This window comes from Rhipicephalus microplus, chromosome 3 (assembly GCF_043290135.1).
Source record: "Rhipicephalus microplus isolate Deutch F79 chromosome 3, USDA_Rmic, whole genome shotgun sequence".
NCBI classification, from domain to species: domain Eukaryota; kingdom Metazoa; phylum Arthropoda; class Arachnida; order Ixodida; family Ixodidae; genus Rhipicephalus; species Rhipicephalus microplus.
This window is the reverse complement of record NC_134702.1, coordinates 43,760,299-44,000,785: the sequence shown is the minus strand read 5'-3', so window position 1 is coordinate 44,000,785 and position 240,487 is coordinate 43,760,299. Positions and strand designations below refer to the sequence as shown.

Sequence of the window (240,487 nt, the reverse complement as noted above, 5' to 3'; positions counted from 1 at the left end):
ACTCGCTTGTCGAGACAGTGGCGCCCTCTCTTGCAAAACTCTGTTATGAGCCAGATGTTTTTATGGCCTTTGAGATGGTAAGCGCGCATTTTTTGTTTATTTCGAAGGCCATAATGTTTCAGATCTCTTTGTTATTTTAGGGAAATTGTTCTAATTAGTTATTGAGTATATTTCTGCAGTTTATTTTTATCTAAACCTTGTTAGTCCCGCTTGCGCTGGTTTTGAGCACCCTGTTTTAGGCCTTCATTGACCGCTGCGCACTTGAAAGATGAAAAAAACACACAAAAAAGAGTTTTCAATTAACATGCAGAGCACGCGTCTTAACTTCTGACACCGAACTAGGCCAAATGCAATATTTTAGGCAGTAACGATCAGCCTTTATCTCATAATACGCATGGTATGGACCGGTGGCGAGTAGTGGGACTCGCCCAATTTTTGTGGGGAATACCTGTTTATGACGGATCGTGACAACATTACACGCCGACAAGCCGAGACCGTAAAACGCTTCACCCCGAAAAAAATTCTTTACAAGGCAGGATTTGAACCCCCGTATTCTTGATCAGTAGTCAAGCGTCTAATTAAGTCATTCAGCTGTCCACATAGCATATAGTGTAGCAAAGGGGGTTGGAAATTGAGAACTGAGCGTGAGGAGTAGAGAAATGTGACGGCAAGGAAGAGGGAAAGGCTGAAGGGTGAAAGTTAAGTGTAGCACAGAAAGAACGAGAAAAATAAAATGAAGAGAAAGGAAGCAGTAAGAAAGTAAGGAAGGGATGAACGAGAAATATACAGAAAAAGCAAGAAAAAGAGGGAGAAAATAAATAAACTGGAACAAAGTAAAGGAAGAAAGGAAGATCATTTTCAGACCTTAGCAAAACAGCAAAGGCGAGGACTACAGGTGCCCGTCTGCTATTGGTGCTGGGAATTAGCGCTGCTTGCACTGGGAAAGCGATGCTAATTAGCATCACTTTCCCAGTGCAAGCAGCGCTAATTCCCTTTCAGGGTGCAGTTTCATAATGCGGTCAGCACTAAGATGATCATCATTCTTCAAGTTTTTTTTTTACCTAATTTTTTTTACCAACGTACCTCTCGTATGTGTACATAACGCACGTTATTGCGACATCTTGCACTAAACGGCGCTGCTGCACCGTTGGCAACGTCGAGCATTCAAATTCTTAAAATATTTACACATTGCTCTGCACGTCTGTACCATGCACAAATCAGATTCCAGCTGCAAACTTGAATCTTAGCCAGAATCAAATACTACAATTGCTGGATAGTCAAAGAATTTACTTAGGAAGATATTTCCAAAATGCAAGCTCCCGTACCTAGATTCGTTGCTTTCTCCGAAACATACCATATGTCATTGTGTTCATCTACATTGATAAACTAATCGAGAGCAAAACTCGTCAAAAGGGGACATTTGAGATGTCTCACCCTAGCTGACAGCCACCAATGTTGCTACAGACACTCTTATCAACACAAGAGGATAGCTAGGCTTCGCAATTTCGAATGATATGTGCACCTAGAAGTTGTGATGAATCACAGTTCTCACGGGTTGCAGGACATGACTCGTGAGTCCGATTTACGGACCAAGGTTCAATCTTTTCCTCGGCATGCTCATAGGGGCCAATGTTGAGCAAGAAATCCCATCTTGATAAGACTCATTAAATGAGATATAGAAGTCTCTTTGTTATACTGGCTTAACATATCTTTAGAAGACTTTGCCAGTTGACGTCTTCAGACGAGCAACTTTCCAAGGGAAGAAGCCGATTTGCCTAGAAAATTAAATTACATACTGGAGATACGAAACAGAAATGTGAGCTTGTATAGTTACTGACTCAAAAAAAAAAAAAAAACCACAGGTGAAAACGGTGTAGTCACTACCTCATGGATAATCCCACGTGAACTTAATGCACCTTATGCAGGAAAATTCTTGGCTTGGACGCTCTAGTCAACAAATACAGATCAATTCAGAAACATCTATCTTTAATGATTGGAACTTCTTAACAAGCAGCGCAAAAAAAAAAAAAAACTAAAGTCAGAAAGTTTCATTATTTATTTTTCTTTGATAAATGCAAATTTTACAGCAGACATGTCACATTTATGGTAGTAATTTCTTTTCTTTTTCTTACATCCAGCATTTTATGTTTTCATGATATTAACATGAAAAATGCCCTGTTGCAAAGTGGAAGCAGTAGAAATTTTTTCCCCCCACTTGATCGTTTATAAGTACAAGAATATAAAAAAAATTGGGCTACCTACACATTGCACAGAACTGCAAATTTCTACACCGTCCTTCCTCTAATGACTGTAAGAAAAAGACTAACTTTGACTTTGTTATTATGTTGTGACTAGTGGTGACCCAACAGCTTAGTTGAAGGCCATTTTCAATTACAACCTTAGTGTATGTTGCACACATGCACTTCTCAGAAAGGCAATCCTTATTATACTTAGAAGATCGTATATGCGGGGATGCATTAGGGAAATGAAAAATCGAAGGTAATTAACCACGGGCTTCTCCAGAGTTGCAGTGCAGAACACGCAATTAGACCTGACGTGTTAGCTGGTGGACCAATTCACCGGACCGCAACAAACATGATTGATTTGATTTGTGGGGTTTAACATCCCAAAACCACCATATGATTATGAGAGACGCCGTAGTGGAGGGCTCCGGAAATTTCGACCACCTGGAGTTTTTAACGTGCGCCCAAATCTGAGCACCCGGGCCTACAACATTTCCGCCTCCATCGGAAATGCAGCCGTCGCAGCCGGGAATTGAACCCACGACCTGCGGGTCAGCAGCCGAGTACCTTAGCCACTAGACCACCGCGGCGGGGCGCAACAAACATGCCTACATCTGATATTCATTAAATGGATCATTTCTAAGAGATCACAGGGAAGCAGTGATGAAACATCACAGTAACTGCATTAAGATTGCTGCTTGGCCCTGTTTGTGTGTACGTGACAATAATATAGATACATGACAAGCCATTGTAACCAGCGGCATGTACAACACTTTTTTTTTAATGACATTGGGCAGTTGAATTACCCATATGTGCACAGAACCATGAATAACAAAGAGCTTCTGTTATCGATGCTCCAATTTTCACCCACCTTTCATGGTCTCGGGAAGTTAAAAAGTTTTGCTGAAATGAAACGTGATTTGCTGCCAGCGATTGCTGCACCACAATTCATATGTGAAAGCAGTTAGGCAAAAACATTCATTCTACTACGCGTTTGATTTAGATGAAATATTGGATTACTGTGATCCTTGCAAGAAGCAAAGAATGAGCGGATGATATGAGCAGATTGAAGTGGAAGCGCAAAAGATGACTAAAGATCAATGAGCAGCCAAATCCGACAGCTACTATTTCATAAATCTGTAGTTTCTATCGGGGACAGGCAAAAGTAACACAACAGCATTCAAGTTTTAGAACTGAAGGAGGGCTGACACAACATATAGAAGGGGAAATAACTTGTGATATAGATTTGCATAAACACACGCAAATCATCTCTGAAGTATAAACAGCTTATGCTGGCATAGAACATTTAAAATAAATTTTAGAGGACATGCTATGCAACTGAGTGTGAAACAGTGCGTCTTGCAATATCAGCTAAGTTTTTATGTAAACAACCAAGAACCCCTGTGGCACAAGTTTTTTCCTGCCTTCCATGCTCTTTGCATGTGTTACCTGCTATAGTTGTCAATGCGGTGCTTACATAGACGTGAAGCCATGCATGACAATAGTATAGCTGTTTTGTGTGCTCACATGGACATCTTTGTTTACAAAAAAACCAAGGTCCACATCTCTCTGCACACTCGGAAAGCAATACTACATCTGAATCTTACAAAAGCCCTGCCGTGGTGGTCTAGTGGCTAAAGTATTCAACTGCTGACCCACAGGTGGCGGAATCAAATCCTGGCTGTGGCGGCTGCATCTTTGATGGAGGCAGAAATGCTGTAGACCCGTGTGCTCAGATTTGGGTGCACGTTTAAGAACCCCGGGTGGTCAAAATTTCCGGAGCACTCCACTACGGCGTCTCTCATAATCATGTGGTGGTTTTGGGATGCTAAACCCCACACATCAATCAATCTATAATGGATGCTACAAAACCATCTCTAAATATTAAAGTTTCACGTAGTTCAGCAAATGAGGTTTTCAAAAGCCATGACATGCAGGTCATTAACTACGTATTATGACTGATAATGTGAGATGTAAAGTTTTTTTATCGGTACTCTTGTAACATGCAAACTGTTTTAAAATAGTTTTTATTTTTAACTGAACATTGGAAACATTAAAACATAGTGAGTACCATAGACAATAACTACTTGCACACCCTAAGCGCCTGTGATGAGTGAAATATGTTTACTTTTTTTTCTTGCAGCGAACTTGATCTCCACTGAATGCAAGCCTGAGTGCATTGTGACTGAAGTATTGCTACTGCAATACTTAATACGTCAAATACACAGATTTAATTGTCAAAACCATGTGCACATTGGTGCCGATTCTGTGTAGTGCACCTAAGAATATGAAGGGCTATAGTGCGCCTTCATGTGATGTGGCCACCAACAAATGCCATATACGAATAAATTATGCCCATGGGTTATCACATACACCGCAAAAAATATGAAAAAAGACTTAGAACTAATAGGGTCAAGAACCCCAAAATATAGTTTCAAAAATGTTGTAAAGGTTTGACACTGTAGCCCTACTGTGTTTTTCTTTATCAGTATCTTCACAATATTTTAATAGTAATTCCACGAGATTATGATTGTTAGTATAACAGTCTGTAAAAATAAAAACATGTGCAAATAGACCACATGAAGTATGCCGTAGAAGCCAATCTAGCAAACGACAATTGTTTTAATTCTCTATGCCATTGATTCCGATCTGCACAGCCTTTGGCTGTGCTGAAGTAGATAAATTGAGCTATTAGCAAATTGTTTGCAACAACACAACTCATCAAACATTAAAGCACATTCTCGCTACGAGAATCCTCAGAGAGCTTATAATGAAGTGCCTCGATCCTTTAGTGGAAAGCGTAGTTGCCATGAGGTGTAGTCACAAAATGCTCTCGAGTGAAATCGTCACTCGAAATGAGAGCCACTCTATTTCGCTTGTCTGTGGTGGTTTTTCTCGCTTGCTGCCTGTAACCACTGAAAAGAGGCAACGATGCATGGGAAAGACGAGCGCCTGAAACCGCCTTGTCAGGAAGTGATTGGAGTGAGCAGGTTAATGCTCGTCACATGTGCGTGACACAGGGTAGTGGCGCCGCGCAGTTCCCATTTTGCCTGTCGGTGGCCGATGCCTTGCTGCTGAAGGTGTCAACGGTGATGGTGCTGCCAACACTGCTATCTTCCAGTGGAGATGCGAGCTGTAAGGCACTGGGTTGAAGCATGCATTCCCGCGTTGTTCGGCGGGTGCCCCAACTCGTGATGGATGACTGGTCCTTGAGTTCTTCCTGTTGCTCCTTGTACGGAGTTGAGGTGCTGAAGAATCGCAGCTGGAGCCGCTTGAAAACGAAACCCTGCACGAAGTAGTCCTGCGAAATGTGAGAAAGTACAATCATTCACTTTAAAAATATGATGATTTGAGGATGAATAAACGAAAGGAAGGATTTGCAACATGGTTTCAAGCACAAGGTGATTTTAGAAAAGAGAACAACTGGGCTATATCCACGGTAATTAATTGCAGTCCAGGAATTATAAAGGCCTAAATGTAAAAACCTCTTGCTGTGGCTTCTTAATTGGATACATTCAATACAGACACAGTCGACTGACAGCACTGGCTCAAATAAAGCAAGAACAATTAAATCTGTGTGTTTTACGTACCTAAACCACAATGTGGCTGGGCAGAGCTTTAGATAATTCTCAGTGCAAGATTTTTAGAAAGCAGCTTAAAGCAAAGTTAATATTTAACCACTGAACATGAAATTAATAGAATGGGCAATGTGTCTGTATGTGCATGCATGAATACATGATCACTATGCACTTTGTTTCAGATTATGTACCATTGCATAAGGTTAAGGTAAGTGTCCAACTAGCTCTACGGTAGAATCAAGAATGGCAATCACGCACGGTGTGCTTGTTTCAATTCAGTACACTTCGTTAGTCGCATCATGCATGTACGGGTAAGAGACATATGAATACAACTACGAGTTCCTTGCAAGTGTTGCTCGTCGTAATAAAATCTGAGCGCTCTGCATTTACAGCTGCACCACGTCGCAAAAAAAAATGACTGCTTACCTCTAAGATGTAAGCGATGATGAAGTGGCCAAGAGCAATGGCGACACAGAGCAATCGGAACTTCATATCTACGTTTGTCATGTCAAACTGTCAGAGGAAAATGACAGAAAGATGTGCTTATCAATGTTGGTAATGGTATACAAAGCAACATTTAAACTGCACACTACCATCTAAGCACAGCACCACACTACCATTGTGCCTCAAACTGCAGCTCAGATGTGAACAGCATAATATAGTATTCTCAGACACATAAGAGCGAAAATCTGCATTAGGAAACTACACTGCCACAGTGCCGGCATTACAGGAGAAAGAGTACCTTGGCATTGGCAAGACTTTGTGATAAAAGAAATGAGCAAGAACTGCTCCAATTTTCACTACCTATTGACCTATGTGAACAGATTTAATTTAGGAACATCTTATCTTGATTTGTTTGCCTCTCACTGCAGACTGCATTTAATAATTCAGGAAACTTTAATATCAATGTGCTATCAACATCAAAAGCATTGGAAGGTGAAAATATCAGCAAGCGATAAGCACTTGTAGAACAAATCTTGTTCAGAAACCCAGAAGACTTGACGGATTGACTGATATCTTGATTGATTGGGCAAACTTGTATGGCAACCAAGGAGACTTGCCTGACTGACTGGTTAGGTTAAAGACCACAAATCAAGATGAAGGTTACGGTAGTAGCCATAATGGGGCATTTCAGATTGCACATGAACACGTAGGGTTACTTAATTGGCACACAAAGCATCGTAAGCAAGCATTTTTTCAACGCACCAATTTCTTTTAATGTAGCTGCTATGTATAGCAAGCAGAGGTGAACAATAAAAGAACAGGTTGCAAAACAACAATAACAAGTCTTCAGAATAAATGTACTATAAAAGAGTTGACTTGAAACATGGGTTACCTATGCAAGGACACTTACTTCAAAGCCGGAGATGAGAATTTCAGAGGGATAGAGCACCAGGTACAAACTAAAAGCTGTCATCACCAGCAATGCCGAAACGAAAAAGTCTGTCAAAGACAACATGATAGCATCTTAACATGTGCTTTATTCCAGCATACCTTTTTTAATGAGCACCAAATGCACTTTTTGAGCATGGTAAAAAAATGCTGCCATCAGTAGTAGAGTCTACTGAGAACATGTGAGCCAAATATTAAAGCACAGCACACCACCTGAAATTCACAATTAGTTTTCAAAGTCAGCCTAGGTCGAATTGCTCGCTCTTGTCTCGACAAACAATGCCATATAACGTGAAATTAACATGTCATAAACACAATGTCCACGGACACTGCTGATTTGAGCAGCGTGAGTTGCCACATCTACTGTGGGATGTAGTGACGTGTCTGTGCTGCACTCTAAGCTAGAATTACACACAGTATAACTACATCAGCGTGCACGTGATTACACTGAATATAAGTCACATATTCAAAGATATAAGAACAAAAAATTGCCCGCAGCTTCCCTCGGGGAAACACTGAGGAGGATGCGGAGCATATAATTGGTTAACGGGGTGTTAAAGTGCGACTTACTTGGGTCGATGGCTAAATTGGTTAACGTGGTTGTGAAATGGGGTGTTAAATTGCGACTTACTTGGGTCGATGGCTAAATTGGTTAACGTGGTTGTAGGGGGGGTGTTAAATGAGTGAACACGTACACACGTATGCGAAAGGGCGGCGCTGGTCGAAGGGACGTCGATCATTGTGTTTGTAGATTCGTTGGAATTCGTTTCACCGCGACCTTGGACGTCGTCGCGCCGTACAAACCAACCGACGAGCGGCAACTGAGCGAGCGAGCGCCGACCTTGAGTATATATACAGCGCGACGGCGCATGCACTGTCAGCTGTTGAATGTTCTCGAAGCGCGACGGCGCATGCGCGTTCACTGGAGAATCAGGAGAATTGTAGATGTCGAACGCGTTGTGTAGAGGAGGAAGGGTGCACAGATGGTGGAGGAGTGAAGCGCGCGCGGTGTGTAGAGAAGGAAGGGATGCACAGATGGTGGAAGAAGGAGGAGGAAGCTTGCGGACGGCGCCGCACTACAAGCCTCGAGTATTAGATGCTCCGCATCTAAAAGGACACGGTGCACGCTCAGATGGATGTAGCTTCTTCTCCCTTGTCATCCCCTTCTGTGAAGCCTTTAGTGTACTCGCTGGTACGAAATGAGAGAGAAAGCACTTAAACTGTGCCCTGTAACTCCACAACTTTCCATCAACTCTATTAGTACGTGACAGATTCAAAAAATTCATGAGGCCATAAACTTCTTGTATGAAGTGATTTGACGATTACTTGAAAAAATTGTAGCAAGGCCGCTTTAAGAAATTCTTTTCGCAACACCGTATTGCATAAGTTTCACATGTTTCATTAGGAAAGCTTAGCTTTAATGGCGTATGCTCAATATTTTCTGGTCGTAGCATGCGAAAGTACTATACGTTATCGTTTCTGCCCGAGTAAGAGCTGCCTTTGTTAGCTGTGAATGGAACCGAGCATTGTGTAAAATGCTGTCTTGATTTTAGTTCTAGTACAACAGTAATCACACTTTTTTGTGTACAATTGCCAGACGTATCAACAAACTTCGAAAAACATGTGAGATTAGCTCTGATAACGGTGCTTGCATATAAGAAAGCACTGCCTTGCTTTTTTTTGTGCAGTGGAAGAGCCCAGACTCACAGTTGGATAGTATTGTCTTGCGATACGGATGCCCTCGAGAGAATACTACGGCCAGGGTGATGTACTGGAAGACGGACACTGCAAAAACTGTGTAATTGTCGTGGCACGCCAGCTCTTTCTTATCATCCTGCCCGGCAACCTGCACGTGCGGATGGTACCTGCACGAAAGAAAAGACAGAGCTCAATGCGGGGAACTCAAAGGCCCGATATTGTTTCACAAAGATTACTCTTACACCTGTACTAAGCAACAGCTGTCATTCTTTGAGCGGTTAGCGTGTAGATGGTGCTACAATGCTGTCCAACAGCAGCTGCAGAAATTTCATCGAAATGTGTGGTAAAAAATGGCATGCACTACCCGAGTATTTTTGTCTTTTGAGCGAGAGTCGAGCACTAATGTGCTCATGCGTGCGCGAAGCAGCAATTCATATAGTAGCAGCAGCAGGTTTGCTGGTAACACTGCTTCTCCCCAAACATACCTTAAAAGAGGTACGAGCGCACTGCAGCAAACTCTTCTTGTATGGACATTTCGTGCTTCTGTCTTTCATTGAAACTTGGTATCTTCAGCCTAGAATAAAGCTCGTGACCTTGGGCATGAGTTGAAAGAACACTAAAACTGCAGTTTTATCTAAAGAAACTCGAGCAATGTCCCTTTGCCGAGATTCTACTGCAAGGTGTGCACAAAGATTAACTAAATACCATGACCAGTCGACAACAGCCTTGAAGCTAGTGCGCTTACCACTGCTGTCTCCATAGAGCGACAATGCCGGAAACTTGTGCAGCAATGACTAGTATAATCTGACTAAAGATCGACGTCAGTGGTGTGACTCCCATCAGGCTCGAAGGGGGTGGCCGCTTGTCCAGCGTGGGACATGGTTCCGTACGGCCAACTGCAAAAGACAAGCACTTTTTAGTGTTCTAGGCCTCCACTTTGGTCAAGCCATGGCAAATGTACAAGCAACAGAAAGGTACCTTCGTAGTGTCGAATATTATGACAACTTCTCGGAGAGTTCCAAATCTCAGGCCACTAAAAAATCATCGCCCTATGACTTGGTGAACATGGAGCACAAAAGGACTCATAAAGGAAAAGCATATTTCTTTTGCTATATGAAACAGTCACTTGGTAAAGCCTTCAAACCTACCTGCGGTGCTGATAGGCTATCAGCTGACGAGAGATAAACCACTGATCACGATCGCGACAACGAAGATGAAGCGTAGCCACGAATGATTCGGTGTGAGTAATCATGACAAACTTGGAAGGCACCATAACTAGACAGAGCCACAACACAGAAAGCATTCATATGTCTGCCAATGTATCTTTGCTGGTAGCTGCAAACTCACTTATGCATTTTCATCTTATATTCCGGTGGTTTCAGCACAAAATGAGTAAAAGAAGCTATGCAGCTTCCACCTGTAATACTAATAAAATGATCAAAAGTTCCCCAAAATTAATTTAACAATCTAAAGTAACTGATCACTTCACTTTGATGTCGCTTTGAATTACGTACATGCTCTGCAGCTTGGATTACACTGTGCAGCAACTACGGTACAGTCTGGTACCCTCATTTTTGTGATACTCACACAGGGTAACGAAGAGGGTGATGAGAAAGAGGTCAATGTAGAGGAACTCGAGGTCGGTGAGGTTGGAGTAGAGGGAGAAGAGTATGAGCACTGAGGTGAACTGCGTCATGCTGTAGCATGCCATGTACTTGAGGATGCCAAAGGACGTCACCAGTGCTGCACGGCCTTCCCTGGGGTCAGATAAAAAGCCAATAAAAAAACTTGCGTCTGGGAATGTTGGCACAAAGTAGGTATTCCATTTCAGCATCTAGTGCAGAATACAACACAACAAGGCATAAAATGTAGCAGCGACTTCTGTATTGGTCGTATTTCATGATGTTGTGTTGTGTCCTGCACTACATGCTTATATGACACCGAAAGACCACACAGATTTAGAGAGGGCGCACTCTTAGTTTCATTTGTAACGTAGAGTACAGAGTCAAAATTTCCTAAAAATAAAAGTTCTGCAAACAATTAGAAAATAGTTTCACTAAAAGTGTCTATGCAATGGGCTTAGTGGCCGGTGCTATGTATGCCACTGGACTGCATAATCTACGTTGGTAGCACTAAAAAACCATAAATAATAATACACGTACATGTACGGAGTGCTACACTTCAAAACAGATACTTGCTTATGTTCGACAGAGAAACTTACATCTAGTGTTAATGCAAAGCAAGCACTGGTACACTGGTGTTTGCAGTAGTATGTAGCTTTGACAGAGAACTGGCGTCTACAGTACAGTTCAGTCTTTAGAGTACAGCTTACAGAACAGCGGTGTTTACAGTAAACTTGTGTTCGCGACAATCTGGTATTTACGGTAACCTGGTGTCTATGACACAATCGTGTTTATGGTACACTGGCCTTCAAGTTACACAATTGTTTGGGGTACAATGGCGTTTACGGTACCCTGGTGTCTATGGCACACACTAGTAAAAAAATACAATTTACGAATGAATCAGTATATAAGAATTGAGAGCTCAGCATTGCCTATCACTTATGATAGTTTCACTATCATAAGTTCATTATTGGTGGAGAAAATCAAGGTTGAAGTTTCATTATAAAATTTCACGCCGAAATCTCTATACATGATGTCACTGATTTTATTTGCGTATTTTTACGACATGGGCTTGATGGAATTTTCTGAAATTTTGTATATTAGGTTTATGGCACCTTCAGATTACAGTGTACTTCATTTTTACTGATTGGAAACTATGTAGGACCCAGTAGACGCCATCAAAATCTATGACATCACGGTGTTTCGTGCCGGAATCTCGAAGGTGGTATCTCCACCCGCATTTTCTTTTCGCATGTTCTGCAACACTCACTTGATGAGAGTGGGCACGCAGGAGATGTTGGGCGCCTTGGATGTGAAAGGAGATGCCACAGACGCCTCCGTATCCGAGAGAGAGATGCCAGCATGTGCTGCCTTCAGGGCCTTCACAAAGTGTAATGATCGAGAAAGAAAGAAAAAGTTTTCCTGAATGAGTCAGTCAATATAGTTGAATGACTTCATGTCTACCACAAGAAGATATGTTATATAATAGTACTACAGCCACTAAATTTTTTAAATTTTATGCAAACATCCAAAAGTACATCAGAAACTTGTAGCAGAGGAGACTTGTCAGAGTAGATTGAATTCAAACTCAAGAATTAGGTATTGCAGTCCTTTCACTGATGCCACCCCACCGCGGTGGTCTAGTGGCTAAGGTACTCGGCTGCTGACCCGCAGGTCACGGGATTGAATCCCGGCAGCGGCGGCTGCATTTCTGATTCAGGTAAAAATGCTGTAGGCCCGTGTGCACGTTAAAGAACCCCACATTTGGGTGCACGTTAAAGAACCCCAGGTGGTCGAAATTTCCAGAGCCCTTCTCTACGGCATGTCTCATAATCATATGGTGATTTGGGGATGTTAAAACCCAGATATCAATCAATCAATCACTTATGCCCAGATAAACAAAAAACCATATATCTCCACAGTGGAGAGCGATGCAGACATTTTTTTTTCCAGCACGGGCTTTTAAACGTTTCAGACATACAAAGCCATCTTGATCGACAGCCACATAATTCAAATTAGCACTTCAGCAAGATATCCCGGCTTTTCTTGAGATAGTCGAGAAAGCAAGTTCTACAATAGCTGTTAATTATATACATGAAACCATAGCATGATGAGAAATGCCAGAGTTGTTCAATCATAACAGTTTCAAAACTCTGCTTCAAACTTCGAGTACGCTCCAAGTATCAAGCGACAAAGTTCTACTATGCACCGACATTGCTAAGAAGCATTCATTATATGAGGACTTTCACAGGTGCTTATGCTTGAAGAACTCTGGAAGAGTGATGATAGTTAAAAAGTAAAGCCCATTTGAGAAATGTAGAAAATTAAATTGCTTACCCCACAATCATTGGCACCATCTCCACACATACCAACGTAGTAGCTGAAATACACAAATGTGAGTACATGCTCATAGAACCTGCTGCTGCCATAACATGCTTTAATCTGACAAGCATTGATTATATGCAATAGTGCTGTGGCACGATCTGTTATGTAAGCTTTGACCTCCATCACGTCCCAATGCAATGTTGTACGAAGACACAACAGTACAAACTGTCACTGCATACTCAATTCCCATACGTACACGCCCACACACATAGCTCATGTCTACTTACGTCACTGTTACATAACACAAGTACAGGGACCACAGCTTCTCACACGAAATAGTCAAGTTAGCAACTGAATGCCATTGTCCAGTAAGAATACGGCCTTTACGTGTCAGATCAAATGAAGCAGTGCACTCATTTACAATACTAAAAAATTTTGAACAATCCAGAAACTACTGGGACATACTACTGTATTTGACTTCGAGGTTCACATGCTCCTGTAACAGTAGGCCAATTCAAACTCCAAAATGTATTTCATGCTGCACTTTCATACATTCGAGCTGTAGTATTTGTGCACTGTACATGATCATAAAGACGGCATACATTACAAGTTGGCAGAAAGCATTCGGAGCCACGAAAACAAGTGCTTTTTAATTTATGTGCCAAGCCACCTACCCCATCTCTTGAAGTAGTTCCACCAGCTGCTGCTTTTGATTGGGAGCCATGCGTGCAAACACGGCACCAGATACAGCCACCTGCAGATTTTCAAAAGCCCACCTCATTTCATAAACACATGCACTGTGTAACTACAAAGAAAATTTGTGAGCATATTAATTCCATTCGACGTGTAACCATCTTGAAAGCTGATGAACTCAGTATAGCTAATCATAGTTTCCAGAATGAAAAATGTCCAGCATGAAACATACAAAGTACCCTGCGGATTTGTGTGCACCTCAAGTTCAATGAGCAGACCTTGAACATTCTGGGATTGGGAAAACAGTATTGAGAAACGACATTAATACGAAACTTAGAAACACAAGGATATGCTAAATATAGCTTGCCAAGGGATGGCAACTTACACCAATGTGAAGTGGTTATGTTATATATAGTGCCTAGAATAAGTATATTCTAGGCACTGTAGTTGTGTGGATGAAGCCTATAAATAGAACGATGAGAACACCCGCTATGAGGTTGAGGGAAAGAGATAGAGACACCATACATGATGAGGACAAATATCCATCTTTTTAGTTTGATAGAAATTTATATAGAAGAATAACTCTGCATTTGTTATGTTTCCTTCGAAGTCTAATCTTCTTATTAAAGCTGCGCGAATATGTAGCAAAATTTTGCATGCGAAGGGAATTTGAATATTGAAGTGCGATTGTGAATCGAACAAAATATTTTTTAAATATTTCTCAAATATTTCTCCAGAGGATTCCTAAGCATAATCTCTTGAAATAGCAACACGGAAGTGTTTATATTGACTAGATTGATAAAGCGGAGTGGTGTTTCATAGTGGTCTTATTAAGAATGAAGCAATGCAGAGGCTGTATTGTATTTATGTACATGATTTGGTGAAACCAAAGTATTGCTGACAACACTTTAGTACCACAGGCAAAGATGCTATTTCTCCAGCCTCTCCTCCTCTTTCAACTTTGTTGAAGGCCAACTGATAAGCAGTCAAGCGTGCGCTCCTTTTGAGTCTGGAGTTGCAAGTCTGCCTCGTATACGTCAATATACAATGGTGCCATTCATTGGCAGATTCGGAGTACTTCTGGTAGCACTTCTGCTCCATTCGGAGCAAGTCTGTTCCATTGGCAGATTGGCAGTGCTCCCTGTATGTTCCACTGCAGCTCCATCGCAAGATCCACTCTACGTAGCAACTTTTTCTACAGCAAGAAAAGCGGCAGATTTGACTGGAAGTCGCAAGCATCTTGTTCTCTGGAACAATGCCAACTGTGGGTGCTGCTATGAACGCACGTCGCATCGGTCGTGCCTCAGGTCGGACTATACAGCACTCGCGTTCTGCTAGCGTAGCATCACTGTGCCCCCTCGTGCAAGAAAGAAAACGCGCTCATCGCGTTACATTCTGACCCTGCAATTTGCTCTAGCAGGAACCTGTGTGTTTCATTGGTGGATTCTCTTTGGTTGCCCTCTGTCAGAGTGGAGTGCACCGGCACAGTTTGTTGGCCACTCAATGGATCCACAAGCATATCTAAAATTTTGAATGCTAAAAATCTTTGGGGTCTGATTTCTCGGAATTCCTGCTCAAATTTTATGTTGTCTGAAACAGCATTAATTTAGCCCCCACATCTTCCATATCTATCATCTTCTTGTCAGAACCAGCTCTTTCTAAAGTCAATACATTAGAGACCGCAGGACAGCCTGAAAGGCAGCTTTGCCACAATATGAAAATGTGATGAGATGAAGCATATTAAAATTTTGAAGTGGCTATTATCAATTGGATGTTGACGGTGTTTGTCTGCAGGAAGTTTCATGGTAAAATTTCAGTGCGAATATAATCAAACAGGAAACCAGCTGTGTAGTTCAGGTGTTTCCACACGATATGCCTTAACATGTGAAGAGTGCAATTCTCTCATTTAAAACCCGGTATCACATAACTATTATGAGATTGAAGTAAGCAATTAGTATGGGCCTAGCATTTTAAGATTTTTCACTTTACTATTTTTCTTGTTCACTAAAATGCCTATGTGCACTTTCTTGTTAGCTCGTTGCATTCTACAGTTGATGTGATGCAAATGAGCAATAAATGATCCATAACCATGAATGAAGAATATGCAGCTTACTATAAAACAGATTACATATATGAAGTCAGTATAAAAACCTATGTAAATAGAAAAACTTTCATTGCCCTAGGCTATAGACTAAAGAAACTTCTTTTTTTTTTTTTTCAGGTAGCATCTCCACTTAAGGGAACGCTGTCTTCATGGGCAATGCAAGTATACGAAGTCATGAAAGCAACAAAGACAAGAAGCCCTCACACCTTTTGCAGGACATCTGGATAGTGCTCACGCAGCACAGCGAATGTCTTTCCGGTCACAGCAACAAGCGGATGGCCCATAGAGATGAAGGTCCCGCCCTGAGGAGCCCAACATGCACCAAAGACCACTTATGTAGGAAAACCGCACTGAGGTATGCAGCAGCATAGCTGCATTAAAAATATTTTTTCATCATTTTATCAAATTACATATACTGTATTTTTACCTTAAGTTGTTACTGGTCTGTCTGCCTTGTAAATTTACGTTGCTGGGGCTGCCTCTGCCCTGAATGTGGCTGGATAAATATTAGAAGGTTAATTATCTAGTGATATATAAATAAAGAATAGAGGACTGATGAACGGCTGCCAAAACAAGTTAATTAGAAGACCAGGTTTCGCTGATGCAGTCTTGCCCCCAGTGTTGAACAGGTTATCGTTTTGTTCGCTTTAAGTTATTGTATGGCAAACTTGTACATGCAACTCAAGTCTTGGAAACATGACTGAGCTATGTGGTTCAATGAGGGTAAAACCTTGCGGTTAAAGGCCTGGCACCAACACCAATTTTCAAAGATGACTTTACTTTGCCATACAAATATCCAGCATATAGAGGAGTTCATTATGGAAGATAGAAGTGGGGTGCTGTACGAGACACGGACTGAAGGAGAGAACAACAACGCAAGTGCACACTCGCAACTGAAATATTATTGAAGGTGCAACACATATATAGCTTACAAAAATGATCGCACGATACAAGTTCTCTTGCCTAAGAAACAAAAAACTAAAAAACTATCGCCATTTCACAAGAATTCATCAAAATATCATCGAGGCGCATGCGCCTGAACAAAGAAGATAAACAAAAAAAACATACATAAGCAGATGAAATAAACAAGAAAGATTAGTACAGCGATTTTACCAAATATAAGTACTCTTTTTCTGAAATGGCAATGGAGGGGTGGCTAACACATTTTTCACCGCATCTCTTAATGCGAAATGATTCTATAAATTCACGGGTGGTCTTATCCCTGTGCCTTGATAGGACAGTTGCTCCAAGTGGGCACCATCCTTCAAGGTCACCACCCTGTAATGCTCCTGCAAACGAATATTTAAACAGCCTGTTTGGGCCACGTATACATGGCCGCATGAGAGTGGAATCAGGTACACAACTCCTATGGCACATTGAATGAAAGGCGAGCTGTGTTTGACCTGGCATTTGTTTTCTACGCACTTTGCTTTCACTGCTATCTTTCTTTTTTTATTTTTCCACATGCTATATTAACTTTATTCAGCGCCTAGAATACAACTTTTACATCAAAGCGATTAGCCACATTTTCCAACTCATGGGACATTTTATTAATGTATGGGATGACTACGGCTTTAATGTGCTCGATATTTCATTATCTATTTCTTGTGCCTTCAATGAAATTTTATTTGCGAGTGTGAGCTTGTGTTGTTCTTTCGTTCAGTTTGTGTCACATACTGTGCCCCACTTCTATCTTTCATAATGAACCGCTACCAACTAGCCCAAATGGCTGTTTTGCTACAATACAGAGGAGTCCTCTCCACTTGCGTTGGGGTGTATGTCGCTGGCCTTGTGATGCGACTTGTTAGATGATGGTGGTGCTTTGGAGGACTGCCAGCTGAGGACAGGCACCATGTCCGATGTGTCCCTGCTCGACGAGAGGATCTGCACCTCCTGACCCCGTTCAATCATGTTGCAGTCACGTGCCACACTCAGTGCCGTCAGCATGTTGTCACCTGGTGGCAGAGAAGGACGTCGAGGATATGGCGCATCAATGTGTTACGGTTATGACAAAAGATAGTGCACTGCGGTCATGCACTCAAGATGCATCAAAATCAACTTGCACAAAAGAATACTTACCATGATAAATGTGTGATAGAGAGGAACAATTTACAAGCTCGCTTAATTGAGTCATCATTTACCAAGGCTGGCACTTCTCACAACACACAGACAAACCGCAACTGTGTTTGCATGATGAGTTATGGGAAATGGGGGATTTATATGCCAGAAAAAAAAAAACTCAGTGCTTTCTCGCTTCATTAGATTCTGACCTGATTGAAAATTTGGTTATGTGGAATAAGGACGGCACTCTGATTTTCATGCAGAAAAGATGGGTCTACCATGATCGGTCCAACTAACTAGTGAATGACCATTAGCAAAGACACACATAGTAGCCAACAGGGCATGCGATGAAGTTACCAGGTGCAGTATTGGGCTTGAACTTGTGGAATCGACACTTGTCCGTCATCACTGTGCAGGTCTTTTCTCCTATATCTGCCGTCCACGTATCTAATCCTGGCTCTTCCCTCTTCCGTGGTTCTACATGCTGAGTGAGTGGAGGTGATGTTAACCTTCCTCATCCGGAGATGGATCTTTATGATGGCGCCATGTGTGAGCCTCACAAGACGTTTTCCGCTGGGTGGAAGGGGCCGCCGCTCTGAACAGTGGCGTATGCATGTGTTTTCTTTCCCATTCGTCAGCTCCTTTGTTTTGGGTTCACTCGGATGGAGATTGCCGACGGTGCCTTGTGCCAGCGGCAGGCGCTTTTCATACATATTGTCTTTCGAATGCCTTGCTGAAGAGTAGTCCAGTGTGTTCACGCATGGTTGTACTACACCTAGTCACACTTAGCAAAAGCAAATGTGAACTGGGTTTGCACTCCCTTGAGCGATCGTGCCCAGTGACTGCTGATCCTGAGAGTACACAGCATGGCTTCGAGGGACATTTTCTCTTAGCAGTGTGTCACCAAGAGCCATCTAGTGGTACCCTTTATTGTGTATTTCTGTCCATGGCGTGGTTAAGCACCCTTGCTTTTCCCGCCACCTTTGGGAGTGGACTTGTTGCGACGGTTTGTGATGTTGTCACTGGCAATGAAGGGTTGTGGATCTTCTGTGAGCAGTGCTGTGCTGCACTCAGTACCTTTGCTACCTGAGCACACACGTGCAGTGGTGTGCAAGTTAATGAGGGGCGATGGCAAACGCGGCCCAGTTGGCTCGATAAGTTCGAACCCAAGCTAGTGGCCATACATCGGTGAAATACGTGCACACTACAAACATAATGATGACCGACCGCACCAGCAACAAAACTGCACTGTGTTCTCTACCTAGGGGGTGGTGGCACCAGCTACCTCCCCATACTATGAATGGGCGTTCTCACGAACTACAGTAGAATTTCATGAAATCGGACTTAAAGTGCCAGGAGTGTTGTCTCCCGAGGAATGTGAGCAGGGTTGCAGCATTCAAACAGAGGTACAACTAGATTAAAGAAACTTGTTTTATTTAAGCAGCGATTACATTTTTAAGCAATTTTCGTTTACTGACTGCATTGAGCAAACATGATATAAACTAAAAAATACGTCTTGTATGAGATTCAGGTTAGCAAAACTGCTCTGGAAAAGCTTACAGGATGCAGTTCAATTCCCAAGAATAAATCATAGAACAGGGCTCATTATAATTTAAACCTTGTAAAGACAAAAGAATAAAAAATTAACCTTCTTCCAATGAAGCTGATGGTGAATTTTAACAAAGCACCAAGTTCGGGAAACGACATCCACCTGTGACCATGATGGTGCGGATGTTGGCAGCTCGAAGCGTGCGGATGATGGAGGTGGTCTCTGGCTTGAGCCGGTTCTCCATGACCAGGAGTCCGACAAAGGTGAGGTTGTTCTCGACCTCTTCTCGCGGAAGTTGATGAACCTTGGTGAAGCTTGACGTCAATGAACGGTGTGCCAGTGCCAGCACTCGGTGGCCTTGCTGGGTGTATAAAGTCAGTGTCTCCACAAAATCTGGCGGCACTGTGAATGAGGGAGAGAAAGTGCAGCTTGATTTCAATGCTATGACAATACAGTTGAACGCCTTTATAAGAGGCATTTCTTTATTTATAAGAGGCATTTCTTTATTTCTTTATAAGAAGCAATTCTTTATTTTTTTTTTACCTGCATTTTACTGTAGGCACATAGGTGTCGCTTATAGCCATTTGTTAATGTGTCTCGTTTAACACATATGTATATGCTAGTTCCATGACTGTTATGTTACTGCTGTTTCGTGACATCCTCTTACATTAATACATGTGTAACTAACCCTCTACGATTATGGTGAACTTGGGCGCCGTAGGTGCTGGTGATAATGCTGCACAGCATTTTTTTTCCATTACCGAACTTCTGCGTGCCGACAAGTTCCTTTTGCCTACATTATTGGCTATGAGCTGCAATTATGTACCAGAAGTGATTGAAACTGGCAGCAAATGGATGTCCAGCCATGAACACATGAACCATATGTATAATTTTTTTTATGTTTTATACACGCTGCTTTAATATGTGATCAATTGTCATTCATGTCTATGTATTAATTGTACTGTGTCACCATTTTTTTATTGCACTGAATTTGAGATATTTATTGATGTCAGGGAGCCATCTGACCTACTCTAAATCTCCATCACAATTTTTATTGTGCATGTTAACAATCACAGCTATACATGCTAATCCCATAGCAGTCTGGGTACATGCATACATATGTGAATATAGTTAATGCATATAGTTATTACCTAAAGTGTGAAACACTTTCTTCCATTTGCCTTTTGTTTATACATGCATAGTTTCATGCCCAGTCTTCTACGACTAGTAACGTGAAGCATTGATGCAACTGACTGCAAGTTTCTTGGGCAGTAGTCCCTTTCTACTTCTGTCCAGTCTCTTTCCACTATACGTCCTCGGCAATATGTGAAATGACAAACCTGTTTCGGGCTTGGAGAGAGAGGCGATGGTCTCAGGGGCACCCTTGCAGAATATGTCGAAGTCGGTCGACCCCAGCACACGGGTGACCACACTCATGCGCTGAACACCCGAGGAGAAGGGGAACTCATGCACTATGCCGACTTCAAAAGATGAAGGCACCTGGAAAAGAGGCACCGAATGACTCCTAGCAAACCAAACTTATAAGCATCAAAAGCACTTAAGCATTTTTCATCCTAACGTCGGAATCCAGAATCAGTTGCACAGAGAATGCTAGGCATATGTATTTGTTATTGCCACTGATGTAATCAACACTTGTGCAGAACAGACAATTCGTTTCTACAAAGATATACTAATGCTTGGTGTTACACACGATTCTGACAACAAAACCGAAATTTACTCTGGCCAAGACTACAAATGGCCTCCTTTGCTAGCATAGGCTACATGAAAACTGTAGGACATGGACATTAGACTGCCTAGTCGCATGTGCTTTATATAGTTGTTTTCTAGAAAAAAGTCCAATTAATTCAAACTGAATAGAAACTAACAATGAGCCAAGCCACAAACAATAAGCATTCCCTAAAATAGCAAGAATGTATCAATATAATTAGGCTAGACCAGCACATTGTGTCCCAAATTTTCAACTGTGAACTACGAGGTCAAGAGGTGCTTCAATATATAGAAGAACCCTGCCCAAGCTCCTGAGTATAATGTTTTTGATGTTACGCCCCGGTTAAGAATCTACAGACATCTATGTATATGTACAGTGCTCTTGTTAAACGGGACCTTAATGGACCATAAAAATATGTTCCGTTTTACATGAGTCCCGTATATTGAAAGACGAAGAGGGGTGCAGAAGTCAAGTACAAAATCAATCATACTACTAGTTGTTTTGTTCAAGAAATTTTCATTTACTTAAAGTTTACTGCATGTACAACGTATACAGACACCTCTGTATTATTCACACGTCATACCTGCAACATGCCTGCTCGGAACGTTGCAAACTACCACTGAACTGGATGCACTGATGAGGCAGATAAACTGAGTTTCCTGGTTGCTGTGTTTTTCTGTTTTTTTTGTCTCACGAAGATCCCACAAAAAAAAAACATTTCAGTAGTTTTACCGTACAAGTACACTGTACACTATCATGTAGTGCAGCCCCCAGAATAGAGAAATGCCTAAAGTGAAGCATTAAGTAAATGCAGTTTGAACCTCTGAAAAGTCTCCAGTGGCTTTCACAGAAGGCACAGATGGTGTCTTTAAACTGCTGGCTGGTCCTGGTCGCACAATGGTTGGTGCGATGATGTCATACTTTGAGTTGTCGTTGATATCCGGCTCCTCTAAAACCTGCGTTTAAAGACATTAGTGGACACACTTATTCCACAGTTTCAGCCAATATAAATTATGCAATGCAGTATCAGCACTAGTTGACTTTTTTCTCAATATGCTTTTATGGGCGAAGCTCCTTAGGGGCTCGCTTTGCCAACGTCCGCATGCATCATGCAGAGATTCGTGGATGTGAAACACAGATTTGAGACCCCCCCAAATTTTAAAGAGACTAATATCAATCATAATTGTGACAGAACAATATAAAACAGCTAGGAGCACGAACCCTTTATGCGACTAAGCAAATTTAATGTGCACATTATGGACTTCGGAACTAGCTCTGTCATCAAAACTCACTGTCTGTTGTCATGATGGTTAGAAAACCATTGCTATAGTCGAAACGTGTATGTGAATTAAAAAAAAGATTTACAACAGATGAACAACAACTATAATTGTGATGAAACATTATAAAACACCTACAAGCATGAAGCCTTTATACTAGTCGGCGACTTCAACGCAGACATTATAGACCTGAGAATCGAGCTTTGTCATTGCCTTTTTATGGCCCTTTATGTCTCTCAATTTATATAATATGGGGCAACACTCAGGAAACATATGTGAAACACACACAAAAAAAGGTTTAAAAACGCATTAATGTCGATAATAATTGTGACAGATCTATATTTAACAAAGCAGGAATCCTATATACTAGTTGACGAGTTCAACGTAGACATTATGGACCTTAGGACGTAGCTTTGCCCACTCATACTTATTCACTTTGAGGAGATGCGTTGGTTTCCTTCATAAGTTCTTGCATATTCGTGAAACAAGTTCATATTCGTTCTTGCAGTTCTTGCATATTCGTGAAACAAGTTCACGAATATGCACTTGCCTCCGTTGTTTTCTAGGAGGTCTTAAAGCTAACACTGCTACCAAACTACTAGAATGTTCAACCTATAGCCACGTACAGGAGAGGGCTGCTTATATTAAGAAGAAAGACAAGTTCATCTTTCATGTGATATAACTAAATGAATTTAATTTGTGGTTATACATAGGAAACAAAAACCTTAAAGGACCTTTGACAGCGGAAGATTTGTTTGCATATTTTTTGCAGTAATTTGTAGCTTCAATCTCGTAATTCTGAAATTTAATCATAAATGCTCTAATGTATCATTTAATTAATGCTAGCTTCAATTATTCAGGACAATCTCGCGTCAGTTCAAACTGCTGACCTAAATGCCATGAGAAGCTAGTATCTCACAGCAGAGGAGCGCCTGAGACTACGTGCAGTCAAGCTTCAGTGAAGCTGAATGCGTCATCAAATCGGGGGAGCTATGAATGGTGAAGAATGAAATGATGTGGGTGCTATGAGACGTGTCTCCTTCAGAAAAAAAGAAGAGCATAACTGGCTGAAATAGCAACCAAGACCACCTTGACAGCAGCCAGACAACAGAGCGAGAGGAGTGACGAACAACAATCCTCGTCGGGTGCCTGTCGGAGTATTGCGTGCCCCCCGCAAATGCTCTCTGGCGTCGACCATCCTCGCCTTACTTGTCGAATATCACGCAAAACCTCTGTGTACGTCAAACCAGAGAAGATTTCGATTGGTGCTGATAAGTCAGACGACCGCTCACCCTCACTTTGAAACAAAATTAAAATATCTTACGTACAGGCAATGCTCGTCACTAATAATCGGTCAGAAGTATCTCTACATGCATGACTCCCAAGCAACACAAGCATCTCGAGTTTCTAAAGTTGGTGTCAGGGGTCTTTTTACAGCCACTTCAGAAAAACGCTCAAGATTAAAGACACTGATCCAGCAGAATTCTTGTTATTATTCTCATCTCTTCAATGAATAAATAAATGAACAAACTGCTTAATTAAATTCTAAACATCTACATATCCAAAGCCTCAATATGATTACAAGGCACATTCACGTGGGAGCTTCGGAATAATGTTTGACCACCTGAGTGTTACTGAATAGGCACCTACATCTGAGCACCCAGTTGCATTCGCATCTCACCCCTATCAAAATAAAATCAGTGTGGCTGACATTCATACAGGCATTGTCATATTTAGCAGCACTGTAACAAAGCCACTAAGCCACAAGGGGGAGTAATGACTTAATAAATCAATACAGGCAAAATTACACTGCCATCAGTTCGACCATATAGTACAGACGAACTCTAGAATGGGATCACATTACATAAAGCAAAAGGACATGGCAAAGTAGTACATACAAATGTGAATATGTAGTACTACTCTACATTACACACCCAGCTCGTGGCCTCAAACATCTTGAGATCAAGTGGGTCACCCGAGAGCCGATGGTCAATGACTGTAATGGAGTGGCAGGTGGCCATGCCTCGGAGCAACAGAGAGTTCAATGGAAGTTTGCTTGGGTCGGGAACCTGTTCCTGGAATCTGAAAGCAATAGGAAACAGCATGAGATTAGATTCGTCACTGCAGATTGACCAGCAGACAACTTCATAGTAATAGCAGTGCTGGTTAATTATAGCTTTCTATAAAGTAACTACAAATTTCACTGAAACATAGTTACATATCAAAAACTCATCTTCTAAGGCAAAAAGGAGTTAATAATTTTATCACAAGAATGCACAAAAAGTTTTGAAGACCTGGCACTGCTTATTTCAAGCTAGTTTATCCATGCTAGCGATATCTTACTACGCTCGGAAGAGAAACTGCAAGATTTCTCCTGCACGAATAGAGGAGTGTACCAAATGCACCAAACGTTGATGCTTTTCTTTGAAAATTATACTACATGCATCAGTGAAATGCATTTCTTAAAACACCGCCACGTGGTACAAACCAACGCAGGTAGAGTGTCTTCAAGAAAGGACATCTATGAAATTTAAAGATTCTGTATACAGTGTAGTGAAGGAACAACGCCCAAAGTTCTATCTTTTTGCTCAGTTCCGCACAGCCAAGTTTCTCGCAACTCGCACCTTGCTGAGCACAGCTATATAATAAAAAGCTGTTCCCTTCAGAGTACCAATAGCTAGATGCAGCCTCAGGGCATCTTTATGCTTCACAACAATCCTCATCCCGCTTACTTGCACCCCCTTTCTTGAAAGCTTGGCAATCACCACTTTTTATCAAGAATGCCATGTCACATTTGTAACATGCATATTGCTCATTATCTGAAACTATCAAGAATGTGACTATAATGCAAAAAAAAGAAATTGGCAGCGTATCTGCGTGCTTTGCTGCAAATGTCATTGAAGAACGATAGTCTCCAGCAAACTCTCTTTTTGAGTCGTGATTATTGTTGTCATGATATTATTGTGTCATGATTATTAGCCCTACAGCAAACAAATTCAGTTCAGTAAGGCTGCGTTGCCTTGACAAGTGGCTCAGCAACAATTAAGTCTGCAGAATCGTCATGCACATCACACACCTGCCACCACTGGCCGGGACGATGCCCCACAAGTCCAGCCCTTCTTCGGTTAGCGTGCCAGTCTTGTCGAAGCAGAAGCAGTTGATACAGCCCGAGATGTTGATAGAGCGCGGTGAGATGCAGTAGATGAGTGCCCGTCGCAGGCGCGACTGGGCGAACACGATGCCAATGGTCATCGCGGCTGGCAGCGCAGGTGGGATGACAATGGTGATCACGTCCAAACTGCGTACTATGATGTTTGAGGTCGGCACACCTCGAAGAGACTGCGAGAACAAAATTTTGCAGGAAACAGGTCGTTGTAGTACGAGTAATGGCTAAAGTGGAAATGAAATTCAGTGCAGTGAAAAATGGAAAGAGTATTTCTACCCATATTATAAATTTCTGAGCGAGTTTTAGCAGGTTACAGTGCTTCCATTTTTACATCCTAATGTGTAAATTAAAAGATCTAAGAGCACTAAAGATTGGTCAATGGCTAGAAAAGCTCCTCAGTTAAATGAAAACTGGAAAAAACCTTGGCCAAGTTAGATATATACAATTGGAAAAGAAAAAGAAATAAAAGCAGCTTTCATTTACACTTTCAATCAGCAGCTGCTTCTACCAAAACATTTACTAAGAGCCCTCCAACCAAGCGTAATATTTAACAAAGTTTGCCAAGAGGAAATTTATCTCATGAGACTCGTAAATACAACAGCATGCTTTCAGGTAGCAGCCGCAACAATGACAAACAATGGTACCACTGGACAGCCACAGTGAAACGAGAAATGTGAGTACCATCTAGCTTGCCCAAAGCAAGTCTCTATGCAGATATGCTTACTTTGAGCACAATGGTATAGACGACTCCCATACCGGCCAGGGATGCGAGGAGCAGCAAGAAGATCTTGATGTGCCGGTTGAACTTGAAATCAACTGGCTTGGGAAACATGATGGAACGCACCAGCTCTCCCTTGGCTGTCAGAAAGCCTGGAAAAGTGAAACATAAGAAAATGAGTGAAGAACAGAGCATGAGGTCCAACAACTCAAGTATGGGTTTGCACAAATATTCGGATACTTCGAATGTTCGAACGAATAATGCAGTATTCGAATTCGCTTCGAATCGAAGTCACATTGTTGAAAATTTTGATTGATTCGAAACGAATTAATAGTAAAGTCTCGTCCGTTCTTTCTCATTTGTCTTGTTTAGTTGCACTTTCAAGATGGTTTCCGCGTCAAAACACAAACTCACCCAACAGTCAAAGATGCATACTATTAGTCCGCATGTGACACGCTGTAGAAGTGGTTTCACTGCAGTAAACTAATGCTAAGGCGTGAAAACATGTACTTAAAAAAAATCCGCATTGCCGAGAAGCCTCATTTCAAGGTTAAATGAGGATGTTACCCTCACATCGATTTTTTAATTTTAAAGAACATCGACTTATATGCTACAAGTCTAGCAAATTTTAAAAAGTAACATATTTTACAGGCTATCAGTTGCGTTCTACTGAAAGTATGACCCTTCTACTTTTCAAAGTTGTTTCGACTTTCCTTGATGCAAAAAAATGGCACTTGCACAAGCCTTGTTGCAATATTTTTTGATATGTTGTGCAAGTTCGTTAGGTCATGACAAATAAGCCCATTTTTCTTTATATATATACATAATCTTAAACTGATTTGAAATCATTCGACCAACATCACTATTTGCTTCAAGTTCGCTTTGAACCTACATAATTCGCTATTCACACAAGCCTACTAAAGCAACATTGGCAAGTACATACCAGTGAAAAAATGTTACAATAGATGTACAACAGATAACCATGGCATCCTTACTTCTTTTCTTATCATGGTAGGCAATCAATTGTACTCCAATTAAAAGTTTTCTCAGTTCATTTGACCACGACCATTTTTTAAAGCACCTGTATTTCTGGCCTTCTACAGAGATATTTTGAGAATTTAAAAGAAACTGGTGATGAAATGTTACAGCATTCACTTTATTGTAATGAGCATGATGAAAAAATGGTAATTCATATAAAAAATTCAAATATTTGAAATTTATATAAAAGTTTATAAGAAACTGTTGATGAAATATCACACCATTCACTCTATTGTAATTGACATTATAAAAAAATAATAATTCATATAAAAATTATTGCACAAGTCAATAATATCTGAAACCAAAATTATACAGGCAGCATTTGCCATGGTCTATCACTAAAGTTTATCTAGCCAGCATCACTGACATTTTCATTAGATTTTATTGACAATGCTTATGCGAATTATCACAGCCATTGACATTGGTTCTAATGAAAATGGCCTCGACGGAATCTGGTATTAGGGTCTATTAGAAGATGGTGACCGAGAATTTTGATGGCACGAGTTTTTGAATAGGATGACTTTTGGTCCAGTGACGAAAGCACACTGATTATACATAAACAGCATGTTCTTGGCGTTTTAATGAACTGCATTGCAGGATAAACTAGCAAGCTGGTTAGTCTAAGCATGTGCTATGGCCCCCTTTGTGGCTGTAGCAGATTTCAGTTCAGGTTCAGTTTTAAAGCAAAAGTGTTAGGTGTCTCAACAAACAGAAAATTTGACTGTAAATGATCATCTTGCGGTGTTGGGGACGGGTGATGCGAAAAAGCATCATCATACGTTGACTGAACTCACCCGTTCGAACGACGACAGCCTCGACGTTTTCTGTGCCATAGAAGCGCGTCTGAATGACTCTAGTGCCGCAAAAGAGCGTATGACGGCCTTGCTCTTTCGGGTCATACATGATTTGCAGTCCTGGCTGTGAAGCTTCAGGATTTGGCAATGGTGTCTTCATCACTGGTACACTTTCGCCTGCGTGAGGAGCAGAGTGCAGTTTACACAACTTTGACCGACATAAGCCTGGTTTATCCACACAAAAGAAAAAAAGAACATTTTAATTGCCGCTAGAAATGCTTGCTAGGAACAGCCAATATTGCCCTTGTGTCATTTCACTACCCCAGGTTTGATTCGTAGACTAAATTGGGAAGGAAAAAGACTGAGATTGCATACAGCGCAAAACAACGTCAGTCATTGTACGGTTTCACACTGAATAAACCCTGATCTAGCAGGTGAAGGGCTCTTTCATGTCATGTGTGCATGTGCGTCAAAACATTCAATATTGAAGAAATGGAAATTTAATATTATGCCTATGAATGGATATATATGAACATGAGTATTTTTGAAGCATTTGTCCTTTTTCAAACACTGAGCACACGGGGCATTTTCCTAAATGTCGACATGCTGTCTGGTTATGGCCACATGGCCACACATGACGTCAAAGTCAAGGTTCCCCTCTATTAAGTGACCTGTTTGGATGCATGATATCAGAGTTGGTTGATCACAAAATCACATGTTAGAAGAGGTCAACAGCCAGGCCAGCGCAGCAACAAATGTGCAAGAGCTATACATAAAGTATGGCTGCTCATGACGTCAACTTGGGGCAGTGTGATGCATCAACATGTTATTTAAAGAGCACAATTATTTTTCATCGAGCCTGCTGCAGTGTATCTATACTGTCTAAAACTCTGCTTTCTCTGTGATACGAATTTTCATCTTAGCTGACCTTTCACCACTCTCACTAAAGCAGCTGGAATTATGGCAATGCTCCAGGAAGCAAATAAAATTCAAATACACAGTATATTTCTGTTAAATGAAGCCTGAATGGACCAGCAAAATACGTTTTGTTTAAAAGGAGTTTGGTTTACAGTGAGATAAAAAGGGGTGCTGAATTCAAACATAAAACCAATCATATTAGAGGCAGTTGTTCCATTTAATCAGCGATTTCGCTTAGGAGCATTTTGTTTACCAAGAGTTTACTAGATACGGCTACCTTGAAAGTGTTTATATATTTTATAAAAAAATACAGGAGCGTTTTCGCTCTAAGTGCCAGCTATGGAACTGTAGAAAGCACACACAAAAAAGAAAGAAGCTTGGCAAAAAAGAATTTCACAAAGGTTGGAACGTACCTGTGAGCATGCTCTCATTGACAATGCAGTTTCCAGTTCTGAGAACAGCATCGCACTGCATCACGCACCCGTTGCGAGGAACGATAAGGACATCTCCTGGTACCAACTGCTCTGACGGGATGTTTTCATAGACTGAGATGACCAAAAGCAAATAATGAAACAGCAATATGAGAAAGGAAAGGGGTTTCATCCCACTATGAGATGACAAACATATTGCCTGCGACAGCTGAGGAAAAAAAATAAAATCTCTTTCAGACTTGTACTTAATGTAAGAAGACACAAATGGCATATATTATTAATCAGAAAAAATGACATAGCAAGCTGTCTGATGATTTGAATATGTACAGCAATGTGAAGTGAACATTTCTGAATATATGCTTCAAACAGGGTCAGCACTAAAAAATAATTTTTTTGAAATGCTGAAAAAGGCCACTGTTAAGGCAAGCTGAGATTGCCAAATGCAAGACAAAAACTCTAAATTCAGTTCTTAATTTAGTACTAGTTCTTCAGTCCAGCTCTAATTCAGCAGTTAATGCCATGCCAATTTTGTTCTTGTGTAGATCATGGTGCAGTTCTAAATCTCGTGCTAAATTCACTGCAAATGTCGTTGTTGTGTAGGCTTCGGTGTCATATTAAACACCATGCCTAACACAGCTCCATTACCAAGAAGCCTCAGGAAGTGTGTAGCATATGGGCAACCCAGTGATTCGCTTAGCAATCGAGACTTTCCAAGGTGGTGGCTCCCTCTCTTGCGCAGTGCTGGTCACAGCCAGGTGTTTCAGAAACATTTTTTGCAATTTTAGGTAAGTTGTTGTGATTACTTAAGCTAGGCCCCTACAGTGCTATGCAGTTAATTAAAAGAAAATTAAAAAGTGTCGTGATGCACGTTAGAAGTTAACATTGTCGAGGGTTTTATGTGCCGAAACCCCAATATGTTTATGAGGCATGCCGTAGTGTAGGGCTCTAGAGCTTTCTACCATCTGGTGTTCTTTAAAGTGCACTGACATCACACAGTGCATGGTCCTCGGGAATTTTGCCTACACTGAAACGCGACTGCCACTGCCAGAATCGAACCCACGACCTCCAGGTCAGCAGCCAATCATTGTAGCCACTACACCACCACTGTGGGGTGCACATTTGAAATTCTCCACCCCAACTTCGTTTCGAGAAAATCTCGAACTTCGACAGTGTCTCCTCTCATCTATAGTGATGGCAGTTTTTTATGAAGGGTACATTACATTATATATAAAGCAAAGGCTGAGTAAGTTGAAGAAATGCACGAGGCCTCCTTCTGCACTAAAAAGTTTCAAGTATGCAAGAAAACACATGGAAATATGTCAGCTTATTTTCTTTGTGCTGTATTTCACTTTTAGTCCTCAATCACAGTGTCTTCAAACTTTTTGATAAATCACTGCCACGCTAAAATAGAGAAGGACTATAGGCTCGACGGCAATTAAGGAATCTCATAATTTGCACAAACATTATTGATAATCAGAGACCTGCCCATTATGCCTGTCGGTATGCAATAGACAAGCATCGTAAAGTTCCTTTAGTTGAGGCTACAAAATAAATAAAATGTTGAATGATGTAGTGATTATGATCGTGACTCACCTCCTTCGCATCGCTTGACTGTGACCACATCCATAGCATGTACAGTGTCGCTCAAAGCCTTCTGACTCTGTAAGAGTGCAGACAGAGGGCACATAAGAGATCACAAACAAAGGAAGTTGCCACTGACCAACTCCAATCAGATGGAATCCATACATGTCAGGCGTAGCAACAGGATAGAAAGGTGAGCAAGTTTGTAATTCATAATTGTTCAGCGAACTGAGAGCCTGGGAGGAACACACACACGAAGCGAAGAGGAGGCACACAGCACAGCCTCTTTTCTTCATGTGTGTTTTCCTCCCGTGCTCCCAGTTCGCTGGAAAATAATGTCAGGCATGATTACGAAGAGTGTGTGACGGGAAAATTATCAATTCCTGAAGTGTCCTAGTTTGAACCTTAAAATTAGGCAATTTAAAGAAAGTAAGAGAAACAAGAAATGTGCTGCGAAAACTCCTGACTGCTAAATCTCATTCATAGCTTTCAGAGCATAACAACGTGAGAACAGTTGTGTACGTATTGCATGTTATAAACAAGCCCATGCCACAAAATTCAAAACATATTTAATCAGGCATACAACACTTTATGTAAATATCAAACGGTGCATCTTCTTAATGGCAAATTAAAAGAAATAAATGTACCACAGGCCAATAAAAAGTTATCGACCAAGTAAGGAAAGGTTTCAACGAGCCAGAACTACTGCACTTACCAGCCTTATCTGGTACACACTTGTGACTAGAGACAATGCAGACATGACGATGATGCATGAGGCATAGTAGTAGTAGCCGTCAACAAACCAGATGATTACGCTGAATACTTGAAACACATAGAAAGGCTCGAGAACCTGAATGAGAAAGGGAAAGACACATAAGCAATTAAACAATGAAGAAATGCCAAGCTAAGAACAACTGGTCCAAAAGCAGTTTAATGTAAAGACAGATACTTCTTGAACAGCACTCTAACTTCTTTATTCCTTACGCTAGAACTAAACTGTCAACTGTCTATCGCAAGTCTCTCTCTTTCAAGCAGCACTAAAAAAATCTTGCACAGTGATACTATATCATATAAATTGTCAAATAAGCATCAATTAAGAGCCAATAACATTGGTTTTGAAGTTACAGGTGAGCATCTGTAACTTGTCAGAGTTGATATGAAACCAGATCATGCAGATATTGTGCCTAGTATCCTGACAGAAAGGAACTGAGTGAGGCAGGTTTTGAAGTCTAGCCGCTATCTGCACTTCACAGCAATGCTTAGGCCCAGCCACATCAGGCACTGCGGCACTATTGTCCACCTTAATTTGCGTGTCTATTATTCAAGGGATGCGAGAATACTGACTGGAAGCTAGGCTACGTGGAGAAAGAGCAGGAGGCTGAGCATGCATCACAAATGGCTTTTATACAAGGCCAACTATATAAGCGCCACTGGAAGCTTTTCAACTGCTCAAAGGTTATACCAGTGTGCTATAACCAAAGAAAAGTGAGGGGTATACAAGACTAACCTCATGAAAGAGGATACGAAAGACTGACTGTATTTGGACACTAATTACATTATCCCCAAAAAGAACTCGTCTGAAAAAGTCAAGGAGCACAGTTTCAATCAGGGGCAGAAGCACATGAGAGCAAGGCAAATAAAAACACACATTGACTTCAACAGGCAAATGTCTCCATAAAAAAAAAAGACCATAAGGAGGGAGCAATCAAGACAGGTGAGAGAGAAATGAAAGGTGTCAAAAGAGAGAATTAAATTTTAAGTGCAAAGAAAGATTCAGGCCATGCACGATAAGCTACGTATTGCGGGGAAGCATGAGCGTATATTATGCATCTTTTAAAAAAAAACATTTCAAATATCTTAATAGATACTACTAACAATAACATTATAAATAAATATCATAAACACAAATTCTTCAAAGCATTTGTAAATTTAACATGCTAGCAGACACTTTACATCAGGTGTACAAACGTACGTGCAAGCCCACGCATTATGAGTATAACCAGTGCCCTTCTGCAGGCTGTGAGTGGAAATAGACAAGATTGCCGCGACTTTTTGACTGGCTTGAAGAGATTGTTTCAGCAATGTAAAAAAATTCGGAGCGACATAAACACTTCGTAATGTATATGTTCCCCAGATTATATTAAAAAAAGATGCATATTATGCAATTAAAATAACATGTCATGCTGCTTCAGCACAGTAAGGCATATACCACATGCAATTTCTCTTCATGCCATTGTCAGTTATGGGTGCAGATTGCATTTAAATACTTTATAATAGCAACCAACAACAATACAAACAACTGAAGCAGAAGATATAACAGGGCCATGAAAAAGGAGTTACAAAGCAGATACACTATATAATGACAACTGTGATATAATGCAATGCTTCCCAAGTCTTGCAATGTGAATTAATGTCTTTAATTTACTGGTCATGAATACAGCACCACAAATTATATACCAAAACAAGTTTACAAGTCAGGTTACATGCCTATGTGCGACTATGAGTTGAAAATAGAAAGTATAGTAACTGTCACTCGAAGAAAGCACATCTGTCAGCATGTAACTTTTTAGTAATGGTGGGCATAGTCAAATGGGGGGGGGGGGTAAAACTTTTTGCTCCTCCCACCCCTTCCCCAATTTTTTTTTCTAATTTTGCTTGTGTGTGCGTGTGTGTATATATACATATATATATCCTGAAGAAGCTTTTCCAATGGGCCAAACGTACTTGGGAAGAGAAGAGACACAAACTAGCGGTTGTCTCAATTTTGTTTGCAACGATTTCGACCAGTGGACCGGTTTTCGTCAGGGTCTCCAAACAAGTGCCTTCACTGTGCTTGTTCTTTTCAATTTAATGTTGTCATTGCAAGATTTAGAGTTTGAGAGACAAGCCTTTTGGTACCAAATCACAGGTTGAGTATGGCATCAGCGTCGAGTAGCGGAGGTTGTATTTTACATGTTTCTCAGCTGCCTTCCTAATCTGTATAAATGAGCATGAGCTCACTTTGGGAGCATGGATCATACCTGAACAGGCAGTTAGCGTTCGACTGTGCCGGTCGTCGAGTGGCTTTTGTAGGCCATTGTCGGTGAAGTTTGGCCAGTGGCAGCCTTCAGAGCAGGTGGCACAGAATTTTGTGGGGACGGAGAGTTTGTGGAGATCGCGTTTCCAGCAGGAACTGGAGAGCTGGCACCAACGAGGGCAGCGTTCCTGGCTGGCTGCAAGTTCTGCGGGTGCCAGCAGCTCATCCTGGTGGTGACTAGTCCTCTGTAATGAAGCGCCAGCATCGCTATGCCCTCAAAGCTTGAGTGAAGGTCGTTGGCGGCGAGGACCCTCCAAGATGGCATCTCATGGAAGGCGTGGTCGACATAGAAAACACCCCGACCCAAATCTTTCCGATGGCACAAGTGGCGCACATGGCTTACGAAGTGGGATGCTTCCTTGTTGAACCAGTGCACGAACCTTTTGATCGCACCTCAGCGGTGGCAGTTTGGGGCTCTGGTTAGCGACAGGCTGATGCAGAGCTCAAGGTTCAGTCGCTCCTGGTGAATCCATTCAATGAGTCCTTTAAGTCCATCAGAGCCTGTGTGCACCCATTGTCTGCAATGTCCACAGTTCCCACATGAATCACCAGCCTCGGCAACATTGGTGGCAAATGGTGGAATAAGCCAGGGACGTCGCTGAAGCGTGTTCCATGGTACGAAATGAATGCAGGGGTTCTAGGTTCCAGGGGGTTGAATGTTTGGTGTGCATACTTGATCGAGGAATCTCTGATGACAGCACAACTTATAGGAACGCATGGGCTGCGCACCGACAACCGCACAGAAGTGGCATGAATGGCAGCCATTTCTGTACAACTGAATAAGTTTTTCAATAAGCCAAATATATTTGGGAAGAAAAGAGACACAAATTAGCGGTTGTCTTAATTTTATTTCCAACGGTTTCGACCAGTGGGCTGGGTATTGGTAAGGGTTTGCGAACAAGCGAGTGGCATTTGTTCGCAAATCCTGATGAAGACCGGTCCACTGGTCGAAAGGGTTGGAAATAAAATTAGAACAACCGGTAAGTTGTGTCTCTTCTTTGTCTCTCTCTCTCTATATATATACACACCCATATACACAAGCATGTACTGACATACATGAAGTATGACTGAAAAAAAATTTTTGGCCATGCTACTGTTGGTGCCCATCTTAATTTTGATCATTAACAAGTTCTTCAATATGTGTCACAATTACAAGATGCTTTCAGATAGATATTCATTTGCAAAAAAATCCTGAACGATCATTTTACTAAGCTTTGATGGTAACACACAGTAATGCACAGCTCAGTAACTACATCATAATTGAAATGCCAAGTATGTTTACTTCTGTACAGAATGGGTGATGAAATTATGTTTTCCACCTGTGGGTTGTACAATTTGCAGGCAGATGCAAATTCCCTATTATTATAGAAAATTTGCGCTCGCCATTTTGTATGTTCTTCTGCCCTACAATGTCTTTAGTAATGCAAACCAACTCGTCCTAGAAGAAGTGTAGCTGCGTTAATATTACCTACTGTTAGTCACTATTTTTTTTTCTTTCAGCTAATATGTTTTCTTTTGGGGGTGGAGGGTGGGGGTGGCAGGCACTGTAGCCTGGTTCCTCTGTCTTGCCAGGGACTGCTTCACTAATGGCAATATCAGAGACAAACGAGCGTCACACTCAGAACAGAAACAAAATAATTGTACACTACCTAAGCACTTGCTCTGGGAGCGAAAGGCCCTTCTGCTGGTGAAAGTAAGAACACGCCACATTTTTATCGAAACCCCTCAACCTTGTGAATGCCTTGAGCTCCGCATCCCAGATGTAGCGGATCTTCTTGTTCTCAAAGTAGACTAACTCCTCAATCGACTGTAGCGAACCCTGAAATGGCAGATGAGTACGATGAGTACTGCAACGCTCTATTGGCATTTTCAGCACCCCACATGCAAATATGTCCCTTGGCACTGAGAAAACACAGAGCTGGGGGTTCTGAACTGCCCAGGTCATGCTGGCACAGTTTTCAGTTGAGCTATGTGCCTCAGCAAAAGACTTTCAGTCATTTGCAAAAGCAGTGTTGTCAACATGCCCTACTGTAGTGGTGCAGTAGCTAAGGTACTCGGCTGCTGACCCGCAGATCGCGGGATCGAATCCCGGCTGCGGCGGCTGCATTTCCGATGGAGGCGGCAAAGTTGTAGGCCTGTATGCTCAGATTTGGGTGCACGTTAAAGAACCCAAGGGGTCAAAATTTCCGGAGCCCTCCACGACAGCGTCTCTCATAATCATATGGTGGTTTTGGGACGTTAAACCCCACATATAAATTCATCAATCAGTGTTGTCAACACAAAAATAAATTTGGGGGGAACATGATAAATCAAGTGATCTCTCAAATGGACACTGCCACACATACACCTGCAAACTTGCTTTTTTTGTGCAAGGTACTGATAAAATGCTTGTGGGGCATATATAACTAGTAGTTATGCTCAGTCATCAATTAAAAGTCAAGCAGGAGGTTGTGTATTCGATTCCTGGCTGCTCCAGCTAAATCCTCGCTTTCAAGCATGCTCATGTATACAATTGCGTCACCTGCTTCGCGACACCAGAATGCAGAAAAAGAGTGTTCCACACTCGCCGTCATAGTGGCGCTGACTATCAATTCCTGGTTTAAATGAACACATCCCGTGGAATGGATAATAGCTGCTGTAGCTCAGTCGGTATAGCATCACGCTGTTGCCCACTCTTTTCTGTTCCAACCTTGAACCTCGCAATTCGTTCAATCCGCACATAGTGGTGTCATCCGACTGAACACATTTGAAGTTAATACTAATGACCCTTTTCACCCCATACCACACTAAGTATGTGTTTTATGTGCGACCATATTGTAACTGTGCAACATTAATGAACGGTGGTTTGGGTTCAAATCCTAGTTTTGAGATACGTGCAGCTCAAATCAGTCACAAGGCACAATGCTATTTAAAGTTGCATCGCCAATGTGCACAAGGAACAAGTCATGGGAAAAAAATACAAGCACTTTGTCTATGCAACAATGCAGGTTGATAAAGTACTTATATTACTGAAACCTTTTTCTGACACATCTTTTAATATCTGCATAAACTTTGCACAAGAAAGTAACGACAAAAGGCAAAGAACAGATGCAGCGGCATATGCAACTAGTGCTGCTTCACATCCTTTAAATCAGCAAAGGGCATATGTGAGCTCTTCGTGCCTTTTTGGTATCATATTGTTTTCAAAGGCAAGCTTTCCATGTACCATGCAGTCATGTGCTCTAAAACTTCACAGACGGCAGCTTTCATCGCAAAATACATTTAACCTGACTAAAAGCTTGAAAACTCAAAGAAACAGAACTTTTGTTTGATTTCACGCAAATGGTACTTAATGCTGCAATCACAAGCCATAAATTCAAGCCAGAGCTCACGGTTTTTTTACCACAGTTCTCAACAAAAGTGCCCTGTTGCGAGTTTGGTATCTGACAAGACAGGCTCAACTCTATAGTTTCTTTAGTTCAGTTAAAAACTACGATGAAAACACTTCAAAGCAGAAAGTTACAAAATTTATAAGCTCAAATATTCAGAATATACAGATCATTGGCAGCTTATCCTTTTTTAAGGTTGTAGTACACTTATGAAACTCCAAGTAAAAATATAAAGTTGCAAATTACCATAATATCAGCACCGTACAACTGATACTACAAAATGTAGACTGACGTAGTGATGAAGTCTGCCTTATATAACAGCACTGTGTGCTGAAGAGCATATTTCATTATTATAATGCCAGCTGATGCACACAGTAAACAGTACACTCAGTGTTTACATATGTCTAACCAATAAAAAAGGAGCAGTAAGTACTCACTCCTGGTTTCAAGATCACAAGTCTATCAAGTTTACTTGACTCTTGAAAAGAGGAATCTGCTTGGCCTATTACAGATAGCATAAGTGACACACTGGAAAAAAAAAAAGGGGGGGGGGGGTCACTGTACTGCTAGAAATGTTATGTGCGAATCATGAACATGATGCTGTCTGTTCCTTCCAAAACCACTTTGCATCAGACTACAGATGACCGAACAAGTCTGACAATGACATTTTCTTGTTTCCAAACTGACCTCTGTTTTTTGTTGTGATAAGTAGAAGTTTCTAGCGCAAGAAGAAAGTGTGACATATCAAGTCATGTTCACAGAGTATTATTTTTAATGCAATGAGAAGAAAAGTGTACAGACCCTTTGAAATTTCGTGATGTCATCCATATGCAGCACTAACATCTCGCACCGGGTCCAATCGCAAAACTTTTAATTACATAAATAATCACTCAAATGATATCTGTCAGGCAAACTTGTTCAAATAAAGAAGCATGGTCTCTAAAACTTCACCCCTTGGGGATGACTGGGAAGGGGAGTTTTTGTGGCGCCTACAGATATTTTCAGAAGCATGGGAACGCTTTCTCGCTAAATGTAGTAGGCAGTCGATTATATTAATACTTGTTCTTATTGCATGAATATTAACAAACCTGGGACACTCAAAAGAGATGAATTCATGTATTTAAAACAATTACACATGAAAAATACCTACTTGACTTCAGAAGACTGGATAGTTTGAACTTTTTCTACGAAAAGCTGTTTGTACTGATCCTGAAAAATGAAAGAAGAGAAATTAGTGCAATGTGGAATTCCATTCAAGAGCCTACTGATCAGCAAAAAACAAGAGCAATCCACAAAAGTTAGAATGTAGATTAAAATGCCAGAGTTCATTCAAATGAATGACACAGCCCACACGGAACACGCAAATAGAGAAGAAGATGGGATGCTTGTCCTCTGTTATATTTTTTACGTGCTCCACTTATAAAAGTATATACGAAAATGTGTGTCTTGACACTCAAGCTCTACTGAGAAGACAGTGAGATGCTGATAGTAATAAGTTGTACAGGTACCCAGGTTGTCTCGTGCCTAGCGTAACATCTGTGAACCAGCAGCCCCAAGAAGATTCCGCTCATTTGCCTTGTCAATCAACTATTCCAAAAACAAGAAAAACATGTTCCCAAGAAGCTTCCGCTCATTTGCCTTGTCAATCAACTATTCCAAAAACAAGAAAAACATGGTATTGAGTTATTTTAGTGTAGAGGAACTTGACTTTCATGTGCTCAAAAAAGAAAAGGTGCATAATGTTTTTGATAAAATAAATCTTCTTGTATGGAGTTCGGGTAGAGTACCAGAGAAGAGAGGCCACTGTCTGCGGGCTTCTGTTTATATCTAATTCCTCAACTTTTCTGCTTACTAGACTTAGCCAACTGTGTCAGTAGACAAAACTGAAAGCTCTCCATGTTTCTAACAAGCAAATGTTAATTTATCATGTATTGTTCCTTTTGCAGATCATAGAAAAGTATTAATACAATTTTTGGAGTTATAGGTCTCAGAACCACTATATTACCTCGATATAACGAACCCATATATAACAAAATATAAGTTATAATGAAGTAAATAAAAAATAGTATGCGGTAAGTATATTGTTAGGAATAAACCATTATAACGAATTTTCGGATATATCAAACTAATTTTTGTGTAAGATGCAACTTAATTATAATGAGATTGAAGTATATCTATTCACGTGGTCTGGAGACATTTTGTGAACTGGGATTGGTTATGGAAAAATAGCACTGAAGCATAAAGAACAAAAAGAATGTCAAGTAATCTTCTTGTTCGGCTAGATGATGAGAAATGTTTTACTATCTCATTCAGTGCATTTCAAGAGGCTTAACTCTGTGGTGCAACACCTGTCATACAAGCTTAGAGAGAAACGTTATTGGCTACACCAGAGACTTCATGAAAATATGGTTGCCCTAGCCCATTATTTATTACTGTCACACAACCTGTGACTCACTTCAAGTTGTTGCTTGGATTGGTGTTTATGATTCTTCTGCACTGGAGATACCACGTAAAGAGTCCTCGTTAAGTGTAGGGTTCTGAAAATTGACTATTTCATGTTCTGTCATGTGCAGCTAAACCTACCCACAGTCCCACACAGGCCTCAGGCTTTCGCCACCATGTTTGGGATTCCATCTTGTGACTTTCTGGTGAGCAGTCGAGCACCGTAACCTATAGACCACAGTGGCAGGTTCAACAACATTGCTTCAATCACCAATAAGACGAGCGAAAACACACCACAAGCAACACTCTGATGGCCTGTTGGAGAGGGCAGCGCCGATGTGTGCAGTAAAGCCACCAGGCGGGGTGCCAGTGGAAGAGGAGTCGCAGCAGGCCTGCCGTCAACAGCATGCCACACCAGGTGGCCAAGGTGCAAAAGCCATTTGGCTGGTACCCAAACACCTCCTGCAAAAGATGCGAGAACAAGACGTTATTTACAGCACGAATTGATTTGCAGGCTTTGAGGGATGGCACTCTATATGATGAAATAACATGGCCATCATCATGATCCATATTCATTGTTCGCTTAAAAGGTAGGCCACCACCTTCAAAAATATATTTTTTTGTTATGAAATATTCTTTTGGAATAAGCATATTCAAGTTCTCTATCTATTCATGAATATTCAGCAAAAGGAATTATGTTTAGACAATTCAAAAGTTATGACCTTCTTTTCAAATCCCCCTTCGACAAATACAAAACAGAAACTTAGTCGAGAGTTCGACGGAATGCCATCTGGTCAGGTAAAGGCATTGTTGAAAAAACAGGTCACTGACCAATTTATTGTGAACAAGGGATCCGTACGGGTCCCGAAACGTCATTGTTTTGTTTGACATTGGTCAGTGACCTGTTTTTTCAACAAAACAGAAACTGAAGGTTTCCAATTCAACAGCATCTGCATGTTGCCATAAATGCCTCTTTGCATACATAATATATAATAATAAGTTATTTAAGTACGTTCTAAAGATTTTGAAAACCCTTGTGGGACATGTTTGAATCCTACCGGCCAGTTTCAGTTGTGACTGCTAGTGCTACGTGCATATTTCGTCAGTCCCCTCTCTTGTAATCTACTGTGAATTTGTTACCATTTTTAGCGGCTAACACTTTCGCGACTGCTCTAAGTGTTCCAACCACCCTACCCCATCTTCTATTTCAAATAGCATTCGGTAGATTTTGATATTTATAAATACAGTTGATCCCCTTTATAGGAGACATGCACGGCGCTACTATTCTTGTCGCTTATAAGAAGGGTAACACGTGTGCACTTTCTTATTCACCCCCATTTTTATGTAGGCACACTGATGTCTTTTGTACGCTTTGTCTCTTATGTCAATGTCTCTTATAAAGGGGTTTAGCAGTATTACTTTTTGCATCTTTAGCCATTTCATATAAAAGTTTCACACTATCTAATCCTTAAAACCCATAAGTATAATAGTAATTTTTGTACAACAACTGTAAATTCTTTTTTCGAGGTTGAGACCTACCTAATTAAAAGCCCCTGCATGCATAAGGGGGTTTTGGGGTACATGTTCGAATTCCAAGGATCGGCTACTATAAGTGCAAATATACATGCGTGAGCAGTTATACATTGAACAAAAACAGTTTAACAAAAAAAATATAAAATAGCATGTACGTGGTCAATGAGGAGTCAGTGACAAAATTACAAATCTTTGCACAGCATACACAGGTTAGAACAAAGGGCAACTCAAGATCACTTGGTGCAGACAAAGGCAAAAATGAAGCATTTTTGAAACAATGCAAACAAAGCAAAAGTGAGAAGAGGTGAACACAAATGATTAAATTTGTTTTGAAAGCCGGTTGGTTGGTCTGTCTGTGTGCATGTGAGTGTGTGTGTACTATCACGGTGGAAGAGCAGAATGCACGTTGCACGGTGATCACGGGCATGCGATGCTGATCCATGTCTGAACGTCCATGCCTGAACGTAGCAACACACTCCGTTCCTCTCTCGAACGAGAACATTTCCTAGCATACTGCCACTACCATATATGCAGGAAGAACGCGCGGTCGCTCAAAAATCGGCAGCCCTTCTGGCTGCAATTCAGTTGTCAGTGCCGACGACGCGCATGTGCAGCAAACACGGCGGCACTGGGAAAAAAGAGAGAGAAAACAGGAAAGAACATCGAGACGGCAGTGAGAGCCGCGTTTGATGCAAGGCAAACACTCAAAAAAAAAATCCACAGCATATCCACGGAGTGATTGATGATAAGTGGGGCGAAGCGTCCGTCCGCAGCTATCACCCTAAAGCACGCATCGAATGGACGGACGATTCGCCACATTCATCATCATTCACTCTGCGGATATGCTGTGAATTTCACTAGAGTAACTGTATATGGACCATATACAGTTACTCTAAATTTCGCAATGTAACAGCGCCATCTATCCCGTTCAATCGTCAACTATGCGAAAATCACTAATGCCATCTAGTGATATTATTTGTACGAGAGGTCGACCCACACCCTAAGGAGTTTCGCTCCTAAAAACCACACATGACATGACAAACAACTTTATTTGGTCCTGAGAGGCAAGGCAGCGGGCCAACTATGTAGGTCCCCACCCAGCCGTTGGCTAGTCCCATGTCGGAACAGAGAGGCCATGCCTCTCCGCTCGTTCACGGGCCCTCTGGACAGCCTGAAGCTGGACGTCTTGTCTGGGGTCTGTGATTGCCGTCGTCCAGTCTTCTTCTGTTTTAAAATCCTGTAACGCAGGGCACTGCCAGAGCATGTGACTCAAAGAGCAAAATTCACCACAATCTGGGCAAAGTGGATCAATATCCGGATGAAGCATGCTCAGAAAGCCCCTAGAGGGGTAAGACCCCGTCTGGAGCATGCGGAGCGTGCTTGCTTGTGATCTGTGGAGCTTATGATGGGGAAAGGGAAAAGTCTGTCGCTCTCCTCTGTAATGAGATGTTATCTCGTGAAAAGTAACGAGAGGATCACTGTGGACGAGCTCTCCCGAACTCAATTGAGAGCCGCCACTATGTATATGATATGGTCCAATTGAGAGCCGCCACTATGTATATGATATGGCTCATGAGGAAAGCGTGGTGGGCTCTAAGGAGGATATCCTCGCCTATGCCGCCCTTCTTGTTGGACACCCGCATAATTAATCTCAGAATGTTCTCTGTTTTTGTGGTGAGATGGGCTATAGTCTTTGCGTTGCATCCGTTAGAGTCTAATAAAAGCCCCAGAATTTTCATAGAATTGACTCTAGGAATTGTGCGACCATCCTTGGTGCAAACGCTAATGGGCACCTGATCGAGAGGGGTGAGTTCCCTAACACCTCGTCTAGCCTGTCTGTACAGCAGGAACTCCGACTTTTCCGGCGAAAGCGCCAGTCCCGTACCTTCCAGGAAAGACTCTGTAACGTCCAGAGCCTCCTGTAGAGCTTGTTCAACCGCCGCCTCCGATCCTCCGGGACACCAGATTGTAATGTCGTCAGCATATAAAGCGTGTCCGACATTAGGAACTTTAGAAAGGCTTGCCGACAGCTTGCGCATGGCTATGTTGAATAGAAGGGGGGAGATAACTGCCCCTTGGGGAGTACCCCTTCGTCCGAGTTTGAAAGGCTCCGAGACTGATTGTCCCAATTTTATTGCCGCCGTCCGACTCTCGAGGAAAGATTCAACGAAGGAGAAGAATTTAACTCCCAGGTTCAAAGCCGATATCTCCTTAAGAATATAGTCGTGTTTGACAGTATCGAATGCTTTAGTGAGGTCCAGTGCGAGGACCCCTTTTACATCTTTGCTTGGAAAGTCAATTATGTGTGTTTTGAGGAGGAGCATGACATCTTGCGTGGAAAGTGAGGGCCTGAAACCTATCATATTATATGGAAATAGGTCATTCCTCTCGATGTAGCGCGATATCCTGTTGTGTACTGCATGTTCTGCTACTTTGCTAAGGCAAGAAGTAAGGGAGATCGGGCGGAGGTGATCTAAGCTGGGTGATTTACCTGGCTTGGGGATTAAGACCACTGTGGCCCTCTTCCAAGTTTCTGGTACGACGCCCTCCTCCCATACCCTGTTTATCTCCTTCACTAAGGCCTGAATGGCTTTATCATCCAAATTTCTTAAGAGCCGATTCGTAACTCCATCGGGACCTGGGGCAGACCTTCCGTTTAGGCTATGGAGCACTTTTCTGATCTCAGCTTCCGAGAAGGGAGCGTCCAACTCTGGGGAAGGCACACCCTCATACCGGTGGGGGACAGAAGTTGAGCTCTGGCTAAGCGGAAGGTACTTGTTGGCAAGTATCTGAAATTGGGAAGCTTCTGAGATGCCTGTCATTTTCTCCTTATTAATAAGTCGGTCTATGGCTAGTTTCTGATTGCCTTTGGATTGTCCATCATCTAGGAGGTGTTTGAAGAGGGTCCATTTGCCTCCTTTGCGCATTTTCCCGTCCGCAGTCGAGCAGGCGTCCCTCCATTGTTGTTTATGGAGTTCGGAGCAGTGCTCCTCAATATGCCGATTGAGCTCCGCAATCTTTTTCCGTAGCCTGCGATTTAGCCTTTGTTTTTTCCATCTCTCGATGAGAGAGCGTTTGGCGTCCAGGAGGTGCGCTAACCTTGCATCCATCCCCGGAGCATCAAATTCTGTTACTATTTCTTTGGTGGCCTTCTCGACATCCTTCTGGATTTGTACAAGAAGTTCACTGAAGGTGTCATGTACTGACTCATCTTCACCTCTGATTTGCCTAAAAAGGTCCCAGTCTGTATATTTATAGGTTCTTGGGGGTGGTGCTCTTATTTCCATCCGGAGTTCTATGATGCTGTGGTCGCTTCCCAAGTTCTCCTGTAAGTTGGACCACTCGACCACCGCATTTCTAGTGAAGCTGAGATCAGGCATCGTGTCTCTGGCGACCGAGTTTCCCAGCCTCGTGGGAAAACGCGGGTCGGAGATAAGCGTTAGGTTTAAGTCTATACTGGCTGCAACTAGATTGGCCCCTTTCTTTGTCCTCGTAACATAGCCCCAAGACGGATGGGGAGCGTTGAAATCCCCAGCTATTATTAAAGGGTGCGATCTGGCGGCAGTTGCGACCCTATGAAGGAGTGAGCGGATATGTTTATAAGCCGAAGGAGGGCTATACAGGTTAAAAACGAATATGTTGCTTCGGATTTTGCCGTTGGGAATGATTTCAATTAATTGTGCCTCGAGACCGGATCTCTTATCCGAGTCGCAAATTTTGACTTCGTGCTGCTCAAAGGAGGTATCTTTCCTGACCAACGTGGCGATACCTCTGCCATTTGCGCCTTTTTGGCTAATCGAACGGTAGCCCGAGAGAACTACCTTCTCGCTAAGGGTTTCCTGCAAGAGCAGGACGTGCGGCATTGACGCCTGTGCTTTGATGAGCTGCAGTAGAGCAGCTTTACGCCTTAAGAAACTTGCGCAATTCCACTGCCAGATAATTATGTTTCCGGTTTGGCCCACCATTTTGAATATTATTGAAGGAACATAGCCTGCGGCGAACTCGTAGCGTCCGAATCCTGCTGCACTATCTTGGCTTTTGCAATCGTACCAGTGTTGGTCGTCTTGAGTTTGCTAGAGTCAATCATTTTCATTTTAGATTCGAGGATTCCTACTCGACGTGTTAGGTGGGATACGCTCCCGTCCATACGTTCGATTGTGCTAGATTGAATGGCTAAGGCCTCTCTCACCTGCTTGAGCGATTCCTCAATCGCCATTAAAGACGCGAGTACATTTTTCTCAGGGACCTGAGCGGGGGACTCGTCACTTTGCATTGCCTCGCTTTCCGCGATCGCGGGGGGCGAAACGGCCTTGCGCTTATTCGACCCTCCTGCTTGAACCGGTATGGGTGTGGCTACTTCACGGGGTTCACGCGAGTTGCGGAAGAGCTCGAACTCGGCCCCCAGCGTTCGTAGTGCTTCTTTAAGTTCTGCATTTTCTTTTTTAAGCATTAAAATCTCTGATTGTTCTCTTTTTTGCTCTGGTAAAATGCCCTGCGTTACCTCTTGGCCGCTTGGGATGTTCATCCTGGCCTTGTCCGCCCAAGACATTTGCTTCTGAACGCGGCCCTTGGAACCCGATCGTCCTCTCGAACGGGAGCGACTGCTGCCCTTGTCACGCCCTCTGGAGCCAGAGCGCGATTTGCTGCCGGAGCGTCCTCTGGAGCGGGAGCGTCCTCTAGATGCCGATCTGCTGCGATGAGCGCTGGAGAATGATTCTTCTTCCGCCAGTCCTTCTTCGCCTCCAGCTGTGTCGGAGCCACGCCGCGCGCGCCTACGGCGGCGCCGCCGTCTTTGGCGCACGATGTAGGGCACCTGGAAGCGCTTTCTGCACTTGCGGTCCGCCGTTGGGTGCGCTCCGCCACAGATGGCACACGTGGGATCACACTGATGATCCGGTGATGGTGACTGCATGCCGCATCCGCGGCATTTCTTCTGTTCATCGCCCTTGGGGCAAACATCGGACCTGTGGCCCAAATCACCACATGCATAGCACACGTCCACTTGCCTGCGATACAAGGAACAAGGGTATCGAACACCATCACACACGACGTGCTGGGGGACCTTTTGTCCGTCAAACAACACGATCACTGTTGGTGTCTTCTTGATTCTTCGAACCCCCAGAGCGTCAGGGTTCCTCCGGTTGACGATCATCTCCGTCAGTTCTGCGTCACTGAGATCCACATTGATTCCACGGATCACTCCTTTACATGTGTCGTCAGACGCAGCCACGTAAGCCGCCAAGCCTATGACAGTCGAGCCCATACTTATCTCTTGGACCCTGGCGTAGGCGCGCGCGTTCGCCTCGAACGGCGTGGCAACGACGAAAATGTTCTGGAAGGGGTTCGTGCACAGCGTGTCGTCGAACACCTGCTCTGCTGTTAGGGAAGCCGCCTTTGCGAGCGAGCGCTTGAAGATAAGAAGGTCTGTCTTCTTGACATCTATCCCTCCACGTGGCCGTATAATGGTCTTAAAGTGATCCCTGGGAAGGTTTGGGATCCTGGAAGCTTTCACAACACGCCTCAACACGTTCTGTGAGGCGGCAGTGCGGGAGCCGCCTTTACCGCTTCCTGTCGCTGACATGGGCGCATTACCAGCGTTACAATCCGCCCGCTCGGCAAGTTTCTTCTTCTTGCTGGCTACTTCAATCCATCCCGCGCACTCCGCTTCTTCCGGATTGATGTCCATGCCTTCTACAACCGACACATTGGGGTTAGAAGCCATTCTTCAACTCGACGACGCGTTAGGCGTCGTCGCGACGCTGTTGCAGCGCCCGAGAAACGCGTCGACGCGCGAGGCGTCTGCGTGGCGTGGGTAAAAGTCCTGGGGATGTCCAAAAATTTCACCCACCGGTAAGATGTTGGTATCTGCTGGTTCACTACAACAAACGGCGTCGAATGATGCACAGTTCTTGCTAGTTGAGGCAAAAAATCCGTGCCAGAACGCTTGAACAAACGGGAGCCGACGTGTTCGCACATCCGCACTGGACGAGCGCCCCCTGGCTATCCTCTCCTAAAAACCATACGTACGCGTTACTTAGCAGCGTGGCGGTTCGGGCTAGTTGGTATGACATGACGATTGTTATAGCGCGACAACAGAACGATGACAAAGGGACAGAAGAAGACGAGCGTTGCAGCGCATGGCTTGCTGACGCGGCGCCGCGCCCTCTTTGAAGAGAGAGAGCGCGCGGCTTTATGTAGCCTTGAGAAATGCCGTGTGCCCTCTCTCTCTCCAGAGGGAGAGGAAGTGGCGTAGGCCCAACCCAGTGGCCCAACCACACGTACGTGTTGCAGCGCGTCATCGCGTGAGGCACTGCGCCGTGCTCCCGACCGGGTTGCAGAAATTAGGTGCCTTTTCTCATCTTCTAACCAATACCACCACCACTGCGTGTTTTTTAAGGGGCGAAGCTCATTCTAGCGGCACCCGTTCGTCCCTCGCAGCCGTTGTAGTGTGTAACAAGTATAACATTTTGACCTCCAAGGTAATGCCGGTGAGAGATTTCTTCAGTGCGTTGTTGAATAATAAAAAATAGTGCTCAATGTACATGCCAATAGCTGCTAATGGGGAATGAGAGACAGGGGCATTCGGCTTTTAGTTAACGCACACGCTGCGATCCCCATTGGCATGTACATTGAGCACTATCTGACAATAACAGGTTGCTACGTTATACTCACTGGGTGTAACCTCCTTAGTTTTAAAGGTTTAGCGAGCGTTGAGCCGCAGTGCAATGAATACAGTGAACTAGTATATACCATGAATGAACTCGAGGTGTTTAAAGGTGGGAAGTAGGTACGAAGTGCAAGCCGTACGAAAGTAAAAGCCGAATTCTCCTGTCTCTCATTTCCCATTAGCAGCCATTGGCATGTACATTGAGCACTATCTGACAATAAAAGGTTGCTACGTTATACTCGCTGGGCGTAACCTCCTTGGTTTTGGAAAGGTTTAGCGAGTGTAGGGCCGCAGTGCCATGAATACAGTGAACTAGTATATACCATGAACTCGAGGTGGTTAAAGGTGGGAAGTAGACCCGAAGCGCAAGCCGTAAAAAAGTGTGCGTGTGCCACCTCTCGTTTAGTCCTTGGAATGTCCGTTGGATGGCGGTGCTTCTATATGGGGAATATATGATGAAAAGATGCGAGTTGGTGGTATTTGGAGTGTCGAATAGATGGACGAACGGACACACAGACAGATGCATGGATGGACGCATGAACGGACGCAGGGGCGGGACGAACGCAGGGACGGACGCACGAACAGACGCACGCACGGACGGGCGGATGGATGCATAGACGGTCACACAGACGGACGCATGGACGGACGGAAGCAAGAGCGAATGGACGGATGAATGCTTCGCCCCACTCTCCTTCATTCACTCCGTGGATATGCTGACAATTTTTTTCTCTATTTTTACGTGGCACCGCGTTTTTTTTTTCTATGAAGGAAGAGGGTGCACGGCTACGCGCCTTCTTTCTCTCTTTCCATATAGTATAAAGCGGGTCAATGCGGCAAGAAGTGGGGGTGCGTACCTGAGTATCCCGGGGGTGTTGGCACTGCATGCGTACAACAGCGCGGCAGATGTTGAACAGGTCAACGAGCAAGACATGTGTCAACGTATGTGTCAACGTGTCCCGACCGCGCCACGATCGGGGCATGCACGTTGACATGCTCGCAAAACGTGGATAAATGAAGTTTACATCCACCTGAAACGTTTACAATTCTCGTGTAAGAAGGAAGGACGCAGGCCAAGGTGATGCACACGCGCCCCGACGAATATATAACTACGAGGAGAAAGAGATTCTTGAAATGAAAGAGGGTGAAGATTGGGGCTAAGTGATGCAGTAACTGTCTCTCAGGCGAGGGACAACACCTTCCACTGGTCTTTCTTCTCCAGTACACACAGTGAAGGGGTACAGCCATCTTTGCCTCAACCGCAAGTCCACACGGACACCAAGAAACCTCTCCAAAGAACCGGATTTGCGAGACAGCAGACAGCAACAATCGAGAGGACCCCGGCACACAGCAGGACGAAAAACCGTCCATATCCACGCATCAGGAATGCGAGGCCTGCACCCTCATGCCGCCTTCGTCGCAAACGTCCTCCTCTTTGGAACACTCTACGCCCGCTCCTCTTCCCCCGCCGATTCATCCGCGGACAGCCGCTGTTACGCCTCAACTCAACGACGTCATCAAGCGGCGGCACCAGTCTGTCACGCAACGCGTAGCGAGCTCCCTCAGCCCAAGAGCCCGTTGAAGCGATCAGCGCCTTCCAGTCTGGCGAGTCTTACGCAATGCGTGGCAACGAAACTCGTCCTTGGGTACAACCACGCGCAGCGGCTCCGGATTTGATGAGCAAAACGCGGTCCAGCGGCGGACCCCATTGGAGGCTTCTGACATCACGGCCAGCGGCGCTTCTGGTTGGACGTTGGCGGCTCAAAGGATCCACCCGGCGCCTATAAAGAAAGCCCTGCGGCACGTCGCCAGCCGTAGACCTATGCGTCAGTGAAGCCTCTCGATGCTTCGAGCCCTTTCGCTGTCGGCGCAGCCAGTGGCCTTGGCAGCGGCGAGTTTCATGACACCTATCGTAACCTCGTCGGCGGTGCGCTTCGTAACAGGGTACAAGAGAAGACATCTCGGCTCTTCGAGTCCCTAAGCTGTCGGCCCCAGTGCCGAATTTGTAACGCCTCTATTTCTATGCTGTACATAAACCTTGCCTTAACTCACGGTCGTCTCGTCCACTCGTCTATCAGCTCTGCGCAGAAGCAGTCGCGAGCTGAGTAACACGCTACCAAACGGCTGGTGACTGTGTCGGCGGAGTTCGGAGCAGTGGCGCCTTCGGGACCGTGTTGGCGTCTCGCCTTCGTAACACCGCCCAGAGAAAAGCCTCCCGGCCGGTTCGCCTCTTACCTCCTCCCCCGCGGCAAATGACGTCGGGAAGCCCTCCCAAGGAATAACTACAGACGTGCGCGCAGGCAACGGGTGTCACACTTAGCTGCAGACAGTTGCGAGGTTCACCTTTCTTTTCTTTTTCAATTTCAAGAACCACTTCCTCCCTTCCCCAAATAGGAGACGATGCCCTACCAGCCCTACTCCCCCCCCTCCCCAAGTCAATCTCATATCTCGACTGTCGAACCTGTGGTCACTGTTTATTTTTTTTAAACATACTGCAGGCCACATTCGGGCCCAAGCAGGAGTGGTGACAAAAAAAGTACAAGTAGATGAGTGGCATGAATTGACACATGTTCTATAAAAAAATAAGTGAAAAATACAAAAAAGTTTTAAACATCCAGCGTTGCTTTCCGTATTCGCCTAAGTTCGAAAGCGTTACGAATATTATTGCAGCTTTTCTTTACTTTTTGTTCCACGATAATGACAGCTTAAAATTTGGCGTGTTAACTGCACCCATGTTTTCAGCTCGTGGGCCTCAAGCTATAAACGCATAAGTGCACGTACGAAAAAAACAGGCTGCCCCCCCCCCCCTATCCTAATCGGGGCGCCAATTACTCGGCCGGGCCTATGCCATTTGATAATGCGTTGGGTTGCATGTTCTCGAAACATATCCCCTGAGCGGGTTACGGATACGTGACCGAGACTTTGCACGTTAAAGAACCCCAGGTGGTCTAAATTTCCGGAGCCCTCCACTACGGCGTCTCTCATAATCATATAGTGGTTTTGGGACGTTAAACCCCACATATCAATCAAATCAATCAATGTGACCGAGACTTTTTGTTCAGAAACAATCAGTTTACTTGTTTTCACCTTTACGTCCGGAACGGCGGGGCCTATGGCATGCCGTTGCGGAAAACACGCCGTCACTTCACTGTCATTTCTGCATCCTTGGTTATGGTGCCGACCTTGGTGGAGCTTTTTACTTACTTTTGTTACTACATAGGTTGCACGTGACGTCAATTCCGGCTTTCAGAGCGAGCGACCGCCATATTTAAGAACAATGTAACTCGCCGCTGCGTCGGAGCTTGTCAGCGTCGTTAGATTTATTCTGTGTGACTTGGCGAAAGGAAACACGCCCGCGCTATATATATTGTTACGGGGAATTCACGTTCAGCACTTCGTCGTAGTCATCCTCAGGCATCTACTTAGCCCGTGACAATATAGCCACCATATCCGCGCTTTGACCGCAGTACTTTCAAGAGTTAGTGCGGCCGACTCGGGTACGTTATTGCTGGCATGGGCCCTTACGATCTGCGCATATCGGCAACTACGCTGCACCAAACGTCGATCTGCTGCCTACCGTGAAACATGGCGACATTGTGAATTATTTGGTGCTTTCAGCAAGTCACGATGCTGGGGGTGGCACACCCGGCCCGGTGGTGCCCCCCCCCCCTCTCTCTCTCTCTCTCTCTAAAAAGCGTTTGCCTACGCCACTGGGTGAGAACCGATTCTCGCAGCAGCAACGAATGCAAATCTACACTCACCATTTGGTCTTCTTCCCCTGTGTTGACATAATCGACACCATCTCTCACGGGTGGCGGTCCTTGCTTTCGGCATTTTGCTGCAATGAAGGAAAAAAAAGAGTAACAATTAGGTTAAATCTAGAGTTAACCGCGAACGCGAGAAAACCCCTGTAAAAGAAAACGACAGAGATAACCATGGAGCAGATAATACAGTAGACGATGAGAATTATAAAAACCGCGAAATTTCTGCCATCTCCACGGCGTACTGACATAGCACAGTACAGGTCATTTCCCTCTCTAGCGCTAGCATATTTTGCCTCCATCGAAATATGACGACTGCGGCCGGGATGCCTACTTTAGGGTTAGCAGACGAGCACAGGAACTGTCAGCAGTAGCCACTGTAGCACTAGAAATGAGAGACCATTTTCCAAACGCGCTCAAGCGCCGCCATCTTGGACTGATAACGTTGCTGTTTAGTATTGGTATCAAATAAGCAAACAGTGCTAGGGTGAACTCGCACGCACGAAATCGCTTTGCCGGTACAATCAACGTTTCATGACCACGCTAATTTCATATTGTGACACAGCAAATCTACAAAACTATCAGTCCAAGATGGCGGCGCCCATAAGTCGAAAACTACAGCTCCGCGACGGCGCAGCCTGATCGCAGGTTTTCCACCGACGAGCGATTCCGAAGCAAACGTGACTTGACCGGCTGCAAGAGTAGGCCTCCAAGCTCAAGTCGGGCGCTGTCACGGTTATACCTTTGCATAGCGATGAGGTTCTTAGTCGAAAGCGGGAATAGGGAGGCGGGGCCTCAACGAGCTCGAAGTGATACATTTCGAATGTGTGTGCCGGTTGACCCGTGCAGCTCTGACCTACTGGACCTGCTCTACGCCATCTACAGACGCCGACAACATCTCTCGCAAGTGTACCCCGTCCTCGGACTCCAGTGACCGTGCTTCCATCTTTCCTGTCTCTCCTATCCCCTCAGTTTGTTGTTGCTTCTTCTTCCTCTTTTCTACACCTTTACTTCTATCCTTTTTATCCCTCCTCACCCCCATCCCTTGCGAGCTCTGTGGCGGTGTCGCTCCTGAAGCAGACAACAACGGGGCTCACTTCTCTCTTCCTTTCTCTATCTTAAGAACCACTCGCTCCGTGCGGGGTTGCGCGTGCAGTGATGCTCAAGATGACTGACGGACTCATAGAGCAGACACGGACATCGGATTGCAAACAAACAATGTTTAATGTTGTAGGTCCGTGTGCTCATGATTTGGGTGCACGTTAAAGAACCCCAGGTGGTCGAAATTTCCGGAGCCCTCCACTACGGCGTCTCTCATAATCATATGGTGGTTTTGGGACGTTAAACCTCACATATCAATCAATCAGCAAACAATGTTTGATCAAAACACACCGGCAAGGTATTGTCACGGGGTCGTGACGTGAACGAAGGGAGGGGACTGCAGGACTAATATTAAACTGTTTATTTGGAGCCGCACTTGTTGCCACGTAAAAGAAAAGTCAGATTACTGCAAGACACTTGCACTGATAGCGGTGGGCAGAGCCTCGGCCGATTGACCATTCTAGCGTTGCTCCGCCGTGGTGGTCTAGTGGCTAAGGTACTGGGCTGCTGACCCGCAGGTCGCGGGATCGAATCCCGGCTGCGGCGGCTGAATTTCCAGTGAAGGCGGAAATGTTGTAGGCCCGTGTGCTCAGATTTGGGTGCACGTTAAAGAACCCCGGGTGGTCGAAATTTCAGGAGCCCTCCACTACGGCATCTCTCATAATCATATATGGTGGTTTTGGAACGTTAAACTCCACATGGCAACGTTCTAGCGTTATCCCTAACGGCGACGTAGGTTCCAGAATAATTTGAACGGTTCACAAAGTGGGCGTAATCTTAACAAAACGATGTACTACTGCAGCCTCGAAGCTTCTCTAACACAATAGGCGCGGTTTGCGCTGAACATAGTGTAACGGGGCGATAGCAAAACTTGAAGAAAGGAACGGGGCAGTGCACACGTTGAGCAAAGAGGAAAATATACGCGCGACGGAGAGAACAACTTCGAAACAAGCTACATGTACTAAATGGACAACTACTGGGCCATGTAGAGATGATGCGGGATGTTGACGCACAGACATGACGGAGACTAAAAGAAACAAGATCGGAAAATTGCGGAAAAGAAGCTATCCCTTTTTGGAGCATCTCGTGCGTTGCAGCGCGCACTAGGACAAGAGCTGGTTTTACGGCTGCTTAAATAGAAAAACGATAAAGAGTATATAAAGAGTTCTGTACGGACCATGCCAGCTCGTGGGGCTCATGGGTGTTGACGGGGTGCCGCTGGACGACGAGGGTACCCGGTGTGTTGCAACCGACTCGTTTCGTTGCGCAGCGAGCAGGGCGCGCACGCGAGACTCGCGACACTGATGGCTGCGCTCTTCGCTAGTTCAGCGTCAACTGCCGCAGCATCCCCCTCCACTCACACTTGTATACTTGTATTTTGCTGCAGGTGCGCCTCGGCTGTGCCATTCCCGCAGTTTGCTGCCTGAAGTCCCCCCCACACACATATGCACCTGTATTTTGCTGCAGGTGCGCTCGGCTGTGCCATTCCCGCAGTTTGCTGCCTGAAGTCCCCCCCCCCCTCCCCACTTACACACGCATATGCACTTGTATTTTGCTGCAGGTGCGCTCGGCTGTGCCATTCCGGCAGTTTGCTGCCTGAAGTCCCCCCCCCCCCCCCCCCCACACACACACACATATGCACTTGTATTTTGCTGCAGGTGCGAAAAAGCCTCGGCGGTGCCATTCCCGCAGTCTAGCTGCTACCTGAAGTTGTTCAGGTAGCAGCTAGACAGGCGCCGTTCCTGCGACGAATACGCTCGCGGTTTGAAACGCCGTAGCAGAGGAGTGAGTGAGTGTGGATAAGTGAGTGAGCTGAGTGTGAGTAATTAATTAATTCTTGGGATTTAACGTCCCAAAATCACCACACTATAATGATGAGAGACGCCGTAGTAAAGGGCTCTGAAATAAATGTCGACCACCTGCAGTTCTTTAACGTGCATCTAAAGCTCACGGGCCTGAAGCGTTTTCGCTTCCATCGAAAATGCGGTCGCCGCCTCCGCGGTTTGATCCCGCGACCTGCGGGTCAGCACCAGTCAGACACCATACATAACCACTAGACCATCGCGGAGCTGATGTGTGAGTGCGCGATCGAGTGATTCAATTGCGAGAGATCGAGTAAGTGAGCCGAGTAAACGTGTTATTGCGTGAGTGAGATGAGTGAGTGAACTGAGCGTCAGTGAGTCGCGTTTCGGCAATTGAAACGTACAAATCTGAAGAAAAAAAAGCACATGACAGCGCTACCACGGTCCTCGCTTAGAGCGCGAAGCGGTCCGCTGCATGATTTGGTTGGCTAGCAGCTTATACCACGTTACTCGGAATGACTAGGAGTTTTAGTGCTGGGTACGCATTCTCTTGGGGCGATGCGGGCTTGGGAGCGCGCGGCGTTGCGTGCCCAACCCATACCCAACCGGAATGCCTTTTAGTTGGCGCCACGGTGGCACGCACGCAAACGCAAGCCGCACGAATTTCACACGCGCTCGCAGAGCCATAGCGTCTTGTCGCGTAAGTATTATTTAAGTCTTTTTATGATTTAAAATGTTAAATTAAACATACATAGCGATCAGTACACTTTCTTATTAGTGTACAGTAACCTGGTAAAAAAATGAAAAATGCAAGGTTACTGTAACGACAGTGTCGACATCTTGTGACACTTCGTGCAACCACAGCCATGAACTTGTTAGCTTACGCGTAATGTTTTTGAGATGAAAACAAATAAAAACGTTACTCATTTGTAATATTGTCGTTGCGCAGTTTTTGCATCAGATGTGCTATGCACAATGTTTCTGCAATAACAATGTTGTGGTTGTCTGTTTCAATATAGCCGCGCTAGATGGCGCCACCTATTCAGCTTGTCGGGGCTGGCATATATTTAGTTTCTATGTTCCAGGTAATTCTAGCTTTAGAAATCGGGCTGAAACCATGTAATCGCTATAAGTGCTCGCACTTTGGCTTATTTTAACTCGACGGCTAGAGTATACGCAGTGCGGATACCGTGAGTTCTTGCGAAGGTGGACCGCGCCGACGCATGGCCCCCTCGCCCCAGCGATCTTGCGACGCATCTGTTTGGGGTTTCGCGCATGCGCAATACCGCCGCCCCAACGTCCTGCGTACGCAAGTCGCTTGGGTACCCAGCACTAAAACTCCCTAGTGTGGCACGCGATGTTTGCGGCACCGATGAAAATATCGAACACCTGCTGTGCCAACGCAACGCGGCGACTGTATGATGGGCGTCTTTCTATGCAGGTGATATTACAGCAGCGTTCACATCCCTCGACAGGCCACAAGGCAGTGAAAGCCCTGCTGTGTTTCTTGAGAAAGACGGGTTTGTGTGAACGCCTCTGACATGCGGTGGAGTTCACACTCTGCAGTAAAACTACTGTCAGTATCTCCTTTTTTTCTTCCCCTCTTTCTTGTCCCCTTCCCTAATCCCCCAGTGTAGAGTGGCCAACCGGATGTCTTTCTGGTTAACCTCCCAGCCTTCTCCCCTTTGTTGCTTCCTTCCAACATCAGCGAATTCGAGCGAGGTGCGATGCAAGAACCAGTCGAACATGACGCACGAAAAGCGAATTTTAAATAAACAATGCAAAATATTGTTCTCTCGTCCGAGCGCGCGAAACAATAGCCGTCGCTAAATCGCACGCCTAAGCAACAGACGCGAAGGCAGAGCGACGAAGCTCGAAATTCATTTCAGAGGGCAACAAACGACGGAGTGGAGTTTTCCGTGAGTGCGTACACGATCAATCAAGCGTACGTGTGTGGCATCGCTCCGCGCATGCATGGTAGTCAAGAGTTCAGTATGAAAACAACGACTTCGGGCGAAGACTCGGTAGTAGCAAGTGGGGTTGTCTCTCTCAATCATGAACAAGAAACGCTGGCAGAGAGAGAAAGAGAAAAAAATGCGTAGAAGGAGGTACAGAGGCCGCACTGTCGTTTGTTTTTCCGTCTTTCGACTCGCTTTTTAGAGATGAACAGGCCTGCCCAAAGGAATACCATCCTTTCTCGAAATGGTGCGTAAATAATGGTGTGATTCACAATAGATTTTTCTGGTTCTGAAGCTACGTATATAAAATGTCCTTCTCCTACATGCATGGTGTATGTTTTACACAGTATCATAACAGCTGAAGGTAAGGGGGCAAAAATACCTACTCGAGGGGAGCGGCTTGTTGGTCATTCAATGCCTCATGCCGCATGGTCACGCAGCTGTGGTCAGTACAAACCTAAGTAGGGGCTAGAAATGCTAAAAACCACTGCAGAATAAACTAACAATGTATAAAATATTACGTACTTCAGAAATGATCAAAAATTAATTACATCAACTAACCTAGTGTCATGGAAAGTGATATTGAAACACGCGATGGATACAAGCTTCGCGCAAGAAAGGGCACCGCATCGGAAAGTGCGTGGTTTTCAAGGGAGTCGCTAGGTTGCCCGCGCTACGCACTTCCTCGGGTTTAGCGGTAGTGTAGTTGCATTAAAGGGGCCCTGCAACACTTTTTTGAGCATGGTCAGGAAACGCTGCCGATCGGTAGTAGAGGCTCCCGACAACACGCGAGAAAAATATTATAGCACAGCACGAGGCCTGGAATTCACAACAAATTATCAAAGTCAGCTAAAAATTGCTTTCTCTTCTTTCGACGAATGGCGAAATATACCCAAAATTCACTCGCGAATTGCTCATCTATCAGCCATTGGCTGATTTGAACGTGGCGCGTTCGCTCGTTACAGAGATGGCCGCGGGAGGCCGCGACTTGTACACGCGTGCGCGCGCGATCTCACCAAAAAGGCGGCGCACACAAAGAAACAAAAAGAAAAAAAAAGTGCTGAAGGCCACGAGGCGCGTGTGACGTTTTTCTGTGGCCCTTCCATCCCTCCCTGCTTAGATTCCAGCACTTTCGTCGAGACGAGAAGAGAGAATTCAATTGCAGCTAGCAAAAAACCTTTCTTTGTAACTCCACTCGCACTGAACGGATTCTTAAAATTTTTGCGGCATTGAATTCGTGAGGCAATAAGCTTTTCCAGTGAATTCATTCCGTGGTTACTTGAAAAAGCGTTTCAGGGCCCCTTTAAGCGCAGAATTTAGAACTACACAAAGACTTACAAAACTACATTTTTTTAGCTTAAACATTAAGCCAGTGATAATCTTCGTTCCTGCTTTGAACCAACATTCATAACAAAAAACATGCCCGGGTAGGTTTTTTGAGCACCACGCCATGTTTCTATTTTACGCCGCTTACAAAAAACCGACGTTTGGAAACAGAACCACGTGAAAAGCAGATGTGTACGCAAAGGTGAAGAGGGTCGAGGATTTCGTGGAGACAATAAATTAAACTTCTTATAGCCTTCCTTGAGCACGTAACCCGAAACTTCAGGCTTAACATGTAAGGCAAGCAACATCGTCATGCATTCATGAGCCGCTGGCTGTGAAACAATTGTTTTCGTTTCTCGTGGGACAGATATGCATAGACAGAATACTATCGATCACGGTTTTTATGAACACGAACACACATTCTATGCGCGACAATATATGGTCACAGTGCGCGCGGTACTATCTGTGAAATACCGCGTTTTACAGTGCACCGTGTATACACCTTTTCACAGGAGGGAAAAGAACACCGCCCTAATGGGCTGCGCGCGTGAGTACAAAGGCTAAAGGCGCAGCTTTGTCAGTGCATTTTTTTGAGAGGTAACGCCAATTCGCGCAGCCCAAAGAGGACTATGGCGGCGCCTAGGGAGGCGTTTTTGAAACGGTCTATACACCAGGTCATCGCAAACATGTACGCTAGACGCGAGATAACTGCTGTTTCGCCGCATTTCATGCTACATCATAGGCTACTGGCCGCGAGGGCCTCCACTAGAGAGGCTAGCGCTGCGATCGTTTTGACGTCACAGATAGGATGCGTCGCTCGCCTAGCTGCGTACAGTTGTGGAGTACGGCACCTTTACTTTCGCGACATCACTTGCATCGTCCGCCATGGCTGCACCGGTTCTTAGTCGCCATTTTACGATGTCAATTAGTCACGAGAGTGTCACCGAGGGCACCTATTCATATTTCTAAAAGTTTATTCGAGCGCGAACACACGACACACACCTATTCGATCGTAGTTTGCTTGCCCGTATTATGAGGTCTTACCGCTTCTTTAAGCACAGAGCTTCAAAACAAAGGAAGCACGCATGGTGCCCACAGCAAAAGCGCAGAAATGCGGTGTTCTAGCAGACAAAGTCAACTTGGCATCCTATGAGTGACGTTATCACGTAGGTGGCACCAAGGTATGTCCTAGAGCCAAGCGTAGCACGCTCGCGGCAACAAGCGTGCAATGCTTGGCCTGTCGAAGCTACTTGGCCGCTATGCGCACGCTAACAGAGCTGTCATTATCACATACCTCACCGCTTTTCCTTAACGGTGTCAGTGCGCAGATCCGACGCGCTAAAGCTGCGTGAGAGCAGATACTTGCTTACGACCCCCCCCCTCCTTTTTTTTTTTTGATCAAGCAGGGAAGTTTCACGTCCGAGCAATTTTCCAGCCCTCCTCCCTTCTAATCCGCCCCTCTGGCTGCTCTGCGGAGAATGGGTAAGGAGGAAAGAATTCAGCCGAAATATATCTCGTAATTAAATATCAAACATAGTATAGAAGTTACTTACGAGGCATTCGGCTGTTCGCTCAACCGCGGGTTCTGGCTCAGATGGCTAAAGTTCAGGAAGAGTGCGCTCTTGATCCGGGAGCCAGAGAAAGCGTGTCTATGAGAGCTAGCCGAACGAACAAACGCTTGAACGACAGGACAATCGGAGGCCGGAAGGGGAAACACGAGCGCGTCATCGCCAGAGCAACGAGAAGGCGGAACAGAGAACAGTGCGCGCCGGGGCGAACCATTGCGCCTAAGGTCACGTCAACACATGAAAGCAAAGAGAGAGAGAGAAAGGGAGGAGTATTGCTACTTACTGACATTGAGAAGCGCTTGTCACAACATTGGCACAGAAAGACTTGAGGGTCACCACGGCCTACCGGAGACAGGGCCTGCCTGCCTCCAGTCTTGAACAACTGCTCTTCCCGTCCCGTCCTCACCTGCCAGCAGCCTGGTCGATTTCCTGGATGAGACGGGAATTGCTGCCTACGCCCCTGCTGCCACCTCTTGGCCGCTCCGGCCATGACGAACACGCTTCGACTTTCTACACATATACACACCTCATCACCCCTATCCTCTTTCATTCCCCTTCCCCTACAAGGCACTGTGCCGTGTCGCCCAAGAGGCAGACAGCAATTAGGTGCCTCCTTTCTAGAATCACTCAATCAGTCAACATTTACTACCGATGCAGGAACTAAATGTAACTGCTCTGCCAAGTTGCTGCCAATTAAGTTTCTTGCCTTAATTACTGCCGTGATGATAAACTTCCCTTTTCTTGCTATCTCGATTGCCATGCATGCATAAGTTTACATCTGAAACGTCACCTGCTCCTCACTCTACATGGTTTTCCTCTTTGCCCTCCTCCATTTCACAATATATACGCAATTGTAGCGTGCGCCTATTCTGAAACTTTTCAATCGAGCTGCAGTGGACACCTATGCAAGCTTTAAATTTACCATTCGGAGTCATGAACACTGACGTATGGTCGAGCCAACGTTTTGAAGCGATGGTACAGCTTATCATCAGCTCTATGTGGTTATCTGCGGTACCAATTTAAAAAAAAAAATCTTGGGTTAGTGCTCATCGTGATGGCACAATGCCTGTCTATATATTGGCTTTGTGAACTGAAAATAAACGGTTCATACTGTGAACTCTATCCTGTATCCCTTCTTTCCTTCTGCTTGCACAGCAATTATGTTTGATGTTTCTGCTAATACGAAGTAACCACTAATTCATGGGTAATTCCCAGATGAACTAAATGCAGCCTTATCCGAGAAAACTTTTGACATGGTGCTATAAAAAAAAAAAAACCCAGGCACAGTGATCTTCAGTGGTTGGCACATCCGAATAAGCAGCACAAAGAGAAAACGAGTCATAATGCTCGATTTTTTATTTTTCGAATAAAAACAAATTTCACAGTAGATATGTCAAATTTCTTGTAATTTCTTTTCTTTTTTTTTCTTACATCCAGCATTTCCATTCTTTTTCCCAATACCAACAAGAAAAATGCCCTCATTGTTGCTGCAAGCATCACTGTTGGAAAGTGGAGGCAGTACAAACATTTTTTTTTTTCCTCACTTGATCACTTATAAGTACAAGAATATACAAGAAAAATCAGACTACAAAGCACACATGCTTGAGGGAACTGCAAGTTCCTACAGCGTCCCTCTGTCATGGGTGTAAGAAAAAGATTTAACTTTGACTTCGTTATTATGTTGTGACTGGTAACGTTCTATTGGCCATCACAGTTGCTAAGTTGAAGGCCCTTTTGCAACGACAACCTCAGCGTATGTTGCATGTACACACTTCTCGAAAAGGCAATGCTCATTATACTTGGAAGACCGTATACACGTGGATGCAGTAGGCTAATGGGAAATTCTAAGTGCAATTAACCATAGTTATCTCTCCAACTGAAGTGCAGAACACTCGATCTGAAGATGATGCGTTAGATGCTGTACCAATTCGCCGATTAGCAAGACATGCTTACAGCTGATATCCATTAATGTGTCATCTCGAAGAGATCACAAGGGACCAGCAACGAACAATCACAGCAACTGCGCTATGACCCCTACTTGAACCTGTTGGTGTGCCAATAGTACCTGTAATGTCACATTCAAAAGACGCAGATAGAATAAAGGAACGAAGTTATGCTACAAAAGGGAAATTGACAATCAGTCGTTTCTCACATGAAGCCACGCGGAAATCCATAAGGATTTCTTGTAAAGCTGCCAATTGCTAGCGTCCTGGTTAGCTCAATTGGTAGAGTGATTGAGGTGTTGGTCCCAGGTTTGATCCTTGGACCAGAACGAATTTTCTGGCAACTAAGAATCTTTCTTTCAGTTTTTCTTTTTGAGAGATCCGTATGGGTTCCCTTGCGACTTGGTACTACAAACGGTGTTTGTCAATTTCGCTTTCTTAACCCGCCCGCCACTTTGCGGCATTTCACAGAACTGATTTGCAACAAGAATCGATGCCACATGTGTGCAACTGTTTTTTAGAATTACAGCAGAACCTCATTATGAAGAAGCAGTACGAGAACCATCAATTAGCCCATTATATGCTATACTGATTGTAACTGTGTAGATAAAAATCGTTTTTAAAAATTTGCAACCTCGCTCCCCTGAATATTCTATACAAAAACACATTATTCTTGGCTTCAAGCCTCTATAAAGTGCTTCCAAAGATTTTCTGTTTGCTCTATACTTTTAATGTGGTGCAACCGGTAAAATTTGCTCTTTCCATCACTAAATGGCTAGAAAAATTTCTGCTACATTTTAACTGCATTTAAAACCCGATTTTTATTTTCACAATTAGCTTTTAAAAAAATATGTGAATTGTCCGTCAGAATTTATTTTGCTTTTTATGTTACCTTTAGAGTTTTAGGGCCCGTTCAAACCAAGTATTTTTTTCATTATAGCAGATATCGGAGTAGCTCATGCATATTCAGTCTCTTAAAGAACAAATGTCACTGAAATGAAGCACGGCCGACCAAAGGTGATATTTGGTTTGCTATAACCAATAATTTACTGTATCAGTGTTTTTTTGATAATCAGATCATATTTATTCATATCTCTTACATGTGACGTTATATGTACTAACAGCAGTTATGAGTGCTTCCAAAACAAGTTTTCGCGAGGTTCGATGCAGGATATAACTTCTGCCAGCTGCGCAGTGCTTTACTACAGCAAGATTAAGCCGTGACAGGGCATGTAATCTACGCGTGCATCGTCTTCTCTCTTCAGACACAATGCGGTGGACACCAATGAGCACCACCGATTAAGACTACCTGTACTTAATAAGCTCAGCTTCACTTTAACTAGAAAAAAACTGTTGAAAACGCGAAGCAGGCAACTTCGTACATGGCAGATGCTAAGCTGGCACAAACAGGCAAATTATCCGCACTTAGGTGTCAGAACTGGTACAGCGTAGAAAATGTTACGAGTTGGGAAAGGAATTTTCGAACTGGCAGTAAGCAGCTGCAGTTGCTGTCGCAGCAATCTGCACAATCAATAGATAACGTGAATGTGCTCCAACTGTGGGAAACAGCTGTTAATTGACATGGAGTACCATAATGGAACATTTCCATTAAGAAAAGAAAAAAAAAGGAAAGAGCCACGTCTGCATTAAGTTACAATGAACTTGGGGAGCTCAATTTTTTTTCAACTTGCAAACCAGCGTGTAAAACCCGTAAATTACAAAACTGCACTCCTTATGAAGCACGCAAAAGCAATAGTCTTGCTTCGCCCAGCCTGCTATTTGTGTAGCACGCTTGAGATTCTGCACAAGTCATGTATAAGCATACAGGAAGCAGACACATACGCACACTTGCCCAATGTGTTTGGACGGAAATTATTTTCCACACTGAATGCAGGTTGTTCATAAAGCATGAAAGGAAGAAATGTCGAGATAAAGTTGAAAAGATTACTGGCAGCAAGAGAGTCAAAGATGGTCCACAGTTGAACACTTCTGTGCAGTCTACGTCACTCAGCAATGTGACAGCCGTAGAAGAGAAGAAAGTGGCTGAATTTGGAAAAGTGGTCACTTCTGCGCAGTGGGAACTACTACTGCTGACACCTGTACACAACGCTAAGCCATTTGTTACACACCAGTAATAAACAAGATAAACTAGTCATCAATAAGTCGTGATGACGTGTATGCGAAGTACCCTTTATGACGTCGTGGATTCTTACACACAGTTTGTGGGCCATAGGCCGAGTACAGACTTACAGGGCAGGACTGAATGACGTCTCAAAACGTCCTGCAAAGTATGCCGCCACTGCTGAAGGACAGTTGCAGTGGAATTTCAAAGGAGTAGAAAGCATGGATACAAAGCAGCCACCATGAGAACTGTCACATTAGAGGTGCGAGTGGAGCTCGAAACGAATGTTGTCGTCGCCACCGGCCACAAACGATATGAAACCAGGAAGCAATCATTCCGAGGGTGTTACACTTGCCTTTTTTTCACGACTCAGCAGCAAGGTGCGGAGTAGCACAGGGCTGGCAGTGCTTGCTGCAGCGTGCAAAGATTGCAAGCTCTGTACAGCAACAAAAACATTGCTGGCCAAGAGCACCGATGAGCCCTATACAGAGTAACGCAAAAGTGTCGTGATCGCTCTAGAAAACCGACTCAATAAAGGCGACCAGTAATGACCTCCAAGTGTACATGGCACCTACAGAAAGCTTTCGTAATTTCATAGGGCAACGTTCCGAAACGTGCATAATGTCCTGTAAACACAAGGTTACCACGCGAGTCCGCTTAGATTTTATTGACAGGCTGCCGATAAAAGTGCAGAAGAGAAGAAAAGACCAAATGGATTCCTGAGACAACTCACAGTCGCAGGTGCCCCCACTCTTAATATGTTAGGCATTACTTTGATGATGTTCAAAACAATTACTAGTTCTACTGCACTGTCAAGATTGCTTCAGTTATTATTCATTAGTAACTGAATCAATCAAAGGTGGTTTTGTTACAGATGGCTTAAAATGAGTGAACGGTTCCCAGGCTGCTCTGCGCACACCATAGACTCCTCCGCACATGCTATAAGCATTCAACAGGAACTGGAAAGAATCAGTCTACAAGTAGAGACGAGTAATAGTTACCCACTGCATACACAGACATAGCAAATGTATCACCGGGGTAATACGCAGTGGAAGCAGAACGATAATAAATAATTCAACGAAGCACGAAGAGGAAAGCCCACAGTCATATTTTATTTGGCTTGACGGCCAATAAGTATAACTTTCAGTATGCATCGCAAGATAAAATAATAATAAAAAACATTTAGCCAATGCCAAGTAAGCACAGTACTTCGTGAAGCCCAGCAAACTCGACAAAACAAGACTATCACTAAGAACAGTAAATAACACTTCTTCACCTGTCCCAGAAGCCGTGCCATAGTCAGTTTAAAGTCCCAACTCGCTTGACCAAAACAAAAGAAAATATGGAAGGAAATATGGAATAGTTGCCAGCGGAAATAAACGACTGGTTGGGGCTAGGTTTTTTTTTTCATTTAGCCAACTCGCCAGCGGCAATTGCACGAGTCTGATTGCGACCAAATATACCATTGGCAAGGCCAGCCAAGCACAATGCATGCCATATTACTATTTCACTAATCCAAGAATTTGCTTATCATTACCTCAGAGACTAGAAGCACCTTGAGAACCAACACACACACACTTGCGCTCTCCAGGGCAGCACAAATACCTGCACTATTCACGCCGAACATTCCCAACAGCTCTTGTGGTAGACAGTCAGTAAGACCCAGGTAGTGATCTCACTGCAAATACTATAGCAAGATGCTAAATCCTCATGACCTTCATTCACTTAATTAGGCTTCTCAATGAAGCCTTTGTTAAAACTTCATCAAGATGAATTCATAGCCACAACTTTACCTGAAGAAGTGGCTTCGCGGTGAGGATTTCATAATGAGGAATTCACAGTGAAGACTCGATAGAGGAGACCCAACAGCAAAGACAGCATCACAACGACTTCCGAGGGAGAACTTTACGATGCGGACTTTCGAGGAAGGATGCCACAATAAGAACTTCGCTGAAGTGAATAAACTGAAGACTTTGGTGCTCTGATGTCACTGCAAGAGAGGTCCGACTCTGATGACCTCACCAGTGGTATTTTTTTCTTCTTATCAGCCACCACAATCCAGTAAAGGTTCAATTTGTGAGTCAACAAGCAAGTGAACAGAAACAAAAGTTATAAACTTTGCATGCATATGAGGATAACTTTACAAACATTTTTGTGTCCAGCTAAAGAAAGAAAATGCCAGGCGAAATGCAAACGCATCCTTCTTTTTCCGGACTTTAAGGCAATGTTTAAAAGGTAGCAACTGCTTGAAGCAAAAGCAGAGTACAGATTGAAACAAGAGAATGATACAAATCCAAACAAAGACACAGAAGAGACCGCTCGGTCTCTTCTCTTTCAATGTGAGCTTTTCATTTCCTGGTAGCAATTGGCAACATGGTTATGACAGCACACACAGTGCTAACAAGAACAAAGAAGAGATAGCTAGACTTCATAACTTTTCGTTGCTGTGCACAGCAGATCGCTTTACAGTGATTTTAGGTTTAAAAACACGAACACTCATTTCTTATTAAAAAAAAAAAACATTTTGTGGACAGTGACTGAAACCCTCATAAAGTTGTGTGTGGCTATGCGGCTTCTACGCACAGCTAGTATACTAACAGCACACCACCAACAGTAGACTCATGTTACTTCAAACCCACGAATACATGTACCTCAGTTAAAAACTGTCAGAATTCTGGATTATCAGAGTTAACTAAAAAGTTTGAAGGTAAAGATAATTAGGCAAGCTAACATGTGCACACTTGATTGAGGTCAAATATGAATACGTGACAAAGCATCGTAACCAGATGCATGTACAACCTGAATTCTATTTTTTATAATTGGCGGGCAGTTAAACCATCTATACATACACAGAACCATGAAAATAAAGCAGCTGGCTGCTTCAAGTATTTCTCCCATCTATCGTGGCCTGAGGTAACCATAAAGATTCAGTAAAATGAAACGTAATTAGTTGCCTGCAATTGCTACACCAGGGTTCAAATGTGAAAGCAGCTAAGTGAAAACATTAGATATCCAGTTTTAATCTACAATGTGTTTGAATAAGGTGAAATGCAGTGGACTCAATAAACAGAAACTGAAGAGGCCGTGAAAATATGTTCCATTTAACAGTAGTTATGTTTACTCAGAGATGAATGAGGCTGCAAAATTAAAGTAGGAAAACCAATTGTGTTAGAGGCAGCTGTTCCGTTTAGGCAGCCCTTCCGTTAAAAGGATTTACATTTAAAGTAGGAAAACCAATTGTGTTAGAGGCAGCTGTTCCGTTTAGGCAGCCCTTCCGTTAAAAGGATTTACATTTAGTTAGAGTCTACTGTATTCGATTAATGTGAATCTGGCAAGCAATAAAGAATGAGCTGATGAGATGAGCATGCACAAGTGGAAGAGCGAAAGATGACTAAAATCGATACGGTGGCAAGTCTGGCTTGTACTACTCCGTAAACCTGTCCTTTCAACCAGGAACAGTCAGAACTGCCGCAAGATTTTGAAGGAGAGGAAACTTGTGATCAGGTTTTCATGGATGCACACAAATCATCTCCAAAATCTAAACGTCTTACTTTAGCCTCGAACATTTAAAATACATTTTAAAGGGCACGCTACGCAACTGAACGTGAAACAGAGCACTTTGTGACGTCAGCTTAGTTTTGATGTAAACAACCGACAGCCACCCATGGCACAAGTTTCTTTGTTTGCTGCCACGCTCTTTGCACGCAATACCTGCCACAGTTGTCAGTGCAGCGTTGACATAGACGTGAAGCCCTGCACAACGAGTGTGTCGCAGTTTTGTGTGGCCACATCACCAGCTGTGTTTACAAATAAATCGCCCTGGGTACCACGTCTCTCAGCGCACTCTGAAGGCGGTATTACGTCTCGGAGCTACAAAACCATCTCCAAATACTTGACCATTGTACAATAAACCACATGAGGTTTTCAACCATGATAAGTGGGTCGTCAACTATGCACTATGGCTGAAAAATGCGAGATGTCAAATTTTCGTATCGGTACTTTTTTAACAAGCAAACTGTTTCAAAATTGTTTCCTTTTTAACAAAACACTGCAAACCTAAGGACACAGACAATACAACAGACAATAAATATGTGCATTCTCCAAGTGCCTGTGATGAGTGAGTCGTGTTTACTTTTTTTCTTGTAGCAAGCTTGAAGTAGTAAGACTGAAGCACTTCAGACATGCAAATTTAATAGCCAAAACAAGGTGCATGTGGGCATCGATTCTGCCTAACATAACTGAAAACACAAAGGGCTATTATGTGCTTTCACGCAATATAGCCGCCAACAAGTGGCATACAGAAATCAATCATGCCCACGGTTTATCACATACATCACAAATGAAACGCGGCGAAAGACTCTATAAACAGTGTCACAAGCCTCAAAACAAACAAGTTTTTAAAGAAGTTCAACAGGCTTGACACTGTAGCCTCGCGGTGTTTGCCTTTAATAGCTTCACAATACTTTAATATCAATTGCACGAGATTACGATCAGAGGCATCACAGTCTGTAAACGTTGAAATGCGTGCAAATTGACCGTATAAAATTCGCCGTAGAAGCCACTCTGGCAAGTGGCAAATAGTTCATTTCCCTACCCCATCCATTAAAATATGCGCAGCTACATGCAGATAGCTAAGCAGAAAAATTGAGCCATTAGCGAATTGTTGGAAACCGCAATCTTCATCACACGTTAAAGCACAACTTTACTACGACGATCTACAGAGAGCTGATAATGGAGTGCATTGATCGTTAAGTGACAAGTGTAGTTGCCACGAATATCAATCGCAAAACGCTCCCTTATTAAATCATTGCTCGCACCGAATGCCACTGTATTTCACTTCTATGCGGTTCTCCTTTTCACTTGCAGTTTGCAACCATCGAAAAGAGGCGACGATAGATGGCGAAAACGAACGACCGAAACCGCCCCACCACAAAGCGATTCGCACAAGAAGTGTTGGGAAACGTTCGTCACATGTGTGTGACACAAGGTAGTGGCGCTGCGCAGTTTCCGTTTTGCCTGTCGGTGGCCGATCCCTCGCTCCCGCAGGCGTCGACAACAATGGCGCTGTCGACACTGGTGTCTTCCTGCGGAGACGCGAGCTGTAAGGCACTGGGTTGGAGAATGCAGTCCCGTGTCGTTCGGCGGGTGCCGCCACTCATGATGGACGACTCTCGTGACAGTGGCGTCCACGGCGACTGGTCCTTGAGCTCTTCTTGCAGCTCCTTGTACGGAGTCGAGGTGCTGAAGAATCGTAGCTGGAGCTGCTTGAAAACGAAACCCTGCACGAAGTAGTCCTGCGAAATGTGAGAAAGAACAATCATTCACTCTAGGAATAAGATGATTGGGTATAGGATGAAGAAATTGAAAGAATGAATTACCACTTGTTATGAGAAAAGAGAACAACTGGGCTATATTGACAGTACTAAAGTACAATAAAAGAATCACAAAGTCCTAAATGAAAAAACCTCTTACTGATGCTTCTTTACTCAATACACTGAAAACAGAAAAAGTTGATTGATAGAGCTTGCTCAAATAAATAAAAAAAAGTTAAATACGTACTCATGTTTTATGCGTCAAAACCACAGTATGGCTGGACAGAGCTTTAGATAATTCTCTCCACAAGCTTTTCAGGTCAGCTGATTAAGCTGAACATGAACCATTGAACATGAACTTAACCACTGAACATGACATATACAAAAGATGCAGTGTTTGTATACATGCATGCATAATTGAGTGTGCATTTGATTTCACATTTATTTTGCATAGTGCCATTTTGTAAAGTTAAGGCAGTAGTCAAACCAGCTCTACAGAAAAATCAAAGATGGCAATCACGCATGGTGCGCTTGTTTCAATTCGGTACACTTCAATAATGGCATCATGCATGTACAGGCAAGAGACATTTGAATACAACAAGTTTCTTACATGAGTGTTGCTCGCCATAATAAAATTTGAGTGCTCGGCATTTTTAGCTGCACATCGTAAAAAACTTGACCGCTTACCTCCAAGATGTAAGCAATGATGAAGTGACCAAGAGCAATGGCGACGCAGAGCATTCGGAACTTCATATCTATGTCTGTCATGTCGAACTGTCAGAGTAAAACGAAAGAAAGATGTACTTAACAATGCTGGTAACGGTATGCAAAGCAGCATTTCAACTGTACTCAGTATGATCTAAGCACAGCTCCACGTTAGCATTGCACTTTCAATTCAAGCTCAGATGTGAAATTAACACCCATATACATGCTCTTAGACATTTAAGAGCAAAATCTGCATTATGAAACTACACTGCTACAATACCAGAGCATCAGGAGGCTTTAAAGAGACTTTAAATAGTATGAGATAAATGTGCAAGAACTGCTGAGCGTTGCGTCCTATCTATCAGTCAGAACAGCTCCATTTTTGGAACATCTCTTCTTGAAATGTTTTCCTTTGAATGTAGACTTCTCGCATTTACTAATTCTGTAAACTGCTATGCTAATATGCTAACAAAGCAAAAAGCTATAGAAGGCAAGAATAATAGAAAATGAAATGTACTCATAGAACAAAGTTTGCTCAGCAATCCAGAAAACTAGACTGACAGACAGATTTTTCGACTGATTGGGCAACCTTGTTCAGCAACCAAGAAGACTTGACCGATTGACTGGTTAGGTTAAACCCCACATATCTAGACAAAAGTTCAGGGAGATGCCATAGTGGAGCATTTCAGATTGCACATGAACATGTAAGATTCTTTAATTAGCCCACTAAGTACCGTATGCAAGTATTTGCACACCACGCCAATGTTGGAATGTAGCTTCCACGTAGAGCAAGCAGAGGTGAACAATAAGAGAACAGGTAACAAAGTAACATCGAACCCTATAAATAAAGGTCGACTTAAAACTTGTGCAAAAACACTTACTTCAAAGCCAGAGATGAGAATTTCGGTGGGATAGAGCACCAGGTACAAACTAAAAGCTGTCATCACCACCAACGCCGAAATGAACAAGTCTGTGAAAGACAACATGAAAGAATTTCAGCACATGCTCCGTGCCAACAAACCTTTTTCAAGAGGGGAGACGTGACACTCAATGGCCAAAAATCAACTAAAAAATCAAGTTGTCGCTGAAAATCTTTGCACGCACCTGAAGTCATTGCACCCCTATTCGCAACTTTTCATAGCTGAACACTGTCAACTTCGATCTTTATGCTACATCAAAAAACCAAAAGCGGTGCACCTGGCCCTTTAAATCGAGGGTGAACAGGAACTGATTTTTTATGTCCTTCGTGTGATGGAGTAGCAATATTTTTGTTCTACCTGGGTTATAATATTTATTTTTTGTTTCAGAGAAACGGATGTGATGTGCGGTAAGGTAAATTTTGTCATTATACTTTCATAAAGAAATGTTCTAAATTAGAGCTTTTGTTTAAAGTATCAATAAGTGAATTTGAAATCCGGTACAATATACCGCAACTTTGCTAGGAAATGGCCTAGAACAATGGTTTATACCTTTGCAACACACTATGAACATCTGTAATAAATTATGTGGGTTTTACATTGCAGTAAAGACTGCTGTTAATTAGCTAACTGGGCCTTAATCAAAGAAGTAGGCATTCGCAATATCTCGGAAAGTACTTATCACAAAAAAAAGAATCGAATATCTTAAATCCGCTAACAAATATTCATCAGCTCAGCAATTTCCATCAAAATCGATAAATATTGTAAAAAAAAAGTTTTTCAAGTGCCCCATCTTCGAAACGGAGGGACCCTGAAACGTTTATTTGAAAATTTATGAGTGTTTAGACTAGAGCATTCGCAAACCATTTGCACCACAAATTTAGTGACACGCCGTGCATCATACCCTCCTTCTCACCTCTGCCTTACCTCCTCAACTCATAAGGCACGCTAGCATCACTGGCGATCGCAGAACTCTCATAAGTGCGCGCAACGATTTGAGCCTTTACCAATCTAGACCTCCTAGATTGAATGCCAACAGGTTGCGCGCAGTCTCAGAGGCCATCACAGAGAGAGTCCGGCAGCACGCACGCCGTCTGGCAACAGAGACGATGATCGCGGAGTGGTTTATGAACCACTCCAACAGGGTGCCGCCACTCTACCACCCTATTAGAGTTACTGTATATGGTAAACCTTTAGGTAGCAGAGTTAAGCCAAGGTACGCCATCTTGGGGTCAAATTTTTTGCGGCAAAATCACTCGTCAACCGCGTAAGAGCAGCGCGCTTGCGCTTCAGAGTAGCGTTATTCTCTTGCTTATGAAGGTACGAGCAAAACGCGACTGCTCAAGTCACGTCTATAAGCCTTGATTTTATGCTTACATTCCTAGTATGTATGTTGTAGGCCAGTGTGCTCAGCTTTGGGTGCACGTTAAAGAACCCCAGGTGGTCGAAATTTCCGGAGCCCTTCACTACGGCATCTCTCATAATCATATGGTGGTTTTGGGACTTTTAAACTCCACATATCAATCAATCAATCAATCAATTCCTAGTATGTAATAACTAATAATAAAATGAAACAAAGTGCGTCAGCTCATTGAACCAGTTTAATATATATTTAGAGTTGGTCACACAGTAGCTTTGTCTTCTTTACAGCTGTTTTTCCCATTTACAGATATCAAATCTATTTCGCACTTTAGAGCGCTATCGAGCCAACTAGGAATGAAATTTTTTTTTGTTGCATTGAGCTCATTCGTTAACTGTGTGAAAAAGCCAGCTGTAGTTTATTATTTCAGCTTTCAACTAAATTGAGTTGGGGAGGGTAGCGATCAAGAGTGACCGTGCGACACCCGTGTTACGCACGGTTCTCGTTTCACGCATGTATTGCAATCGTGGCTCGCGACAGCTGACGTGAATCGTTGTTGAGTGACGTGAAACAGCCTTGTCGCGCCCAACATTCTTTTCACTTAAAGTTTGAAAGCAGCATTAAATTCATGCACTATAGCTGCTACTTCTTGCTGATTCCAATGTTTCTAGTTTGACTTCTGCCTTCATATTTAGCATTTTACCCATCAGAACTTTTTGGACGTATGCAGCCGACACACGCTCACCAACTTGATGTATAGCGTGTTCACAGCATCTGTGGGTAATATAAATAGAGCGAGTCTTTTAAGTGCCGTGAATAGATAAATAGAAGCCAAGCATTTATTCCTTCCTCATTGAACACTAATCCTTCTATAGCAACACCCGCTGCACTCGCATCTCATCACATGGGCTGTACGTAGTACAATTCAACACAGAATGCACTTGCTACCACATTTCTCGTGACAAACAGGCAACATAGCTACGATACCAAAGAAGCACGGCGAAAATAACAACAGCTGATGCCAACCACGCTTGATCTGCCAGGAATTTGCGAAGCATCGGCGTTGTCTGCACAGTGTTGGCTTCCCCGCAATGCGAATGAACCGCCTATAATCACGTGATGACGCTCAACCAATAGCATTGCTGATATCGCCAAAGGCCGAGTGAACGGCACCCAGAAACCAGTGGTGTAGCTCTGGTACCTAAAGGTAGCATATACAGTAACAGTATGCTGCCTATCTTACTTCCAGCATTCGACAGCCCATGACAACCAATCAGGTCAGCAGCCACGGTGACGTCAAGTGGCCAAAGCATGTCGCTCTGAGATGGATGAAGAGCGTTTAGTTGAGTCGCAGCGATATGCACCGATCTGCAGCAATTCGCAGCTTTGAAGTGTTGTAATGAATTACACAGTTTACGCAGATAGCTCAAATTGGTCTCTAAATGGCCCTTAGGACTTCGTCTACTGGCCCAATGTGTTTGTACAAAATTGCCAGAAACTGTTCCAGGGTCCCTTTAATGAGCACACATCAAGATTTTGGATTAAGCAACAAAAGCCAGTTGCATGGACACTTTCTATTACTGCATACTTGTTAATTGATGCTAGGGCATGCTGCGATTCCAAATTTGGTACCAAGATGGCCAAACTTCTTGATAGTAGACCTCGCTTTACTATGCCAAACTGTTTTAATTACTCTGCACAAACTAACTCGCTCCTCCTTGTGCCAAAAATGCAATTTGTTTCACACACTTTATCAGGAAGGCCTTGCTTTATAGCCAATTACTGAAGACTTTCTGCCTGTAGTCCCAGCTGCATGCAAAAGTAAACATCATTTCTGCCTGTGCAGTTTTGTTGTACATAGAGGAAGGAACTGAGCGATGCATAAAATACCGTATTTACTCGAATGTAACGTGATTTTTTTTTTTTCAAAATTTGTCTGAAGTGACTTGGGGGTCCGCGTTATAATCGAAGCACCTCAAATCGTGCCTTGGCAGTGTCACCCACTGGTTTCTTAAATTGGCTACGACAAACCTACAGATCTTTCAACCTTGTGCTGGCAACATATGCACGCTGTCAAAATCGAATCGAATCCAATCCAATCCCATTGTTTCCGACGTGCACATGGCGACGTTTTTTGGAGGCGGTTCATTTTCTTTGTGCTTCCGTGACTTTGGCTTGAGCAAATGGCAGCGTGACGAGTTCAGTACGAAGCCCGCCTTAAGAGAAGTGCAATACTGATGACTGAGGAAATTCGGAACTCAGTTGTGGCTCGACGGCTAGATGAGGAGGAATCCACTATCCGTTGGTGGAAGTTCCAGCGTGAAGCACTCTTCAAGAGTGAGCCCGGCGGAAAAGGCTTCCGTGGACCCTGTTGTGACCGTCACACAGAACTCGAAAAAAAAAGTGGCGGCGTTTGCGATTGAGCAGCGAAATCGCCTATTAGAGGTCAACGTTGCGCTGATTCAGCGAAAAGCCAGAGATGCAGCTCGAGAGATGGGAATCCGGCGGGAGAAGTTTAAGGCTTCACGTGGATGGCCACAAAAGTTCATGCGAAGAAATGGATTTTCCCTCTGGCGAACAACGTCGATAAGGCAGAAGCTACCAGCAGATTGCGAAACGAAGCTAGGGGACTTTCAGCACTATGTGCTTGACCTGCCCCGCTCATCGCAAATTCTCTTGGGGCACATTGGAAATGCGGACCAGACTCCCATTTTCTTGGACAAGCCTATGTCAAGGACTGTCAGCGAAACAGGTGCCCCCAAAGTTTGCATAAGGACAATAGGCAACGAGAAAACGCGGCTAATCGTGATGCTAGCCTGCTTGGTGGATGGACGCAAGTTGCCGCCATACATCGTTTTCCGGCGCAAAACCATCCTGAAGGAGCTGTTCCCCAGGGATGTGATTGTTCGCTGCAGAGAAAAAGGTTGGATGGACACTCCGCTTATGCTTGACTGGGTCAAGACTGTGTGGTGACGAAGGCCAGGTGCGCTCTTCCACTTCGCCTTCATCCTAGTTCTCGACTCATTTCAAAGTCTCCTGATGCCCGAAGTGAAGAAGCTGATGCGGGAAACTCGGACGCAGCTCGGCGTTATTCCCGTAGGTATGACGTCCATGCTGCAGCCATTAGACGTTTGCCTGAACAAACCGTTTAAGGATAGAATGCGGCAGTTGTACGAAGAATGAATGCGAGAAGATTAGGCTTTGAAACCTACAGGTAGGATAAAGCAACCTAGAGCCGCGAAGATTGCAGAGTGGGTGTCCGCAGCTTGGTACGGCCTGCCGCACGACATGATAGTTCGCGGATTTAAGAAGTGCTACATATCGAACTATGTGAATGGCACGGAGGATGACCACATCGGGGAGGGAAAAAGTGACAAAGAGGGCTCAACCACCGGCAATGAAATCGACGAATGAACAAAACTCACTTCATATTTAGAAACTGGGGTGTCTTTACCACTACTATGTGCAGAAAGTAAAGGTGCTCCCCCCCACCCTCCCTTACTCACGTTACATTCACGTTTTTTTTTTTTTTTTCGGCACTGAAAAGTCACCCCTCGCATTACAATCGCGGTCATGTTACATTCGAATAAATACGTACTGTCTCAGTTTTAGCTCTGGTGCCACAATAATCTCATTTTACTATGTACCATTGCCAGAAGAGCGAATACACTTCCAAAAGCTAGGGGTGAGCGAGTATTCGAAATTTCGAATATTTTTCTAACAGTGCTAGCTATTCGATTTGATTCGCACTGAAATTTTGCTATTCGAACTTCCCGAAGACAAATACAGTCAACGTTCAATTGGTACTGGCCCTCATATTTTCAATGTGCTTCACGCCATAACACTCTCGAGAATATTACGGCAAAGCTGCCTTTCAGGCTCTACTATGGTCGCAAATCATTGACTCAAGAAAGTGTTGGTCCCAACATGAATTTGATAAATGCGGCAGACGTGTGGGCTCAAGTAATGATGTCTTGGACCTAAAATTCGGGTAGGAAGTTAAAAAAAATGGACGCCAGATTTTTAGCATCCAACGTCTATGAGGCAGATTTGGAACTCTGGACACGAAGGGAACACAGTCGACTCGCAATAATTCAAACTCTGATAATTCATACTTTCGGTTAATTTAAACAAATATTCAATTTTTTGATTGGGCCTCTACTTATTAAAAGTATTTAAAAGTGTTTTATTCAAACTATACCACCCATCTAATTCCTACTTTTTAAAATGCACACTGAAAAATATGTGCTGCTTTCACACTACAATTTGAAAAATTGCGTGCTTATATAATCCTAACAACCTAAAAATGGAGAATAAGCACCTCAGTCCTTCAAAGAAAAAGGCTTTGCTAGTAAACAAATGTTTAAAACAAAGCACACGCATGGTAAACCATGATGCTTCTCACCTAGTATGGAGAGCTCAATGCTGAAGGCACACACATCGAAGAAGCAGTTTGCAATTCATGATTTCTTTAGAAGGTCTGATCAGCAGTAAATGGTCGATAAACTTGTGGACCTTACACCTTTGGTTTCTGTTCATTGCATGCCGTTATGATTTAAAAATGCTTAAAACATTTTGAAATCCGATAAAATCAATGCCTAATCATAATGTGCAGCGTCACCTCACCCACAGTCATCCATCTGACCACCTCTGATAATTCAAACTTCTTGATAATTCAAACGAAATTTATAGGTCCCTTCGAGTTTGAATTAACGAGAGCTGACTGTGCACACTTGTCGGCCCCGTCAGTTGAGGTCCCACAGAGGTTGGAGAGGGGGAGAAGCTGGCGAAATAGCTTTCTCGCCTTTCACATGTAAAGTGTTGTGGCAACACTTTGGCTGCACTGCCTCATTCTTGATAAGGCAACTACGGAACATCAACTTGCCAGTGCTTCATTAACCTAGCCAGAACCAAAATTACTTTGTGTTGCTACATCATAACAGTATACTTAAGAATCCCCTCCAACTTTTTATTCTGAAATTTCGCTTTGAGGTATTTATAAATATTATTCAAATATTCATGAAATAATAAAAAAATATGCAATTCCCACTCACTCTTCAGTATTTGAATTCACTACGCACCCAAAATTTCGCTATTCGCACAGCTCTACTAAAAGCTTCCAAGATTAACTTTAGTATACTGGTGCTTTGCACATGACAAAGCACTGCCTTGCTTCTTTCTCTAGAGTAGGAGAGCCCAGACTCACAGTTTGATAGGATTGTCTTGCGATACGGATGCCCTCGAGAGAATACCACGGCCAGGGTAATGTACTGAAAGACGGACACTGCAAAAACTGTATAATTGTCGTGGCATGACAGCTCTTCTTGGTCATCCTCCCCGGCAACCTGTATGTGCGGATGGTACCTGCACGCAAGAAACAGAAAAGATAGCTCCAAGCGGAAACTCTGGGGCCTGATGTTGGTTCACAAAAATCACTCTCACACCTGTACTAAGCAACAGCTGTCGTTCTTTGAGCAATTTGCGTGTAGATGATAGCACTATGCTGCACAATAGCAGCTGCAGAGATCGTATTGAAATGCATGGTTACAAAATGGCATGCACTACACAAATGTTTTGGGCTTTTCAGTGCGAGTATGACACTAGTGTGTTCATGCGTCTGTGAAGTAGCAATTAATATCACTCAAACTTCTTTATAACAAAGTTGCTTATTAAAAAAAATAAGTTTGTAATATCCAAAACTTTGTTATAAAGGTTATTTTTAACACTACCCATTGCAAGCCTATTTTTCATTTACTTTGTTAGAATTATTTCATTATATCCATGCCCGTTGTATTGAGGTTTGAGTGTAGTAACGGCATGTTTGTGGGCAACATTACATTTACCGAATTATCAGATACACTTCAAAGAGGTATGAGAGGCGAACTCACGGATAGTCATTTTGTGCTCTGGTCTTTCATTGAAAGTTGGTGTCTTCGGCCTATACTCAAACTCGTGACCTTGGTCTTAAGCGTAAACAACACCAAAGCTGCAGTTTTATCAAAAGCAGGGATCTCAAACTCACCCGAGCCAGCGATTCGCAGTCGATTTAGTCCCGCAAGGACAAGGACAGAGGAGGATATAGGAGCGGTAGTGGGGGGAGGAAGGGTAGGGTAGTTGTATGGATTGTCAGCAAGCGTGACCATTTGAAAGAAAACCCTTCCCATATCTGAAATACGGGTTATTTTTTAAAGACATTTGGTGCCAGGATTTTAACAGTGTGTTGGTAGCAACTGCCAAATAAACTAAAATCTGGACAACGATTTTGAAAGGTAGTTTTTGTGTCTGCATTATGTTTCGACATGCAGCGGCTACATGGGGTGCCTCACGGAAACAATGCCTTAAACCAGTCATGCGGGTCTAGCTTAAGGACATACTTATTAGGTAAATGAAAAAAATAGAACGAAGACTGCTATGTAGAGACCACAGGCCACAAGCTAGCGAGGCTAGCAAGCCGCTTGTTTGAGAGCCCTGATCTAAAGAAACACGAGTAATGTCTCTCTACAGAGATTTCACTGCACGCGTGCACAAATAATAATTGAATACCATACAACAGCCTTGAAGTAAGGGCACCTACCAGTGCTGTCTCCAAAGAGTGACGATGCCGAAAACTTGCACAGCAATGACTAGTATAATCTGACTAAGGATGGACGTCAGTGGTGTGACTCCCATCAGGCTCGACGGGGGTGGCCGCTTATCCAGTGCGGCACTTGGTTCGGTACGGCCAACTGTAAAAAACAAGTGTTCTTGTGTGACGTAGGTCTCTGCTTCAGTTAAGCCATGGCAAATGCGCAAACAACCACAAGGCACCTTGAAAATATAGAATAATATAACAACTTCTTAGACAGTTACAAGCCTTGGGCCACTAAAAAATCGTGGGCTTCAGATTTGGTGAACATAACACATGAGTGGTCGTGAAAGACAAGTGCTACACTAGTTTTGAAATGTGGAATGGGCACTTAGTAAAGCCTTCACGTCCATCCGCCCTGATGAAGAGGTAAACTGCCCGTCACGAGTGCGACAACAAAGACGAATCGCAGTCGTGACAAATTCCATGTAAGCAATTAAACTTAGAAGGCAAGATAACCGGACAAAGCCGCAACACTAAGAAATCCTTCACACGTCTGCCAAACATTATTGTTGGAAGTAGCAAACTTACTTTTCCTTGTCTTCACACATTCAGATGCTCAAGTTACAGCATGAAATTTGTAAATGAACGTTTCATTTCTAATGCTGATGAAATGATTGCAAAATTAATAACAAAGTTCTCACGCAATAATTTTACCGTCTAAACTTATTTATTGCTTTATAATGGTATCATTTTAAAGTATGCACTCCACAGCTTGTATTGCACCATATGGAAATCATGGTACGGTCCGGTACCTTTGTCTTTGTGCTACTCACACAGGCCGGCGAAGAGCGTGATGAGGAAGAGGTCAATGTAGAGGAACTCGAGGTCGGTGAGGTTGGAGTAGAGAGAGTAGAGGATGAGCACCGAGGTGAACTGCGTCATGCTGTAGCATGCCATGTACTTGAGGATGCCAAATGACGTCACCAATGCTGCCCGGCCTTCCCTGGGGTTAGATCAAAAGATAACGTGAAATAACACATGTCTGGACATTCCATTTTGGCATCTAGGACAGGACAAGACACAAGGAAAGCATAAAGTACAAGAGCTCCTGTCTGTTGCATTTCGTGCTGTCATGTTGTGTCCCACACCCGACACTGAAATGACCCTTTACTGCCAGATGTCGTGAATTCGCGACATACTGAAAAACTTCGAGCAATAGGTCACGAAATGCATGCCACCTTTATTGCCAGCTGCCAAGTACTCACGGGGAATGTAGCTTTCAGCATGAAAAATCTAGCACAGCCTCGTCCAGGGTAGTTTAAGCTACAACCAAAGCCTACATCTTGTGCAAATTACAGCTCCTGGTTACTGACCTGGACACGAAAAGCAGAACAGTAGGTTTGAAAACTAATATGCATAAAACTTGAGTAATGTGCAACAGTCTAAGCAGAAAACAGCACTTTGCAGTAGGTGGCGAGACACTGGAAGTTGTTAAGGATTATGTCTAATCAGGACAGGTAGTAACCGTTGAGCCGAACCACGAGAGCATAACAACTAGAAGGATGGGGTGAAGCGCACTCGGCAAGTGTTCTCGAATCATGACTAATAGTGTACCACTATATAGCAGCTGCATCTTACCGGTATTTATCTTTATATAAAGCAGATCTACATGGAGGTTTACAAAAAGGTCTCAACTTAATTTGGGGACAATGCTGCAAGCAATGGAAAGTATAATGATAGGTGACAGGAATGCACAGTAAACACTAGTAAACTTCTTTTTACAGTAGTACATAGGCTGCGCAATGTACGGGTGTTTGCAGTATAGCTCACACATTTCAATACAGTAAACAGTAAACTGGTGTTTATGGTACACTTGTGTTTTTTTTTAAGGTAACCTGGAGTTTACAGCACGTGGTGTTCACGATAACCTGGTGTGCATAGTAACCTGGTATTCAAATACATTAACCTAGTGTTTACGTTAACCTGGTGTTTACGGTATGCTGGCGCTTATGGTAAGCTGTTGTTTTCGGTAAGCTGGCGTTTAGTGCAAGCTGGCATTTATGGTACCCTCGTGGCAACAGTACACACTAGTACAAAATACAATTTGTAGTTGAATTGGTGCAAAAAAATTGCGAGCTGCGCGCTCTCCACTAACACAGCAAGTAAAAGGACTGGGAAGGCTCGAAAACAGAAAAAAAAGTGTTATCAAGTATGCATGTTTAGTGAATGAGGGTAATAGGCAGCTTATTGGCTGGGTAATGTAACCTGCTAATCCCAAACCCTCATGCATGTCATCCCTGCCATTTGGTGGATGGAAGACTTGGATACTAGGTAGGCATTAATGCAAGCAGCTAACTGAAAGACTGTATAGTTGTCCTTCACAAATTAAAATGCTGCCCAAACCGAATCTTTGTAGAGGTGTGCCTCTCTTTGATACTACCACATTGTCTCACATTCTGTAAGAGACACTTACTTGATAAGTGTGGGCACACAGGAGATGTTGGCCACTTTGGATGTGAAAGGAGATGCCACAGACGCCTCCGTGTCCGAGAGAGAGATGCCAGCATGTGCTGCCTTCAGGGCCTTCACAAAATTCATTGATCAAGAAATAAATGAAAGTTTTCGTGAATACGCCAGCCAATTAAGTTGAATTGCTTTATGTCTACCACGAACAGATATACAATGTAGTACAAGTACCGCCACCAAATTTTTTAATTTTATGCAAACATAAAAAAAAGGAAAAAGATGCCAGTGACTTGCACCATACTTGATAGAATGAATCAAATTGAAGCTCAAGGATTAGGCATCACAATCTTCTCACTGCTGCTGGGATCGACAAGAAAGAGTAGCTTCAAAGTGGAGAGCAATACAAAACTTTTTCCCAGCATGTGCTTACGTGTTTCAGCCATACAAAGTGGTCTTGATCGACAACCATAGAATTCTAAATTAGCACAACAGATGCTGTTCTTGAAACTGCCGAGAATGCAAGTTCTACAAAAGCTGTTAATCCTGTGCATAAACCCTAAAATGATGAGAAAGGCCGCAGATGCTCAATCAACACAGTTTTGAAACTCTGCTTCGAGCTTTGGGTATGCTCCAAGCATTCATTATATGAGGACTTCCATGTGTGCTTAAGAACTCTGGACGAATATTACACAATCAGCAAGTGAAGCCCACACCAAAAACATAGCAAATTGAACTGCTTACCCCACAATCATTAGCACCATCTCCACACATCCCAACGTAGTACCTGAAATACACAAATGTGCATAGATGCTCATAAAACCTGCTCCTGCTGACAACAGCCTTTAATCCAGTGAAAATCACTTATATGCAATGGTACGGTGGTGCCATCTGTTATGTATTTTTCTTGCGACCTGTGTGACGTCTCAATGACACTGGGTGCAAAGGCACAACACTACAAACTATCACTGCATACTTCATTCTTACACAAGCCCCATACCTAACTCATCCAGTTTTACACATAACTCAGTCGTTATGTGTATAACGTGTGTACAAAGACCATGGCTACTCCCATAAAACAATCGATTTAGCAATTGATTGCCATTATTTTTTAAAAATACAGCCTTTAAGTGTCAGTTTGAATTAAAGAGGATACAGATGTGCAATTCTCGAAAATTTGAATGTGAGCAATTCTGAAACTACTCTGACGAAGTTCCGGTTTGTGTACACCTGTAACAATAGGCCGATTCAAACTCCAAAATGTAGTCTACGCTGTACTTCCATGCAACTGTGTATTAAAGATGTATGTCACTGTTCAAGCTGCAGTGCTAGTGCCCTGTACACAGAAATGAAGGTAGCTTGCGCTAAATGCTAGCAGCAAGCTTCTAGAGGCATGCAAACAAGTGTCTATGGGTGAATTTTAATTCATGTGCTAAGCCACCTACCCCATCTCCTGAAGTAGTTCCACCAGCTGCTGCTTTTGATCAGGAGCCATGCGTGCAAACACGGCGCCACACACAGCCACCTGCAGATTTTCAAAAGCTCATTTCAATTCAGAAAAAATGCGTAAATACAAAGAGAAATTAATGGACATATTAGTGACATTTGCCGTGTGACCATTTAGAAATCGCAGCATAAGTTCCGCAGATTAAGGTCTCGTGCAGGAAACACGCCTTGCATGATATGTACTAAGTACCTAGCGTATTTTCGTTCGCCTTGAGTTTATCGAGCCCACCTCCAGCACTGCAAAGTACTCGCCCATTTGGGAAAACAGTATCGAGAAACTACTTTATACGAAACTTAGAAACACCAGAATAAGCTAAATATGGCTTGTAAGGAGATGGCAGTCTACACCAATGCGAAATGATTATGTGGGTGCACGTTGTAAGCTGGAGGGAGAGACATAGAGGCACTGTACATGACAAGGACAAAAATCCATGATTCAGTTAAAAATTTTTATAGACAAACCAGTTTGCATTAGTATTCTCTCCCTTGCAGGAGGCAAATTTTTTTAATATTTATCATGATATTTAGTGTACCAATATTCTCCTGGTACGTGGACGGGCTGCGACTACTGTTGTGCATGTATTTACGGTGCCTTTGAACAACAACAACAATAATAATAATAATTAACATCCTAAAACCCCAATATGAATATGAGAGATGTCGCTGTGGCGGGTTCCATAAATTTCGACCACCTGCATCCTTTAACGTGCACCTCAAGCACACGGACCTTGAGCGTTTAGCAAGCGTCAAAATGCAGTCGCCACGTGAGGGACTCGATCACGCAATCTTTGGTTCAGCTGTCAAGCACCATAAGCATTAGACCATCACAGAAGGTGCCCCCCTTGGTGTAATAAAAAAAAAATATGTTCAAGGAGGAAGTGTGACTAACTGGTTTCATGGACAATGGCAAGTACACCAAGTCACGAACGCAACGTACAATAAAGGCAAGAACCCTCACCTTCTGCAGGACATCTGGATAGTGTTCACGCAGCACAGCGAAAGTCTTTCCCGTCACAGCAACAAGCGGATGGCCCATAGAGATGGAGGTCACGCCCTGAGGTGCCCAACATGCAACAAAGAAGAACATTTATGTCACAAAGCTGCGCATTAAAATGACAGCAGCATAGCTGTATTGAAGATATTTTTTACACAATTTTATCAGAAAACATATTTTCAGTGTTAGTCAATACTGGTCTATTCACCTTGTAGTAAATTTACGTTGTTGCTGCTGCCTTGGTTCTGAGCATGGCAGGAAACAATTGCAGTATTATATTCTCGTGGTATAAATAAATAAAAAAAGAAATAGAGGACTGATGGATGGCTGCTGCAATAGCTTTATTGGAAGAGCAGGTTTTTCTGGGGCAGGTTCGCCTCCAGAGTGCAATAAGTTGTCTTTTCATTCACTTTCAATTACTGCTTGCTAAACTTGTACGTGATACTTGAGTCTTGGAAACGTATCTGCACTGTGTGGTTTAACGAGGGTGCAGCGCCGCAGTTGAAGGGGCACTGACACCAATTTTTGAAGCTGACTTTACTACATCATACAGATCTCCTGTATATACAGACTGCTCTGACCAAGTGTGAGGCACAGTAAATTATAAGTTAGTTTGCCTTAACACTAAAGTATATTGTCCCCTTGCACACCTGCTGACATCAACACTAGTGAGACATCAGACTACAGTATCAATTCTGGTGACCTCACACATCTTCTGTGGTGACATCATGTACTAGAAGATACAGAAAAATTGGACACCTTGCAAATTCCAGAGTGTGTTCGGCGAACACCTGTGCCCATTGAGACAGGGTCGGTCAGAACGGAATGCGATGCATACGTCTCTCTTCTGGCATGATTGGACACCCTGGGCGCAGTGATGCTATGGAAGCAAAACGCGAGCGCTGCAAAGTTCGATGCGACTGGAGTCCTTTGGCGTGCCTCACCGCCCACCTGACACTGTGCCAGGGCACGGACGGAAGGACGGACATGAGCACGAAACAGTAAAGGTTTTCACCTTGAAATGGCCTTTTGTTTGCCACCAAAGAAGTCACGAATCATAGGGGCCATAACGCCACGTCATATTGTGTGAGCATGCGGCAAGAAGCTCCTTCTGTGTCATGACGTCAAGGCACAGCAGTAACTGAGACTAGCTTTCAAAAAAAAAATTGCGATTAATTTTTCAGGATGTACTTATATTTACCAGTACACATTCAATACTCTTGAGGACCTGCGTTTTCATTTGGTGCCAAAAAAAAAAAAAAACAACTTAGAATTTTTGTGTCAATACCCCTTTTAGAACTTGGCAGGTATACAGCAAACTACGAATTTAATTACCGTATATACTCGTGTAAGGGCCGCACTTTTTTTTCGAAAATTTTGCTAGGTGCGGCCCTTACACGAATCAGGCCGATTTAGTACAGGCAGTACAGGCCAAAGGTCTGTACTGTTTATGCAACAGTAGCAGAGTGCAAGAGTCACAAATGACATGCCAGAAATGTTTTTATTCGGATTCCATTTCGCTGTCCTCGTTCTCGGAGGAGCTCGCCTCGGCGTCCGCGTCTTCCCAGAGACGGTCATCTTCGGTGCCGTTCATGGAGTTCGAAATTCCCGTTACCTTGAAGCTTTTAGCAACTACTTCTACTGACATGGCACGCCACGCATTCAAAATCCATTCACACACCTGTTGGAGCGACGCCCGCTTCAGCCGTCCTGTAGGGGTCTTCTCGTGGACGCCTCCAGCCATCCATTCAGAGTAACATCGGCGAAATTCCACTTTGAATGGTCTGTTGACGCATACGTCGAGCGGCTGCAGCACACTCGTCAGGCCACCGGGAATGACGGCCAAGTCCGTACGAGTTGCGGCAACTCGGTTCTTGACGCGGTCGGTCAAGTGGCCCCTAAAGCTGTCCAAAACAAGGAGGGCTTTCCGTTGTAACAGCCCTCCAGGTCTGTTTGCCCAGACGGTCTTAATCCAGTCAACGACCAGTTCCTCGGACATCCAGCCCTTCTCTTGCGCACGTACGACGATTCCCTGAGGGAACTTCTCTTTTGGGAGAGTCTTCCTTTTAAATACGACGTACGGCGGAAGCCTCCTGCCGTCTGCCGTGATGCACAACATCACAGTGCACCTTTGGCGTTCTGCACCAGTCGTGCGCACAGACACACTTTTCGCACCTTTTAAATCCACTGTGGTGCTTTCCGGTGCATCGAACCACACAGGTGTCTGGTCCGCATTCCCAATTTGGGACAGGTCGTATTCATGCTCCCTCCTGAGAGCATTCACGAAGCGATGAAACTTAATGACGTGGTCTTCGTACTCGCGCGGCAGTTTTTGGCAAATCGTCGTTCGGCGCCGAATAGAAAGCTGGTTACGGTTCATAAACCGCGTAGCCCAGCCCCGACTTGCCTTGAATTGTGCCGGGGGTATTTCCATGTGGCGAGCGATGCTGAGGGCTTTGACGCGTATCATGTCAGTCGATACGGCGTAGCCGTCCCTTCGTGTGTCGACGACGTAGTTGACGAGCTCGCTTTCGAGTTGCGGGTACTTGCACTTTTTCCCGCGAAACGCCTTTCGGCTCCTGTTAGTAGCGGCGAGGGCATCTTTCTGATTCATCCAGTAACGCACGCGCTTCTCATCGACGTCGTACTTTCGTCCAGCTTCCCGCTTCCCGTGCTCCTCGGCATAGTCAATCACTTGCAGCTTAAATGCTGCAGTGAATGATCTCAGATGCCGGCCCATCGTCCGTCACGTGCGCTGGCTTCTGCAGGGTTCACTACAACCAACAAAGTGACACCGACGACACCGATCTGAAGTCGCGCTGCCAACGTATCGACACGATGCTAGGAACGATGCCAACAAAGAGGCCGCACAAGGCAAATATGGCGGCGCGCTGTCAACAGCGTGGTCGGCGCGTCGGCGGAAGTAGAATAAAAGCGGAAAAGCGTGCAGCGCCATCTGGCTGTAAATGAACTAACTACACTTTTCTGGCGGGACATTTTGAACTTTTTTTTTTTTTTTTCGAAATATCCGCTTTCAAAGTTGGGGTGCGGCCCTTACACGAGGGCGGCCCTTACACGAGTATATACGGTAAGACCCGAAATCACATTTTTTTTCTAAGTTAGTTTTTCTGATGACGTCACCCACAGTGTTCAGTCAGAGGAAAAAGTCACAGCTTTACCGCAAAGGCGAAGCAATGATCGCGACAGCAACAAATTGGAAGGCCACACGCAGAATGACAAGCAGATCAAAACGTGCCCCGCATTTCTCACGCACAAATGACGCACAAAACATACTCACAGGTACAGATGCACGCGAATAAGCATCTCAGTTGTTACTTCACTGTGTCTGAAAAGTGTGCCCTTTTTGCAAACAGAGGCTGTGCAACAATTGCAGTGACCTTTGTGTGCCCCGTAACTACAACAGAATCGTTCCAGTGCAAGCCCAACGCCAGCTAAGACGTATGATCCTTCCTACCGAGAGATAAAGGCGCGCGAGAGATTGTCCACTCCCCTCCTCTCCGCGGGCCAAAGCACGCGTCAGAGATGAGAGCCGCCGCATGCTCATTGTGCCATCTTGCTGTTAATGCTGAAAACACAATAGTTCCCCCCCCCCCCCCCCCACGAACTGCCCGCCAACAGCGGTAAGTGGTAGATAGAAACAGCTTGCTGTTTGAATGTTGAAGGAGGTGCCCCTCGGTGGCTCAGTGGTGAACGCCTCGCATTCATGGTGTGGAGGTCCCACGTTCGAATGCACCCGCCAGAGTCTTTTTCTGGATTTTTCTTCTTTCTTGTGTTTTCACATATATAGATACGTTTACATATACAGTGAGTGATGGCGACGCCGATGCCGGCGCCAAACTCCAGCGAGAGTGTCCTTATAATTGCTATCACAATAAAAAAACATTTCAACTTTTGCTGATGTGAAATCGGGGCACGAGACAATGTGAGCGTATATACAGAGGAGTTGCCTTGTCACTTACGTTCGGGAGGATGTCACTGGCCTTGCGATGAGACTTGTTGGATGGTGGTGGTGCCTCGGAGGACTGCCAGCTGAGGACAGGCACCATGTCAGATGTGTCTGTGCTCGACGAGAGGATCTGCACCTCCTGGCCCCGTTCAATCATGTGGCAGTCACGTGCCACACTCACGGCCGTCAGCATGTTGTCACCTGGTGGCAGTGAAGGATGTCAAGGACATGGCGCATCGTTGTGTTACTGTTATGATGAAGATTAGCACACTGTGGCCAGGCACTTAAGACCCACAAATATGAGGTTGCACGAGAGGATACCTATGATGACAAATATGGGAGAGAGAGGAATAATCTACGTGCTCACAGTGCTCGTTCTAACTGAACCCTCCCTAAAGACAAAGGAATGAAAACAGATTGACCTTCCTTGAATGAAGCAGATTTAACAACGCTGAATTCAGCAGACGATACCTACCTGTGACCATGATGGTGCGGATGTTGGCAGCTCGAAGCGTGCGAATGACGGAGGTGGTCTCTGGCTTAAGCCTGTTCTCCATCACCAACAGCCCGACAAAGGTGAGATTGTTCTCGACTTCTTCCCGCGGTAGTCGGTGAACCTTGGCAAAACTCGATGTCAGCGGCCGGTGTGCCAGTGCCAGCACTCGATGGCCTAGCTGGGTGTAAAATGTTAGCGTCTCCACGAAGTCCGGTGGCACTGTGAATGCGAAGAAGAAATGGCCAATGACTTTCAAAGCTATGACAATATATAATGAACATAACATTGTCTTTAAAAACGGTGAGAAAGCAGATGAAAATATATGCTCCCTGAAACCTTCTCTGAGCTTGGGTAATCGCCCCACTGCATACATTCGGCATTTCACAAATGCTTGCACGTCAGCTACCGTGTTACACAATATATAAATTTTTTTCATTACTTCAATAACAGCATCATTACCAAGTTTGAGCATATTCCCAAGTTTCTTTTGCCTAGGTCACTGGCTGTGAACTACGAGCCATTAGTTGGCTGAAACCAAGTGAGAGAACTGATTAAAAGTGGCAGCCTTACTGAAGTGAGTGCCACGAGCATATCAGGTACGTATTACTTTTTATATGTTTTCTACATGCTGCTTGATTAAGTGATCTTTTAACGTTCGTGTCTGTGCATTAAAAATATTGCACAACTACATTTCTGCTGATATGAATGTGTGATGTTCATTGATCTATGTGAATCATCTGGCCTACTTCAAATCTCCATCACAATTCATATCATGCATGTTAACACACACAGTTAGCAGTCTGGGTTGGCAGTATGACGCATATAGTTTATGCATGATAACTAAAGTGTGAAACACTTTCTTCCATTTGCCTTTTGTTTACACACATAGTCTTCAGGCCCAGTCTTCTGCGACCAGTAATGTGAAGCACTGATGCAACTGACTGCAAGTTTATTGGGCAGTAGTCTCATTCCACTTCTGTCAGACTAAACGTCCCAGGCAACACGTGAAATGCCAACCTGTCTCAGACTTGGAGAGAGAGGCGATGGTCTCGGGGGCGCCCTTGCAGAATATGTCGAAGTGGGTCGACCCCAGCACACGAGTGACCACACTCATGCGTTGAAGACCCGAGGAGAAGGGGAACTCGCGCACTATGCCGACCTCAATGGAAGAAGGCACCTGCAAAAGAAGAACCGAATGACTCGTAGCAAACCGAGCTTAAGCATCAGAAAAGTACATTCGCCATATTTACACGATTTTAGGTCGACCCAGAATCGAAAACTACTTCCGTGTGTAAAGTATTTCTGAAAATGATTCCCATGTACTCTTGCGAAGCTAGCTTTCCTGCACAACGTTCAAACACAGCCATGAAGCCATCTTAATTCAATTATGTATTTTTTAGACATTGTAAATATATGTATCTTTAATTAGATATGCTCGTGCTCTTTTATTTAATTATTTTTTTGCCATGCAACTTCAAGGGGGGGGAGGTCGACCTATGTTCAATTCGACTTACGGTTGTGTAAATATGGTAGTATTTTCATCCTGACATCCAGAACCTTTACTACAAAGAATGCTAGATATAAGTATTTGTTATTGTTACTGAGCTCATCAATGCTTGTGCAGAACAGAGAGAGAGAATAAACTTTATTGAAGAATTAAAATTACGTGACTAATCCCGGGTGGAGCCCTCTTGTAGAGCCCCACTGGCCACAGCGGCTCGTCGGGCCTGGTCTAGGGTCACCAGTTGGCTCCCCAGTGCCAGCTCGGAAAGCCGTGCCTCCCAAGACCACGTTGTGAGTGTTTGTAGTGAGCGCACCAACCTAGATACTGCATTGGCTGGCCGCTCGGTACATTGGTAGGTTATGTGTGTAAGTGTGGCTGTGTGGTTACTACACCATGGGCATACCCCTGTTGTGTATATCTGTGGAAAAATTGCGTGTAGTTTTGATATGTGGGGGTATGTGTTCGTTTGGAGACGGCGCCAATCCCGGGCTTGTTGGCTGCTTAAGTTCGGATGTGGAGGGGCGTACGTGCGTCTTGTAAGGCGTTGGTTTTCCAATATCTGCCTGCTTGTTACACTTTGCTCTTCATGATGCCCTGTGAGGTGTCCTGAGGAGAGTCCTGCGTCTAGGCCAGTAAGTCCGCGAGCTACGCAGTTTGCCTCCTCGTTCCCCCCCAGGCCGTCATGCCCTGGGCACCAAGTGACTCCATGTGCCTCCATCAACATGGACCCCAAAATATCAGTGACGCACCTTGGAAGTGTGCCTCTAAGGTATAAGCGACATGCAGCTTGCGAGTCTGTCAAACTATACGCTGAGCGCCCCCTTCTTTCGGCTTCTCTGATTGCCAAGGCTATGGCTGCTGCCTCTGCGGTGGCACTTGATCTGGTGCGTAGGGACGCGCAGGCCACGACTTTGCTTTGGTTAGTCACTGCCAATGCATATGCTTGTTTTCTGGAGCCTTGTGGTGGCGCGGGATAAAGACAGACGTCGGTAAAGTAAGCGTCTGGATCGCTACTTCTCTGCAGGAGTTTTCGTGCTCGCGCTTGACGGCGCTTTTTGTTGTAGAGCGGGTGCATGTTTTTTGGAACTGGTTCCACGATTATTTGATCACGTATTTGCTTGAGTACAATGACTGTCTCATCGCCACAATATTGAGGGGTGAGAGGGTATCCCAGCCTCTGTAGCAGTGTTCTTCCCTGGAGCGTAGTGGTGAGTCGTTCTCGCTGTGCGATTAGCCTAGCGGCGGCCAATTCTTCATACGTATTATGCATGCCGAGTCCCATGAGTTTTTCTGTGCTTGTGCTGTTCGGAAGTCGCAATGCTGCTTTTGTACGCAATTCTGATGAGTCTGTCAATCTGCTCTATTTCGGGCTTGCGTGTTGATTGAAAGGGAAGAGCGAACGTGACTCGGCTGAGAACGAAGGCCTGTACAAGGCGTACCATGTCGACCTCTGTCATCCCATCATTACTTCGCGCAATTCTAGCTATAAGGGATGCAATACTCTTTACGGTGTGTTTGAGTTTGCCTATTGCAGTCTTTACGCTGTTGTTTTCTTGCACGTGCATGCCTAATATTCGAGCTACTGAGGTCCTGTTGATGATCTGTCCGGCAATTTCTAGCTGCAGCGCTGGTGCACGGTTGGACCGAGTGCGTGGGGGTCTTATTTGCAAATATTCCGATTTGCTAGGTGCGCACGACATGCCTGCAGCAGTGAGGTAGCCTTGAATCATGTCTATAGCGGTTTGCAGTACATCTTGTCGTTCTCCATAGGAGCCCTTTGTTGCCCATAGCGTAATATCGTCCGCGTAAAAGGCACAGCCCAGGTTTGGTACAGTCTCCAGCAGGAGGACTAGTTTCCGGAGGCCGATATTGAATAAAAATGGAGACAAGATGGAGCCCTGAGGTGTACCTTTCAGTGGGAGGTCGTATGGTGATGATTTGGTACCAGCTATGCCAACCTGCGCCTTGCGATTTCCAAGAAAATCAGAGGCATAGTTGAATATGCGTTGTCCGCATCCTATGGCTGCAAGACCGTCTAGTATGGTAGAGTGCGCAATATTATCAAATGCTTTTTCGATGTCGAGTGCAGCGAGTAGATTGTTGAGACTACCTGGCGCTGGGTTAAGCACTTCCTCTTTGAGCAGTAAGAAGATATCCTGGGTAGACACTCCTCGCCTAAATCCGTACATAGATGTTGGTAGAAGCCCCCGCTCTTCTGTGTATTGCTCAAGACGAGTGAGTATAACTTTTTCGAAGAGCTTGCCAATGCATGACGTTAAAGAAATTGGTAGTAGCTGATCAAGGCTTCGCCGTTTGCCTGGTTTAGGTATGAGTACAACCTGTGCCAGTGTCCATTCTGCAGGTATCTTTCCACTCGGTGTCCAGACTTCCTGATTAAAGTGGTCTGTGATGGCTTGTAATGCTTCATCGCTGAGGTTCCGTACCATGGCATTTGTAATGCCATCCAATCCGGGCGCTGTATTTCTTTTGAAGCTTTGAGCCGCTGCATAAACCTCAGCAAAGGTTATGGGGGCGTCGAGCTCAGTGTTGGGTTCTCCATTGTATTCTTGACTGGGTGTTGGGCTAACGTTTCGCTTGCGTTCTCCTGTGTAGGGTTGTTTCAGCTCTTCTATTAACTGATCCGGATCACCTTGAAATTCCCCAGCTAGCCGTTGAAGGGTAGCGTTTGTTTCGGTTCTTGTTGCAGAGGGATCCAAAAGACTCCGTAGGATGTTCCACGTCTTTTTCGTGCTTAATGTGCCTTTTAAGGAATGGCAGAAGGTGCGCCAGTTGTTGTTGTAAAGTTCCTTTGAGTATGCGTTTACTTCCTCTGTGATTTTCGCTATACGGAGTCTGAGTTTCTTATTTAGCTTTTGTCGGCGCCACTGTTTCGTGAGGCGGCGACGAACTTCCCAAAGATGTGTCAAGTGGGTGTCAATGGCAGGTGCGTCGGTAGTTGTTTGATATATCTTGGTGTTCTTGTCATAGAGACCCTTAATGTACGGTGTCCATTGGGCTGTAGTTGTTGGCTTGGGCCCGTCTACTTCCTGTTGCTCTCTATATTTAGTCCAGTTAGTCAGTCTGGCTTTTCCGAGCGGGCGTCGCAGTCGAGCTGTTTCATATGTTATTTGCACAATATTGTGATCGCTGCCCAGATTGTCGTCCAGCACACTCCAGCGCATGGTCGCGGCATTGTTGGTTACGGTAAGGTCGGGAGTGGTGTCCCTGTTGACACTGTTTCCTATACGAGTCGGTATGCCCGGTGTCGTGAGGAGTGTGTAGTCGTAGCGCTGTATCGCTTCTAAAAGTCGCGTACCTTTGAGTCTGTCTGCGCTATAACCCCATGTGGTGTGCCAAGCGTTGAAGTCCCCAGTGATGATCAAGCGGTCGCGTGGTTGAAGCTTGTTGTTCAAATAGTGGAAGATATTGCTGAATTCTGCTTTTCTGTCTTGTGGGGGACTGTATATGTTACATATAACCTGCCTCGGGCGTCCTTTCTTCGCTGGCCAGAGCGTTACGATAAGGTGTTGCGTCTCTTCGTTCGGTGCCGTTATGCATGTAGCTGCCAATTCTTTCCGGACGAGTGTCGCAATCTTAGGTGTATTTGGATCCATGTACAGTTTGTAGCCAGAAACTGTTTTAGGCCTGGTTCCCACCTCTTGCAAGCAGATTACGTCAGGAGGAACCAGCGCCGCCTTTATGTATAGAGTGAGTGTAGCGTGCTTGTTGTGCAGGGAACGACAGTTCCAGGACCATATAGTGAGATTCTCGTTTGCTATGCGTCGGTTAATTGCCATGATGCGAGGAGGTGGGTGTGCTTTCAGCGTTCGAGGTAAGCATGCTTTTGGCGTCAGACTCCTGGGACCGCGGTTGGCTCTGCTTACGTCGACGCTTCGTTTCTTTGTCGAGGCTTTCATGAACGTATCGCTTCAGGTCATGAAATTCGACAAAGAACTGTTTCATTTGGGCTTCTGTTTGCTGCAGTATGTGCTGTTGCATTAGCTGCAGTTGTTGTTGTAAAGTGAGGTTTGTCGCTGTTTGTTCTGTTCCTATATTGGCTGCAGGATCTCGTGGTGGTGTCGATTGCGGTTGGATGTGCCCATTGTCCCGTAGCTTTTCGCTTGGGTGGCTAGTTAGATTTTGAGAGGCCTGGACTGTAGTTTTCGGGGTGGCTCCCATTAATTGGGCCAGCTGTTTTTCGAGCCACATTATTTTGTTCTCGTATTTGTCAAGGCGTTGCTTAAGCTGTTTGTTTTCAGCGATTACTGCTTGATAGTGTACGTTTTGTGTGATGGGGGGAGTACATGCAGACTTGGGAGCCACGGCTTCCGCCCAGCTTACCGGAAGTGATGATGCCTGTTGGGTGCATCCTTGATCCCCGCCGTTGCCTTTGGCTCCCCCTCCTGGAGGACCGCGGTGGAGGTTCTGCTGAGTCGGTGCTGGCGCGCTCTTCTTGGATGGCTAGTGCGGCTTTCTGCCCGGGGACCGTGAATGCGACCGGGAACTGTGCTTGTCATCGGCTGATTTGTAGGCGTTTTCTTCCTCTTCGGAGGAGAACGAGCGGATATTCTTGGTCCTCGGTGGGTCGTTGCTAGTGCCCTGTTGAAGCTTATCACTGTGGCCTGCTTGTACTTGCGGCTGTTTAGGCTTCGGCGGCTTAAGTCTTTTTTTGCAAGTTGGATCTCCTGTGGGGTGAGCCTCCCTGCACGAGGCGCAACTAATAGAACACGGATGTCCATCCGTTGGATTAGTCAGTCCGCACAGCCGGCAAATGGGGCGATCCGGATGCGGGCAAACGTCCGCGCGGTGTCCTTTTTCTCGGCAGACCTTGCAGACTTGAATCGTAGGTCGGAAGGGGTAGCAGCGGAGTTCACCCCCGTAATAGTAGACGGTACGAGGTAGCGTTGGACCGAAAAATGTAATGGCTGCGCTTTTCGTTGTGCCTATCATTCTGGCAGTGATGATCTCCACACCGCGCGTTCTGACACGTAGGTGCGCCATGAGAGTTTCGGTTGAGGTGTTCATCGGTACGCCGTGAATCACCCCTCTCAGAGTATCGTCTCCATTTGCGGCGTATGCACGGACAGCGTGAGCCCTGCCATTAAGCACAAGGGCGCGTATCAGACGCACTTTGTCCGCCACTTCCTCATATTTGGTCGACAGAATCGCTATGTTTGACCCTGGGTTGATTCTAAGGATGAAATGGTCATCTCTGATGCCAGCTTGGCATGCCTCGATGATTGCTTGCGCAAGCGTAGGAGTCAGAATGTTTCTCAGCGGAAGGCCCTGGTTTGGACGAATGACGATCTTGTAATCGTCCTTCGGCAACGGCGGTAGCTTTGGCAATTTCTTGAATGTTGGCGTGCCTGTCTTAACTTGGTCCTGGAGCCCTGCGCTGCCGCGCCTCCGCTCCAGTGCTCTTGCTTGCGTTTTTTGGTGGATTTCGCTGCCTGCCAGCTAGCGTCCTCTTCTGCATGCGATTGAGCGCCGATAGCGTCTCGGCTCACCGTATCGTGGTCGCCCTGGAGTTGATCCATTTGGTCGTCTGCTGTACCATCCTGGTCTAGGAGGTGGTATTGTTGGTCGGTCGCCGCGTTGAGAGCAGAACAGAGAGTTCTGCAGAACAGAGAGTTCCTTTCTACAAAGTAGCACTAATGCCCAAAGTAAACCACGATTCCGGCATCAAAACCAAGTTACTCTGGTAATGGCTACGTGGGTTCTTTTGCCAAGCATAGGCTACATGAAAACTGTATGACATAAACAACCGTCTTTTTAGTAGCACGTGCTGTACAGTAGTTGCTTTCTAGAAAAAAGTCCACCAACTCAAACTGAATGAAAATGATCAGTGAAGCAGACCACAAACAATAAGCGTTCTTTAAAGTAGCAACAATGTATACCAAGTACTTAAGTTTTACCAGCTCACTGCATTTTAGTATCTTCGGCTGCAAACTACGAGGTCAAGAAGTGCTTCTTCATACTGAAGAACCCTGCTTATATGCTCTACCATCATACATCATTCTCCTGAGTGTAGTGTTTTTGGTGTTTTTGTCCCAGCAAAGAATCTATAGATAAGTACAGAAATCTTAATAAATGAACCCTGAAGGGACGAGCAAAAATATGCCTCGTTTAACATGAGTTCCACGAGAGATGAAAAGGGGCACGGAGGTGAAGTATGAAACCGATCACACTAGAAACAGTTGCTCTTTCAGCAGCAGTTCCATTCGAGAGATTTCCCTTTACTGAGAGTTTACTGGATATACTACGAAGAGAGAGCTCTGTATTATTCACACGTCGTTCCTACAACATTTCTGCCCAATACCTTGCAGGCAGTCACTGTGCTGGATGCGCTGTGGAGTCAGATAAACGAGTTTGGTGATGTTAACTGCCACAGGGCCATCCAAGTACTCGAGTATGGTTCAGGAAAAGGTGTGACAGAAATGCCACATGTTGTGTCTTGCGACCCCTGGTGGCACACAAAAATGCCAGTGTGGTAAAGGTTCCTGTAAATGTCACTGGGTGGAGACAGGCCTCTTCGATGCCTGTTTGCTGCAGCCAATCTGTCGTGGCCATTGCCAGTCATGTGACCTGTGTCCCATGAACAAATCACTGTTTGTCCCCCTCCATAAAACACAGCCTGCAATAAACGTGAGAGCTCAGTCTCCTGTCAGTCTCCCCAAAGTCTGGTCTACGTGTTGTCACTCTACCCACTCTCCCATTGCTCGGCCTCTCTGCCGGCCTGCCGCAGAGTTGCACCGTGCTCCTGCTCAGAAGCAACACTGGACTTCCATCAAGGACTCCTTTACGCCATACACTGATGAACGAGTACGTTGTTCTAAGGTGAAACTGTGTGCATGCATCTGTTTTATTATTTAGCAGCCCCAGTTTCACTGCTTCTTCGAGTTACATGTCTCCCGGTTACTTACTCTTTTTTTTTTTCTCACCATGATCTTGTGAGAAATGCATTAGAGGGCTATAATGTAAAGGTACTAACTGTCATGTGAAACAGTCACTAGAATAAAGGAAATGTCTTAAGCAAAGTGTTGAGAAAATGCAGTTCAAACCTCAGACAAGTCTCCGGCAGCATTCAAAGAAGGCACAGATGGTGTTTTTAAACTGCTGGCAGGTCCTGGTCGCACAACTGTCGGTGCAATGATGTCGTACTTTGAGTTGTCGTCGACGTCTGGCTCCTCCAAAACCTGTGTTTCGATGCAACATAGTGCAAAAACTCATTGCCCATTCCAGCCAATAAAAAATAAGCAGTGCTAGCACCAGTTAAGTGTCTCATAGTAATGACATAAGATGACTTTCTCCACAAGTTTTAGCTAAGTAAAATTTGATGACTACGCACCAGCCAAGACCACTAAAAAAGACCAATCTACAGCCCCATGCAAGACATGACTGCCAATATTAAACAGGACAACTTCATCTGCATTTGATATGACTAAACGAACTTGATTCCTGGAACTTAATCCTGGTTATTTACAACACACAAAACACTAACAGCTTCTTCAAAAGTATATTAAAGATCAAAGAGCACAGAGCCAGCAAAACTCTTGTTATTATTTTCATTTCTTCAATGAATAAATGAATAGGCTTCCTAATTCTGAATATATTTACATATCCAAAACCAAAATAAGGTCTTGAGACACATTTCAATGAGGGATCTGGACTAATGTGTTATTTAGTATGCACCTAAATTTGAACTGTGTGCTTTTGCATTTCATCCACATCAAAATGAAATTGATGTGGCTAGTGATTGAACATGTGCCCTCCTATTTAGCAGTGCAGTAACAAAGCCGATCAACCACAACAAAGAATAATGAATTGATGAATCAATACAGGCAGAATTATGTTGTCACTAGTTTGACCATACAGTACAGACTATCTTTAGAAGGGGATCAAATGAAATTAAGCAAATGAACATAGCGAAGTAGTGTAGATGTGAATATAGTACTAATCTATGTGACGCACCCAACTGGTGGCCTCGAACATCTTGAGATCAAGCGGATCACCCGACAGCTGACGGTCAATGACTGTAATGGAGTGGCAGGTGGCCATGCCTTGGAGCAGCAGAGAGTCCAATGGAAGCTTGTTTGGGTTGGAAACCTGTTCCTGAAATCTGAGAGCAACAGGAAACAACCCAAGATTACATCAGGCACTGCAAAATGGTCAGGCAGACAACATCGAAGCACTCAGTACAGCTGAGTTTCTTGAAACTCGCACCTTGGCAAGCGAAGCTAGCAAAAAGCTGTTCCCTTCATTGTAAAAACAAATGCAGCCTTTGGGGCGTCCTTAAGTCTCACAACAATTCCCATCTTGCTCACTTGTTTGAAAGTTTGGCACTTGCCACTTTTTATGAAAAATGCACATCGTTGGCAACCTGGACGTACTGAGCACGTGACAATGATGCAAGAAAAGTAGGCTTGTGCGAATAGTGAATTTTAGGTTCGAAGCAAATTGAAAGCGAACACCTATATGACGTATCTAGAAAAATAGGCATATTTATTATGACTTTTAGTAGAATGCAAGTGATAACCTGTAAAATACGCAACATTATTCAATACAACTAGAATGTATAAACTGACAAAACAAGCTTGAAAAAATGATTAATTGATTTGAGTATAGTATGTTCATTTAAAGGGACCCTGCAACAGCTTTTCAGGTAGCTATGGAATGGATTCACTAAAGAAGTTTATTGCTTTATGAATTAACCGTTGCAAAAATTTTTCGGATCTGTTCAGTATGAGTGGAGTCGCTTCTCCCTTCTTGTCTTGATGAAAGCACTTGAAGCAAAGCCGGGAAAGATGGCATTGGGAAAGAAAATATGTCACGTGCGTGTCGTGACCTAAAGCACTCTTCCTCTCTCTTTTTTTTTTCTTTGAATGTGCAGCTTTTCAGTGCAATTTCGCATGTGCGCGTGGACATGTCGCGGCCATCCGCAGCGGCCCCAGCGACGACTGAGCTATTTTTGACAATGTTGCGTCATTTGCGAAAGAAGAGAGCAATTTTTATCTGACTTTGGGAATTTATTGTGAATACAGGTCACGTGCTGCACTATAACATTTACCCCGCGTGTTGTCGGTAGCCTCGACCAGCAAACGGCAGCGTTTGCTGATTATGCTCCAAAAGTGTTGCAGGGCCCCTTTAAATTTGAAGTAGGGCTTTGCGGCAGGGCAAGTTTCTTCTGGACCAGTGCTTTCACAGCTTAGCACCACAATACCGCAGTGAAACCACCTTTACAAGCAATTGCATGCGGTTTAGTGTACACCTATTCGTTTATGTCGAATACTTCGAAATATTCGATAATTTAAATTCGAATCGAAACCAATTCGAATACTCTACTATTTGTCTGAATATTCGAATATTCACGCAAGCCTAAAAAATAAGGTATGAAAGATCAATGATGATTATTGTTGCATCTCAAACAGGTGTTTCAAAAGATGCCAATGTTTTCAAACTGTTTTGGGCATTGGCGTCTTGTGTTGTCAGAGCAGTGTCCAAGCTGGCCAGCATGGCACTGTTATTTGATTTAACAGATCAAATAGAGACTTTGTAACTAGGAACAGAGTTGCAGCCTTGCAGCTAACAAACTCTATTCAATGCAGCTGAGCTGCAGCGATGTGTGGCTCAGAAACAATCAAGTCCTTGGAATCATCGTGCACGTCACTCACCTGCCACCACTGGCCGGGACGACGCCCCACAAGTCCAGCCCTTCTTCAGTTAGCGTGCCAGTCTTGTCGAAGCAGAAGCAGTTGATGCAGCCCGAGATGTTGATGGAGCGCGGTGAGATGCAGTAGATGAGTGCTCGTCGCAGGCGCGACTGGGCGAACACGATGCCGATGGTCATCGCGGCTGGCAGGGCAGGCGGGATTACGATGGTGACCACATCCAAACTGCGTACTATGATGTTCGAGACGGGCACACCTCGAAGAGACTGCGAGAACAACATTTTGGAGGGAACAGGCCAATGTGGTTGGAGTGATGACTAGAGTGAACATGAAATCGGGTGCATTGAAACATAGCCAAAATATTTCTCTCTGTGTTATGTATTTTTGCAGCCAGTTTAGCAGTTCGCACGGTGCTTCGATTTATAACTTAAAAGTTCAAAACACTAAATATTGATCAACGACTACAAAAACTCTTCAGTTAAATAAAACTGAAAAACTCCTAGGCTTTTTTAAGCATACACAACTGAAATAAATAAAAGCTATTGTCAGTTACGCTTATCATAATCAGCTGCATCCACTATAAGCCTCCAATCAAACATCATAATTTAAAATATTTGCCAACTGTTGCACTGTCAACAAAAAATGTACCTCGTGGGGGTGGTAAATACAGCACGCTATGTTTCTATACAGCAGCAACGATGAAAAACAATGAAACTCCTGGACAGCCACAATGAAACTAGAAATATGAATACCATTCAGCTTGCCCAAAGTGAATCTCTATGCAACTTATGCTTACCTTGAGCACAATGGTATACATGACTCCTATGCTAGCCAGGGACGCGAGGAACAAGAGGAAGTTCTTGATGTGCCGGTTAAACTTGAAATCAACTGGCTTGGGGAACATGATGGAACGCACCAGCTCTCCCTTGGCTGTCAGAAAGCCTGGAAAATTGGAATGGAAGGACATGAGCAAAGGACAGAGTATGTGGTCCAACAACTTGAGCCCCATCAGCAAGTGAGTGGCAGTGAAAAGAGATGCACAACAAATAAAATCACGGCATCCTTACTTCTTTCTTAGTAGAGTCGACACATTAATTGGGCTCTGATTAATATAATTTTTTTGCAGTCTGGGCTGTTGCAAATTGGCTGTTAGATGGGCTGTTGTCATCTTTTAATGGGCTGTTGCTAATGCCCATTAGAAGATGGCAACCAAACACTCTGACAGCACAAGTTTTTGAACAGCACGGCTTTCAGTCAGATCATTCTTGGCATTCCAATGAATAGCACTGCAAGACAAACTAGCGAGGGGGTTAGTCTACACATAAGCTATGGCACACTTTGTGACTGTTGCAAAGTCAAGTTGAGCTTCAGCTTATTGGTTACATACATTAATGATTAGTTACCAGGTACTTAAGCACAGAGTTGTTTAATAAGTGCAGATTACCAGAAAGCTGTGAACATAGCTAAAGATATGTGCTCTTTCACAGACCGTAGCAAAATGCTGTCCAAGAGTGATGACAAAAAGCACAAAGCGAACAAGCTTACATTTCACAACTCCAGGCATGCTACCTTTTTCACGCTGAAAAATCGAGTGTACGCTCAGTTGCTACTTGTGTTTGACAGCTCTAATGCCACTTCTACATTAGTTTTCCACTTGAACCTATAACAATGCGATGCACTTTATTTCAGGAAAGCAATTAAATTCAGATAATGCGCCAATTCTGTCTGCAGAGCATTTTGGCTTTTTTTTTCTTCCATCGAATCTATCAGGACCGAAGTTGTTGACTATATTCGAAACCACAAAAATACCATCTCAAGATGCATTAAGGATGAACACAAAGCTTGTCTCCTCTAAAAAAATACTCTGTATAATACGAACATAAAATGAAAATGACACCACAAAACGCAACCATAAACAAGGAGAAACATTTGTGGTAAAAGCAGTCCTCAGTCGCGGGAATCGTGCCACACATGGCACAACTTCCTGCACAATCGACAAGTGGCAGCATGGCACAAACATTGTTGCATTTGTGTTGTGGCTTTTTCTCAGCACGAGAGCACTAAATTCACAAGTGGGGACGGATGTTTGAGCCGATGCGCAAAACGTGTGGATACCACGTTTTCCCCAACCATGAAATGCAAAACAGCACCTCCTTCAACATTTTGCCATGCTTGCTATTTTGTAGCTCACCATTGCTACCCTACTTATCTTGTCTTCTGAACACATTATCTAGGTAATTTGAATTTGACCGATCTTGTGTCTTGTCAATTACAGGCGATAGACACGAACAACGCAAACATCTGCTATCAACTGAAGAATTGTGCTATGGCGAAAAGAAGGTGAGCACATGATTTATCTGTGCACGCAGTCTCCACATGTGGCTCGATACGACAGATAAACTGACGAGCTAACTGTTTAAGCATATTTCTTCATTATTAATTGGGATAGCTGAAGTCTGGCTCATGCACACACTATAATATTAACATACCAAAAATGAACTATGAGGATTGTTTCCTTGCTATTATGTCTACGTATAACATGCCTTGTGCTTTCTATGATGAATTCTTAGGAAGCAACAGTCTGCAGTTCTATGCGAGACATTAAAAATTTACGGCGTTGCCCTAACCAGCACCATGAGCAGCGAGTGGTAAGAAACGCCTGAACTCACCCGTGCGAACGACAACAGCCTCAACATTTTCTGTGCCGTAGAAGCGCGTCTGAATGACTTTAGTGCCGCAGAAGAGCGTGTGACGGCTGTGCTCTTTCGGGTGATACATGACGTCCAGAGCTGGCTGTGAAGCTCCAGGATTCGGCAGCGGTGTCTTCACGACTGGTACACTCTCGCCTGCAAAAGAAGCACAATGAAGTTTATGCAACTTTAACCTACTTTAGCCTGGTTAATCCATGCAAAAGAAAAAAAAAACATTTTTTTGCAGCTAAAAATACTTGTATGAGAGTTAAGAACATCCAATGCTACTGTTGCGCCGTTCCACTACCCCAGGTAAAATTTGAAGAATGAATTAAGAAAGGTAAGCTGGGATTCCAGTATAAAGAACAATACAACAGTTCAATGTTTGCATGTTTGCACATAAAGCAAACCCAGATTTGCTAAGTGAACCACTCTCTTGTGTCATGGCAGCCAGCGACACATTCAGCATTGAAGAGATGGCGATTTCAAGTTATGCCTATGAATCCGTACAGCACCACATGAGCATTCTTGAAGCGCTTGCCTTTCGAAGAACTGAGCATTCGAAGCACATTCGAAGAACCGAGAACTAAATGCATTTCCCTAAATGACGACATGGGTTATTGCCACGTGGCCCCATGTGATGTTCCAATTAAAATTTGTCTCTATTGAGCAACCTGTTTAGATGCACCATCTCTGGTTTGGCAAGTCGCAAAATCACAACAAGAAGCTATAAGAGGTCAACAGCAGTTCATGACATAAACTTAGGAAAGTGGGAACAGTGGACTTTGCCTATATAATTGAATGAAGATACACAGTGAAAGTAAAATAAGCTTTGAAAATCTAATTCTATGTCACACAATTTTATAATCCTGAAGCAACAGGCTCATAAATAAAGTAAACTTTTAGTAAATGAAAATCTGTTACACATGCTTCTGACAAGATTGGTTTCGTTCTGGTATTCTACAACCCGGGCGATCTCTTGCTAAACAGAACTCCTGTTAAATGGAATGCATTTCCCTGGTCCCTTCAGGTTCCGTTTAAAGGGTGTCTACTTTATTGACATGTACATGCGTTATACGCTGTTCAGAACAACTGATGATCCTGAAAATGGTAAGCAAGAGCTTTGAGTATTTTTGGCAATAGAGTAGTGACATCACTAAAAGATGTTACTACCAGACGCACAGTCGAGTGCAGAAGTCTAGAGGCCATGAAAGTACCGGAGAAAGGTGTTATATGCAAGAGTTCCATGCAAAGGAAAAAATATATTTTAGAGTTTATTTCACCACACCGAGCTTTCACTGCACGAGCCATATAACAAAGTTTCAACTATGAAGTAGGGATAAAAATAAAAGCTATAGGCCAACTTTAGGTTCAATAACTTGGTTATGAATGAGTTATTAATTTTATGTGGGCACATTGACGAACTGAAACAATCTTGGCAAAACCACTTGATGCCAATCATCATCATCATCATCATCATCAGCCCGACTACGCCCACTGCAAGGCAAAGGCCTCTCCCATGATCCGCCAATCAACCCAGTCCTGTGCTTTCCGTTGCCACGTTATACCCACAAACTTTTTAATCTCATCAGTCCACCTAACTCTGTCTCCCTTTCATGCGTTTGCCTTCTCCGGCAATCTTGTCAGTTACCCTTAACGACCACCAATTATCCTGCCTACGTGCTACGTGTCTGGCCCATGTCCATTTTTTTTTCTTGATTTCAACTATAATATCCTTAACCCCCGCTTGTTTCCTAATCCACTCTGCTCTCTTCTTGTCTCTTAAGATAACACCTATCATTTTCCTTTCCATCGCTCGCTGCGTCGTCCTCAATACAAGCTGAACCCTCTTTGTAAGCCTCCAGATTTCTGATCCGTAGGTAAGTACTGGCAAGATGCAACTGTTATATACCTTCCTCTTGAGGAATAGTAGATATCTACCAGCCATGATTTGAGAGTGCTTGCCAAATGTGCACCACCCCATTCTTATTCTTCTAGTTACTTCAATCTCGTGGTTCGTGTCCGCGATTATTACCTGTCCTAAGTAGACATATTTCTTAACAGCTTCCAGCACCTCTTCACGTATCACAAAGTGCTGTTTTCTGCCGAGATTGTTGTACATTACTTTAGTTTTGTGCATATTAATTTTCAGACCTACTTTTCTGATTTTCGTGTCCAGTTCAGTAATCATGAACTGTAATTGTCCCCTAAGTTACCCATCAAGACAATGTCATCAGTGAATCGCAGGTTACTAAGGCACTCTCCATTAACTTTTATCCCTAGCTCTTCCCCATCTAGGGTCCTGAATACCTCTGTAAACACGCGGTGAATAGCATTAGAGAGATAGTGTCTCCCTGCCTTACACCCTTCATTATTGGGATTCTTTTGCTTTCTTTGTGGAGAACTATGGTGGCTGTGAATCCTCTGTAGATTTCCTCCCGTATGTTTATGTAGGGTTCTTTGATGCCCTGATTCCGCAGTGCCTGCATTACTGCTGATGTCTCGACTAAGTCAAACGCCTTCTCGCAATCTACAAATGCTATGTATAGGGGTTGGTTGTATTAAGAGCATTTCTCTATTACCTGATTGATAGTATGGATATGGTCTATTGTGGAGTAGCCAGTACGAAATACTGCTTGGTCCTTTGGCTGATTGAACTCTAATATCGCCTTAATTCTATTCGCTATTATTTTTGTATATAGCTTGTAGACAACAAGGAGTAAGCTGATCAGCCTGTAATCTTCTAAGTCCTTGACATCTCCTTTCTTATGAATTAAGATGATGTTGGCGTTCTTTCAAGATTCTAGTACCCTTCCTGTCAAGAGACACTTTGTATATAAGGTGGCTAATTTTTCTAACACAATTTCTCCGCCATCTTTCAGGAGGTCCGTTGTTACTTTATTCTCACCAGCGGCTTTGCCTGTTTGCATTCTCCCTAGAGCTTTCCTTACTTACTCTGTCATTAATGGTGGGTTGTCGAATTCTCTTGGACTATTATAGTTTCTCCCAATACCATCCTGGTTCTTTTGACTTCTGTACAGCTCTCTGTAGAACTCCTCTGCCATCACGACTATCCTATCCCTATTGGTTATGACATTGCCCTCCTTGTTTCTCAATGCACAGATCCGATTTTTGCCTATGCACAAGTCTGCCTTCGCAATGGTCTAACTGCCAATGGTTTAACTCTTATCAATGGGAGATGCGATTCGAGAAAAAAGAAAAAATTGCATTGATATGTAGCCTAGGGCGATGACAGTCTTTCAAGGCTGGTTTCAAACATGTAATTAGTTTCATGGTAAGTTGCAAAGTTTTTGTTTTATGCCATTACAATGAGTAAAGTATGTATATAGTTTGTTCTGGACAAAGTTTTCTGCCACTAAGCTTTTATGGTTCTGAGCTATTAATGGCTAAGAATGCTCTGCATTAACTGTAAAATGCAAATAACTATCAAGAAAGTGCATATAAGACATTTTAATAGACAACAAAAATTTTATATAAACATTCTTAGAATCTTCAGCTCATACCAAATGCTTACTTTATGTTTATAATAATTATACAAGTGATATCAAGTTATAAAAGAGATAATTGCACCCTTCACATGTTAAGCAATATGTGGGCAAAATTTCACCCCAATTGGGCTATCAGAAGTACCAAAAGTATCATGTCCAAACTCAAGACGTTGCCCAAAAATGGACCTCGAGAGCAATACATTTCGGAGATGTAAGTGAAAGCTCATCTAGGTGGAAAAGATATGTTTTTCAAGACGACTTCTCCATCATGAGAGCTTGGCAATCATAGTCATCTTCAGCATGTGGCTTTAGTGAACCCCTCAGACGAAATGGAATGGCAAGCAGGCAGTTGACAATTTCCAGGAGACTCTATACAATGAGCTCTTCTTAGTTTTTAGTAGCCACCGTGTGCTCTTTAGAATCAATTTTAACCTACTTCAAACTTAATTACAATCTTCACTTTATTGTCCCAAAAATAGAGAAACTCAACTTGTGAAGGCAATTAACAAAGAATATATAATATTAGAAACAAACTTGCACTTCTTAATTCACATCTCCCCTTAACTGCGGTTAAATAAAATGCAAACAGATGACGTGCATATCTCATCGTTAGCACATACAATATGCAGATCCTGAACTATAGCATTTGAAATGTTCAGCACAATCAAAGTGCCGTCCAGCCCATATAGTCGCAGTGAGGAATCATTCCTGACTTTCATCGTTGCAGGCTTTGCTTCATTTCCCGCGAGTTTTAGTGGCCACATTTCTTACAGGTTTAATGAAAAAAAAAAAACTGTATATGTACGTTTCCTAGCACCGCGATGAATTGATATGCCTTTTAGGAGCACAAATATATTTTTTTTTCATGTACAGTCTAAAACTCTGCTTCCTCCCTGATGCAAATTTTCATTTTATCTGGCCTTTCACCACTCTCGTTAATGCAGCCAAGTCATGGCAATGCTCCAAAAAGCAAATGAAATTCAGGTGTAATATGGAAACCTTGAGACTGCTTATAAATTTGAACACCCGATTAAAAGGAAATACAGGAGCATTTTTGTCCCCAATTGCAGCCACGAGAGAGTAGAAAGCAGAAAAATAAAAGGAAGTTCTATATAAAAAAATATTTCATAAAAGCTAGAACATACCTGTAAGCATGCTTTCGTTGACGATGCAGTTTCCAGCTGTGAGGACAGCATCGCACTGCATCACACATCCATTGCGAGGCACAATAAGTACGTCTCCTGGCACCAACTGCTCTGATGGGATGTTTTCATAGACTGAGATGAACAGGAATAGATAACAAAACAACAATATCAGAAAGGAAAGCGGTCACATCCAGCAGTGATATGATGAACATATCGCATAGGACAGCTGAGAAAAAACAAACACAAATATTTTCACACCTGTACTTAGAAGAATAAAAGAACATAAAGGATAAATACTAATTAGACAAGATGATGTAAAGAGAGGTCCAACGCCTTGAATACGTATGACAATGTAAAACCATCATTTATTAACCCTTAACTGCCAATTTAACTGCCGAAAGATGTACCGAAATTGCCTATTTTTTAATGCAGTTATAATTTTTTTTCATTTTGTTCCGATTCTGAAAATATATTGTGTCACTGATTTGTGTTTAGAATTAGCACAAAAATCAATATTGAACAAAAAAAAATGCTTCTGCGGGCAGTTTTTCCTCAATGCATGCCATGGTGAAGGGTCAGAATGTACCGAAACTCAAAGTATTTATTTGATGCAATACATGGTAACGCACTAAAAATTGCAAAGACGTCACTTCATCACAACAAAGGCTTTTGTGACTATTAATCGCTTTTTGTGGTAGATTGCGAAGCATGACGTTGAAGCATCGTCGTCATCTCTTGTCATCTGAAGCAATAGTATATGGGGTAAAGACATTGTTCGCGTCGCTGGCTGTCAGACACAAATTCCATGATGCCACTAACGCTGCTTTCCGTACTGTTTCAAGAAGCAGCTCTTTTTATTGGAGCATTGCTGCCACCCATGAGTGTTGGCAGGATGTTGTCTTAAGGGGGCAAACCCATGTTTTATTGTAGCTAGGATAGGGGGAGAGCGCTGGTGTACCTTAAGAGGAGAGTGCAAATGTGGCTTGAGGGAGGGCACGTGCCCCCTTTTCCCCCTCTTGCCAATGTCCTTGCCACCAACGGCATACTTCTTACAAAGTGGCATTATGTGATGACTATTGCCAGGCTTAAAGCATGCATGAAAGGTCCGAAATGTGGTTTGCCATTGACAACTGCCATCCGAGTTGAAAATTGCAAGCAAAGCAATCGATGACCGTGATGCGTCTTTGGCAGTGGAAAGAGCGAAACATCGAGCTGGCCGAGTGTGACTCGTCGTTGGCGATATTGGTACACACTCGTGTGACGAGTACACCACAGTGTTGGCAGATAAAAGATTAATATACTTCAGGCAGTGTCAGCACAAAAAAATTATGCACTTAGAATTAAGAATTAAAGGGGTGGCGACACCAAATTTGTAGAATGCGTGTTCTTTGCTGTAAGCGTTTCTTTCAGCTCCAAGAAGCATGACACACGCACCAAGATTCATGTATTTTCGCTAAATATTTTAATATTGCTCTGCTTATGTGAGCCATTTTCGGTTTCGGCTTCACAGCGCCGAGTTGGGCAGTGACGTCGATGCATAGACGGCTTGGTCATGTGACCACACAAAGCTGTGATGCACATCGTGCTGAGTTTCGTCTGCTCTCATACGCACGTGCCACACGAGTGCCAGCAAAACAATCGCACTGACAGTAGCCATGGGCAGAGGCAGTAGTATCCAGGCAGTTGCAAGCCAAAAGGCAGCCAGAAGGAAACAAAGCGTTTATATTTGCAACGTATGCACAGGACGTGGACGAGGAAGCCTGCCAACGCTAGATGCGCCGTCCTTTTGTAGGCGCCGATACGCTGAAGGAGCAGGAGGCAGCCCCGCTGCTGGACGGGCGCGGCGTCTCTGACAGACGAAGACGCGTTGAGTGTCTCTCTGAAAGCACCCAGTGTCCTTGACGGACACACACAGTTTCTATGAAAGGAACGCCATCACACTCGTCACTACAGATCTGGTGTAACGTCACGACAACTGCCGTTGCTTCTCCTATTCTGAAACGTCGGTGTTTCTGCGCAAGCAGTGGGTCTAGATCGTGAGAGTGGGCATTGAGCTACACTTTTAAAAGTGAATTAAAATATATTCTACGCGTTTGCTTTGTCTGATCCTTCGTGTGGAGAGTCCTTGCATATAGAAGAAACCCACAGCAGACTTGAGTTAGCCTCGAAATTTGGTGGCACCACTCCTTTAAGGCAAGCGGAGATCAGATTACCAAATGTAATACAAAATCCCGCACTCAATGTAGCACTAATTTAGCTCTAATTCAGCGCTAATACTGCAGCTAATTATACAGTGCAGTCCACTTATAACGATATCGAGAAAACCTAAAAATATGATCGTTATAACCGGTGATCGTTATATCTGGACTGCCGCCAAAACATCGTCGCCGGACGTACCTTTTGTAGCTCCAGGCTTCATTTCGCTATTTTCACCAATTAATAAATATTGTAGATAGTAGGATGTCAAAAACAAGACTTTATTTCTTACTCCGAAGAACGCATCACGGGTTCGCTGAGGAAGAGAGACTGACCGACGGCGGGGTGGAAGCAGTGGGAGGAAGAAAGCACAGCCAGAAGTACACAGCCGGAATGCCAACGAGGCCCCGCCCCGATGCCGCCGCGCCGCTTTGCTTTTCGCTTTTTTTATTTTCTCTCTCTTTCCCGCTTTCGTTCGGCAAGCTACGAGTAGCTTGCCGGCTTGCCGTTGTAGAAGGCGGGGAGCCGCGGAGCGCGGCGCTTTGCTTTTCGCATTTTTTTTTTTTAAATTCTCTCAGCCTCTCCGCGGTCGACGCGCGGCGTGGCGCAAAACGTGACACAGCTGGCGCCATCTGTAGCGCGTCGCGCCAACTCGCGATGCTCTCCTCGGCTTTTTGAACGGCCGGGACTCGCCTACGCTAACTTTTCGTCTTGTCTCGGCATAGTTCGTTTCAGAGGAACTTCTCAATCTAAATGTTACGATTATTCTGAATGAAACATGCCGTCCACGGCAAACTTTTCATCGTTGTATCCGATATGCGGTGGATAACATATCGTTATATATGGTTTTTTTCCCCATAGCCCTAATGCATAAAATGAGACTGTTAAGTCGACCCATCGTTATAACCGATATACCGTTATATGTGGTATCGTTATAAGTGGACTGCACTGTAGTGCTAATGTGATTTTTGTGTAGGTGTCGGTGGAGATCCCAATGCCGCACTAAATTCTGCACCAGTGTCGTTTTTGTATAGGCCCTGGTGTAGTTGAAAATCCCACACTAAATCTTGTGGTAATGTTGTTCTTGTGTAAGTAATGGTGTATTTCTATATTCCGCACTTAATGCAGTTCCACCATCTGAGAAAGTGCGTAGCATCGGCAATCCAATGATTCCCTTGGCAATCGCACTCTTGCCGATCTGTTGACACACTGTCTTACAAGGCGCGGGTCTAAGCCAGATGTTTCAGACGGTTCTTTTTATTGCAGTTTTAGGTAAATTATTGATAATTATTCTTGGCTATTTCTGTAGTTTATAGCTTTAATGCCTGAATAGTGAAACTGCCATAAAATAAAAATTGTCTTTATTTACCAGCTTTACACAGCAACCTTTAAATGATTCCGCAGTTAAATTACCTAAAATGGAACTTTAATGCATACCTTTATGAATGTCATAAATTCTCCGTATGTCACACAAGCGAGGACTTTGCAACAGAAAACGTACTTCTGAACTACGCAATATGTCGCGTTCCTCATCTTAGGTACGTACACACCAAATAAACAAAATTATTGAAGATAGAACTTACGTCACCCAGGCGAGAAAGAACAAAGAAGTGAGAGCTGCTGCACGCACTTCACGCTCTCCACCATCAGCTACAAAACAATTGGTTCTAGCATAAAACACTTTAAACGAAACAGCAGTAGGTTTTCAATACTGAAAGCTATGTTCTTCGCGAGTACTTTTGGTCGGCATTGCAGGCATTTTGGGACTTGTTTGCTCGAGGTTTTTTGGTATGTCGCCAGTTCCCGACACTAGGCAGTAAAGGGTTATATTATTATGGACTGTGTTAGCTTATTTTGCACCGATTTTCAGCCTTGTTAGCCTTCTTTTAGTTCTGTATAGACCACTGGGTGACCATGTGACATGAGCTAGAATAAAGGACAGACAAGCTGGGTCCTTCAAGTGCTAGGCACTCGAAAAAAAAAATTAAAAAGTATGATGATGCACATGTTTGATGTTCCCCCGCACCAATTTCTTTACCAAAAAATTGAGATTTCGACAGCGTTTCCTCTCATTTAGAGCGATAATAGTTTTTTATGAAGATCACATTTTGTTCTAAATAAAGCAATGGCTGAGAAAAGAAATGTGTGAGGCTTCCTTCTGTGCTAAAATGTTTCAAATATTAGAAGAAAACTTAACGAAATCTGTCCAGTAATTTTTTTCATGCAGAGTTCCTCCCTCAGTCTATGCAATCACACTATCTTCGAACCTTTTGACAAAACACCGCCCCGCTAAAAAAAAAAAAAAAAATTCACTGTAGGCTCGACGACCTTGCACGAATCCCTGCACTTCAACAGACATTATGGGTAATTAAATATCTGCCCATTATGCTCGTTTGTATGCAATGGATGAACCTGGTGAAGTTTTTTTTAGCTGATGCTACAAAATAAAGGTAATGACACATGATACAGCAATTGTTGTCACTCACCTCCTTTGCTTCGCTTGACTGTGACCACATCCATAGCATGTAAGGTGTCACTCAAAGCTTTTTGACTCTGTAAAAGTGTGAACAAGGAACATGTAAGTGATAACAAACAAAGCAAGCTAGTCACTCACCAACTACAATCACATGGAATTCATACATGTTAGGCATTATTTACGAGGAGTGTGTGAAGTGAAAATTTTCAACCTGAACTGTATTAGACTGAACTTAAAATGTGGCAATTACATAATGTCTGCAAAAAATCGTCTACTAAATCAGATTGGTAGGTTTCACAACATAATAACATGGAAGCAGTTGTGCATGTGCTGCATGATATAAACAAATCCATGCCACGAAATTTAAAGCAAAGCTAATCCTGCATGCAACATTCTTTATAGATATCAAACAGTGCACATTCTTATTAAAAAATAAAAAGAGAACTATGCTAAAAGCCAACAAAAAATTAAAAAAAAGAGGCAGACAAGTTCAAACTTCAAAAATAAAAGCAATGTAGCATTATTGTATATATTACGACACGAGTATATGAGCAGATGTATGACTTCGCTGCTGCTAATACAGTCGAACCCCTTTATAAGAGACACTGATACAAGAGACTAATAAGAGACACCAGTGGGCCTATGGTAAAATACGGGTTGATAAGGAAATGCATACGAGGTCCCCTGCTTATAAGAGATATCTCGTATAAAAGACTAGAACTGCTGTCTGGAGCATGCCTCTTATTAAGGGGTCTAACTGTACACCAATAACACAATCGAGTTAACTGCTAATGCCATTTTCCGGTGGCACCAGTAACGAGAATATCATACGAGGGCAAGCTCTTTTTATTCATGCTTCAGTCTCATTATCAAACACACACATAATAATTACTGCTGACTCAAGTATGCACTACCGATAAGACAGCAAAGGCTTCAACAAGCCAAAACTACCAGACTCACCAGCCTTATCTGGTACACGCCTGTGACTAGAGACAATGTAGACATGACGATGATGCATGAGGCATAGTAGTAGTAGTCATCAGAGAACCAGATGATTATGCTGAATACTTGGAACACATAGAAAGGCTCGAGAACCTGGATTGCAGGGGGGTGAAGAGAGACAAAGGAAAGCAATGAAGAAACACCGAGCTTAGAACAACTGCCACACAAACATTTTGACATAAAGACAGACACTTACTTCTTGAGCAGAATTATTTAACTTCTTTATTCCTTAAGCTAGAACTTAAAGGGGCCCTCCAAAACTTTTGAAGCACCTACTTTTTATTTGTGCTTTGTGTAGAGCGACGGCTGGGGATAATTTTAGCATAGGCCTAAGTGCCGATATCAAACGAGTTAGCATATTAATGATATTAATAACATCACTACATCGCTGCGTCAGCACGTAGTGACGCTTGCCAAAACTGTTGGGGGCGGAAATGACGGAGTGCGGCTGCAAGCGTATGAATGGATAAATGTAACATTAAGAGAGATCATGGTGTGCTATCACAACTGAGATTTCTAACGTGTTTCATTGTTCTTTTCTGTGCTTTTCACTGAACCTCAAACAGACGCAGCCATATCAGGAAAGATCATGACTACAAAAAGCACAATAGAGACACTGGCTACCATTTCGACTCGGCATTTTTGGCTTGCGCGTGGTGGATGTACATACGAGAGACCTCCCTCTTCCCTCGTCTTGCTTTGGTGCCTTTGTGAGCTGCCTCTTTTTGCATGTGCGGTAGACTTTATTTTGTTGTTGAAGGGGTGCAATGCACCCTTGTGGTTTGTCGGGCTGCTCACTGACAAACTTGCGAAGGGTCAACGGTACATCGCCACCACCCTGCAAGTCCATCTCAGAATTAGATCAAGAGGGGGTGGTGAAATAGAGTGTCTCTCCTGATCTTCTCAGCAGAAAATACTGGCTCACTTCGAAAAAGTAGCACCCGCTCACGTTCTGACAAGTCAGGCACCACGTTTGTGACTATGGTAATGAGGTGTACAATAGGCTGAAAAGGACAAACAACAATAGTGTGCGAGCTTCCCCTACAAAGAGCTTCGAGCTCATTTCATTGGGACAGCCATCCAATGCCCCTAAGCCTGTTGGGGTGAGTGAACAGAGGTCAGGTGACCTTGCGAATATCAAGTTGAGAGGAGACATGTTTTTCTTGTATTGAAAATTTTCAAAGTTGAATAACTTAATACTACGTGCCATTATCACTGCCGTTCTTGCTGCATTAATCTGTCTGTACTTTAGTCTACACAAATCAAGAGTAAGAAATGGGGGGTTATATAGTGTAGGAGGGCCCCTTTAACTAACAATCATCTATAGCAAGTCAGTGTTTTTCAAGCAGCATTGACCAAATCTGGTAGAATGATACATTAAAGTGTAATCATCACCAAATTAGCATCAATTAAAAGCCAATAACATTTGTTCTGAACTTCTGAAGTTATAAGTGGCATCTGTAACTTGTCAAAAAGTTGATATGAGAACGAACATGCAAATATTGTGCCTTGTCTCCTGACAGAAAAGAATTGATCAAGGCAGGTTTTGAGGTCTAGCCACTATCTTCAGTTATAGAGCATGCAGCAATGTTTAGAACTAGCCGTTTCCGGCACTGTGGCACTAGTCCACTTTAGTTATACGTCTATTATTCAAAAGACGAGACAATGATAACTGCAAGCAAGGCGAGGCAGAGAAAGAGCACAAGGCTGAGCATGCATGACCTATGGTTTTATACAACTTACAAGGCTAATTTTATGCACCACTGACAGCTTTTCTACTGCTCAAAGGTTATACCAGAGCGCTATAACCAAAGAGAAGTGAGAGGTATTCAAGACTAACCTCTTGAAAGAGGATACGAAAGACTGACTGTATTTGGACACTAATTACGTTATCCCCAAAAAGAACTCGTCTGAAAAAGTCAAGGAGCACAGTTTCAATCAGGGGCAGAAGCACATGAGAGCAAGGCAAATAAAAACACACATTGGTCGCTTCAGGCAAATATTCCATAAAAAAAGACCATAAGGAGGGAACAATCAAGACAGGTGAGGGAGAAATGAGCGCTGTTGAAAGAGAGAAACAGGCTTCAAGTGCAAAGAAAGATTCAGGCCGTGCACGATGAGCTACGTATCGCGGAGAAGCACGAACGTGTATTATGCATGTTTTCAAAAAAAGATTTCAAATATGTTAATAGATACTACTACTAATAACATTATAAATAAACATCATAAACACCAAATTTTCAAAGCATTGGTAAGCTTAACATGCTAGCAGACACTTTACTTGAGGTGTACAAATGTACGTGCAACCCCCTGCAGGCTGCCAGTAAAAATACCAGATGCATTTCCTGCGGAGGTACTTTCTTTTGCTAAAAGCATTGTAGCAGTCATCATTTAAATATTTTGCCAGGAAACAGGTTTCATATATCTGGCCCACCTCCCACATTAGCGGTTTTAGCATGTATGTAACGCAACAATACACATTACTCTGTGCTGCTTTTCATATGCCGAAAACTAGTATATCGAGGTAGGCGCGTTCTCTCAAGTTTGAAAGCTTATGTAGACATCCTGATGAACTTTTAAGCGTAAAAATATAATCCACTTTGACTGCCCTTCTATTAACTATTAACTATGAACGTTTCATTAGCTATGAAATGAAAAAGCAAAAATGACGAAACTCTTACATCAACACAAACAAAATGTTTTTTTTCTTACTAACTTAAAGGGCCAGTAAAGAACACCCATCTCCAAACTGTGGGACGAAGCTAAGTGCGCACTCGTTCGATGTGAACATGCTGCCACGAAAAATTTCGACTCTATAAGGAAGTTGCAGGGTAGTATAGAACAATCCACTTCTGCACCGCTCGGTGAGCTTGTTTTGGGGGTGTTTGAGCCTTTTTACTGGCCCTTTAAAAAAAGTGCTAGTCATATAAACACTACATAATGTAAATGTGCCACAGGTTATATTAAAAGGATGCATTGGACACAATTAAAAGCACATGTCGTACTACTTTAGCACAGTAAAACATATACCACATGCAACTCCGACTGCCGGAATCTGCAATTTCTATTCGCAGCATGTCAGTTCTAAACACAGATTACAGGGCCATGAAAAAAAAAGGAGGGGACAAGCAATAACAGATTTGAATGTAAGCAAAGAAAAGGGGAAGAACAGTAGCAAAAAGTCAGATGCACAAATAGTAGCAAGTGTGACGCTAGGTTTCTCAAGTCTTGCCAATGTGAAACTCCTGTCTTTAATTTACTGGTCCTAAATACAGCCTAACAAATATATGCCAAAGCAAGTTTACAAGCCAGATTACATGTTTATGAGCGGCTTTAAGTTGAGGATATATAAAGTAGCAGCAGTCGCCGAAAGTAAGCGCATCCATCGGCATATAAACTTCTAGTAACATCCTTGGTGCCCATTCATTGACCATTAACATGTTCAGCATGTTTAGTCACATTTACAAGAGGATTTCAAACAGATGTTCACTTGTGAAAGAAGTCAGTCTATTAAGTCTTTGGGATAAAGCACGTCAATGGGCAGCCTAGTGACTACACTGTAATTGCAACGCCAAGCAGCTTTTGTTGCTTTAGCTAATGTGTTTTATGTCTGGCACGGTGGGCATTGTAGCCAGGTTCTTCTACGTTCTCAGGAACTGTTTCACACATGGCAAGATCGGAGACAAACGAGCTTCACACTCAGAACGGGAACAAAACTTTTGTACACTACCTAACCACTTGCTCCGGGAGCGAAAGGCCCTTCTGCTGGTGAAAGTAAGAACACGTCACATTTTTATCGAAACCCCTCAACCTTGCGAATGCCTTGAGCTCCGCATCCCAGATGTAGCGGATCTTCTTGTTCTCAAAGTAGACTAAGCTCTCGGCCGGCTGCATCGAACCCTGAAATGGCAGAGGAGCACGATGAATACTGCAACGCTCTTTTGGCGGTTTCAGCACCCCACACGTGCAAACGTGTCACTCGGCACCGAGGAAATGCAGAGCTTGGGGGTCCTGAATCGCCCGGGTCAGGCTGGCACAGTGTTCAGTTAGGCTACATGTCTCAGCAAAAGACCTTCAGTAATTTGCGAAAGCAGCGTTGTCAAGAAAATTTGGGTAAAATGGTCCTTTGTTGGGCACTGCTGAATAAGTTCTTTCATGGTTGATTATTGTGTGAATTTTCTCATAACATTACGCTCAATCTGCAAAAGAGTAAGTATACTGCTTAACCTTGAGTTGCAAGTCTTAATTTTGAACCAGAACAGACCGAAAATGATGAAAAGTTTCAGATAACAACGGTTCCAAAACCTTTCATCAGTTTCAATGGGTGCTTCCAAGCCCAGTTGAACAAATTTGTTTATATAAGGTTTTCAAAACACCTACGAGTCGAAAAATTTGCAATGGTGCTCCGCAGCTATGGCGGCTAAAGTTGAGCAAGAGGTCATATATTTGATTCATGGATACACGACCTCTGGCTGCACGACGAGTGCGAGAGGCAAGAGGGCTCATACATACTATTTAGACTTTAGCACCATGCTAAAGAATGCTAGGTAATAAAAGTCATCCTCAGGTACCTTGCAACAGCCTCTGTAGCTTCAACACAACAAACCAGATAACTTTGTTATGGTCAAATCAAGATCAGTGTTCTTCCAAAATTGACAAAAAAAAAACTCATTCTCGATGCTTCAGGGCATTGCTAAGCTTCTGTTTGAGGACTAGTCTTACATGCCAAAACGTTAGCTTGGAAATGATACCTTTCCTGTGCGAGAACTCATTAGTTAAAGCTAGGCAATTACTGTCCAAATATTTCATAATGAAGTGCTCAAGACCTTCAAAATACTTTGTTAAACAGGCGAGTTGGTTAAGGCCATGTGCTGCAGTGCTCGTATTTAAGCCAGAACGCAAGCAATCATTTGTTATGCAATGTTGTATAGGTGCCCACAGTGGTGTCGTCTGGCTGTACACAATTAAAGTTAAGTACCGATGATACTTTTTACCCCTCACCACACAAGGAACAAGTTGTGGGAAAAATATACGACCTCTTTCTTGCTTTTTAGAAAGGTTGATAAAGTACTTGTATTACTGAAGGCTTTTGCTGACACAATTGCTACTATCTACACAACAAATGCAGCGGTATATGCAACTAGTGCCGCTTCACATCTTTTCACTCGACCAAAAGCATTTGCAAGCTGTTTGCGAGTTCTTGCCATGATATTGTTTCCATAAGCAAACCGTCTATGTATCATGCAGTCGTGTGCTCTAAAACCTCACAGACTGCATTTTTCATTGCAATATACATCTAATCAGACTGACAGCTTGACAAAACAAACAGGCAGAATTTTTGCTTGATTTCACGCAAATTTTATTTAACGCTGCTATCACAAGCCATAAATTCAATCCCCAGGCTCATGGTTCTCTTAGTCCAATTCTCAACAAAAGTGCATAGCCCTGAATGGGGTGTTTGACAAGACATGCTTAACCTTGGTTCATTTAGTTCAGTTGAAAAAAAAAAAAACAGTGAAGGCATTGAAAAAAGCTTCAGAGCATCCTTCGTCTTTTTTTTAAAGTTGCAGTATGCTTATGAAACTCTGACAAACACAAATATAAACTTGCAAATGATGAGAACATCTGCATCGCACACCCCAAAACAAAGTGTGAACTCACCCACCAGCTATAAAGTTTGCCTCATATCATAGCAAGGTGCTCTATTTGAAGAGGACCTTTAATTAGCATCGCGTAAGCTGATGTGCATAGTCAACAGTACCTAGCGTTTGCACATGCCTAACCATTAAAGAGAAAAAAAAATCAGCAGTCATTACTCACCCCCGGTTTCAGCATCACAAGTTCATCAAGTTTGTTTGATTTTTGCAGAGGGGAATCTGCCTGACCTGTTACAGATAGCATAAGTGACACACTGCAAAAGAAAAAGAGAGATGATCAATATATAGCTGAAAATGTAACTGGAGAATTTGCAACAATGTGCTGTCGGTTTCTTTGAAATTTGCATCAGATTTCAGGCGACTGAATTAGCTTAATTGACTAGTACATTTTCTTGCCTCTATATAAACTTTTTTTATATCGTGCAAAGGAGAAGGAGTTTGTAGTGCAATAAGAAATTGTGACATTTCAAGTTGTTTTCACACAGCACACATTTTTAATGCTCGGAAAAAAAATTATGCATTTTAAATTTTGTTATTTCGTCCCGCTGTAGTTCCTAAAATCTTTTGTCAAGTATAACTGCTCAACTTGTGATTACACAAATAATTCCTCAAATGATCCATCCAGAAAATTTGTTCAAATAAAATAGCATGGCCTCCAAAATTTCCACCCTTGTGAATGACCGGGAATAGGAACGAGGGAGGCAACTAGCCTACATTCGATACGTGGAAACACTTCTTCGCTAAATTTAGCAGGCACTCAATAATTCTTTTTCTTATTGCATGAATATTAAGGAACCTGTTGCCTTCATACTTCAAAAGAAATAAATTCACTTATTTAAAACAACAAACAAAACTGAGGGACCATACTCACTTGACTTCAGAGGGCAGGATAGTTTGAACTTTTTCTACAAAAAGCTGCTTGTACTGATCCTGCAAATAAGAGAAAGGCAATGGAATGTAAGGTTGAATTTTCATTAAGAGCCGAGTTAACTAGCAGAGAAAACACACAAAACCAGTAGCAAGAGTCATAATGAATCAAACGACACAGCACACAAGAAATAAAGAACAAAAACACATCCCCACAAACAGACAAAATAGAAGGCAAGACACTTGTCCTGTGTTCCTTTAACTTTAAATCATGTTTTCTCTGGTGCTCCACCTCAAAAAGTATACGCTCAAACCTCATTATAACAAAGTTGAATCTAGCAAGAAAATAAGTTTGTCATATCTGAAAATTCGTTAATAAGGTATATTTCTAGTGCTCTGTCTATTGCAAGAGTACTCTTCACTGTCTTCGTTATAACCAATGCTTCATTATATCCTGGTTTATCATATTGAGGTATGAGTGTGTACGAAAATTGTGTCCCGATACACATGCTCCGCTGAACACAATACTGGAGATTCCCGTTGTAATAAGTTGTACACACATACAGACTATCTCTTGCACCCGCCATAACGCCAGCAAACCAATGGCCCCAAGAAGTTTCTGGTTATTTGTTGCTTCCGTCAGCCATGCCGCAACAAAATTTAGAGATGTTTGATGAAGAGAAAGTGTACTTTTACGTTCCCAAGTACACATAAAGAAGAGTGCATAATGTCTTTGAGATTAATAGTGAATTTTCTTGCATGAAACTTTACTAAGTACAAGACAAAAGGTGGCCAATATTTGTGGGCTTCTGTTTCAATGCATTTCTTGGTCTTTTCTACCTGCTAAACTTAGCAAACTGTGCCAGCAGACGAAGCTGAAAGCTGTTTGTTTTTTAAAAGCAAAAGGTTCATGTCTTGTGTAGAAGCTACAGAACTTAAGAGTGTGTTTGCTAGCGAGCCAAAAAATAGGATGCAATTAATGTTTTTGTTTGACTTTACTGGCAAATGAAAGCACACTGCTTTATTCATTATGAGAACAAAAAGAGTGAGTGCAGTCATGGAGAAAATAAAATAATTGTTCTCTTTACAAGAATTTCTTCTTTTTATTTTTTTTCTCTTAGCACATTTTCTGCCGACCTGTTGTACAAGGTAAATATGGTGTTCTAGATATGTGTTGGTTCAGCTGCAGCCTTAAACTCTCAGTTCAGTCCTCCAAGAAAAATGAAATCGAACAATGCACACTGAACAATCAGAATGTCTCTCCCATTTACATCTTTCATGTGGTGTACGTTCTGGACGTGTGTTAACTCTGCAAGCAAGTGAAACTGAAAATGCAATTGATATTAGCCGGAAGCTGCTGTACTCCTAGTGGAGTAACCCGAATATGCAGAATCCCCGACTCAATAGCCCTTCTTTCATTGTCAAGATGAACCTGTCGCCAAGTGTGACGGAGGTACACTAAACGGCATTGTTTCAATTAGTGATAAGAAGAGCGAAAACACACCACGAGCAACACTCTGATGGCCTGTTGAAGAGAGCAGCGCCGGTGGGTGCAGTAAAGCCACCAGGCGGGGTGCCAGTGGAAGAGCAGTCGCAGCAGGCCTGCCGTCAACAGCATGCCACACCAGGTGGCCAGGGTGCGACATCCGTCCTGTTGGTACCCAAACACCTCCTGCGATACAACAATAACAAAAAATGAACGCAAGAATCAGCTGTTATTTGCAGCACAAAGCAATCATAGGCTGAAGGACGCCACTCTATAGAATGGGATAGCATGGCTATTCTATTCATCACCACCATCATTTACTGTTCCCTTAATGGATTAAAGGACCCTGCTAGGGGTATTACATGGAAGGGGGGGTTCATGTTTAGAATTCACAAATATCAATTAATGCAATTAGAAATAAACACATGTGAGAAGTTATTTATTTTATAAAAGGCAGTTGAACAAAGAAAAACAGCATACACATGGTCAATCAGGAATTGCTGACACAAAATAACAGAACTTAATTCCCTTAATTTGCATAGCATAGACACAGTGGAACTAAAGATGATCCAAGAACACTGTGGGGGTGCTGACACCCCAGTAAAGTTGTATGCGCCGCGTGGCGCACGTGTCTCACACAGAAGCTGTATTTTGGGGATGACAACTACGTGTATTGAGCGATAGGTGGCGGTGTGTTGGTGAGCGGTGAGGGAAGTGGACTGGGCTTCAGCCTCTACCAGCATTAATGTACGCAGATGATATAGTGCTAATGGCCAACAACAAGAAAGATTTGCAGAGATTGATGGACATCTGCGGTAATGAGGGAGATAGGTTAGATTTTAGATTCAGTAAGGAAAAATCAGCTGTCATGATTTTCGATGACAACGACGGCAGTGAGCTTAGAATACAGGAGGTAACGCTAGAGATAACAGGTAAATACAAATATCTGGGCGTATGGATAAGCAATGGGACCGAGTACCTGAGGGAACATGAAATATACGTGACGACTAAGGGTAACAGGAATGCAGCAGTGATGAAAAACAGGGCACTGTGGAATTACAATAGGTATGATGTTGTGAGAGGAATATGGAAAGGGGTCATGGTTCCTGGGCTGACGTTCGGCAACGCGGTCTTGTGCATGAGATCAGAAGTTCAAGCAAGATTAGAAATTAAGTAACGTGGAATAGGTAGGCTTGCTTTAGGAGCTCACGGGAATACACCAATTCAGGGAGTACAAGGTGATATGGAATGGACATCATTTGAGGGCAGGGAAGCTAGCAGCAAGATAAAATTTGAGAAGCGATTGAGAGATATGGGGGAGGAGCATTGGGCTAGGAAGGTTTTCAGCTACTTGTACATGAAGAATGTCGATACAAAATGAAGGAAGCGAACCAGGAAGTTGACTGGTAAATACTTAGAAAACAGCAAGTGACCAAACCAAAAAGAACTATCGGTTAAGAAGAATGTGAAGGAAACGAAGACTGACATGTAGAGAATGGGCATGATTAAGAAGTCCGCACTAGAGATCTATCGAACAGTTAAGCAGGAAATTTCCAAGGAAAGAATCTATGATAATACTCGGGGTAGTTCTCTACTGTTTGAGGCCAGGACGGGAGTACTGCGAACCAAGACATATCGGGCCAAATACGAAGGGGTAGACACAGTATGCAGTGCGTGTGGAGAGGAAGAAGAAACTGCCGAACAGTTGATGATGTTCTGTAAAGGGCTTCATCCTATAGTTCAGGATGATGGCGCAGAGTTTTTCAAAGCACTGGGGTTTAGGGACCGTGAGGGCAAAATAGACTTTAAGCAAGTAGACTTAACGAGAAGGAGGTTATCTGATTGGTGGCTAAAGTCAAGGCACGAGTGAAAATTAAACTCTTCACTGCAAAGTACGAATCCTCAAACTCACTTTTTAAGGAAAAAAAAATAAATATAGTTTTGGGTTCATTAAGTATTACGGCTTGGTGGCACTAGCCACCACCCGATCTAAAGGGTACAGCCATATCCATCCATTCATCCATCCATCCATCGTGATAACCACTATCATCATCATAGTTGGTAGAGCGCTAGCGCCGGCCGGCGGTGACCCCTGGCGGACGGCAAGCCTTGGTATCGGGCGAGAGAGCTAGGGCATGGGGCGGTGACGCGTACGGTTGCCTCTAGCGGTGGGTCTGCCGTGGACGGCACCGCGGGCCGTCTGCGGTGGGCCCACGCGGTGGTTCAGGCGTTAGCCCCACCGCCTTGTTTGTCATGTTGTTGAGCGTCGTTGAATATTGTGTAAGGATGTCTTAGCGTGTTAATTACAATTAATTTATGTTATAACAATTCGGCTGACGATGTCGTCGATCAAAAAGTAGTTGAATAAATGTGTATTGTTTGCTTTGTTCCGACCGCGTCTGCTGTGTCCGTTCACTCCAAGAGCGTGGTGGTGGCGCTCGTTCGCCATTTCGAGACCCCACAACACTTAGTACCGACAAAGTGAGAAATGAAGCATTATCGAAACAAGGCAAAGCAAAGGTGAGCAAGAGTTAAAGCACTAATTAAATAGTCGTGAAAGTAATAAATCATGAACGTTATTTGTACGCACGGTCATAAATAAACGGGGCCCTGAAACACTTTTAGAAGTAACCATGGAATGAATTCACTTCAAGAGCTTATAGACGCACAAATTCAACTCTGCAAAAATTTTAGGAATCCGTCCAGTACGAGCGGAGTCACAAAGATTTGTCGCACGTTGCTATTACGTTCTCTCTTCTCTCGTCCTGACGAAAGCGCTGGAAGCTAAGCAAAGATGGATGGCAGGGGTAAAGAAAATACGTCATGCGCGCTTCGTGACCTTGAGCACTTCGATCGCGCGAGGACAAGTCACGGCCTCCCGCGGCGATCTCTGTAACCACCGAGCGCGCCGTGTTTAAATCAGCCAATGACCAATAGATGGCCTTCTACGAGTGACTTTTGATCATCTTCCGTCATTTGTCGAATGGAGAGAAAGCAATCTTTAGCTGACTGATAATTTATTGTGAATTACAGGCCACGTGCTGCGCTATAACATGTGGCTCGCGTGTTCTCGGGAGCCCCTACTACCGATCGGCAGCGTTTTCTGAACATGCTAAAAAAGTGTTGCAGGGCCCCATTAAGGACGACTGTTTTGGTTACCTTATTCGATTCAGCCAATGTGACATCTTAATATCATGCAGTGTGACTACAATGCTATTTTTTTTCCACGCTCCGTCGGTGGTCCAAGCAACATCGCCCAGACACATTATGGCACGTGTGTGTGAGAAACAGGGAGAGGAAACGATAGTACCGCAAAGTGTCCTGGAGTTCACTCGCACTATCATGAGGCCGTCTAAAAACAGCATAAACATTCTGAAGTGTGACCTAATCTAATACTCCAAACATGTGCGCCTTGCCACGTTCAAGGTTACATCAATACAAACACTGGCGGAAACTGCATAGCCGTATTCCACAGCTGATCAAAAAAAAAAATCCTAAATATACAGCGACATTGATATATGGGCACTGTGCTTCGTTTATGCCTCGTAAATGATCGGGGTCGGAAGCATGAAAAGATGCAGAGTCAAAACAAGCAGTGGATAAAAAGCAACCTAACATCTCTTTCGTTTTCCTGCATTAAGTGTGCTGTAATTGTAAATCGTGCTTTAATTGGAAGACAAATATGAACGTATAAAGATATGCTATCATAACTGCAAGAACAGTATAGGTATCACTTGCAATGTTTCGGCTGTGGTACGGCCTTCATTCTGATTCTTGATGAAGGCCGCATCCCGGCCAAAATGCCTTACAGTGTAGTTGTTTTGCAAACAGATCTCCAGTTTTATTACTACGCGGTCGCTCTGTGTGCTCGTAAGATCACAGTGGAAGAGGAAGATCTTTTTTTCCCTCCTACGTCGCACAATGATCATGAATATGTAGTGTTGTCCCAAAGCAAAGTCCTCGCCCGAACATTGCACCACCCTGCCCAGCTCCTTCTCGAACAAAACCATTTCCTGGATACGGTAGCTAGAAGAAAAAAGATAAAGACTGCGGCACATAAATCGACATCCATGTACTATGTGAACGAGAGCTTTAGGAGCGAATCTCCTTAAGGCGTGGGCTGAGCGTTCCGTCGTAATCGTAGCCACCTCTCGTTAGTTCTTGAACCGACCGTAGAGGGCGCTGCTTGTACATATAACGAAATGCATAGACGATGAAAAATGCAAATGGTACGATACTAGAGGACGTTACTTGTATGATAAATAATAAAATTCACAGCATATCCATGGAGTGAATGATGATGAGTGGGGCGAAGCGTTTGCCAGTCCGTCCATGCGTTCATCCGTCCATCTGTCCGTCCGTGCGTCAAACAGAGACAGACAGACGACGGACGGACTCGGCTAGCGGATGACTCACGGTTTGCCGATAAAAGGTATAATAAGCGCAAGGCGGTGGCGGCGCGCGCTCGAAGACGGAACCCCGATGTGCAAGCGCGCAAGAAAATGGGAATGACGTCACACGAAGATGCTAGAGATCGCGTGTTCATCGGCGGCGCCGTACGCTAGAGTATGGCTAGAGGGCGCGGTGTAGTAAAAGAAAAGCCGTTCTAGCGTGCGTTCAGAAGGTCGGCGGATGGACAAGGCTTGGACACAGAGCGGCTGGTGCACAACGCGGCGGCGGCAAGATAGGCCGAAGCGGCGCGGGAGCGGCGTTATAGTGTACTAGAATATGCCCACAATTCTAGTACACTATAGCGGCGTGCGGACCCTGCTTCGCCCCTCTCCTGCATTCACTGCGTGGATATGCTGTCATTTTTGTTGTTGTTGTTGTTAGAAAACAACCTTACAGGAAAGCCGCCTTGCAAATTTCTGCAAAGTGTCCAATCAGCGGTCAGTGAGGCCGACGCACATGCACAGCAGACGCGCCAGCGCTGTGAAAATAAAAAAGAAAATGAAAAATACAGCTGGCTGTCAGAACCGCGTTAAACCACGAGCGCTATAGGCGAACACTCCGCAGCTGCTATACGTGTGGCACAACACAGAAGCGCGATTCGAGACACGCCTAGGAAGTGCGCACCTGACCACTGCACGCGGACAACAGCGCGCGGCAGCTGGTGTACGTACTACAGGTCACGAGCAAGACTCGCCTATTTATACGGTCTACCTATAGTACCGCGCGGCGCGGTCGGAGCGCGTAGACAGGCTCGATGCGAGGGAAGAGGAAGTTTACGGCCGGCCACCTCAAAAGTTTACAACCCTCGTGTGAGGACGCCGGCGAAAACGAAGCACCCCGACGCATGTGAACACAGACGACGGGCAAAAGGGGGTGGTGGGCCACCCTCATTAAAAGCGGCTAGAGTTACTCTATATACCTAAAGGTTGCATATACAGTAACTCTAAAAGCGGCGACAAGTCAGCCCCACATCTCGACTGTCAGACGAGACTCGCTGTTCAATTTCCAGGGTTATTATGACAATGCAGGCATTTTTTTTTCATCCGAGACATTGACAGCCGAGGAACAACCGACTGTCGCATCCAAGAACGTTTAAAAAGGTTTACGACTGGGCGTGTCCGATGAATGTTGGGGGCGAAGCTCCCTATGCCGTGGGTCATGCGTCCGCGATGTATGTAGTAGTAATAGTAGTAGTAGTAGTAGTAGTAGTAGTAGTAGTAGTAGTAGTAGTAGTAGTAGTAGTAGAAAGAGGAGGCCACCTCTACGGCCGGACTAAAGGAGCGGCACGCGCGCCCCCTTTTCAATTGAGGAGGAAACCCGCGCACGTTAATCATAAATAAAAAGATAGTTGTTTCTGATGAAATAACTTACAGGGGTGAGTATTGCTGACTTAATCTCCAATAAAATTTGCCTTCAATTCAATGCTTACTAAACAAAAAACAGTATTGGAAGGACGCACTTTGAGCACTATCTGACCAGAAAGGTTTGCCACGTTAAACTCGTTGGGCGTAACCTTCTTAGTTTTAGCAAGGTTTAGCGAGGGTTGGGCCGTAGTGCCATGAATATAGTGAACTAGTATATAGCCATGAACTGGAGGCGGTGAAAGGTGGGAAGTATACACGAAGCGCAGGCCGTAAGAAAGTGCGCGAGTGCCACCTCTCGTTTAGACCTTGGAATGCCCGCTGGATGGCGGTACTTGTATATGATGAAAGGATGTGAGATGGCGGTACTTGAAGTGTTCACTAGATGGATGGAAGGACGGACAGGCAGACAGACAGGTGCACGGGCGGACACACGAATGGATGGACGGACAGACGCATGGATGGACGGAAGCAAGAACGGACAGACGGACGCTATGCCCCACTCATCATCATGCACTCCGTGGATATGCAGCGTTTTTTTCTGTGGATGTTTTCTTTTATACAACGGCTATCTTTGGCAAATGGTGGTCGATGTGAAGGCCCGTAAATACCTTATCGATTGATTTATGGTGTTTAACGTCCCAAAAACGTAGTGGAGGGCTCAGGAACCTGGGGTTCTTTTACGTGCACCCAAATCTGAGCACACGGGCCTACAGCATTTTCGCCTCCATCGAAAATGCAGCCGCCGCAGCCGGGATTCAATCCCGCAACCTGCGGGTCAGTAGTACTTTAGCCACTAGACAATACTTTAGCATCACAGAAAAGTTAAAGCGCGAAAATATTTCGGGGTGCGTCACAACCACCTCAACAAATAAACGTGCCACATGAATGATGCGCACAACAGAGCGATTTGTTGTGTGCAAATCTTATGCCCTACCGTTACGTCGTACCTTTACAACCCCAACGCTGTACCACATCCGGGAAGCTGGATACCATGGCAAAAGGCAGCCGATCTGTTATTTTCAATTTTGCATGATCATTGCGAAGCTTGCCTTTCAAATTTTATTTCACAATTACATTCCTTATTCAACAGCATTTTACCCGTCCCCCTTGCCGACAGACTTTTCAGCGATCGCGGACTTCAAGGAGGCTATGCTCAAGCACACGTGTAAAACGACACCACGTGACTGCCGAACGACATTAGACAGTTATAGTTTAGCGTTAGCGTGGTAGCGTAGGTTAAGGGAATGGCGCTACCGTGCAGCAAACGTTCGTTGTGGGCAGCGTCTTATAGTTTAGCGAAATAGCGCTTACGCGATTTACGTGCCCCCAAGTGGGATGGTGGCGCCACCTATTAGATTGTTAATAAATTAAACAGTAAAATTAAAAGAAAACGAGAATGTTTGCCTATGCCACCGCGCGAAGCATTGTGAAAAGTTTATTTTTGTGATAATAAAAGTAAATAAATATGAACCACGTACAAAACGCGAAAACATCTACGTTGCCGATTTGTTTACATTGATCTTGTAGTTAGGCCTAGGCGCGTTCAAAATGGGAAGCTATCTCAAAAACTACGCCGACTTATCCGTAATACTCAGTCATCGCAGCTAACTGAAGGCAAGCAAAGCCACTTTGAACAGTTGTTTGCTGCGAACAAGGTGAATCTTTCAACAACTACGCCAAAATCACTTCGAAGCGGGCGTCCGAGAGCGCCGCCATGTTTACGTACACTACGTGCACCTACGCTACCTTAAAGCTAAAAAAATACCGCGCGTACGGTAAGCGGTACGCGTAACGTACGTATCTGCGCGTGCGCTCTTCGATTCCGGTATCACGGTACGCCCAGTATTACGGTAAGCCCGGTATACTATAACTCTCTATTATGCGTAAAACAGCCCTTATCTACCCGAAACCCGCTTGCAGCAACCATATATAGCAAGGGTGACTGCTTCGGTCCAGTCGATGAGAACCTTAATTCGCACTGCAATCGTTGCCTTATTACAGCAACCAATGGCAAATCTACTCACCATTTGGTCTTCCTCCCCTGCGTTGACGTAGTCGACGCCATCTCTCATGGGTGGTGGTCCTTGCTTTCGGCATTTTACTGCAACGAAGAAAAAAAGGAAGAGTAACAATTAGGTTAAATCTAGAGCCAACCGCGAAAGCGAGAAAATCTATGTAAAATGAAAACGGCCATGATAATAATGCAACCGATAATACAGATGATGATAATTATATCCCACATTTTACACGCCAAACTGCGATATGATTATCAGACCCCGGAAATTTGAACCATTCACAGGGGCGGCGCCAAAGGGGGGTATGGGGGGGGGGGCTTTTTTCACATGTTTCCGCCTGCTTAATCTATGCCCCCCCCCTCCCCCAGAGCAAGCATAGTGAAGATTACCCAGCTTCCCTACACTTCTGAAGATACTGACTGAAATGGCGCAGAACACACGCGTGGACTACAGCGTTTCGCCTCCATCGAAGCGCTGCCGCCTCGACCGGAATCGAACCCGGGACTTCACGGTCAGTATAGGCAAGCACGGTAACCATGACAGGAGGAATGAGGGGGAACCTACTGCTCTGGTATCCGCGACGACGCAGCATGACTGCAGGTCTTCCACCGACGAGCGATTCCGAAGCAAACGTGACCCGACCAGCGTCTTCAGAAGGGCACACGTCGGGCTGCCACAGCCATGTGTGCTTTCGCACAGAGATGAGGTCGAAGTATTTATAGAAAAAAAAAGAATGCTTCCTTTGTGGATCGAGACTGCTGAGGAACGGAGGAAGGAAAAGATGGGAAGAAGGAAAGCGGGAATTAGAGGAGGGGGAGTGTCTTGCCAGGCTTCCTTCCTACACTTCCATCGCCAACGAAAACCGGCTCACGAAGGCAACGCGCCTCTCAAACTGTGTGTGCGTGAAGGAGGGGGGAATGGGGGAGAGGGGTCCATCTAGTCTTGGTTAAAATCGGTTAGCCGTAACCGACACGAGCGCTGACAAGCTGCTAAGCTCGGACAGCGACCGGCAGAGGTGGTGGTAGTGTTTAGAGAAGGAAGAAAGGCGCCCAATTTCTGCAGCCCGGTAGGGAGCACGGCGTACCAGGTCCGTGCGTAGTTCGACCACTTGCTGTGGTCACGGTCCGACGACTATAGTTCGCCAGGATCTGCACGAAGGAGCATACCACGAGAAGCGCTAAAAAAGGAAGTGCGCTGGGAAGCGCGACTTCTCCTCGGGCAGACACGGTATAGATCTGCAGTAGGACGCGTCCACACCGGTCTTCACCCGCTATCATTGCCCGTTGAACAAAGTGCCCTACATAGGTCAATGAACTTCCCTCTCTAACCCATCCCAGCACTCGTTCTTCACACCTCCATCATCAACTGACGGCTCCGAAAACACAGCGGCCATCTGTTTCCAGTCACTTCTGCTGTGTGCAGTAGATAACTACGTTAGCTTCGGCTCCCATGATGTTAACGCACGTCGCTATAGAAAGTCATGACAACTGCGCTCTGCGTGTCCGTTGCTATGACGACACACGTGCGAGCAGGCTCGGCTTCAAACGCACGCGCAATAACTTTTACTGGGTTCGTACCAGAAGTACAGCTACCGTTCAAGCCTTCACTCTTGCACTGTGAAAAAAAGAGTAAAGTGGACAGGCGGATGGCCGGCGCGGTAGCTCTTGGTAGAGCATCGAACGCGTTTATTCGATGGTCGCAGCATGTTCGGACCCTGCACGCGGCAAGCTATCTTTTCGATTGCTCGTCTTTCTTCACATTTGAGTTTACTCCTAATAACGTCCCCTAAGCTTTCTTTGGCATTATTGTCTCATATTAACATCGTGTGCTAATAAAAGAAACGAGCCCTTAAAACTTTTCACTTCTTTCCTTCATTGTATAATCAGTCGTGCGTCTCTGCTCTGATTAAGATGTAGACGTATTCTTTCGTCAATTACTGTTCTAATTTCCGCGCCGACAAGTTTTGTAAAACCTGCCGCTGTGACATGCAGGAAAATGAGCACGTTTTCGACCCGTTCCGATACACTTCTGGTAAGCGAAGTGGTCTCGCCTAACGAACGTTATAAATAAGATTTTGCAACACCGTTTATATAGCGCATTCCGAGAACCCGCGGCGTACCATATATGTACTATCATTATAAAACACGTGCAAGGAGAGCACAGAAAATGGAGAAACCGTTCACGTGAGAAACGCAACGGACGTCGCGTTTTTTAAAAGACATATTACTAGCGAAACTAAAGCACGGAGAAAGAAAAATCTGCACAAAGAAAGCCCATTAGCCCATGCTATGCGCAAAGGCCACATAGCACATGCGCAAAGTCGTGCTATGCGTAAAAACATGACCCATAAACCCAGACGGCCAAGTACAGCCACTGCATATCGTGCGTACAAATTCAGAAACGCAAGAACGTAGAATATACTAATTCACTATTACGTAGAAAGACGATTAGAGAGTTTTAGTACTGCGTACGTGGCGGCGTTGCGTACGTAAGGACGCCACGTTCTGCGTAGTGCGCAGACCGCAACGCGCACGTATCGCGTTACGTACGCAGCCGCTACGTACGCACGCATGAGATGCGTGCGTGCGTACGTATGAGCTGATCGCGCCGCTCTCGAACAAGTTAGCGACAGCGCGAGACTTCGTTTTGCAAAATGGCGGCATCGAAGGCAAGCACCGACCGGCTCTGTGGCTTAAAATATGGCCATAATCTGGCTATAACACTTGGATTGGCTCACATTGGCTGTCAACAACACGCGCTTCTATTTTTATATACCAGATGACGCAACACGCTTCACGCTCGTTACGTACGCGGGTACTACGGCGTACTAAAAGCCGATTAGTGGCAAACGACGCCGCGTAACGCAAGGCGCTTGCGTGATGCGTACGTAGCACCATTCCGCAGTACTAAAACTCTCTATTGTTGCTCACTGTTCGAACGCGGCGCCATACAGCATGCCGATCCAGCGACGGTCCTCGGACAACTACGAATTTTACGTGTCAGCTGACGCATCATCCCGGAGCGAAACTGATTAACCAATCAGAAGTCGCACAAACAACAGGAATGCGTTTTTTTTATTTAAGCGCTGCTCTTATATCGACGTTGCGAACAGTGGAGCAAACGAAATGCATACGAACTGATAAGCAACAGACCGCATGCAGCTCACCCAGAGGACATTCCTTTTTTAGGTTTGTCATGCCGTAGTTGAATGTTGTAGACAGCCCGGACGGATTCACGGTTTACCGATGAAAACCTGCGAAGCTTCGCCCCACTCATCATAATTCAGTCCATGAATATGCTGCGACTTTTATCTCTTCTTTTCCTCTTTTTTTCTTTTAAAATCGACAACTTCCACGTGTATAACAACAGACGACAACTGTTGTAGAAGCAAAGAAGAAAAAAGAAAGCATGACGTTGCTTACGCGCGCACAGTAACACCCGTCGCGTTACGTTCTCGACGAAAACGTCATTCAGGATTCAATTTCTGCCCGTTAGTTTAGTATGTCAGCAACAGTAGATGAAGCATAGAAATTCTCACGGTTTCGTACGCGAAGGTTGAAACAATGACATGAATGTCCTTCGGACGTTATTCTCGTTGCAATGAAGACAGTATACGAGACTATAAATATAGCACGATTACGACAACGAAATAATGCCCGTTATCCAAATATGAATATCTCCATAGAGTCTCCTAAAGTTTGGGAAACTCTATGCCTATCTCCGAGGCCCCCGAGATGGCGGGCGCACGGCGTGTTTCTCTAAGGCCGTCCAAATCGCCGCACTCCCCAGCAAAACCAACGAGTATCGCCTCGAGCTCCCGGCTATACCGCGTTGGGCGCATTGAGTGTGGATTCCGGCGGCGGTTGATGCAGCGGAGACCAGGCGGAGACCGGGACAGAAAGCAAAGTGCACGGGATTCCAGCGTGCGCATTTTTTTTTTTTTGCATAGAGCAAGATTCATCGCGAGAATCTTCTGGCTGAACTGAAGGAAAGTATTTTTTTTTAACACGAAAGTGTTTTAGCCGGAGACAAAGATTTCAGTGACGTATTTCCGTCACGGAAATGACGTCAAAATATGTACGAAAATGGGCAGAATGCCTAGACTTCATTATCTTACGAGTACACGGTCGTCTGCCCACAAGTAGAGACGCTCAGTGCGCTCGCGTTTTGTGTTGACTACATGCGTTCAGTTCTTTACCGATTCAAACGAGAAATCAGTTAAGAAAGCAAGGAATTCGGTATGTTTTTACTTAGCTTTCTCTGGTCGACGTGAGGTGGCATCACGTTCGCACCGACGGACGTCATGCAGAAGCGTTCCATACATGCACTACCATGAATCGACGCTACAGGATTTCGAAGCTGTCAACGTGGAGTGCATACGACGAGGGCCAAAATAGGAACACGTGCCGAGTTCACGGCACCAAAAGCTTCGATTCGTTTAAACCCCGAGCCTGCCCCGGGAACACGCAAATCAATGCTAAGTGAAAAAAGCCGCTGCGTGAACAGATGCGGAGACCAACCGCGTGATGCGACTGTGTAGATCGCGTGCAAATCGCTGCCCTACCGCGGTTTCCGTTCACGTGTAAACGGAAATAAAAAGGCCTGCGCTAGCAAACGTTGCAACTGTTCTCCGTGGAACATGGGGAAAGGCAGGAGAATAGAATGACTAACTACGCCACGAATCCGCCCATACGTGCCAGATACATATTCGTTGACAGCCATCAGCCGACACGAAACAGTGCACACATACGAACGACGTTTCACGATTTACCCCTATTTTTAAACCAATTAACTTCACAAAACCCTGAAAAAGCCAGTGGAAAGCTGCCGTCATAAAAAAAGAATGGATGGATGGATGCGAAACTTTATTTCCTGAGCTGTACGACTCAGCGCCAAGGCAGTGGCCACTTGTTCGGCTGCACACGACGATGAGCATCGTATAGTGAAACGGCGCTGATGGAACCCCTGTGGTTGATCGATACCGCTGCAAAACAATTTCTGTTGCCATATCGAGCCACGTCGACGAAGCAGCTTCCGCCAGGAAGTTCAGACGCCCGACGTAGAAAAATAGCTTACAGCGAATTACACTTAATTGTGCGTTAATCGGCGCGTGTTCGTAGTGGGATGAATGCAGTTGGAAAATAATCAGGCATGTGCTGGGGCTTTTTTGTCACATCCAACAAATAATAGTCCAGAGAGCATAAGGCATCATAAGCATCTCTCAGGCACACAACGTAGACGCAGTATACGCGAAAATATGTTGATGGCAAACTTCGATAACCACAACAAGAAAACCGGCGTTTATTCGACGTTTCGACCGGAGTCCGGTCTTCATCAGTGATTCCCGGCGAAGACTGGACGCCGGTAGAAACGTCAGACAACCTTTTCCACTCACGAGGCTGTTACGAATGCCAAATTGATTGAGTGCTTTAATTTTGCCGAACCAATCTTCTATTTCAATAGGAATCGTCTCTGTGGAGTTGCGCAACCAAGCCCCAAGCTGCATAGGATTGCACAATGGAAGGGGAAGTGGCTCCCCCTCCAATTACCTAAGAGAGAGGGGGGCACAAAGACAGCCCTATACGTTATTGACTTATTGGGAGAAGGGGCCATTGCGACTCGGAGGGGGGGGGTGGCATAGTCAGCCTAATACCACGGCCACTGGATGAAACAGTTTTCATCCAGCGGCCGTGCCAATACACTGACGTTATAGGGAGGGGGCGCGGCGACGACTCTTCACACCCCCCTTGCCCTGAATGGGGAGCCCTGCGTCTTCTAACGCCTAGCTGCGTTGCACATGTCTCGGCATTTCAACAAACGCTAGAAATGGGCTTTCCGAAAACTAAGAAACAAGCCCCTGCACAGCCACGGTAAGCTTTAACCAGACGAGCTTATTTTTGGGGGGCGAAGCTCCTAAAGGCGTGGGCTTGTCTGCTGTAGTTGTTTGTCGTATAGTCACCCCGGACGGACGGACGGACGGACACAGACAGACAGACAGGCAGACATATAGTCAGATAGATAGATGAATAGATAGATAGATAGATAGATAGATAGATAGATAGATAGATAGATAGATAGATAGATAGATAGATAGATAGATAGATAGAGGATTTACGGTTTAGCGATAAAACGCTCTCAAGCTTCGCATCACTCATCACCATTCACTCCGTGGATTTGCTGTCAATTTTCTTTCCTCTTTTCCTCCTTTTTTTTTTAACGAGGCGTATTGTCTTTATGCAACGTCCCCACCTGTCTATCGCGAAATGGGGCTAGGCGAGCAATATCAGCTAAGCAAAAAAAAAAAAAAGCAAACGATACAGGAAGTATAGGGTTCCATTTCGCTCGAAATGCAACACGGTAGAGCGATGAATCTCACGAAGCGGAAATATTATATGCGCGGTTGCACCCTAGCGGTGTCGGTTGGGGTATAAGGTTTCTGGAGATGCCTATAGCTGCGCACGTGCTGGCATTCTTTCGAGAAAGCCTTAAATATATAGACAGACAGTGACGCTTCTACATCGAGCCTTTCGTCCTTTACTCAGGTTACGTTCTATCCTGGGTTTTTTCTCGAAAATACGTCATCTTGTCAGCTCCGATTGGCCGCAATAGGGTTGCTATGCGCACCTTTTTGCGATTGGCTAAAAAAAAAAATCCGCCATTATGGTACTGCACACTACGGCTGAATCGAAATGAGTAAAAAATACAGGTACGTTTTCTTTTTTTCACATCTCTCCCAGTGAAAAGCCGCCGCAACCAGTAATCAAACCTAAGATCTGCTTAAGACTTCTGCTAAAGAAAATGGCTCAGTGACTATAGGATTCAAGGCGCAAGCCTTAACAGGGCATGTGGAACAACCACCAATTTTTCAGCAAAACAAAGAAAACAAAAAAAGAGGTTACCGATTAACCTTTCTGTTGAGTTGTAACTTGACACACGTATATACAACTCGCTGTAAAGTTAGTATCATTTTTTTTTTGTTACAGGTGTTCGTCCCACGACTTCCTGAAGAGTACAAATATCCCCCAAAAGAGAACTAACGTGTTATCTTTAAACAGAGTCATATATGCGTCAAGTTGGGATATTCGTCGGGGCCCACCATGAGGACTCGCCAATCCAATGGGGCACGCAAGAAAGAGTAACGGGAACTCATTTTAGGAGCGAAGCTCCTTAAGGCGTGGGCTGTGTGTCCCCTGTATGTAGCCACCTCTCGTTTAGTTCTTGCAGTGTCCACTAGATGGCGGTACCGTCTCCTGTATGTCGCCTCCTCTCGTTTAGTTCTTGCAGTGTTCACTAGATGGCGGCACCGTCTCCTGCATGTAGCCACCTCTCGTTTAGTTCTTTCAGTGCTCACTAGACGGCGGGACTTCTAGTTGATGATGATTCAGTAAAGAAGAAGAACAATGCACATGCTGCGGGAAAGATAAGGAAACGGCGGAGCATGTTCTGATTGAATGTGGAGATATCCACCCAGGTGTACGTTTGGGCACGAGCCTACAGGAAGCCTTGGGTTTTAGGGACAACAATGGAAAGCTGAACACACCCGCGATTGAAATAAGTAAGAGACGGTTAGAGTATTGGTGGCAGAAAATTAGAGAGAAAGGACAAAAATAAATATTGGAAAAATAAAATATGGACAGTGTGCCGTAAATGGCAGAGAACTTAAGCTGAAAATTTACCTTTTTTTCCATTAAGATAGAATTTATCGAAGTAGAGGCATTAGGCCAACATCAAAAAAGAAAAAAAAGGTTTTTTTTTGTCGAGCCTGGTGGCATACTTGTCACCACCCCGTTATAAAGGGGACGCTCATAGCATCCATCCATCCGATGAAAGATGCGAGATGTTATAAAATAGGAATGATGTCGCATATGGCACGTGTCATTGGTGGAAGACAATCGTTCGATTTAGTGCGGCGACGTACGCTAAAGGGAGCATTGTAATAAAATCGAGTAGGCAAAATGTACGGAAGATTCATGGTTTACCAGGTTTTCCTCCAGAGCTTCGCCCACTCATCATAATTCACTTCGTGGATATGGCGGAATTTTTTTTTGTTTTTCGCAGGGCGCCAAAGTTCGTGTTTCAACTTACCTGACGAAACGGCGGCCGGGCGGACGTCCCCGCTGCCGCTTGGCTCTGACATTTCACACAAGCCGCCACGAACTGGGTCGAAATCGCGTAACTCGTTATATCCGAACTTGGACCTTCTCCTGCAGCGCCGCAAGCGTATTACGAAGATGACGTATTAAACCAAATATATATATATATAGACAGCGGGGCAACGACGAATCTAGAGTCATTCCAAGTTCGTAAACAGCGTTATATCGTCACGCGAGATTCTCATCGACGCGCCGTGCTCGGAGGCAGCTTTGCAACTGCTACGTCAGTTGTCACGTGATCATAGAGGGCGGTGGCGAGCTGGGCGGAGCCTGCACGACGCGACGTCGCTACAAGTGCCTCTGTATGTCGACGGGGTCTATAGGTTTACAGATTATCGAGTCACGTGCTCGAATGCGGAACGTTGCGGCTATATTGTATATAAAAAAAGAAGAAGTGATAGCTTTACGACGAATGTTACGGCGAACGCGGCTATGAATTGTCTTAGGCGGACCGCGCGGACACAATTTGACGTGCGCGAGCACGGCAGCTTACACATGGCGTCTTGTTATACACAGTAAAACGCGCACCATTTGCTCGCATATCACATGCTTGTGTATACAAAACGCTTCTGTGTCTGCCCAAATTGAGCTATCGCAAAGGCATTGACAAGGGCGTTAAGAGAATACATACATACACCACGCATCTCGACGTGGGCACGATGTCTATACTTCATGGTTGCTTATATACGCCCCCATTTTCGGTGTAGTCGTGAGAAAGACACACATGGCACGGCTATAGCGATAAACGCTCCAAATGGAATTTACGACGCACACGTAAAAGAAATAGAGAGGCAGAGAAACAATACAAATGCCGATAAGGAACATCACACATGCTGACGAGAAACGCCCATAAAGAAGCTGAACGTTACCTTTTCGCGACGCTTTTTTGGATAAAATTCCAAAATGAGAAGAGGCTGTGGGTGCCGCATCGAAGCAGTATCGAAGCCCGAAATGCACGCACGCGAAGGAACTGTAGATAAGCAGCTTTACTGGATTCGATTAAGAATAAATAATAAACGAAGCGGAAGCATTCTTACCGTGACAAGTGCGCAAACCGCGACTGGAGGAAGCACATTATTTTCACGTCATCCATCAAGACAAGTGGACGACGACTCGCACGACAATAATGCCGACGCATCTGCGTAGTAGCGAGCCACCGATTAAACGTAAAAGAAAGTTAAAAAGAATCACAGGATTCGAAGCACATTTGAGTGAATCGGAGACATGCGGAGTTTTCCCACTAGGTAGTATACTGTCGCTATTGCTCGCCTTGTAATAATAGTTAATACCCACTCTCGATGCCTGTTAAACAATTGGGCGGTTTTATAAAATTGCGTGAATTATATAACAGGGTAACTTATGGAATCGATAAATTACGAATTAGAGACGAAGTTGGTTGCACAGTAACGTGTACAGGGACGTCCACTCTTGAATTATCAAATTCTGCAAACAGCAAACCATTATGAATGAATGCGCGGATGTGGATGCTTAGATCTGCCAACGTAACCGGGGAAAAAAAAGGAACCCCACTCGCCCAAAATTTTACATTTTATTGAGATACCAATTATGTGGAAACTTTCGGCTGATTTTTGTCGTCACCATCATGTTCCGAATATGTATAAGTATATATGTATAAAAGGCACAAATGAAAAAATAAATCAGACGAAAAAACTCCAGGGCAGCAACTGGATATTCGAACCAACGACCTCTCGCTCCTCAGCGCGCTGCATTAACCAACTTGGTCGTGCCACTCTATACTGTTCATCACACTCACACTAACGGCGAGCTATGTGTATACACCACTTGCCGCTGGCTTACTGTCTATGAACTTGAAAGAAACATCCTTGAATAAAGCATGTGCTTTGTTTGGACAAGCCATACATGCATTCCCTAAACATTGACGTGTCCGATGGCTTGATCGATGGAGCGGTGAGTTCACTGAGGCACGTACAATTGGATGAAAGGGGCATTCCAAAATGTCTCTGGCTGCACTATCACACTGAAGCAACAAGAAAAATTGCTCGCGTCAAGCCCAGGACTATTCAAGAAGTTGCTGGTCCCGTCATGCCTGCAAATTCTGCTGCTTTTTAAATGCGCACCGCCACTGTGACGTCAGACAAACTCATCTCGCTGTCCCAGATGAGTTGTGGTGACACTGGAGCCGTTCACACAGCGCACGGTTTCTGCGTCGCAACAGTGTATAGATTTCACCAGGAACCTTGCGGACTGACGTCATGAACTTCTTGCTGCACAACTTCCGTGCAGTGTGCCTACAGGATAGGTCTGTGATAGTAATTAGATACTTCATCGCCCAGTGTTTTGCTATCGCATCCATTGCTTTGGCCTTGTGCCGAAACTGACTTCTTTGCATACACGCCCACAAGCGAACGCTCCCGTGAATTAGAAGTGTGGCAGCTTGGGCTAGTTGGTATGGCATGACGATAGTTATAGCGCTATAACTATGATCGGCTCCCGTGAAGCTACGATTGACCCCCGCCCCCTCCCACGAATAAAAGTTTCTGGCTAATATCCCGCTCAGACCTACAACGATAATCCGGGTAATCAACTGAAGTATTCAATAAACGAACAAACAACGTCCCAGAAATATTTGTTGGAAACGCAGACGCCCGAGTTTTATACCCAGCGGCTATGGTACACGTTTGATTGATTGATTGACCAATTGATTGAATGATTCATTGGTATGTAGGGTTTAACATCTCGAAACCAGTGGTACGCGTTTCCTTTCCATATCGTAAGTGCCAAGGACGTTCGAAATGATTGTTTTAAAAAAATAAATGTTCTCTCAGCTACTTTACCTATATCACAGTGGGTTGGGTGCGCAACACGGAGTTATTTGGGTCAAATGAGAACAATGCTATCAGAACAATACATAAGTATGTTGAAAAAAGCACAGAAAACTCACGGGAAGCCAGAAAAAAAAAAGGAATGATGTGAGGGTGAGAAAATATACAAGCTAGATTTGGAAGAGAGAGACAATAAAACGAGAGAAAGACAGGGAGGTCAATTAAAACTGTAGCATCCGGCTTGGTAACAAGAACTAAAGGGATGCCATCCATAAGGGCGGAAAAGAAATAAGCGACCGACCTGTGAATGACCTTTCGACACGCTGCTGAAATTCCCACGAAATGAGCAGAGCAAAGCGTAGAAACGATTAGCGACCGCATCGGTATCACCGTGTTTGCAGGCAGCATATCATGAAAGTCCCCGAGATAAAGCCGACGAAAGAAGTCTGCAGGAGCGGATGACCTCGAAGGCCGTGCGCCACAGACCGATATGCTGCCTGCAAACACGGTGATACTGATGCGGTCGCTAATCGTTTCGGCGTTTTTACAATATTTACCAGAAGAAACTCTGCAGGCGCTGCGATCGTTCAGCCACCACGGGAATGATGGGTAGTACGCGGATTTGCCTGGTCTTCGATGCTTGCGGCTTCGAACGCACCAGCGGCTTCGTTTGTCCGTGTGTACTAGGCGAAAACATCAAACGCGCAACTTGACCGTCGGCGCCCAGCGGCGTCGGGGACGAGCGATAGGAAAAAGTCAGTAACAGATGACGACACCACCACATGACGTCATCGTGACATCACAAGTGACGTCACGCGGAGTAAAGTCACGTGATCACGTCGTCACATCCATAGAGTTTCCCAAAGTTAACTAGAGGGCACTCTGGCGCTGCGATCGTTCAGCGACAATGGGAATGATGGGTAGTACACACATTTGCCTAGTTTTCGTACTTGCGGGCGACGAATCGTCCTTGCGGCTTCGTTTATTACTGGTTACGGTTTTGTTTTGAAAGAAAGAACGAACCCTTTTGAACTTAGTGACTTGATTCGAAATAGTAACCCTAAAATAATAAGGTTGTGAAGCCCAAACGTTGAACATTTGCTAATTCATGTTTTCGTGAAAAAACAGCTTCAAGTCACACGAACATACACGGAGCCAGAAGCAGGCCAGAAGTACGAAAATTAGACAAATGTGTGTACTACCCATCATTCCCATGCTCGCTGAAGCGCCGTGTGTTGCAGCTCCCATAGACACTAGCGCAAGAGTTCCCTCTAGTGTATATTGGGAAACTCTATATATGGTCACATCACGCCGTATTTTGGTCAAACGTGGACCAATCATGGAGGCCGTACAAGACTACGTTACGTGCTGCAGAAAGCTGTCGGAAGGTGGCGGGCAAGATCATTACGTCGACAAAACAAAATTGGTTTTAGATGCGGAAGCATCTTATACTCGCGCCTTGTAGTGCGCCGTCCGCGCCGTCCGCACCGCTTCTCGAACATTCGACAGCTGACGCGCGCGCATGCGCCGTCGCGCCGTCGCCCACCATCTGTGCCGCGCGCGCTTCTCCTTCGAGAACATTCGACAGCTGACAGCGCATGCGCCGTCGCGCCGTCGCCATCTGTGCCGCGCGCGCGCTTCTCCTTCGAGAACATTCGACAGCTGACAGCGCATGCGCCGTCGCGCTGTATATATACTCAAGGTCGGCGCTCGCTCGCTCAGTTGCCGCTCGTCGGTTGGTTTGTACGGCGCGTCGACGTCCAAGGTCGCGGTGAAATGAATTCCAGCGAATCCACAAACACAATTATCGACGTCCCTTCGACCAGCGCCGCCCTTTCGCATACGTGTGTACGTGCTCACTCATTTAACACCCCCTCCTACAACCACGTTAACCAATTTAGCCATCGACCCAAGTAAGTCGCAATTTAACACCCCATTTCACAACCACGTTACCCAATTTAGCCATCGACCCAAGTAGGTCGCACTTTAACACCCCGTTAACCAATTATATGCTCCGCATCCTCCTCAGTGTTCCCCCGAGGGAAGCTGCGGGCAATTTTTTTTTGTCTTTTGTCTTTGTCATGCGAGTTTTTTCTTTTGGTTTTGTTTTTAGTTCCGCGTAAAATAAACGCTCGTCATACACCTCGTGAGCTCGCTTGAATTCGTCAGCCTGTCAATGTGGCGAAGAGAGACGGCCGAACGTTCGCTTAACTCCACCTTGCGACAAGGCGGCTGCAGGCCACATAAAGCCGAAAGAACGAGGCGAATCCTACAACCTCTTAGCCACCCTATATCCGTGATTCCCAAGCTGGCTCAAGCGTCACGCGTTGCAGCTGACTTTCCCCTACTCTCTATACTATCACAAAACTATGCCATAGACTATTATTGCCTGACCTCAACCACGGCTTTGCGATATAGCAAGGCACCTTCATATGCACTGAAACCAATCGTCTTTTGTTTGTTTTTCATTTCTAATTCAACTAAATTGATATGGACGCGGTTGCACCTTTCGTGTAGCTTACGCGTGGTGCTCGGTTGATGATAAAACTCGGCTGAATTTGGCGTTGCACACGCAAATTGTTTAGGCGCAGCATGGTCAGATTGGCGCAGCACTCCACCCCTGTTTCTTCCAATGCAGGTTAATTATCGTTTCTGAGATTAAAAAGAAAACAAAACAAGCATATATATACACGTGCACTCGGCGAAGAAGCATTGAAATACGTACATAGAAGAGCAGTAGTCAAGCGAGTACATCTCGGACAATTCGAAAACAACTCTGTGTATCGTCTGTTCTCGCGTAAGCTTGGAATACAGCGACTCATTTCTCTCCGTTATTTCTTTATTTTAATTTGAGGAGTTTAAGCTACCCGGGGAGATATGGTAGACGACGCAGTTGAATGGCTTCAAATAATTACTACCACTTGGGGTTCTTTCATGCGCACCGACATCCTTGGGCGCAGCCAGAAATTATTTTTTCATTGGACGGTGGGGTGCGGATTAAACCTACTTTATGAATATTCATGCCTCTGTATGTGTGCCTGGACATACGCAAAATTTTAAGGAATGTCGGCTATATATAAGCAACACACAGGGCGAACGTTCCGAAATAATGGCATTTCCTCATTATTCGAATATCTGGTTATGTAGCGAATGTACACATGCAACTTTATGAACACTGGAGGCTTCTGATTTTGTACATGCAACTTCTGGACAGCGGAGGCTTCTCATTTTGTATGTACACATACCAATTGAGAAGCATTCGCTGTTCATAAGTTGCACGTACATTCGCTACCTAACCAGGCGTTCGAATGATTGGGAAATGTCATTATTTCGGAACGCTCGCCCTCTGCGTGTTCCTTCAATTGAGCGTTTCCTCTTGCGCTGCTTTTTGCCACGTACAAATGAGCGACCAACGAGGACGACGAACCCCAAACCTGCAACAGCTCGCTTCCCGGAAAGGCGACGCTCGGTCAGTGGTGCGTGGTATTAGGCATTAAGCGCCGGAAGAAGGCCACAGCGTAATTAACGCGCAATCAGCCGGAACCCCGGACTACGGGTGATGGGCAACGCTTGAATACAGTTGATTTCTTAGGAACGGACGCATGCCAAACGGAAGAGTTGCTAAGCGTTGTAGAACAAGTGAGTGAGTGAGTGAGTGAGTGTTGATTGATTGATTGATTGATTGATTGATATGTGGGGTTTAACGTCCCAAAACCACCATATGATTGAGAGACGCCGTAGTGGAGGGCTCCGGAAATTTCGACCACCTGCGGTTCTTTAACGTGCACCCAAATCTGAGCACACGGGCCTACAACATTTCCGCCTCCATCGGAAATGAGTGAGTGAGTGAGTGAGTGAGTGAGTGAGAAGAGTGTGAGTGCGTGATCGAGCGATCAAATGAGAGAGCCGAACACGCGTGGCTGAGTGCAACCGTTGAGATTTAGTAAGTGATACACACTTCTGCATATGAAACGTAAAAATTTTGAAGAACAACGCACGATATGCCACAAACGTTCCTCGCTTATAGAACGCGAAGTTCAGCACGACCCTTTTCGTTCGTATATAGCCGCCCCGCCGCGGTGGTTTAGTGGCTAAGGTACTCGGCTGCTGACCCGCAGGTCGCGGGTTCGAATCCCGGCTGCGGCGGCTGCATTTCCGATGGAGGCGGAAATGTTGTAGGCCCGCGTGCTCAGATTTGGGTGCACGTTAAAGAACCCCAGGTGGTCGAAATTTCCGGAGCCCCCCGCTACGGCGTCTCTCATAATCATATGGTGGTTTTGGGACGTTAAACCCCACATATCAATCAATCAATCAATCGTTTGTATATTGCCATGACTGAATCGGATCGAAGTGCGCTGAAAGAACCAGCCGAATAAGACGGTCGTCGCCAGATCGAACGCTCATGGTGCGCACCAAACCAAATTTTGAAAACAGACGCAAATTTTCCTTCTCCCGCCCAAGTGCGCGAAACAATAGGCGTCGCTAAATCGTACGCCTCATGCAGCAGCAGATGCGAAGGCCGAGTGACGAAGCTCGATCAGGGGGCAACAAACGACGAACGAGTTTTCCGAGAGCGCGTACACGATCCATCAAGCGTGGTAATCATCGTCCTGCGCTTGCCTATATAGAAGTCGCGAGTTCCAAGATGGAAATAATATTTTTCAAGCGAGGGGCTCAATAGTAACACGAGTGGCTGCCTCTGTCAATCATGAGCCGGAAACGGCGGCAAAAAAAAAAAAAGGTTCAAAAGATGGCCCGCGGCACTGTGGATTGCGTTTCCTTTTTCGACTCGTTTTTTTTTCTTTTTTATAGCGCTATTTACGGATCTTTTAACCACGAACCAGTCAGCACAAAGCAGCAGCCTTTTCTCTCCAGTTGATGTTTATGATGATTCACGATTCACAATGTGTTTCCTGCTTTCCGAACTACACAAAAACAACAAAGACCTTTCTCTATATGGTCAGCAGAATATCTGGACAGCTGAAGTTCAGGGCACGAAATGAAACTATCTTATAGTGTGTGTGTGTGAAAAACATTTACTTATGGAGAGCTTGCAAGACCATAAGGCCTTTACACGGGGGGAGGCCTTATTCCGGGACCCCATTGGACTAGAGCTCTTTGAGCCTCAAGCCCTGAGCAATTGAGTAGGGCTGCCTCCCATGCCTCTCTAGTGGGTGAAGGGTCAGGGGGAAGGGAAGGATTCATCTGACATGCCCACACCATGTGAAAGTTATCCGTGTAGGCCCGTGTACTCAGATTAGGGTGCACGTTAAAAGAACCCCAGGTGGTCTAAATTTCCGGAGCCCTCCAATACGGCGTCTCTCATAATCATATAGTGCTTTTGGGACGTTAAACCCCAGAAATCAATCAATCAAAGTTATCCGAGACTTCCCCACAGTGAGGGCACCGCCCATCGACCTTCGGGTCAAAATGTTTTACTACTGCAGGACGCAACAAGGTGTTGCTCTGCAGGCGCCTTAGGGTTCCTTCATCCGCCTTACTCAGGCCATTAGCAGGCACCGGAAAAAGCCGATGTTGTTCGCAATAATACACCAGAATTTCTCTAAATCGTAGAAGCGGTTGGCTAGTCTCTGAGCCGGAAAAGCCTGGGTGAGGTACCCGGTATAGTTAAGCGCGCGGGCGACCACATCCGCAGCCTGGTTACCTCTAAGGCCCTCGTGGCTCGAAGTCCAAACAATGCGTTTGGGTCATGGGTCTAAATCCCTAACGGCTCGCTCTAAAATATCGTAGGCTAATGGTAATACCTCGCCCGCCAAATAATTTTCACAGGCTCTAGTTCGGCTTGCCGCCCATCTACTGTATCGCGTCGCGTGATCATGCAGTTGTCCGATGCAGGCATACGAGAAGGCCGACAGTGCTCAAAATTTAACCAGTGCGAAATAAACGAACAAAGTCGAAAGTAATATGAACCACAGAAATAACGAAGAATTGATCGCGATGGTTTATCTAAAACCGCAAAATAACGCTTCTCAAACATCTGGAGTAGCACGGGCAACAGGGTTGCCCGTGCTACTCATTCGCTCAGGTGCCACTGTACAGCGGAACTGGATTAAGCAAAGAATTTAGAACCACACCAAAATCCATAAAAGACATTCCCAGAAATTGGAGACGTCAGCACGTGACACCATCTCTCGGCGGCGGGAACAGCAGCCTGCCATAATTGAATAGAAAATGGATTGGGAAAATCATCTTACAGCAAACGACTCCGTATTATATATTGCCACCTGGCCATGAACTGCGGCGAGCACGAGCCCGCATCGAGGAGAAAAAGGAGGAAGAAGTTGTTGGGCTAGCGCGCTCTCGCCGAGGCTTTTGGTTCTTTTTGAATTGTGGTGTCCCTGACCTGCGCCTCTGTGACTACGCGGTATTCTTTACCTGAAGTCCCTCTTGTTCACGCGCGACAACTGGTGGAGTCGCTGGGTATTCCCAGTCAATGATCCAAACGCCTCCTGGGAGCCCTATACCCGCAGTCGCAACACCTGTCCACCGGGCCAGCCGGAGAATCCGAGGATTGTCCCCCGAGCGTGAACCTCTACCGGAGATGGCATCAACTGCACCACCCCAGAGCGGTACGGAAAATATTCCGATGGCTAATTACACGCTGCAGAAGCCACGAGTGCCGAAGGTGTTCCGCGGCTCCATGTTGGAGGATGTTGTGGACTGGTTGGCTCACTTTGAACGCGTTGCGGCTTTCAACGAGTGGACCGACGCCAACAAGCTGCGGAATGTATATTTCAGCCTTGAGGACGGAGCTCGTACTTGGTACGAGAACCGCGAACCCTTCTCGTCGTGGACGATGTTTTGCCGTCAGCTGCTAGCAAGTTACGCTGACCCCCATCGCCGTGAACGAGCGGAACGGGCCATCCAATCACGCATCCAAATGCCGAACGAGAGCGTGATGGCGTACGTGGAGGACATGACGAGCCTTTTCCGTCGCGCTGACCCAGGTATGGGAGAAGACAAGAAGTTGCGCCATCTAATGCGAGGAGTTAAGGAGCAACTCTTCGCTGGTCTCGTGCGAAGTCCCCCGAATACTGTGGCAGAGTTTTTAACTGAAGCAACGACAATGGAAAACATGCTGCAGCAGCGATCAGCTGTGTACGACCGCCACGTGAATGTTGCCTCGCCGGTGGACCAGATTGGAGTTGCGGGGAGTAACGTCAATCTCGAAGCTCTCTGCGACCTCATCAGATCGGTGGTACGCGACGAGCTGCAGAAGATTCACGGGCCGCCTCCACCTGCTGCGGGATCCATCTCCAGCCTCATCAGGAGTGAAGTACAGCAGGCTTTGCAAGTCCCGCTGTCCAACGATGCTTCCCCACCTGTACCGATCGAGCCTCACCGTGCGTCTTATGCCGAGGCTGTGAGCTGTTACGTCGCTCCTGCATCGTACGCCGAAGCTGCGAGTCGTTACGCTCCTCCACGCCGTTTCGTACACCCTGCACATCGCGATCCACTCCCAGCAGTTCAACCAGTCCAGCATTTCGAGAATCGGCAGCTCCTCCCGCGGAAATCGGACGTATGGCGCACACCGGACAGGCGGCCGCTGTGCTACCACTGTGGCGAAGCCGGACACGTGTACCGCGAATGCCAGTACCGTCGCCTCGGACTTCAGGGTTTCGCCGTCGACTCACCCAGGCCAAGATTTGGCGAAAGACCCAGAGCGATTGAGGAGTACCTGTCCGAGCAGCGCATGCCACTGCTCCCGCGGCGCCAGTCACGATCACCATCTCCAAGAAGGTCTTCGTCAAGTGTCCCGAACTACCCAGGGGCGGCGCCAGCACGGCCGCTCAGCCCTAGGCGGGAAAACTAACGACAGCGACCTTCGGGGGCGGGGCCGCTGATAAACGACACGAACAAGGGCCCCAATCCATGCGAGTACGTACCAGCAGTGGTTCAACGACGACAGCTCCCGAATCAGAAAGCCGACTTTCCCTAGATATACCTGTAGTGCTCGACGGCCGCCACGATATTACAGCTTTATTAGACACAGGGGCCGACTACTCCATCATGAGCAGAAAACTGGCGACGCATCTCAAGAAAGTGGGTACGCCGTGGTACGGGACACAAATCCGTACAGCCGGCGGGCACGTCGTCACCCCTCTCGGTATCTGCACGATTAGAGTCGGCATTCGCAAACGCACATTTCTCTGCAGCTGCCTTATACTTCCTGAATGCTCCCGAGACCTCATCCTAGGCGTCGACTTTTTACGTGAATACGGTGCTATCATTGACCTCCGACAGCGCACAGTGACGTTCTCTACAGACAAAGCAGAAAAGCCTGATGACAGCCATCTCAGTTCGCTTCGTGTTTCGGCCGACATAATCACGTTGCCTCCACGTTCAAGCATCCTGGTTGAAGTCGTGTGTGACGAGATACGTGACGGTGAGGCAGTCGCCGAAGGCAACTTGACACTTTTGTTTAGCATAGGTGTCTGCGCAGCCCGCAGCCTCATTACGCTTCACGACAGACGTGCCACGCTGCTTGTGACAAATTTTAGTAATGAGCAGCGGCACCTGTTTCGACGCACCGCTATCGCTTTCGCCTACCCCATCGAAGACGTTGCTGAATGTTTTTCTGCCGCATCAATAAATAGTGGGCTACAATCGACATCGACCGGCGTTTCTAAGGCTCTTGAAAAGGTGGACATCAATTCGAGCCTCACGCAGAAAGAACGCGCAGCGCTGCAGGAGCTGTTGCTTGAATTTCAAGAGTGTTTCGCTTCGTCCTCAAAGGTGCGTCAAACGCCCCTTATGAAACACCGGATTATTATACACACCGATGTCTCGCCCATAAAGCAACAACCCTACCGAGTTTCTGCCAAAGAACGTGACGCGATCAATGCTCAAGTCGAAGAGATGCTTCAGGATGATGTTATACAGCCGTCCAATAGTCCATGGTCATCGCCAGTCGTTCTTGTAAAGAAAAAGGACGGAACGTTGCGTTTCTGCGTGGACTACAGAAAGCTGAACGACGTGACAAAAAAAGACGTGTATCCTCTGCCACGCATCGATGATTCACTAGACAGACTACGGCGAGCAAGGTATTTTTCATCCATAGACTTGAAAAGCGGATACTGGCAGATTGAGGTTGATGAAAGAGACCGAGAAAAAACTGCTTTTGTTACACCGGACGGCCTGTATGAATTCAAGGTGCTTCCCTTCGGCCTGTGTTCTGCACCAGCGACATTCCAAAGAATGATGGACACTGTTCTTACCGGTCTGAAGTGGAACACCTGCTTAGTTTATCTCGATGATGTCGTCGTATTTTCGGTCACTTTCGAGGAACACTTGAAACGTCTGCAGGCTGTTCTGGAAGCACTCCACTCTGCGAACCTCACGCTGAAGCCAGAAAAATGCCACTTTGGCTATAGAGAACTTAAATTTCTGGGGCATGTTGTGAGCGCAGACGGTGTTCGACCTGACCCCGACAAGACAACCGCCGTAGCCTCCTTTCCCGTTCCCCGTGACAAGAAAGCAGTACGCCGCTTCCTCGGTCTGTGCGCCTACTATCGTCGCTTCATCGCCAATTTTTCTAGAATTGCCGAGCCTCTGACTCGTCTCACACGTGACGACGTACCATTCGTTTGGAATGAAGAACAGAACGCGGCTTTTATCGATCTACGTGAGCGTATGCAGGCACCACCAGTTCTTGCTCACTTCGACGAGGATGCTGCCACGGAAGTTCATACCGACGCGAGCAATGTAGGTCTCGGCGCCGTGCTTGTCCAACATCAAGAAGGCACCGAGCGCGTGATAGCTTACGCCAGCCGTGCCCTGTCTCGCGCCGAGATGAACTATTCCACCTCGGAGAAAGAGTGCCTAGCAGTAGTGTGGGCCACTATGAAATTCAGGCCTTACCTCTACGGTCGTCACTTTAAAGTAGTTACTGATCATCACTCATTGTGCTGGTTAGCCAATTTACGAGACCCGTCTGGGCGTCTGGCACGATGGAGCCTTCGTTTGCAAGAGTTTGACCTTACCATTGTCTATAAATCAGGCCGCAAGCACGAAGATGCTGATTCCTTGTCACGTGCACCTACTGGAGTTTGTGATCCCGACAATGACGATGACTGCGGCTTCCTCGGAGTCCTCACTGCAACAGACTTGATCGCACGACAACACGATGACGTCGAGATTCGCGCAATCATTGACCAACTAGAAGGACGCAACACACCCGTACCTCGGCACATCTCTCGCAATCTCTCTTCGTTCTGCCTGCGGAACGGTGTCTTGTATAAATCAAACTCGAACGGCAATGGGAAAGCCTACTTGCTAGTGGTCCCATCTGACATGCGAGACGACATTCTTCTGGCCTGCCACGACGAACCCACATCCGGGCATCTAGGTTCTTCACGAACTCTCGCCAGAGTTCAACAGGCGTACTACTGGCCGAGACTTGCTATGTACGTCAAGAGATATGTGAAAAGCTGCCGTGAATGTCAACGCCGCAAATCTCCGCCACTGAAGCCTGCAGGCCTGCTGCAACCAATCACACCACCAAGGTCGCCGTTCGATCAAATAGGCATGGATTTACTGGGGCCGTTTCCTCTGTCATCTGCCGGTAACAAATGGATAGTTGTAGCGACAGATTATCTAACGAGATACGCCGAGACAAGAGCCCTGCAACGAGCTACAGCTTCCGATGTTGCCCAGTTTTTCGTCGAACAGATCGTTCTTCGCCATGGCGCCCCGTCTTGCGTCATCACTGATCGCGGAACAGCTTTCACGGCTCAGCTCATTGACGATGTATTCAAGCTAAGCTTCACGAGCCATCGCAAGACGACGGCGTATCATCCGCAGACTAACGGCCTGACGGAACGACTTAACAAGACCATCGCCGATATGTTGTCCATGTATGTAGACGTTCAACACAAGACGTGGGATCAGGTCCTTCCATACGTAACATTCGCCTACAACACTGCCATCCAAGAAACGACACGATTCACACCGTTCCGTCTCGTCTATGGGCGTGAGGTCCAGACCATGTTGGACGCTATGTTGCCACACGATTACGACGGGTCGCTCACACCTGACGCTGAGCAGCTTGCTCAGTTTGCCGAAGAAGCTCGACAGTTGGCACGCCTGCATATCACGCAACAACAAACTGCAGATGCACGCCGCTACAATCTTCGCCATCGACAGGTCGAATACCACCCAGGAGATCTAGTTTGGGTATGGACTCCGGTTCGCCGCCAAGGGTTGTCCGAAAAGCTCCTGAGTCGCTACTTTGGACCCTACAAAGTAGTGCGTCGCATCAGTGACGTGAATTATGAGGTGGTTCCATATGGAACCATGTCACCCCAGCGTCGAAAGCACTACCCAGAGATTGTTCACGTTGTACGGCTCAAGCCGTACTTCGTACGTTAGTGGGACCGTGCCTCAGCCTTGTTCTTTTGTTGTTGTTTTTTCTTGAGTGTGCCCACAGTGTGCATGTCTGCTTTACTTCCGCTTATCCACTACCATTCGCGCGAGCATCGGGGCGATGCTTTTTTTTTTCAGTGGGGGAATAATGCCACCTGGCCATGAACTGCGGCGAGCACGAGCCCGCATCGAGGAGAAAAAGGAGGAAGAAGTTGTTGGGCTAGCGCGCTCTCGCCGAGGCTTTTGGTTCTTTTTGAATTGTGGTGTCCCTGACCTGCGCCTCTGTGACTACGCGGTATTCTTTACCTGAAGTCCCTCTTGTTCACGCGCGACAATATGTAGCGGAGACCCACTAGTACATTTTGGTAAAACCGATGTATCGCACTATACAAAGCGTGTGGGTTCCCAGGACAATTGAACACCGTCCACAAAAAGTGCATGGGATATTAAGTCACGTGACCCGAAACTCCATACTCGGCATTGTAAACAACATCGTCATTCGTTCGCGAGCCTTTAAATCTAAGCATATACAACCCCGGTTTTTGTTTATGGACTTTCTCGCGGGACGGGTGCATAGAACACATACTTTTTTTTCGATTACGGTCTTTTAATCTCTCTCTTTCTTTCTCTCTCTCTCACACACACACACACACACACACACACACACACACACACACACACACACACACCACAACAATAAAGTCACGATGGGCATTACTATCTGTGGGAATGCCGAGTTTCACAATGCACTATGTATACAAGGAGTCGTCGCAAAACAACCCGATAGCAAAAGCGATAACCTCTGCCGCTTGACCGCGTTTCATGCTACACGTGGTGCATACCTTTCGGCGATAAGACAGAGAACGTGCAACAACGCTTGGCTCATCGAAGCTGTTTGGAAGATGTGCGCGCCATCGTTATCATATACCTCGCCGTTTTTTTTTTTTGTAACGTTGTCGGTGCGCCCATCCAACCAGCTAAAAACTGCACGAGAGCACACCTTAAGCTTAAAGTCATTGATTGATAATTGGGGTTTAATGTCTCAAAACCACGATATGATTACGGTACGCCGTATAGTGGAAGACTCCGGAAATTTCGACCACCTGGGGTTATAAACTATATAGCTATATAGGTCAAGCTCAACAGTAATAAAAACTACAAAATGCAAGACAGATTACTTAATAATTTGTCTAGCATTTGTCTTTTTCACGAGGTTTTTTTTTACAGCTCCCTCGGTACGCTACCAAGCAATACTATAGTCTGTGTAATAGCCCTTCTGAGGGTCTTCATGAAATAATAATAATAATAATAATAATAATAATAATAATAATAATAATAATAATAATAATAATAATAATAATAATAATAATAATAATAATAATAATAATCATAATCATAATAATAATAATAATAATAATAATAATAATAATAATAATAATAATAATAATAATAATAATAATAATAATAATAATAATAATGTTCCTTACTGACATGTCACAATACGCGGGCCTCCAGCGATTATGCTCCTTCGAAATGCGACATCCGCGGCTGCGACAATATCTTTATATCAAGCAGGGAAGTTTCATGCCCGATAAATCCATACACGAATTTAAATTGCTTCAGCCACGTGCAGGAGCGATTTTCTCCACACGGCGGAGTTCTCTCTCGTCCCTTTTCGGCCGCCACGTTCTAAAAAGTTGAATGTATAGAAGCCACTCACGGGTCATTCGTCTGGTCGCTGAACCGCCGAGTTCTCAAAAAAGTGCAGGATGGGCAGCACGGCCGGGAGCCAGATATATAGAAAGCGTGTCAAGAGCGAGTCGAACGTGCGGTCGCTCGAACGACGGGACAAGCCGGAAGGGGAAGCACACGCGCGCGCGATCGCAGCAACACGAATCGAGGCGGAAGACGGGGAACAGCGCGCGTCGGCGCGAGGAATCGCCGGCCGCGCACACAACGTCACGTCAGCACATGGACGCTGTCGGTATACGCTCTTAACAACAACAACAACAACAACAACAACAACAACAACAACAACAACAACAACAACAACAACAACAACAAAAGGTCAATTAGTAACATTGAGAAGAGTGCTCGTCACAACATTGACTACCTCGAGAAAGCAGTGCCAACTTTTACCTTTGCCAACCACCAAGTACACTTCATCGTTGCAAACATTCCACTATACGCCCCCCACCAGTACTTCACCGACCATAAAGCAAATACTGTTGAGAAGTAGCCAATATGAAATGCAAGATGGTTTTTTACTTGTATCCACGTGCGCGTTAAAGAACCATACATTATCTCACTGTGTTCATACCTTGTTTGTACGTGACCGCCTATAGTTCCACCTTTGCCAGCTGCCCACTATACTTCGTCCTTGCAAGCGTCCCACTATACGCCCCATTACCGATTCACCATGTCACCGACCATAAAGCCGTTATAATGAAGGGGGAACGGAAGCGACGTATAGATACCACTTACGAGCATTAAGATTTCTTGTATAAATATACACAGTGTTTTTCACGTCTTTGATGATCTATATAGCGGCCGATATTTGCGGATGGTTCACGGTTTAGCGATGAAAACCTCCAGCACTTCGCCCAACTCATCATCATTCACTACGTGGGTATGATGTGATTTTTTCATTTCTTGACAGATGGCGTCTTTTTGTATTTCTGTAGGCCTTTACTACCTATTGAGAAACTGAAGGTGGTAACCGCCAAGTTTGTAAGCTTACAACCATGACACTACTTACAGACATTCTGACAGGGTAGTAAAAATACAACGCAACTTTAGTACGATGGCAAGCTCGAAAGAAGTGAACCTACAACGATGTAGAGTAGCGCTGGTCACATCCGCTACATCTGTAGTGAGCGAAAGTAGTGACTTTAGCCAAATTCGTGACTTTACTGCAATGACACCACCTATAGTGATTGCATACAGGGAAGTAGTAAGACGAAGTAACTCTACGACAAGCTCAAAAGGACCACATGGTATTGTATCTTCTTGCGATTACTCTGGTGAAGACCTACCACAATGGCATCTTCAAATACCAATGTATACGTTAGTTCAGGGGAAGATGGAAGCCTAAAGAGATGCAGAATTCGACCATATATACAGGGTGCCGCTAGAGCAGAAGTTCCAACTACCAGACTTTTCTAGAAGACATCCTTCAGTCTTGGATGACAGTTCCATGCTATATCATGGGCAGATGCATATCCTGGTATAGAAACATATAGAAAACACACGTTCAAAATATCAAATGAGAGTAAGAGTTGATTGACTACGCCATCTCCTGACGCCGACGACCTTCGACGACAGTGTAGCTCTGACTGACTGGACCTGCTCTACGCCATCTACTGACGCCGACAAGAGCTCTCACAAATGGTGCCCCGTGCTCAGACTCCTGTGACCGTGCTTCCATCTTTCCTATCTCTCCTATCCCCTCGATATGTCGTCGCTCTATGGCTTACCACCTCACGCCTCTTTCTCTCTCTCTACATCTTTATTCCTACCCTTTTAATCCCTTCTCACCCCTATCCCTTGTGAGGTATACTGTTGAGGTGTCGCTCGCTGAAGCAGACAGTTACGGGGCTCACTTTTCTCTTCCTTTCTCTCTTAAGAACCACTTAGTAGAGTTGATTAGCTTATCTGTAAAACGTATACCCAAATTAGGACTATATAAATTCCTTGGGCTGTTGGAGCCCCGAAGAAGCTAGGAGAGTCTGTGCGTGCCTACATATACGCGCACGAGTCATCATTTATGGTTCGTTCGATCATGACTGAATGTATACACAGCCAAGAGGCGAAAAGATTGTCTACACGGGGTGTGGAGCCGACTAGTCGACAAGCGCACTTCTCTTATTCAAGGCTGAAGCATTGAAGAAGACAAGTTCGCTTGCCGAGTGGGTCAGGAGCGCTAGATTCCGTCAAAGCAACCGTGTGACGCGTGCAGCAAGGAGGTTTGAAGCGCTCCATCCAATGCGACCAGCTGACCGTACACGTCATTACTGTCACGCGGACTGCGCTACGTTGTGAGTATGCCTAACGTTCGTCGCGCGTGTCACAGGCATACAGTGTACACAGAGACACGCCATTGCAATGCATGCATACATATTAAAACGCTCGTCGGCTTGCCGTCCTTCCGGACGGAAGGACGAAGTGGCTACGCCCGTCCCTTTTCTTGCGGACGCGTTCAAGGACGGCATCAGCGCGCTTCGAGGACAACGCGGATTCAAACGGTCGTGGAAAAGAGAGAGGCCTGGGGACAGAAAATAGACGCACGGGCGTATAGCGAAGGGCCCGCCACGAAAAGCCGTGCAGGCGCTGCAAGGGTGTCTTTTTACAAAGACGGCAATCGCGGCGACCATGCATGAAAGCGGAAGTGTATACAGCCGTTCCCGCATGTAAAGCGCGCTTTATACAAGCCGTGGGATGGTTTTTCAGTATACGCGGTGAACGCTGCACGTTCTCGGCATAGAGATGCGCAAGCGCGGCCTTGTCTATAGACAGCCTGACAGAAAGTCTGGTGGATGAGCTACAACGGCTAAATTGCTTTTCTACGCCGAGGACTGGGGGAAGAGGCCAGCTTCAAATCCAACCCAACGTGCACTATAAGAAAGAAAGAAAGACAGAAAGAAAGAAAGAAAGAAAGAAAAAAAGAAAGAAAGAAAAAAAGAAAGAAAGAAAGAAAGAAAGAAAGAAAGAAAGAAAGAAAGAAAGAAAGAAAGAAAGAAAAAGCGCCGATTTAGCCGCGAGTGCGAGATGAGTGAGTTAGGATTGAGTATAGGAAGATGGGGCACCAGCGGGGTGGAGCAACTTCACAGAGTATAAGAGTAGTTCAACACAGTCGCTTATGCGCACAAATATGGGCTCCCGTTGGGGAGCATGTATACGGTATAGCATCTAATGATGCAGACCTCGCATCTCCTCGACTGATGCGAAACGAGCACGCGCGAGGAAACTCAAAAGCGACAACGCAGAAGTTACTGAAAATTTCACGACTTATTTTCAGGGCCGCAGCCCTTTCGGGTTTCATCATGATGCACGCATGGTGAATGCTTCGGATTTGACCGACGGGCGCGCTGTGTGCCTGTGAATGCGTGTGTGCGTGATTGATTGATATGTGGGGTTTAACGTCCCAAAACCACTATATGATTATGAGAGACGCCGTAGTGGAGGGCTCCGGAAATTTAGACCACCTGGGGTTCTTTAACGTGCACCCAAATCTGAGCACACGGGCCTACAACATTTCCGCCTCCATCGGAAATGCAGCCGCCGCAGCCGGGATTCGAACCCGCGACCTGCGGGTCAGCAGCCGAGTACCTTAGCCACTAGACCACCGCGGCGGAGCGCGTGTGTGCGTGTGTGCGCGTGTGTGTGTGTGTGTGTGTGTGTGTGTACACGCACACACACACGCACGCACGTAGGCACGTAGATGCAGGCGATATGGAATGGAGGCCGGTGTACTATAGCTGCGCGATGTTAGTGGAAGTTAACGTCTGAATTTCCGGAGCCCTCCACTACTGCGTCTCTCATAATCATATCGTGGTTTTGACATGTCAAACCTCAGATATTGTTATACGTGAGCGTCAAAATTATTGGCGCTGTTTGAACCAGTCAGAGATGAACCAGCTTAAGCGTGCGCCACTCACTGCTAGTGTAAACTTCTTGTAATGTCGTTAACTGTAAATGCTTTCGTAGTAACAACATTCGTCGAGCGGGAAAAGAAAAGTGTAAAAACACGCCTGCAAACTGTGGTTAGACAAAACTTCACGAGATCTCGTCGTTGCCAATCGCCCGGTAACCCATGGAGTGTTACGTAAAAGCCATTGCATAAGCCGGAACACGAAACTAGCTAAAACTCTCGCACAGATAGGAAGAGGAACGCGCTTGCGAAATGACTCCCCAGATACCGTGGTTAGGAAAAAAATCCCTTCAGGCGAAGCTTCCCCGTTTAACGATGGGATTCTTTCTCTCTAAGGAATTCAGGAGCGTACAAAGCAGCTTGCGTTAGCATGGTGACGACGCGCCAGGAGTGCGCGCCACGTCAAGTTACGCAACGCTGTCTGCAGCCCCCGACTCGGCCCGCTAACACGGTGCGGCACATATAACTGGGTTTCGAAAGCACTGCTACACTCCAGAGATCAAAGCTAGGGCGCATTAGCGACATGCTCCAGCTGTGGCTGTTCAGCGAGCCGCGAACTGGAGCGAGCGCAGCAGGGCAGCAAAGCTCCAGTCGACACTGCGGCGCTGATGCTTCAACTGAAAAGCTAAAAACGTCATGCTAGCGCGAAACATCTCGGTATGTATATACTATGTAAATGCGTCATGGTAAAACGTAAAAGAACCCGGAGCGACAGCGAAATGCACGTGCGCGCACTCTTGCGGGGAAATGCTGTCGCATATACTCGTCCACGTGTGACGTAAACGATGATGCAACGTATAAATTATGATAATAGGGAGCTTTAGAATAACGTTTGCAGACGCTGCGGGCGTTGCGGGCATAGCGGGCACCATACGAGTTTTAGAATAACGTTTTCCCCTCCTAGAGAACAATCTACGGACTTTAGCTGCCCCGCAAACTCAAACGCACGCAAACTACGCATAGCCTCAGCACCAGCGCTCGCGGGCCGCACACACCACTCGCTATGGTGGATTTTCTGCGGGCGGGCCGCGAACGGCGGCTCGCGTATACGACGCATGCGCAGTGGCAGCGACCGCACCGCAAGGGCTCTCGGTGCGCTATTTCATTTCATTTCAGCTCTTTATTTCAGACAAATGTATGTCTCGGATACAAAGGCAAAAGGCAGATGTGCTCTGCCTGACGGGACACAAGTAGTACCCGAAAGCACCACTCGGAGCATGGTCAAAGAAATACAATATAACACACTAATAATGCATGCGTAACATTGTTTTTGTTAACATTCTAAAGCTCCCCAATATTCAAAGTTTTACGTCCCAAAAACCGCGGCGTCATTATGCGTGCCCGCCGTATTGAAGGGTTTCGGAAATTTTGAACACCTGGTGTTCGGCGACGTGCACTAACATCGCACAGTTCACGGGCATCTAGCATTTCATTCCCTCCATCGAGATGCGACCGCGGGCCACGGCTGCGTTCGAGCGTGGGGCCCGCTCACGCTATAGCGGCCACTCTGCCGCAACGGCCGTAAACCAACAGGCACCACCGTCCGCGGGAGAGCCGTTCGACGTGCACGGCAAGATTTGCCGGCGAGGCATTTGAGCCTTAAAGAATAAAAAAAAAAAAACATGGCTGCTCTTCCTAATGCATTTGTCGAACACCTCCAATCTATCAAACGGCCGCTTTGCGCTCTGTAGCTAGTAAGTTCCGAACTGACGCTTCCATTCCCTTTAGAGTCACGTCCTTAATCTTCGACAACGCAGTGCTCGAATCGATACGGCACCCTTTATGAGAGCCGTACTCAAATGATCGATATTGTTGGCTTCCTTCGCGAATCTCGGAGGACATATATTACACGCTTGTTAGTTGTTCGTAACCCTAAACAGCTGGAGCCACTTGTCGGGACGCGAGTTTTGGGACACGTTGTTTGGTTTCACGCAATAGATATACGATTATATTTGAATATCGGAGAGGCTGAAATGCTCTATCAACTGCCGCAACCAAACAAACGCACGACACCCACACTTGTAGCGTAAAAAAAATTTGGAGGAAGAAGCAAACAGCTCGAAGCGTCCCGCGGCTGACGCAGACGACGCGGTTCACCGATGAAGCTCCTCCATCGCTGATTGGCTACGTCACTCTCCGGCAAACGGAAAACAGCACGAAAATGGGTCTCGGACGAGTCGGACGCGTTCTTCGAACGGCGAAGAACGGCAGACGTGCGCGAAGGAAACAGTCAAACTGTGAGGCATGATTGCCGCTATAGCGTGAACCAGCCCTTAGGGCCGTTCCACGCGCTTCCCGCACAGCCGCAACTAACGTGCCGGGAACCCTAGCACACGCAAGCGGAAGACAAAATAGTCCAATCGGCGACGCTGCGTAAGGTGAAAGAGCGTCGCCAATTGGCTTATTAGTCTCCCGCTTGCGTGCGGTAGGGGTCCCGGCACGTTAGTTGCGGCTGTGCGGGAAGCGCGTGGAACGGCCCTCACGGATCCGCAGCCGAGCGCCACAATTATGCTGTATACCACCAAGCAGCGTACGATGCGTCACCCGTTGCACACTCGCTCGCTGGATTTCGTGCCGACAGGTTGTGCCCCCGCGATCTCCGACGACAGCGCAGCTCTGGCCGACTGGGCTCGCTATATATATATACGCCACCTTCCAACGCCGACAAGAGCTCTCGCCGAGTAGTGCCCCGCTCTCGGGCTCCTGCGACCGTGTCCATCTTTCCTATATCCTCCTTACTTTCGTCGTTTTCTGTCGTTCGCTGTCCCTGCGCCTCGCTCTCTCCGCCCCCCCACCCCTATTTCTCTCTCTCTGTCTCTTAACCTTTTAATCCTATCCTTTTAATCCCTTCTTCACCCCCTACCCTCGTGAGCTACTGTTGAGGTGTCCTTCCCCTAAGAGAAAGTTACGGGGCTCACTTTTCTCTTCTTTTCATTTGAAATCACTCATACACTACACACCCGTTGTATATATATATATATATATATATATATATATATATATATATATATATATATATATATATTGCTAAGTTTGGCCTGGAAATTCGTCTGGGCAGACGCCATTGTGCATAAGCCGGTCTACTGGGTTCTCACGCTGTCGAAGATTTGAGCGATTACCCAGACCATGTGGCAAGCGAAAACGAGTTCCTGACTTTCAACTACAGACCCTTTCGTCGTCTCTTCCAGCAGCAGCGGTGACTGATGCCCTCGGCGACTCAACTGGCGATGGGGAAGCTGTTGTGACCAGCGCCAGAGCTGACAGGAGAGCGGCGCTCCTTTTAATCCCCAATCAAGTAGACGACCGGCCGGCTGCCTATGCTCGTCAGGCATTGTCCGTGCTAGCCGGAGGATGAGACGTCGTGTCGCCAAGACGCCGTTAACCATTCGAGAGAGGCCAACAAAGACAGCATCTTCTTGGAAGAGACCGCAGCGGCCACCGCAAATCACCCCAATAATTAAGCGAACGAAATCGGCGGACCCTTTGATGTATGCTGTCCGGATCGTGGGACCTCTCGACTAGCGGCACACACACGACGAGGAAGAGCCCTGCTGGCGCCACCTTGCAGTGCAGTGTTCACGACCCAATATTAGATGTTCGCGTGGACCGTGCATGCTCGTCCCCCTCACCTGTTGTGTGTGTGTGATTGGTGTTCCACTCGGAGAGGAGGAGCCCGACAGGGCATAAAACGACGCCGCAGAGTGCTGGACGTCGCTCTGGACCATGTAACGGTTCAACCACCACGCTCATGGTTTGCGAAACCACTATCCCTTCTTTGCTGTGAATAAGTGTAAATAGTGCCATAAACGTGTTTTGTTTTCGTATCATCCAGCGACCTTCCTTCCGAGCCTTAACAATATATATATATATATATATATATATATATATATATTGTAATGCAAATATGTAATTATATTGTAATTTAAATATGAAGAAAAGTGGGTGAAAAGATAACTTTCCGTGGGAAGCTATCTTTTCACCCACTTTTCTTCATATTTACATTACAATTTGGTCGAATATCTGCACCTATACTTTCCTTGGCATTATTGTCTGTTAGATCTCATTATATATATATATATATATATATATATATATATATATATATATATATATATATATATGACCGAGAAACAGAACGCCAGTCCGAGGCAACACTCGCTCCTTGGCAGGTGTCCTCTCCTCACCCGTATATGCCATGTGTTACCTACAGTTGCCAGGGGCACGTATACTGCGCATTCGTTACTTCGACAGAGCCCCGCTGGACACTTGTCCAGGCGAAATAAGCGCGGCTGCTGCAGCTGCGGCCGAGACGCGCGCAACAGACGAAGCCGCTCAGGCGGGTGCATGAGCGTATATAAGCGGCCGCGTGTTTACCATATGCTGAGTATTTGGGTCCTCCAAGCTGAACCCTTTTGAAGACGACGCAGCGAGCCGCGAAAAAGGAAATGATAATTGTTGGGATTTTACGTGCTTAAACTACGATGTGGTTTTGAGAGACGTTGTCGTTCTGGAGGGCTCAGGAACTTTCGACTACCTGCGTTTCTTTGAACGTGCAGCTAAATTTAAGCACAGGGGCTTCCAGCATTTTGTCGCCAACGAAGCGCAGCAATCATCGTCGCGATTTGATCCTGCGACCTCAGTTTCGACAATCAAGCATTGTAATCACGACGACCGGGGTGGGTGGAAAGTGACAGACGTAACGATAAGGGACGACAAGAGAGCAGAGTAGTTCGGCGAGTAAACGCGTCTTCAGGAAGTCTTAGTCGAAACCATGAGCTGCATGGGCAAGGCGTGTAGTGAATGAGCGAAACAGACTGGATTCCAAGGGAATGCAAGTGCGTCGGGTGAACGCAGAAAGTTGGAGGGACAAATGAGATTAAGTGTTCACAGCGTGTGATGGAGGCGGAACTATTCGCAACAGGATACCGTCGGTAACGGTTTACGTTAGGCGAGTATAAGCGAAGGCTATAGCAGAAGTAGTAGGCGCTCTTCGGTGGCTATAATACCACTTCAAAGAGGACTGCAGAAACAGCGGGCCCACAGAAAGCGCAGCGCCGCCGCATTAGCCGGAGAAACATAGGAAAAGCTTTCGCCCTGTAGTGGGCGTAGTCGGGTCAATGATAATGATGGCGAAGATATGCGTGCGTGCGATGAGTTTCGAGGCACTCGGTTTATTGAGGGACGACAGACAGACAGACAGACAGACAGACAGACAGACAGACAGATAGATATATAGATATATATATATATATATATATATATATATATATATATATATATATATATATATATATATATATAGATAGATAGATAGATAGATAGATAGATAGATAGATAGATAGATAGATAGATAGATGGTGAACCTGCAAGGTGTGAAAAGAGTGGAGCTCTGTAAAGAATCTCTGCGTGGAGCTCGAAATACATTACAACGCACATTATAGTACACGCTCGGATGCATATAGAGGCAGGGAGCTCTCTTTCGAAAGGGAGTGAATGCACGTGCATAGAAGAGCGCGCGCGTGCTCATGTGTATGCATACATGAAGGGGAAAAAAAGCACGCTGCAGTCTGCGCGGAGCGTTGAGCAAAAGCGAAACGACAAGCAGTTTCGCATGCAATATAAGGATACCTCACAAAACGAAAAGAACGAGAGAAAGATCAGCGACTCGTGACTGGATCTGCGGCAGCATTATATAGGCTTCTGCGTTAACCCTGGAATATAGACTAGGCTAACGGTATATCAAGTCCACCGAATCAACTCTATCGAAGCCAAGTATTGCAGTCTGACTTTTGAGAACTGAATTATACAGGTCGAGTTTCGTACCTTCTCGAGCATGTCGCAATACGCCTGTCAAGTGCAGAAAAAACGTCGCTTGGCACGGCAAGTTATCTTTTCAACCACTTTTCTTTCTTCACATTGACATTACAATTCGGTCTAATATAACTTCCACTATACTTTCCTTGGCATTATTGTCTGTTAGATCTCATTATTATTATTATTATTATTAATGTGTCAAAACACGGAAAAACGAGCCCTTAAGTATATACTTCTTCCCTTCGCGCGTGTGTGTGTGTGTGTGTGTGTTTGTGTGTGTGTGTGTGTGTGTGTGAGAGAGAGAGAGAGACTTACACCATACACGCATACACCGCTTAGCAGTGTATCTGACGTATACACGCAACTTTCGAAATGACGTACCTTCACGTCTTCACGTCTTATACACATACAGCGCGCGTGAAATAAGCACGCGCTGAAAAACAACACAGCGAAACTATAAAAACCACCAGGTCTGCGCGAATTAACACTCAGCACAGTTCCAGCGAAAGCTGACGAGCGACCTTTACAGAGCCCGTTATAAGCTCCCTTGAGGCTTGAAACAACCTATTTGTTAAGTAAACTTCCAAGGTACCCGGTACGTCATAAACTACAATTTTTGTGAATCAGAAAAGCACCCACCAGGTGTCTGTATAGAAGCGAGGTGACCGCTACACATCTGTAAGACATTGTATATGCACTTTTTGTGGGCGCTACGGCTGACGACGATGAATAATTAGGGCTGAGCACTTTGTAATAGGTTGAAAGTTCTCACGACCAGAATTTGGGGGACATTTGCACGTAGCGCCATCTCTAGTGCCATCTCTAGTCGGTGATAGCGACGGCCTGCCGTAACTGAATGGAAATATGCGAAAAAAAATAATGTTTTTTTTTAATAAGCTAGTTATCGGAAACGACTCCGGGATCTATACAGCATAGACCTGTACTGGAACATTCTGGCGAAATTTCAGTATCACACTGTCTACAAAGCGCGTCGCTTCCCAGAATGTTCAATATTTTAGTATGGGGCCACATGTCTTTCCAATGGGCGGCGCTAGAACGCACTACAGCTCAGGCCGACCTCTATGCCTTCTAATAAATTTTCTCTTTCTCTCTCTCTCTCGAAAACCACAAACTTTGTAGTGCGGCACTGAAATTTCCCAGAAATGTTCCGGTATAGGTGTATGGGTCCGGATTCAAATCTCCCTGCCTATATTTCCTACCTATTTGGTGTCATTGCGCGTCACAGCGGTCACGGATGGCAGCGGCAAAGAACTATACGCCACCTAAGTCGGCTCTTGGTGTGATCTCAAAAGCCTTCGGCGTAAAGAATAAACAAAGTCACAAAAAAACAATGATGAGCGCATTGCCGTGATGATAAATGCTGAAGGGTTTCTTGAAGGGCCAGTTGGTGTACATGATACCGAGGGGAACAGCGCAAAAAAAAAAAAAAACGGGACGGAGAAAGATTGAACGCACCACACAAGCTCTGACGAACAACTGCGTGTAAATTTTACTACACCTGGAACTATATAGCTGAAAACAAGAACAAAAACCACTACGTGCGCATAATAGTGAAATGCAAAAAGGAATGCCACGAGTCGAAAAGTATACAGGTTAGCTACTCAAAACGAAGACGAATCAACACGAAAGGGAACATGTGCGTCAGTGAGCCTTCACTCGCTTTCCTAGAAAAAAAAAATGTTTTTGAGTGGTTTACTTAGACATTTCCACTCGTGGCAGATTTGTATTGCTCTTCACCTTTATGTGCACGTGATGTTTTTTTTTTTCATTTCCAGTCATATATTTCCCGCCGTAATAAAGTTACACGCCGTTGTTCGCCAGCGCTTGTGTCGTGTGTTCATTTTTTCTCCGTCCCGTTTTTTTTTGTTGTTGCGCTGTTCCCCTCAGTATCGATAAATGCCGTCTTTGAAATCCGTATTCAATTACGACTCCACGGAAAAGAGAAACGTCAATTCGTAAGTATACGTATAATTGAACATTCGCCCACAATATACGTCCCGTATGTCCCGCAGATCCGCGATTCCGGTCCGCGTATTTAAATATAGCACGATGAGACGCGACGCTCGTTGAATACCAACAGCTGTCATCCACGCGTCGGGCACGTTAAAGAACCCCAGGTGGTCTAAATTTCCGGAGCCCTCCACTACGGCGTCTCTCATAATCATATAGTGGTTTTGGGACGTTAAACCGTCACCCCCGGAAAATCTTTTCTAAGCTTCCGGGGGTGACGGTTAAACCCCACATATCAAATCCACGCGTCGGAGCTCCTTGTTTTTATCGCGAGATGCGGCCAATAAATCACGCTCGCAGTGATGGACGCGCCTGACTTGCGAAAGACACGACACGTGCGCGGTATATGCGTGCGATGTTGCAACTGCGGCGGCTCGCGTATTTTGTAACTGTCATTCGTCCTGTGAATTACTTATTTTATTGTTTGCGTTTCAAACGTTCCTGCCGAGTGGCCCATATATACCACCGCGGTCACTTCGCAAAGGGCCAAGTCGAAGACGAAAGCGAAACGGCAAACAAAGGAAAAAACAAAAAGAGGACAGGTGATACTGTGCTTACATCGCCAAGGCTAGAGTGTACAAGGCCATACGCGTGGTCGAAAGAAGAGGCGAAGACCGGGAATTCAAGCGCTTTCAGCGTCTTCGCCGCCCCTCCTTTCGTTCAATAAAAGGCCTTGCGCAGTATATAGTTACCACATCCTTAATGGGACGTTTAAGTGGCGCAACGACACGATTTAACTGATAGACCGTACTCTGACAACTCTGTCTTTAATTTAACCACAAGGTCAATAAAATAGAAAAAAATGCCCAAGTTCCATTTTTGTTTTAAATTTTCGCGTCCATTTACTGCGCGCGTGACTTTCATAATTTTCCTGATTTCTTAATTGTTTCGCGCTTTGCTCGCTTCCTCGTTTCCTTCCTTGATCGGTTCGTTGGGTAACTATATACTTCACTACTTTCTTGCTCTTTTTCTTTCTTTTAATTTAACTTTTGTTCTATTCGTCCCTTTATTAAATGCTTGTCATATGCAAAACTAATTGCTCTTTATTATAAACATGTTTACGGACATGCACCTTTATAACCCAGCTCCGCTCTGTAACGATTGAGCCTCGACAGAAAATTATTGCAAAGGAAAATGAAATCAATGATTGGTAGATATGTGAGGTTTAACGTCCCAAAACCACCATATGATTATGAGAGACGCCGTAGTGGAGGGCTCCGGAAATTTCGACCACCTGGGGTTCTTTAACGTGCACCCAAATCTGAGCACACGGGCCTACAACATTTGCGCCTCCATCGGAAATGCAGCCGCCGCAGCCGGGATTCGAACCCGCGACCTGCGGGAAATATATATATATATATATATATATATATATATATATATATATATATATATATATATATATATATATATATATATATATATATATATATATATATATATATATATATATATATATGTAGTCAAGTAGATCCTCCATGAGCGGTCACAACGTGGTTTGTTTCGACGTTTCGACCTAGAGTCTGGCCTTTAGCCTTCGTCAGGATATATATATATATATGTCTGTGTGTGTGTGTGTGTACAGCGAAAATATTTTAGCTTCTCGAAAAAAAAAACGCATGGCCTGACTTCGTGCAGATTCGGAAATTAGGGATATTTGGCTGGCACATCCGCCTGACATTCGCACGTGCACAGAAGAGCCCTTCATTTAGGCGCGTCCAGCAGCAGAAGAAGATTGCGTCATGCGCGGGCGCAATCGTCTACAACACGCGTACCTAATTATTTCGTGAAGTCCCTGATGGATCGCCCGTGTTAACAATAAGAGGTGCGGGCAAACATTACATTGTTGGGACTCAAGGTCTTAAACGTATGATGCTATTGTAAGAGAAACACCATTGTGGAGGGTGATGGACGTTCAGACCACATGAATTAACGTGCACCTAAATCGAAGAACACGGGCCTCGAGCCTTTTCGCCTCTATCGAGAATGCTGCAGCCGCCACAGCTGGGATTCGATCCCGCGACCTGCGGGTCAGCAGTCGAGCGACAAAGCTACTACAGAGGACGGTGGCGGGTAACATAACCTGGCTTTACAGGAAGATAGGAAGCACGACGCTATACGAACTGTCGTGTGGGTGCAGCAGACGATTGGAGCATGCACGGCCTTCGAAATTGCGCTCCGACAGGTCTATATACAAAATATGTCGGCTTGCAACCTCAGAGGACATGATTGGAAAACGAATCGTAGGCGCTAATTAATACCTACCAAACATGACTACCACTATTTGTCCTCGTGTATCTTGATTATGGCTAACAATGCAGTTACCACGGAGGCGGGGGGAGGGGAATCATATCTTTGCTAACTTTCCTACCCCCTCTCTCCACACACACACACACACACACACACACACACACACACACACACACACACACACACACACACACACACACACACACACACACACACACACACACACACCTATCGCGAACTGCTTCGCAGGGGCAAACCGAGAGATCCGAATGCACAGTAAGTGCTTCCCTTGTAAGAGATGATTGAAGTCTCAATATTGAGTACACACGTTTGGCGAACACGAACACATACGAACGTATACGGACTCACAAACCGATAAAGGACGGCTGGCAGAGCATCCGATCTACGTGCGTGCGTACGGATTAGAAGTTCGCTTGTCGGGCCTTGGGCAGGACCACGTGTCGGACCCACCTGAGTGCTGAGGAGAGAGACAGGGCGAAGGCTCGCTAACTCGTACAGCGTGACGTCATGTTCCTTGTTTCCGGTTTGTAGCCTTCCTGTAGGCGGTACTCACAACACAGAGAACATTCACCCAATCCAGAATGACGCGTAGTAGATCAGTCAGGAAGTCGACCGCAGACGCGGTTACGTATATACGCGATTTCGCGCGACGCTCCGTGTAAAATCTGTGAGTGCATACTTATACAACTATGATAGTCCCTCGCAGCTGCACATGCCACGCGCGCATCAATGAAACGACCCGAGTCACAAATACGGAGCAAGAGAAAAATAGACGCCGCGTCGCGACCCGTTGTCGATTAGCACGACGAGCTGGGGTCAAAAACCTGCAGCTCCGCAGCGTGTAACATGCAGCTGCTTTGTCGCAAAGCCAGCAATATATTTTACGCCTTACGGGAGTATAGTGTCGGCTGGTGTGAGCAAAAAACAAGATCAGTTTCACTAAAAGGGCGAAACAGTGACCGGAACACATAGCGTCAAATTGTAATAGTATACCGCGTGCCGCTGGCAGCTAAATCTTTTGTATCCGACAGCACCTAAAATTATTGAAAAAATACCTACAAACACTTGTTTTAAGGGGCCCTGCATTATCTTTAGCAGGGTCAAAAAACGCTGCCGATCGGTAGTAGAGGCTCCCGACAACGCACGAGCCAAATATTATAGCGCAGCACGCGGCCTGGAATTCACAATGATTTATCAAAGTCGGCTAGACATTGCTTTCTCTTCTCTCGACGAATGACGGAAGGCGCTCGAAAATCACTCGTAGATAGCCCATCTATCAGCCGTTGGCTGATTTGAACATGGCGCGCTGGGTAGTTACAAAGATCACCGCGAGAGGCCGCTACTTGGTCCACATGTGTTACATGCGTGCGCACGCGATCACATGTACTGAAAAAAGCGCGCATTCGAAGACAAAAAAAGTGCTCAAGGTCACGAGGTGCGCGTGGCGTATTCTCATTGCCCTGCCATCCCTCCCTGCTTAGCTTCCAGCGCTTTCGTCGGAACGAGAGAATGCAGAATTTAATTGCAGCATGCGACAAATCTCCCCTTTCACTGAACGGATTCCCGAAATTTTTGCGGTTTTGAATTCGTGAGGGAATAAGCCCTTCCGGTGAATTCATTCCATGGTTACTTGAAAAAAAAGTGTTTCAGGGCCCCTTTAGGAGAACGCGGCCGCTGCAAGAGTAGAAGAACTTTTCGCACAGTCTATACGCTAAGAGCACATCCCAGTTCTGCGCCATCTCCTGATGCCTGGCAAGACAGCGCGCATATGTCAGCGACCTCAACCACAAAATCAATGTTCGCAGCACGAGCGACACATTATTATTATTATTATTATTATTATTATTATTATTATTATTATTATTATTATTATTTGATGACAATCGCGCATACGACCGCAACTCAGCATTGCGGACGACTGAAGACCACGTACACACCATCCGGCAGCCACCACAGAACGCCTTTCTCCCGTCTCAGGCCACTGACGCACGCAACGACGGCCGACCGTGACACATGCGCGTCTTGCGTTTCGCCGACCTGCCCCGCCTTTCCTTCGAAAGCGACAGATTTCCTCCTTGCATCCTTCGTTCGCCGCGCGCGGGCGCTATATACCCTTTGTACTCCTTGGGAGGCGCTGCGCCTTACGACAGACAGAAATTAGGTGCCTTTCTTCCCCTCTTCAAGAATCACTACCACCACCACTACCAACCACTCCATCGGAGCGGAAAAGACGATTCGCGTGCTTGCCCCCATCTGTCCGCAGCTCGTGCAAGCCGAACACACACAGCAAAAGCTCCATCACCGCTTCCTTGCTGTCCCGTCATCCTTGTAGGCCGGTCTATACGAAAGTGGGAAGTGAGAGAGCCGCCGAGTTGGTCGCAAAATGGAATTCCGCCAGTTGCACGCCATGGAAAGCATCCAACAACGAAGGCTCTACTGCTGCTAGCCGGAAGATGGAGCCAGCGAAAAACCACACGAACGCAGCAAAGAAGAACAGCGCTTGTCCTCTGTGCACGGTTGTTATTCTTCGCTGTCTTCGTGTGGTTTTTCGCTGCTTTGCATCTTCCCAAAGATGAAGCCAGCGAAAAACCACACGAAGACAGCGAATAAGAACAGCGCTTGTCCTGCGTGGTTGTTATTGTTCGCTGTCTTCGAGTGGTTTTTCGCTGGTTTGCATCTTCCCACCAACCAACTCGCCCAGAAAGCTATACGTTACTGTAACGATGGCAATTATGACAACTCATTTAAAAAAAAAAGTCAATCATTCCGAGCATCGTCGTTTCGCTTTATTTATTCACTCCTCTCGAGAGGGTCATGTGACCTGCGCGACGCTTCGTAATACTACAACTACCACCACCCCCACCATAATGTTGGTACATTATTATAAATATGTTGGCATATTATAAAAATGACGTCAAGAATAAGTTAGCTGTCACGCGAAGAGTATAACACGCAACGTCGGTTCACAATGCCACGTATCGAATTATTATTATTATTATTATTATTATTATTATTATTATTATTATTATTATTATTATTATTATTATTATTAGTAGTAGTAGTAGTAGTAGTAGTAGTAGTTGTAGTAGTAGTAGTAGTAGTAGTAGTAGTAGTAGTAGTATTTTGTAAGTGCTCTTTCTCCTCGCGACCTGAACCAACGCCACCTAATCGCAACCACGCAGTACCCCGACACGCAACTGCACACGCCGCGTAGGACCAAGGGCATCGATCGCTTGATGGCACACTGCATCCACACCTGCAGGACCACGGAGATTTGCATCATTTTGCTGCACTGGTGCCAGAAACTGCATGGCAAGAAATTAAAGTTTTATTTATTAATGCTCGACGTTAAAAAAAAAAGACGGAAGGGAGGGGGGGGGTGCACGTGTTAGCAGAAGTATATTTATACCTCGCTATCGAGGACATGGAATAAACACTAAAACTTGCAGGGTCCCTTGTGGATTGACTTGACTTCACCTAAGACGACTTGAAGGCACAAGCCATGTTTTTTTTTTCTTTCTTTTTTTCCCCGCTCGATGTTATATAAGGGAACAGGGAACACGACCCCTGGCTTCAAGCGCCACTGCGAAACCCCGTCTTCATTCTCTTCTCTCGAGGTCATCACGCTCTCTCCGGCTTTTTTTTTTTTTTACCGCCCAAAGGAGAGCACTACAACGGCATACGTCACATGACGGCGCGCCAGAATTTGTGACGTCGAGATAACGTCGCCAATTCTTTCGATCTGTGACCTCATATGTCGACCTACCCCCTATCCCCTTTTATTCCCTCTACCCCACCCCCTGTGCCGACCTGTTGAGGTGTCGTCCAAGTGTTAGAAAGTTACGGGTGACACTTTTCTCTTCATTTCATTATCATAATTAGAAAGAGATAGCTTCGTACCTAAAAAATAACCCACAAGGGCTGCAGAACATGTACCACCACCTTCTTCCTTGCTTCAAGAACCACTTCAATGATGACGAAAACTAAACGAGAGAGAGAGAGAGAGAGAACTCGGACTGGCGCGAGCGTCGCACAAATGTAATCGGGTCACGGAACGTCGTTGGGAGGAAGAGGCCTGGTTACGAGATTACGTAGTTCTGTCGCTGTTAACGGTTGTACGTGTCTCGCGGTCGAGGCGATAAACATCGCTCGTCGCCGCTGAAGCCACAGAGGATTCACTTTCAAAAGAGGTTGATCAGATTGAGACTTCGAGACGGGCCCGGTGTCGCAACAATCTACTACGGCGAAGACATAAGCGTATACAGAAGAAGCGCCGGATACAGCGTGAGGAGATCCTACAGCTCGTAAGAACGTAGTCGTGCGCGGAGGACCCGTAGGGGGAAAGGTGAGTGTTTATGTTATAAGAAGGAAAAGAAAAGTGAGCCCCGTAACTGTCTGCTTCAGGGAGCGACACCTCAACAGTAGCTTACAAGGGATGGGGGTGAGGAGGGATTAAGAGGATAGGAATAAAGGTATATAAAGAGAATAGAGAGATGCGCTAAGCCAGCGAGCGACGACATATCGAGGGGATAGGAGAGATGGAAACACGGTCACAGGAGTCCGAGGACGGGGTTCCACTTGCGAGAGCTCTTGTCGGCGTCAGGAGATGGCGTAGAGCAAGTCCAGTCGGTCAGAGCTACGCTGTCGTCGGAGATCGGCGTCGGCAGATGACATAGGGCGAGTCCAGTCGGCCAGAGCTACGCTGACGTCGGAGATCGCGAAGGCACAACCGGTCGGCACGGAATACAGCGAGCGACTCGACCCGTAGGTAACGGAGCAGTGCACCGATATGCGAGGGACGAATTTAAATGGGCCTCCGGCGTATACTTTTCAGCACATTCGGTATTTACCGTCTGCAGCTGGTACTAACGGTGCTGTAACAGCTGGTAGTTCAATTTGCACGGCGACTCGCCAATGATTTGAAATTAAAAAAAGAACAATGAGATGAAATAAAAAACGAGTATACATGCTTCGTGAAACGCCTACAGTGACGTCACAACCTACCCCGACAGGTAGGAATGCAAACGTCATATAAACAAAGGGCAACCTGCAATCAAAGGCGTGATTTATGAATTGGCCACTAATCTTTAAAGTTCTCTCGCAGAAAAAAAAAATATGCGATTTTCACTCCTATAATCTGTCGTATATAACCAGAGTACCGAAAAGAACATATGCCGAAAATTCGATCGAGATCAGTAAACATAAAAACCTCCGGAGGACGCACAAGACATATTGAAAGTTATAAATTCGGGCCTCTTGTGACGACCGCGCACGCGCCATAACTGATTAAGAAATCGGCCACCATAAAACTGTAACAGACACGCTATATACACATGATTGATTGATTGATTGATTGATTGATTGATTTGTGGGGTTTAACGTCCCAAGACCACCATATGATTATGAGAGACGCCGTTGTGGAGGGCTCCGGAAATTATGACCACCGGGGGTTCTTTATCGTGCACCCAAATCTGAGCACACGGGCCTACAACATTTCCGCCTCCATCGGAAATGCAGCCGCCGCAGCCGGGATTCGAACCCGCGACCTGCGGGTCAGCAGCCGAGTACCTTAGCCACTATAGACCACCGCGGCGGGGACGCTATATACACATGCAGCATCGGTATACAGATGCAGACAACAAACGCAATAGGTGTACACAGTTTGACGATTATATAACGTCTCTGCGACGTGTTAAGGTGACGCCAACGAGATGAACGCTGATTTCTGAACCTTCGTATCGAGTGGAGAACTTAATTCCTAAGCAAGCCACCGTACATTCTCGTGCACTTTCTCGTATACCCAGACACGAAGGAAATACGTAAAAAAAAAACTGTACAACATTTATCAAAAATTAAGTTATATAGAAATAAACTCGGTATGCTTTCTAGGCGCTCAGTCTGCTGAATTGTAGAAGAGTACAGGAGCGGCACGATAGTCGAAAAACTACAAAGACATTTGTAGAAAACGTGAACAAGTGGCCGAGAGCAACCGGAAATAGCTGCAGCAACAAAACGAAAGAAAAGACAAAAACTACAACCGCAAAAAGACCCAGACAACGGTATGAACGTCAGCTGTCAAATATCAATAACTGCTACAGTGCACCGTATATTCTTTACTATTTATCTATTTAGATGCCAAACGCCGGTGGTAAAAGGAGAGGAGTAAGAAAACATGGATGCTGCATGGAATACACGGTCTGATGACTCTACACTTTCGGACAGGGCGAGTGCACATGCACGGTGCAGCTCAGTGAAGGCTATTACAGAGGCAGTAAAGGTTGCGGGATCGAATCCCGGCTGCGGCGGCTGCACTTCCGATGGAAGCGGAAATGTTGTAGGCCCGTGTGCTCAGATTTGGGCGCAGGTTAAAGAACCCCAGGTGGTCGAAATTTCCGGAGCCCTCCGCTACGGCGTCTCTCATAATCATGTGGTGGTTTTCGGGGCCGTTAAACCCCACATATAAATCGAAGATAAATACTAGTTATGCATTGGTACAAACTACCCATTAACAGTATGCCATAAGCACTGATCATGCGCGCCTCTGACCAGGGCATGCGAGATTGGTGAAGGCGGTAAAAGTACGGCGCAAAATTTTGTGGCGAGAACCACTGAAAGAGTGATTGAAACTGTCCTGCATTCTTCATTCTTTCGCTTTTCTCCTCGTCACAAAACTGGCGCCGTATATTTTCACCGTGTATACGAACCCCTCGTCACAAACGTTTGCACTCCTACATACCGGACCGGGTCACCGAGCGCACCAATGGGGTTGCTCGGAGTGCTCAAAGGGACACAAGAATGAAACAGTGAATTGATTTAGATGGACAATGTGTACTCTGAGAAAACCAATATCGTTAATCATGAAGAAAAAAAACAAAGTTAAAGTATCACGTTTAAATTTCGCGGCAATACTCCACGCATGGAGTCGCGGATTTCAAAGTGCATCTTTCGTATTTTGACAAGATTGGCTCCACGAAATTCCCCCAAAACTTGGTATGCTACGTTCACGGTCCCCTTAGAGGACACTGCATTTCACTTATACCAATTGGAACAACGTAGCACAAAGCAGACGCCATCAAAATCTATGACGTCGCGGTGTTAGGTGCAGAAACTTGCAAGGTGGCGCCACCACGCAGATTTTGCTTTCGCGCGTTTTCTCGCGGTAAGAGTGGTAAGCTTAGAATTGTGAAAGAGTAATGTACTAATGTGACAAAAAAAGTTATTTTCCGCCGCCTATACTTGTTGGTCGATAAATTCTATTCTTCCTCCTCCTCGTGGTGTTCTTTTGAGAGCCCAAGCCAATGTCGGACAAGATTATACTTCGACATTACGAGCGTAATACGTGGAAATAGATAACGCGAGAGCTATTTAAAGACAACAATACGCGTGTCTGGGAAAAGGCAATGCGATAGACTATCGGCAAGAGATAAGCAGAGTTACGAAATTTGGAATTGTGAGGGCATTGAATACGGCCTAATCTGATCAAGTGCTCGGAGTAAATACTACAGATCAATTCGTCGGAAGAACGTATCGGGTGCGCACGAACTTACGCGTTTATACGACCTTTTGTCCCGCGAACGACGATGCTGGAAAGCCCGCACAGCGCACTATTTCAACGCCAGATTAACCCCCGTATTTTAGAACCTCCCTTCACTCAACACTTCACCTTCACTTGAGAAAGCCGATAGAAGCGCCCCCTCTAGGTACGGCAAGTCACCGCGTAGCAGCGATAGCCTTCTGCGGTTCTTGAGTAGCGCAGCGTCATTTTCAGCCGAGTGGTGGCGCAGTGCTCCACTCTGTCAAGTGACGGGTGAAATTCGAGTCGAGTAGCGTTTGTGAATACGGGGGTAAATCTAAAAAAAACTATAGCAATAATATCTGGGGTTTCACGTGCCGAAACCGGGACGCGATTACGAAGCGCGCCGTATTGATTGATATGTGGGGTTTAACGTCCCAAAACCACTATATGATTATGAGAGAAATTTCCGTAGTGGAGGGCTCCGGAAATTTCGACCACCTGGGGTTCTTTAACGTGCACCCAAATCTGAGCAGACGGCCCTACAGCATTCCCGCCTCCATCGGAAATGCAGCCGCCGCAGCCTGCAGATTCGATCCCTCGACCTGCGGGTCAGCAGCCGAGTATACCTTTAGCCACTAGACCACCGCGGCGGGACGAAGCTCGCCGTAGTGGGAGGGCGCCGGAAATTTCGGAAACCCGGCGTTTTCTTCACGTGCACCGGCATCACACGGTAAGGGGGCTTACAACTCTGGTATCTTTTTCGCCTCCAAGGAAATATGCAACCGCCAGAGCCGGGATCGAAAACTCCACATCGCGGCGGAGAATTCAAATATTATTCGTGGCATTCCGACGTCATTGCTCGTTTCTTATATACTTTTTTCCCCTTTTTCTTTACTATACCACGTATCTCCGTCATTCGTCACACACTTCGTTCGCCAGCTTGAAAAATGTCGCCGACATTCACAATCTCTTATACTCCCTCATGGCCTCAGCACGAGCGCTTGGGTTTATCTATAGGAGACAAACAGGGACTTCGAACGCTTCCAAAGAGCGTAGCGCGTCAAAGGTGACGTCTTTGATGGGGGGCTGGAAAAGTTTACCTCACCTGCGTTCCATCAAAGCGTGCAAGCTGTAAAAATGGATGAGTGGAAGTATAAATGAAAGACAGTGGAGGTAAAGAACTGTTAACCCAGACCAACCCGACAGAAGCGGTGGCGAAGTATATATACCCGTCAGGGCACCCGCTGAAACGCGGAACAGATACACTGTGTACGATTCCTCGTACAGGAACCAGGCAACCGGCGGTTTCGATACATATACCAGTCAGGGCAGCAGTGGCTGCCCTTGATGATTTATATGTGGGGTTTAACGTCCCAAAACCACTATATGATTATGAGAGACGCCGTAGTGGAGGGCTCCGAAAATTTCGACCACCTGGAGTTCTTTAACGTGCACCCAAATCTGAGCACACGGGCCTACAACATTTCCGCATCCATCGGAAATGCAGCCGCCCCAGCCGGGATTCGAACCCGCGACCTGCGGGTCAGCAGCCGAGTACCTTAGCCACTAGACCACCGCGGCGGGGCAGCAGTGGCTGCCCTGAAAGAGACAAGTCCACTGGTCTAAAACTTTGGCTCTAGCAATATTTCTTGTTTAACAACATTTTTCGTTACTTTATGCCTCCGTCTTCCTCTGAAACTGTCTTAATGAAAGGTCTGGCCACAGCGGTGAAATTTCGACGGAGGTCAAACGGTAGAGGCCGGATAACAGTGCAATGGCAGCGCACGTTTAAGAACATCAGATTGTCGAAATTCCCGGAACCCTCCACTTCAGCGTCTCTCATGATCATATCGTCATTTCGGTACGCGATACCCCAAATATTATCACATTTCTCAATGCAATGTTCAACATGACCGGCCGCTGTTCCAATAGATTGCTGTCCCCCCGTCCATGCAACGAACATTCTGCCCCTTACTGACGCCGGGTAATCTTTTCTATACCAGCAGCTTTGCAGTCGGACGTGAACACTCTGGCTTGGCGTGTAACAGCGCATGCGCAGTTCGAAGTGTACGCGTACAGGTTGGCACGTGGTATAGTCGCTCGTTATGTCGCAAGACAAGACAAGCTGCTTTCGCGAGAGCCACCGAGAAAGATAAGAGTTCGCGCGCAAGACCTCGGAGGTCTTATGAAAGGAAAAAAAAAACAGGAAAAAAAAAACCAAAGAGACATCGACTGTGCGGAACAAAGGCCGTCAGCGCGACTCGTCGGGTGCAGGGGCTGTTTGCAGAGCGGAAATATGAGTTCCGGGGATCCACAGCGCACGAAGTATATCACACATACAGGAATCAAGATATGATTGATTTGTGGGGTTTAACGTCCCCAAAACCACCACATGATTGTGAGAGACGCCGTAGCGGAGGGCTCCGGAAATTTCGACCGCCTGGGGTTCTTTAACCTGCACCCAAATCTGAGCACGCGGGCCTACAACATTTGCGCCTCCATCGGAAATGCAGCCGCCGCAGCCGGGATTCGATCCCGCAACCTGCGGGTCAGCAGCCGAGTACGTTAGCCACTAGACCACCGCGGCGGGGTACAGGAATCAAGATAACAAGCATTCAACATAACTCTGGCTGGCAGGGAAGGTAGTAATATTATCCATGGTTTCACGCCCAAAAGCCACGATATGGTTATAAGAGACGCCGTAGTGGAGCGCCCCAGAAACCCAGCGCGCAACCCGCGGTGCCACTCACCGAAAACCTAAGGCTAGACAACCGTTCGCGGCAACCGCCACCCGCCAAAGAGGACCGCTCGTATCTCGGGGCGCCGCCACCCAGGCCTTCCGCCAGGTGTCACTGCCGGCGCTACGCACTAATCATGATGATGATGGTGGTGATAGCAAACGCTCGCGAACACCGCGCCACCTACCACCCCTCGGTAGTTGGGAACCTGAAATGCGGCCTACATATAGTCGTGCGCCACGAGGCGCAAACTACTTTACAGGGAGTGCAGGCATGACATTTGAGGTACAGGCATGGATGGCATTTCAGACCTATACAATCAAAAGACCGCATAAACTCGAGAATCTCGCATCACGATTGTGTTTGCTCGCACTAGAGTCTGACAAGAAAAAAAACAGAAAAAACGTTTGACTGCTTTACGTCGGTCCTGACTTGCCTCGTATATGATGACTCCCTTTGAAGAAGCACGTGAACTTTCTTAGTAGATCATTAAATTTTGTTCGGAGAGTCGTGAGAGCCAGATGAGAGTTAACGAATCTTTTTTAAAGAGAGTCACACGCGAGCCACGTCAGGGCTCACCGAAAAAAAAAAAAAGAATGACGGACACTCTTATTTTTTCTTATACTGTACCTATAGAACACAATGCCGCCACATTTAACCCGCTCCGTGCTCTGACGTCAAGATGACGTCCGCGAATCCGGAACTAAGCTCGGAGTTAAGATATAAAATGTTTTCAGCACTTTTCTTATGCGGGAGCCGACTGCAAAGCGGAAGAGTGGCGGGCGAATGACACTGCGGCAAAGAAAGAAGAATAACTATTAGTAATGTGCAGCGAAGTTGATTTGTGAGGGGTCTCAGCACTGGGATTGAAAAAAAAGCCGGGATTTTACGTGCCAGAAACCGAGATCACAATGAGATTTGATTTGATTGATATGTGGGGTTTAACGTCCCAAAACCACTCTATGATTATGAGAGACGCCGTAGTGGAGGGCTCCGGAAATTTCGACCACCTGGGGTTCTTTAACGTGCACCCAAATCTGAGCACACGGGCCTACAACATTTTCGCCTCCATCGGAAATGCAGCCGCCGCAGCCGGGATCCGAACCGAGATCACAATGAGGTCCATCGCAGTGGTGGGACACTCCCGATTTATTCGTAAACACACGGTGTTCCATTACGCGCACCTTAACACACGCGCGATTTTTTTGTCATTTTTTGTCTACTTTTCACTCCCATCGAAATGCGGTCGAAAATTGTTCAAAGCATTGACAGTTCAGATAGGTGTTTCATCATTGGCAAAAAAACATGATTGATTGATATGTGGGGTTTAACGTCCCAAAACCACCATATGATTATGAGAGACGCCGTAGTGGAGGGCTCCGGAAATTTCGACCACCTGGGGTTCTTTAACGTGCACCCAAATCTGAGCACACGGGCCTACAACATTTCCGCCTCCATCGGAAATGCAGCCGCCGCAGCCGGGATCCGAACCGAGATCACAATGAGGTCCATCGCAGTGGTGGGACACTCCCGATTTATTCGTAAACACACGGTGTTCCATTACGCGCACCTTAACACACGCGCGATTTTTTTGTCATTTTTTGTCTACTTTTCACTCCCATCGAAATGCGGTCGAAAATTGTTCAAAGCATTGACAGTTCAGATAGGTGTTTCATCATTGGCAAAAAAACATGATTGATTGATATGTGGGGTTTAACGTCCCAAAACCACCATATGATTATGAGAGACGCCGTAGTGAAGGGCTCCGGAAATTTCGACCACCTGGGGTCCTTTAACGTGCGCCAAAATATGAGCACACGGGCCTACGACATTTTCGCCTCCATCGGAAATGCAGCCGCCGCAGCCGGGATCCGAACCGAGATCACAATGAGGTCCATCGCAGTGGTGGGACACTCCCGATTTATTCGTAAACACACGGTGTTCCATTACGCGCACCTTAACACACGCGCGATTTTTTTGTCATTTTTTGTCTACTTTTCACTCCCATCGAAATGCGGTCGAAAATTGTTCAAAGCATTGACAGTTCAGATAGGTGTTTCATCATTGGCAAAAAAACATGATTGATTGATATGTGGGGTTTAACGTCCCAAAACCACCATATGATTATGAGAGACGCCGTAGTGAAGGGCTCCGGAAATTTCGACCACCTGGGGTTCTTTAACGTGCACCCAAATCTGAGCACACGGGCCTACAACATTTCCGCCTCCATCGGAAATGCAGCCGCCGCAGCCGGGATCCGAACCGAGATCACAATGAGGTCCATCGCAGTGGTGGGACACTCCCGATTTATTCGTAAACACACGGTGTTCCATTACGCGCACCTTAACACACGCGCGATTTTTTGTCATTTTTTGTCTACTTTTCACTCCCATCGAAATGCGGTCGAAAATTGTTCAAAGCATTGACAGTTCAGATAGGTGTTTCATCATTGGCAAAAAAACATGATTGATTGATATGTGGGGTTTAACGTCCCAAAACCACCATATGATTATGAGAGACGCCGTAGTGAAGGGCTCCGGAAATTTCGACCACCTGGGGTCCTTTAACGTGCGCCAAAATATGAGCACACGGGCCTACGACATTTTCGCCTCCATCGGAAATGCAGCCGCCGCAGCCGGGATCCGAACCGAGATCACAATGAGGTCCATCGCAGTGGTGGGACACTCCCGATTTATTCGTAAACACACGGTGTTCCATTACGCGCACCTTAACACACGCGCGATTTTTTGTCATTTTTTGTCTACTTTTCACTCCCATCGAAATGCGGTCGAAAATTGTTCAAAGCATTGACAGTTCAGATAGGTGTTTCATCATTGGCAAAAAAACATGATTGATTGATATGTGGGGTTTAACGTCCCAAAACCACCATATGATTATGAGAGACGCCGTAGTGAAGGGCTCCGGAAATTTCGACCACCTGGGGTCCTTTAACGTGCGCCAAAATATGAGCACACGGGCCTACGACATTTTCGCCTCCATCGGAAATGCAGCCGCCGCAGCCGGGATCCGAACCGAGATCACAATGAGGTCCATCGCAGTGGTGGGACACTCCCGATTTATTCGTAAACACACGGTGTTCCATTACGCGCACCTTAACACACGCGCGATTTTTTTGTCATTTTTTGTCTACTTTTCACTCCCATCGAAATGCGGTCGAAAATTGTTCAAAGCATTGACAGTTCAGATAGGTGTTTCATCATTGGCAAAAAAACATGATTGATTGATATGTGGGGTTTAACGTCCCAAAACCACCATATGATTATGAGAGACGCCGTAGTGAAGGGCTCCGGAAATTTCGACCACCTGGGGTCCTTTAACGTGCGCCAAAATATGAGCACACGGGCCTACGACATTTTCGCCTCCATCGGAAATGCAGCCGCCGCAGCCGGGATCCGAACCGAGATCACAATGAGGTCCATCGCAGTGGTGGGACACTCCCGATTTATTCGTAAACACACGGTGTTCCATTACGCGCACCTTAACACACGCGCGATTTTTTGTCATTTTTTGTCTACTTTTCACTCCCATCGAAATGCGGTCGAAAATTGTTCAAAGCATTGACAGTTCAGATAGGTGTTTCATCATTGGCAAAAAAACATGATTGATTGATATGTGGGGTTTAACGTCCCAAAACCACCATATGATTATGAGAGACGCCGTAGTGAAGGGCTCCGGAAATTTCGACCACCTGGGGTCCTTTAACGTGCGCCAAAATATGAGCACACGGGCCTACGACATTTTCGCCTCCATCGGAAATGCAGCCGCCGCAGCCGGGATCCGAACCGAGATCACAATGAGGTCCATCGCAGTGGTGGGACACTCCCGATTTATTCGTAAACACACGGTGTTCCATTACGCGCACCTTAACACACGCGCGATTTTTTTGTCATTTTTTGTCTACTTTTCACTCCCATCGAAATGCGGTCGAAAATTGTTCAAAGCATTGACAGTTCAGATAGGTGTTTCATCATTGGCAAAAAAACATGATTGATTGATATGTGGGGTTTAACGTCCCAAAACCACCATATGATTATGAGAGACGCCGTAGTGGAGGGCTCCGGAAATTTCGACCACCTGGGGTTCTTTAACGTGCGCCCAAATCTGAGCACACGGGCCTACAACATTTCCGCCTCCATCGGAAATGCAGCCGCCGCAGCCGGGATCCGAACCGAGATCACAATGAGGTCCATCGCAGTGGTGGGACACTCCCGATTTATTCGTAAACACACGGTGTTCCATTACGCGCACCTTAACACACGCGCGATTTTTTTGTCATTTTTTGTCTACTTTTCACTCCCATCGAAATGCGGTCGAAAATTGTTCAAAGCATTGACAGTTCAGATAGGTGTTTCATCATTGGCAAAAAAACATGATTGATTGATATGTGGGGTTTAACGTCCCAAAACCACCATATGATTATGAGAGACGCCGTAGTGGAGGGCTCCGGAAATTTCGACCACCTGGGGTTCTTTAACGTGCACCCAAATCTGAGCACACGGGCCTACAACATTTCCGCCTCCATCGGAAATGCAGCCGCCGCAGCCGGGATCCGAACCGAGATCACAATGAGGTCCATCGCAGTGGTGGGACACTCCCGATTTATTCGTAAACACACGGTGTTCCATTACGCGCACCTTAACACACGCGCGATTTTTTTGTCATTTTTTGTCTACTTTTCACTCCCATCGAAATGCGGTCGAAAATTGTTCAAAGCATTGACAGTTCAGATAGGTGTTTCATCATTGGCAAAAAAACATGATTGATTGATATGTGGGGTTTAACGTCCCAAAACCACCATATGATTATGAGAGACGCCGTAGTGAAGGGCTCCGGAAATTTCGACCACCTGGGGTCCTTTAACGTGCGCCAAAATATGAGCACACGGGCCTACGACATTTTCGCCTCCATCGGAAATGCAGCCGCCGCAGCCGGGATCCGAACCGAGATCACAATGAGGTCCATCGCAGTGGTGGGACACTCCCGATTTATTCGTAAACACACGGTGTTCCATTACGCGCACCTTAACACACGCGCGATTTTTTTGTCATTTTTTGTCTACTTTTCACTCCCATCGAAATGCGGTCGAAAATTGTTCAAAGCATTGACAGTTCAGATAGGTGTTTCATCATTGGCAAAAAAACATGATTGATTGATATGTGGGGTTTAACGTCCCAAAACCACCATATGATTATGAGAGACGCCGTAGTGAAGGGCTCCGGAAATTTCGACCACCTGGGGTCCTTTAACGTGCGCCAAAATATGAGCACACGGGCCTACGACATTTTCGCCTCCATCGGAAATGCAGCCGCCGCAGCCGGGATCCGAACCGAGATCACAATGAGGTCCATCGCAGTGGTGGGACACTCCCGATTTATTCGTAAACACACGGTGTTCCATTACGCGCACCTTAACACACGCGCGATTTTTTTGTCATTTTTTGTCTACTTTTCACTCCCATCGAAATGCGGTCGAAAATTGTTCAAAGCATTGACAGTTCAGATAGGTGTTTCATCATTGGCAAAAAAACATGATTGATTGATATGTGGGGTTTAACGTCCCAAAACCACCATATGATTATGAGAGACGCCGTAGTGAAGGGCTCCGGAAATTTCGACCACCTGGGGTCCTTTAACGTGCGCCAAAATATGAGCACACGGGCCTACGACATTTTCGCCTCCATCGGAAATGCAGCCGCCGCAGCCGGGATCCGAACCGAGATCACAATGAGGTCCATCGCAGTGGTGGGACACTCCCGATTTATTCGTAAACACACGGTGTTCCATTACGCGCACCTTAACACACGCGCGATTTTTTTGTCATTTTTTGTCTACTTTTCACTCCCATCGAAATGCGGTCGAAAATTGTTCAAAGCATTGACAGTTCAGATAGGTGTTTCATCATTGGCAAAAAAACATGATTGATTGATATGTGGGGTTTAACGTCCCAAAACCACCATATGATTATGAGAGACGCCGTAGTGAAGGGCTCCGGAAATTTCGACCACCTGGGGTCCTTTAACGTGCGCCAAAATATGAGCACACGGGCCTACAACATTTCCGCCTCCATCGGAAATGCAGCCGCCGCAGCCGGGATCCGAACCGAGATCACAATGAGGTCCATCGCAGTGGTGGGACACTCCCGATTTATTCGTAAACACACGGTGTTCCATTACGCGCACCTTAACACACGCGCGATTTTTTTGTCATTTTTTGTCTACTTTTCACTCCCATCGAAATGCGGTCGAAAATTGTTCAAAGCATTGACAGTTCAGATAGGTGTTTCATCATTGGCAAAAAAACATGATTGATTGATATGTGGGGTTTAACGTCCCAAAACCACCATATGATTATGAGAGACGCCGTAGTGAAGGGCTCCGGAAATTTCGACCACCTGGGGTTCTTTAACGTGCACCCAAATCTGAGCACACGGGCCTACAACATTTCCGCCTCCATCGGAAATGCAGCCGCCGCAGCCGGGATCCGAACCGAGATCACAATGAGGTCCATCGCAGTGGTGGGACACTCCCGATTTATTCGTAAACACACGGTGTTCCATTACGCGCACCTTAACACACGCGCGATTTTTTTGTCATTTTTTGTCTACTTTTCACTCCCATCGAAATGCGGTCGAAAATTGTTCAAAGCATTGACAGTTCAGATAGGTGTTTCATCATTGGCAAAAAAACATGATTGAATGATATGTGGGGTTTAACGTCCCAAAACCACCATATGATTATGAGAGACGCCGTAGTGAAGGGCTCCGGAAATTTCGACCACCTGGGGTCCTTTAACGTGCGCCAAAATATGAGCACACGGGCCTACGACATTTTCGCCTCCATCGGAAATGCAGCCGCCGCAGCCGGGATCCGAACCGAGATCACAATGAGGTCCATCGCAGTGGTGGGACACTCCCGATTTATTCGTAAACACACGGTGTTCCATTACGCGCACCTTAACACACGCGCGATTTTTTTGTCATTTTTTGTCTACTTTTCACTCCCATCGAAATGCGGTCGAAAATTGTTCAAAGCATTGACAGTTCAGATAGGTGTTTCATCATTGGCAAAAAAACATGATTGATTGATATGTGGGGTTTAACGTCCCAAAACCACCATATGATTATGAGAGACGCCGTAGTGAAGGGCTCCGGAAATTTCGACCACCTGGGGTCCTTTAACGTGCGCCAAAATATGAGCACACGGGCCTACGACATTTTCGCCTCCATCGGAAATGCAGCCGCCGCAGCCGGGATCCGAACCGAGATCACAATGAGGTCCATCGCAGTGGTGGGACACTCCCGATTTATTCGTAAACACACGGTGTTCCATTACGCGCACCTTAACACACGCGCGATTTTTTTGTCATTTTTTGTCTACTTTTCACTCCCATCGAAATGCGGTCGAAAATTGTTCAAAGCATTGACAGTTCAGATAGGTGTTTCATCATTGGCAAAAAAACATGATTGATTGATATGTGGGGTTTAACGTCCCAAAACCACCATATGATTATGAGAGACGCCGTAGTGAAGGGCTCCGGAAATTTCGACCACCTGGGGTCCTTTAACGTGCGCCAAAATATGAGCACACGGGCCTACGACATTTTCGCCTCCATCGGAAATGCAGCCGCCGCAGCCGGGATCCGAACCGAGATCACAATGAGGTCCATCGCAGTGGTGGGACACTCCCGATTTATTCGTAAACACACGGTGTTCCATTACGCGCACCTTAACACACGCGCGATTTTTTTGTCATTTTTTGTCTACTTTTCACTCCCATCGAAATGCGGTCGAAAATTGTTCAAAGCATTGACAGTTCAGATAGGTGTTTCATCATTGGCAAAAAAAACATGATTGATTGATATGTGGGGTTTAACGTCCCAAAACCACCATATGATTATGAGAGACGCCGTAGTGAAGGGCTCCGGAAATTTCGACCACCTGGGGTCCTTTAACGTGCGCCAAAATATGAGCACACGGGCCTACGACATTTTCGCCTCCATCGGAAATGCAGCCGCCGCAGCCGGGATCCGAACCGAGATCACAATGAGGTCCATCGCAGTGGTGGGACACTCCCGATTTATTCGTAAACACACGGTGTTCCATTACGCGCACCTTAACACACGCGCGATTTTTTTGTCATTTTTTGTCTACTTTTCACTCCCATCGAAATGCGGTCGAAAATTGTTCAAAGCATTGACAGTTCAGATAGGTGTTTCATCATTGGCAAAAAAACATGATTGATTGATATGTGGGGTTTAACGTCCCAAAACCACCATATGATTATGAGAGACGCCGTAGTGAAGGGCTCCGGAAATTTCGACCACCTGGGGTCCTTTAACGTGCGCCAAAATATGAGCACACGGGCCTACGACATTTTCGCCTCCATCGGAAATGCAGCCGCCGCAGCCGGGATCCGAACCGAGATCACAATGAGGTCCATCGCAGTGGTGGGACACTCCCGATTTATTCGTAAACACACGGTGTTCCATTACGCGCACCTTAACACACGCGCGATTTTTTTGTCATTTTTTGTCTACTTTTCACTCCCATCGAAATGCGGTCGAAAATTGTTCAAAGCATTGACAGTTCAGATAGGTGTTTCATCATTGGCAAAAAAACATGATTGATTGATATGTGGGGTTTAACGTCCCAAAACCACCATATGATTATGAGAGACGCCGTAGTGAAGGGCTCCGGAAATTTCGACCACCTGGGGTCCTTTAACGTGCGCCAAAATATGAGCACACGGGCCTACGACATTTTCGCCTCCATCGGAAATGCAGCCGCCGCAGCCGGGATCCGAACCGAGATCACAATGAGGTCCATCGCAGTGGTGGGACACTCCCGATTTATTCGTAAACACACGGTGTTCCATTACGCGCACCTTAACACACGCGCGATTTTTTTGTCATTTTTTGTCTACTTTTCACTCCCATCGAAATGCGGTCGAAAATTGTTCAAAGCATTGACAGTTCAGATAGGTGTTTCATCATTGGCAAAAAAACATGATTGATTGATATGTGGGGTTTAACGTCCCAAAACCACCATATGATTATGAGAGACGCCGTAGTGAAGGGCTCCGGAAATTTCGACCACCTGGGGTCCTTTAACGTGCGCCAAAATATGAGCACACGGGCCTACAACATTTTCGCCTCCATCGGAAATGCAGCCGCCGCAGCCGGGATCCGAACCGAGATCACAATGAGGTCCATCGCAGTGGTGGGACACTCCCGATTTATTCGTAAACACACGGTGTTCCATTACGCGCACCTTAACACACGCGCGATTTTTTTTGTCATTTTTTGTCTACTTTTCACTCCCATCGAAATGCGGTCGAAAATTGTTCAAAGCATTGACAGTTCAGATAGGTGTTTCATCATTGGCAAAAAAACATGTTTGATTGATATGTGGGGTTTAACGTCCCAAAACCACCATATGATTATGAGAGACGCCGTAGTGAAGGGCTCCGGAAATTTCGACCACCTGGGGTCCTTTAACGTGCACCCAAATCTGAGCACACGGGCCTACAACATTTCCGCCTCCATCGGAAATGCAGCCGCCGCAGCCGGGATCCGAACCGAGATCACAATGAGGTCCATCGCAGTGGTGGGACACTCCCGATTTATTCGTAAACACACGGTGTTCCATTACGCGCACCTTAACACACGAGCGATTTTTTTGTCATTTTTTGTCTACTTTTCACTCCCATCGAAATGCGGTCGAAAATTGTTCAAAGCATTGACAGTTCAGATAGGTGTTTCATCATTGGCAAAAAAACATGATTGATTGATATGTGGGGTTTAACGTCCCAAAACCACCATATGATTATGAGAGACGCCGTAGTGAAGGGCTCCGGAAATTTCGACCACCTGGGGTCCTTTAACGTGCGCCAAAATATGAGCACACGGGCCTACGACATTTTCGCCTCCATCGGAAATGCAGCCGCCGCAGCCGGGATCCGAACCGAGATCACAATGAGGTCCATCGCAGTGGTGGGACACTCCCGATTTATTCGTAAACACACGGTGTTCCATTACGCGCACCTTAACACACGCGCGATTTTTTTGTCATTTTTTGTCTACTTTTCACTCCCATCGAAATGCGGTCGAAAATTGTTCAAAGCATTGACAGTTCAGATAGGTGTTTCATCATTGGCAAAAAAACATGATTGATTGATATGTGGGGTTTAACGTCCCAAAACCACCATATGATTATGAGAGACGCCGTAGTGAAGGGCTCCGGAAATTTCGACCACCTGGGGTTCTTTAACGTGCACCCAAATCTGAGCACACGGGCCTACAACATTTCCGCCTCCATCGGAAATGCAGCCGCCGCAGCCGGGATCCGAACCGAGATCACAATGAGGTCCATCGCAGTGGTGGGACACTCCCGATTTATTCGTAAACACACGGTGTTCCATTACGCGCACCTTAACACACGCGCGATTTTTTTGTCATTTTTTGTCTACTTTTCACTCCCATCGAAATGCGGTCGAAAATTGTTCAAAGCATTGACAGTTCAGATAGGTGTTTCATCATTGGCAAAAAAACATGATTGATTGATATGTGGGGTTTAACGTCCCAAAACCACCATATGATTATGAGAGACGCCGTAGTGAAGGGCTCCGGAAATTTCGACCACCTGGGGTCCTTTAACGTGCGCCAAAATATGAGCACACGGGCCTACAACATTTCCGCCTCCATCGGAAATGCAGCCGCCGCAGCCGGGATCCGAACCGAGATCACAATGAGGTCCATCGCAGTGGTGGGACACTCCCGATTTATTCGTAAACACACGGTGTTCCATTACGCGCACCTTAACACACGCGCGATTTTTTTGTCATTTTTTGTCTACTTTTCACTCCCATCGAAATGCGGTCGAAAATTGTTCAAAGCATTGACAGTTCAGATAGGTGTTTCATCATTGGCAAAAAAACATGATTGATTGATATGTGGGGTTTAACGTCCCAAAACCACCATATGATTATGAGAGACGCCGTAGTGAAGGGCTCCGGAAATTTCGACCACCTGGGGTCCTTTAACGTGCGCCAAAATATGAGCACACGGGCCTACAACATTTCCGCCTCCATCGGAAATGCAGCCGCCGCAGCCGGGATCCGAACCGAGATCACAATGAGGTCCATCGCAGTGGTGGGACACTCCCGATTTATTCGTAAACACACGGTGTTCCATTACGCGCACCTTAACACACGCGCGATTTTTTTTGTCATTTTTTGTCTACTTTTCACTCCCATCGAAATGCGGTCGAAAATTGTTCAAAGCATTGACAGTTCAGATAGGTGTTTCATCATTGGCAAAAAAACATGATTGATTGATATGTGGGGTTTAACGTCCCAAAACCACCATATGATTATGAGAGACGCCGTAGTGAAGGGCTCCGGAAATTTCGACCACCTGGGGTTCTTTAACGTGCACCCAAATCTGAGCACACGGGCCTACAACATTTCCGCCTCCATCGGAAATGCAGCCGCCGCAGCCGGGATCCGAACCGAGATCACAATGAGGTCCATCGCAGTGGTGGGACACTCCCGATTTATTCGTAAACACACGGTGTTCCATTACGCGCACCTTAACACACGCGCGATTTTTTTGTCATTTTTTGTCTACTTTTCACTCCCATCGAAATGCGGTCGAAAATTGTTCAAAGCATTGACAGTTCAGATAGGTGTTTCATCATTGGCAAAAAAACATGATTGATTGATATGTGGGGTTTAACGTCCCAAAACCACCATATGATTATGAGAGACGCCGTAGTGAAGGGCTCCGGAAATTTCGACCACCTGGGGTCCTTTAACGTGCGCCAAAATATGAGCACACGGGCCTACGACATTTTCGCCTCCATCGGAAATGCAGCCGCCGCAGCCGGGATCCGAACCGAGATCACAATGAGGTCCATCGCAGTGGTGGGACACTCCCGATTTATTCGTAAACACACGGTGTTCCATTACGCGCACCTTAACACACGCGCGATTTTTTTGTCATTTTTTGTCTACTTTTCACTCCCATCGAAATGCGGTCGAAAATTGTTCAAAGCATTGACAGTTCAGATAGGTGTTTCATCATTGGCAAAAAAACATGATTGATTGATATGTGGGGTTTAACGTCCCAAAACCACCATATGATTATGAGAGACGCCGTAGTGAAGGGCTCCGGAAATTTCGACCACCTGGGGTCCTTTAACGTGCGCCAAAATATGAGCACACGGGCCTACGACATTTTCGCCTCCATCGGAAATGCAGCCGCCGCAGCCGGGATCCGAACCGAGATCACAATGAGGTCCATCGCAGTGGTGGGACACTCCCGATTTATTCGTAAACACACGGTGTTCCATTACGCGCACCTTAACACACGCGCGATTTTTTTGTCATTTTTTGTCTACTTTTCACTCCCATCGAAATGCGGTCGAAAATTGTTCAAAGCATTGACAGTTCAGATAGGTGTTTCATCATTGGCAAAAAAACATGATTGATTGATATGTGGGGTTTAACGTCCCAAAACCACCATATGATTATGAGAGACGCCGTAGTGAAGGGCTCCGGAAATTTCGACCACCTGGGGTCCTTTAACGTGCGCCAAAATATGAGCACACGGGCCTACGACATTTTCGCCTCCATCGGAAATGCAGCCGCCGCAGCCGGGATCCGAACCGAGATCACAATGAGGTCCATCGCAGTGGTGGGACACTCCCGATTTATTCGTAAACACACGGTGTTCCATTACGCGCACCTTAACACACGCGCGATTTTTTTGTCATTTTTTGTCTACTTTTCACTCCCATCGAAATGCGGTCGAAAATTGTTCAAAGCATTGACAGTTCAGATAGGTGTTTCATCATTGGCAAAAAAACATGATTGATTGATATGTGGGGTTTAACGTCCCAAAACCACCATATGATTATGAGAGACGCCGTAGTGAAGGGCTCCGGAAATTTCGACCACCTGGGGTCCTTTAACGTGCGCCAAAATATGAGCACACGGGCCTACGACATTTTCGCCTCCATCGGAAATGCAGCCGCCGCAGCCGGGATCCGAACCGAGATCACAATGAGGTCCATCGCAGTGGTGGGACACTCCCGATTTATTCGTAAACACACGGTGTTCCATTACGCGCACCTTAACACACGCGCGATTTTTTTGTCATTTTTTGTCTACTTTTCACTCCCATCGAAATGCGGTCGAAAATTGTTCAAAGCATTGACAGTTCAGATAGGTGTTTCATCATTGGCAAAAAAACATGATTGATTGATATGTGGGGTTTAACGTCCCAAAACCACCATATGATTATGAGAGACGCCGTAGTGGAGGGCTCCGGAAATTTCGACCACCTGGGGTCCTTTAACGTGCACCCAAATCTGAGCACACGGGCCTACAACATTTCCGCCTCCATCGGAAATGCAGCCGCCGCAGCCGGGATCCGAACCGAGATCACAATGAGGTCCATCGCAGTGGTGGGACACTCCCGATTTATTCGTAAACACACGGTGTTCCATTACGCGCACCTTAACACACGCGCGATTTTTTTGTCATTTTTTGTCTACTTTTCACTCCCATCGAAATGCGGTCGAAAATTGTTCAAAGCATTGACAGTTCAGATAGGTGTTTCATCATTGGCAAAAAAACATGATTGATTGATATGTGGGGTTTAACGTCCCAAAACCACCATATGATTATGAGAGACGCCGTAGTGAAGGGCTCCGGAAATTTCGACCACCTGGGGTCCTTTAACGTGCGCCAAAATATGAGCACACGGGCCTACGACATTTTCGCCTCCATCGGAAATGCAGCCGCCGCAGCCGGGATCCGAACCGAGATCACAATGAGGTCCATCGCAGTGGTGGGACACTCCCGATTTATTCGTAAACACACGGTGTTCCATTACGCGCACCTTAACACACGCGCGATTTTTTTGTCATTTTTTGTCTACTTTTCACTCCCATCGAAATGCGGTCGAAAATTGTTCAAAGCATTGACAGTTCAGATAGGTGTTTCATCATTGGCAAAAAAACATGATTGATTGATATGTGGGGTTTAACGTCCCAAAACCACCATATGATTATGAGAGACGCCGTAGTGAAGGGCTCCGGAAATTTCGACCACCTGGGGTCCTTTAACGTGCACCCAAATCTGAGCACACGGGCCTACAACATTTCCGCCTCCATCGGAAATGCAGCCGCCGCAGCCGGGATCCGAACCGAGATCACAATGAGGTCCATCGCAGTGGTGGGACACTCCCGATTTATTCGTAAACACACGGTGTTCCATTACGCGCACCTTAACACACGCGCGATTTTTTTGTCATTTTTTGTCTACTTTTCACTCCCATCGAAATGCGGTCGAAAATTGTTCAAAGCATTGACAGTTCAGATAGGTGTTTCATCATTGGCAAAAAAACATGATTGATTGATATGTGGGGTTTAACGTCCCAAAACCACCATATGATTATGAGAGACGCCGTAGTGAAGGGCTCCGGAAATTTCGACCACCTGGGGTCCTTTAACGTGCGCCAAAATATGAGCACACGGGCCTACGACATTTTCGCCTCCATCGGAAATGCAGCCGCCGCAGCCGGGATCCGAACCGAGATCACAATGAGGTCCATCGCAGTGGTGGGACACTCCCGATTTATTCGTAAACACACGGTGTTCCATTACGCGCACCTTAACACACGCGCGATTTTTTTGTCATTTTTTGTCTACTTTTCACTCCCATCGAAAGGCAGCCGAAAATTGTTGTTAGAAGCATCGACCATTCAGATAGGTGTTTGATCATTGGCAAAAAACAAATAAACCAATCTATCGACACACCTGACGAGTGATAACCGCGACACAGCTGGCACGTGCAAGGTAGCTCTGGCACCCTCTTCTGCTCCCTAAAAAACACGCCTGCGCCGATCTTACCTTTCTCTCACCACAAATCGCGAAATAACGCACCAGAGATAGAGGCGTACTTGTCAAGCACCACCTAGCACTCTATAGGTCCCGCCTTATCCAAATCGAGGACATCTAACTACCTGGCGCGACCAACAAAGCAACAAGGACAATCGTTTGAGCGAGTTCGTGATATCACAACATCTGATTACAGCAAGTATATTGCGCGGCGGGTAACGCCAATGCGATGTAAACGGCCAGCTCCCGCGACAAAAAGCTGCAACGCGTATATAAATGAGGTTTTCCTTCACGCTCACCTACCCCCCCTTCACAGATACACACACGTTGCCTTCACACCTTTGCCGCCCTCTTCACACACACACACACACACACACACACACACACACACACACACACACACACACACACACACACACACACACACACACACACACACACACACACACACACAGGATTTATATTATTCAAATTTCTCATTTCAAAAACTTCTTAAATTTCTTGCCATCTCCATTCTCATGCATGTATATGTATTCTGAAGCGACAGTACAGTTTATCGAGCTGTGCTTAGCCATTCAATTATTATAGACGTGGTTGGACGATGTTGGGCGACGCTGACGAAGCTGCTCCCTTGCTGTCGACCGGCCTCGCATACCTAACAAAGTCGGACCCTATTCATCATCGTTCGAAGGGCAGACTTCCGGTTATGCGGTTTCGTAACAATAGTGTCAGTCGAGGGCAACCGACTTTACACTTTAGGAACTCTTGAGCCCCCTCTTTTTTTTAAATGTTTACATACAAAAAGCGATACCACTGAGACTAGATCCTTTTCACAGAAGGAAAAAGAAAAAAAAAAACACCACCGTGCTTGGCTGCACGCGGGAGTACAAAAGCTGCAGCCTCGGCAGTGTATTCTTTGCTTTGGGGGGGGGGGGGGTGAAGAGTATTTCGCGCAGGCCAGAGGGACTCCGTAAAAAGGTCTGTAGGCACAACGTAATGAAAAACACGTCAACGCTTTAATTTAATTTCTGAATCCGCGCGAAGCTTTTGATTTCGGACACGCGGCACGAGGGGCGTCGGAATTTCCGTGTTAAAGTTTAACGTTAAAGAAGAACGGCTATTTGGGCTAGTTGGTTAAATTCCACGGTAATAAGAGTTGCAGCGCAAGCACAAAGGTGCTAGAAGGAACGTGAAACGAAAGGCGAGGCAAGGAAAGCGAAGAGGCGCTCGTGTTGTCCTCTTTGCTTTCCTTGCCTCGCCTTTCGTTTCACGTTTCTTCTAGCACCTTCGTGCTTGCGCTGCAACCCTGATTGCCGTGGAATTTAACGTTAAAGTTTAACCCCACGTGTCTAGCTAAATTCACGACTCAGAATAGCTTTCCCACTACATTTTTTTTTAAGTCCTGACTTCTTGCTTAAGGCTGTTTCACATGCCGCGAAAACAAAAATCGTTCCGTTCGCTCCAATCGCTCTGTTCGCAACCGTCGCAACAATAGCGGTTTCGTTTCATTTGGACCGCGAACCGTCCGCGATTTTCGCTCTGCGAGTGGAGCGGCGAGTTCTTGCAACCGCTCATTGTGATAGACACGAATGTAATGTAATAATATGTGCATTATGATATCATGAATTACCGTGAACGGCAACGAAGGGCCCGCTTGTTTTCGTCATTTAAGAACACTTTCCAGTCTGAATTCATTTTAAAATGCCCAGCATCGACCACTACCAAAACAAACACGTCGACTCTATTTCGACGGCTTGGCCGGACCAGCTCAATTTCGACGGGTCCCGACCAAAAATCGCTCCCGCCGCTGCGATCAGAGCGAAAATTTCCAACATGTTGGAAGCTCGCCGCAGACCGCTGCGGCGGGAGCGAACTGCCATTTTTTTTCGCTGCGAGCGAATTCGCGGACTGAAAATCGCTACTTTTTGTGTCATGTGAAACGGCCTTTACGGGACCGTTTGGCGGTCGCACGAGGCGGTCGCACGTTGCTAGAATCAACCGAAAGAACAAAAAAAAAAACCATGATCGCAGTATTCGTGTCAGCAAACGATTACGAAAACACCGTTCGATCACAGCTGTAAGCGAACGTATGCGCAGGCGACGTGTAAGGAAAACATATCCTAGTCCGTGGCGTGCATCGCATGGGAAAAGAAAAATACGCATCGAATCTTAAATATAAATGTCACGTGGCTCGGCCTCGTCAAAATTTCTTCCCAAAGGTCAAACACACACTACAAAGTTTATATCCCTTAACTGTCACGTGACGATGAGAGAACCAAACAAGCTTAGACACGATGCGCTTCTCTTCAATGTCGCAAAATTCACAACGATCACACCAAAACGGCGACGCTAGGTAGACCCGATTGGTTAAATGCAGCAAGTAAGGGATGCAGGGATTGCACCGCCAGATCGGTTTCTTGCTACAGCTTCGGTAGTTCTTGACTGCGCTTGCAGTCTACTCCGACACCCCGACGGACGAAACCGAGCCATCTAAAACACGGTGAGGCGGTTAATAATTACTGCGGCAAAGGGGAAGCATGTCCTCGCACGAGAATCGCACTTGCGTCTCGGAATCCACTAAAGGAGACAAAATACAAGTAGAAAAAAAATTCTACACATCAATAGGTTTGTGACAGTGACTTCCCCACGTAACGTCCGCCAATTTTGTTGAGGTTATAATTCCCGAATATGCGATATGCTTATAAGCGGGACGCTGTCGTGGAGGCCTCCGGAAATTTTCGCCATCTGGCGTTTGCTAACGTACACCAAAATCGAAGGAGACGAGCCTCGGACCATTTTGGTTTCCATCGAAAATGCGGTCGCCGCGCCTGGGATTCGATCCCGCGACCTTCGGGGTCAGCAGTCGAGCACCATCGCCACTAAAAACACCACGGCCGGCAGCCGCCAAAATATAATAAATCTACGCCCACGTCGCGCACATAAAAACGCACGCACCACCACGAGGACGCGTGTCGTCTGCTATTTACCCATTTTCGGCGCCTTCCGCTTTCTCGTCGTCTGCTTCCTGCCGGAAGACCCGGATGTCGTCCCTGTCGTCTGCTTCTGCTCCTTGCCGGCGATTTCTTCCCGGCTCTTCATCTCGAGCGCGATGCTCTCGTGCTGCAGCTTGTACGTGGAGGTGACCATCGCGCCCAGCAGTGCCCTCGCGTCGCTGCTCAAGTCCACGGTCGAGTCGCCGTACACCGAGCTAGCGTCGTCGTCGACGCTGCCGTTGTCCACTCGCCACTGCGCCGCCGATGACGAGCGAGAGCCGGCGGCGGCGGTCACCGAAGATACGAGCCGCCGCCGCTGCCCACCCATTTGCTCCGCCACCGTGACTCCGTAGCGCAGGGGCGCGCCACCGCCGCACAAACACACGCAGGTCGTCAGCTAGCCGCGGCCAGATCTCGCGCGCTTCGCTTTGCAGAAGAGCTGCCACTGCCGTCCAGCAAACGCGCCGGAGGCGGCAGCGGCATGGCGAGCGGTCAGCGACACTTCTTGGGTTCACACACACCGTAGTGGTACCACAGAAACACACGAAGCTCTGTGATTATGGGGCGAGGAACAGGGCGGGGAGAGAATGATCGCGTTAACGACGTTGGTTAAAGATACCCGCTTTTTTTTTTTTTTTCTGGCCGCGATGTTATATAAAAAGCGGACCGCCTTCCGAGAACGGATCGCGAACGAAGCCTGCACGCACGGTGCAAACGCCCGTCTGTCGTCTGCCGCGGATCTTGCTACACCGTAGCAGACGACAGCTCCGAGAAAACGCCGCAGGTGCTCGGCCCCTTTCCCCTCCGGATTTTTTTTTCACAGGTGTGGTACTGGAAGTGTAACGTTGCCTGCTCGACGAGCGGCGGCGTAAGCAAAGAGATGGTGATAACGGCAACGCAGGAAGGTGAAGTGCCGCCCCCTGGTGCCGTTGGCGCGAGACTGTAGCGACAGTGAGCATCCTCCGAGATGCGAGCAGTTTTCCGTTTCGGTCTTCTCCTCGAGGGCGAAAAGAAACTGGTTCCGGAATATTAGGCGATTCGCATTTGGTTGCGAAGACGCTGTCTGCATACCGAATGAAGGTGACGTATCCCAGTTTCCGAAATACGTGGCGTCCGCGATGGAACTGCCACGCTAAAAAAAGGCGCGTACGTGGTCTGAGTAACATCTGGTTGGTTCGTTTCCCTTCGCACGTGGCGGCTACCAACTCCGCCGAAAGAGCAGCACGTAGAAAAAGCAGGAATATCGAAAGACGGACTGCACAAACTGCGCGCGAGAACAAATTAAAGCTGATAAAACACGCGGTGGAAAGCGCGAAAGTACGCCGCGCCATCTGTCAAGGAGAGCTGCAAGCGAAACAAACACCGCGCGATCACCTCTGAGACCTCGGTTGCTCTCCACCGAGAATCGCGGAGGTCACACGCCAACAGGTGTTTCCGCTAGCAACCACCAGACCCGCCTGCCGACTTGCAGCTGCACGCTGCGCAACCGTCATGAGTAATCAAGATTGACAACACTGGACGAAATAGCAAAAGAAAATTATCGCCATGGGTGAAAAACAAACACGGTTTTTAATTAAACAGCATGTGAACTGCGGGGGTTATATATATTGCTAGCAACAAATGGGAAACGCCATTGAGGAAGGCAGAGAGTCGGACGAAACTAAGCGGGAATAAAATGAAATTAGCTCGCACGGTATGGGGTAAATTAGATATCAACGTGAGAGGCCTCCGTCCAGCAGTTGACTAACACAGGCTGACAATGATGACGAGACTGCACTAGCTCACTGCGGCGACCTCACGCCATCTTCCTGAACTTTAAAGAACGAGCGAACGCCCCCTCGAGTAACATGTAACAGGTCAAGGAGACAGCCGCCACACGATGGCGCGAAGTGTACGAATCAATGCCACGCATTGAAATCACGAATAACGATACAAACACAGCCACGTCTTCATTGCTGCGAATATTTATTTTTTTCCGAATGACTTGCAATTTTCGATTTCTTTCCTTTTTTGCTTTGTACAACCACACCAAAGATACGTGAAACATAGTTTTCGACAAAAGAATATAGAAAGTTTAAGGAGTCAGAGTGAGAATATTATTGATAAGCAGCACTGATTAATGCATGCAAGCTGCGATTGGGAGTTAGCGCAGACTCCTATTCCCTCTCCCCCCCCCCTCATCAACCGATCACCTCTCAAACACTCTATTGTAGTCGTATGTGGTGCCATTTCTTACATAACTGTACAACAGAACGTTGATGCAATCTTCACGGAACCCAACGAAAAAGACAAAACAACAACAAAAAACAAAAACAAAAAAGACCACGTATCATGCAAAAGCAAGCTCCACAAAGCATGAAAATAGGCTTACTTAATGGCAAACTGAGAAGTGAACGATCATATGAGATCGAGCGACGCTACCAGAGGAACCATCGGTCGACGCCAAGCGTACCGCAGCCGACAAACTTTGATTACAAATTCCAACGTTGTCATTTCGTCAGTTTCTGCCAAACGATCACGACGGCGGGCGTGTCCTGGTGGGTCTTTGGGACGTTATTTAAGTCGGTACGCTGTGACATGCAGCTACCAGAAATTCGAAATATCAGTGAAACCACGCTTTTGTGTGCAATCGTTCGATCCATCGTCAGCTGAAGCGCCGATCGCATTAAACGCGTAAATTATAGTCAGAAGTACTTTCTGTTGGTCTAGTCATTATATATAATGTACTGACCATAAAATCACCGCCACCAATATGCACAAACCAACAAGAAATAGAAATGACGGAAAGAAACAAAGGAGCATGCTTAGAGCTCCCTCTGCTCTTTTTTTTCTCGTTGTTTTGTGCTAAGTGACAACGGTCAGTACACAGCGTGAAAATGCGTAGCTCCTATATGACCTCAGAAAAAAAAATAAATAAATATATATATATATATATATATATATATATATATATATATATATATATATATATATATATATATATATATATGTTTACACAATAATAATGAGATCTAACAGACAATAATGCCAAGGAAGGTATAGGGGAAGTTATTAGGCCAATTGTAATGTGAATGAGAAGAAAGAAAAATGGGTGAAAAGAACTTGCCGTGGGCAGGATCCGAACCTGCGACCTTCGAATAACGCGTTCTCGAGGTCGCAGCGTTATTCGCGGTCGCAGGTTCGGATCCTGCCCACGGCAAGTCATCTTTTCACCCACTTTTCTTTCTTCTCATTCACATTACAATTGGCCTAATAACTTCCCCTATACCTTCCTTGGCATTATTGTCTGTTAGATCTCATTATTATTGTGTAAACCGAAAAAACGAGCCCTTAAGTATACACTTGTTTCCCGTATATATATATATATATATATATATATATATATATATATATATATATATATACAGGACGGACAATATTGCTGCACTCTCCAGGAAAAAAAAACACCAGGGTCCGTTCTCTGTGCTTGACGAGAGCAGCGGAGGCCGTGATGACACGGACCGACACGATACGCAAAACCACCGAAAACGATAAAAAAACGAATGCGAATAGGCAGAACGCAAGCGGCGGTCGAGTCACGCCGTTTCGGTGACGTTTTCTATAGATGGAAAAAGTTCGGTCGCCCCTGGAGTGAGTGAGTGAGTGACCACGGGACAAGAGAGTACAAGTGGCTGGCTCGCCTTCGTGGTCACACTTTATCGACGCCGTCAGCAGAGCCAGGCCGCGGGGCAAGTGTCACCATCGATCGATGCACGAAACGACGCAGCCAAATAAGTGGTACGACGAGGGACGCCCCCACGTGCATATACGATCGACTAACAAACGGGGCCGCGCGGGGTCCGGTGGATTGGAGATTTTTAGGGGCGAAGCTCCTTAGGGCGTGGGCTGTGCGTCCTCTGTATGTAGCCACCTCTAGTTTAGTTCTTGCAGTGTTCACTAGATGGCGGTACCGTCCCCTGTATGTAGCCACCTCTAATTTAGTTCTTGCAGTGTTCACTAGATGGCGGTACCGTCTCCTGTATGTAGGTGTACGTTTGGGCACGAGCCTACAGGAAGCCTTGGGTTTTAGGGACAACAATGGAAAGCTGAACACACCCGCGATTGAAATAAGTAAGAGACGGTTAGAGTATTGGTGGCAGAAAATTAGAGAGAAAGGACAAAAATAAATATTAGAAAAATAAAATATGGACAATGTGCCGTAAATGGCAGAGAACTTAAGCTGAAAATTTACCTTTTTTTCCATTAAGATAGAATTTATCGAAGTAGAGGCATTAGGCCAACATCAAAAAAGAAAAAAGGTTTTTTTTTTTTTGTCGAGCCTGTTGGCATACTTGTCACCACCCCGTTATAGAGGGGACGCTCATAGCATCCATCCATGTAGCCACCTCTCGTTTAGTTCTTGCAGTGTTTACTAGATGGTGGTACTTGTAGCTGATAATGTGAAAAGATGCAAGATGTTATAAACTAGAAAGCGGTACTTGTAGTTGATGAAAGACGCGAGATCTTATAAAATAGGAATGATGTCACATATGGCGCGTGTCATTCATTGGTTGAAGGCAATCGTTCGATTTAGTGCGGCTACGTACGCTAGGGGGAGCGATGTAATCGAGTGGGCAAAATGTACAGAGGATTCATGGTTTACCAGGTTTACCTCCGGAGCTTCGCCACTCATCATCATTCACTTCGTGAATATGGCGGAATTTTTTTTTTTCGGCGATCGCCGGACACCTGCAGCAAAGACCGGGCCGAGAAAACGGCCCTGCGAGGGGCAATGTACATATACACGGTTGCGAGCGATACTAATGGAGTCACGGAAGCGCCAAGCGTGTGTGTGCGTAGAAGAGTGTGCGTCAGTTTCGATTTTATCAGATTAGACCGACCGTCCGTCTGTCAAGAACGATATCACTGCACTCGTTTGCTCGGCTAACACAACCATACAGATGGTTGTGATAACGAAAATGCGTTTTTTTTTTTTCAGCGGTCGAAACCACATCAGTGGCCTCCCTTCGACCAAGTCACCTGCCTAGTTTTTTCTAGCAGACCGGCGTTTTATGTTTCGCTTCGTCCCCGTCGCAAAAGCTGTCTCGGCGGTCGGGAATCGAACCCGCATCTTCGTGATAACAGCGCTACAGTGTACACAGCGGCTGCCAAGCGAGCGCAACCGATAGATAGATGATGGAACTGTATTTGTAGTCCTGAGAGACGAGGGCGCAGTGGGCGGCTTCCGTTACATTGGGAGATGCAGGCCTAACCGCCGCATTGTGGGCTCTCTATAAACGGCCCAAAGCTGACCCCTTTTGTTAGGGCGTATGATGGCCGAGCACCACTTGGCCGGTTTAACATAACCGATAAAAAAAACAAAGATAACATGGTATCGCAAGGCGCACACTGATGATACACGCCTTTGGTACGGCCACAATATAGTGACGTATACATAGGTAATGGAGCATTATAAAGATTAGTTTTTTACGACCGTACTGCTCGTGCTGGAGATTTCGGAAAAGCCTTAGCATCGCCTTTCGGGTAAATGAAGCCTCGTAACAACCCCCTCTATGAATGGGTTGTCGTAGCGAAAAAAGAAGAACGTCATGTGCTCGAAGCAAGGATATCGGAGAGCGCTGTAGAGAGGTGATGGAAAGCTCGATGACCGAGTATACGACACGGGCTTCACACGAAGTTCCTATATACCGTGCATGGTGGCGACCCTGAGTCGCTATACACCCGGCTGCAACCTAAAAAGAAAAACTTGGACCGTCTCCCTGAAGAGGACCCTGATGGGATGCGAAGCAACAGCGTTGCACAAGGGTGGCATCACGGGTTCAACGGCGCTAACGCGGGTGCTGCGGTGAGTGCTGGAAGATTAGTTTGAAGCGATGGGTGGCGTAGGTCTTGTAGGTGACACGTACAGACACGTTTCAACGCGTACGTTAGGCGCGCGTCAGGTTTATTGCGCGTGAACCGACGAGTCGCCGGTGCAGCGAGCGGCGGTCGCGGTAGGAGTTGCGGGCGCCGCGGCGAGCGCGCGGCAAGCGAGGGAGAGAATGACGTCAACGCGCAGCAACGGCGTAACCTACATGGCACCGCGCCAACAGCTGCGGCGGGCGGCGCGTTCGTGCAGAGGGACAGCATTGCACAGGGTAGTCTAAAAGCTGCTTCGCATCTAATATGTGAACTCTGAGCATAGTCATCGGTGTCCCTTCACAGTGAAGTTGCGTTACAGCATCACTCAAACATGCATGTACTCATTTCATTTGCGACGTCTGTCAAGCACGTGTTCAGCGAGCCCAGTCCGTTCGCAAAGGCTGTCATAGGTGTCCCTAAATAGAGAGCCTCCCCATTTGTTTAGAAAAAAAGTTATTAACGTTTAAACTATTTGTTTGGTACTCCACAATGGGACAGCACAATGTCATCCCATGGGTCTCACACTCAATTAGGCCGTGTCGACAAAAATTACGCTGACTCGGATGGAGTCATCGTGGCGCAGAGCGTATGAGCACACTGTCAATGGAGCTATGGGTTCAGAAAAGGTGGTTAACGATATGGACTCCTACATGAATGGATGTAGTTCATACTTCGCATATAGTTCAGACAAGTTCATCGGTAAAGTGATGGTTCCGAATTCAGCTGTCGGTATCTTACACGAGTTTTTATCGTGCTCTTACAAGCATACATCTTTGGAAATGCTTCCTCAGATCTCTATCGCGTTTACCGGCCTTCCTATGGGCCTGGTGCCCTCTCGTCGCGTAAGCAGGGTAAGAGTAATCTCAACATGAATACCCCGGTTCTCTTATCTCTCGTAATCACCTCACCCGCGTATCGTAGGGCACACCTGCAGCTTGCTGCAACACGCGACACGGCGCGAACGCGCAACATCGCACGTGACTGGCAAGCCACAAGAGTTTGTCACCACCTCGTAAAAGAAGCGAGGCGCGACGGCAAACATCTCCGCAAAGAGCCGCGTCCGGGACGCTACGACGCCAGCGCGATCATCACCTCTCTTTATTATACTACAGTCAGGCGGCCGATAAGGACAGCGGTGCCTGCAGGCGTCGTTGTCGTCATCACCGCAAGGTCATCAGAGACTCGTATAGCGGTAGCAGCGGCCCCTCCGAAAGATAAGAGCCACCGTCAGCTGTGGAGAGCTAACCTATGAACGACTCGAATGAGGCGCTCAATCTAGTAACTGTACACGTAAGCCGTTCACACCCATGGCGCCTCTCTAGCACGTCCTCGTGTCTTCGCGCTACACTAACACGATCGAATGAGCGAATAATGGGGGAAAACAGCGCAATATTCGTAAGAGCATGCAAACAATCCCAAGCCTATGAGTTTTAAGTCGGCACTGTTGTCATTCCTTCTTACTTTTGTGTCCTGTCTGAATTTTGCGCTGTCTTTCCTTCTTATAAGCACGAACTAACTTGCCCAAGCCTCACCCCTAACGAACGAACATGCCGCGAGTGGAAAATAGCTGAAAGTAGGCTTTTCCGCATGACAGGAGTGCCTTGCGTGCAAGACGTCGTGTACGACAACGAGCATTCTCGCGCACTTAGGAATGTCCTCTTGTGGGACACCGCGTACGTTCGGACGACGTAGAGACACTTGTTAACGCAGTGGGCACAGCGAACACGAACACGCTAACTGCAATACTAACAATAAAGTGCTGCGTTCTACTTTATGGAGCACCGGGGCTAGCTCGATAGGCCACAGTGGTGCCGCACTTGCTGCCACAGCTCTGAATGGGCTAATGATGAGGCATTTGATGCTTCTCTGTTGAGCTTCGTTTCTTTTCCTCTTCTTGCCTTAGCCCCGATACTGATTTTGAAAAGGAGCGAAGAAAACTGGGTACAGGTGGCTATCATCTCAGCCTCTTTTTGCTGAACAGAAAGGACGTAAGCAAAACACGGGCCCACTTAACGATTGGTGATCGTGAACGGCTATCAAGGTCAGCGGTAACATATGTGAACTCCTATGCCAGTGGATCTCGTAAAGGATTTTTTACGAGATCCACTGGACTGGTGGATCTCGTGGTGGATCCACTGGACTGGTGGATCCACTGGACTGGTGGATCTCGTTTTTTACGAGATCCCTTGTGGACTGGTGCTAATATGAGGGACCCCTTTCACTGAGAGAAAGGGCAGGGAGGGGAGGGTGGGGGTCATAAATTAACACAATGTGCAGCCGTGAGAAAGGCGCCTTTTACTTCTCCTTGGTAAAGAATGGTCTTACTTATGTGAGACGCCAATTTCATCTCAACAGTTTGCGAGTTGTGCTCAAGTTGTGCTGTCGGCAGCAACACTCCACCTGTTTCTAGCTATGTTTTCTCTTCAAATACGAAAGCGTGGAAAAATTCCTCTACTCCCACGTACCTTGGGAATCGATGCTATGGAAAGCATGCGAATGAAAGGTGGCTGTGCTGTAATTTTTTTTTATTGAGCGAAACGTTACGAAGTGTCGCTAAAGATGCGTACACATGTTGTACACACAGAGATAAGTTGAATAGTCGCGTGTGTTTTATATAACCAGTTGTTCATAGTTGCGTAGCGATGTCAACAGCGACATGGGTATTAGTAACATCAGAAGCGGTAACCTGATAGGTAGCGCTTGTGCTCGCGAGGCTGGTAGCCCTGGATATTGCTACATGAATCAACTTTATTTCACGGCACTTAACTACAAGTGACATCAACGCGACGTGACAGCTGCATCATAGGGGTAAATATGTAATGTTTATAAAATGAAAATACCCAGCACTGTAACCACAATTGACGTTTCACCAACATTAGCAAATGCCCGGAATGTAGCATACAAAAGGAATTTCTGATACACTCAACAGATTAGACGACCGGGCACTGTGAGAGGAAAGAATACTACGCTATCGTCCAGACTCAACGTCGCAGAATAAGGCCGTGCAAATGCTAAAGGGCTTCTTGCGAACTACTGCCCTGTCTAAACGACTCTCGATAGACCGTTTTCGTGTGTCGATGCGTGTGCGTGTTGGCATTTTGTTCTTATTTATTTTTTATCTCTATCTCTCTCTCTTTCAACCCTTTATCGCCCTACTCCAGTACAGAGTAACATACCGTATACCAGAATCTGGTTAATCTCATTGCCTTCCTCTTTCTCTCTCACGAGCATTAGGGTCTATTTGAAAAACAGTTCCGAGGCCAGGCATGGCTCCGTGGTCGAATACTCGATTGCCCCACAGAATGCTGCTGGGACCCCCACATTTATTCTTTGCATTCGTGCGGTCAACGCTGTCGATGTCGGCTTTTCCTTAACGCTCTCGTGTAAAAAATGCCAATGTCTATTTTCGCCGGTTCTTTTTTTTTTTTGCTGGTGGTGGGGGGTAGGGGGTAGGAGTAGATATAAACTGTAAATCACGTCTGGAAGATGCACCCATACCTGTGACACGTACCCGCCCGTGGTATACACAGGTATGTGCACCATGTGTCTAGCGGAAAGGGTTTGTCAACGTACGCGATGGGATTGTGACATCATTCACGACATGACCAGCGAGTCATATTCGTCAAACCATCTCACCCTCTCATACTAACTTTCATTTACCTCAAGTTAAGGAGGTGATTACGAGAACACCCAGACGTAGAATAGGTAGATAGACACGCTAAAAGTGTTTGCAGCGCGCAAAAAGAAAAATACTCGGCACTGAAAAGTTGGCTATGTCGCAAAAAGCTCTAAGAAAAGATTTAATGTCATGCAATAAAAAAGCGGAAACCCAAGTTAGCTACCTCTCAACGCAAGTGTGTTATGCGGTGAAGCACACTAAAAAAAAAGGCGGGCCACGAATTATGATGTGCCCCCCCCCCCCCCAAATAGCTTTTTTTCTTTTTTTTTCCGCGCTGGGTTTCACGAACCCGTACAAACGGCTGCGCATATCACCTGAAGCTCAGTGAGCATCCGAGAACCAGGGCTTCATGTATTGGAATCTGCCCTTAGAGCTTGCGTAATCTTCTTTACACGCCAGATACCGTGCATGTACACAGTACTATCTCCAAATTATTTTTTCTTGTTTCTTATTAATTTATTATTTCTAGCTTTTTGTTTTGTGGGTTTTTTCAACACAATTCTATAACGTCGATTAAACAGCTGGCTCTAACGTAGCCTGTCTTCCCGTATTTTTTTCATATACAGTTAAACAATAAATAGAGGCGCGGAGAAGAAAAAACGGGACGGGGGCAGCGAGGGAGAGGTAGGTATGAACATTTAACCAGTAGGCCCACAACTAAAATGTTTACACGCTGTAAACAGCATGGTAGCGAAAACTCCATAAGTCGCTCCTTAGCGTAAATAGGCTTATCTGGAGTGCGACAAGTGAATGACTCTTCATTTTTTCTTTACATACGATCATCACTTGTACATCGCCGTCATCAGTGCATATCATCGTAAAATGTGATTTAGCTCGAGCCTAGCTGAACAAAGCGGTTCCTCATAAGTGGTGGAGGCGTCGGGGTATGTCGTCGAGATAGCATAGACGTGTTAATTTCAAACCACGCAGTATAACCATCCAACATTGCTGCCTTCCCAAGGAAAAGAGTTATTTAATGTTAAAGTAGTTACGATGTAAAAACCGTCTCCTTTTATGTAACGGGCAACCAACAGTACAAGCAGATGAAACAAAGTTTTAACCAGGTTTAGCGTTTGCCCTTAATGCAAGAAACAGCGGAAGTACAAATTAAGCAAACTACGTACTGGGCTCCGGGTGAAGCCACTGGAACGTTTTAGCAACGTGTACAACACGCGCCGGCAGCCAAAGAAGTACAACAACGCTGCAGCTACAACACGGCGTAGGAACGCACTCGAGGAAACGCTCCCGGAAATGTGGCTTCTCCGCGCACACGCAAGCAGGACGGCGAAGCCCGCGTCGCGGTTCACCACCGACGACGGTGGTCGGCGCTATTTCGTCACGGCATTGCTCAAGAGAGACATGGATACCTGCTGTACGTAGCGGTTAAGTAGAGCGCATCGCGTCAAGGTGCCCGGGCGCGTTGCCCACCCGTTACGTTTCCGTTGTGTAGCGAATTTGAGACATGTATGCGCTCACGAATCCATACGAGACGTTTGACCGACAGGAATCTTCCAACCGACTTTCGAAGCCGAGTTTACTACGTAACACGCATCTTTCCTATGCGAAGCTCTGCGAATGCCAACATTTCGTTTCGGTATTGAAGGCCAATTTTCACATGGTGCACCTATTGACATCGACACCAGCGTGACGTCAGAATAAATGGTCAATTATGGAGACTTTGACGAACCAGTATATGGCTAGTTGCGATGACGTCACATACGAGAACATACGAAATGTCCCCTTTATAGCGTCACCAAAAACATTCGAAATGGCCGTTTGTACGTCACCAAAGGAGGGAGCCACCCAACGGAGTGGCCGTAGAAACGTCCCGTACCTTCCACGATCACGGGACGGAAAGCTCATTGATTGGTTGATTGATTTGTGGGGTTTAACGTCCCAAAACCACCATATGATTATGAGAGACGCCGTAGTGGAGGGCTCCGGAAATTTAGACCACCTGGGGTTCTTTAACGTGCACCCAAATCTGAGCACACGGGCCTACAGCATTTCCGCCTCCATCGGAAATGCAGCCACCGCAGCCGGGATTTGAACCCGCGACCTGCGGGTCAGCAGCCAAGTACCTTAGCCACTAGACCGACGGAAAGCTCATACCGGGCTGTGATGTCAAGGTACAGTAGAGGCCACTACTGGCTTTTAAAAACGTACATGCATAATTTTTTCAGAGTTTACTGAAGTTTTTCACTAGACTCTTCAAGACTTTTTTTCTTCAATTCGACGCAAAAAAAAAAAAACAATGGGAAATTTCCTTGTCGGCATTCCTTGAATTGGGACGACACGTGTGGTCACTTGGCAACGCCTAAGCATGTTGCCAGATGACCACACGTTTACTGGGCGTTTAGGACACGGCCATGCACTCGTGAAAAGCGTCGCTTGCGAGAGGGCGCTACGTACGGAGTGTTGCCTTTGTAAAAAATAACTAATTAACCAGCCAAAATTCGAAACCCATTAAAATAAATTTGGGTGTTATTCGTTACGCACGGGTCTGAACAGAACAGATCGTTAGGTTTTGAGCGCGTCATCCCCGGTAATTTTGCCACCATGAAAGGCTGCTTTTCGCATTGGCTTGTTTAATTTCTGTTTTAATTAACAGCGCGACACTCTTGCGGTCTCCTTGCGCTGCCCTGCATGTGCAGCTGCTTGCGAAGGTCAGACCGTGTTGTCTTCCATTCATCTTTCATTATTGTTTTTTTTTTTAGCCGCAGCGCCAATGACGATCCACACAGGCACCTGACACTCAGCGCGTCACGTCACAGCAGTACTGATCGTTAAAAGAGCTACTTTGTGACCTGTTGCACTGAGCAGAGTGTTTATATAACACGCTGCTAGTACACATCACAACACGCCGTCAACGGCCTCGGGGCCGATTTGCTGTCAAAATTTAAGTGGCCCTAAAATACTTTTTTCAAGTAACCAAGGAATGAATTCACTGGAAGAGCTTATTGCTTAACGAATTGAACGCCGCAAAAAAATTCAAGAATCCGTCCAGTGCGAGTGGAGTTACAAAGGTTTGTCGCATGCTGCAATTGCATTCTCTCTTCTCTCGTCCCGACGAAGGCACTGGAAGCTAAGCAGTGAGGGATGGCAGGGGCAAAGAGAACACGTCACGCGCGCCTCGAGGCTTTGAGCAGTTATTTCTTTCTTTTCGAATGCACGGCTTTTTCAGTGTGATCGCGCGCACATGCGTGGACAAGTAGCGGCCTCCCATGGCAGTCTCTGTAACGAGCGAGCGCGCCATGTTCAAATCAGCCAATGGCTGATAGATGGGCTTACTACGACTGATTTTTGGGTTTATTCCGTGATATGTCGAGAGAAGAGAAAGCAATTTTTAGCTGACTTTGATAATTTGTTGTGAATTCCAGGCCACGTGTTGCGCTATAATATTTGGCCCGCGTGTTGTCGGGAGCCTCTGCTACCAATTGGCAGCGTTTTCTGATCATGCTCAAAAAGTGTTGTAGGGCCCCTTTAAACGCGTATAAAGGCCACTTATAGTGAAACAAAGAATCACCCAGGGGTTTGTAACAAGAAAAGTGAGGTCACCGAAGCACACGAATGCCACCGCATTTTCTCGCGTAATAACCGCACGAAATATACAGAATGTACGGAGCCAATGTCGGATTGCAAATTACATGGAAACCTTAATGAGCAAGTCGGCTTCACTGCACGGCTAGATAGTAATGCAGAAAACGCGGCTTTACAATCATACGCGGGAACTTATGATTATTTTTTCCCGCGCTTTATAGCAGCTGGCGAGAGTTGTATGTAGGGTAATGTTATACGCGAGAAAAAGCGGTCAATGCTATTCTTAATTGCATAAGAAATCGTCTGAAAGTACTTAATTAAACGGTATTAAATAGGTCTCACTAGCGGCCATACACTCATATCACAACGCGCCACCAGCGACTCGACGGCATACACTTCACAAGAAAATACAGCCAGTGTTTGTTATTTTTCAGACAGAACAGCGTTGTAATGCGGTCACATTTGAGCGCGATGTGGCCCGATAAGTACAGACTTTCTTGATCGTGACTGAATCCTTTACGCAAGCTACGGAAGCTAGTCAATCACTGGGACAAAACTTGGCCTGGCTTGGTGACGATCAGCAGTACATGAGCTAGGTTACACCGGCTTAGAGATATATAAGCAAGACGTATCATTGGACTAGTAGGTTCACATATTCAGCAAATTTTTCAAACTGTTAAAAGAAGACAATACGAAAACATGACCAGCGGTGAATTTCAATATGCTCCGTAAACATTATTTATGAAGGTTGTAAATAAATATTACCTAATCAACTACGAGTGGGTCTAACATTTTCAGTTACGTACATTAGTACAGAACACCTGACAATGTTACTTTTCACAGAATTTCCTTTACGGACGGAAACCCAGTTTACGTAACTTTTTGGTTACTCTTCGGGAAAAGAAACGCGGCGTACATTCGAGTGGATACGACACACCAGCCGTCACTCACGCACAGCGATGCCATGAAAAGTTATATATATATATATATATATATATATATATATATATATATATATATATATATATATATATATATATATATATATATATGTCAGTACGGACTGTGGAAAACAGAACTAATCTGAGGAATTTCGCGTATGGCATCACCTGCAGGCCTCGTTCAAGCGGACACGGCACACCTGTTGCGCGGAGACAGGTGCGAACGCACTACGACATCCGGGTCTACCGGCGCAGCAGAAACAAACAAACAAAAATAGCTCCTTCATCCACCTGTCCATGTCTACTCATAACACGGTCACTTCATTACCCCTACTATACGATAATCAACCTATTCGCATCAAAGGCAAAATACGGGGCTTTGAGTGTACATATACTGCTGAACTTGTCGCTTCTTCTCGTTTTTTTTTTTCAACGTTCCTTTCAATAAAATATGTCCAGCCTGGTAGCTCATCAAGATCACGAAAAAAAAAAAGAGAACAGCGCGCACTAAAAAGTACTTGAACATCTTGGAGATTATATATATATATATATATATATATATATATATATATATATATATATATATATATATATATATATATATATATATATATATGGTATGAAGAAAGGCAGGGAGGTTAACCAGAAAGCAAGTATCTGGTTTGCTACCCTGCACTGGGGAAGAGGAAATGGGAGACAGAAAAGTAAAGGAAATGGGATGACAAAGAGAAAGGAGAGCGGGAGGGAAGGGGAAACAAACACACTAGAATATTACATTCGTTCGACGAGGCAGGTCGATCGCAGAAACAGCACAAGAACGACACGGACAAAAGAAGATGGGCATACACACTACAGCGCTGAACTCGCAACTCATTTTTTTAATGAAAATACACGCACAGTTCAATACTGACTATCACCCACGTGAGCATTTAAGTTCACACATCAAGTATGAATGGACCACTCTTGATCATAAAACGCAACAAGCAAAAAAAAAAATCTCTCCCACGTGAACAGCCGTAAGGAATGCTTCGGGAGTAGGAGTAGCGAGTTGTATTTGTGGACGCGCTTCATGAACAAGCAAAGAGTCAGGCACGCATAACCAACAAACGAAAACGCTTTCGTTGCGTGGTTTATGCATGCCTCACTGTGCGCTAGCGATGAAAAAAAAAAAAACTTTACACGAGGCTTATCTGCTTGAGCTGACGTTTCGATAAGTCGACTTGTCCACTGCAAGGTTAGAACTTCAGGTTGCAGCCTTGAAAAAGACAAGTCTAGAAAGGAGACTATTCCCACTACATGATATATTTACGACATTTTTTTTTTTACGAAGGCGTTTCAAGCACTGTCGTTGCTTCGTGATAGCACACGCACATACACGACCCGCTTTGCAACGCCGAAGGCCGGGGTTCGACTCTCACCGAGACCGAACATTTTTTTCTAATTTAGTTATTTCAATCCCGTATTGTCGCTCACGGACAGCGCCGAATTTTCGTTCCCAACCAACGCCGCCGACACCGGAAATTCAGTGAGACAAGTTCTTCAACGTTATCGTGTTAAAAATTGACATCCGGTAACCAATGTGGTTGACTACATGATTAACCGGACATTGTCATCTCGTTAACCAGCATTTTTTCCGTTATCCTTATCTAGCAAAGTCGTAGCAAGTGTCATATTATATATATATATATATATATATATATATATATATATATATATATATATATATATATATATGCTGACTAACACTCCCCCCATTTAAATTCACATATATACCCGATAAAGTGGCTGGGAGGATAGCCGCCATGGTAGCTCAGTGGTAGAGCATCAAACGCGTTATTCGAAGGTAGCAGGTTCGGTTCCTGCCCACGGCAAGTTATCTTTTCACCCACCTTTCTTTCTTCACACATTACAATTCGGTCTAATAACTTCCACTATACTTTCCTTGGCATTATTGTCTGTTAGGTTTCATTACCATTGTGTCAAAACGCGCAAAAACCAGCCCTTAAGTATACACTTCTTTCCCTTACTCCTTAACCAGGGTCTCGTACTGCCAGACTTGGTGCCTAAGGTTGTATACGAGGGACTATTCGTCAGCTGCCAGCTCGTAATAATTTCACGCGCTACGTGACGCCACACAGTCACATAAAAAGGGTGTTCCACACTCGCCGCCATGACTGCTGAGGGCGCTGACTGACACTCCCACGTTTAAATTCACATATATACCCAATAAAGTGTCTGGGAGGACAGCCGCCGTGGTAGCTCAGTGGTAGAGCATCGAAAGCGTTATTTGAAGGTCGCAGGTTCGGTCGAAAGCTTGCTCCGTAAAACACAGAAACATGCTCGTGAAGTGCGCAAAAGGGAGTAGTACATATGACACATTTTTTCTTGTGGACAAGTATACAGACCAGTCAGGAAGATGCGTGAACAACCGCCTTAGAGAACATCGCGCATCTGTTGAGGCATCGGGCAACAGTCATCTTGCAGATCACTGCAGAAACTGCGGATGTTATCCTGTGTTTAAAGAAACAGAAATATTTCGACACAAGGAGCAGCTAACGTGAGATAGTGGAATCTTACCACATCCGAAAGAGGGGACATGACTGTGTTAGCCAAGCTACGATTGTGCTGCATGATAAAGAGTACGCGTATCTCGACACCTATAGTACTTACAAAATATAATAAATGATACATAATATGTACAATTTTTGTAATCCTGACAAGAGTGGTTTCTGTTGCACCCTGTTGTGATGAACATGCGCGAAAGACCATGTATCCTCTTTAAATAACTTTTCTGACTAATAAACCTTCAGTTGAGAGAGCAAGCGCTGTCCTTGTCCGCCTCTCCTGTACGTTGTGGAGGGGCTGACACCTCCTGTAAGGTTGTTTGCGCCACGTGGCGGACGTGTCTCGCACAGAAGCCGTATTTTGGGTGTGACAACCGCCGGACGATAGATGGCGTTGTGTTCGCGTTGAGTACCACTGTTGGTAGAGTGGTAGCGCCGGCGGCGACCCCTGGTGGAAGGCAAGCCTTGGTGGCGGGTGAGAGTTCAACGAGTCTTCGGCGCGTGGCGGCTGCCGCGAACGGTTGTCTATAGCGTGGGTCCTCGGCGCGTGGCACCGCGGGCCTGCGCGCCGGGGGGGCCCACGTGGTAAGTCAAGCGTTGGCGACGCCGCCTTGGGTGTGTTATTGTGTGTTTGTCATGTTTTGAAGTGTACGGAAATTGTGTGTAAGGATGTTTTAGTGGGTTGATCACGATTCATGTATCATTCGGCGGACGATATCGTCGTTATAAATTAGTTAAATAAATGTATGTTGTTGGTTTGCACCGACCGCGTCTACTGCGTCTTTTCACTCTAAGAGCGTGGCGGAAGCCTCGCTTGCCAATTCGAGACCCCACAACGTCTGTTTTTTACTGCGCTTCGACAAAATTTTCAATTATGAACGTAATCCAACTGGCCCAACTAGCCATCTTGCTACGATTGAACGGGAGCGGACGTAAACGACAACAATGGGAGGAGTGGCCAGTCGTCTTCGAAGCACCAGCTGGGGGCACTGCGAACACTCGCGAACTGACCGCCGATTTGACGACGGTATACCGACGACACGAGGGCTTTATGCCGTGCGTGCGAGCAGGAGGAAGAGACTATCTCCCACCATGTGCTCCAGTTTATAAGTGTCTGTGGCCGCGCCAACGAGAGGGCACTAGACTACCCGACGCACCGGGGTTTGCGTACACAAGTGACACTGGGCCTCATGCAGACGGGACTCGCTTGGTGGATTCCGTGCTGAATGGTTGCGTCGTCCTCGATCTCCGACGCCAGCGTAGCTCTCGCCGAGCGCTGCCCCACCCTCGGGCTTCTTCGACCATGTCCCCGTCCTGTCTCTCCTCTCTTCTTTCTGTCGCTCCTGTGCGGCGAGTGCTCTCTCTCTCTTTTTTTTCATCTTTCTACTATTCTCTTTATCCCTTTCCCCCTAGAAGGAGCTTAGCCGTGTCACCACATTAGGGAGACAGAAATCAGCTTTTTTTTTTTTTCCTCCAAGAACAACTTGCTACACACATGCAGACCATGGAGCGGTCGGTGCAGCGAACTATGGGGCAGTTCGCCCCACCAAAGCTATAGGCTGGGGCAGTGGTGGCGCGCGACGCAGCGGTCACGTGGTAGAAAACTGAAGGCTTGCAGATTAACCACGAACCATTAGTATATATTGTAGGGACCATATCATCACGGTCGATTGTGTGTGTACGTTTGTGGAGTGTTTCATTGATTTTGGGTGCACGTTAAAGAGCCCCAGGTGGTCTAAATTTCCGGAGCCCTCCACTACCGCGTCTCTCATAATCATATAGTGGTTTTGGGACGTTAAACCCCACATATCAATCAATTCATTGATTTTTCTTTAGTTTTTTATCAATGGATTATTCCCTGGCTTGGGCTAATTGCCCAAGCCCGCTCGATACAGAAGACTCGCCCTCACACCATCATCACAATTGACGGAGAAACAATAAACCGGGTTTTTAGTGACATGCACGGGGCTTCAAAGAGGCGGAATGGCTATTTTCGTTACATACCCCCGGGTAACTCGAGCGCGCCGCAACAACAGCCCCGTACTTCTTCGTCCATCACCGTTGTCAGCCTATACTTTTACGTGCGCAGCAGACAGAAGGCCTCTCTTGCCAATGATCCCCAATTAACCCTTTCGCGCGCGAACTGCAGACTCAATTTGATCCCTCCGAGCTTCCCCGTTTCGCCATTCCATCCAACTCGCTGTATTGTCGCCAACTTCATTTCCAATCCCTCGGCATCCACTCCGTCGTTTCTAACAGACCACTCGTTGGGTGTCCAACGCATTGCGTGGCCGCCCACGAAGTCCGTTTCTTTCGCTGAGCGTCGGCTAGACTGCCGACTGTAGTCTTGCTTGTTGTATGACCCATCCTATACCGACTCCCGACTTCTTAATGTTGTTACGCCTACCATTTTCCGTTCCAGGGTGGCTAGAACTTCTATTCGCGGGTGGGGGACCACTTTTATTCGAGGGGGCAGGACACGGGCCCAATGTGCCCTCCCCCCCCCCCTGGCTACGCTACAAGGGTAGAGAAGGGGACGGGGTGGGGATCAAAATCTGCCTCATGCTTTCACTAAGTAGGGTGGGGGGAGGACGGGGGGAGAGGCTGCGACGAACTTTCGGCCTTCTTCCCATAATAGGGGACCCCCGCACACGCCTACGCAACTGGGCACGGCGCGGTCCTTAATCGAGTTATCTTGTTATTCTTCTAGTTTTCACCGCGTGTGTTAACAGGTGGCTAAATGCAACGATAACACTATAGTTCTGGATTGAGCACCCGAGAACTTTATCATTGCACTGAATGATGACATTTAAAAGGCGATCGAAAAAAAAAAACGGGAAGCGAGACATGGACGACAGCTCGAGAAACCTTGCGTGGGCGTCCTCAACGACTCGCATTAAAGTGAGCTAAAAAAGAAAATAAAAGAAACAGCGGCCCACCGGTGAGCGAGGTACAGGCAAGCGACGGCAATGACTCAGGGCGCACGTGTGCAGACACGTGGACGAGTGCGCACGCCGCGCACATCCACGGTCGTCGTGACTCACGGTATCGGCTTGCACGTATCGAAGACGGCAACAGTACTCGTACAGAATCGAGCCACAGAAGGTGTTCGCTTCCATAGAACAGAACTGGAACGTCGCAAGGAGACCTTTAGACAGAGTATATGTACGCAAATAAAGAGGAAAAAATCTCGGCGGGGAGAGGGGGTGCTGAACTTCCCCAAACTACTTCCCTATGGCTTTACCACTGTCTACGCAAGCTTTAAAAATCGATTTCGCCGTTTAATAATAATAATAATAATAATAATAATAATAATATTATTATTATTATTATTATTATTATTATTATTATTATTATTATTATTATTATTATTATTATTAAAACCATGCAGCCTCGCAATTACCTACATAATCAGAATTTTCGTAAATTTATCGGTAATGTGGTTAATCCATCTAAAACGCGGGGCGTGCAAGCACGATGAAAAAATCGAGACGCCGCAAAACAGATAAGCACTACACGCGTAGAATAAGCAGGAATGTTGGGGATTTGGCATGACTTGCCACGTTTCCATGACTAGATTCTGTTGCATGCGACGCGTCTTCTTTGCTTTCTCTTTTTTTTTAGAGGGCTAAGCTTCTTAGGGCGTGGGTCGTGCGTCTCCTGTATGTAGTAGCCGCCTTTCGTTTTAGTCCTTGGAATGTCCGCTGGATGGCGGTACTTGTACGTGAAGAATATATATGTGACGAAAAGATCCAAGACGGCAGTCCTTAGTGTTCACTAAATGGACGGACGGACATACAGACATACATATACATACAGACGGACGGACGCAGCCAGCGGATGATTCGCGGTTTACCACTAGAACCCTTCGAAGCTTCGTTCCACTCATCATTCACTCCGTGTATATCCTGCGACACTTTTCACTTTTTTTCTTTTCGAATTTCGTCGAGTGATATTTCCGGTCTAACGTAGCACGGATAGCACATTTCCTGCGATCGCGGAGCGCTCAGGTTCGATAAGCGCCTGAAATCGCGGCCCTTAATTCGGACGAATGAAGTACGTGTGTTGCGGGAAATTGCTTGTTACGATAGGTATGCCATAAACTGTCGCGTCCTACAACTTGTCCGCACCGACAATTGTCATCAAGTTAGTAATTATTCCACAATTAAGAAGTTTTTGTTAATTACTGATTTCATGTTCTTTCCTTATACGTATCTCGCGTTAAACGAACACTGAGGGGAAAAGCGATTTTTTGGCACGTTCGGAAATTACGAATTCGAAATACGAAAAAAAAAACCACTCTCACCGTGGAAAGACAATTGGTAAGCGAGAAAATGCACAAAATTCTCACACCAAAACGTCGTGACTTTGTAGATTTCGACACGTATATCTACTATGCCATACATAGTTGCCATAATCAACCAAAATTAAGTACGTCTACCGCGAGGTATCACAAACATGGTATACAAAGCTTCAAGAAATTCCACTGAGCCGACGTCACCAAAATGCAAAAAAAAGGAAATAGTTTGAAAACCGTGATGTCAAACGTGAAGATCTCGGCACGTAATTTAGGCCTCGAGTTCTCTATTATTAAGTGTATGACGGTGAAAATTAACGACGTTAGGATTCTCGGAGTACAATATGCGAATCTAAGCCAATGCATTATTTTACTTTAGTGTCCCATCAACGTACGCTGCAGAGACGCGAAGGTGGTCATGTGACCTAGTGCACAACGCGCCAGCTTTTCGATCAATGTCGAGTTCTCAATAGACGTATACAACACTTTCTACTTGATGAACTTCGCATATCCATCTATTCAAGCTTATTATATCCCCTTCAGCGCCGGTGGCTACAGTGGTGTAGGTAACTTTTAGATGCGGAAGCATCTTATACTCGCGCCTTGTAGTGCGCCGTCCGCGCCGTCCGCACCGCTTCTCGAACATTCGACAGCTGACGCGCGCGCATGCGCCGTCGCGCCGTCGCCCACCATCTGTGCCGCGCGCGCTTCTCCTTCGAGAACATTCGACAGCTGACAGCGCATGCGCGGTCGCCATCTGTGCCGCGCGCGCGCTTCTCCTTCGAGAACATTCGACAGCTGACAGCGCATGCGCCGTCGCCATCTGTGCCGCGCGCGCGCTTCTCCTTCGAGAACATTCGACAGCTGACAGCGCATGCGCCGTCGCGCTGTATATATACTCAAGGTCAGCGCTCGCTCGCTCAGTTGCCGCTCGTCGGTTGGTTTGTACGGCGCGTCGACGTCCAAGGTCGCGGTGAAATGAATTCCAACGAATCCACAAACACAATGATCGACGTCCCTTCGACCAGCGCCGCCCTTTAGCATACGTGTGTACGTGTTCACTCATTTAACACCCCCTCCTACAATTTAACACCCCATTTCACAACCACGTTAACCAATTTAGCCATCGACCCAAGTAAGTCGCACTTTAACACCCCGTTAACCAATTATATGCTCCGCATCCTCCTCAGTGTTCCACCGAGGGAAGCTGCGGGCAATTTTTTAATGCTCCTACGATTGCGTAGGTATACGCAACGCTGATTGCGTGAGGCCATCACTTTGCGTAGCGGTACGAGACGCATGCCCAAGCCGGACTACTTCGCGTAGGAATACATGCGAAGCAGCTGCAACCCCCGTAGCCTTCCCTCCACTGCCAAGAAAGTAGTCCACGAGATAGATCACAATTCCCGCCTGAAGGGGACATCTCGCGTCGCATTCACGCGGACCGACGGCGAATGCAGCTGAGCGAGTCTCTTACGACGTCGACTGTGCGTCGAAAAAAAAAAACAAAAAAAAAACAAGCGACGTCATGGACGATAAAAAGAAATTCAAGACTTATACACAGAAAACACAGACTCATACAAAGAAATACAGACTTATACACAGAAAGACAGACATACACAGAAACACACACACAGACTTATACACAGAAACACACAGACTTATACAAGAAAATACACAGACTTATCGCATAACGAAACGCACGCGCGCCGGAGTCTTTTATCCGTTGCGCTAGGTACGGGCAATCTGGACTGCATCGGTGACATCGGAAACGAGCTAAAGCTATCACGTGGTCAGAGAGGAAAGTGACTTGGCGGGGAGCGTACAGGCATCGCATTTCCAGCTGCAAGTGCCCCCCCCCCCCCTCTCCTCCATCGTGACGCACGCTAAATGCTCGACTCAGTTTTCCTTATCATTGTAAGTGGGACAGCATCGGATCGCATATCTAAACTGCGTCAGCTATACTGAACGAACAATACTCAGAGAGATGACGTCACTCGGAAGAATACACATCTGATCTGGTCGGTAGGAATTCGTGGTGTACGGTTACTCGCACTCCGCTAAAGAACGTTTGACAGAAAAACCGACACTGTTCACCGTGTGTTAGCTTAGTCTTGTACTACGTTGCGGTACTGAAACAAAAGTTTCCAGTTTTCGATTGTTTATTTTGCATTACATGAAAGACCAAGCCGAGAAAATCTACTTGTAAGCGTGATTGTACCTTGAAAAATATTTAATTACGATGTGTTTTATAAAGGTTAACATCCCTTCTTACCGTATATCTTCAACGTCACGACGCGGTACGAACTTCTCGTGACATGCTCGCACACGATACCGCGACATCTCTAAAGGCTGCCCCGCTGAGTTGCTCAATTTGCGAGGCACAAGCGGCCATTTTGAATTTCCCGGTACCTGACTTCGTCCCCACTGGCCATTCTGGTGTGGGAAGTCACCAATATTGACACGATAGCCTGATGATGTCTCGCGTGTGCCGATGTCAACAGGTGCGCTACGCTTATTTTAATGTACGGTATGGAATAACTTTATTTAGGTCCGTCGGGGCGTGAACTAGCACGCAACGGGCCACCCACTCCCTCGTCGGGACAGATGTACGCCTAATTTCGCCGCCCCGTTGTACTGCCCATAGCTGCGTCCTTAAATCCGTACTGCGTAGCGCAGCATCCCACTTGGACGATATAACGTCTTCATTCCGTAACGCAGGGCACCGCCAGATCATGTGATCTACGCTGGCAAAGTCTGAGCAAGGCAGGCATCATCTGTTTCACGCCTGAATTTCTGGGTAAATTTTGTGCAACAGTGCACGACCGAGATAATTTTAATATTATATATATATATATATATATATATATATATATATATATATATATATACGTATTCAGCATTTCATGCACTACGCACTTGCACAGAGACGCCTCCTGTAAACAACTGATTAGTGGCAGATTGATTGATATCTTGGGTGTAACGTCCAAAAACCGCCACATGATTATGAGAGACGCCGTAGTGGAGGGCTCCAGAAATTTCGACCCCCTGAGGTTCTTTAACGTGCACCCAAATCTGAGCACACGGGCCTACAACATTTTCGTCTCCATCGGCAATGCAGCCGGGATTCGATCCCGCGACCTGCTGGTCAGCAGCCGAGTACCTTAGCCACTAGACCACCGCAGCGGGGCTGATTCGTGGCAGAGTGAACTCGGCTTAGAAAATAGCCGGCAGTACCCTTTCAAGCGGAGCGCGAAAAAAACGGACTGTGGATGACGTCACTTCACCCGGCGTAGCAGTGAGGCGTGCCGGGTTAAAAATTCACCGTCCCTTTTGCCTAACCAAGGAAGAACACACGCGACGGCCCGTGCTCACACGATGCATAAACCACTATGACAGTCGTTTCATTTTGGTCTTTTTTTATTAAATGTATGTAAGGAGAGGTTGGTGCTTATTTTGGTCTTGTTGCTTATTGTCACCTGTTCTCTACCGGTCTCTTAAACGTCACCATTGATAGCAAATGCCGACACTTGGACAACAAGGCTTTGATTCACTGTTAATTCCCAATCGACACCCTTCATTTCACTCGAGAATTCCATCCACCGTCAATTCGCAATAGATTCAGTTTTAATTAAGTCAATTTCCCTTATGATTCACACCTGACATGCATTTCAGTCATCTTGTGTAGTAGCTGTCACTTGGCACACCCTTCCTGACAGACGGACGTCAGAGATGACTCCTGCAGCGTTTCCATTTTTTGCAGGTACCAATCGCAACCGGGTAGGCTTATTCGGCAGTCCAGAAACGTCAACACTATGCCGCGCCGGATTAAGATAACAAAGCGCGCCTTTCTCTATGCTTTCTGTACTACAAAATGGCGGCCGCAGTGACGTCAGTGCATACTACCCCTCTACGCGCGTTAGTACAACTCCCGACGTGCAGTTTCACAGGAATAATCAACAAGAAGGATTTTCTTCCTTTTCTCTGTCTCTTAGGTAGCGTTAGAATAATTTTTTTTAATGTCTACAACGTACACATTGCGTCCCCTTTAGATCGGCTGCAACTGCAAGCCGTAATCCATATCTACGACATCGTGAGCGCCAAAGAACACGTGCACAGCTGTCGCTTGGTTGTGCCAACCGTACCAATCAGAGCGCTCCGCGAAAAACAAATTTATTCCCGACCCAGCTAGATTGCAGATCCACCTATATAACGGGAAGACACGTGAACACCCCAATGTTTGTTTTTCCTATTTCAAATGTCTCGCGGTAAAAGTGTCTGCGAACGCGCGCAACCCCGCTCAATGACGCAGGAAATGATCTGTACTACGCCACAGGAAAAGCGCGAGAAAACACCGACGAACGAGCCCTGGCAGTCGGTGACGCGGTACAGAATTCGCAAATGAAGAAAAAACTGCGTAAACACGTGGTACATCTGCGCAGCAAACGAATGTCGAGAGCGAGAGAGAAGATGATGAGAGGGGCGGGGGCGATGTAAAAAATAATAAAGAAGCTTTGCCAGCACGAGGCGCCGACAGCTGTTTGCGCAATAGAACCTCATTGCCTTGTTGTCCACAATCGACCAATCCGCCAGTAGTAGTAGTAGCACTAGTAGTAATGTACACGCGGAAAGAGTCAGCGCGAACTTGAAATCGTTGCAACCAACTATACAATCACCGAATCTGTACAGACGAAAACTAACACGTCCTTTCAGGTTTCGTCTGCTCAGACGGGATCTTTTAACAGAGTCAACGCTGGCGTCACACGGAAGACGACTAAAATTTCTGAAGCGCACCTACTCCTTACTGTTGCGTTTTCTCAACTACAGGATGACCAGGCTTTGTTCGTTTTCTTTTCGCTGCCCACTATCGCTTTCAAACCTTGCCCGAAAGCAGAGACGTCGGGCAGCGGCGGATACGAACCGCGTGCAAAACACAATTGTTCCTAGCAGGAAGTCGACAGAAGAGCACGGTGGATCTGAACACGATACTTGGTGCGCACGCGCGAAATCCCAACCGTGTGAAACGCGATACGACAAGCAGCTCCACCATGATGATGTCGAATACAGCGCGAATCCAAAAAAAAAAACCAACAGCTGTAGAAAGAGGAGCGCGCACATAGAGGCAACCTATGTCGAAGGTATGTGCAGCGGCGCTCGTGCTGCCGTAGTCCAAAAAAGCTAGCCAAATATATCGAACTTTAAAACCAGAACAGAAATATATAAAGAAAACGACTAATGGAGTTGGAAACGAAACACGGCAAAACAAGTTTGGAAACGCGGTAAACCGATCTTGTGAGAAAGAAAAATAAATACGTAAAAGCGCGGCAGGCAGTGCGTGCGCTTTCAGGAAAAACCACCCCTGGCCGTCCACCGGCAAACGCGCAAGTACACAATCAGCTACACGAAAACACCCCCAGAGACCCTACACAAAGCTTTGAAAGTTTCCTCGACGAGCACGTGAAAGTGTTTTGCAGGTGCAAAAAAAAAAGAGAAAATGTACGCACAAATTAATGTGCACCGCACGCGCGCGCTGACAACGCGATGTGCCGGTGTCGACTAACAAACGCTCGAATGAATGCGCACGCGCAGCATATTGTGCGTGCTGTGTCATTTCGTACGGCGTAAGGAAGGGTAAATGAAAGAAACATAGGCACACACACGGAAATAAAATTGTAAGAAGGTGAAGCGAGCTTACCGTGATTGAGCAGCCCTTCGCCTTCGGGAGTCGCACTGCCGCTGCAAGGTCCAAGTTGTATTCCCGAATTCTGTCGCCGCCGGCGACCGTACAAAAATCGATGATCCCGTTGTGTCATGCTTCGGAGGCGCTGCTCACAAAAGTACGGCTTTTTAGACCCGCACACGTGCTCTCTTCTCGAGTACGAAAAAAAAAAAGGGGCAGTTACTACGTAGGTCTACCGTTCGGTTTAAGCAAAACCACCTCCACCGGCGCGCACAGCAAACACACACACACTCACTACGCTCACACACAAGAAAACCAAGTTGTTTCGTTCCTTTCTGCTATCCCTAAAACACTGTTCCTCAGATTCCCTGTCCCAAGACAGTCACACGCCGGGTCTCATCTGGGCAACATCGTAGCTTTTAGAAGTGACCTAAGCTCGAAGTAGTCGTGTCAGGATGATTCAGGCTGGTCCATGCGCTCCATGACGGCTCTCGAACGTGGATGCGACTCCCGTTAGAAAGAGAGAATCGAGCGGCTTGTTGTTCGCCGCAGCGCGCGCCGACGTTCGTTCGGTAACGAGATGGCGTGGGTTACCGCGATCACCGCGACGGGTTTCGGGGATAGGCCTAGCCACGAGCTCGGCGGTGACGTCTGGTCGCCGTCTGCGGGGAAGATGCGGATTCGGAAGCCGCGGCTGGGTCACCGGAGGCGAGCCTCGATCGAAAGCGCCGATGGAGATTCGATATCAGCGAATACGGTCGGCCCACACGGCTGTGCGGGGTGATATGATATCGCCGCTCGAACCCACCGCCTCGATTCGGACACCACCACCAAAGACGGGCGCGGGGGAACAAACTTGTTTGCTCCGTCGTTGCGAGCAGTTGCTATAGGATCGGTGCGCGCAGGGTCCAGACGGCGCTCTGAACGTTCGACGGGAGTTTCGGTTTCGCTTTCGGGCGTCTTAGGTGCGCTTTCGCAAGCAGAAACAGTCTGGTATCTCCTCTTCAACAAGTGGCCGCTTTTGCAAGGTCATTGGAGCAAAAGATCCTGGCCTTTCATTGTGAAGTTTTCGCTTGCACAAACGGCCTATACGAGATAGGCCACAGCTATTTTTTGAAAACCCTGCTCTTGCCGCTTTGCTATAAAAAAATGCTCAGTCACGCAGATAGCGCGCACCCCGTTCATAAACGGGAAGTGCCGGGACTGTGGGGATAACGCAAGAAAAGAATGCATAATAGGTGGTGATTATAGTCTGTTTTCTTTGTTTCTGCGTAGTCCAGTCTGTATTCCTTGTTTGCACTGTCCCTTGGTACAGATCATTGTAAGTTCGGAACACCAGCGAAGCGGCTGTATATTAACATCTGCGGTGGCTTGCATTCTCTGGAAACTAATTGGTGAGCAGGGTGAAAGAGAGATTGTTATAAGAAGGGAAAGTGCAAGGATATCACGTGATTGATTGCAAAGAAAGGTAACTGAAAAGAAAGGAGGTTGAATAAAAAAAGGAAAGCCCTTCTTAAACACGAAAAAAAAAGAGGCAATTAGCGTGGCAGTGCCTGCCGCACTGCTTTCTTTCTTTTACTATCTATCTATCTATCTATCTATCTATCTATCTATCTATCTATCTATCTATCTATCTATCTATCTATCTATCTATCTATCTATCTATCTATCTATCTATCTATCTATGTAATCTTTTTTTTTCTATTAGCCGTCCCCGGAACGCTTCTTTTTGGCAGGAATCGACGTCTTTAAAGAAAGTTCATCGTACCGTATTGGCGAGATGTCTCTCGAGTTCTTTCCAGCGTTCGTCAGACTGTATAAGGGCCCAGCAAAATGGATTGTCATGCGATCATGGAAACATAATTTAGGAATTTTATTTCTTCATCGTCGAATTTTTTCTGAAATGCTCAATTTCTGATACCGACTCGTACGCGTTGTCCAGTGTATCGCTTTCAGTCCGTCAACATGAAATATTTCAGCGACACGCCCTCAACAAGTGTACTGCTTCTCATTTTGTTTTTGCTTTTTTTATCGTGGGTAACGCATTTACATGCTTCAGTTCACACTGGGCAAGCGTGAACTTGTGGCTTAGTGTTCAAGTGAAGGTAGTCGGTTTTGGACCGTGGGTACCAAGGCCCAAAACCCTGTTCAGGAAGGAAAACTATATTTGTTTTATTTTTAAAGGAGCACTGACACCCAATTTTAAAATCGAGACGTGCCCTTCCGGCGATTGCTCAGCGTGCGTAGGTCGTCCTGACCAAGTTTGAATCAAATCCGTCGCGTGGAAGTTATTTTATTTTGATGGCAAACAGCTTACGAGAGTTTAATGAAAATGGAGTTCCCTGCGACATCGACACTAGTGCTACGTGTTCGGTGTAACACATTCCACACTATAGAACCTCTGGAGTGGCAGTCCCGGCCGCCGCCAACGGGAGAAAGTGAAGCCGCCGGCGGCCATATTGCTAGAGGAAGAATAGGGCGGAACCGCCATAGACCGCAATGGAATACGCGCGTGGAGCGCGTCGGTTTGCAGTTCCACGGCAAAAAAATAAAAAATAAAATAAAATGGAAACCACTTTTAAGTTACATTAACGAATAAAGGCCGTTTCTTGTTTACTAAACAAATTATTTCGTGCACACATTGTCAGCTGCGTGCTTTCAGATCAATCTGTTTTCGAGGGATGCTTCGCGTATCGAACTTGCTGGCGCACTATTGCGGTACAAGAGGGTTGTAGTATATATTGGGTGTTTTAAGAAACGGGCCTGCAGATACTCAAGATCAAAGGGAACACGACATTCGCTCGCCTCTTTCATATGTGTGCTTGTGTGTGTGTCGGCAGATTAGCAGAGAATATATATAAGAAGGTTGAAATAATTAAAGCTAAAGTTAGAAAAGAGAGGTAATTACGTAAACTGACAGTCACCAGTAATTTTTTCTAGAGTTATCAAATTCTAACCAATTTACAGGCGGAACCAAAACCTAAGCACCGATGTCGCGTGCAACTGACAAACTCCAGGGGACGTACCCCAATTGAACCGTTTATAAGAACGATTGCAGTGGCGTTAGATATGCATATTATTTATCAAATTCTGTTGGCGACTTGTGTTGTCATGGCGAACGCAGCCTCCAGAGTCTAGAAACGAGGTAGCTCGATGTTTGATATAACGCCACTCGCTCATTTTGGCGTTTTGGTTTCGGTTTTGTCGGCAAGATAGAACGGAAAGGTGTCTCATCTTGTTTCAGAAGTAATTGCTTATTTTTGTGACTACATTCTATTGAAGCTACGTCAAGGAGGTAGAAACTAACAGGTTTTTGCAGATGCGCTCGGAAAGCAGGAAAAATGGAAGGTTCACTGCCAGACCGCAGTCGGCTTATTGTCTACCCGTTCTGTCGAAGCAACATTCTTTGAAGTGTTCGCCGTCCGTAGCCATCCGACTATTTCTTTGAACGGCACGTTCCCAGGCAGAACGCAGCGCACTGTCTTTCGGAAACCAGCAACACGGATTATCACGGCATGGAATTATTTTCTGCGGGTGCAAATTCCTCGGTAAACATGCACCAAATTTGATATTTACTCACCAAAAAAATATCGATGCATGCCGTCAGTCTTGCCTTGTAAGACAACACCAGAAAACTTGGAATTCAAAGGGCATTCAGACGTCCTATATTCGTTCCAATGTTTGATACGTACAGCCGTAGACCACCAGTTCTTCGTCCATAAACTTAAAACTCATGGAGAACGTCATATCAGCGAACATTTAAAGCTTCAGGTTACCTTCCATACAGCTATACGCATGTATTACACGCATGCGCACCTTTGATATTGTTTCTAATTTAACAGCATGCGCGACAAAAAAAAAAAACAGGCGATCATCAGCGAACGAAGCGAGAATGCTTACACGTGAAAAGTGATCCGAGGCATCTTCTTGATGCGATTTGTGCAGCCATAAGCGACGCGCGAAGTCACCATGGCCTTGTAAAATCTTTAACTGCTTTACAAAAGCATGTCACAGTCTCGAAAGGCCACTGCAAGGGCGGAGCTACGAAGCGCACTTTGTCGTCTGCTTCCGAGTCTTTCCTTTTCCAATATGGCGCCGACCGGCGTCACTTACCGGGCCGCACCTCCACTGCAGAAGACATAGTAGTATAAAACCTCCTTGTTCCACAACATAACATCCTGAGTGATGATGTGCTAGTAGCGATGACGTCTAGAATCCTAGTGTTCTTAGCGTTGCGCCTAGTGGCGCCGAAGCCTGGAAACGCACTCGCTCGTCACGTCTAATCTTCGTCGCACCGCTTTGAATGATTTCGTTGAATTACCAAGATGGAAACCACCTTTAAAAAATCGGCGAAAGAAAAGAGCATGATTCAATGGATGTTTCTCGGTCAGCATGCTGGGGAACCGTTGTAAATTGCAAGTGAGTTGCAGTCGTTTCGCTCGAAGCGCGGAAAAAAAAAGGCCATGAGGGTGTCTTTTCATATCACGTGTATGTTACACGCTAACACCATCTAAAACTATCAAAGTGGAACAGCGACAGATATCATCGGTAAGATGTAACACGTACGCGATGAGTTGCTGCCAGCTTCGCGGCAACTGCTCTGCGGCGTCGTCACAAATCGCAGAATTTAAGTCGTGACGACACAAAATCTGGCGGAACGGCTCGTGTCGTGACGTCAGATGATTACAGATGATACCGTTGCTGCGTCCTTCTCTGCAGGTGGCAAACAAAATCGGAGAGCGTTCGATCTTAAGAAATGAAGAAAGCGAGAACGGAGCTTGGCAGAGGCGCGTGATGCCAAGGCTCGTGTTCCCTGCTCCCTTGCACTACATCGACCGCGAAGAGAAAGGAGGGTTTGGCGAACGCACAAGGGATCTTGTGAGTTCTTTATTTCATTGGTGCGCGTACCAGTGGTGGATGAGAAAGGTTTTTTTTTTTTTCGTGTGGGGGAGGGGGGGGCATAACCAGCTACGTGGGTCAGTCAATGGAAGCTACTTAAGAGTGATTAAGTTAATCAAATTTTATTGGTGATGCCGGGCTTGACCCTAGTCACTCGCGGCATGCATAGTGGTTCGAAGATTAGTGCCACAATCATCGGGCTATGCATGCACCCAGGATTGCATAGGATGAATTTGTGAGAATCGTTGCGATGTAACGTACCAGGGAAAAGGAGGAGCCTTGGGAGAGGGGGATATGCTCACCCCCGGCCGCGTGGCAGCACGGTCATGAATGAGCGCACTGTCACGCAGGATCTACAGGTTGAAGTTTAAAAACAAAGAAACTCTTATTGACAAATTTTCCTTCCCGAATGGGCGATAGCTTCACCGCCTGACGGTCTCGGGTCATGGACAGGATTTTTAACGGCGGACAGCTGCTGTGCTTTTCGTTATGCCGGTACGTGTTCTCAGCAACTATTATACCATAATGAACGACCTCTACCATTGTAGAGCGCGACTAACTTGGCCGAGAGTTTGAGCCTGGTCGCGGCAGTGGCATCTCAATGAATGCGAAATGCTTGAAGCCCGCGTACAGTGAGAACCCCAAGCGGTCGGAGTTTCCGGAGCCCTCCACTGCGGTGCCTCCCATAATCACATCATTGTTTTGGGACATAAAAACCCCAGGTACTGTTGTTGCCGCTGCCCTGCTGTCGTTATTGTTGTTCACTCTTCGGCCTACGTGGTTTCCCTGCTGCGCCTGTTTGTACAGCGTGCGATGCAGTAACTAGGATGTATACCGGAGAATGAATACAGAGTGGGAAAAAGAGAGATAGAAAGAAAGAGAAGAAGCTCTTCTGGTGAAGAAAGCTGTCTTGACGAGGCGGTACTCGAACTGGCGTAACCACGATCCGAAAGCGAGCATCGAATCTACTCGGCTATCAAGGCACACCTGCGGAACAACAAATAGCCTTCTGTATTAAGGGCTGGGAAAGGGAAGTAAGAACGAAAGTAAAGCATAGCACAGAAAGATCGAAAGGAAGAAATCGGCAATACAGAACGAGAAAAAAAGAACCCCGCCGTGGTGGTCTATAGTGGCTAAGGTACTCGGCTGCTGAACCGCAGGTCGCGGGATCGAATCCCGGCTGCGGCGACTGCATTCGCATATGTGTAAAAAATAAAAAAAATAAGCCACGCTACATATATTACATGTATACTCTGCTATGCCGTCGGTTGCTTTAATCCATCGGCTGAAGATGCCACGAACGGCGAATAAAAGTACGAAGAATAAGTTTCCGTGTAAAACCGAGGCAAAGTGAACGGTGTACCAAGAAGAATATAATTATATAAAGAGTGGCCACTCGAGTGTTTTCGCGGCTGAGCAAAGAAAGATCTGACCAACCCATATATGGCGTACCTATATGCTCGATTTTACTAACTAGCCAACAGCTCTCTGAGGACAGCCGACAGCGGCCCGCGCCTCAAGGGGACCATGGAAACTCAAGTTTGGCATCAAATTTTTTTTCAAAGAAAAAACAATATTGATTTGCGCAATACATCATGTCCGCTGAGGACTTCTAATCACTACCCCAAAATCAGTAAAGACTGACTAGAAAATGTTGTGTTTATGCGTTTGTTTTGCGCAAACAGTATACACATTCACGTGGTTTAGATGCACCGTACATGCATTTCCTTTGTGTAAGCATGGGTATGTAGCCTTGTGGTAAGACATTCGCTTGCGGTGCGTGATGGTACAGGTATTCTAGGGACGTTGCGTACGGGTTCAAATCTTAGCATCAGAAAGTAGCGCAGTATATAGCTCGGCCACAGGACCCTACGGGAGTGTCCACTCTTTACGCAAGTAGACGTTTCTCTATGGTAGTACGCTTAAAGATCACTATTTAGTCATGAGTTCCTATTAGAACAGCTGGTCTTTATTTGAAGCGCACTCGGGGATGACTCGCTGGTGATCGCCTTGGCGCGAGTCTATAGTGATTAGGCGCCCATGAAAAGTAATTTGAGATCGAATTTCGCGCTATAGTGCCCACAAACTGACGTCACTTGTCTACCAGCTATTGCGTCACATCTGCTATATTTTTTTTGTTCCTCCGGCAGTGTTCCCTCTTCACAGAGATGGCGCTAAGCCCCATGGGCTGCTGATCAGCCGCCGTTTTCTTAACGTATGGACTTCTATGGAACCTTCGCTACCAATCTATATATACCTGGCGCAGGGGGCATGGAAGCCCTTGGAGCGGTGTCAGTTAGCTCGCTCGCTATAGGCCGTACGTCAAACAATAAGCATGCACGCTACGTATATTCTGCACGCTACGTGCATGGTATACGCATATATTTTCTTGAACCGGTCCCACTAGGACTCATACTCACGAAAATATCGCTAACCCGGACTCACTCCACTGAGAACATGAATCATACCCTCTTTAGTCAACAGAGCCTCATCAAGTGTGGGGCTCATGGGCTTAGGTCGGTGAACTCACTCATAGGTCGACTCACTTCTGAGTCCGAGCGAGTCGACTTAAGAGTGAGTTCGCCGACCTATTCGCCTCGAGGACATACCATCGCGCCACCTACGTGGTGACGTCACTCATAGGATGCCGGGTTGTGTTGTCTGCTATATAACACCACATTTCCTGCGCTTTTGCTGTGGACACCGTGCGTGTTTCCCTTTGTTTTGAAGCTCAGTGCTTAAAGTAGTGGCAAGACCTGATAATACGGGCAAGCAAACTACGAATCCATGCCCCTGGCGGAAATCTCATGTCTAATTTGCGTCGTAAAATCGCGACTAATAACCGGTGCAGCCATGCAGGATTATATAAGTGCAGCCATGGGGGACGGTGCAAGCAAGGCGAGCGCATGCATTCTATCTGTGACGTCAAAACGATCGCAACGCTGGCCTCTCTATTGGAGGCCCTCGCGGCCAATGCCCGTGAGCCTCACACTTGATGAGGCCCTGTTGACTAAAGAATGTATGGGTAATGCTCCCGGCGGCGACAGTTTTCTGTGGGAAGCACTACACGAAATGAGCACACAAAGAGAAGTTTATCAACATCAAACGAATAAAGACTTATCAAACTAATGAATAAAAAAATTGCCCGCAGCTTCCCTCGGGGGAACACTGAGGAGGATGCGGAAGCATGTAATTGGTTAACGGGTGTTAAATTGCGACTTACTTGGGTCGATGGCTAAATTGGTTAACGTGGTTGTGAAATGGGGTGTTAAATGAGTGAACACGTACGGCACGTATGCGAAAGGGCGGTGTTTTATTTATTGCGACGAACCAACGGACGAGCGGCAACTGAGCGAGCGAGCGCCGACCTTGAGTATATATACAGCGCGACGGTGCATGCGCTGTCAGCTGTCGAATGTTCTCGAAGGAGAAGCGCGCGCGGCACAGATGGTGGGCGACGGCGCATGCGCGCGCGTCAGCTGTCGAATGTTCGAGAAGCGGTGCGGACGGCGCGGACGGCGCACTACAAGGCGCGAGTATAAGATGCTTCCGCATCTAATATGTTGAACGATTTTGAGTACTTCGTACTCAACTATGGGAGAGCACTGAGCCGTCCCGCTAAAACAGTTTAGTGGCTGGTAACAGAGTTAGACACATGCCTGAATACACAGGCATGGTTCAGTGTGCACCGACGCTCGCGTAGGTTTTAAATAGCTAACTTTACCGTACAAGCTCATGTTTGTGTTACTGGTTTCCGTACCAATACTTTACCTTCCTGGTGCATTTAATGTGAAACTTTGACCGTTTTAACTCGGACACATGTATGCTTTTGAAGTGCAACAAATAACCTTATACTTGATGAACGCGTGAATATTGCAGTAGCAGAGAACGAGTGATTATTGTATCAGAAGTAATGAATTAGCTCAACTAAGGCGGTGCGGACGGCGCGGACGGCGCACTACAAGGCGCGAGTATAAGATGCTTCCGCATCTAAAACAATACGCAACCTCAGTTTGGCTGGATGCAAACACGCGCGCAGTCCACATGCGGAAAACAAGCAAGCAGACCGAGACGATGAAAATGAGGCGGAATTTTCTCCGCATGCGCGACTTCCTGGTCTGAATCGGCAGCATCAAACATTGATCTAACACAGAATTTCACAGTCATTGGATCAGGTTTCTTCTGCATCTAGGTTGCTAAGTCTCAATTAGCGCTCAAGTCTTTTGTGAGGATTCACATAAAATATTTCCTGAAATAACTTTCAGAACAGCTTGGTACGAGAAAAAATAGCGGTAATATTCTGAAGAGACATTTTCCTTTACTAAGCATAATGTTGAGCATTTTTTGGAAAGACATTTGGGTGATTGCTTGTATTTATAGGGAAGTGCCAGTTTCCTATAGTGGTTTGGAAAGAAAAACTCCCAGGATCTTTGGTGCATTTACCTAAGATATGGTGGATGAAGAAAAGAAAAATGTTAAAAACGACGATAAGGATATAAAAGAAATGGCTGCATATCCACGGAGTGAATGATGGAGAGTGGGGTGAAGCATCCATCTGTCCATTTTTTCTTGCTTCCGTCCGTCCATGCGTCCATCCGTCTGTGCAGTCATCCATGCGTCCGTCCATGCGTCTGTCTGTGTGTCCATTCGTCCATCTTGTCAACACTCCAAGTACCACCATCTCGCATCTTTTCATCGTATATTCCGCATATAGAAGCACCGCCATCCAGCGGACATTCCAAGGGCTAGACGAGAGGTGGCACACGCACACTTTTCAGCGGCTTGCTCTTCGTATCTACTTCCCACCTTTAACCACCTCGATTTCATGTTGTATACTAGTTCACTGTATTCATGGCACTGCAGCCCAACGCTCGCTAAACGTTTCTAAAACCAAGGAGATTACGCCCAGCGAGTATAACGTAGCAACCCTTTCTTGCCGGGTAGTGCTGAATGCACATGCCAATGGCTGCTAATGGGAATGAGAGACAAGAGAATTCGGCTTTTAGCTAACGCGCACGCTGCGAATTTTTCATTGTTCAACAACGCACAGGAGAAATCTTCCATCGGCACCACCTTGCAGGTCAAAAGGTAAGACTGGTTACACACTACGACTACGACTTCGAGGGACGAACGGGTGCCGCTTTAAGGAGCTTCGCCCCTAAAAACATCACAGCATATCCACGGAGTGAATGATGATGAGTTGGGCGAAGCGTCCGTCTGTCTGTTCGCCTGTCTGCGCATCCGTCCGTGCGCCGTCCGTCCATGCGTGCGTGCGTTTGTTTATTGTTCCGTCTGTGCATCCATGCATCCGTCCGTCCTATTGCACACACTTCTATTGGACCAACACCATCTAGGAAATGAGACGAGAAATGGGGATGAGACAGCGCCAACTATTATACTGTTTTGGAGATACTGCCGGTTACGCCTGAAGCAGGGCAAAGTTAGAGGAGCATCGCCCCCCCCCCCAAAAAAAGAAATAAGAGAAATATATATAAAACACGGGGTCCACGTTCACCTGCACTCTCGAGATTGTGGCTGCTCCCGCATTTTCCGGGATGCACTGTCTTAGCCAGGCATGGTGAGTCAATTGTTCGAAAAATTCTTTAGGGGCTGCGCGATTCACAGGCTTGGGGAAAGATATGTCAGCAGGCCCTTTTTTGTAAGCTGCCTACAGCGAATTCTTTCTCAATAACGTTTTTACCCGGTCTTTTACATATTTCTTCGATTTTTAAAAAAATTATTATCGATCTTTTTTTTAACGGTTCTCTTTTTCATCTTTGTCTTGGGCGGCCGCTTTGGCTTCTCTGCCTTCATCGCGTTTGTCAGTTGTTACTTATAATTTCCTTTCGTATATCGGGGTCTTTATGGTTTAAGAATTCTCTCGACTGCGCTGTCGCCTTTGTTGTTAGAATCTATTTTTCATCAGCCAGTTGCGATGACGTTTTTCATAGCTTAATAGCATCATGTTATATTACCGCCATGAAGAGACCTTGCATTCAAAATGACAAACCAGTTGTGAGTTCAGCGCTCTGTGTGGGTTGTTAATTATTCCGTCTTTCTGAGCTAGTAAATATGTCTTAAAAATAAATGATTATGGCGTAGTGAGTGCTGTTTTAATTTTTTTTTATTCTATAGACTGCTTCTTAGCATAACAACAACTATAGTTACAGTAGATAGGGTAGTTTTAAACGGCCAATGTTACGCAGCCTATAGTGGTACTGACGCTCGTTTCCCAGCAGCATGATTTATCCATGCACCTATAGATGCAAAGATATTGGCGGCGAGGAAACCGAGGTGCTATCTGCCGGAATCCTTCTGTGACGTACAAAGCGACATCACGTGGTACCGGCTGCGTGAAGTGTTTGACAACTCCTGTGATTCAGACTGTCCTGCCATGGCTGTTCTCGCTTCGCAAGAGGCGGTTGTGTTTGTATTAGCTGCAAAACAATTTCGAGTGTTTTCCGACAAAGATTTATCAGTCCCGTACCGCAGGCGAAGTGAAAACCGATAGTAGGACTATAGAGGTCAACCAGTCAGTCGACCAGTCGGACTAAAGGTTTTTTTTTTCTGGCCAACCACTAGTCCTAGAGGTCCACCAGAGAAAAACTAAGACCTTCTTTGGAAACCAAAATTGTAAGACTCTCAAGTAAAAATTAAGCTGCGTATTCACAGACCTACCTTATCGCTTGGTTAATGTAGCGTTTCTGTACCCGTATTATGCTTCATAAACAAATATTAAGGCACCAAGGCGATGGGCTATAAGTTGGTACATGTTCAATTGGATAAAAGCCAGCTGAAAACACGAAACACAGATAGTATGATGGGACAGGTTGCCAGCATAATGATGATGATGATATTGATGGTTCATATTTATGGCTCATACCCGCTTGGGGATCGACCAAGAAAGGGATAAGTTATAGGTAAAAGTGATCACATAAGAATTGTATGACTAGTGCGTTACAGGATAATTGGAATGACCCATCGTTTTCTTTCTATGTGTTTCCGTTAGTTTTTGTACAATGCAAAGTTAAATGAAGGCAACCTTGAAAAACGAACCTCGCTTATCTTTTGCACTGCTTATTAAGGGCACAAAAACGGTAAGGAAAATGGTATAATGCGTTAAGGGCAAAGTTGGTTTGCAAATACGGTAAGACCTCCTTCATCATGGTAGCTTACAAAAACAAGTCCTCTTATCGAAAACGTTGAATCCATCGACATCAATCCCACTTAGAGTAACATACTGACTCTATGACTTCGACGATTTTTCATCACTGCATCCTTCCGCACGCTTGCCTTGGAGCTGAAAACGTCCCCTCGGACGCAGAACAAGTTCTGAAAAATCCGCAGTCGTTCACCACAACGCAGGTAGTTAAGAAAAAAAAATGGCAGCATATTCACGGAGTGAATGATGGAGAGTGGGGCGAAGCATTCGTCCGTCCATGCGTCCGTCTGTGTCACCGTCCATGCGTCTGTTCGTGCGCCCGTCCCTGCGTTCGTTCATGCATCCGCCCTTGCGTCCGTTCATGCGTCCATCCATGCATCTGTCTGTGTGTCCGTTCGTCCATCTATTCATCACTCCAAGTCCCACCATCTCGCATCTTTTTATCATATATTCCCCATATAGAATCCTGTCCTGACCACTCCACGGCATCTACAGCAGCGGAACTAGCTGCTTTGCGCGCTGAAGTTTGTGTGGTCAATCGGGAACCACCGCAACAATGGTCGATTTTCAGCGACTCAAGGGCTGCCCTACAATCTGTGCTCTCAGCACTGCGTCGCGGCCCGTACGAACAGCTTGTTTTCGAAATTCGATGCCTTTTCCACACTTTACTCGAGAAAGGGCATCATGTGACGCTTCAATGGCTGCCAAGTCATTGCGGCATCATAGGGAACGAACATGCCGATACTGCCGCGCGGGCAGCCCTTGAAGGAACACGAGAAGAAGCCGTACCACTTTCGAGGACTGATGTTGCCAGTAGTCTTCGACGACTTGCGCGTGAAATCACGTTTTCACTATGGTGCCCACCAAGCATCGATACGAATCGTCAACACCACCTGTCCTCTTTGATGGCTCTCCGCATGCCCACTGGACTCGACCGAAGAGAAGCCACCCTACTTCATCGCTTATGGCTAGGAGTGGCATTTACAAAATCTTACTCCTTTGTCATAGGAATGGCCGACAACGCTGTCTGCGATGCCTGTCGTTGCGAAGAGACGCTACACCACATCCTGTGTGACTGTCCATTGTATGAAATCCAGAGACAGTCACTGGCGTCTGCTTTTGCGCGCATCGACAACAGCCAAATGTCTGTGGACACTATTCTGTCAAGTGCCCGAGAGAAGACACTGCAACAGAAGGCGACGAAAGCTCTGTTGAAATTCCTACGCGACACCGACTTGAACAAGCGACTGTAACAGCAATGTCACACACCGCGAAAGACAAGACTGGACTATGACTGAGTGTGCGCGCATGTGCTGCCGAATGTGCTGTTTCTATCTTCCCTCTCTGCTCTCTTTCATCTCCCCCATCCCTCTCCCATGCGCAGGGTAGCAAACCGGCTGCCTATAGGCTGGTTAACCTCCTTGCCTTTCTTTTCCCTCTATTTTCCTTCCTTCCTTCCCCATATAGAAGCACCGCCATTCAGTGGACATTCCAAGGACTAAACGAGAGGTGGCACACGCACACTTTCTTACGGCTTGCGCTTCGGGTCTACTTCCCACCTTCAACCACCTTGAGTTCATGGTATATACTAGTTCACTATTCATGGCACTGCGGCCCAATGCTCGCTAAACCTTTCTAAAACCAAGGAGGTTACGCCCAGCTAGTATAACGTAGCAATCTTTTCCTGTCAGATAGTTCTCAATGTACATGCCAGTGGCTGCTAATGTGAAACGAGAGACAGGAAGATTCAGCTTTTAATTTCTTACGGCTTGCGCTTCGTATCTGCTTCCCCCCTTTAACCACCTCGAATTCATTCATGGTATATACTAGTTCATTGTATTCATGGCCCTGCGGCTCAACTCTCGCTAAACCTTTCTAAAACTAAGGAGGTTACACCCAGCGAGTATAATGTAGCAACCCTTTCTTGTCCGATAGTGCTCAATGTACATACCAATGGCTGCTAATGGGGATCGCAGCGTGCACGTTGACTAAAAGCCGAATGCTCCTGTCTCTCATTCCCCATTAGCAGCCATTGGTATGTACATTAAGCACTATTTTTTATTGTTAAACAACGCACAGAAGAAATTTCTTACCGGCACCACCTTGGAGGTCAAATGTTATACCTATTTCGGCTATGTGCCACTAGTGGTTATGTACTACGAGGGACGCACAAGCTACGCCATAAGGAGCTTCGCCCCTAATAAATACGTAAAGCTATGTAAGGCGTCACGCTGCAGAGCTCCAGGGCGCGAGTTCGATCCGCGGCCGTGGCGGCCGCATTTTAACGAGACAGCTCCGTGCGGCATGACTCGTAACAACACCGTAGTTTTGGCTCCCATAATCTCACCAATCATCCTCATCACGAAGTTGACAGAGGAATGTATGGCGGCTCCGCTACTGCGAAATCTGAGGAAGTCCGTCGCACGGGCACCCCGATGATTACCGTTCGTAAATCTCCAGCACCTCCGTTTAACAAAGCGTCGATGAGACCGGTGTTTGAGGTAAGCATGTGGGGTTTCCCTGCCAGGAGTAGAAATTCGTGAGGCGGATTCACAATGTTGTTGTGCGACACGCGCGCTACTTTCTGCTGCGCTTTATCGATTGCCTGCCTATCACGGCAGTTGAGATACGCCTAATTTGCAGCGAGTCCCGTCAGCTTGTTTCCCCCATCAGATGTGTTACCCGCGTAGCGACGCAGCGCAGACGCAAAGGTGGCGCAGGAGGAGGGGCTTTCGCTCGCTCGGCGAGAAAGTGGCGCCCTCTCCCGCGCCCCGCTGCAGAGTTATTGAACAACTCTGCCCCGCTAGAGTGTACTAGAAGGATCCTTCTAGTACACTCTAGCCCCGCTGAAGTGGGTGCCATATTTCAGAAACGCCGGTTTTAGCGATTGGAAGTTAACCAGTGCTATTACTTCATGGCTATTACTGTTAATTGCATTATTTTGGACCTCGTTCGTTCATTATAATCTTTGTTTGAACATTGCTAGCTTTGTTATGGCCTGCAGGAAGCGCTTTACTGTGAGCCTGATCACGCTATACGAGATGCACGGGCGAGCTAGCAGAGCTCCTAAGGTGCTCCGAACTTAAAAAAAAAAAAAAAAATCAGGAGCCCTTCCTCCGTCGAAGAAATAGTAGGAGCAAACGAAGCTTGGTGTGTACCTGCCTGATCTACTACTTCTCTTTCCTTTGGAGGCGAAGCTCCTTAAGCCGTGGTCATGCGTTCTCGATGTATGTAGTAGTATAGCAGTAGTATAGTAGTGGTAGGTAACCACCTCTCGTTTAGTCCTTGGAATGTCCGCGGGATGACGGTACTTGTATATGACGAAAAGATGCGATATGGCGATACGAGTGTTCACTAGGTTGACGGACGGACGGACGTACAGACAGACGATGTACGGATGGACGAATGGATAGACGCACGGACAGATGGACGCACTGACGAAAGCACGGATGGACGGACGCATGGACAGACGGTCAGAAGCACGGACGCCCGGATGGACGCTCGGAAGCAAGAACGAATAGACGGAAGCACGGACGGATGCATGGACGGATGGACTGACGCATGCTTTGCCCCACTCATCATCATTCACTACATGGATATGCTGTGCTTTTTCTCTCTTTCTCTCCTTGTCTCTTTCTCCCGCTCTTTTTCCTTCTTTCTCTGTTCCTTTCTTTTCTTTTTTCATCGCTTTCTTTCTCTTCCTCTCTTTCTTTCTCGTTGCGTAAAACTCCCCTCTAAATTTCTCTTCCTTCATGCCGCGAATTTCTCCGCAACCTGTGTCCGCAACTCATATTCATACTGAGAGAACAGTTCGACGTGGCAACGTGAAATTACAGGTCACCACGATAAACAATAAAATTTGCACATCAGAAAGCACTCATTGCCATTAAGCCCACGATTAAGACAACATCAATTATTGCGAAAAGACGAATGCAAATATGCGTGTGACCGGCGCACCTTTGAGGGCCGCATTTCTCTATATGCTTACCTGTCCCGTATTCTTGCGGTCGTATATGAAGTTGCCAGGAACGAGTTTTAGCACGGCTCTATGCTCTCTCATAGTATGTAGTACTCTAAATTGTTCCCCACGTTTTCTAAACACGTATGTACACTCTTCTTTAGGACTGTGAGGCCCACGGGACGGCTTTACGCTCTCTCATAGTTGAGTACAAAGTTTCAAAACACATTTGTGTTATGACCTCATCAACTGCGAGGCTCACGGGATAACTTTGAGCTCTCGCATAGTAGAATACTAAGTACTCTGAATCGTCCTTGTTCATATAGCCGTTAACTCGTTCACGGCGTAATTTTGGCGACACGGTCTCATGAAACGTGAGGCCCACGGGACGGCTTTGTGTTCTCCCATAGTAGAGCACCGAATACTCTAAATCGTTAACAAGTTTCTCTAAACACCCTTATACTGGGACGGCTCACTGCTCTTCCATAGTTCGAGTTTTCGCAATCGTAAAACACTTTTCTAAACACGGCGCCAAGTGTGAGGACTCGGGGACGGATTTATGTTCTCCCGTAGTAGGTCATGATACTCTAAATCGTTAAGCACTTTTTTCTAAACACACAGCATCGTGAATCATTCGCCATATTGAATGACAGTCGTAGTGTTGGTATACGATTCACTCTAGGCCGTCAGGGAAGGCTTTATGCCCACTCATAATAGAGTACCAAGCACACTAAATCATTAAATACTTTTTTTCTAAACATATTGTTGGTCAGTTCGCAGCTTCACTCTTCTAGAGATGAGCTACGAAAACGTGCACTTCACTGTGCTTTCTGTGCAACAAAATTGCGGCCGCAATGACGTCAGGCCATAACTCTCTACAACACCACCGTCATCGAAACATGTAACTCGTAAGACACTTCGCATGCCCCGCCGCGGTGGTCTAGTGGCTAAGGTACTCGGCTGCTGACCCGCAGGTCACGGGATCGAATCCCGGCTGCAGCAGCTGCATTTCAGATGGAGGCGGAAATGTTGTAGGCCTGTGTGCTCAGATTTGGGTGCACGTTAAAGAACTCCAGGTGGTCGAAATTTCCGGCGGAGCCCTCCACTATGGCGTCTCTCGCATACATTTGGTGGTTTTGGGACGTTAAACCCCACATATCAATCAATCAAACTTCGCATTATAACGGTACAAAATAACAGACTTGAACACGAGCAAGTTCACTGGGAAATCATCAACTTTATTTGTACAAGCAAGAAAAAAAAAAGATAATGTGGCAGTAGTGTATACTGCCTCGTGACTCGAGATGAGGCTTTTTCGCGTACGCATGCTTCGTCATTCGCTCCCTGATTGACGCTGTCGCGAGAGGCCTGTACACAGCTGCCTCCACAGACCGACCACCCTCGGTTTCCCACATGTAGACTTCGCGCACGTGTCAAGCATAAACGCTAGAGATATAGAAACCATGATACAACACGTGTGAAGGCCTTGTGAGTCCGGTGAAGTGCTAACCCGTTCGACTGTAGGAAAAAAAAAGTATGGTTGGTAATATGACACGCATTCGTGTTTACTGATATATAGTGTTCACGTTTATTGAATGTGGTCGGCGTCGACGAAGCTATATACTTCGGTAAAACTTAAGCAGCCCGGAGGGGCCAGTATGGTAGATGGAATAGTCCTGCAATATTGCCGCTCATGTTTTCGGCAAAGTATACTCCAAAGGCGGGGTTACCGGTCGTACGTCAGTCTAGAGTGCACGCCAAATGGTGTATGGTTATGTGCGTTCACCTTTGAGGAGGAAACGCCTCGGATTATAAAGCTGTATTTTACTATACGTTGGTATACGGAAGACCTGAGGCATGAGTTGTTGTGGCAGCAGCGCGTGCAAACCACGGTGTTTGATTCTCACATTAAAATGACTGAAACAGTTCAATAAACATTTGTATCGGGCCAGTTGGTTTCATTTTAATAGGAAGCTGCGCTTCCTACCAAGGGATTGGGAATGAATTGTTTCATCTTGGTAGGAAGCAAAGATGAAACAATTCAATGTTAATTGAATTGAAAAGGTCCTTAATGTTCATTTAGTGTATTTCCTTATTACTTGGGAACATTCTCCCATGATTCACGACAGACACCTTTTATGAAGTCTGCTTCTCACTTCTTTAGTATATCCAAGGCAGCCTAAATATAAAATGAACTTAAAGGCGTCCCTGCGTATATACTACGGCTATTAAAATACCTTGATTGGCTTTTTGTACTATATAGAGGTCCCAGAAAACGCTATTATTCTTTCTTGGCACAGCAAAGTGGCTTGATCTACACACACATGTACTGACGTTTATCATCGTATAGTAACAGCTGAATGCGAACCTGCATCGAAGTGTTTATTTACGAAGTCTTACGAGCGCCGTGGCTATACCGCGTGACGTCAAAGTCATCTATGTGGCCACCTTATACGATTTCAATGTCTTTTTAAATGTATTTAGATGTCATCTCGAGTATGCTGCTGCTTATGGCAATCTTTGCCTGACCGAAGGTCCGCGTCCAGGCCTGACTTAATCTTTCTCTTCCTTTCTCTGTCTGGCGCCTCGCAAACTTGTGAGGTGGTGTTGGTGGGAAATTAGAAGAGAGTGGGAAAGGTGCGCGCGACTGAAACCCACCGTGTAATCATGCCGCGACGTGTGGAAAATAATAATATTAATAAAATATAATAATCATAATCACACAAAACAACAACAAAAAACACTCGCTCGATCACCGCGGCCCATTTACAAGTCCAAAAAGTTCGCGCCTTTTTCTTTCTTCTGTCGTGCACAGCTCCGCCATGCCCCACTACTTCTTCCTCCGGTAGCCTGCCTCAGTGAGGAGCTTCTTCAGGACGTCGACGGGGATGTAGACCAGGTTGTACCTTCTCCTCGTGTTCCGGCCTCCGTCCGATCCACCGGAGCCGTACAGGCCCACGGGGTAGCTCTGGTAGGAAGGGGTCTGCTTCTCCGCCGATGGAGAGTCCTCCAAGCGGGTGTTCTCCTGAGAGTTCTTGGGGTAGCGGGCGTACAGGGGACTAGCTTCCGCCTGTGAATGTAACTTCCGGGGTGGTGGCTGCTGCGGCTGTTCCTCCTGGTCGGGAACGCGCGACTCCGGCTGCTGGTGCTGCGACATCTCGGGCCTGGACCCCCCGCCCCTGTGATGGTACGGAGACGGCGGCGGCACTCCGTAGACGTCGTCTGCTCCTCCGCTGGAACCACCACTGCCACCGTTGACGCCGCCCGAACCACCGGCCGATGACGGCGACTGGGAGGATGACCCGCCACCGCTAGTGTACTTGGACCGGACGTAGGTCGTCGGGGGCTGAGGTGCCGAGGGTGGAGGTTTCTCGGTGACCAGCTGCGGGTACTGACCACCCGACCTGAGCTGCGAGGAGCTGGTGAACTTGGGTGAGCCGTACAGCGTGGTCTGAGACTGCGGGAGAGACGGCGGCGCAGACTGCTGCTGTTGCTGCTGGATCTGCGCAGGCCGTTCGGGCCGACCGTGCTCGGAGTACTGCGGTGGTCCGTCGACCATGGAGGTCAGCGGGCGCGCGTGGGTCGGACGTTCGTGGTCGATCAGAGGTCGTTCGTACAAGAAGCGAGGGGGCGTGTCCGGCACGACCGACGGAGGCACGTCGTAGCTGACCTCCTGCGGCCTCTTCTCG

General features: G+C 45.7%; 4 protein-coding genes across 5 annotated transcripts in view; all 4 read right to left on the bottom strand.

Annotated features, from left to right (window-relative positions):
* Positions 1 to 4,065: 4,065 nt before the first annotated feature.
* On the bottom strand, positions 4,066 to 34,758 carry LOC142802789 (polyamine-transporting ATPase 13A3-like). The gene is made up of 23 exons (XM_075887831.1): positions 34,667 to 34,758; positions 32,425 to 32,494; positions 31,633 to 31,767; positions 30,930 to 30,996; positions 29,319 to 29,450; positions 27,988 to 28,164; positions 26,162 to 26,307; positions 25,348 to 25,610; positions 24,206 to 24,353; positions 21,816 to 21,950; positions 20,606 to 20,765; positions 19,428 to 19,667; positions 17,402 to 17,610; positions 15,862 to 15,957; positions 13,533 to 13,612; positions 12,871 to 12,913; positions 11,804 to 11,913; positions 10,499 to 10,668; positions 9,657 to 9,807; positions 8,921 to 9,078; positions 7,176 to 7,264; positions 6,248 to 6,334; positions 4,066 to 5,544 (listed from the first exon to the last, which is right to left on the bottom strand). The coding sequence occupies exons 1-23, from the start codon at positions 34,756 to 34,758 to the stop codon at positions 5,245 to 5,247; spliced, it is 3,258 nt and encodes a 1,085-aa protein (XP_075743946.1). The 3' UTR covers positions 4,066 to 5,244.
* A 771-nt stretch (positions 34,759 to 35,529) lies between these two features.
* Positions 35,530 to 46,248, bottom strand: LOC142802788 (putative cation-transporting ATPase 13A5). Its single transcript, XM_075887830.1, has 5 exons — positions 45,838 to 46,248; positions 40,098 to 40,265; positions 38,512 to 38,570; positions 37,799 to 37,889; positions 35,530 to 35,812 (listed from the first exon to the last, which is right to left on the bottom strand). Exons 1-5 carry the CDS (start codon positions 46,246 to 46,248, stop codon positions 35,639 to 35,641), a joined length of 903 nt encoding a protein of 300 aa, XP_075743945.1. The 3' UTR covers positions 35,530 to 35,638.
* Positions 46,249 to 60,854: 14,606 nt separating this feature from the next.
* Positions 60,855 to 221,639, bottom strand: LOC142803703 (polyamine-transporting ATPase 13A3-like). Of its 2 annotated transcripts, none has more exons than XM_075889356.1 (28): positions 220,795 to 221,639; positions 127,910 to 127,986; positions 120,088 to 120,255; positions 118,588 to 118,646; positions 117,880 to 117,970; positions 115,790 to 115,959; positions 113,900 to 113,969; positions 112,018 to 112,152; positions 111,068 to 111,134; positions 106,386 to 106,517; positions 101,711 to 101,887; positions 99,838 to 99,983; positions 99,045 to 99,307; positions 97,345 to 97,492; positions 96,435 to 96,569; positions 88,887 to 89,046; positions 87,849 to 88,088; positions 87,387 to 87,574; positions 83,371 to 83,466; positions 82,352 to 82,431; positions 81,651 to 81,693; positions 80,917 to 81,026; positions 79,277 to 79,446; positions 78,450 to 78,600; positions 77,082 to 77,239; positions 70,480 to 70,568; positions 69,581 to 69,667; positions 60,855 to 68,875 (listed from the first exon to the last, which is right to left on the bottom strand). In XM_075889356.1, the coding sequence occupies exons 1-28, from the start codon at positions 220,910 to 220,912 to the stop codon at positions 68,549 to 68,551; spliced, it is 3,855 nt and encodes a 1,284-aa protein (XP_075745471.1). In that variant the 5' UTR covers positions 220,913 to 221,639; the 3' UTR covers positions 60,855 to 68,548. The 2 variants fall into 2 exon arrangements, with proteins under 2 accessions (XP_075745471.1, XP_075745470.1); XM_075889355.1 differs by lacking the exon at positions 220,795 to 221,639 and adding an exon at positions 194,172 to 194,460.
* Positions 221,640 to 239,613: 17,974 nt separating this feature from the next.
* LOC142802923 (uncharacterized) overlaps positions 239,614 to 240,487 on the bottom strand; it is a 5,290-nt gene continuing 4,416 nt past the window's right edge. Inside the window, exon 2 of the mRNA XM_075888007.1 lies at positions 239,614 to 240,487. This exon is cut by the window's right edge and continues 560 nt beyond it. Within this exon, the coding sequence (XP_075744122.1) occupies positions 239,629 to 240,487 (859 nt within the window). The 3' untranslated portion in view covers positions 239,614 to 239,628.

Excerpts from the sequence above, each read along its gene's own strand:
- LOC142802789 (XM_075887831.1), bottom strand. The coding sequence starts at position 34,758 with ATGGCTGCCATTCATGCCACTTCTGTGCGGTTGTCGGTGCGCAGCCCA. Across the intron at positions 20,766-21,815 it reads CCACTGGAGACTTTTCAGAG|GTGCCTTCATCTTTTGAAGT; the intron begins GTTCAAACTGCA and ends CCTCTTTTCCAG. Across the intron at positions 10,669-11,803 it reads TGCGTGCCCACTCTCATCAA|GGAAGGCCGTGCAGCACTGG; the intron begins GTGAGTGTTGCA and ends ATCTGACCCCAG.
- LOC142802788 (XM_075887830.1), bottom strand. The coding sequence starts at position 46,248 with ATGCAGTCACCATCACCGGATCATCAGTGTGATCCCACGTGTGCCATC. Across the intron at positions 40,266-45,837 it reads ACATCCCAAGCGGCCAAGAG|GAGGTGTTTGGGTACCAGCC; the intron begins GTAACGCAGGGC and ends CATCTTTTGCAG. Across the intron at positions 38,571-40,097 it reads CCATCAGAGTGTTGCTTGTG|GATCAGTACAAACAGCTTTT; the intron begins GTGTGTTTTCGC and ends TTCATTTTTCAG.
- LOC142803703 (XM_075889355.1), bottom strand. The coding sequence starts at position 194,331 with ATGGTCACCTCCACGTACAAGCTGCAGCACGAGAGCATCGCGCTCGAG. Across the intron at positions 115,960-117,879 it reads TTGTGATGCTGAAACCGGGG|GGTTCGATGCAGCCGGCCGA; the intron begins GTGAGTAATGAC and ends CTGCCATTTCAG. Across the intron at positions 96,570-97,344 it reads TGTTCGAGGCCACCAGTTGG|GTTTTGGAGGAGCCAGACGT; the intron begins GTGCGTCACATA and ends ATCGAAACACAG.